Source organism: Diceros bicornis, chromosome 17 (assembly GCF_020826845.1).
Source record: "Diceros bicornis minor isolate mBicDic1 chromosome 17, mDicBic1.mat.cur, whole genome shotgun sequence".
NCBI lineage: Eukaryota > Metazoa > Chordata > Mammalia > Perissodactyla > Rhinocerotidae > Diceros > Diceros bicornis.
The window spans coordinates 39,970,594-40,188,189 of NC_080756.1; the positions used below are offsets into that span (position 1 = coordinate 39,970,594).

General features: G+C 38.6%; 1 protein-coding gene across 1 annotated transcript; it reads left to right on the forward strand.

Annotated features, from left to right (window-relative positions):
• Positions 1-31,943: 31,943 nt before the first annotated feature.
• ST8SIA1 (ST8 alpha-N-acetyl-neuraminide alpha-2,8-sialyltransferase 1) lies at positions 31,944-185,763 on the forward strand. The gene is made up of 5 exons (XM_058558662.1): positions 31,944-32,828; positions 85,309-85,453; positions 114,557-114,666; positions 120,502-120,594; positions 180,693-185,763. Exons 1-5 carry the CDS (start codon positions 32,593-32,595, stop codon positions 181,177-181,179), a joined length of 1,071 nt encoding a protein of 356 aa, XP_058414645.1. The 5' UTR covers positions 31,944-32,592; the 3' UTR covers positions 181,180-185,763.
• Positions 185,764-217,596: the final 31,833 nt, after the last annotated feature.

The following is a 217,596-nucleotide window of genomic DNA, read 5'->3' on the forward strand; positions in this document are numbered from 1 at the left end:
ATTTCATTGTGAGAAAGTTAATTCAACTTGGCAAAAAGCAGTAACACTTAGTATCGAATTGTCTTTGTTTTTATATCTACGTTATGGGAAATGTATTCTGCATAAGAAAGATATAAAAATCTCACACACTCCCTATTCCTTCCACTGTATTTTCTTGCCTCTTTAGCTTATCTTCCCTTTCCGACTCTACCTCTTCTCCTTTTTACACTGCATTCTTCTTCTATCCTGCCTTGTAGTTTTCCTTTCCTCTCTGTCTATTCCCATTGTGTTAGTTTCTTCGTCTCTTAATAGTTTATCGAATAGCCTGCGATGAGTTTCTATTTGGATGAGAAATTGCTACAATTTTTTTTTATTCTACCACTTGCAAATTTTTAACCTTCTCATCATTTCTCTTTGGGAGCCTGTATAGAAATGTTTTTTTGCTAGCAAATAATCCGCATGCAGAATTAAACTTTCTATGGTGGAGACTATTGATTGTCCACAGAAGTCTGTTTTCCACCTATAATGATTATTGATACATGCAAGGCTAATGCACCCTCGCACAATAAAAAGACATAGAGATAGAATCTAACAAGATTTTATTTTAATTATAATATTTTAATTTTACATACAGTTAAATTTACACTCCTGGGTATACAGTTCTAGGAGTTATGAAACATGCATACAGTCACGTGATCATCACAACGACAATCAAGACACACAACAGTTTCATCACCCAAAAAAGGTTTCTCATGCTACCCCATTGTAATCAACTCCCCTCCTGTCCCACCTCCTGGCAACCACTGATCTGTTCTCTATCCCTGTAGTTCTGTCTTTCCCACAATGTCATATATTTGGAATCAGACAGCATGTAGCCCCTTGAGTATGGCTTTTTAAGCTTAGCATGATGCATTTGAGATTCATTTCTGTTGTTGTGTATCAATAGGTCTTTTCTTTTAATTGCTGAGGAATATTCCTCTTTATGGATGTATCAGTTTATCACTCACCAGTTAAAAGATATTTGGATCGTTTCTAGCTTTTGGCAATTATAAATTAAGCTACTATCAAATCCACGCACAGATTTTTGAGTGACTGTAAGTTTTTATTTCTCTTGGCTAAATATCTAGGAATGGGATTGCTGAATCATTAAGTGTATATTTAGCTTTGTAAGAAACTGCAAACTGGTTTCCCAAATGCCAGTACCATTTTGCATTTCTGTCAGTTATGTATGAAAGTTTTAGCTGCTTCGCATTCTCACCAACATTTAGTGTTGTTAATGGCTTTTAATTAAATTTAACTAATTAATTAAGCTATATTAATATGTGCGTAGTGGTAGTACACACTGTAGTTTTAAACAACTACTCATTATTCATAATAAATCATGATAACGAGCATCTATTCAGGTGCTTATTTTCCATTTGTGTATCTATTTTGTTCAAGTGCTATTGAAATCTTTTGTCTTTTTTTTTTTTTAACTCAGTTTTCTAATTGCTGAGTTTTGAGATACCAGTCCTTTGTCAGTAATGTGATTTGTAAATATTTTTTCCAAGTCTGTGGCTTTTCATTTCATTCTCTTAGCATCTTTCAGAGACTAAAATATTTTAAATTTGATGAAATCCAGTTCTTCAACGTTTTTTTTATGGCTTGTGCTTTTGATGCTCTATCTAACAAATCTTTGCCTAACTTGAGGTCACAAAGATTTTCTCCTATATTTTCTTCTAAAATTTTTATACTTTTATGTTTTATATTTAGGCCTAATTTGAGCTAAATTTTGTCTCAGGTGTAAGATATGTGTTGAGGTTCATTTTTTTTTGCATATGGATGTCCAATTGTTTCAGTACCACTTGTTGGAACAACTGTTTTTGCTCCATTAAATTTCCGGTATACCTTTGTCAAAAATCATCGTCTATGTTTTCGTGCGTCTATTTATGGGCTCCCTATTCTCTTCCATAATATACGTGTCTATCCCCAACTTGGTTCTTTTTCATATTTGTTTTGACTATTCTAGTTCCTTTGCCTTTCCATATAAATTTTAGAATCAGTTGTGTCTACATTTATAAAAAAATCTTGCTAAGTTTTTTTTGAGGATTGCTTTAAATCTACAGATAAATTTCAGGAAAACTAGCACTGCAACAATATTGATTCTTACCGTCTATGGACTTAGTATATCTCCCCATTTATGTAGGTCTTTTTTGATTTTTTTTCATCAGTGTTTAACATTTTTCAACATACTGATCCTGCACATATTTTGTTAGACTTACATGTATTATTTTTTGGTGTTATTTTAAATGGTACTTTTTCCTTTTAATTTTTATTTCTAATTGTTTACTGCTAGTATATAGAAATAGAATTAATTTTTGTATATTGACCTTGTGTCTTGTAACCTTGCTAAACTCATTTATTAGTTCTAGGAGCTTTTTCAGAGTTTCTTTTTAGATTTTCTGTGTAGATAGTACATGTCATCTGTAAATAGAGACACTTTTATTTGTTCCTTTCCAGTCTGTAGGCTATTTATTCTTTTCCTGCTTTGCTGCACTGGCTAGGACTTCCAGTACGCTACTGAATAGAAGGGGTGTAAGCAGACATCCTTGCCTCATTATTGATCTTATCAGCAAAGTTTCAGTCTTTTATCAATAAGTGTTATGTAGGAAGTAGGGTTTTGGGGGTATTCTTGTAGAGGTTCATTATTAGTGGCAAAGCATTCAACCTTTAATCATTAACTGTCATGTAGGATGTAGGTTTTTTTGTAGATGTCCTTTATTAGCAAATGAAGTTTGTATTCCTAGTTTGCTGAAGATATAAATCATCAATGGCTGTTGAATTTTGTAAATTGCTTTTTTTGGTATGTATTGAGATGACTATGTAGTTTTTCTCCTTTTAATATTACAAAGTACATTGATTGATATTCTAATATTGAAACAGCCTTGAATTTCTAGGAAAATACTCACTTAGTCATGATGTATTACCCTTTTAACATGTTGCAGGATTCTATTTGCTAGTATTTGGTTCAAAATTTTGTGTCCGTATTCATGAAGGATAGTTTACTATAGTTTTTGTTTCTTGCAATGTCTATGTCTGGTTTTGGTATTAGTGTAATTCTGGTCTCATAAAATACTTTGAGAAGTGTTCCTTCCTATTCTATTTTATTGAAGAGATTATGTAGAATTGGTATTATTTTTTCTTTGAATGTTTGGTAGAATTTGCCAGTCAAACACTCTGGGCACGGAATTTTAATTTTTTTTTTTTTAATTTTTTGTTTATTGCAGTAACATTGGTTTATAACATTGTAAAAATTTCAGGTGTACATCATTATACTTCTATTTCTGCATGGATTACTAATTACTAATACTAATTAGTAATTAGTATTACTAATTACAAAATACTAATTACAACCCATCACCACACACGTGTACCGAATTATCCCTTTCACCCTCCTCCCTCCCCCCTTCCCCTCTGGTAACCACCAATCCAATCTCTGTCCCTATGTGTTTGTTTATTGTTGTTATTATCTACTACTTAATGAAGGAAATCATATGGTATTTGACCTTCTCCTTCTGACTTATTTCACTTTGCATCATACCCTCAATGTCCATCCATGTTGTCACAAATGGCTGGATTTCATTGTTTCTTATGGCCGAGTAGTATTCCATTGTGTATATATACCACAGCTTCTTTATCCATTCGTCCCTTGATGGGCGCTTAGGTTGCTTCCAAGTCTTGGCTATTGTGAATAACGGGGCAATGAACACAGGGGTGCATGTACCTTTACAAATTGGTGTTTTCATGTTCTTTGGATAAACACCCAGCAGTGGAATAGCTGGATCATATGGTAGTTCTATCCTGATTTTTTGAGGAATCTCCATACTGTTTTCCATAGTGGCTGCACCAGTATGCACTCCCACCAGCAGTGTATGAGATTTCCCTTCTCTCCACATCCTCTCCAACACATGTTGTTGCCTGTCTTGTTAATTATAGCCATTCTGACGGGCGTGAGGTGATATCTCATTGTAGTTTTGCATTTGCATTTCCCAGATAGTTAGTGATTTTGAACATCTTTTCATGTGTCTGTTGGCCATCTGTATATCTTCTTTGGAGAAATGTCTGTTCAGGTCTTTTGCCCATTTTTTAATTGGGTTGGTAGTTTTTTTGTTGATGAGATGTATGAGTTCTTTGTATATTTTGGAGATTAAGCCCTTATCAGATGTATGGTTTGCAAATATCTTCTCCCAATTATTAGGTTGTCTTTTTGTTTTGTTGATGGTTTCCTTTGCTGTGCAGAAGCTTTTTAGTTTGATGTAGTCCCATTTGTTTATTTTTTCTATTGTTTCTCTTGCCCGGTCAGACATGGTGTTTGAAAAGATGTTGCTAAGACCGATGTCAAAGAGAGTACTGCCTATGTTTTCTTCTAGAAGTTTCATAGTTTCAGGTCTTACATTCAAGTCTTTAATCCACTTGGAGTTAATTTTTGTGTATGGTGTAAGGTAAGGGTCTACTTTCATTGTTTTGCATGTGGCTATCCAGTTTTCCCAACACCATTTGTTGAAGAGACTTTCTTTTCCCCATTGTGTGTTCTTGGCTTCTTTGTCAAAGATTAGCTGTCCATAAATGTGTGGGTTTATTTCTGGGCTTTCGATTCTATTCCATTGATCTGTGTGTGTGTTTTTGTGCCAGTACCATGCTGTTTTGGTTACTATAGCTTTGTAGTATATTTTGAAATCAGGGAGTATGATACCTCCAGCTTTGTTCTTTTTTCTCAGGATTCCTTTAGCTATTCGGGGTCTTTTGTTGTTCCATATAAATTTTAAGATTCTTTGTTCTATTTCTGTGAAAAATGTTGTTGGAACTTTGATAGGGATTGCATTGAATCTATAGATGGCTTTAGGAAGTATGGACATCTTAACTATGTTAATTCTTCCAATCCAAGAGCATGGAATATCTTTCCATTTCTTTGTGTCTTCTTCAATTTCTTTCAGAAATGTTTTATAGTTTTCAGTGTACAGATCTTTCACCTCTTTGGTTAAGTTTATTCCTAGGTATTTTATTCTTTTTGTTGCAATTGTAAATGGGATGGTATTCTTAATTTCTCTTTCTGCTACTTCGTTGTTAGTGTACAGAAATGCAACTGATTTTTGTATGTTGATTTTGTATCCTGCAACTTTACCATATTCGTTTATTACTTCTAAAAGTTTTCTGGTGGATTCTTTAAGGTTTTCTATATATAAAATCATGTCATCTGCAAATAGTGACAGTTTCACTTCTTCCTTTCCAATTTGGATCCCTTTTATTTCTTTCTCTTGCCTGATTGCTCTGGCTAGGACTTCTAGTACTATGTTAAATAGGAGTGGTGACAGTGGGCATCCTTGTCTGGTTCCTGTTCTTAAAGGGATAGGTTTCAGTTTTTCACCATTGAGGATGATATTAGCTGTGGGTTTGTCATATATGGTCTTTATTATGTTGAGGTACTTTCCTTCTATACCCATTTTATTCAGAGTTTTTATCATAAATGGATCCTGTATCTTGTCAAATGCTTTCTCTGCATCTATTGAGATGATCATGTGATTTTTATTCTTCTTTTTATTAATGTGGTGTATTACGTTGATTGATTTGCCAATGTTAAACCATCCCTGCATACCTGGAATAAATCCCACTTGATCATGGTGTATAATCTTTTTAACGTATTGTTGTATGCGATTTGCTAGTATTTTGTTGAGGATTTTTGCATCGATGTTCATCAGTGATATTGGCCTGTAATTTTCTTTTTTTGTGTGTGTTGTCCTTGTCTGGTTTTGGTATCAGTGTAATGTCGGCTTCGTAGAATGAGTTAGGGAGCTTCGCCCCCTCCTCAATGTCTTGGAAGAGTTGGAGGATAGGTATTAAGTCTTCTTTGAATGTTTGGTAGAATTCACCAGGGAAGCCGTCTGGTCCCTGACTTTTATTTTTGGGGAGGTTTTTTGATTAGTGTTTTGTTCTCCTTACTGGTGATTGGTCTATTCAAATTCTGTACTTCTTGATCCAGTTTTGGAAGGTTGTATGATTCTAAGAATTTATCCATTTCTTCCAGATTGTCGAATTGGTTGGCATATAGCTTTTCATAGTATTCTCTTATAATCTTTTGTATTTCTGAGGTGTCTGTTGTAACCTCTCCTCTTTCATTTCTGATTTTACTTATTTGTGCTGTCTCTCTTTTTTTCTTGGTGAGTCTAGCTAAAGGTTTGTCAATTTTGTTGATCTTTTCAAAGAAACAGCTCTTGGTTTTATTAATTTTTTCTATTTTTTTTTGGTCTCTATTTCATTTATTTCTGCTCTGATTTTTATTATTTCCCTTCTTCTACTGATTTTGGGCTATGTTTATTCTTCTTTTTCCAGTTCCTTTAGGTGCATTGTTAGATTGTTTATTTGAGATTTTTCTTGTTTGTTGAGATAGGCTTGTATCGCTATAAACTTCCCTCTTAGAACCACTTTTGCTGCATCCCATAAATTCTGGCATGTCGTATTTTCATTTTCATTTGTCTCCAGGTATTTTTTGATTTCTTCTTTGATTTCTTCATTAACCCAGTCGTTGTTCAGTAGCATTTTGTTTAATCTCCACGTATTTGTGGCTTTTCTGATTTTCTTCCTATAGTTGATTTCTAGTTTCATACCGTTGTGGTCAGAAAAGATGCTTGGTATGATTTCAATCTTCTTAAATTTATGGAGACTTGTTTTGTGGCCTAATATGTGATCAATCCTGGAGAATGTTCCATGTGCATTTGAAAAGAACATGTATTCTTCGGTTTTTGGATGGAATGCTCTGTATATATCTACTAGGTTCATCTGTTCTAGTGTGTCGTTTAAGGCCAATGTTTCCTTATTGATCTTCTGTTTGGATGATCTATCCATTGGTGTAGGTGGAGCGTTAAAGTCCCCTGCTATTATTGTGTTACTGTCTATTTCTGTTTTTATGCCTGTTAATAATTGCTTTATATATTTAGGCGCACCTACATTGGGTGCGTAGATATCTACAAGCGTTATATCCTCTTGTTGGATTGTGGAATTTTAATTTTATCTGTTTCTTCTTAAGCGAATTTTGGTAGTTCCTTCAAGGAATTATTCAAATTCATTCCAAGAATTAGACTATTTTATTCCCATTTTTGTATTATGGGTATAAAGAAATTGGTAGTGTTCTCTTATTACCTTTTCCATGTCTGTATGGTCTGTAGTGATATCTCTTCTTACCTTCCTGATATTAGTAATGTTTATTCTCTTTTTCCTGATCAAACTAGTGAGAGGTCTATCAATTTCATTTTCTCTTTTAAATTTCAATAAGATTTCTGCTCTGGTGATCAAACTAGTGAGAGGTCTATCAATTTCATTTTCTCTTTTAAATTTCAATAAGATTTCTGCTCTGGTAGAATCTTTTTTTTGTTGAATTATAATTTACATACAATATTATATTAGTTTCAGGTGTACAATGTAGTGATTCAATATTTTTATACATTATGAAATGATCACGACAATAAGTCTAGTTATCATCTGTCACCATATAAAGTTATTACAATATTATTGACTATAATACCTATGCCGTACATTACATCCCTGTGACTTATTTATTTTATAACTGGAAGTTTGTATCTCTTAATCCTCTTCATTTATTTTGCCTGCCCCCCACCCCACTACCCTCTGGCAACCACGAGTTTCTTCTCTGTATCTATGAGTCTGTTTCTATTCTATTTTGTTTGTTTGTTTTGTTTTTCAGATTCCACATATAAGTGAAATCATATGGTATTTGTCTTTCTCTGTCTGAATTATTTCACTTAGCATAATATCCTTTAGGTCCATCAGTGCTGTCACAAATGGCAAGATTTTATTTTTTCATGGCTGTGTAATATTCTGTTGTGTATATATATACCACATCTTCTTTATTCATTCATCTAACAATGGACACTTAGGTTGCTTCCATAGCTTGGCTATTGTAAATAATGCTTCAATGAACATAGCGGTGCATATATCTTTTCAAATTAGCATCTTCATTTTCTTCAGATAAATGCCCAGAAGTGGAATTGCTGGATCATTTTGTAGTTTAAGGTGGAAACTTAAATGATTGGTTTGAGATCTTTCTTCTTTTTTAATACACCTTTTAATTATATATATATATATATATATATATATATATATATATATCCCCTAATCAGTGATTTAGCTGCCTGCTACAAATTTGGATATATTGTATTTTCACTTTTATTCAATTTAAATGGCTTTCTAACTTTCCCACAACTTCCTGTTTGAGTCATGTGGTATTTAGTAGCAAGTTGTTTAATTTCCAATTATTTGGGGATTTTCCGTATATCTTTCTATTATTGACTTACAATTTAATTCTATTATCGTTAGAGGACATATTTTGCATAAAATAACTTCTTCCAAGTATGTTAAGCTTTGTTTTATGGCCAAATATATGGTTTGTCTTGGTGAATGTTCATGTAAACTTGAAACAAATGTGTACTCTACTTTTCTTAGAATATTCTGTATTCTATAAAAGTCTATAGATGTCCACTAGATCAAGTTGGTAGGTAGTATTGTTCAAAACCTCTATATCCTTATGGTTTGACTATCTTGTTCTTTGTTGTTGTTGTTAGTGCGATCAAGTGGATTCTGACTCCTGGTAACCCTATGTACGGCAGAGCAGAACTTTGCCCAGTTTTTTTGCGCCGTCCTCGTGTCATCCAGTGCTGTTCACAGGATTTTCATGGCCAAGTTTTTCAATTTTGGGTGGAGTGGGTGGCCAGGTCTTTCTTTCTAGCCTTTCTTAGTCTGGAAAGTTTGCTGAAACCTGTCCACCACTGAAATCTGTCCACCATGGGTGACCCTGCTGGTATTTGACATATCAGTGGTGGCATAGCTTTCAGTATCACAGCAACACTCAGCTGCCACAATATGACAACTGATAGATGAGTGGTATGATTCCCTGACTGGGAAATGAAACCAGGCCAAGGCAGCAGGAGTGCTGAATCTTAACCACTAGACCAAGAGGGCTGGCTGCTGGGGCTGTGACCTGCCATGATTGTATAGTGATTAATACTCTGTGTTGTGGCTGCAGCAACCTTGATTTGAATCCGAGTTACTGCACTGTTGTCTTCTCATTCTATCAATTTCTAAAAGAGAAATTTTGATGTCTCCAAGTATAACTGTGGATTTATTTATTTCTTCTTTAATTTCTATCAGTGTTTGGTTCATGTATTTTGAAGCTCTATTGTTAGGTGCTAACAAATTTAAGACTGTTATATATTTTTGGAGAACTGACAGTTTATCATTATGTAATGGCCCTCTTTATCCATACTTATCTTCTTTATTATGAAATATACTTTGTCCCATACTAATAACTCCAGTTTTCTGTTGATTAAAATAATTGCATGGTATATCTTTTTCCATTCTTTACTGTTAACATATCTATATTGTTATAGTCAAAGTGAATTTCTTGTAGACAGCATGTAGTTGGGCCTTATTTTTTTAATCCAATCTAAAATTCTTTGTCTTTTAATTGATGTGCTTAGATTATTTAGATTTGATATAAATATTAATATGCTTAAGGTTCAATCTATCATTTTATTATCTGTTCCTCTGTTTCTCATTTTCTGCCTTCTTTTGGATTGTTTGATTTTTTAATATTCTCTTCATTTTATATTATTACTGGTTTATTGGCTATATATTGTGTGCATGTGTGTGCTCTAGGGATTACAATATACCTACCTAACCTTTCACAATCTACTTAAGAGTTAATATTTTGCCACTTCAAACTAAGTGTAGAAAGCTTCTCTTTATCCTCTTCCTTTTATGGTATAGTTGTCATATATTTTAAATATAAATAACTGAAAAATCACATTGGAAAATGTTATAACTTTTGCTTTCAATGGCTATATGCATTTAGAGAAGTTAGGGGGAGAAAATAATTTTTAGAATATTTGTCTAGATATATACCCGTTTATGTTGCTCTTCCTTTATTCCTGAAGTTACAAATATTGCTCTGGTATCATTTTCCTTCAGCTGGAAGATCTTTTACTATTTATTTTAGAGCAAGGCTGCTGACAATGAATTCTTTTAGTTTTCCTTCACTAGAGAGTGTATTTATTTTGCCATCATTCCTGAAAGATATTTTCACTGGACAGGAAATTGTGGGTTGACAGTTCTTTTCTTTCAGCACTTTAAAGATGTGGTTTCACTGTCTTTTGGCTTCCCTAGTTTCTGATGAGAAACCCAGTCATTCAAATTGTTGTTCTCTTATGTGCGATATGTCATTTTATTATGGCTCCTTTCAAAGCTTTTCTTCATTTTGGTTTTCAGCAATTTTATAATGATGTGTTTGGGCTTGGTTTTCTTTGAGTTTTCCTGGATGTTGTTTGCTGAGCTACTTAAACATATAGATCTTTCTTCAAATTTGGGCAGTTTTCAGTGTGATTTCTTAGATATTTTTTCTTTACTAATTGCTTCCCCTCTTCCTCTGTGATGCCAATATGAATATTAGACCATTTAATATTGTCTCACAAGCCCTTAAGCCTCCGTTAATTTATTTTCTCTTTTTCCCTCTGTTCTTCAGATTGAATAATTTCCCTTGATCTATCTTCTAATTCACTCTTCCCTCTTTCATCTCCATTCTGCTATTGAGTGCATCCATTGATATTTTTATTCCCAATATTGTATTTTTGGGTTCTAAAATGTTTACTTGGTTTGTTTTTATAGTTTCTGTTTCTCTGCTGAGAACTTCTATCTTTTCATTCATTTCAAGAATTTTCACCTTTACCTCATAAAGTATAGTCATAATGTTTACATTAATGTATTTTTCTGATAATTTCAATATCTGAGTCATCTCAGAGTTGTCATCTCTTGATTGTCTTTCTCCTTGATAATTAGCCACATTTTTCTGGATTTTGGTATTTTGAGAAATTTTAGATTGTATCCTGGACATTTTGAATATTATGACATGAAACACTGAGTCCTGTTAAAATTCTCTGGAGAAAGTTGATTGTTTTATTTTAAAAGACAATTAGTTTTCCTCTGGTTGTAAAAGAAGTTGGAGTAGACATATTTTTCCCTAATCTACTCAGTAAGTACAGCTAAAAATCCTGGACAATATATATAAAGCAAACATAGAAGACTCTGGAAGGTAGAGAGAAGGCAGAAAGACTAGGAACTTGGGACATGTGGAAAATCCTGCAGAGTTTCCTTTTGTTGTTGTTGTTGCTGATTTATGTGCCCTGGACTGGGTGCTGAAGGAGGCAACCTGGAAACACCAAAGGGCATAGACAGAAAAAGCCTCAAAGATGACCAGTTATCTCTAGCTAAAGGACCAGGAAACTGGGAGACTAAAAGAAAGAAATCTTTTAGACACTAATCACCCTAATGCAACCATTACAACCCAGAATAAATAGTGGCCACACCCCCTTCAGCAAAGGCTGAGAGGAGGCTAGACTTCACCCTCATCCACTGTAATGACACTCCCTCACCCCCCCCACTGTGGTATCAGTAGAGAACACACGGGGAACCTGGACTTCAATCCCCACCTGGGAGTAATGGAAAGTTCCCCTTCTCCCCCAGTGGCATGATGTCAGAAAAGATCTTCTAAATCAGAAGATTTAAATAAAAGTCTCATAACAATATTCAAAATGTCCAGGATATTATCAAAATTACTAAGAATCAGGAAAATCTTAACTTGAATGAGAAAATACAATTAACCAATGCCAATAGTGAGATGATACAGATGTTGGGATTATCTGACAAAGAATTTACAGCAGCCATCATAAAAAGTCTTCAATAAGCGATTACAAATATGTTTGAAACAAATGAAAAAACAGAAAGTCTCAGAAAGAAACAGATGATGTAAATAAAGGCCTATTTTTTTTCTGGTCCTCTGGCAAGGAAAAGAGGATTTCTCTTTAAGTTTTTGTTATCTGTGCCTGCTATGCAGTGGGCCACCATTGAGTCAAAGTAGGGTGAAAAAGAAGGGGGAAAAAATCATAAAATTCGTCGCCATACTGGTCATCATCAAACTTTTGATTTCTCTTCCCAATCTGCCTGCTACTGTTTAATTTTCAGAGCTATCAGGTGGTTGCTTTTTGTATCTTGTCCAGAGTTGTAATTAGGCTATAGTAAACTTACCCTATCTTGGCCAGCATGGAATCCTAACAACCTTTTCATGCCAGGGTTGTTGCCAACCCATCCTAGGTTTGAAACAGTGAAAGATCTGTGACAGATTACCAGGGACAAATTTTATCAATGGAATTTGGATGTTAAAACTTTGACTCTTGAGGAATTGGCAAAATGCATTGAGAAGGAGAGGCAAAATGAGGAAGAAATGGCCAAAAATACAATCTCTAGTTATAACAAACTGTTTTAGTGAAAATTAAATCAATGATGGGGTAGGGGAAAAATAAAGTCAGACTATGTAAAGTTCAAGCACGTATTTGGAAATAAAAGAATGTGCCAAATTTGCACATTGCCAAGTTGCACATTATTGCTAGCCGGGAGGAAGAAAAACTACCTCAGCGTAGGTGACCACCTTGCCTAAAGGGTCTTGTCAAATTCACTTATTTTTTCCAGCTAGAGGAATTTAAATCCAATGATACTGATGGGGAGTGGAAGAAGAATGTGCTAGAGCAGGGTGCTGAGTTTACTCCATCTGTTAAGATGGTAAAAAAAAAGATGATTAGCTTGAATCCCACAGGGAGATTCAAGACTATATATCATGTCTAGATTGAATAGCCTTGGGGTGATGGAATTTTAGCATACGGGTGAACAGTGTACTGCAAAACCTGCTGTATAGTGGTAGGAAATTAACAGGAGACCGAAAGCAAGTCTTCAGGGGTGTGGCTATGTTGTGATGTTAAGAACTAGGGTTATGGAAAAATCATCGTTTGGAAAGTAAGAAAGTAAAAAACAACAACAACAAAACCAATAAAAACCCCAAAATGCAAAAACTTGCAGTGGTGTTACTGATACCTGACTGCATAGTTGGAATAAATGTGATTTCATGAATGCAGGGCTTTGCCATTGCTGGCAATTCTACCTTTTGCTTAATTTTAATTGGTCATATTAATTAGGAATTTTTAGAATTGCCTAAACCCTCCTCCATACAGAATAGTACACAGTACCAAATCCCAGGAGGATAACAAACTTCAGTTTTAATTTAAAAATATAGTGGAAGCAAGGATACTAATTCCCAACAGCTGGCTCTACAACATCCTCTCTGGCCTGTGAAAAAAAGTGGGTGACTCATGGAAACTGACTGCTGTTTACCGTGCTTAAATCAAGTAGTTCCACTGATAACTCCCACTATCTTCGACACGGGGAAAGCTGTTCAGGAAATCCACTAGGTTAAGATGACTGGGATGCTATGATAGCCTTGGTTAATGCTTTCCTTTCTGTCCCAACCTTAGAAGCAAGTCAGGCAAAATTTCCTTTTTCAAGGGAATGACTGATACACATTCACCATCGTCTCCTAAGGGTAGCAGAATTCTCCAGTGTATTTTGACAACCTGGTGGGGCGGAGTTTAGACTCGATCACATTCAAATGCAAGTTAATATCTGCATTACCCATAGCACGAAAGTTTCCCTCTCAGAGGACGAAGCTCAGGAAGATTTGAGAAAAGCACTGGTATGTATGACTAGTTGAAGATGGTTAATCTGGCTAAAATACAGGGCTGAGTTCAATCAGCCAAACACTTGGGAATGACTTGGATTGGAGGTCCTGAGAGACAGTCCACACAAGGCAGGGATTAAGCGGATGTATTTGCCAGGCCCCACTAATAAGAAAGAGACACAACAACTTGTGGGGTACTCTGGGTGTGAGGAACACCATACACTGTTCCTGGGCATCTTGTTAGTCCCAATATATCAAGTGACAAGAAAAAAAATGTGAATTTGAATGAGACACAAAACATAAGCAGGCTATGAGAGAGTCTCACAGAGGGCTGTAGCCCAAAATAGTGCCATTTGGGTTGGCCTAAAACATAAATTATTTTGGAGGCTTTTGCTATCTAGATAGATGCAGACTGGAGTCTCTTGCAGAAGTCTTGAACGCTACCCTCCCCTCCCCAGGCAGCGACTGCTGGGATATTGGATTCAAAATTCCCTGATGATGAGAAGAGATATGGCCCCTTTGAGAGACAATTACTAGACTTCTACTGGGCTTTAGGGGAGACTGCTTCCATCACTCAGGGATTTAAAATAATCTGAGATCCAAAATACTTTTATGTCTTAGGTACTGTCAGATTCATTCCCATAGGGAAAGAGCAGCTCAGAAGAGCTCAGTGTTAAAATGGACATGGTATTCATAATAGCACCCCACTGGCAGTGATCCTGGGGATGTATATTGTATTTACAACTGCATTGCCACCCTGGCTTTAGGACCAACAAAAGGAGCCCCCAAAACGAGCAGCTCTTAGTGCTGAATGGTTTGAATCATAGGTTTCTCTCCTTGTTAAAGCAAAGTTTCCTGGTTTACTGATAGAATTTCCCAAATTGAGAATGCAACACAGTCTAGAAGGTTGCCCCATTTGAACAATAGGTTGTAAAATCTTGGCTAAAGAAGCAAGGGTAAGTTTGAACAATGGTCAAAATTGAGGGCGGTGTACCCATAGTACAGCAAAAACTTGACCTTGTATAATCAGGCAACAATTTGTTATGGAACCCCCTATAGGAATTCTAAGGATGAGTTGAAGTGGGCTATGGAGATGCCAACCAGCACAGCCCAGTTGGTGGCTCAGAAGGGGACTGGAATATAGAGGCTGTCCTTGTCCAGCCTCTGGAAATTGCTACCTCCGTACATGAACTGACCAGCGTGAAGATGCTCAAGCTTTGAAACGTTGGGTGGAAAAATGATAGATTCCTTTGCCTCCTGCTGAAGCTGCTAATGAGGTAAAAGACAGTACAAAATGTCCAGAAGAAAAGAATCAACTGAAGGTGGCTTTGGGCAAGCGTCTCTGAATTCCAGAGCCGGCATTTAGCTGGCAAGCGGATAGATAGGACTCTTGCTAGTAGCCCCTGCTGGCTTCAAACGGGTCCCGCCTGGAGAAGACACATAATCTACTTCGGTCTGTAGTTACCCAGTGACCTAAGCAATGGCTGATAATACCATTTAAGGTATGAAACACCAGGTTGTGCATTACTTGGTCCTCCAGACCATGTTTCACTGGACCAAGACATGCATTTAGCTGCTGGCAATGTACAAAACAGGACTAAAAAGAGTACTAATGCATGGGTAAATATCCCTGACCACCCATAGAGTAAAAGTTTGGTTGAGAACTGGGATGAGCAATTAAAACACCTATTAATAAACCCAGCGGGTAATAAGGCAGGAAGAGTTGGCGACTCACTTGAGGGAATGTGTGTTTCATCTGATTAAATGGGTAGTAAAGGGGAGACACATTTGGACAGGTTTTGGGAATGTGGAATTGAGAAGAAAGGAGTGGAGTTTGATTCAATCACAACAATTTTGCGTTATCCCTAGCTCACAAAATTTTTCTTTGTTTTCCTGTATCCAGATGTGCTGGAACTGAGACTGCCTTTCTGTGTCTGGAAGAGGGAGATAGTATTCAGAACACTGTTTTAATTCCTCTGAATTTGAGTCAGTGTATTCTTAAGGGAACAGTGAGCTGGACAACATGTCATGTGCCTAAACCAGGCCTGACTGTAAGTGCTGTCTCATTGCCTAGTGGTAGAAATAGTCTCAGCATCCTTAACCTTTTCTAACCCTAGTTCTGTTTCCTAGGCAGGGACAGAAGAGGAAACTCTAGCAAGGTTATTCCTACCACCTGCCCTGTGGTTGGACAGAGACTCCCACCCAGGAAGGCAGAAACAAGGTAACCAATGGAAACATGTAGAAAGGGTGGGAGATGGGAAGGGGATATGTAATTGGGTCATGATGCTAGGAAAGGGCACCATCACTTTTTCTTGATAGAACATCTCAGAGCAAGAGAACCATACTTTTAGCTGTTTCAGAGGTGGTGTTGAATCACAGCCAATGCTAGGTGAAGCCCCCAGATTTGATTTCCTCCGAGAAAGAGAACTGGATTGAAGCCATACTACAAGATTCACCCAAAGAATGTACTTGGGGAACTTAGAAGATATTAATCAGCATCCCATCATGACTCGCTTGAATAAGAGCAGACTGCAATCGGCTTTTGGGTAATGTTATGTCGGTTGTGTTTATTACATTGATTCTTTGAAGTTTCTAGAAGAATCCTATCTTTGAACTGGAGGATATATTACAGATTTGGCATCTGTAGCTGATGTTGTGCCTTGCTGTGAACCAAGGTGACAGCCTGTTAAGGCAACTGACTATGATGGGTGATGATTTGCTGCATTAGTGCCTGCCTTGTGTGTCAGGGTCTACTTTGTTCTTTTGACAATACCAGATGTGACAGCAGATAGAGTATTACACAAGTTTGTCTTGATGGAATCAGGATGGTGCCCCAGAGGGTGAATATTGCCTTGATATGATTATCATTATCATTGATAGTTCATCCCTGGAACTTCAAAAAGAACATTATACCCAGTGGCAACACTTGTTGTGCCTTAACCAATACTGGCCGCAATGTACTAAGAGGGACTTGTGGGTCTGAGGAGTTGGACTTGGTATGTGATGATGGGTGGAGATAGCTCTTTTGGAGCCTCACCACCATGATAAGAAAGGCCAGACAAGGACAACTAGTGAGACTCCTGCAGGCTTGGCAGTTGATCTGGAAAGATGATGAAGCAATATGAGAATAGACTTTACCTATTACTAAGCTGATGGTGGATCAGGCTTGCTACCGTCTCTGTGGGAAGGCATGAACCTTGACATGTTGCTTGCAATAGATATGTAGTTGTCCCGCGGTATCCGTGAGGAATTGGTTCCAAGATACCAAAATCTGAGGATGCTCAAGTCCCTTATGTAAAATGGCATAGTATTTGCCTATAACCTATGCACATCCTCTCGTATCCTTTAAATCATCTCTAGATTACTTACAATATCTAATACAGTGTACATGAGATGTAAATAGTTATTATACTGTATTGTTTAGGGAATAATGACAAGGAAAAAAAGTCTATACATACTCAGTACAGTTGCAACCATCGAAGACCTTTCAATCCGTGGTTGATTGAATCCGGTGGATGCGGAACCCAGGGATACAAAGGGATGACTGTCTCAAAAGGGCAGTGCACAGGTCTAACAGAGGCTCAGTCTAGAGGGTGCATTTCTGAGAAAACTATGACCAGCCTAAAATATGACAAGATGTCACTGGTAAGTGTGATCTTTACTTTGGTTCCATCACACCCACAGTACCACAAATTAAAAAGGTATTTAGGGCCGGCCCCGTGGCTTAGTGGTGAAGTGTACGCACTCCGCTGCTGGCAGCCCGGGTTCGGATCCCGGGCGTGCACTGACGCACCACTTCTCCGGCCATGCTGAGGCCGCGTCCCACATACAGCAACTAGAAGGATGTGCAACTATGACATACAACTATCTACTGGGGCCTTGGGGGAAAAATAAATAAATAAAATTATTTTTTTAAAAAAAAGGTATTTATATTCCCCACGGCACAAATTGGTTGTGTTTTGACAAATTAAGGATCATTGCTTACCGTGCAGAACAGCAGGCTCCCTCTCTAAATCTTCTGAATCAGAATCTGCATTTTAACGAGACCTCCAGGTGAATCATATGTACATTCAAGTTTGAGAGACAATGGAATAGGCTTTCTCTATCCTTCTCACGATGCAAAATTGCCTCTACTTCTTTCAGTAGATCTGAAAGAATAATTAGGGACTTTGCCCAGTTTTGATATTTTCAAATATATTATCTTGTATAAAAGAGATTTTTCAAATGCCAAATGTTTACCCAGAACCACTAGGTTACGTTTTTGTTACTCCATCTGCACCCAAACATTTCTATCAGGGGTGACTCGGCGGTCCGGTCTAGTAAGGATAATAGGAGCTACATTGAAGTCCCCATCCTGGCCCCTTTGACCTCACCTTCCCCCGTCTTCCCTCATCTCATTTTCATCTCACAACTTATATTAGTCAGAGTTCTCCAGAGAAACAGAACCAATAGGAGATAGATATGTATATGTATATAAAATGAGGAATTGGCTTACTTGATTATAGAGACGGAGAAGTCCCATGATCTGTTGTCTGCAAGCTGGGGACCCAGAAAAGCCGGTGGTGTAATTCCAGTCCAAATCTAAAGGCTTGAGAACCAGGGGAGCCAACGGTATAAATTCTAGTCCAAGAGAGAAGAACAATGTTCCAGCTCAATCAGGCAGGCAGGATGGATGAAAAATAGGGCAAATTCCTCCTTCCTCTGCATTTTGTTCTATTCAGGCTCTCAGTGGATTGCATGTGCCCACTCACATTGGAGAGGGCAATTTACTTTACTGAGTCCACCCATTCAAATGCTAACCTCATGCAGAAACACTCTCACGGACACACCCAGAATTAATGTTTAATCTGGGCACCCTATGGCACAGTCAAGTTGACACAGAAAATTAACCATCACACAACCAAAGAAATTTTTTCTTTGTTTCTCATCCTTACTACATTTACCACTCTGATTCTAACTCCAGGTAGTGTGTATATCAGTGTAATTGTAGAATTCTATAACCAGTGGGGCCTTCAAGATTATCAAGCATAACTCTCTGATTTTGGAAGAGAAACATGTGGCTCACAAAGATTAGGTGACTTTGTGAACCATTGTGGGTGGAATTTGGTGTAGTGTACATACTGACATTTAGAAGAAATGAATATATTATGCCAGATGGAGTGGGCATTTAGTCTCCACTGGGTCTCATAAAACAGATTATCTTACAAAGTACACAAACAATTTATTTGAACATGGCCCTGTGATAAAACCACCCTAGGCCCTTGACACAGGAGTCAATACAAGTTTGCTTCTGGATATTTTTACTGATAGGAGCAAAGGTATTTGGGTGTGAAGAGGAGGGAGTTCCTTTGCTTTAGACTGTGAACTTGGAAATATAGACTTGTTTTGATTAACTTTTTTTTTTTCATGTTCCATGGGCTCTGGTATAATGTAAAGTCTGTAAATCCAATATGCAGATAAGAAAACAAAGTGAAAATTCAAACCATGTTGCAATAGTTCTAGCTGCACTGCTAAAAGAACTTTCTAGATATTGGCATAAAATCACAAGGGGTGAGACGACCATGGCCTGGAATGATGTGGGGAAAAATAAACATTCATGAAAAGGATGGGATTTGAAGATGGGTGAGATCCGTATAGGCAGAAGAAGTGAGACAGAATTTCCAAAGGAGGGGCTTACATAAATGAAGCAAGCACAGAAAAAGTAAAGACCCGAAGTAGAATGACTTGGTTGGAGGCAATTTTTTTTTTTTTTTTTTTTTGGTGAGGAAGATCAGCCCTGAGCTAACATCCATGCCAATCCTCCTCTTTTTGCTGAGGAGGACCAGCTCTGAGCTAACATCTATTGCCAATCCTCCTCCTTTTTTTCCCTTTTTCTCCCCAAAGCCCCAGTAGATAGTTGTGTGTCATAGTTGCACATCCTGCTGGTTGCTGTATGTGGGTGCCACCTCAGCATGGCCGGACAAGCAGTGCGTTGGTGCACGCCTGGGATCCAAACCTGGGCCGCCAGTAGCGGAGCGCACGGACTTAACCGCTAAGCCACAGGGCCGGCCCAGGAGGCAATTGTTTGTATGGGGAAATAAGACTGAGAAGAAGGATTAGTGAGATTATGGTGCATCCTGCCTCCTAGGCTATGGATTTTAGCCACATATATGGGGGTAACTGAAAGTCTTTGTTGAACTTCAGGATGATGCCATTAAAAGAGTTTCTTAGAAAGATAAATATGCCAGTGGTACACAAGATGGATGTGTGAAAGGACTGCAGGCAAGGAGTACATTAGGGGACAAAAGAAAATCAGAAGCAGAACTGAGATGGTAGCAAAAAGGGAAGATTGGATTCAAGGCACACAAGGAAAGAACTGGCAGAACTTAGTACTGATTAGATGGGATAAATTCATTAATGCTTTGTTCTTTCCACCCATAACCTAGGGACCTAGGATTTTCTTAATTTAAAGATGAGTATTTACCAGACATAAAGTTAATCAATAACATATTCTTTTTAGTGTAAAAATATTAACACACTTTTATTAAGCAATCTCTGAATATACGTGGAAAGAATAGTACCCCAAGCCCCTTCAGTTCTGTTGCTTAGCATTGCTCCCTTAAAAAGCTACCCATTTTTAAAAAGTTTTTCTCAAGATATTTCTGGCATATCTGAAAAAGAATAAAATTATATAAATTTTAAAATTTCTATATGCCTCAAATTGACCCTTTGAAAACTGGGAATAACAGTATGTAGTACCTCATAGGGCTGTTTGTGAGGAATAAATGAGTTAAAACACGTTAAGTGCCACACTTAGTGTCTCAGTAAGTGTTAGCTCCCTTCCTCTTACTTTTCCTCCTTCTTATATTTAATGCATCTCAATTGCCCTTTTTGAAATCATGGAACCGTTGCTGTACACCAAAACGGCCGTTTCCTCCCAAACATAGGTTGCAGAAACTATATAGTTCAAAATGATTAGCTATCAGTTCACAAAATTTTGATATTCCAACCAGGCCATTACCAGATTCCTTGGATCACCTCAAAAATACATACCACCTGAAGAAAAATATATTCTTTTTTTGTACACCATTGATTATGTCTTCCTCCATTCAATATTTTATTCTCTTACCTTCTGTGGCACCATACTCTTTGGGTTTTCATTCCACTTCTTGGGTCAACCCTTTTCTAACTCTTTTACACACTCATTTTCTTTTACCTGGTCCCCTGTATGCTAGGTATTCATAGCTCAATCCTGGGCACTATTGTCTCCTTCCTGTGTTTTCTTCCACTGAATAATTTCATCTATGTCACCATCTACAGGTCCATGATTTCCCGGTATACATCGTGCTCAAATCCCTCCTCTGAATTCCAAATACAAATAGATCCCTCCCTAGATGGTATTTCTACTTGGATATCTCAAAGGCACTTCAAATCCATATGCCCAAAACAAAACTCAGGTCCTTAGAACCACCTTGCTCCTCTATTAGTGTTTGCAGTCTTTAAGAATAGTACTTTTTATTATTTAGCTGGAAACCTATGAGGTACCCTCAACACCCACATCTCTCTCACATCTGTTTTCAAATGCATTTCAACTCCCATCAATTTTATCTCCTAAGTGTTTATATAATCAACTCTCTTTTCTTAATCTCTACTGCAAGCATCCCAGACTCAATGATCTTCTTGAATATCCTTTGGCTACCCTCCTATTTGTTTTCTTTATTTTTAAAATTTGTTCATTTTGCAAAATGAATAAAAACACGTATTTTAAAAAGGCAGGTAGTAGCTTAAAACAGTAAATAAATAAATAATCAAATATAAAAAGAAACAAATAAATAGTGTTCCATCCTCCATCCCTTATTCCCTACTCCACAGAGGCAATCACTTTCAGCTCTTTTTGTTTCTTTAGGTAGTTACTCCATCATTCTAAATAATGTGCTTATGTTACCTTTTTCTTGATCTTTAAAAAAAAAATGTTATCTATTGTATTCTATCCAAGGAAGATGAGGATTTTGTTATCTTACACTCCCATCTTACCCCACCTTTACTTAATATCATTGTATCACATTTTTGGGTTAAATCAGTATTTATTATTTATGTTACTAAGATTATGGATTGAATGTATCAAATGTTTCTTTTTTTGCACAACTTTTTGTTTTATCTGAAATTAGATACTGCCTTGTTTATACATCGGTTTAGTTTTCTATATACTTATTAGTATTTCAGCCCCAAACTAGCTAACACAAATATTTATTCTCAAGACATTCAAATATACCAGAAGGTTTCTCAGCTTCATTTTCTTCTGGGAGAACTTTGTCAGGCCCTCTATCTTCCTGCTCCAATATAGATTGGTTGCTCTCTTTCTTCCTCTTTTTCAGCCCTCTCTGGTTTTAACTGAACATTTTATGACTCCATTTTATCTCCTCTCTTAGCGTATCAACTATATTTTCTAAAAATTCTTTAGTGGTTACCCTAGAGATTATAATACACATTTTTAGTTAGTCTAAGTCCACCTTAAAATAATGCTATACTCCCTCACGTATAGTGCAAGTACCTTATAGCAGAATATTTCCAATTCCTCCCTCCTGACCCTTACTTATGACATTGCTGTGACTCATTTCACTTATTCAAATGCCATATCACCCTATATATTGTTATTACTATTATTTTAAGCAATTATCTTTTAGATGAATTAAGAATAAGAAAAATAAAAGATGTTTATTGTACCTCCATTTATTCTTTCTCTGATGCTCTTTCTTTCTCTATGTAGCTCCAAGTTTCTGACCTATACCATTTCCTTCTCTGGAAGAACTTCATTCAACATTTTTTGCAAGGTAAATCTGCTGGTAATGAATTCCTTAAGTTTTTGTCTGGGAAGGTCTCTTTATTTCTGCTTCACTTTTGAAGGCTACTTTCACTGGATATACAATCTTAGGTTGGTTATTTTTTTCTCTCAACTCTTTAAATATTTCACTCCATTATCTTCTTGCTAGCATGATTTCTGATGAGAAGTCAGTTGTAATTCTTATCATTTTTCCTCAACAGACAAAGTGATATTTTTTCCCCCTGGCTTCTTTCAAGATTTTCTCTTTGTCTTTGGTTTCTGTCATTTGAATATGATAAGCCCATGTGTGGTTTTGTGTGTGTGTGTGTGTGTGTGTGTGTGTGTGTGTGTGTGTATTTATCTTGCTTGGTGGTCTCTGAGATTCCTGGATCTGTGGTTGGTGTCTGTCATGACTTTTGGAAAATTCTCAGCTATTATTACTTTAAATATTTCTTCTGTTCCTTTCTCTCTTAATTTTCTTTCTGGTATTCCAATTAAAAGTACTTAACACCTTTTGAATTAACTGTTAATTGTCCCACATTTTAGCTTGGGAAGTTTCTATTGACTTGTTTTCCAGCTTGCTGATTCTTTTCTCAGCCTTATCTAGTCACTAACAAGCTCATCCAAGGCATTCTTCATTTTTGTTATAGTATTTTTGTTTTCTAGCATTTCCATTTGATTTTTTATTAGAGTTTCTATCTCTCTGCTTACCTTAGCCATCTATTCTTCCATGTTGTCTACTTTTTTCATTAGAGCCTTTAACATCTTAATCATAGTGATATTAAATTCTCTTTCTGGTAATTTCAATACCTGGGTCATATGTTCTATGATGTGTCTGGTTCCGATGCTTGCTTTGTCTCTTCAGATTGTTTTCTGGTTTTTTTTTTTGTAGTATGTTTTATAATTTTTTGTTGAAAATCAGACATGGTGCATTGGGTAAAAGGGACAGAGGTCAATAGGCCTTTAGTGTAAAGTTTTATGTTGATTTGGCAGAGTGTTTGGTTGTGTTTAAAGTTTGCAGTAGATAAAAGTGCCAGAGGCTTCAAATTTATCTAATGTCATTGGTTTTGACTCATCTATTGACTTTGGGCTTTCCTAAATACTTCTCCTCAGAGAGAATCTGAATCTCGTAGCTTTTCAGCTGTAATCCACTGATATTACACAGGCATACCTGAGAGATATGTAATTTGGTTCCAGACCAAATAAAGCAAATATCACCATAAAGCAAGTCACACGATTTTTTTTGGTTTCCCAGTGCATATAAAAGCATGTTTACATTATACTGTAGACTAAGTGTGCAATAGCATTATGTCTAAAAACCCAATGTACATATCTTAATTAAAAAATACTTTATTGCTAAAAAATGCTAACCACCATCTGAGCCTTCAGTGAGTCCTAATCTTTGTGCAAGTGGAGGGTCTTGCCTCGATGTTGATGGCTGCTGACTGATCAGCGTGGTGGTTGCTGAAGGTTGGGGTGGCTGTGTCAATTTTTTAAAATAAGACAACAGTGAGGTTTGCCACATATATTGACTTTTCCTTTCACCAACAATTTCTCTGTAGCATGTGATACTATTTGATAGCATTTTACCCACAGTAGACCTTCTTTTAAAATTAGAGTCAATCCTCTCAAACTCTGCTGCTCTTTATCAACTAAGTTTATGTAATATTCTAAATCCTTCATTGTCATTTCAACAATCTTCACAGCATCCTCACCAGGAGTAGATTTCATCTCAAGAAACCACTTTCTTTGCTCATCCAGAAGAAACAACTCCTCATCCATTAAATCTTTATCATGAGATTGCAGCAATTCAGTCACATCTTCAGGCTCCACTCTAATTCCAGTTCTCTTGCTATTTCCACCACATTGGCAGTTACTTCCTCCACTGAAGTCTTAAACTTCTCAAAGTCATTCACGAGGGTTGGAATCAACTTCTTCCAAACTCCTGTTAATGTTGATATTTTGACCTTTTCCCATGAATCATGAATGTTCATAATGGCATCTAGAATGGTGAATCCTTTCCAGAAGATTTTCAATCTACTTTGCCCAGATCTATCAAAGGAATCACTGTCTATGGCAGCTATAGCCTTACAAAATCTATTTCTTTCTTTTTTTTTTTTTTTTGTGAAGAAGATCAGCCCTGAGCTAACATCTGATGCCAATCCTCCTCTTTTTGCTGAGGAAGACTGGCCCTGAGCTAACATCTGTGCCCATCTTCCTCCACTTTATATGGGCAGCCGCCACAGCATGGCTTGACAAGTGATGCATCGGTGCGTGCCCGGGATCCAAACCCCGGCCGCCAGCAGCGGAGCACATGCACTTAACCACTATGCCACAGGGCCGGCCCCCAAAATCTATTTCTTAAACAATAACACTTGAAAGTCAAAATTACTCCTTGATCCATGGTCTGCAGAATGGATGTTGTGTTAGCAGGCACGAAAACAAAATTAATCTCATTGTATATCTCCATCACAGCTCTTGGGTGACCAGGTGCGTTGTCAATGACCAGTAATATTTTGAAAGGAATCTTTTTTTCTGAGCAGTGGGTCTCAACAGTGGACTTAAAATATTCAGTAAACCATGTTGAAACAGATGTGCTGTCATCCAGGCTTTGTTGTTCCACTTACAGAGCACAGGCGGAGTAGATTTAGCATAATTCTTCAGGGCCCTGGGATTTTTTGAAATGGTAAATAAGCATTGGCTTCTACTTAAAGTCACCAACTGCATCAGCCCCTAACAAGAAAGTCAGCCTGTCCTTTGAAGATTTGAAGCCAGTCATTGACTTCTCCTCTCTATGAAAGTCCTAGATAGCATCTTCTTCCAACATAGGACTGTTTTATCTACACTGAAAGTCTTGATTAGTGTAGCCACCTTCACTGATTATCTGAGCTAGAGCTTCTGGATAACTTGCTGCAGCTTCTACATCAGCACTTGCTGCGTCATCTTGCACTTTCATGTTATGGAAACAGTTTCTTTCCTTAAGCCTCATGAACCGACCTCTGCTAGCTTCAAACTTTTCTTCTGCAGCTTCCTCACCTCTCTCAGCCTTCATAGAACTGCAGAGAGTTAAGGCCTTGCTCTGGATTAGGCTTTGGCTTAAGGAAATGTTGTGGCTGGTTTGATCTTCCATATAGACCACTAAAACCTTCTCCACATCAGCAATAAGGCTGTTTCGCTTTCTTATCATTTGTGTGTTTACCAGAGTAGCACTTTTAATTTCCTTCAAGAACTTTTCCTTTGCATTCATAACTTGGCTAATTGGTGCAAAAAGCCTAGCTTTCAGCCTGTTTTTGTTTTTTGGGGTTTTTTTTTTTGGTGAGGAAGATTGGCCCTGAGCTACCATCTGTTGCTAATCTTCCTCTTTTTTGCTGAGGAAGATTAGCCCTGAGCTAACATCTGTGCCCATCTTTCTCTACTTCTGTATATGAGACACTGCCACAGCCTGGCTTGATGAGCTTTGCGTGGGTCTGTGCCCGGGATCTGAACCTGTGAACCCTGGGCCACCGAAGCAGAGTATACGAACTTAACCACTACACCACCAGGCTAGCCCCTAGCCTGTCTTGGTTTTTGACATGCCTTCCTCACTAAGCTTAATCATTTCTAGCTTTTGATTTAGAGTGTGAGACATACGACTCTTCCTTTCACTTGAACACTTAGAGGCCACTGTAGGGTTATTAATTGGCCTAATCTCAATATTGTTGTGCCTCCAGGAATGGGGAGGCCCAAGGAGAGGGAGAGAGATGGGGAAATGGCTGGTTGGTGGAGCAGTCGGAACACACTCAACATTAATGGATTAAGTTCGTCACCTTGTATAGCACAGTTATGATGCCCTACAACAATCACTATAGTAACATTAAAGATCACTGATCATAGATCACCGTAACAAATATAATAACAATGAAAAAGTTTGAAATATTACGAGAATTACCAAAATGTGACACAGACATGAAGTGAGCAAATGTTGTTGGTAAAACAGCACCGATAGACTTGCTCGAAGCAGAGTTGCCACACACCTTCAATTTGCAAAAAATATAATATCCGCGAAGCACAGTAAAAAGAAAGCACAATGAAGTGAGGTATGCCTGTATTGGAGCCCCATTAGTATGGCGCTAAGGTTTGGGAGAGGGGAAGTGTTCTATGAGCTCATGATTAAATTTCAGTCTTTTAGTAGGCCTGTGTCCCTGGGCTGTGGACTTCACAGGCATTTCATAGTTTTATTTTCCCATCTTAGGTGAGACAGGAAGGCTACTGGGTACTGAAGTGCGAGAAATGCCCTTCCTCGAAAAGGGATAATACTAGGATAAGACCTTTTTCCCTAGAGAGTAGGACTTTGTTACGGAGAATCCTCTGGGCATATTTCACAACGGTTACTCTTCCTCTACTCTTTGCAAAGCCCTGAGAGGATCCTTTTCAGCTTTTCATCCTGAGAACCTGGTGGGATTTCTGGAGGTAAAACACAAAAGTGTGGTGGCCCACCTGACTATGACTCCCGGGCGTTGCTCACTCTCGTGCTAGTCCACATTCAGCTTCCAGCATTTCCATTTTTACCAATTCCAAATTGCCATTGAACTTTTCCTAACAGTGTATGGCATCTTCTGCTCCAGAAAAAGCGATCTCAGCTCTGACTCTGGATTTGCCTATTTCTTCAGATTGTGGGGTGGTGGTGTGTGTTGTGATCTCAGTTCTTTGTTGGGTACAAAAAAAGTTGTTGATTTTCAACTTGCTCAGCTTTCATGGAAGGATGGAAGTTCCAACTTCCAAGCTACTTCTGAGCTGAAACCAGAAGTTATTGATTGCTCTTTGGATCCGAGGCACAGCTGTCTCCCTAGGAATTCCCTTTGTCTCTCTCCTGCATGAGAGCCCTGGATTTCTGGATCCCTAGCTCCTTTCTTGGTCCAGCTCTTGTTTTAGTGGAGTATCTCCAGTATCTTCCCAGGAAAGAGTGCACGGGAATAAAGTTTTTAAGACTTTGCATTTGAAAATGTCTTTATTCCACCTTCATGTTTGAGCCATATTTTGGCTGGACATAGAATTCCAGGTTGAAAAAAAATTTCCCTAAGAATTTTGACAGCCTAATACTATTTTTTATAGTTTCCAATACTGTTTTTGATAAGCCTAATGCCATTATTTCAAATCCTTTGTGTTTCTTTTTAAATCTTTCATGATTTTCCCTTCCTTGTTTTCTAAAATTTCTTTGTTATATACCTTGTTATTGGTCTTTTTTATTCATTATGTTGAGTCTTTAATAGACTCTAATTTTAGGATTTTTTTTTTTTTTTGTATATCTTTGAAAATTGTCTCCATTCTGTTTTTTATCCTCTTGGACTCCAATTATTTTGACGTTTATCTTTCATTTGAGTCTATAATTTATTATTAATATTTTTTATACTCTTTTACATTTTTGGCCTGCTTTCTGGGATACTTCTTCAACTTTGTATTTCAACTCCTCTATGAATTGTGTGTGTGTATACCATATTTTTAATTTTAAAGAACTTTATTTTTTGTCATCTGAATGTTCCTTTGGTTCTTGCTTCATGGATTGTCTTTTATCCCTGTGAAAATATTAATTATAGTTTTTATTGAAGATTTCTTATGTTTTCTGCATTATTCTTTTCCTCTCTGGGTTGATTTTTTTTTGGTGAGGAAGATTAGCCCTCAGCTAACATCTGTTGCCAATCCTCTACTTTTTGCTGAGGAAGATTGGCCCTGGGCTAACATCTGTGCCCATCTTCCTCTATTTTATGTGAGACGCCTGCCACAGCATGGCTTGATAAGTGGTGTGTAGGTCCGTGCCTGAGATTCGAACCCGTGAACCCCAGGCCCCCAAAGCAGAGAGTGTGAACTCAACCACTACGCCAGCAGGCCGGCCCTGCGGGTTGATTTTTGTGTGTGTGGTTCTTTTGTTTGCTTGTTTTGTCTCTGCTTTCATGTTGGAGACTCTTCAAATGTCTGGAGATCCTTGACTCTCCACTCTCATTTAAGAATGAGGCCTACCAAAGAGGCTAGCAGTTCTGTTTGAGTACAGCTAATCTACTTGTGGGCTTCACCACAGGGTGATAGGCAGGGATATGGCTGTTTGATTGGAGACCTCCTATGCATATAAGAATCTGTAGCTCTTCTCCTTTGCACTGGTCAATCTCTCAATGAGATCTAGAAGCTTCACTACTCCTTTTAAAGACTTTCAAACAAATCTCTTATTTTCTTTTATCCATCACCTCCACCTCTGTAGGTACCAGGTACCTCTACTTCCTGAGCCTTTCAAAAGGTCTGTAGTGCAAATTAGCTTGATTCTTGTTGGCTTCTGTCTATACTCCCCCATCCCGTGCCAACACACACACACACACACACACACACACACACACACACACAATCACTCGAGGGCCCAGAGCTTTCTCCATTCTGATAAATCAGTTATCACTGTTCAACTGCTTATCTGCTTGTGAGCTTTTCGACACCATTTGTCTGCTTTTGTATCCCTTCCTTTCTCCTGTTCTTTTGAGTTTGTGCCTCCTTTAATTCCTTTACTATCTTTTTAGTGGGGTTCGCAGGAGGAAGTGGAGATAAGCAAATGCATTTATTCAGAGAAACTATATTCATAGCCTTTCTCATTCTACAACCCTATTGGCTTTGGTGTTGTAACTGATTGTAAAAAAAAGGCACGTTTTTATGCTTTTGTCTCTCATTCCAAGCCGTTCTGACAAAAAGAACTTGAGAGGAGACTGAAGACAGGATGATATGTTTGAAACTTTTTATCTCAAATCATTGACAATTCTATTTAATCTTTTAATGAGAGACTTCTATGAGACTATTATCGTTTGTCTTCGCACCCATTAGCATCCAAGCTAGCTTGTCAATTGTATGTGTCCCTTTCACTCTGATCATCTTTCCGCATCTTGATCTCTCTCAACTTTTCAGTTAGAGGATCTGATACAGGCTTTCACTACAACTCTGCTTTCACTACAACTCTGATGTCACAAAAGAGCTGCCCATCAAGTTTACTTATGGGATAAGGTAGCTTTGCAATCATGTTTATTGGTTCCATAAATAAACATTTGTAGAGTTTTAAAAGTTGTTTAGTCCCTGAGCAAACCCTGCTTGTGTACTCAGATGCAGAATTATAAAACAATACCTAACCTGTCTACCAGAAGTCATATAAACCAGAGACATAAATATTAGGTAAACTATTTCATTTAAAACATTAAACAGCACTCCTTAAACAGTGCTGCCTTAGCAACAGCTGGAACAAATTTGAGGCCCTCAAATTTATCAAGCAAACAATCAAGCAACAATTATTTGTTGAGTAAGTATGTGCTCAAGCCTGAGTTGGTACCTGGAGGAATATGAAGAAAATATAAAATATTTTTTCTGCTCTCCCCCCAGACATGTAGGCATGTCATGTGGAGTCCTCATTTGGGTCAAAAGCACAGGCTTGTCATATGATATATGAGACCAAATACTCCTACTGCCCAGTCGCTGAGATAGAGTTACATATGAAAAATGCTGGCAACACAAAACAACACGTCTGCGTGTTTAACCATCTTTTGGAGCCAGCAAATCCTACAGACATTCAGAGTAGGAATGGGAACAGAAACCACAAACATTTGAGTTCCTACCCCAGGAAGCCTGTTTTTTAGCTGGTCTGGGAACACATGAGGGAGAAATTCCCAGCCACGTGGGTTGGTCTTGAATGACGCATTGGATTTGTATGGAGGGAGAAAACGGACATCCCGTGGAAGAACAACAGAGACCCCAAAACACAGAGACCAAAATCATGCCTGTGTGACTTGGAAGGGGGAGGGCAATGGCCTGACTAGATTCCGAGTTCACGATAAGGGAAAGCAGGAAAAGAGGCTGGATTGTAGGGTGCGCAAGAGTCAACAAGGGTAAGAGAAGCTTAGTTTTTAGAAGAAGGAAAAACAGCACGTTGCATCACAGAAGTCTCTCGATTTAAGGCATGACTTTGCTGCATTTTTATGATGTTAAATGTGGAAACATTTACACAGCCCCTTCTTAACTGCAATATGTCTTATTTTTGGTTGTTGGCTTATTTATTTGTTATTTACGCCACAAGTATCCCTTGGATTTGAGGAAGGAAAGAGAAATTGGCATGGTTTGTGTTTTAATTAAATTATAAGAACAAAGGTGACAAATGATTTATCCACAGCTGGGGCAACTATGGGAAACGTTGCCTCCCTCCTCCCCCCTTTCCAGAACAGAAGACGGCGGGTTGGTTACTTTGCAGGACTTCGGACGATCTTCATTTCAAAGAATCTTTATTAGGCTCCACTGGGCAAAGATGTAACTTCGGGTTTCACGGTTCCCCGTGTCTACTGATTTACCTAAGTAGGGGAGATTCTGAGGCATGCATGCCAGTGGAGGGCAGCGGGTCATTCTCCGAAGAGAGCACAGTAGTGTGGGAAGAATGAGACCACGGTGGTCGCTTTTTTTAAACAACTTTCTATCAACTTCTCAAGTTCTACTTTTCAATGGAGAAAGATGCTCGGGAAAGACACCAGGCCACGGAGCAGTCAGGGTAGGTTGCTCTGGGTGCTGCAGCCTGGACCGCTGAGCAAATGCAGCCACGGCCTTAGCTTTTTGTTTCGTGATGACTAAGCCGACCCGGTTAGCAGGCTGCCGGGTTTCTTCTTTGTCCTTGCACACTTTATGCTTGACGAGATGCTGAAGCAAACGGAATAGGCAACCGCTAGGAGGTACCCGAGCTGTGCGTCTGCCGCCAAGGCAAGCATGAATGGCTAACAGCGGGTCCCTCGGCTCCGCGGGTCTAGCCGGGTGGAGCTTTTTCAAGGTCGGGGGTGCGATCAGCTAGTCCGCGGAGCTAGAAAGACGTCCAAGAACAAACGGCCTTTTACTGTAAAAGGCGGGGGAGGCGAACGCTCCTCCAAAGCATTGTCTCGTCCCGAAGTCAGCGTGCTGGGGCACCAGCTGCCGGCACATCTGGATGCAGTAGCGCCTCTCCCTGCAGGGCGGAGGCGAGGCGGAGGACCCCGGTGTGCACGCACCGCCTCGTGCGCGCGCGCGCGGGCCCGTGAGCGTCGGAGTGTGTGTCTGTGTGTGTACGCGCGCGCGCACGGGTGTCGGCAGGAGCCGCAGCTCCGGGACCGGGTAATGGGGAGGGGGCCCAGCGAGGAGTAAATCTCCGCCGGCCTCCTCGCGCCTCGCTGCGCGTTAATAACCAACCAGTTACAGAAGAGGGTGACAGCGGCAAGGTGACAGTCCCGGCACGCTGGCTGGGTGTCCAGGGGTCAGGTTATCAGCCTGCCTCCACCACACTCAGGAATTTATATATATATATATATATATATATATATATATATATATATATATATATTTGGGGGGGGGAGGGTTAGGTATTTTTTATTGTTTGCCTCTCTCTCCAAAGAACAAGGGCGGGAGAGAGGGGCGCGCGCTCCAAGCGAGCGTCGCCGCTCTGAACGGGTCGAAGGAGGCAATTTTGCGGGTGGGGGAGGGAGGGGAGACCTTGGTTTCCACCAATCCCCGGGCGTGTGTCTGCGAAGTCCGGGACGCAGCGGAAGGCTGCGGCGCGCCGCTGAATTAACTGATGAGAGCGAGTTCTTTTCTTCTCCGGGAGGAGTGGGGAGCGAGGGTCTTGGCAGGCGAGACGGAGAAGCCCGGGGCAGGATAGCGGTCCCGGGCCGCCGTGGAAATTTCCAAGGACTTGGCGCGGCGCGGAGAGCGCGTCTGGGGGGTGCCTGGCGGCGCAGCGGCGCGCGAGGCGGGGAGAGGCGGCGAAGGGCGCAGGAGCATCTCTCAGAAGGGGACGCCGCCGACCAAATGTCCAGGAGGGAGCCGAGCATCTCCCCGGACCCAGGCCGAGGGCGACCGTGATGCTGCAGAACCGGAGGGAGCGACTCGCCGCCGCCGCTCTCCGCACTCTCGGAGACCCCAGCGCCCGCCTTCTGCAGGGGAAGCGACCATGGCCATAGCTCGTGACTTGCCCCCCCGGCCACTTCCCCTAGAAAGAAATCCTTGAAAAAGTTGCATTCAAAAAAAATCCTTGCTCTGACCTTTGGGGCCGTGGGGGCCGAAGAAGTGTGCGTGCGGGTGCAAACAAGAAATCGAAAGGTGTGTGTGCATGGGGGGCCGGCGGTGGGGGGACTTTCCGCTGCTACTTCGCCGAGCGTTGTGCTGAGGCTCTGGCCCTCGCCCCCGGGACCCCGGGGCTGCAATGAGCCCCTGCGGGCGGGCCCGGCGCCACACGTCCAGAGGGGCCATGGCAGTACTGGCGTGGAAGTTCCCGCGGACCCGGCTGCCGGTGGGAGCCAGTGCCCTCTGCGTCGTGGTCCTCTGTTGGCTCTACATCTTCCCCGTCTACCGGCTGCCCAACGAGAAGGAGATCGTGCAGGGGGTGCTGCAACAGGGCACGGCGTGGAGGAGGAACCAGACGGCGGCCAGAGTCTTCAGGTACTCCTGCCCTCGCGGCTCCTTCCCGCTCCTGTCCTTTCCTCCCACTGCGTCGAGGACAGGGGCCCCGGCGAGGACCGCCTCGCAGAGGCATCCTTTTCATCCAGTCTTTCTTGTCCTACTCCCTTTCTTTTCCATTCCCTACCTGGAGACTAGTCAGGGGCCCTTCCTCACCCCGTTTCCCCAAGAGATGTGCAGACACCTGCTTTGCCCATGTAAAGCCTGTAGGCATTTCTCTCCAAGCTTGAGTTGTAGTCAACGATTTGCCGATAACCAGTGGGAAGGAGAACCCAGGCTAACTTTGTCCCTTGCACTTAATGAGAATTTGTCTTGGGCTCTGCAGACATTTGAAGCTATAGAGAACTAGAAGCAGGTCCGAGGCCTCTTCCTCAGGTTAGGCGAATGGTTGGTAACATAAATCACTAATGAGGGGAGTGATGGGCATATCTTGGGCAGTGAAAACATGGACACGCAGCCAGGATCCGGTTGCTTTGTGTAGTATGCCCATAACAAACATAGGACACTTACTGATGCCCTACTAAGATCTGGCTACTGTGTGATTTTATGTTGAAATCTCAACAACTTTGAGTCTCATAACAGATATTATCCCCATCTTTCCAACCACGGACTGTCTTCGGAAGGATGAGTTACTTCCCCAAGGTCATGTACCTTTGAGGTGTCAGAGCTGGAATTTTCATCACATCAAGCTCTCAAGCTCCCAGCTCTTTTTCTTGGCTTAGACTGTGGATGCCTTCTGAAGGATGGGAGATGTGCTTTAGGTAGGGACTTGAAATCAGAAAACAAACAAAAAACTAAAACCAGGTTGGATATCAGAACCCTGAGGATTACTTAGAGGTTGTGGTTTCCCCTCCTTTCTGTGAATTTCAGTTTAAGTGTCTAAATATAAGTTCTTGGCAGCAGGTGTTGTGTGTAGATTGGAGGGAAAGGAGAGCTCCCCTTCCTCTCAGCTTCCCTGGGCGTGTTCAGGGGACACACCAGTGCTTCCATTGATGTCCCTTTCGCCTTCAGTCCCTAGGGCTGAAGATGCTGCAGTGGGTCCTTCCTGTGACTGAAGTGGTCTGGGTGGGGAGTGCTTTCCTTCGCTCTGCATAGGATCTTTCTAGGCAGTATATGGGGGGGTGAGAGCCAGCTTAAACATTTTTCGCTCCCGTTAGTTACAAATGTTCAGAAACATCTATAAATTTTTAAAAACTTTTAAAACATATGGTTTTCCTCTCCATCTCAGGCCTGCTCCTGGAAAGAAGGTCAAAGATAATAACCATTTCTTTCAGGGGAAGGCAGCTGAATTCTCTAAACTGGGAGGGAAGACTTTCCTTCTCTCTCTTTTTTAGAATTCTGCTATCATTAAGTTAAAAAGTAACCCCGCTCTCCTTAAACGTGTAGAAGGGCTAATTTTCTCTCACCTTCACGGTCTTGATTGTTGGACTCAAATGCACCCAAAAGGCATAGCATCCAGCAATTCTTTTCTCTAAAGACAGAAGGTACTTTCATTTCAAGTGATATAAGGAAATGAGTGAAGAACTTCCCATTGGTTTGCAATGAAAGAGTCCATTTTTTTGTGTAAGAAGAGGAATAATGAAGCTGTGTTACAGAATAGATTTCTTTTGGAGGACATAATCAAGTGGAAAACGCTTCATATTCTCGGAAAGACAGGCTGATCGTTTCTGAGACACATTTGCCCCTTGCTGTCTGTAGCCTGGAGTAATCTTCAGTGTGTTTCGCTGTCATTTGGTCTAGTCTCTGTGTGCGGAGAATTACTTATTAAAATCCATACGCTGTAAAAACCACCTAAACACCTATCCCTTAAAGTTAGTCCCTATAAAACCGTGTAAGAGGCACCATGCTTATTGAAAAGAGTTTGGACTTCAGAGTAGAATCCTGGATTTTTAGACTGGCTGTGCCATGACTAGATAAACAGCAGAGTATCTTTGGCAAGTTACGCTCTCTCTTTGAGTCTGAGTTTTGTTGTTTATAAACGAGGATAATAGTATCTACCTTGCAGGGTTGGTATAAGATTTAAATAAAAAAACTGATGCCAAGTGTCTGGTGGCATGTTTACTTAGTCAATGATGTTATAATTGTTATAAATTACAGTTTTCTGTATATATTACAACTTGGATAAGAACATCTGGCCAGACCATAAGAATTTGGAACATTTCACCTGCTAAATTTGCGGAGAAACATTATTGGTCCCTATCTTGTGGCGTGCCCCTCTACCTCCGTATACTTAAGTTAGTAAACAGGGATGAGGAGTTTTAAAAGATAGTAAAAGTATCGTGGTTTGTTAAGTCAAAAAAAATTTTTACTCAGCATGTTTAATAAAATCCATTGTTTTTTAACATCTGGATTGTTAGTTTATGGGTAGTCATATATGTTTGGTGACATTTGACAGGTCAGCCAGAGGCCTTTATTATGTTAAGAAGACACAACTTTGGCAAACAGGTATCTGTATTTTCCAGTCTGAAATATCTTCTGCACAAATACAAATATATATACATGAATATACAATATGCACTTATGTGTGGGGATATATGTGCCTTTATTCATAAACCATGGAATGATGTCATGTATATGCATAACTATATATGTATATTCATATATACATACATATCAATAATTGCCGTCAGTCAATCCACCAGTATTTAGTGAGTGACTACTATGTACCAGATATGAGTTAGGCCCTGGGGATAGCAGTGAACAGGATGGACAGATTGCTTCCTCTGAGACAGCTTACCTCCTACTACAGGGCGACTGACAAAGTGCTGTTAAAGGCTATGAAGACAAAAGAAAGTGTTTCACTATGTTTATAAGCACCAGAATTTCAGATTACATTTTGTCCTCTGCGTTTCCATTTACTTTTGTGATTTTCTTCTTCTCCTGGCTCAGAACTTAAGTACTGACTTCTCAGAGGGGAACCTTGACAAATTGCATAGGAGAGGGCAGCAAGAAAGTAACAAAGCTGCAAGAGTTTTGAACTAAATAGAAAGTTTTCCTAACAACCACATGCCGATAGAAAGGCAACTAACCCTGTCATAGAAACTTAAGAAAGTTTCTGTGCAGCGCTTGCTGCTTCTGTTTGAGTAGTCAAGTAGTGTGGGGAAATGCCAAACCAGAATGGCATTTGTCTGTTTCATCAGGTCTTTACCTATTTAATTTGCTTCTCAGAAATAAACTTCAGCTCAGAATTTATGTGCAAGGCTTTATTCTTTGCACCTGACATGGTAACAACAACAAAAATAACAAAACCAACAAATTATGAGGTACTTATTATCTGCCTGGCATTATGCTAAGTGCTTTAAATGTATTGTCTCATTTAATTCTCCTAAGAACCTTGTATAAGTGGATACGTTATTATCCACATTTATAAAGGTGAACATGGCCTAGTTCCTGACATCAAGAGATTTGCTGTAATCCCATGGGACAGGCGTATATGTATATAATTAACCAGTTGGAAATTGGGCCATCAAAGAGAGGCATAGTGAAACAGAGCAGAGTGAAAAATGCGTGGATTGGGGAGCTGTCAGAATATGGTTGCAGTTCTGGTGGTATCCATTTCTAGTCGTGTGGTCATTGGTCAGTTCAACTCCCAGACCTTCAGTTTCCTCATTTGTAAAATGGGGTTTGGAAAAATTTCTTGCAAGTTGGTAGTGAAAAGTACATGATAGCATACAGAAAGCACCTACAAGGATGCTCGCCACATACCTCTGTTTAACATGTGGTCCTTATAGCAGTAGAAACGCAAACGAAGTGCTCGGGAAGTTCACAGAACATGGCATTTAATTCTGCGAGGAGGAGGGAAATCAGAGAGAGGGTGTTTATACTTAGCCTTGAAGGATGGTGAGATGGGGTAATAGTAAGAGGTGAGGGCATGTTCCAGGCAGAGAGAACAGCAAAGGCCAAGGCAAAGAGATGTGGAAGATGCCTGGTGTCCTTCCTGTATGGAAAATTAAAAAGCCTCCCATGGAGAACATAGTAGAAAGGCGGATTGGGAGGTAGGTGGAAGCCAGGTCACAGTCTGTGCATGGGCTTAAGGTGTGGCTCGTGAGAAATGAACCAACACCAGGTATCCACGGCCACTGGCTGTGTGTCAGCTGTCAGCAGAGATGGCACATCACTATTACTGGTGAATTTGAGGATAGAGTTTGTGTTTGGCCAAAGTACTTTGAAAATCCTGTCTACTCACTGGGTGGTAACCATTACTCTAAGCAGGTGTGTTCATCTTTCTTTTCCCAAATTCTGAACGGAACACTACTCTAAGCAGTTCTAGCTTAATATGGCTTCTTTTCTATCCCTATTTTTGAATCTGTGGATACCAGAAGCTTCAGGTATTTCCACAGCTGCCCTGGTGGCCACGGAAGGGCGCTGCGGGTGACAGGGATGAGATGTAGGTGCAGCTGTCTGTATATGTGGGGTGTAAGTTTTATGTTTGTTAAATTGGAGATATATGGAATTCACTTTAAAAGTAGTTTAGGAGGGGGCAGGCCCCGTGGTGCAGCGATCAAGTGCGAGCGCTCTGCTTCAAGGGCCCGGGGTTCGCAGGTTCGGATCCCAGGCGTGCACTGATGCACCGCTTATCGGGCCATGCTGTGGCGCCGTCCCATATAAAGTAGAGGAAGATGGGCACGGATGTTAGCTCAGGGCCAATCTTCTTCAGCAAAAAGGGGAAGATTGGCATTGGATGTTAGCTCAGGGCTGATCTTCCTCACACACACACAAAAAAGTAGTTTAGGAAAAAGATGGTTTAATGAGTTTTGGTGCTTGAGAAAATCAGCTTCAATTATGTTACGGATTGACACGTGAAAAAACTTCATTAGTAATAACCACAATAGCAAAATAAATCATTAACATTTATTGGACACATAAAATGTACCAGGCCGGGCTCTTAGTGCTTATTATATATGTTACCTTTTGTCCTCATAGCAACTTTATCAAGTAGAGACTTGTATGTTCTTCATTTTACAGATGAAGAAATGGAGGCTCAGAGAGATCCATTAACAAAATGATAGGGTTGGCTTTCTAACCCAGGAGTATTTGATTTTAAGCCTTATGCTCTTTTCCTGATAGTCTTGGATAAATGAAGTATTGCTGTATATATCTCTTATAATCTGGCCATGATTACTTCTCCAGCATTACCTTTTATCAGTGTTCCTCCTTATGCTCTAGTAATATTGGTAAGAGTTATAGTTCCTGAAATAAGTCAGGCTGTGTTGGTTTTGCTTATGCATTCCCTCTGCCTGGAATGATTTCCTTCAAGGCCACATCTGCCACCCTTTACCTGGCCAATTCTTATTCATTCCTGGACAGTGCGTATAGTGGTTAAGAGCAAAGGTTCCAAAGTTAGCTGTGCTCAAATCCTGATTCCACCATTTTCTGTGTTCTTCAGCAAGTCAGCCTTCATTGTCCATTTCCTCATCTGTAAAATGTGGCTTCTTGTAGGATTGTTGTGAGCGTTAGAATAGATAATGTATTGAAAATGCTTAGAACTGTTTCCGGCGTACAATTAGTGCTTAATCCGTGTTAACTCTCCTCAAGGCAGCTTCGCTTACTCCTTACTCCTTCCTTCCTCCTCTCTCTGATTTTTTTTATACCTTGTGCATATTATTGCATTTCTTTCATTTATGCAAAATATCTGCTACTATATGTCTACCACTATTACCATAGAAGATGCTGGAACTGTAATAGTGAACTTAACAAAATTCTTACTTTCTTGAGATTTATAGGCTAATGAGGGGAGACATAATAAAGAGATAAATATACAAATATTTGGTAGTGACAGGTGCGTTTTTCATGCTATATTAAAAGTACAAGTTTATTTGTCTGCCTATTCTGCTGACTGATTCGTATTTGCATTCCCAGAGCTGAGGACAGTGCCTGGGACACTAATTTTTGTTGAGTTACTGTGTGAATGAACATTTTAGAAAGATGTGCAGGGCCAGCCCTGACGATCTAGTGGTTAAAGTTCCACACTCTCTGCCTCAGTGGCCTGGGTTTGTTTCCTGGTCGTGGAACCACGCCACCCGTCTGTCAGTTGCCATGCTGTGGCAGCAGCTCACATAGAAGAACTAGAAGGACTTACAACTAGGATATACAACCAAGCACTTGGGCTTTGGGGAGAAGAAAAAAAAAACAAAAAAGAGAAAGATTGGCAACAGATGTTAGCTCAGGGCGAATCCTTCTCTGCAAACTCCCCCCCCCCCAAACAGGTTTCTCTCTAAAAAAACAAAAAAGATGGAAAGATGTGGGATCACATCTTTCAGTCAATCAGTAAACAAATATTTAATGAAGTCCAGCGCTCTGCTTGGCCATGTGGGGATCAGAGGAGTAAATGGCATCCTCTCTATCTCAAAGAGTTCTTACTCTAGAGCAGAGTTTCCTGGTCTCAGCACTACTAACATTCTGGGCCAGATAAGTCTTTGTTGTGGAGGGCTGTCCTGTACATTGTAGAATGTTGAGCAACATCCATGGTCTCTGTCCACTAAATGAAACAAGCAGATATGTCTCCAGACTTAGCAAAATGTCTCCTGGGGGGGCAAAACTGCCCCCTGATGGAGAACCACTGCTTTAGAGAAACAAAACCAACCCAGTCTACAGGATTTAAAAAACCCAGAAGATATTATGTAATTAAAAGCCAAATTTGGAAGCTAGCCTATAAATGCTTTGACTGCTGGAAGAGGAGTCAATGAATTGTGCTTTGATAGATGGCCAGCTCTTGGTTAGGGAAGGGTAGGGCGAGGGGATGTGTTTTAGGAAATTTACTATAAGCAGCTGTCTCTGTCGAAAGCTGGTGTGAGAGCTGGCTCAGGTTCTCATCAGTGCCCCCCTTAGACCCTGATAAGAGGAGCCCATGCTCTATGTCCTATCTTTTAGGGGGGCCTCACTCTGGTCTTACCCCTTCTCAATGGGGCAAGGCATCAATGAGGCCTTTGTAGAAGCTGCAATTCCCTGCCCGAATGACCCAAGCCCGCTTCCACAGCCTGCCTGCTTGTGTGGGGCGTTCCCCCATCTCTCATCCTGAGGGTGGCTTGCCCCACTGCTGTGTGCACTCCTAGGCCCAAGGGATGGCCAAGGAACAGCTCCTTGCGGGAGGGAGAAGCTGTGGAAGGGACTTGGATGTGGGACTGTGGGGTTCACATGTGCACATGGCGGGGGCTCTCTCTGTGTCACCATGTTCTAGTGCCAAACTTCCTGGAGTTTGAGAAGCCTAAATTTGAATGTGGCATTTCAGGTTGTTGTACAGGTGTATTTGTCTAGGGAAAAGGATAGGAGGATGGAACATATTTTTTATCAGTTTGTTGATTTGATTATAACTTTTAAATATTTAGATACCTTTGTACTTTTGTCCTCAGCCTTGCAAAAAGGGATGGTTTTTTGCAACTTTGGAGCCTATTAGTTTTCATTTTGGAGAGGAGTGTTTAGGAAGCTAGTTGGATCAATTGAATAATGGTATATGTTAGTGTAGAGTATAGCCAGTTTTGTCTTTTGACAAAGTTATGAATCATCTTGGAAGTGACGTTGGCTATGTATCATTAATGCAATTCCTTATGACGGAGTTGATAGATTTCTAGTAAAATACAATACTCTGTAGCTTTTCATTCTATTTTGGCTCTATTGGGAGCTGTGTGACCTTGGACAAGCTTCTCAGCCTCTCTGTTCCTTTTTTTTGTCATCTGAAAAATGGTATAATATACTAACCTACTGCATAGGTTTATGATGATAATTAAGTGAGATAATTAGTGTAGAATCCATAGCCATCCTCACCTGGTTGGTGAGATGACAGGATGCTTGTTCCCACCTAGAAAGAGTCTGGACTTTGGGCCCCAGAGAATCAGATTTTGATCCTGGTTCTGTCTTTTATTAACTTTTCACCTTGAAAAATTTGCTTGGCTTTCCCAAGCCTTAGCTGTGGGTGGCAGAACTTACCTTGAGAGGATTAGGTGCTGAATAATTGCTAATTATTAAGACATGATGACGAGAAAAGCTGTTTCTCGGGACGCATCCTATGCCTATCACTTGTACCTTCAGTAACGGAATATATGACAATGAAATGTGACCTTATGACACACCTTTTTCTTCCATAGTGTTAGTATAAGGACACTATAAAATGGCCAGCAAAATTTTAAGGCACAGAGCCCAGCCCAGCCATAAATCACCTATTCATTCATTTATCCATCCATAGTTACTAAATGCCTGTTACGTGCCAGTTAGATGCTAGGGTACAGTGATGAAAGTGAGACATGGTTCCTGATTTTATAAAATTTACAGTCTAGTCTAGTGTCGTTAGTTAAGTCAGTAAGGAATTGAGTAATGTGGTGTTCCAAGGGTTGTGGTTTGTCTGTTTCAGGTAATTATGCTGAGTTTTGAAGCGATTGATTTTCTTCCCTTCTGTTGGACTGTCTTCTAGCTATGGCATTGTGTGAGGGGAAAGCAGCCAAGACCATAGGAGCTGTGTCACTCCTTTAATTAGGTGCCAGGAGAAAGCTGAAATGAATTCAGAGCTACGCATTCTCCATTATTCAGGGCTTAAGTAACCGAGTACACTACCAGAGATTTCCAAGTGAGGGTAATGAGAAGGGGCTTTTTGTGAACAAAGTGCTTGTTTCAATTATTGATACAACAAATATATACATGATTTTTTGTCGCCCATGCTTATTTAAAAAATTTATGTGTTTATTATTTATCTGACTTTGGAAGTAATAGATACTTACTGTAGAAAAACTTAAAATGTAGTAAAAAAGAGAAAAAAACCATTCATAATCCCATTCCTCAGAAATACTCATTGTGAACAGTGGATTGTTTTTGTGCATATTTGTTTGCATATATTCATATTACTAAATTGTGTGTATTTTGTATATTTACTTTTATGTCCTTTATTCACTCAATGTTGTATCTTTGATGTTTTCTCATATAATTAAACAATTTTTTTTCTTTTTGAGGAAGATTAGCCCTGAGCTAACATCTGCTGCCAGTCCTCCTCTTTTTTGCTGAGGAAGATTGGCCCTGGGCTAACATCCATGCCCATGTTCCTCTACTTTGTATGGGATGTCACCACAGCATGGTCTGTAGGTCCATACCCGGGATCTGAACCTGTGAACCCTGGGCCGCTGAAGTGGAGTGTGCGAACCTAACTGCTATGCCACCAGGCCAGCCCCCTAATTAAATAATTTTTAACTTCCAAGCTTGAGATAAAATAACTTTATGATTTTCATTTTGGAAAAAAAAATTATTTACCGTGAGTTTTTTTTAAAAAGTTACCATATTGGAACAAATTACTTTCTTCAAAAGGATCCTTAAAAGAGATATTGAAATTTGTGTGTGAGATTTTTTTTTGTTGTTTCTTTGTATATATTTGGTAAACACTGAACATGGGAAAAAGCCACTTTAGAGTTCTACTTTCTCAAAGATGGCATTTATTTATTTATTTTTATTTATTTATTTTTTGAGGAAGGTTGGCCCTGAGCCAACATCTATTGCCAGTCTTCCTCCTTTTTTCCTTTTTTCTCTCCAAAGCCCCAGTGGATAGTTGTATGTCATAGTTGTACATCCTTCTAGTTGCCGTATGTGGGACACCGCCTCAGCCTGGCTGGATGAGCGGTAAGTAGGTCTGCACCCAGGATCTGAACCGGCAAACCCCGGGCTGCTGAAGCTGAGCACACGAACTCAATCGCTACGGCACCGGGCCAGCCCTCAAAGTTGGCATTTAAATGATGAAAGCAGTACTATTTTCATTTGTAAAAGTGACTGATGTTTAATCACCTAGAGACAAAAATTGCTAATATTTTGGTATTGTTAAAAAACAAAATTCAACTGAGTGAATTTTAAAGACCTTATTAGCTTTATTCAACAGTTCATGAATCGGGCAGCATCTCACCTAGCAAATAGAAAGGAGCTCCAAAGAGTTGTATAAAATGAAAGACTTTTATAGGTAGAAAGGGGGCAGGACAAAAGGTGGATTGTTTCAGGCAAAGTCACCTTCATTTGGTGGACAGCAGGGGTCTATCTGGCAGATTACCTCACAGGTGCTGACTAGGTAATTCCAGATTGACTGGTTTAAGATTCCACTCCTGGGAAAGGTTGAAACTGTAATTAAGTTAGATATTAAGTCTCAGTTTGGTGATGTGAGCTTAGCACAAGTGACTCCATTTTGGGCCTATTGTCTCTTTTTTTAACAATTCCCTCCTCTTGATCAGACTCTCAGGTTAACCGAGAGATGTGGTCAACATTTAAGGCATTAGTGCCACTCCCAGCTACCGCTTCAGAGTTCTTGCAGTTTTCATCGATCCTCTGTGTGATATTCACAGATCATGATGTTTTTTGCTGAATCTCTGTGATATTCGCAAGTCATGACTTCAGGTTCACATTTTCTAAGTTGGTCATTCTCTTCTTTTCTTTTCTGATGCTCTTGTCTTCGTGGTTTGTGGTTAGTGGCTGCAAACATGTTTTTAAAACTTTTGAGAGAATACAGTGCCAGGGAGACTACTGTGACTGTTATAAGCAGGATAATTCTCGATGTCTGGAGTGCACCTTGGAGACATGGTCCCCAAGACCCAAACCAATCAAAATCAAATAAATCAAAGAAAGACTCCTTTGAAGGAGTCACTGTCTTAAGCCAAGTGGCTTATTTAGTAATCTTATGTAGCTGAGTTTCAACTTCCTTAGAAGTGTTAATCCAGGTGCAGCAATCCAGGTGTTGGCCCCAGCACATACACCTCTTGGTTCAGCTAAGAGACAATCAAGGGCTATCCTATTATCAAGAACAACTTTCGCCAGAGAGTCTAAGGATTTTTGCTGTGTAGCTATTGCTTTAGCAGTGGATTCCATAATACTTTCAAGAGTTAAGGAGAAATTCCTGATCGTAGCCTCGTTTGTACTTACTCCTAGCCAGGGAAGTAGGAATCTGCTGAAGGGAGCTAATTTTGAATCATGAATGCCTCCTGGTAATTCTCGTTTGAGTCTGTGGCTCTGGGCTGGAAAGGTGACAGCCATGAGGCCAGTAAAATTTAACGGTCTGTAGACCACACAGGCAGTTTATTTTGGTTACCCTTGCCTTGTGTCCCTTTCTTTGTGCAGAGCCTGGACGCAACATTGCCAAGGTTTAGGGTTGTTAACTAGAAACAGGGAAATGGACCCCCAGGGTTAGGGAGCCTGGCACAATACAGAGGGGTGTGAGTTTGTTCCAGAGAAACTGAGGCATTGGAAATTAGGGAGAATTTTGTCATGGGAAGAATTATAGGGTCACCAGCATCATGGCAAATCCAATAGTCATTTGGAGGTTGGATTACCCACCTTTGCAATGGCCTGAGATATGTGAACGATGGGCGTTATCTTTCCAGGCCAGAGCAAGGCAAACGGTGGACAGAAGTATCCTAAAGACCTTCATAGTGTAAGAATTAGGAAAAGGGTGGTCGGAGAGGGAAGGAAAAAATGGAAAGAAACGTTCTTGATCCGACATCTTGAGAGGAAGGAGTCTACCTCGATGTCAGCTACTTTTCTACCAGGTCAAATTGGTTTTGAGGTCTCCAGTGTTTGCACAGGACCAGATCTCATGTGGAGCCTTCTTTAGTTGTGAAATATGCACCCAGGTTTCAACACCTTGTAATTTGGCAACAATGTCAGTAATCAAGAGTTCTTGGGAGATTCCTTTCCTTGAGTCTCACTTTTGCAAAAACATCAGAGTAAAACAATAACTGTCTGTAAATGACAAAAAACTTAAAAATGTTCATGGTTAAAGATCTGATGAGAGTCCATTGTAATGGAATTGACAAGGAAATTTGGTTATTTCTGTGACATACAACATTTTAAGATAACTGGAATTATGACTGATAACATTATACCAGAACATATCACATTTCCAGGAATTTCACACAATTTCTGAAACACTTATAACATATACCTTACAAATACAATATAAAGAAGGCTTAGTATTACTTCTTATTTGACCATGCTTCCCACATAATTTAACATAGCAAATAAAACTAATTAGTTTAATATTCTCTTTTTATAAGGAGAGAGAACAAATCTTTTGAGATGTTCCAGAGGCCCTCTGGAAGATCCCCAAATTATTTCAAGATCAAAAAGACTTTATTTAGAATTTGATTTTGGGGAAGTTTGTCAAAAATATCAAAAGGTTTTAAAACTGTCGGTCAAATAGGATCATAGGTCACTCAGAAATAATACTTAGTTATCCATTTAACCTGAGTGACAATTAAAGACTTTGCAGGCAAATACAGAAAGTTAAATACTTGTAAAAAAAACACCTTAGCTCTTTTAATAGGGAAGACTCAGTTCTCTTAAGTAATCAAAGATCTGCTAAAGACAACACAGGAAATTATTTTGATAAAATGTAGAATCTTTGTCTCTAGGCAGACTACTTTAAAAGTAAAGAAAAACCTTTCATGATCTCTTATCAGGAGCACACCAATAGTCCAAGAAAACTTTGTCCTTTTAACAGAGAGAAAACCAAATTCTGATGTTGCACTAACTTGCTTTTGATATCAAAACTCATTTTTTTTACTCAAATAGATTCATTTTAGTCTTTTTTTTTTATAATTTTAATTAATTAATTTTTTTCCCCAAAGCCCCAGTAGATAGTTGTATGTCATAGCTGCACATCCTTCTAGTTGCTGTATGTGGGACGCGGCCTCAGCATGGCCGGACAAGCGGTGTGTCTGTGCGCACCCGGGATCCGAACCCGGGCCGCCAGCAGTGGAGCACACGCACTTAACCGCTAAGCCACGGGCCCAGCCCAGATTCATTTTAGTCTTAGTCAGCTTGCCCATGTATAGAATTCTTTTCCCAAGATTTTTTTTTCATAAATCTTCTACAACTTTCTTTTTTACATTCAAATTTTGTGCTTTGTTTTTCCTCTTTCCTATTCTGAAATAGCCAGCCTCACTTTAGGACAAAACTACTTTCTTTTCTCTCAACAAAAACATATCTCCAATCCTCATTCCTTCTTTTCCTAAAAACACACATCTTACTTTTCTTGCATACAGAGATGTTTTCCTTATTATTTCTAGTGGCTTTAATTACATATGTTAGAATTTTTAACCCTTAAAAATTTTCATTTCTAGTGAAAATAAAGAAGTAAACAATTGTGAATGGTCTTTTACATTAGCATCTGTGCCTTCACAGTTTATAAATATGTTTCATAATTTTTAGAAACATACCTTTTTTAATTTTTTTATTTTAATTTTTTAATTTTTTTCTTTTATTGATGTCATAATAGTTTATAACATTGTGAACTTTTAGTTGTACATTATTTTTTGTCAGTCACCGTATAAATGTGTCCCTTCACCCCTTGTGCCCACCCCCCAACTCCCTTCCCCCTGGTAACCACAGAAACATACCTTTTTTATAATGCAATTTTTTAATGTGGAACAAGACGTGTACTAACAGACCCAAATAGCTTTAGTTTCTCTGTAATAAAAAGCCAAAAAGTAGATAAACCTATATTCAGTAATGTTTTAGTATTTTATCTTATTTGGAAATGATCTAGATGCTTAATAACTATCCATCATTTAATTTAACTTAGCAAAACTTTAAGGTTTCAGGTTACCAAAAAAGATTTGGGGAAACTGTTTAAAAAGTTTGCCTAAAAACTTTTATCTCACTTGCATCTATTTAATTCACTTGTTTTTAATAATCATGTTTAGATTGCTTATGAAAATTTCATTGTATTAAGTTATTTTCCTTGCAGACAAATTTTGTAACAGAGATAACATGAACTTATTTGACTGATAAACCCAGGTAGAATAAAAGTTATATGTCTGCATTATATTCAGTGTTGATAACTCTAAAAATGTGTCTATTTTAATTAAACCACCAAACTTAAACTTAATACTGAATATTTTCCTAGATCATGTGAGTCTGAAAAGTGTTTGGGTTAGTTTCTATTATATTTCTGATAATTTTAGGAATACTTAATTCATATAAGCACTTAGTTTTCTTAAAGCCAATTAAATAAAGCTCTTTTACAAATTAATTTTGGCAATACCATTTGGAGGTTAAAAAAACCTCACATTTACAACATACATTTATAGAAACATGTAAACACACAGACTGGATGCAGAGACCTCACAGCTTTCCTTTCAAAATTTTAGCCGAGAATCAGGCACAACAATACAAAACTCACTAGTTATAAAAGAAGTTGGATCCAACCTGTGTTTCTGGCAGATGAAATCAATTAAGGTTACCGGCTCAGATGGCTAAAGTTTTTTACTAATATTTGTGGAGAAGACACTCAAGATTTTTCATTTGTCCAAATTCTAAGTAACCTGTCCCCCTTTTGTGTATCTTCTGGTAAGAATTATCTCCTTGAACTTTGTATTTCAAAGAGATGGCCCGGATAAGAGTTCCTGGAGAAGAGGAGGTAGCACATTTACATCTCGAAGGCACAGGGAAAGAATGCAGATTCCTCCAAGAAGCACTTTTGTTTCCTAAGGCCAGAATTTTTACAGTACTCACAAACCTTTTGAGATAAATAAGCAAGGTTTTGGGATTGGTCAAAAGGATAGAATTTTGAGATAAATAGGCAACGTTTTGGGATTGGTCAGAAGAATTGGTTCCAGAGTTGCATTTCTGGTTTTGCAAAGATTTATAAGATATGGACAGTTGTTTTTAATTCCTCAAAGAATTGGGTTACAGCCTAAATGATATCAAGGGGCTGATCTGCCCATCCAACCACACTATCCCTAGTCCGCCTCTTTATATGGGGGGAGAAGATCTTCAACCAAGATGAAAATCAAAAGATTCCCATGTTCCAGATTTAGAGCTTTGTCTGGAATATTTTTATAAATCTTTCTACAAAGCCTTCAGAAAGTTTTCTTTTCCTCTGGATACAAAGATTCATTTTATCTTGGGAGGGAAGGCCTAAAAAAATAGTTCCTACCAGGCTGTGAATATCAGCCCTCAATTTGGCCAACTTCCGATCACAGAGCTACTTAAAAAAACCTTTTAAATATCTTGTCAGTTTTCAGCCATGGCTAACAGTAAATATTTTTGGCAGTATTGAGCAACCCCTTGGACTCAAGAGGCATCCCCAAAGAGGGTGCAAAAGATATTTTATATTTCTCTCTCTACTGGGGTACTACAGACAGAGATCTGGGAGAGCTGACTCTGATAAGAATTCTCACCCTTAGCTGGCTTCTGCCATTTTTCCCAGGATCTCATCTGTAGGCTCTGAGTAGGGCTTAAAGTAAGAGAGTGTAGCTCTGGTATCTACCAAAATTTGGCAAGATTTTCCATTAATTTTAATTTTAGTTTCACTTGGCTATTTAAGGGAATAATGTTGCAGTTTACTGGAAAATCCCTCAGAACCCCCTCAACCCCAGGAGGGGCCCATGGGAGCCCTCCTTGGAGGGTAGATATGGGGGTATCTGTCAGGTCACTAATTTGTCAGACTTTGTTTATGCTCTTGTTCCAAAGTCCCTTCAAAGTGCTCAGCTATGGTCAGGAGTTTAGTCAGACTGGTGGCCTGCCATCCTATTTTCTGCCTTTTTATCAGTCCCCTAATCTCAGGAGATAATCCATTTACAAAAACTTTTGAGGATCCTCCTTGCATTTAGGAAATTCTCTAGCTGTGGCCGTTAGCTTGGCCTTTGACCAAGGAGTGAAATATACCTGAAGAGGATGGCCTGTAGCCTTGGGTGGTCTCATTTTAAAAGGTAACTATTTAATTGTCTCTTCAGAGTGAAAAGGCAATTCAGACAGAGGATTACTGGAGTGAGTACTCAAATAAAGGAGGATAGAGGACAGTAGGAGTTATGTCAGTCTTATAGTCTTTTGTTTTAGGTACCTCTTATATCTTTAATTTTTCATTAGCCTTTTTCAATGAATCTTTCAATGAAGCTATGTTGGAATTTTGAAACCTTTTGGAGGCTTCTGCATGCCAGTTAAAATAGGTGTCTCAATCTGTTTATTTGATTTTTGGAACCCTTGCTTTCAAGTGCACTTCTTAAATGATCTTACCTGATCGGAATGTTCCTCATAATGGCCACTGTAATTCTAGGTGGCAATTCCCGTGAGGGCTGGCAGCAGTTTGGTAGGATCCTAGCCAAAAATGGAGTTTAACCCGCATTTCTGTGCGGCCATATTTTGGGGCCCCCAACCTGACAGTTACTAAGCCAAGTTCTCAGGACATAAACTTTAGTAAGATTTCACCATTTTTGTACATATTTATGGCTCTGGGCCTATACTTCTTAGACATAAAATAAGCAGGTGTGCTGGAAGGTGGCGTGCTCAACTTTTTGGAATTTAAGGATTCTTTTTTTTTTTTTCAGCTAAGTCTTTGGGTCTTTTGGAGTCAAACTGCTACCTAAGGGGGATGTGCCAAGGGGTTGGGCATTGTGTGATGTTTTAAGTGTACCTCATTGCCTGGAAATTTTCTTGAGATTGGCGGGTGACCTAGTGTCAATTTAACCCATTCCGTGAGCAACGTATCCTGACATGCGAGTCTTAGAGTTAGGTGGCGAGTGCGCTAACAACTTTTCAGTGCTTGGCCCATGCCCACCAATTTTGCAGCTTTTTTTTTTTTTTGGCTTCTGAAATTCCCATTAGCAGTAGCCTTTACTTACACGGAACAAGTCAAACAAAATTTTATTCACCTGAGGCCTCACATTGGCCCCAGTCCAGCTTAACTCAGACCCAGTCCGACCCTGGATCCCCTCTAGTTTTTAAGTTGGACCCAGTCCAACTCTGGCTGGTAACCACCAGCAGTTCCCAATGTGGAATCTGGTGAGAGATTCCAAATAAATGGGGAACTGCGGAAAGCCAGTTAGATTGGGGACTCCACTCAAGGAGAGCAGAGCTAAGAACTGAGAGGAACTTACCCACGGCCCTGGGAAATGGCAAGAAAGAGAACTCACAAGGGTTTGTGGGTACCACACCTGTGTTTCTCGTTGTCCCCAAAGCCATCAGAAGTTTTCCTTCTGGTCCTGAAGCTGCCACTGAATCTGTAAAAAACCAAAATTCAACTGAGTAAATTTTAAAGATCTTATTTGCTTTATTCACTGATTCATTATTTGGGGCAGCATCCCATCTAGCAAACAGAAAGGAGATTCAAAGAGCTATACAAAATGAAGGGCTTTTATAGGCAGAAAGGTGGTGGGACAAGACGTTGTTAGCAAAGGGTGGATTGTTTCAGGCAAAGTCACCTTCCTTTGGTGGACGGCAGGAGTCTGTCAGGCAGATTACCCCACTGGTGCTGAGCAGGTAATTCCAGATTGACTGGTTTAAGATTCCACTCCTGGGAGAGATTTGACAGTGTAATTAAGTTAGATATTGTCTCGGTTTCATGATGTGAGCTTAGCACAAGTGACTCCATTTTGGACCTGTTGTCTCTTTTTTAATAGTATATCTTCTTCCAGACCATTCAATGCATCTGCATGTGTGTGTAAAACAAAAATATAATGAATTCAACAGTACATTGTGAATGTTTTTCTAGTAACAACATATGTAGATCTCCATCATCCCTTTTTAATGGCTGTTAAGATTTTCCTTTGTTAGGATAGTTAATAATTTATTTAACCAATCCACTGTTACTGGATATTCATGTTGTTGCAATCTATCACCTTTATAAATAATGCTGTGACGAACATCCTTGAGTATATACATCGTAAACATTTATCTGTTTATTTTCTTAGTATAAATTTCTAAAAGTAGTTTCTTGATAGTTTTTTTTTTTTCCTACTATCAATTCTAATTACTGGTTTCTTTGGTTGTTCATAGAAAATCTTTGACTTTGGCTAAGGGCAGGTTTGAGGCTTCCTCCATTTCAGTGTGTATAGTGATTACATGAGTAGCAGACGTACAATGATTGTTAACATTAAATGATGAAATTCCCCTTACGGAATTTTCAAGAGACCCAACAACTAAGAAAGATTCCCATACAACTGGATATTTACAGTGGCAGTCTCCCCTCGTTAAGCATTGCGGAGCTCTAGCTATGAGGAATTTATTTAGTGCACTGGAACATGTGCCTTTATCTGTCACAGTTGTCCTCTCTGTTAGCATGGTGTTTCATCTACATTTAAAAAGCAACACCTTGGGCCGGCCCCGTGGCCTAGTGGTTAAGTTCAGTGTGGTCTGCTTTGGTGGCCTGGGTTCACGGGTTTGAATCCTGGGTGCATACCTACACCACTTGTCAGCTGTGGCAACCCACGTACAAAATAGAGGAAGACTGGCAACAGATGTTAGCTCAGGGCGAATCTTCCTTAACATAAAAATAAATAAATAAATAAATAAAAAACAGTGCCTTTATGGGACCATTTGCATCATTTTTCTAGGACTTAAGCAATTAAATAAAACTGTAATTTAAAAAGGAAAATGAACTTTTGCTTCACAATAAGGTAGAGATTTCAAGGAAACATAAAACTATCTTAAATAAAATAATTGTATTTTTTGACTTTGTTATTTTAAGAATCATTTTCTTATTTATTAAAATTGTCTTGAGCTTGAATCTGGACCAGATCACGCTCACCTGAGTGGAGGATGAGGGTGCAGTAAAAAGGCACCAAAATCTCAGGATGATATCTTGTTGGGTCAGCTTTTTGGAGGTTGAGTGTCAGTGATTGTGTTGACTTTGGCCCATGTCATCTCTAACCCGTGTTGTTCTCCTCCCTTGCACCTGTTTAAAGCGGCTGTACGTGCTGTTGCTTTGGTGCGTTAGGGTCAAAGATAGAGTCTTGTTTATATTTGTCTGTTTTAGATCCCTCATCACAGTCTTACTAAGTGTCTCATAAGTATTTGTTATGTGAATAAAAACCTTAGATTGTGTGAAAGGCCTGTAGACAGCTGTCTGAATACATCCAGGGTAGTTTCATTTATTGCCTAGTACTAAGATCCATGCTATAAATATTCGCTACCAATTCATTTATTCACTCCTCCATTCGTTCCTTTGTTCAACAAGTATCTCCTCAGTGCCTTCTATGTGCCAGGCACTGTTGCTAGGTGCTGAGAATAAAGTGGTTAGCCAGGAGGACATGGGCCTTCACTCATAGAATATATAAGCACACAGCACACATTATTTATAGGAGCAGCTACATTCTCCAGAAAGGCTCTCAACTCCTTTTTATGGAGGAAAAACAAGCACAAGTTTAACTTCACTTTCAGAATTTAGCTGTGTATGTCTGTATTTGGTACAGTCGAGAGAGGGCTAAAGTCCTTCCTCTGGTCCCTCCAGTTTTTGGCCTGCATCGGGGCTGTGAGGCCAGAGGCGTCCATGCAGTTCAGTGGTATAATCTCTTTTGACTCTGGTTAACCTATGCAACATGTGAAATGTTAGAGAGGAAAAGCCCTTTAAAACACTGCTAAAAAATACATGAGTCCTTGGGGGAAAGCAAAGCTCCATTACCGGTAGAATAAATAAAAGAGGCAGGCCGGCTTCAATGGGGATTGCTCACTCTGTAAGCAACTGATTTCCACTCAACCAGCCTCCCTGCCAAAATAAAGAAAAGGGGGAGGGAGCTCAACAGGAAGGGAAGGGGTGCGAAATAGGACGAGTTTGGGGTAAAACCACAAAGTGATTTTATTTTTTTTCTAGTAACTGCTCCAACTATGCCTTGTCAAATCTACCTCCTGACCCCTACCCCTACTCGCTCGACTTCCCTGACTCTCCTGGGTCCCAGCTAGCTTGGCCGGGTTTTATCAGTTTGCAGCCACCTGGGTTATTGGGACAGTCTTATTCTGGTATTCAGCTCAGTTTTGTTGATTTTAAAGCACAATGAAAACTCTTGCGTCTGCTGTCTCTGCTGGCTTCGGCTCCACCAGAACATCCAGTAGCTTGGAGTGGAAGCGTGAAGGGCGTTCTCTGATGCAGAGCCCCATGCTGCCCCCTTCTGGGAGCGGCTCCTTCCCCATTGGGCAGGGAGGCCATCAATATTCCCAGTCCTTTCTCTTGGTGATTGCTGCTTCTCAGGTGAACCCTGACAGGCTGCCCACATCTTGTAAGGGCAAATTATCCTGGTTCTTTCGCCTGGCAGCAGTCTTCTTAGGTGGAGTTCTAGTAAAATCGCCATCCACAGGCAGCTCCTCATCCTTGCCACACCAAAGGAGTTTTCACCATTCACCCCGTCTCAGCCTCACCATCTCTTTCCATTTCTGTCTCTCCTTTCCAGATAGTGCAGGGGCCAGCACAGCAAACAGTCCAAGAAGGAAATGCCTGTCACTCTTTATTGCAAACCCTCACGGTCGTTATAAGTGGATCTTTTGGAACTTCTTCCACCCCGCTCTTCTTCCCTTGTTGTCAGGAAGGGAAACTACTTGGCTCTGCTCTCCGTGGGGGTGGAGAGGCAATAGCCTCGCTGAAAAAATGTGGCGCTCCCAAGGCTATTCTTTCCCCAGTATGAATCAGCTGCCCGGTGGCAGAGCGCTTCTTGGTCTGGTACCCCTTAGAAAATCGATAGAGAGGTGGCTGGCTCCGACTTCTGTCAATTTTCTGAACTTAAAAGATGGGGTACTTAGCACATGTTGGTCTCCGTTTTTGGCCACGATCATAATTCTCAGATAAAAGGAAAAAGCTGTCAGATTTTGTTATATTTATCCCCTGGATGAGTTTTTGTACCCTTACAAAGCTCAGTCATTGTATACGGTTTCTTAGAGATCCCTGTGGGCCCCAGAAAAAGCAAAATGCTCAGTTGAGTGAGTTCACGTTCATCTTGAGCAGGTGATCCAGGTTTCTCATCACAAAAAGGCGTCCAAGCCTCCCACCCCATATTTTGGGGGTTTACTACAAATGTTTCCAACTGTCACCTCACCATTTAGTCACTCATCTACTGCTAATTCTTTCTCATTGCTTTTTCTTCCTGCTCAGGGTGCTTAGGGGCAGAGTAAGTGTGCTGGCTAAGCAGACTCTGGCTGGGGGATGATATCCTTCTGGCCAGGTACCCCAGTCTTGATTCTCTGGGGTGCTCCCTGTTCTTCAGGGAAGAGAAGAATCCCCACTCCTCAACAGGTTCCTCTGGCTCCCAGTTTCCCCCCCCCTTTTTTTTTTTTGAGGAAGATCAGCCCTGAGCTAACATCTGATGCCAATCTTCCTCTTTTTTTTTTTTTTTTCTGAGGAAGATTGGCCCTGGGCTAACATCCGTGCCCATCTTCCTCTACTTTATATGGGATGCCGCCACAGCATGGCTTGACAAGCGGTGTGTCAGTGGGCATCTGGGATCTGAACCTGTGAACCCTGGGCCTCCGAAGCAGAGTGTGCACACTTAACTGCTGTGCCACGGGGCCGGCCCACCAGTTTTCCTTTCTTTTTTGACCAGCATTGGAGAGTGGTCCTGATGGGGGGGCTGAATTGCTAATCAAACCTCCCTTCAAGTCCTGCTGGGGGGCTGGCCACATGTGCAGTGGCTCTCTCAACTCCACTACTTAGCAGCTGTGTCTCCAGCTTTGGACTTAAACCATAATTTCAGCATAGAATCCCACTGAACATCGTGTTACAAAAGGAAAGAACCTATAAAGAAGCCGGAAGGTTGCTCCTGGTGTATCAGATTTCAAGATTTATAAGTAGTCCAAAAAGTTCTCTTTGGAATTTTAAAATAGAGATGCATTATGGAAAATTAAGTTCATATTTAATTAACATTCACTGAGCACCAATTATGTGCAAGCACAATGTTAGATGCTTTCATGTGCAATATATCAATCAATCTAACCCTAGATTTTAAAATCAGCTCCATTTTTCAGACAATAATAATGATATTTTTAGTAGTATAGTTGTTATTTACTTTGTTTCTGCCATATGGCAGGCACTGTTTTAAGCACTTTGCACAGTGTTATTTAGCATTCACAAATATTCCATGAGGGCGATATTATTATCCTTATTTTGCAAAGAAACAGGCTGTGAGTAATATTTGCCTAAGGCCATTTAGATTGTAGGTGGTGTTTAGAACTAGCATTTAATGAATACTTAGTATGTGTCAGACCCACTTTTGAATACTGTATGTATGTTAACATCATCATAGCAGCCCTGTAAGGTAGTCTCCCCTCCCCCAAAACAACACAAATTTATTATTTTTCATTTCTGTGGGATAGAAGTCAAACACGGGTCTCAGTGGATTAAAATCAAAGTGTCAGCAGGCTGCATTCCTCTCTGGAGGCTCTAGAGGAGGATCCGTTTCTTTCCTCATCCGGGTTGTTGGCAGAATTCACTTCCTTGTGGTTGTATGACTGCGGTTGCCATTTCCTTGCTGGCTGCCAACTGAAGGCTGTCCTCAGCTCCTAGAGGCCACCCTCATTTTTTGGCTCATGTTTCCTTTCTTCCTTTTTAAAAGCTCCCAAGGGCAGGTTGGGTTCTTTATTTTTTTAGAGCATTTTTAGGTTCACAGCAAAATTGAGAGGAAGGTACAGAGATTACCCATATACCCCCTACCCCACACATGTATAGCCTCCCCTGTTATCAACATCCTCCACCAGAGTGGTACGTTTGTTACAACTGATGAACCTACACTGCCACATCACAATCACCCAAAGGCCATAGTTTACCTTAGGGTTCACTCTTGATGTTATACATCCTGTGGGGTTGAAGAAATGTATAATGACATATATCCATCATTATAGTATCATACAGAATATTTTCAATGCCCTAAAAATCCTCTGTGCTCTACCTGTTCACCTACCCCCCACCCTAACCCCTGGCAACCACTGATCTTTTTACTGTCTCCATAGTTTTGCCTTTTCCAGAATGTCATATAGTGGGAATCATATAGTATATAGCCTTTTCAGATGGCTTCTTTCACTTAATAATATGCATTTAAGGTTCCTGCCTGTCTTTTCATGGCTTGATAACTCATTTCTTCTTAGCACTGAATAATATCCATTGTATGAATACACCATAGTTTATTTATCCATTCACCTACTGAAGGACATCTTGGTTGCTTCCAAGTTTTGGCGATTATGAAAGAAGCTGCTATAAACGTGCGTGCAGGTTTTTGTGTGGACATAAGTTTTTGTCTCCTTTGGCTAAATACCAAGGAGTGTGATTGCTGGTTGTATGGTAAGAGTATGTTTAATTTTGTAAGAAACTGCCAAGCTGTCTTCCCAAGGGGCTGTGCTATTTGCATTCCCACCCACAATGAATGAGAATTCCTGTTGCTGCACATCCTCGCCAGCATTTGGTGTTGTCAGTGTTTCAGATTTTGACCATTCTATTATGTGTGTAGTGGTATCTCATTGTCATTTTAATTTGCATTTCCCGATGACATATGATGTGAAGCATCTTTTAGTATGCTTATTTGTCCTCTGGTAAGGGATCTATTAAGGTCTTTGGCCCCTTTTTAAAAATTGAGATATAATTGACATATAACATTATATTAGTTTTAGGTGTACAACATAATGATTCAATATTTGTATATATTGAGAAATGATCACCACAGTAAGTCTAATTAACCTCTCCATCACCACACAGTTACAAATTTTTTTTCTTGTAATGAGAACTTTTAAGACTTGCTCTCAGCAACTTTCAAATATACAATACAGTATTATTAACTATAGTTACCATGCTGTACATTACATCCCCAGGACTTATTTATTTTATAACTGGAAGTTTGTACCTTTTGACCATCTTCACCCATTTTGCCTATTCCCCACCCTGTGCCTCTGGCCACCACCAGTCTGTTTTCTTGTATGTATGAGTTTCGTTGAGGTTTTTTTTGCCCATTTTTAAATTGGGTTGTTTGTTTTCTTATTGTTCAGTTTTAAGAGTTCTTTCTATATTTTGGATAGCAGTCCTTTATCAGCTGTCTTTGAAGATATTTTCTCCCAGTGTGTGGCTTGTCTTCTCATTCTCACAGAAAAGTTTTTAATTTTAATGGAATCCAGCTTATCAATTATTTTTTTCATGGATTGTGCATTTGGTATTGTATCTAAAGAGTCATCAGCATTCCCAGGGTCATCTAGGTTTTCTCCTATGTTATTTTCTAGGAGTTTTATAGTTTTGCATTTTACATTTAAGTCTATGATCCATTTTGAGTTAATTTTTGTGAGGAGTGTAAGGTCTGTGTCTAGATTAATTTTTTTGCATGTGAATATCCAGTTGTTCCAGCACCATTTGTTGAAAAAGACTGAGATAGTCCTATACTATTGATGGAGAAACTGAAACAAAAAGAACTTAAGGACCTGCCTCAGGGTTGTGCAGCTGGTAAATGGTCTGTCTGGCTCTAGGGCTCATGGGACCTAGGGCTCTAGGGCTCCTTGCTATGCTGGCTTCCCCTTTGCAGTAAGACCAACATTGACATTCAGGGCTTCAGGTTAAAGCCCAATACCTCCTTATGTAACTAGTCACCTAGGCCACAGAAAGATTACTGAGGATTTGGTTAACAACTAGCAGAGATTGTCACATGTTTTTCAGAGAAGGCTCCGGAGAAACAGGAAGAACCCAACTGCAGAAAATGCTTGCAAGATAGCTACTCCATCCCTGCTAAAATCATCTCTAACTGCACTCAAGTGACCTGCCCTCATTAACATCTTAAATACTCTTTCTCTGGGAGGGACAAAGCAGCTATTTTTAGATCATGCCATGTATGTAGTAGCATGTACAGAGGCAACGCATGCACCTTAAAAGAACGTGGCCGTTAGGCAAGGAACCTCAATTTCCCGCCTTTTCCTTAACTGAATATTCATGAACTGTACTCTGAGCTATCAATAAAAGCACTGCCCAATCCCCTTTTTGGGGAGAGACTGCTTTGGGAGCTATCTCCGGTGTTCTCCATTGCTTGTGCAGGTAATAAACCTTTCTTCACCTACTTCTGCCTTGGTTGTGCTTTTTGGCTCTGCCAAAAAGATCACCAAGAGATGAACCTGTCAAGTTTGGTTACAAAATTTGGCGACCCAGCTGGGACCACTCCTCTGACCCCTGAGGTCCTTGTCACTTAGCTCCCAACAGGAGAAGCAATGGGCTGTGGCAGCATATCCCAGGCTAACTCTCCTAAGTTGCTAGTGACTTGGTGAAGGGCAGAAAGGGGAAGTTCCTCTTGGTGCCTGACTCACAGGCCCTATGCTGCTGCCGCCCCGGATGAACTTAGCGGCTGCACTGGACCATTTTGTTTGGAAGTTCTCCTGGAGCAGTGAGTAGTGCCAGACCTGCAAGTCAGCTAAATGAGTTTTTCAGATTGAGTGAAGAACGGTTCTGAGGGGTACTGCACAGACTACTGGTCCCCAGGGTAAGTTTCTATTCCATCAGAAACTGTGAACGTCAAGGCCATTGACATGATAATGGTCCCAGGTTTGAGTCCCAGCGGCTGCCGGCTTAGGCTCCAGGTTCGAGTCCTAGCGGCCAAGGTTCCGGGTTCAAGTCCTGGCAGAAATGCCAAGTTCTAGGCTTGTCAGAGTTGCCAGTAAGGTCTGGGGACTGCGAGACATCTCCATCCTGGCTGGCAAGAACGTTAGTTGGGGACACCTGACTGAGGAAGAACTCCAGAATCAGTGTTTTAGCAAAAAGGAAAGAATCTCAAATGGTAAAATTTCAGTCAGTGAAGGTGAATTAACACTTGCTGTATTTCACTATTTAATGGATATTTAATATCCAAGGCTGTTTTTACCACCTACTCCTCAAGGATCTTGCAAATAAAGCAGTGGGCTCAAGTCAGGGGGAAGGCGCCTCCTTCCTTTCTCTCTCTGCCTAACATCTCTAATTCATCCCACTGGCTTAGTTTTACAGTTTTTTTGCTCTCTTATCTAGCTGTCATAGCCCACTTGCTTAATTCCCATTTATATCTGTGAGATGGATGCTAAGAATTGATTACCAACTATGCTATGGTCAGGAGAACTAAAACCTGTACAACTGTGAGAAACAGAACAGCCAATTGCGTGGGGACTTTTTCTGTGTCACCTGAAAAGGAAAGTTATTCTGTCTTTTCTCCTCATTGTTGAAATCCCCAGGGACTTTTCTTTTTCGGCATCAGTCACTGTCTCAGAAATGGAATCTATGTGATAATATTTTGAAAGATAATCTAGAGATCTAATGTGTCATTTCCGATTTTTAAAAATTCTTTAAGGTAATGCATTTTTTTTGGTAAAAGTTAAAACTTTATACACGTGTATATTAAGCAAACCAAAAAGTCTTCTCAGTCTCGTTCTCTAGAGGTAAACAATGTCAATGTTTTTATGTGTATCCTTTCAGACGTTTTCTTATTCAGAATATAATTATCCAAACTGGGATACTTGAGGTAAAATACTATCATTATTCTGGGACAATAGGCATAAACTAGGACTGTTTCAAACAAACCGGGATGTATAGTTGCCCTACTATATATGAGTTTTATATCTACATCTACAGAGACATCTAGATACACTCCATATCTATATTATATATAGTGATAGCCTCTAAGATGGCTCCCAGTGTTCCCTCCCTCCAGGTATTCATGTGTCATCCCCTCCGTTTGAGTATAGGCTGGATTTGGTGATTCACTTGTAGAATAGAATAGAACATTGCAGAAGTGATGGTATGTCACTTCTGAGATTAGGTTATAAAGACCATGGCTGCCATTTTGGGTGCTGTCTTTCTCCCTCTTTTGGGCCACTTGCTCTGAGAGAAGCCAGCTGCCGTGTTAGGAGGACATTTGCACGGTTTGTGGAATTGAGGTAAGGAACTGGTAAGGAACTGAGGTGTCTTGTCAACAGCCAGCCAGGAACTGAGGCCACCAGCAAGCACATAAGTGAACTGGCAAGTGGATTCTCCAGCTTTAGATGACTGCAGCCACAGCCAACAGCTTGACTGCTACTTCATGAGAGACCCTAAGCCAGAACCATCCAGCTAAGAAGCTCCTAACCTTCAGAAACTATGTGAGAAAATAAGTCTTTGTTGTTTGATGCTGCTGAGTTTTGGAGTAGTTTGTTATATAGTAATAGACGACTAACACATATTCACTAAGTAATAATCATTTCATATAAAAAATTGTTTTTAACAACATTCTTTTTTTCCTGCCCACATCTGTCAATAGATACCATTTAGTAGGTGTAGCACAAAGGAATACTATCTCATTAAAAAAAAAAAAAAGACGGAGAAAATATAAAATTCCATTTTAGGGTTGACCATGGTCCTTTTCTTTTCTTTTGTTTTCAAACCAAAAATGTCTTACTGAACATCCTGGAAATATGTTTTTCTGTTTCTGCAATTATCTCCACAGGATAACTTCTTAAAAGGAAAATTTCAGGGTCGTAAAGCAACACATTTATTAGATTGATATTTATGAATTCTCTTTCAACTGAAGTCATCTCTTTGTGACCAAGAGCCTGCTGGTCTTCCAATACTGAATATTATGACCTTTAAAAGGTTTTGCTAATATTTAGGTGAAAAATTACAATTGTAATGATGAGTGAGACTGAGCTTCATTTTACTTCTTTGTTGTTATTCTTGAGGATTTCCTCTGCTGTGAAAGGCACGTCCCTGTCTTTTGCCTGCTTTCTTCTTGAGTTGTTCTGCTCTTCTTTTTTGATACCCAAAATATCCTTTGTGTGTTCAAGGAGTGTGGCTCTTTGCTGTATCTGTGGCAGATATTTTTCCCAATTTGTCTTTTGACTTTGCTTATGTTTATGTTTAAATTTTGTGTGTGTGTGTGTGTGTGTGAAGACTTTAAAAATAATCAGGCAATCAACTTCATCAGTTTTTTCTTTGATGGCTTTTGAACCTTAGCGTCATGATTCCTGCAGCCCAGCGTATTTTCATCTGGTATTTGTATGATTTAACTTTTCGCATTTAAATTTTAGATCTATCTGTGATTTCTTTTAGTATAATGAGGTAGAGATCCAGTATTTTCCCCATATGTTCTAGCATCGTTACTCAAAAACAAAAACAGAAAGCTTACCTCCCCCTACTGATTTGAAATGCCACGTTAATCCGTGCTAGATAATCCTATATGTGTGGGGCTATTTTGGAAATCCCACCTTTCTTCCACAGCTTTGTCTCATTAGTTCTGTTCTATGGCCATCTTGTCTCAATAACTGTAGCTTTATAGTAAAATTTAATATCTCATATGGCCAGTCACTGTTTCTTTGTTAGAATTTTCTTTGTGATTCTTTCATATTTTTTTCCTTAGGTGCAACTGAGATTGCTTTTCAAGTTCAAATGATTCCCGTTGCTATTGATTTGAATTTCATTAATTGATATATTATTACAAAGTTGAAACTTTCCAGCTAAGAATAAGATATGTTTACTTATGTATTCAATCCTTATTTTATTTCCGTAAACAGAATATTCAGTATTTTTCTCTTAGATTCTGCACATTTCTTGTTGAGATTACTCCTGGATATTTTATATGTTTTTGGTACTTCTATGCCTACTAGCATCTTGTTTTCCTAATTATTTCTGTGGTTATTGTTTATGTATAGGAAACTTATTAATTTTTATTTGTAGCAAGCCACTTTATTTAAGTTTCTTAGTGTGTGTGTATTTTTTTAGTTTATCCTCTTGGGTTTTCTAGATATGCACTTATATATTTATATATCTTATAAATAATATTAGGTCTCTTTTCCAGTATTTATTTCTTGTATTTCATGTACTTTAATGGGTATGCCTTTAGTGTTTCTTCAGTGACTTTAATGCTGGATTTCTTTCTCCTTCCTCTCCTTCTCCCTCTCTCTTTAGTTGAATCTTACCCTGATCTAACCTAGGAAGAAAGCAGAGCTGAGAGAGGTAGTGAGCTGGCTGAGCCAGGCTGCAAACTCAGGAGTTTCTGACTTCAGGGCTCATGCTCTAAGCACTATCTCTTACGGCTTCAAAAAATGATTTTGTGGGGCCAGCCTGGTGGCACAGCGATTAAATTCGCACGTTTGCTTCAGCGGCCCGGTGTTTGCCAGTTTGGATCCTGGGCATGGACCTACTCACCGCTCATCAAGCCATGCTGAGGGGGCATCCCACATAGAACTAGAAGGACCTACAACTAGGATATACAACTATGTACTGTGGCTTTGGGAAGAAAAAAGAAAAAAAGTGATTTTGGAAGCTTGCTTGCTTCCAGTCTCTCTCTCCTCTTCCTCTTTATTTGTTTCTTTGTTTCTTTCTTTCTCTTTCTTTTTTTCTTTCTCCTTCTTCTCTCCCTCCCTCTCTCCTTCCTCTCCTTCCTCCTTCCCTCCCTCTCTCCTTCTTCCTTCCACTTGCCCTCCCTCCCCCCTGCTTATTGTTGATAGATCCTCTAAATCTAGTCACCAGACCTCATCCCAGAGTGCATCCTGTTTGAATTGTTGTGGTGGAAATCTTTAATTGATATAATAAGCATCCAGATATACCATTACGGTGACTAGAAGCAAAGTATGATGGACCTCTGACTTTAAGAACAACGGATTTCATCATAGAGCCTTTCCTCTCTGTGAAGGGATATTTTGGGGGGGGGGGGCTTCCTGAATTGGTTTGTTTGTTTGCCCTAACCACTTTCATCTTTTCTAGATTGTTCAAAGTCCTCAATTCCTTCACTACTTCAAGGACTCTTGCTGCATATTCTCTTCTTACCCTTTACTACCATAAGGTTCTCCGTTTGACAGGAAACACAGCTCACTCTGAGAAGCTTAAATCAAATGAATCTGGTTTCTGGAAATGTCATTATTTTAGGAGGGAGCTCTGGAGGGAGGGCAGGAAAATAGTTTAGATTTTTGTTGGGAAATGGAAAGCGAGGGCCAAATAGAAGTTCTATGTAGAAGAGAGGAAACGGTGATAGGTTTTAAAAATTGGTATGTGTTAATTTTGCTATATTTTCTCTGCATGGGTCTTACTTCAGAGAAAGATTGGCTGCTCTAAACCAAGTCTTTTATTAGTGAAGCACAGATCTATCATGGGTGGTTGGGAGGTGGATAGATAAGGAGTAGTAAAAATGATAGAAATAGAAACTTCTTACTTGCATGTGATAGAATTTACAACTCTGCTTAGCACATCTTCTTCTATTCAACAAATCACTGTTGAGCTCCTACTGTGATGGTTTCTTTGAGGGGGGATACAAAGAACGGGTAAGGCATAGTCCCTGACCTCCAGGTGTTTGTAGCCAACAGGTCAGACAACTAAGTGATGGTACTTGGGAGTAGAGAAGAGTGCTGAACTTACTCCTGAAGGATGAGTGGGATTTGAATCGGCAGAGAAATAGTAACGGCACACTCTGAGCCTGAGAAAGAGCATGAGAAATGGTTTTTGGTTGCAAGTTAGTCCTGAATGGTTGGTTTGAGCAGAATTATGTGAGTGTGAGACGTGAAAGAAAATCTTGGGCAGTGAGGATGCGGTTGAACAGGAGTTTGAGAGCCGCTCTAAGTTCTTGGGTATGGGAGTAACTCAATGACTTTGATTAGGAGCACAAATCTGGTAGTGGTGTGGGGGCTGATTTGTAGAGGCAGGGGCGTGAGTTAAGAGACAAACATGCCATGAGCCCCATCTGAGGTGCAGACACTGGGAATAGCATAGAATGGGCAGATCTAAGAGACTCAGCAGAAACCCTCCAGATTAAAAAATGACTTAGTAGAGTTAATGGAAAAGAAGGAAGATACACAATAAACAAGGTTGGAGCCACAAGTGCTACTATTCAAAACTAATCTGACAGGCACATTTGACATTTTCTATGTACTCTTGTTCTGAGTCATGGAGTCTGGGCTGGAATCAAGTTTCATTCCGCTGATTGAGCCAGTTATCATTTTGGTTTTTTTCTTTAAATTTTTTTCCAATTGTTCAGTGGGATTCTTGATGTGTTCCCGTAGCTCTTTCATCAGTTAGGTGTTGAATTGTTTTCAAGTGATCCTCCAGTAGATGCTCCAGTGAGGGAAAAGTCAAAGCTATCACCATGATGGCGTAAATAGAGGAGGAGGTTAAAAACCTGTTAGGAGACATGCTGGCTGGTTTCCTTCTCTCTCTTTGATAATATGGGGTAACTGTATTTGAGAGCTCCTTGCTGACTAAAGATCTATGAATGCTAGTACTGGTGAGCATGGAGCAGGGAAGGAGAGAGTGTAAGGCTAGACCAGTTTCGTATTAGCCACTTTGTCAATCCCTCTGTTTTGGCCCACTGGGCAGTGGATGTTGATGTACTTGGAGGGGTTGAGCTAGTAGGGGTCTGGATAGATGGGAGAAGCATACTCCCTGACATACTTGTTCCCTTCCTTTATCCCTCCTCAGATGAACCCCGTCAATGCTTTAATGACTACAAAGTGCTTATTCCAAGTGCATCTCTTTCCCTGCAACACACCTAAACATAGACACATATGAGTGGAGCAAATACAACCAAAATATTTTTTCAATAGACAGACATTTAAAAAAAATGAAGATCTCTAAATTTGTATTATGAGCAAATACCAAAGTATAAATAGAGCATAGCTGCTGGTGCCAGGTATCTGACCACTGATTGGTCAGCCCATATGGCCTGGGACATCTTCCTGCTGGCAACACATGCCCTTGGCTCCATGGACATTCCTAGCATATTTCAAATATAAAAAGCACCTGTGTGAGAAGTTAAAGTACTTACCATAAAAACTGGTAAATTGAGCTTATGCATCAATTCATCAATATTGGTATAATTAAGTGTACATTCCAATGATTCTGTTTTGTTGTTGAACATCAGGGGTATCTGGCTTAGTTGTCTAGGTTCACTGAAGTAGTGACATTTGTGGACAAGTGGTACTCAAGCCCTTTGGCACAGGCTGGAATCCTTTTGCTTCTCATTTTCAGCTCCCTTGGATGTTATCCCATTTTCTATCCTTGTTGGTTTCTGTGTGGAAGTCACTCCTCCAACATTTGTTTTGTGCCTTTCCTCTTTTCTTTTTGACAAAACTCAGGTGTGTTTATTTGGTGGCTTTAATGCGCTGAGTTTCTTTTCTTTCTATTTCACCAGTTTTTACTTTATTGAAAAATGAATTCAAATAATAATAATAATAATGGCTAACTTTGAGAAATGTGACAGGTTCCATGCAAAGGGATTTATATGTATGATCTTACTTAATGCTCTCTATTAACTATGAAGTAGATACCATTTTATTCCTATTTTCCGTTTGAGAGAACTGAGGCTTAGAGAGGTTATGGGACATACCCAAGGTCTCATAAGTAGTAAGAAGTAGGGCCAGAACTCAAATTCAGGATAGTTTGCTTCTAAAGCCTGCTAACTCTGAGCTATTACTATACCAGCACATTCATGGATGCTTCATATTTTAACTGTAAATAATACAGATATGTCTCAAATTAAAGTTGTTCAAAAATTATAGCATAAAATATTGTCAATGTAAGTACTCATCTCTAAATACCAAAGAGTTAATTCAATAATGCACAAGAAACTAAAGATTTTTGCTGAATTAATCAAAAGTATAATATGGTGTACTTGGCTTAACAAAGTTTTTTGAATTTGCCCATAATGACTACTTCAGTGCTTTTTAGGAATTCAAGTATCAAGTTATTTTTTAAAATTTGTTGTTTTTCTGCATTTCTGTGATGTACCTAGTTGGTTGGCATACCCAGTACAAACATAGTCTGCCCTTTGGTTAGGCCGGTAATGATTAAAGTAATTTATATTTACAAACAAGAGCAGTAGCAACTAAAAAATAACAGCCAATTCCCCACAACACTGATGATGCACTGATAAAACATGTCTTTTCTAACAATTGTGGGAATTTCAAAACTGCATGTGTCAGGCACAAAGAAGCATTGTTATATAGCCAAGTGTTGACAGGAGCCAGGCTTCTTTGTAGAATGTTGAATGAGAAAGCTTGGTAAACTCTAAAAATAGGGGTAATTCTAGTATATGAATACTAAATTTTAATGACTCTTAAAAATTAACATAGTAGATTGTTAGTAGGTGGTCCTTTGTCGCAAATAAAAATCAAGAGTCTGTGGAGAGACACGCCATTCGTATGTTAGAACTCAAGAAGTGTCATCCTGTTTTGTCACTTCGTGTCCTATCACTAGGACCTGTTGGTCCAGTATCCTGGCCAAAAGTGATAGGGGGTGGGGAGGAGAAGAACAGGAGGGGAGATTTTAAAATGCGGTTAGTTTATGTATTTGTTTAGAGGAGAGGGAAGATCTTCTTAATATTAACCCTTTTCTTTTGGAGTATACACTAGAACTTACAGATTATTTCATCAACTCATCTTGATTTTGGTTTAAGCACCCATGAGGTCTGGTAGGTGGGGTGGTTCCCAGCATCAGTGTTTTACAGACAAGCATCAGAGAAAGAAAGCGGCTTGCCCAACATCAAACTCGCTAATTCCTCACTCTTTTGAGTGTCGCTCCCCTCCTTTTTGCCTATAGGATAAAGTCTCAACTTCTTAACCAGCCAATAAAGCCCTTCATAATCTGGTCCCTGCCTACTTTCCGAATTTAATCTCCTTTGTAAATGATTGCATAGTTATTTGCCATGTGTATTCTGCCTTCTACTCCTGCCAAGTATTTGTGGCTCCGTTAATCATGCTTAGGGTTTTGCAAGTTTAGGATTTAATGAGTTAGAAAATTACCGAACAAATTAATAAATGGACAGTGTTGACAATTTTGTGTTTTGGCAAGTGAGAAAATTATAAAATGCCACCATTTCATTCAAGACTACATGTTAACATCAAAATATAGAAATGACATAATTTCAGGGAAAACAAAGGCTGCTAATTAAGATGAGATATGAAAGCCTCACTCATTGCCTATATTTTCCTCATTTTGCCAGAGACTGTTGAAAAAATTGTTCTGGACTGGCACTGGCCTGAGCTGTTTGAGAACTTTGTTTCCTTTGGATGTGTGGTTTTCTCCATCAAGAAGTCTCTATTTTTCTCATGCCTCTAGCCTTTGGGCTGTCTGACTAAATCCTCCTACTCCTTCAATTCTCAGTTTACACGTTGACGTTAGAAAATCTTTTCCCATCTCCCTCCACCTGTTCTCTCCCACCATACCCAGCCCTCCAGTTATCTCTTCTTGCTAACGCTCTGTGCATCCTCCTCCATGCACCAGTCAACTGTCCTGGGGTTATTTATTTGCTGCCCTCTCTTGTCACGAGACCATGAGATTCTAGAAGACAGAAACTGCATCTTATTCACCCTCATTCCCAAAATTTAGCACATAGTCTTTTGCATGCACTCAGTGCGTAAAAAATATTTAATAGATGAAAGAAAGAATGAATGAAGAAATACCTGGGTACCCTTCATGCCCTTTGTCTGTGTCTTGTACATCTTCTGTGACCTGCACTTTCAAGCACAGAGGATGTATTCAAACAAACACAAACACTCATTGAACTGAATTAATTTATGGGTTTTGACCTTGTCGGGTCTTCTATTTTCCTTTGTCAAGGAAAATTAATTATGTTCTCCATTATCGGAGTGTCTGGGAACAGTCTGCAGCTGCTGTCTGAAACACTTCCACAGGCTATAATGCTTCTCTCCATTCTTCTGGTCGGCTTGTGTTTTTCTTTTAGTCTGTTTGCTTTTGGTTTACCATGTTGATTATCACATTTTTATTTATTTTTCTGGCAAAAGGAATGTTAAGACATGCTATAAAGTACATATAGGATTTTTTGTAGTGTAATCTTTCTAAATCCACAAAGGCTTATGACACTTTGCCATTTCATTGTTGTTCCTTTCAAAAATACCTATATTTTTTGCCCTTTAAAAAAAATTGTCAAGCTTCTCATAAGATTCTGTGGTGATAATAACACTCATTTGGGGACATATGATCTCCAGGCAATATGAGTTCCTGGGTTGGGCATTTTCCAGCTCACAAGATATCTACTGTGACTCGCGCTATTTCACTGACTCTTGCTCAGTCTCAGGGAGAGCCGCTTCTTTGGCTTTCTTAACAGAGACGCCTCCTGTAGATAGAGAATTGCTGACAGCTTTTCTCTAAGGTTGTAGCCATGAGTAGCCCAGATTTCAGTCTGGGCTTGGATCTATGCCTTGGAAGAAGTTAGCTCCTCTTGTTAAAACTCTCTGTTCCTTTGCCTCCCATAGCGTTCTTTCTCTTTTGTTATGAAAATAACCTGTACTTAGAGAGTCAGAATAATAATAACCACAACTACTTATGAGCACTTCCTATGTACTAGGTACTTTATACACCTTATTCACAATCCTTTCATTTGTTATCAACTAATTTTTTCTGCATTTTGTGAACAAGAAGGCTGAAAACCAGAGCGTTAACTGGTTTGGCCAGAACACACAGGAGTAAGTGGTGGAGTTAAAGCCGTGTGACCCCAATGCCTCTGTTCTTTCCATTACACCTCCATCTGGTGACCTGGATCATGGCAGTTTTGTGCTGCTGCTTACCTCCTGGGAGGAGAAATAAAGTACCTGACACACGGGATTGTGTTGAGAACCAAATGAGATAATATAGATATGAAAGGGCCTGGCATAGTGTCTTTTGCATAGTAAGAACTGAGTATTTTTCTTAATTCATTCTTTTTCTTCTGCGTCCTCCTTTCTGCATTGACCCAACCCTACTCCGGCAACTTTAGACATCTCCTCTCCCGATGGTGCATCCCAGGTCTGTTCTCTTTGGTATCTCCCTTGGAGATATTATTACCTCTTTTGGGATGAGTATAGGGAATGTAGCTGTGACTCAATCTTTCATTATTATTAGAATTAGAAATGCTGAGAACCAAGGTTTGAGCCTCGGGACATAACCACATTTAAGTGATGGGAGGAAGAAGCACTGTTTTGTCTGGAACGAGAGAAGAAGCAAACAGAGAGGAGGTGGTTGGGTAGGTTGATATACTACTGTGGCTATCCAGGGTGGAGAAGCTTGTAAGAAGGAAAGAGTTGGTCAACAATGTCAAATGCCAGAGTGGTCAAGATGAGTAAGAAATGAGGAAAGGCCATTTGATTCGATTTGGTCATTTGGATGTATTTGAAGACCTTGGAGAGGGCAGTTTCAGGAAAGGTGGTGGGCTGGCGGCAAGTGGAAAGGTTGAAGAAGAAATAAAGTCAGTAAGTGTTTGGGGAAGTTTGGTTTGTAAAAATTCTTAGAGAGATTTTAGCATAGCTTAAAAAAGTGGCATATTTGAGGGGATTTTTCTTTAGCTTAGGACAAATATAAATATTTTTATGGGCAGAAGTTAAGGATTTAGTTAAGAAGGAGACTTTGAAGATGCTAGAGAGCAAGGATAATTGCTTGGTAAATTTATATCAATTTTGAAGAAAGCCTGAGAATATAACATCAAGATCACAGGAAAAAGCAGTATTTTCTTTTGTGGTTGTATTGTTTTTCAACTTTTAATTTCTTCTTTCTCCTTTTTTATATTTTCCAGATTTCCTATAACAAGCATCTATTACTTTTAATTTTTTAATAGCTCTTAAAAATTAATTAGATTTAAAATGATAAAGTAATACAAATTCATGGAACTAAAATGATATACAAACATATAAGATGAAAATTAAAAGTCCCTACATAGCCTAACACCCTGTTTCCATTTTTTTTGGAGCAACCACCATCAAAATTTTTCTTGGTAGCCTTTCAGTTTTATACATACATGTTTTAAAATCAGAAAACATTATTGAAGAATCACAATAAAGAAGTTAAACTTGAAAAGGGTAATACCACTTGATTTTCTGACGCCTCTTGAAAGACTAATAAAATTTGTAAGAATTGTAAGAATTGTAAGAATGAAGAGAATGGAAGAGGAGACAATAGCAGACAAAAGACATCAACCAAATTTTAGGAGATGAAAAGCAGATAGCCCAGTGATATCTGACTAGGAGAGTCAGAAATCTAAAACTTGAGTGCTTGCAGCAGGGGAAGCCAGTAAGAAGGAAGCCAGGTCATGTTGCAGAATTCCTGAAAGACTCAGCAATTGAGGTGAATGCTGATGAGACTAAAAACAGGAGGATTGGTTGGAAGTGTTCCAGATCTCCTCTCACATACAGACACAAGGAGTTGCCCTTGCGCTTCTGTTAAAAGACTGCAGATGAAACAGAGACTCTGGACTTGAGACATCAGCTGAAAACAGGGGAATTAAGAGAAAGGTTGTGTTCTGAAGAGTGAGCACTCAGCCACCCCTTTTCACTTAGCTCCCAGAATTTTATCAACTAGGCTTATACCTTATCAAGAAATTGTAAGGTTCTTGTCTGTGGAAACTGACTAGTGCAAGAGAAAAGGCTATGGATACTGATGTTTGGGGATCCTCTCGTGAAATGACTGGTCCCTGATGGATCACCCTCTGATGAGGCCCAGCAGTGGGTAATCACTACCCAAGCATAAAGAGCTTGCATTCAGCTGTTTAGTGTCTCATTCTTAAATATAATCGGACAGCTACGTATCTGTAAATATTTCTAGAAAGCGTGTAACATGAAAGACAGAGACCAAAACAAACCAATAAAAACACACACACACAAAACAGACAATGCAGGAAGCAGAAGAATATATAACAAATGATGTAGTTATGATTCTCACAAAGAAAACATATTGCATTCACAAAGGTTAGGAAGCTATGAAAATAAAACCTTTTGAAGATTAGAAAGAACTTTTTGATATTAAAAATGTGGTCGTGGAAATTAAAAGATCAATAGATGGATTTGTAGACTAACGTTTAGGAAATCATTCCCCAAAGAGTAGAAAAGGAAAATAAAGGGGTGAAAAATGGAAAAAAGGTGAGAAGTTTGGATAATAGGGATTCCAGAAAGAGAAATATAAAAGAAAGGGAGGGAAGAAGTTATTAAAGAAATAATAGAAGGCTGTTTCTAGAACTGAGGGAGCTGTTTCCTGGTTGCAAGGGACCACCAAGTGTCCAGCACAATGAATATGAAAAGACCTATCTAAGGCATATCACTGTGAACTTTCAGAATCCCTAGTTTAAGATCTTAAAAACCTTCAAAGACAAAAAATGAATACATTCAAATGATTAGATATCCAAGAATTATGCCAGATTTCTCAACAGAAATACTGGAAGCTAGAAAGTAATGCATAATGCCTTCAAAATCTGAAGAAAATTATTTCTAAACTAGAATTTTGTAACTGGTCAAAATAAGAAGTGTTTTCAACATTGAAAGGCTCAAAAAATGCACTTTTCTTGCACCCTTTCTCGAAAAGGAAATAGGATATATGCAACACCAAAATGAGGATGTACCAAGAAAGAGAAAATTGGATAAAGAAAACAACTGGGTAATACAATACAGAAATGAGGTGAAGGCAATTCCCAAGATGACAGGTGTTTATCATGGCTAGAGAGAAAGCAGCCCAGATTAGAGCAGGAGGCCTGAAGGCTCCAGAAGAGATGTTCCCAAGAAAAAAAAATTGAACTGATTGATTTTTTGATGTATTTGCCCACACTGAGAAAATTTTACAGTTCTTTGAAGAATTAGAAGGGGAATTATTGAAAGGTACATGATAAATTAAGCAAATGAAAAAAATTAGGCAATAACTAACTCCAGAAAGAGCAAATTTAAAAAAGCCTACAAGAAAGGAAATACAGTGATAGTATACTGCATGACTCAGCCATTAAATAATTCTTAGAGACTCATAATACTACAATAATATTGCTTTAACTAAAAATTTTTATGTAATCCTGTAGGGAATATGGAGTGAAGAAAAGTCTATGCATGTCTTTTGGGGGTAGGATTAGAAAGTGATATCTGCACCTTCCATAGTAGTAAGTCAATAAATAGTACAAAACATTGGAAAATAAAAATAGCACTATTTGAAAGATAACCAGAAATATGAAAACTGTTGCCTTTTTGGTCTAGACATGGGGGTTGGGAATATGAAAAGGAACTCTTGTTTTTGTTGCCTTATAGTAGTTTAAACTCTGTACATATTTTGCTTTGCTAAAAATTAAAATTAAAGAAATCAAAGATGGTGTAACATCTTTTTTTTTCAATTATTTTATTGAAATCATAAAGATTTTAACATTATGTAATTTCAGCTGTACATTATTATTTATCAATTTCTGTATAGACTGCATCGTGCTTACCACCAGTAGTCTAATTTTTATCCCGCACCATACATATGTGTCCCTTCCCCCCTTTTGCCTAGCCTCCAGCCCCCTTCCCCTCTGATAAGCACTAATCTGTTCTCTTTTTCCATGTGTTTATCTTCAATGTATGAGTGAAATCATGCAGTGTTGGTCTTTCTCTGTCTGACTTATTTTTCTTAACATCATACCCTCAAGGTCCATCCATGTTGTTGCAAATGGGATGATTTTGTCTTTTTTTATTCCTGAGTAGTATTCTGTTCTATATATACACCACATCTTCTTTATCCGTTCATCCATAGCAGGGCACTTGGTTCCATGTCTTGGCTGTTGTGAATAATGCTGTGATGAACATAGGGGTGCATAAATTTCTTTAGCTTGTTGATTTCAAATTCAGTGGATAAATACCCAGTAGTGAGATAGCTGGATAATATGGTATTTCAATTTTTAATTTTTTGGGAAATCTCCATACTGTTTTCCATAGTGCTGTGCCAGTTTGCATTCCCACCAACAGTATGTGAGGGTTCCCTTTTCTCCACGTCCTCTCCAACATTTGTTATTTTTTGTCGTGGTAGTTTTAGCCATTCTGACAGGTGTAAGGTGATATCTCTGTAACATCTTTTTTGAAGCAAGAGGAACTCCATTAGTATGTACCCTTAATTTAGCAAATACATCTAAAAATTTATCCCAGGAAAACAGTCATAGATGTGTTCACAAATCTAAGCATGAGAATGTTTACCATAGACTTTTTTGCAGCATCAGTAATTTAACAGACTAAATTCCCATTTTAAGAGGGGAAAAACTGAGCCCATTTTGTTTACTGCTATATCTTCAGTTTTTAGAATTATATCTGACACATAATATGTATTCAATAAATATTTGTTGAATATTTACTAAGGGAGTAATTGAATTAATGTATAGATAACAGGCACACAAAATGATCTATTAATAGTGGTTATCTCTGTGTGGAAGGGTTATCTGTGATATTTATTTTTGCCTATTTGTCTAATTTGTATTTTTTTAAATTTCTACAATTAATATTTTAAAATTATAAATTTTGAAAATTTAAAAATATAGTACATTAACATTTTAAAAGCAACCATTAGTAGGCAAGAGAGGGATAGCAGTCCATGGAATTGAGACTGAGATGGTCTTATAACTGTACTGTATTTACTTCTGAACTTTCTGATGACTCAGACCGAAGGACTACTTAATGGGGTCAAAATAATTCTCATTGTTTAATAAGTGGAAGCATACATTTTTATGTAATTAGAAAAAAATTTTCCTGAGACTAAATTCAAGGAAGAAGTTGTCACATAGATAAACAAGACCATGGATACATAATAGACATTATCATCAACTTCAATTTTATAGGAAATTGAATACGATTCTTTTTTTTTAAGTCTTTTTTTAATTGAGGTAACGTTGGTTTATAGTATTATATAAATTTCAGGTGCACATCATTATATTTCGATTTCTGTGTAGACTATATTGTGTTCACCACCCAAAGACTAATTACCATCCATCACTGTGCACGTGTGCCCTGTCACCCGTTTTGCCCTCCTCCCTCCCCCTTTCCGCTCTGGTGACCAGGCTAATCTCTGTATCTGTTTATTTGTTGTTGTTATTTTTATCTTCCACTTAGGAGTGAAATCGTATGGTATTTGACTTTCTCCCTGACTTATTTCACTTAGCATAATACCCTCAAGGTCCATCCATGTTGTTGCAAATGGCAAGATTTCATCTTTTTTATGGCTGAGTAGTATTCCTTTGTGTATATATGCCACATCTTCTTTATCTGTTCATCCTTTGATGGGCACTTAGGTTGTTTCCAAGTCTTGGTTATTGTTAATAATGCTGCAGTGAACATAGGGGAGAATATATCTTTATGCATTCATGTCTTCATGTTCTTTGGATAAATACCCAGAAGAGGAATAGCTGGATTGTATGGTAGTTCTATTCTTAATTTTTTGAGGAATCTCCATACTGTTTTCCATAGTGCCTGCACTAGTTTACATTCCCACCAGCAGTGTATGAGGGTTCCCTTTTCTCCACATTCTCTCCAACACTTGTTATTGAAAGCTATTCTTGATGTAGCTGTTTCTTATATTGACTCTCAAAGCATAACTTTGTAATGTAACTTGGTGAAGGTAATGCTTCAGGATGGTTAATTAATTAAGAGACTTTCTCAACTTTTACATAGGTTACCACTCCAAAAGTTGTTAAGTCCAAAATGACCAAGAGAATTTTTAACTTTGCATTTCCCAATACATTTCCACCAAATAGAGCATGAGTCTGTCCTATGAAAGCATATTCTTCTGCTTTTTGTTTTATAGCCAATTAGGTACATTTTTCCCAAATGGTTAGGTTTTGTCTGCATTGAAGGATTTTGAGGCAACTAAGCACTTTCCTTGATGATCTCCTCAGATGTTATGAGGAATTCCTTCACAGGTGCTCCATAAACACTTGCCCCTGTCCCCTCTAATGGGCAGATTCAGAATGGCCTTGAACATAAGGAAGCATCCATGGCTTCCTCCACATTTTCATCAGCAGTACTTGCACCATCTCCTTTAGATTTTTTCATAATGCCCTAGCATTATCATGAATTCTCATTGGGTTAATGATATTTGACATCTATGCTTTTTTCTTTAGCAAAAAACTCAAACATTTTTGTACATCTCCTAGTTGTATGCAGTCTTGTTAATCTGTAAGCACTGAATACATCATGCTGGGTTTATCTGGTCTCTAATTTTCAGCCTCTGCGTATCCTTTATTGACAAACTAAAAATTTTGCATTTCATCTATCATTTTACTTCTCTTTTGCCAGTTGTTTCTTTATTCACTCTTGGTCAAATGACTCATTCCATCGACACTTCTAATATGCTTTATGTTCTCAATGCTTTCAATTTTTAAAAATCATCTTTACTTTTGTTTCTATTTCCAAGCCTACACTTCCCCTAACTGTTGCTGTCAACTCTCTCAATACCTGTGCACTTTTCCATTATGATGGGGTCAATGATATTCACAAAACAATTCAAACCTAAGTATCTATGTAGCAAACATAGCAACAAGGTGAAGGATGATGGATGGATGAGTTGAAAATACCTACCTGAGTGTTTTCCCTATATGTTGGTGGTGAGCTGAGTTGACATGTTTGACCTGGAGAATAGCTCTGTTCACATCTATGAAAGTTTATATGGTGGATGTTTAAAAATAGTTACTTTATGTAATGCAAATAGCTGACTTGCTCGTGATTTGACTTGCTATAGAGAAAGAATATAACGAATCTAGCTCCTAGGAGAAAATCAGCTAACACATTTCTTCATCTCTCCCAAGTACCCCTTTAACCACACGTTTAATGGGAACTAGATGACAGTCAATTAAAGGTTGTTGACAACCTGAAATGCTGATATTCTGTGTTGAGTCAAGAGAGACGCATATATTTTAGACAAGCAAGTGGCACAGTTAATATTCTATTAAGAAAATTGAGAATCCCTAGCGTGTGTTGTTACACAGAATTCCATCCTGTGGAAATGGGTCATAGCGCAAAGCCAAAATTTTTCTCAGAAAATGATTTTGAATCTGTTCAAATACTTTAAGAATTACTCACAGAAATACCAAAAGTATGTGCCATAAATCATGAAAGAGACAAATTATGGTCTGGAAAAATTTCAGGGCAAATGCTCCAGTCCTGCATTTAGTAGGCAGTAGAGCTGAGGTGAATGCAAGGAGCTTGACTCGTGGACTTCACCTTCTAAAATTTACCACTCCCTGGTCATCTTAATGTTTGTTGGTTCAGTTCCCTAGTTTAGAAAAATCTGTATAATTTGGAAAACCCATAATGTGGTTTCTATCACTTTTGTCTCTTCCTTTTCCTTTGGTTTGCCTTCCACTAACTTTTTCTCATCTTTCAGAGAAATAATCTCAGATCTAGGTGTCATTAGAACAAGAAAAGAAAAGATGTTTCTGAATAGAGTTCTTATATTATGTAATGTCTGGCCTCTTAGTGCTGTTCAGGAGCACCATTGGTCGTGATCACATAAAGAAATCGCTGCCACATCCCACTCTGCTGTGCAAACTTGTACATTGGAGAAACAGCTCAACTGTAAATCAGTATAATTTGTAATTGGAGCATCTGCCACTTGGACACAAGTTTAAAACTCAGTGGAGTATGGGGGTTTACATGTGGATTGATGCTTCTGATGTGGACCTCATTTTCAGAACCTCATGTTCCCACAGATGACTACCCAACTTTCTCTCTGAGTGGATGCACCTGCCCCCTCCCTATGCTCCTACCCAAGCCTCCAAAAGTGAACTCTTTGCATTCCTCCAAACCTGTGTTTTAAGTTTCAGACCACTGAAAACATGTTATCCAAATTTGGTTTATATCCGTTTAGCTGTTTTGTCATGATCCTGTTAATAGACCAACAGAGGAATAATTTTATTCGTAAATATTAAACATATATAACAAGAAAATTTTCTTTGTCTTTCAAATCCCTCCATTCTCCCAAAGAGGAAAGATCCAAAAAGCGTTTGTATAGTGAGTTTTCTCATACCTAAGTATGATGTTAAATGGTTATGGTGAGGGGGTCGAAATTGGAGAGCCTAATAGAGTGAAATTGCTCTGGATAAGAGAGAGATGTGATGGAGAGAATGTGGACGTGGGGGATGGTTAGAGGAAATGATAGAATTGTGTCTAAGAGAGAGACAGATAATCACTGGGAGATTTTATGAAGTTTCTGCAGTGTGATGACCCCACTCCCTCCATTACAACTTCAGTAAAATCCAAATGTCTTTGTATTATTTTGGAGTTGGATTTGTTCTTGAGGGTCTGTGGATGATGCCACAAGAAGGCTAGTGCTGAGGGCCGATTCCACTCCTTTCACCAGAGTAAAAGCCACGTGTACACAGCCCTACGTGATTCTCTCCCCCTGACATGCCTGCCTCATGCTGTCTTTACTCCAGCTTCTCTGGTTTCTCCATGTTCCTTGAACATACCAGGTATGCTCCTGCCTTAAGACCTTTGCATTTGCTGTTTGCTCTACCTGAGTGCTCTTCTCCGAGATATCCACGTGCCTTACTTCCTCATCTCCTTCTGGTCTTTACTCAAATGTCACTTACCCAGTGAGGACGGACTTAGCCCCCTGTTGAAAATCGCAACTCCCACCCTTACCCACATACTTTATTTATCTTATTTGTCTGGTCTCTCTTTAGAATGTAAGAAGGCAAGGTATTCCTGCCCCCTACACACACACGCGCGCACCCACACACAAACACACACACGCACACACGCTCTGTCCCTAGTGCCTAGAACAGCACTGGGCACGTAGAAAGTGCTCAGTAAATACTTGTTGAGTGAATCAAATAATGAGTGCTGTCCAAAGGACCCCAATCACTTTCAGTTACCAAAGTAGCATACAGGAGATTCTCAAAGCATAATATGAGAATCTTTCTAGTTATGTAGACGAGTAAGCGTAAGTAGGAAGACTGAAGATCAGCGTACATTGAAATCTTTCCTGGAAAAATTTATGTTCTTTAATTCAAATAATCATGTGTACTTGTTAAGTACATTACAAAACAAATATGTATTAGGGAAAACCAGATCATCCTTGAAATAGTTGCGTTCCAAAAGTTCCTCCTTTTAAGTCTGCTCTGCCTGTTTTAGAGAAATGCAAATTACACACGGCACTAATCTACCTTTCTTTGGAACCCTTTTCCTTTGTTATGCAGTCATTTCAAATGTGAAGAATAAAATGCTGCCAAATAAAAGATTACTTGCTGTCTTAGGAGCTGTTTTTCTCTGTTTTGTAGTCCTGGCAAATATCCAGAAGATTAATCTTTGAAAAGACGTTTTACTGTATTTGTAGAAAACATTATTTTAAGCAATAATCTAATGAAAGTATTTCTCCTCCACAGCATTCAAGAGAATTTTACAGAAAAATAAAATGAATACACATCTCTACCTTATATTGAGTGTGTGTATTGAATCTCTTAGGTCAATGATGTAAGCCGTTGTAGGGGACCGTACTGTGGACAGAAGGTATTGCCTTTGCCCTGGGAGATGGGGCTGCTATTGCTTGCTCCCACTTTTCTGCCACGGGTGGGGCCCTGCTGCTCATTCACTTCGGAGCAACTTCTGCAAATTCTTGTTCTAGATCCTGGGCCCTCAGTCAACAGTGACTCCTGACTTTTAAACTTGCTTCAAAACTGATCATTTAAGACAAAGATTCCTTTTAAGTTAGGGGGAAAAATAACTTTATGATGGCCCAGACTCTCCCTTCCATAATCTCTGTGAAATCTGCTGTTTAGTTATTTAGAATAAGAAACTTCTCTGATTTTGCAGTAGGCCAACATATTCTTCACTTAAAGAAAAGCGCTCTTTTTCCATTGTGGCATTATTTATGGTAACTAAGATATGGAAGCAACTTAAATGTCCATTGATAGATGAATGGATAAAGAAGATGTGGTATACATACACACACACACACACACACACACACACACAATGGAATATTATTTAGCCATAAAAAAGAATGAAATCTTGCCATTTGTGACAACATGGATGGACTTAGAGGATATTGTGCTAAGTGAAATAAATCAAAGACAAATACCATATGATTTCATTTATATATGGAATCTAAAAAACAAAACAAATGAACAAATAAAACAAAAGCAGACTCATAGATACAGGGAACAAACTGGCAGTTCCCAGAGAGGAGGAGGATGGGAGATGGGTGAAATAGGTGAAGGGGATTAAGAGGTAGAAAATTCCAGTCATAAATAAGTCATGGGAATGTAATATACAGCATAGGGAATATAGTCAATAATATTGTAATAACTTTGTATGGTAACAGATAGTTACAAGACATATTGTGGTGATCATTTCATAATGTATAAAAATATCGAATCCTTATGTTGTACACCTGAAAGTAATATAATATTTTATGTCAATTATTCTTCAATGAAAAGAAAAGAAAAGCCCTCTTTTATTGGATGCCAACAGTTTAGTTTCTACTCTTAATACGGTGAATATGTAATTTATCATACAAATAGGGACAGTTTTGGGAATGGAAGGGTGAGTAACTATTAATAATTATATCTGGAAAACAATCATAACCCGGGATTGAAACCATATTAAACCATATAATGTGCTAAGTGCTTTGTATATATTATCTCGATTTCAAAACCCTCTTCTGATGTGGAACATAGGCACATTTTCAGCAGTGAATCTCAAGCACTGTAACATTAACCCAAGGGGTTAATATATAATAATCTAAAAGGAATTTTAGGAACTCAACTCAGGACAGTTTACAGTAGGACTATTGATTTAGCTTCTGGAGGAAATGCATTAGATACATATTTTAGCCAAAAGCCAAAGTTAAAATCAATAATTGACTGAAGGCAGATATCACTAGAATAGAAAGAATTTTTTGGAGACAAGATTAAATCGGAAACCTTATCAAACATTTTAAAAGTCAGATTTTGAAAGTTTGACGCTACTGTGAAGGAAAAAGGATTTATCAGCACCATCAGCTGGTAGACTGCTGTGGTCCCAGTGCTACAGGTCTGCAATCTTAAAGGGATGCTTGCTTTCATCAGACTAATGTTTGGTGCACAGTATAAGGAACTGGGGATTCACCACTCAGAAAATCTCAAAAATTCTGGATCTGCTGCTACTGAAAATGTGTACCAGTCTATAGCAGTTATTTTGACGAGCTTTTGTTTTATGGTCTCCATAGACTAAAACTATAAGGAACTGACTTCTTCAGTTTGAATTTTGATTAGTGAGAACAAAATGTGCACTGAGATTCTCTTGTTTTTCTAATATTTTCTTCTTTTCTTCCTACTTGTTATTCATTCATTCAGTCAACATTTCTTAAGCACCTGTTCAGTGTATTTCAGGAGATGGGGATACAGCACTGAACAGAAAACAAAAATCTCTCCCTTCATGGAGTTTATATTCTGGGACTTGGGGAGACGGACAAACAAAACTAAAAATTAAGCATAAAGCGTATAGTGTTAAGTGCTGTAGAGAAGAATAAAGCAGGTTAAGAGGGATATGAATGAGGAATTTTCTATTATGACTGGGGCATGATGATTTCTCATGATGTTGTTTTTAGACTTTTTCTTTCTCAGAAGTTTTTAGGGGCAAATTTGACATTTAACTATTAATTCTTCATAACAAGATATGAAGAGTTCTCATCTATGACTTTTTTTATCCTGAACAACTCATTATCTAAATAGAATTAAATAACTGAAAATTAAATATAGTTCTTAAAGTTTATTTTGTTTAATATTTTGAATGCTGGTACATCACATAATTCTACAAAGATCTGAGTTATCATGTAATCTCAAGTCTGTTGTTCTGCCTTATATTATTATTTAAAATTTTATAAATATTTTTTGGCAGAAGAATGATGTAGTGTTTTTCCTAAGGCTATCTTCCAAACACACTCTGTCTTAATATTTGCTTTAATTGACAATTTATTCTCCTATGTAATAAATAATTCATAATTTTTGTACATAAAATTTAATAGCTTTCGTAAGAAATTTATTATTGCAGCATTTGCCTCTTGCAGTATTAAAGATACATTTATACTTCATCTGACTGATAGAATTTCAACATATAGAGCACATAAAGAGATTTTCACTCTGCTTGCTTCTAAATTGCTTATCAGAATTTTAAATTGCATATTCAGTTATAAACAAGAAACTCTAATGATGCTCTGTTTGTGTTGCTCGCATTGATACCCTCTTTAGATACGATGGTAATGTTCCTGGTCACACAAGCATTTGTCACATGCACATTCAAGGATGCCAGAAATGGCATTGAATTGGATGTCTGGCTACTTAACTATTCAGCCTTCCAATAGCTGAGTCTAAAGCTGAAATGTAGCAGCAGATTTTGACCAAATACTGAGACCAAAGTAGAACTCTCTTTCACCCCTACTTTTTCAAATTCACTCATTCCTCAGAAGGGGCACAATAGTGTCAGCCATTGGAGTGGCAGCCTCCCAACCTTCTTCATGTCTGGTGACCAAAGCGTTGAACAGGGCATCCGAGAGAGTCTCAGCAGGCGTTGTTAACTGAGGAGTTGGGTTTTCACCTTTATTTGCCTGTTTAGTTTCCCCAGAACCTCAGTCTCCCTGGTGTAAAGGCAAAGTAAGCAAATGTGGTCTTCTTGGCTTAGTTGGTATGCGTGACTTTCGTTAGGAGGCGACGAGAACCTGAGAGAGTTTTTAGTGAATGGGCTTCCAGACTTCATCTGTATTTACCTTCATGATGCAATGACAGCATCATTTGATAGGAGCTCTGCTGAAGCTTGAATATAAAAAATAAAAAGTATTTAAATTTTTTTCTATTATTTTATTGAGGTCGTAATGGTTTATAACATTGTGTAATTTCAGATGTATGTTATTATTTATCAGTTTCTGTATAGACTGCATCGTGCTAACCTACAATAGTCTAATTTTTATCCGTCACCATGTGCCGCTTTACCCTTTTTGCCCACCCCACAACCCCCTTCCCCTCTGGTAACCACTAATCTGTTCCTTTTATCGATGTGTTTGTTTATCTTCCACATATGAGCAAAATCATGCAATGTTTGTCTTTCTCTGTCTGGCTTGTTTCGTTAACATAATACCCTCAAGGTCCATCCATGTTGTTGCAAATGGGATGATTTTGTCTTTTTTATGGCTGAGCAGTATTCCATTGTATATATATATATACACCACATCTTCTTTATCCATTCATCAGTTGATGGGCAGTTGGGTTGCTTCCAAGTCTTGGCTATTGTGAATAATGCTGCAATGAACATAGGGGTGCAGAAATTTCTTTGAATTGTGGATTTCAGGTTCTTTGGATAAATACCCAGTAGTGGGATAGCTGGATCATATGGTATTTCTATTTTTAATTTTTTGAGAAATCTCCTTACTATTTTCCGTAGTGGCTGCACCAGTTTGCATTCCCATCGGCAGTGTATGAGGGTTCTCTTTTCTCCATATCCTCTCCAACATTTGTGTTTTTTTGTCTTGTTAATTATAGGCATTCTGACAGGTGTAAGGTGACATCTCATTGTAGTTTTGATTTGCATTTTCCTAATGTTTAGTGATGTTGAACGTCTTTTAAAAGCATTTAAATTTTAACTCCAATACTCAACTCACACTCAACTGAAACTTAATCTTCAAATTTAAACTTGAATATAAAAATGGATTTACTTTTGCTTTTTTGACTCTGTGATTTTATTGTCTGCCACAAAAGCAGATAATAAATGGCATCAGTGCAAAGCATGAGAAGGGGAGTGGGAACCAAATTTGCTAAAAATTCTAAAAGCTGGTATATATCTTCTCTCCAGGATCACTTGCAGGTTGGATGGAGGTGAAACGCATTATTCAACGCTCAACAGTTTCTTAGAGATTGCAGACTTAATATTTGTGTTGTATACTCTGGTGAAGGAATGCCTCTTGTTGTCTCGTGGCCTTGTAGTGGCTTCCCTGCCCGAGATGACTTGCCTCCTTGTTCTTCCTGCCGGCTCCTCCCAGCCTGCAAATATCACAGCAGGAAATCCTTCCTGGAGCCCTGAGTGTGACTTCATGCCCTCTTCTTTCTGAGCAACCGCAGCCATCTGTGCACATCTGTAGTGGCGCTGGTCACATCCTCCTCACACATCCTTGCTTGTCGGTTGCCCCCTTCTTGAGCATGTTCTCTGAAGACGAGTCTGGTTTTTTGTTCAATTTTATATCCCAGGAACCTAGCACAGTGTTGGGTAAGAACTCAGCCAGAATCACACTACTGCTTCTGCTGTGACTGCTCTGACTGCTGCTGGTAGTGCTATTCCAGCTCCTCTTTTTGCTGCTGCTGCTCTAGCCAACGTAGCTGGTGAGCTAGTGTGGGCCCCTCTCAGCACGGGGAGTGCACACACATTCACATTGTGGTCCCTTTTCGGCCACCCTCCAGAGATGTGCATGGCAGAAGGTCAAGATGGGGAGGCATTCCGGGTGGAGGAAAAAGTTGGAAAGTTTATGATAGGAAAACCACTCCCATATTGGAAATGGCGATATGATTATTATCAATTTGCTATAGCTCTTGGATTTAAAAAATATTTGTACATATGTGACACTTTCCATCTTTTGTCGCGTATTTGGTTTTCCCAACAAAGGTCTGATTGCCCTGAGCATGGTGATGCCGTAGGAGGAGATGTGGATTTGAGTCCATCTGACACACATCTTGTCAATAGTTAAGCAAACATTTATTAATCTAATGAACTTGCTCTTGGCCTGAACTTCAGCTTCATTTTCTGTAAGTTTAGGATAATGGAATCAGTTCTAGCTTCTTCTTTGTTTTTTTGAGGATGAAAAGAGGAAACCAATGTGAAAGTGGTATGTAAACTGCCAGGTACTAGTCAAAATGAAGTGTTATTATATGGCTGTGACCGATTTTCCTTGTGAATTTCCAGTAGCACTTTGTACTGAGTGGAAAGTTTAGCTTGGTTTGGGGGTGAGAGCAATGGTCTGGTTGGAAGTAAGTACCAGACATGAGATAAAAGACCTGGGAGCAGAGCCATGTCCCACCACTGCACTAGTTATGTGGTGCAAGATAAGTTACTGAAAAAAGAATCTTAAAGCTTTCCAGCTCCAAGGTCACTCACTATGAGAATTAAGTGAAAAAATACCTATGAAGGTACCTGGTGCACTCCAGGTGGTTGGCTGGTATTTACAAAGCAGTTCTTTGGGGAAGAGAAAGTCAAGGTGAAGCAAAAGGGTTCTGGGCAGACAGCATGCAGAGAAGAAAAAGCCTAGACTGGGACTCGTGTGACCTGAGCAAGTCCTGTAATGGCCCTAATCCCTTTTCCTCAGATCTGAATTGGGAGTCATAATAATAATAATTCCCTTAATTGTCTCTTAGAGTTACTGTAAGGACTAAACATGGTAAGGTATCACCAGACATGTAATGGGGCTCAAAAGTTCAGTTTATTCATCCCACAAAGTTTAGAGTCATGCCCATGATAATTCTCCTCATTTTTAAAGATAGTCTTAAGCCATGTCTAGTTCTGTTTTATGTTGACTGAATATAGTGTGTAGGGTGCTCTTTTGACAAATGTAGGCAGTTCACTATAAAACTTGACTGCCTCGGTTCAGGCTCCTTTTGGGTGATGAAACACTAATAAGAGTTAATGAAGATGGAGGAAGAAGGGAAAGAGACACAACTGGCAAGAAATGGAATGATGATGTAGGAGCAAGAAGTGACACAAATTCTGGCGACTTCGATAAGATGACGGCTTTCTCCTGAGCCCATCTCCCCTGTTCTTTCTGTTGAAGACTTTGTGAAGGGGAAGCCAACTGAAGAGCGCCAGAGAAAGCACCGTGTGGTGGGAAGAGCGCCATGGCCTCAGGCTGAGGCGGCTGGTCCCGCACGCTGACTCGGTTTATTCATCTCTACAGTGAAGTTGGTGCTGTGTGATAACAATGACATGTATTGAACTTTTACCAGATGCTCTACATGTACGTTCTCAGTGAATTCTCAATAATAGTCTCTGAGGCCGGTTCTGAAGCCCAGGAACGTTCCCCAGTTATGGAGTTAGTAAGTGGCAGAGCCAGGATTTGAACCCAAGTCCTCCCCATTACCGTCCCTTTTCAGCTCTAAGCTTCTGTACCACGGGTAGCTGAAGATGTCTAAGCAAGCAGGTCTGTGTGGAGGCGCTATTCAGAAGTGGTTGATGTCAGCAATTTGTTTTATTGGTCTTTCTAGAGGTGTGACTGGGGAGTAAGATCTTTTATTCCTGAAAGCTCAGTGAGTAAGCAGTTGGTTTCTGACAGGTTTTTAATTAGAGGAGAATATGAAGACTGGCCTGTAGAAGAGTAACAGGGCCTCCATCTGAGGGGCAAGCAGAGGAGCAGCCTGCGAGCCAGCCCAGAAGGGTGAGGTGACCCAGGAGACCCTGCTGTTTCAGACACTAAGGGGGTGAGGAGACCTTGGCGAAGGTCACGGTGTTCAACTGTGTCAGCCACAACTCGGAGGTCAGACAAAATGAGAACCGAAAGGGCCCGCGTGTTATACCAGTCAGAAGCAGGTCGATTCACCAGTGTCTGAAATCATGTCACTCGTCTCATTCTGTTTCTGTTTAAGAGTTTCCAGGGATTGTTCTTGTCCCTAGTTTGGAGGAGTGCACCCTCTTTTAGGCCACTCTGTGCACTCCCTACTCCATACAGCTCATGTAAAGTCCCTCGTCACTGAATGTAACCACCTGATTGCTCAATCACCATCAAGATGCCTTCCTGCTGTAGCTGAACAGCTCGACAGTCTCCAAAGTTAGCCATCCAAGTCTTTTCTGGACTTGGATTTTTAAATCGATCAATAAATCTGCAATTATAATGATTATTTTTGCCTTCAGACATATTTCAGCTGCATCTGACAGCTGATGTATTTTTCTTAAACTTTTTTTTTTTTTTTACTATGAAATATTCCAGTCATGCATGCTGATGGCTGGAAGAGTGAATTAATAGTAGTCTAATCACCGTGGAGACACAGATGCTTTTGTGAGCTGGCACCGAGGTAAGGCTGCACATCTCGGTGGGAATGACAAGTGAATGAGACTGCTGCTCACTTAACCTGCTGTTCTTTTCTCTCTCTGTTTTCTCTCCTAGGAAACAGATGGAAGACTGCTGTGACCCCGCCCATCTCTTTGCTATGACTAAAATGAATTCCCCCATGGGGAAGAGCATGTGGTATGATGGGGAGTTTCTGTACTCATTCACCATTGACAATTCAACTTATTCTCTCTTCCCCCAGGTTAGTATAGAGTTTGTTGCCTTTCAATATAGTTTCTCATATGTCTTGCTATCATAGCAAAGGGATCATTGAGTTGACCTAACTAATCAAATCTACTTATTTTCATCTTCTTTCTTCTCTTCTTAATTATAAATGTTTTTCTTTATAGCTATCATTTTTTGTGAAGAAATCACATCACATTTTGATGCAGAAGTAGGATATTACAGAGTAACCGTTTTCCTAGCCCTCCTGATTTGAGTCCTAGGGATGACACTAAAGGATGCCAGCAGAAAAGGAAGCAAGGTCAGGGAATTATGGAATTCTAGTGTTTTGAGGTTGGCTGTGGAATGATCTTGAAGATTTGCAATACTGGAATGTTTTCTTAGGCCTGATGTTGCTCTCAGGGAGTGGGGACCATATGGTCAGACATTTGCTTCTTAGAGCTCTTGATTCTTAACCTGGTGGATAGACTACTGCTGTGAGGTGGAGGAGTGGTGGATATGGGGAGAAAGACTTTGGCCACTTTTGAAGTGGTCTGAATCAAGCTTTGCTTACTTAATGTTTTTCTTCGTGGTTTCTTGAGCATAGAAATCAAATGTTTTATTAAAATATAGCTACGCAGGGCCGGCCCCGTGGCTTAGCGGTTAAGTGCGCACGCTCCGCTGCTGGCTGCCAGGGTTCGGATCCCGGGAGTGCACCAACGCACCGCTTGTCCGGCCATGCTGAGGCCGCATCCCACATACAGCAACTAGAAGGATGTGCAGCTATGACATACAACTATCTACTGGGGCTTTGGGGGAAAAAAAATAAATAAATAAAATTAAAATATAGCTATGCAGCAAGTAGGGGGAGAAAAGAAATCTTTATTTCTGGGGAACCCGTAGTTGGAGAGGGGAGTGGGTCTTAGCTGAAATTGCCATCAGGAAGAAATTGAGAAATGAATCTTGGCTTTCTGAAGTCTTCAGGCCACTCTTGGTTTGGCCAGATGATTGTGCAGAAAGAGAATTCACGGTCAGAGTTGGAAAACAGAACTGAACCTTTCATGTATCTGTGTTAATAGCAAAGAGTCTTCAAAGGAGGGATCCTGTAAAGTTGGCACAGGCTCTACCAGATCCTGAGTCACACTCTCCATGAAATAGCCCATATTTGCTAGTTCATCCTTAGGTGTTTTAGTCTAATTTAATGGTTTTAGAGTGTAATGATACGATTTTTTAATTTTTATTTTAAAATAGGAAATAGAAACTGTAATTCATTGCCAGCATCCATGTGCTTTCTTTCTGTTCTTCATTTATCCTTGGGAGTCTTCCTAGTGTCAAAGGAAATGAATAAGAGTCATAAAATGTGGGATTGAACTTCATCTCCATCTCTTATTTATTTTTTTTTTTAAAGATTTTATTTATTTATTTTCCCCCCAAAGCCCCAGTAGATAATTGTATGTCATAGCTGCACATCCTTCTAGTTGCTGTATGTGGGACGTGGCCTCAGCATGGCCAGAGAAGCGGTGCGTTGGTGCACGCCAGGGATCCGAACCCGGGCCGCCAGCAGGGGAGCACACGCACTTAACTGCTAAGCCACGGGGCCGGCCCTCCATCTCTTATTAACTAAATGCCTTGCTAAGTCATCCAACTCTTCTGAAACTCAACTTTCTCATCCGTACAAGGGAGAGAGCAGTACATGTCCTCACAGAGTTGTGGTCAGGATCAATTTATGTACTGCATGGCCATGTACTTTGTAAACTACAAAGTGTTCTGTAAATGTTACATGTTAATGTTGTCCTCATTCATATATTGCATCTTTAGACTGAGGAATGAACAATATAATTGCGTTAGTCAGGGTTTAAGACAAGGAACAGAAACCTTTGTAGGTATTTTTAACAGAAAGATATTTCATAACAGGAATCAAGCTCTTAAAAAATCATTAGAAGCGTGGAGAAGTGGGAGTCAAGAGGTGGCTCCTGGAATTACTTTGTTCAAGAACCTACTGCCAGAACTGTGGGTTACGGGTTAGAAAGCCCCAGCTGCCGTTGCCGTTAGCATGACCACAACTGCCTCCAACAGAAACAGGGCCAGAAAGACGGCTTCCAACTCACCTCTTGCTTCCAAATCTCCCTCAAGTGCTTCTAATGGGTAAGATTAGTTTACATCTGGAACACGAGTTGCAAAGGGGTCCAGGAGAGGCAATTTTTAAACCATCGAGCTTCAGCAGGAAGCTAGAAAAAAGTTGGAAAAGAGATTGAGTAAGCCAATCCACAGTTTCCTCTTTGTACAAAAACTGATATCAACTAGCTGTGAAATGAAGAAGAGATAAGGAAGCAATTTCCCTTAACAGCTCATCAAATAGAAAAATTTTAAAAGAAATCCAAAATAGGCTTTCTATAGATGAGGGCTTTCAGTCATACTGACTGACTTCTAACTTTGTACGGGAAAATAGATTTGAAGAAAGATGATTAAAGAAATACAAACTAGCTGCCCATCTTGTCTGTCAATTACAGCAGCAGGACAGCGGGAAACATTTCTAAACCTTTTTAAAGTGTGTGCACATGAATTCTGTGCCTCTTTGTGCTAGTTGTAAGACCAAGGAACCGTTGGTCCCTGAATAATAAAGGAAAAATGCTTTTTTCTTTGGAAGCAGAAGTCATTACATCATTGTGTATGTGCATAGTCATTACAAAAGGGCCGAACCAATTCAACAAGTAGATTTTTTGAAAAAAGTTCCATGTGTATATTTCTGCTGAGAGTCTTAAGTAACTAATTAATTCATAGAAATCCTAGAAAATTAGTTTGCGTCAACAAAAAGGATGGTGTATATCCCCATGCCCTCACTGCATTATTATTTCTTAGTGAAATATTTCTAGTTTGTTATCAGGAGGCTAAGTTGCCAGTTAATTGATATGCTTCATTCATCTTCCCTGTGGGAAGAAAGTTGTGTGTGCTGATTAGGCAGAAACGCAGGTGGGTGGGCCAGGCTCGGTGTTGTCAGCTGAACAAAGCAGAATAATGTCAAATCACACATTCTTTCCCTGAGTTTCAGCAAAATAATGTCAAATCACTCATTCTCTACCTCAAATGTATAATTTATGTCACACTTTTAATTATATATTTTAATGTTTATTTTAATTATATATTACATTTTTCCCCTAAATTCTCAATATATAATAGCCATCATTATTATTGTTGTTTTTCCTTTGCCTAGTTTTTTCCACTGGGTTTTTTGCTGTTGTTGTCAAGATGCAATATACGATTCTCTGTGTGTTGTGAAAAGTTAACAGGTCCTGAATCCGGGCTAGAGGGTCCCAGGAGGGTCCTGTTGAGATCTGTGTACTTTGAGATTCCACACTGAATCTCCTTAATTACAATTAGTGGCTTCTTATTTGGACCTCCTCCGACTTCTCATAGCTTTATTATCAAATTTATTCAATTATGCCTCATATGCATTTATCTGTACAGCTGTAGTCAAGCGCCACATAATGTTTTGGTCAACAACAGACCACGTATATGACAGTGGACCCATAATATCAGTACCATACAGCGTTGGTGTGTAGTAGGCTCTACCATCTAAGTTTGTATATGTACACTCTATGATGTTCTCATGATGACGAAATCACCTGATGACGCATTTCTCAGAATGTATCCCTGTCGTTGTGAAGTGATACATGACTGTACATGTCTACATCATACAGTTTTCTACAAGTCCTTGTCTGCTGATCTCAATGCCATGTTGTGAGCTTTGGAGGAACAAGAACAGTTTTTCATTTTTGTGCCTAGTGCAGTGCTTCCCACTCAATATAGATAATCATTTACAGCTATTCATGTTTGCCAAGGGCTCCCTGTCTATGTCCCACCTGGTCTGGACCACTGCAGTGCCCTTGCTTCAACTATAAGAGACCAAGCAGATTGTTTTCCTTTTTTTTTTTTTTGAGGAAGATTGGCCCTATGCTAAAGTCATCTGTTGCTAATCTTCCTCTATTTCTTTTTTCTTCCCAAAGTCCCAGTGCATAGTTGTGTATCATAGTTGTAGAGTTGTAGCTCTTGTATGTGGAACGCAGCCTCAGCATGGCTTGATGAGCAGTGAGTAGGTCTGCACCCAGGATCCAACCCAGTGAACCCCAGCCCGCGGAAGTGGATCACGAGAACTTAACCACTACGCCACTGGGCCAGCCCCTCAAGCAGCTCATTTTGATGCAGCTGTTTCCAAATGGCTCTATAAATGTATTTTGCTGAAATATTTGTTGAATATTATTAGACATGAAGGACCAAATTTTAACCCTCACATAGGTTTTCTAGAGTATGCAGTGTATGTGTGTGTGTGTGTGTGTGTGTGTGTGTGTGTGTGTTTGGAGGGGACACTGTGATGGTAAGTGTTCCCACTTTGAGAACACCTCCATCCACTGGGTTGGGATCAGCTCCTTCTTACTTTGCCAAGGACCATCCCTTTTAAGTCTGCATGGTCCCATGTTTGTAGATATTACCGAATAAATGCTATTTTGGCCTAAAATATATTTGTGCTCAGAAAGAGCATAAATTTCCTTGGAAATGAGCAAGGGAGTAGCAGGAATGTTAGCAGGCACAACTGCACTGATATAATCTGAAAAATATTTCCTTTTGGTGTAATAAAAACATGGTCAGCTCACCATTCTCTTACATTGTGCAAATAGTAATGTGGTATAAATCACAAACGAGACTAGTCATTTGTCCTCAGACTATCCACCCAAGGCCATATGTAGAGAATCACAAAACATCATTAATGAACCCCAGACAGACACTCATTTCCAGCTCCTCTGGTTGCCATAAGCTCCCTGACATGTTCCATTCACCCTGAACCCACAGTGCCCTTGGCCCACGGGAAACCCAGCAGGACATTTTGAAGTAGTTTTGTCAAAACAGCTTTGTTAAAATAAAAATATGCATTTTTTTTTCTTCACAGTAATGTGCTTGGATATCCCTGAGTCTCTTTTTTTCTCCTAATGAAATTTGGATCATACCATATAATCTACAGCATTTGGTAGCTTGTGTTTTTTTACTTATCGGTGTTATTGTAATCCTTTTCCCAAACACATATCTTTTCGACTAGAAGGAAACTAAGGGGACTAAAGTTTGATGGGTATAGATCTTTGCCAAGCCTGTATTAGGGGTCGTGTTGTCAGGCTTTGTTTGGCTGCTTTATAACGGAAACCTGACACAGGGGCTTAACCAAATAAGTGCTTATTTGTCTCAAACAATAAGGAATTAGGAGGTGAGTAGTTCAGGGCTGGAGGATGGCTCTATGGTGCCATCAATCTCCCAGGATCCTGTCTTCCTGCTTGCACAGCCTTAGCTGATGGCCAAGGAATCTTCCACTTTTGATCCAGGATCCCAGTCGGAAAAAGGAGGAAACAGAAGAGGAAATATGCACAGACTCCTACTGATGTGTCAGTGGTCAGGACTGAATCATGGACATATTTACCTGCAAGAGAGGCTAGGAATTCTAGTATTTCAGCTCTAGGCAAATGCACTATGTGTGGTGACCTATACTGTCTGCCTCAGTTTCCTCACAGGTCATCTCACTCTATCCTTCCAGCAACTTTGTGTGGTTGGTATTACTGCCTTCATTTCATGGATGAAACTGAGACTGAGAAGGGTTAAATAACTTATTTAAGACTCCAGAGCTGGCAGGTGGAAGGGCTGGGATGTGAAACCTGGCCTGTCTGATTTCAAAAGTTGTATTGTTTATTATCTTGTTGGGTTTTTTTTTTTTTGCTTAAAATAACATGAGTTCTAGTGGATTCGTTGTTCATTTTTATCACTTTGAAACCATTTTAAGGTTTTTTTCACTTCGCTTGTATGAACACTCAGAAGAAATGGAGAAATTTCTTTTGCAGCTGTTTGAGAGGTATAGATATGCAGGCTGTAGGAGCCTATACAATACTGTAGTTTCCCTTTGAAGCTAGTTTCCTGTTCAGCACTGTAGTTTCTCTTTGACTTTGAGCTACCTAGTGGCCCACATTGAAAGGAGAAATAAGACCAGTTCCCTTATTTTGATTTCTGTTAAATGGGTTCTTGGACCCAATTCCATTGTGTGTGTGTGTGTGTGTGTGTGTGTGTGTGTGTAAGTTTCCCCACACCACCAAGCAGTTCTTGAGCGCCAGCTGCAGGTCTTACAATTCAACTCAATTCTGACACTATCTATCCAGAGATAGCATCAGATTCCATAGTTAAAGGTCTCAGTCCCACAAGACTGCCCTCCACTTCAGACGCCAATCCTCAGCCAAGGTTGTTACTTGTGCTTCTGACTGACCGGCTACAAATCGGAGGTTCCAATGAACCCTTCCAACTCAGGATACCAATAGCAAGTCTAGGTTGTTACCTATACTTCTGACTGACTGGCTATAAATCAGAGGTTCCACGACCCCTTCCTTGGGTTCGATTAATTTGCTAGAATGGCTCACAGAACTCAGGAAACTAGTTTGTTCACTAGATACTGATGATTACAAAGGATATTAAAGGACACGAATCAACAGCCAGATGAAGAGATACATAGGGTGAGGTCCCAAACAAGGGTGCTTCTGTTCTTGTGGAGTTTGGGGTCTTGCGTGGCAGCATGTGGAAGGATTCTGGTTCCCCAGCCTGGAAACTTTCCAAACCCCGTCCTTTTGAGTTTTTATGGAGGCTTCGTTATATAGGCATGGTTGATTAACTCATTGGCCATTGGTGTTTGATTCAACCTCTAGCTCCTGTCCCTTCCCCAGAGGTCAAGAGAGTGAGACTGAAAGTTCCAACCTTCTATCCATGCTTGGTTCCCCTGGCAACCAGCCCCCATCCTTAAGTGCTTTCCAGAAGTCACCTTCATTACCATAAACCCAGTTGTGGTGGAAAGGGCTTGTTATGAGTAACAAGACACCCATTTCACTTTTATGGCTCTGCAGCGTTTTCAGGGACTTAGGTCAAGAGACCAAATGTTATGACAAAAGATGCTCCCATTGCCCTTATTGCTCAGGAAATTCCAAGGATTTTGGGAGCTGTGAGCCAAGAACTCTGGATTAAGACCAAGTATACATGACAAAGATATTTTTGTCATCTGAATGACCAAATATATACGTTTCTTCTAAATCACAATATTGCATCTGTAATAGAGAAATCCAGGTTCTGGATTTTTTTCTGGGAAAAAAAAAAAAAACACCACTGGAAAATGGGTCAAATCAATTTTCCAGGCCAGTGAGTGGTGAGAAGAGATAAATCTGTTGAGTCTGGGCTTTAGGGAAATATAAAGTAATAATGGAGAATGCTACAGACTCTGCCAATTGTATATTTGTGTCATTATAGTTGGATAATAATAATGATAAACGGAAAGTGCAATGCGAGGTAAATTAATCTCTAGGGAATTAAGATTGTGTATCTGAACAATGGATTCATATCTGCTGTTCCTCAAATTGCTCTGTAACTGAGATGATGAGGAGAGTGGATCATCACAAGACTTCCAAGTATCTATTATTTTCGTAGGAAGGGAAAGAAACAGAAGTGAGAGTGCAATGGACTTGCCCCACAGAGTGGCTGAAAGTAAACTATAAGATGCCTTGTCTTTCAAACTTAGAAATAATTACAAATTAAAACCTCTCTCTAATGAAAATTCACAGGTTGTTTATGGTTGAGAACAAAGTGAAAATTAAGTATAAGGAATGGTCTGTCTTGCCATGGTGTAGACCTTTCTAAAATATTTGACTGTGTGTAAAATTTAGTGCAAAGACTGATTATGACTCAGACTTGCAGCTTCTTGGGAACAATTGAAAAGGATGCATGGCACCAATTTCCACTTAGTCAAATTTCATCCAATAGGTCTAATGTGGTAAGTTTTTTCAGGAGTTGTTAATGTTCCACATAACATTTTCTTGTTAAGTTTGGTGACATGACAGGGTGTTTTCCTGTAGTAAAAGGTGGTATATCTCTTTTTTTTTCATCAGTTGGTTTTTTTTCATCTGGGTCCTTCTTATTGGCCAAGGTCCAGCTGCAGAAAGGAATTTCCATCCTATTTTGATTTAGTTTTGAGCATTTGTTTGCATGCAAGGAGGCCTCTGTTTCATTTCTGCTACTAATATGCTCATTTGCACTTCTTTATTAGAGATCTCTTAAATGCATAGAGATACATTTGATTAACTTATAGAGAGGTATTATATCAACACTGAATTTTCTCGGCTTAATTAATTTGGTCATAATTAATTAATTTGAAATAAAAAGATACAAATGGGTACAGAGAACTTTTTCTTAATGTTTGTATCTGTTCAAATCAATTCTGCTGTTTAGCCTGTAATCTTTAGATCACATGGGAGATAGCACAATTTTCTTGTCATCCCTCATGGCCTGACTAGTCATAGCCTGTTATCTGTAGGGTCAGAACTTCTGGCTAGACTTGCCCAACAGGCTGGGGAAGGGGTACAGTGGGGAAGGAACAGGGAAGTGAAGTTAGCTGTGGAGGCTAAAAGAAAGTCCAGCCGGTAGCCAAAAAGGGTTATTTAGATTCTCACCACAGGTAACCGTTGGCAGTAACCAGAAGATAACATGATGTGCCAATAGTGTGCAGAACTCAGAGATGGGGGATGTAGGAGGATGGAGCTATACCCAGAGATCCAGACTAAACAGCAGTTGACTTGAAGTTCCCAGCCACAAGGCTGGGGGTTTTGGCAACTGGCAGCTTTCAAGAGGTACTGGCCAGAAGAAGGCAGGGTCCTACCCTTCTAGAGACTTGGGAACTCATCATTTTATCAAGGCAGAGACTCAAGAAATAAGGGGGGGTGGGGGGGCTACCCAGCATTGGGGTCAGAATTAGAAATTTTTTTTGAGAAAAAAACTGAAGCACAGTTCTGGAACTGAGTATGAGCTGGGCACCAGGAATCTGGAAGGGCAACGTTTTGAAAATAAGGCAGAAGCCAGGTTACTGGAGCCACACCTCAAAGCTAGGATCAGAAGAACGCAATATAACTTGAGGGTGATTCCCACAGCTTTGGGTGACCACTCCCCAAATCATTATCTCAAAGCCAGGATTGACCCACATTTCCCAGGGCTCAGGCTGAATCTGCAGTGGCCCCAGATGTGGGTTCAGGAGGTATATAGAGGCTGAGAATCAGGCCTGATATAGCAGAAGGCTTTAGACAAAAACGTTAGGTTCTTACGCTCTCTTATGTCTAGCTCTGTGGAGGCTGACAGTACAGAGGGAACAGAAGCTGAGTGAACGAGAGAATCTGGGCAAATTGTTAATCAAGACACAATATATTATCAACTTGTCAGAAAACTGGGTGAAATGCTAAGTGTATTGGAGAAATTTAGGATTGGTGGAGTATAGGTCAAGATCTGTTGAGTGTAATAGAGACAGAAGTGCTTTTTGAAGACAAACAATGTTTTATGCTCTGAGAACTATTATACATAGGATTTTTCATGCTTAATTTTATTTTTCTCTTCTACCCAGGCTCCGAGTTTTAACTCTTTGCTAAGGAAAAAAAGAAAAAAAGGCAATTGCAAATTAAATTCCTTCAATGATCTCCTTACCTGAGGTGGTCTGCTATTAATAAAGCACTGGCCAACAGCTCCTTATAAAATATACATAATCTGGTTATTTTGCTTAGATTTTTTTCTTCCTAGGGTTCAGTCTACTCTGATTTTATATACATTTTGGGTCTAATCTACTATTCGGATCATGCCGTATTCACAAAGTATTGTTAATTCTGGAGCATAATACATAAATTTCCTAATTGTTTTTTCTTGTTATAGTCTGTTATAGACTTTGACTGTAACACACAGGTTATTAAGAACTGAATTTGTAGGTGCTTCCAGATGCCTGAGATGGGGATTGTTGGAGGACTTCTTCAAACTCAAAGGCCAATGATATTTATGGATGCAGGAAAAATATAGTACTTCTATATGATCCACAAAATTTAGTACAAATTGAGAATCTACAAGATAAAATCAGCATTGAAATTAATTTAAAATAAGCCTTTGGGGCCGGCCCCGTGGCTTAACGGTTAAGTGTGCGCGCTCCGCTGCTGGCGGCCCGGGTTCGGATTCCGGGCGCGCACCGTCGCACCGCTTCTCCAGCCATGCTGAGGCCGCGTCCCACATACAGCAACTAGAAGGACGTGCAGCTATGACATACAACTATCTACTGGGGCTTTGGGGGAAAAAATAAATTAAAAAAAAAATTAAAAAAAAAAATTAAAATAAGCCTTTGATGCACCAGAAATTCCCCTTCACATTTGTTGGACGTGTCACCTAAATGAATAGGCCCTGCTGCCAGCAAAACTATGCTTTCCTAAAATTTTGATGATTTTATATAAAATAAGTGTTTACCCATTCGTTCATCAGGTATTTATTGAGCAACTACTACGGGGTGCAAGGGATCATGCTGGTTCCTGGGGAAATAGTGACGAGTAAAAACAGACCCAGTCTCTTCTCCCAGTGGGTACTATCTTCAGTGTCCCGTGGGTTCCTTACCATTCACATGTCCAAAATTAATCTCCCTGTCTTCCCATCCTACTTCTTTTCTCTATTCCCCATCACAGGTAGTGATATGATAACCCACTCAATCACTTGAGCTGCCCACCTGGTCTTGTGTTTGAATCCATCCTCCATACTAACCACTCTTCAAATCCAGTTTTATTTTGTAAACATCTCTTGAATCCGTCTCCTCTTTGACTACCTCTCTGCCACTGTGTTAGTTCAAGGTTTATCATCTGTTATATGGACTAATTCAAAAACTTTGTAAAAAGTTTCACTTGCCTCCCTGCAACATCCTCCATCCTGCTGCCAGCATTGTCATTATAAAATGTAAATCTGTTTATGTAACTTCTCCTAAGTCACTCCTCGCTGCCTGCCATGCGGACAAGAGCAAGTGGCTAAACAGCACCCTCACCGAGCCTGCTGGGCAGTGTTCACTGGAGAAACTCATGGAGAAGGACAAGTAGCAGCTAGCAGATACTCTGTTGCCTTTTTGTGATTAGACATGATGAAATTCTAGGCATTCTAGACTCCAGGAAAGGGAAAGGACCCCGAAACTGGACTGGGCTTTTTAATTGTCTAGTTAGGGATGTACTAACCCCTCCCCTGGTGTGATTCAAAGACTGTGCTGTAATAGTACTAAGATATGACAGAATCTTGGCTTTGGCCTTGTTTATCAGCTCAGTGTTTGTGGGAATGGAAAGGCCCCTGTAGCCATGCTTGGCAGCTAGAGGACAAGCCTTGCAGATGCATGTGAATGACTTAGATTGCCAGAAAAGGATTTCTCTATCAATTTGTGGTTGGGCAAGAGCTAGCCTCTTCCTGGGGATGATGGGAGTGTTGAGATCCCAGCCTTGCTATCGGCCAGGATTGAGGGCCTTCAGCACCAGGCCATTGCTGGTTCCATGGAACTTTACTGGAGGCCATTTCCTTTCTGGACTGCAAGGACTCAGTCTTGAACAAGTTAATCCTTCCTAATTACCACCTGTAGGATAAAGTTGAAACTTCGTTGGGTGGCACACAGGCCTTCAAGATCTGAACTCTTGGAGAATAAAAGATAATATAAGCTTATTAATTGCCATCCACCTTCTTTCCCCTGCGCCTCATTACTTTATACTCTGTATTACCAAGTGACTTGCATTTCCCAAAACAAGTTGTGCTTTTTCTTTTCCTCTTCACATTTGCACATGCTGTTCCCCTCTCCAGAATGTTCTTCCTTCCCTTGTCTGATGAATTCTTGTTTACCTTTCCAGATCCAGCTAACAGCTAAAGCATTTTCGTGTCTGTAAAACCTTCCCAATTCCCTCTCCCAAATCTCTGCTGCTTTACCATGTTGATTTAAAATCTGTTCTGCTTCCCCCCACATTTGTATGTATCTCTGTTGCTGTGCTATTGAATAACAGTGATTTATTCACATGCTTTCTGCTCACAAGGCTCTGAGCCCCTTGAGGGCAGCACCTAGACGGGGTCTGGCACAAAGCATAGCAGGTGGAAAATGAAAACGTGCTGAAAACAATAGAATGGATGGCTATTCTTCCAAAGCCTTTGTGACCACATGACAGCAGCCTAATTCTTTTGGAAGAAGGTGCTAAAATGACCCAGGATCAGTCCCTTGCAGGCAACAGCATCGAAAGAAGGAAAGGGTCTGGATGTTAACAACAGTGTGTGGAGTGTGGGATGGCGTGTTGACAATCACCCTTTTAGCGCTCAGAATTTCGTCCCAGTCTTGCGATGACAAGATCATACAATTTTAAAGCTGGGTCACAATATGGGTGCTGGACACGTGGTGGTTACTGTGTTTTTGTTTGTTATGCTATCCTTATTCACTTTTAAAACACACATTATTCTTAAGAAATTGCTGAAGGACATTTTGATGTTTATGAAGATCATTTCTTTCTCTCTCTCCTATCTGTTATTTTCCGCTTTTGCCTCTACCGTCCTTTTCCAGATGACAATGACCTCTTGCCAAGAATTCTGCAATAGTTTCTTATTGGCCTTCTTGCATCTAATCTGGCCTCCTCTTCAGGCCATTTCCACATTGCAGCTTGAGTTATTGTTTGAAAATGTAAATCAGATTATGCCACCACTTTGCTTAAAACCACGGATTAGCTTCCCATTGATTTCAGGATAAGATAAACCCCTTAAGGCCCACAAGGCTCTGCCTGGTCTGGTCCCTGCCTGCGGCTCCAGCATCAATTTCCACAGTGTTCCCTCTCACCATTTACACTTGGCCTTACTGACCTACTTCCAGCTCCTGATAAACACTATGCTCTCTCTTTCTGTAGAGCTTTTCAACACACTGTTCCTTTTCCTGGAAGACGCTTTTTTCTTCTTACCGAGTTCATTTATGTTAATCTCTTAGAGCCCGTTTGAGCATCATTTCCTCCATGCCTTCCTCATGGCACCAGGTCCTCTCATTTGCAACTTCATATTCAATTGTTTAAATATTTAATTCAAGGTTCTCTCTCTTACCAGCTGGGGAGCTCCCCAGGGACAATGTGTAATTTGGGGGTTAGGGAGCTCTAGTTATCTCAGTTATTATTAGCATCATGCCTGGGACATAATAGAGATGCAGTAAATTTTAGTGGAATAATGAATGAGGAGAGCTGCTTGGTTTTGCTATATAAAATCACCAACTGTAATCTTGGTAGACCCCACAGCCTATGTTTTGGTATAAATATAAGGAGACTTGGAGTTCATTATGAGAGTGGAGGGAAGATACCGACATTGGTAGGAGTCCGCTGGGAAAACTCCTAATGACTGTCTCAGACTGCAGCCTTCAAGAGAAGACTGTGGAAATGGTCAAACAGGGTTGCAATGAGCCCCTTTTGTTACTGCAGCAGTGCTTTGCCCTTGTGTGGTTATTTATCAATATAGGGTCTCAGGTGTTGCAATGAAATCAATCTTACAAGAGAGAAATTACTGCTCTTTCTGAAGATTTAAAATCACTGATGTTAACTCGACTAGTCTCTGCCCTTTGCCTAACCAGAACCAAATGGCAGAAGCATCAATGAAGCCAAAAGAGGGGGTGACTCATGGGTCTGCTCCCTGCCATGAGCTAGCATCCCCAGGCTCTAGGCCCCTGTGTTGAGCCAAGCCTTGGTGCCCTCTGTCTTCTTCAGTCTTCTAACCATGAGATATTGCTGCACCAATTTTCCCACAAAGTGAATGTGTGGGATTTGTATTTTGAAATCATGGCTATTATAATACCACCATCTTTTAAATTAACATACCGCTTTCCTGCTTGTTTTTAAGTTATTTTGGCTCAGCTGCTGGAGGAAAACATTTTTTAGTCTTTGTAGCGCTTTGGAGCCAATATGTTTAGGAAACAAGCCAGTCGATATAGCTCCCAAACAACCTCTTGCCAGAGACAGTAAAAATTTTTTAACCCCTTGGAACTCTAACCAGGAAAAAGGTTTCAGGCAGATTGTGGATACTAGACTAGTGTGTATTGTGGGCAGTTAGAACAATTATCCTTTGACTTGAAAACTTAGTGACTTTTCTGGAAATTAGTAAAGGACATTAATTAAGTAATCCTCTAAAACTTCTTTTTCAGATCATAATCACATTTCATGGAAATGGCTTTGTAACAGAAGTAGCAAAATGCTCTGCAATCTTCAGAAGAAAGATTGTAACAGGTCAAAAATTAAAAGTAAATTACATTCATTAAATTCTTAAGGCATTTTATAATTTCATTGCTGACCTTTTCCATAATGAACATATAGAGGCAAGGAAGGGTTTAGAAAATGAAAGCTTGTGTTTAGGGAAGTAAATGGTTAGTGGTAAGGATTTACAGGATCTGAGGTGGATGAAGTGAGGGCTAGGAAACCTTGGGGGAGAAAGGCAAACTATTATCATATTAATAAAAATAGTGAAAATAAAATGTCATAGATTATGTCATGTCTTTTAAAAGAGACTGCCTGAAGGAAACATAAATTTCGTGTTTTAGGTTATATTACACCATGGGAATCTTGGTATAGAAATCTCCTTTCGTGTTTGCAGATGGTTGAGAGAAGCTGTAAGCAGAACAGTGGAGAGGTGTGGAGCATATGGGGTCTAGAGAGGCAGGTGTGAGGAAGAGGACACTGGAAAAGTTACAGAAAACAGAGAAGAGATTGGAGCGATGTGGTGATTGGAGGTTTCATACTTTAAGGATATTAATAGCTAATATTTACTGAGTGATTTCCAAGTGCCAGGCTTGGCAATTTTTATAATTATCATCTTATTTATTTCTCTGAATACCTCTAGGGAGGTAGTTTCTTATGTTTCCTTCCATTTTGTAGATGAGAAAGCTGAGGCTGAGAGGTTCAGTAGCCATCTCAAGGTCACATGGTTAGTAAGTGGCAGAATCCTCTGACTCTATCATTTGTATGCTTAACCGTTATATTCTCCATGATTTGGGGGTCATTTCCATGACCTGGGCAATTAGAATATGATTTATGAGTAATTTAGATATATTATGTTACGTATATAAATATGGAGGATATATATGTTACTGTTCTATCTGTCAGCAAAGTCTCCTTCCATTAAGATATGCTTGAGAGGTGCTGAGGATTAACTTGACCAACCCCGAACTTTCTATTGCCAGTGCTTCTTTTAGGCTTGGCATTATGTAGTTTATTAGACTTGAAAGGAAATAATTGTAGCCTCAAAAATCACCCTGTCAATGCACATTTTTTCTCACTGAGTCAGTTAAAGGATACGTGAGCCAAATGGTCCCTCCAAGCCACTGCTGGCAAAACAACAAAAGCTTCATTTACTTGAGAATCCTATTGGTAAGTGCGAAAAAGAAAAAGGAACTATGTGTGTCTATGGGAAGTGCAGACATGGAACTACCTTTCAGCACATGAAAGGCTTGCAAGAGAGACGAGGTGGCCATGAAGAGTGGATGTAAGTGAATATGGCAAAATAAATAGGAAAAAAGACATTTTAATGACGTTTCAAAGATGTTTCAGTTTACTGATTTTGACTGTGACAAGCACATATATAAATAAAGCAATGACTATAAAGTGCAACTCCCACAAGTTTCTTAATTGAAATATTTCTATTAGAAGAAAAATTATATTGAACACATTGTTTTCATTCAGTGTTTCCATTTTAAATTAGAAATAGTAGATGTTTATTTAAATTGATTCAGTTACAAAAATGTAACATTTTAGGTAAAATGTCTAAGAGATATTAATGAAAATCAAATATGTTAGAAAAAATCTACTAAAAAGTGGGTTAAGTACATTTTTGTGATTTGATTAGGTTTTGTGGATATCTCTAGAGCTGTATTTTGCTGAGAACTTACTATATGCTAGGCTTTCTGCTAAATGTTTTGCATGCATTGTCTGATAATCCCAACATATAAGGCCGGTGTTACGTCTCCATCTTGCATGTAGAAACTGAGACTAAGAGATGTTAAGTGGCTTGCCTAGGATTTCCCAGCTAGAAACTTGTTCCAAGATGTGATTCTAAGTCGGGATTTGAACTCATGCCTGTTGAAGCCAAACTCTGTGAATTTAACCATTTAAGCTGCACTGCCTTTCCTCTCAGATTAAGTCATGCACCATAGAAAGATTATAACACAAGGAAGTCTCCCTCTGGTATGTTTGAGACAGCTGTAATAGTATGTAAGGAGATTCCATTGTGTTTTTCTTACGGAAATAGATGAATACTTCCTCAGTTGCTATCTTTTATTGATATGACCCAAGTTGTTTCAAGGTAGCTAGATGAGGAGGTTGAGTGCCAGTATACTCAGAACGATTTTTCTGGTAATTTAGCAATGTGTATCAAAAACCTTAAATATGTGCTTACTATCTGACCCAGTAATTTCACATCTAAGGATTTATCTTAAGGAAGTAATTGGACAAGTTCTCAAGGTTGTATGTATCAGGTCAGTGACAACAGGAGGAATACTGTGTGAAATGGGTCAGGGATGGCACTCTTGTTGAAGGGAGGGCTTGAAGAGGCTCTTGCACAGTGCTTTACATAAAATTAAGCAAACTTGATTGTCCACATCAAAGGAGAAAGTAGAATGGGCTGATTCCTCCTTACCTACCCACCTTTCTGGATTTGCTGCATCCCAAGATGTTTATCGCAGTGTTGTTTATTATAGTGAAAAGTTGGGAACAACCTGAAATATTCACGGTAAGGAATTGGTTAAATTATGAACCACCTATCCAGTCAAATAGTATGCTGGCATTAAAATAATGATGGAAAGATGTCTGTAATATCTTGTTATGTGAACATGCACGTTGCAACTGTATGGATGAGATGAGCTCATTCTGGTTAGAAAGCAAACAGCTGTTTAGAATGAGAGGGCTTAGCAACAGAGTGCTGAGAAATCACTGTGGGTAATATCTGAATATTCCTTAATGTTATTTTGAATAGAAATTAGGGAGACTTTTCAAATACCCTTTGGCTGCCCTTTGTCTCTTAGAGTCCTGAATGTTTCACAAACTGCCTTATGAAGGACCTATTATTTCATTTGGGCCTGGCAAAGAGAAGAGAGTGTTTCCCAATCTCTGTTTAAAAGTTCTCCAAAACATGTATTGTCCTACATCTTTCTGAATAATTTAACATTTGCACTCATCTCTAACCTCCTACTTTTTGAATAAATGTAAGTTCTCAAGGGCCCTGCTTGGGTTCTAGAGTGGAATATGCAAACAAGCTACTAGCAAACCAAATCTGGCTCTCAGAGTTATTTCGTTTGGCCTGTACTGTTTACAAAAAATCATTTGAACTGTATTGCCAACACTTAAAAACTAGGAGATCTCACATAAAAATCTGGATTTTTAGTAACACTTGGAAAAAAAAATCAGAATATCTGGCAGCATTGGGTTGCACTGCCATCAATAGGTATGAGCAGTTCCTGATTTTTGGGGGTTGGTCATCCATGTCCTCTGTTACCACAGTCCCTAGCACTCCCTATTGTCTTCCTTCCACTCCTTTATGCTACCTGTCTGGATTCTGTAGGCATTTGATTTTGCAACTCATGTGCTGGATGCTTTTAGCTCAGCACTTTATAGTTTAGCAATTTCCTTAACCTTTATACCAGTGGTCTGAAAAAGTTAAGAGAGTTGCTTCATTTGCTTAGATCCCTGGCATTTCCGGGTAAATCAATCAATCAATCAATCAATGAAAACATCTATGTACCTACTGTGGTAGGCTCTGAGGACATGAAGGGTTATAAGACGTGGTTTATACTCTTGAGTGGCTTTTTCTCCATTTGTGGAGGATGGGTATATACACAAAACGGTGGCTAGCAAATTGTACCAAATGCTAAGTGTCTAGAGTGTCTGGTTAGAGGCAATGACAATCAGTGCTGTAGGTTTTTTTGTGGCAGTGGGCAGGATTGTGGATACCAAGCCCAGAAGACGAGATTGGTCAAGGAAAGTTCTGGAGAAAGAAGACCTTAGGTTGTATTTGAGAGTGGGTAGGATCTGGTGGGTCACAAACTTTATGGTGCATATGAGTTGTGTAGGGGAAATTCAGCTTTCCAAACTCTACCCAGAGATTATGTTTCAGGAGGGTTGAAGTGGGACCAAGAATATGCATCTGTAATATGCGTTCCAGGTGATTCTGATATCCGTGGGTCATACTAAGATGGCTCTAGTAGGTAGGATGAAATAAGCAGAGGTATGAGTGTGAGTGGGGAATTTAGAGGCTATAAGATTGAGCTGATTGGAGGCTTGTATGAGGGAGTCCTGGGAGATAATCAGGGAGCAATGCTGAGAAGAAAGGGATGCTCTGGAAACAACTTCTTTGCCTTTTTCTCACAAGAAAGGATGACAGATACTTTTTATAAAGTTGGGGGAAAAAAGCAGCAGGAGCCAGTTATTCTCAAAGAAAATATTCTCTGCTTGATTTCTTCATTTTTTAATGGAATAGTTATATATGGGACAATACTAGGTTTTTTTTTTTTTTTTAATTTAATAGTTAAGCAGGCAGTTGATCCTGGTCCTGCTAGTTCAGGTGCTTAATCAGTTAAATTGGATTAACCGTTTAGCAATCTGCTGCGTTACTGAGTAATTGCACACTATTTTAGTTGAAAACAAAATAGATGTCTTAATTCACACCATGTTTTAATGGAACAAACATTGAGCTGGGGGCCAGGGTTTTCCCCCCAACACTTCATATAGTGACTTGTATGTGGTTGGTTGGCGCTCAATAAATTCTTGCCAAACGTCCTTCACTGAAATTTGCATGGTTTATAGTTCTTCATTTCTGAAAAAAATAGAATTTGATTAGTGGTTTTCTGCACCATCAAATTCCTTGGGAGTGTCTAAGTGTCACTTTCAGAAATAAGCAAGAGACCAAGAGATCAGGGAAGGGTACCCATCTCTACCTCAAACAGCATCTCCTATTTTTTCTTTTTTTGTTTTTTAATGGTTTTTTCCTCTATATGATCTTGTTTCAAAAACAACAGAAGACTTCTATTGCAAAACACACAAAATAACATCAGCAATGATAAGTTTGAGTCTCTGAAGCATTGAAGAAACGATTTGATTCAATTCCACATATATTTGTGAGCCACTGTGCACAGCTTTAATACATAATTCTCATGACTCACTGAGAATAAATGAATTTTAATGTGCTTCTGATCTGCTTCAGTTTTTGAACATTCCTTGAACTTGTAGGGAATCTTATTGGACACAAATCTTGCAGACACTTCACGGATCTTAAGGGTGAAAAATAATTTGGTAGGTAGATGATAGAGTGGGAAAAGTAGGAGGAGGAAGGGGAGGAGGCATTGTAGCAGCCTCAACAAAAGGAGAGAGACAAGAAATTCAGGCCGTGTTGGAGGAAACTCAGGTACATAAAATGGTGTGGAGGGAATGTTTTGTGTGAGCCTGGAACATGTGGTGGGCGAAAAGAATGAACAGGGAGGTGGGGGTATTGGTGGGTCCTGAATGCCTCAATGAAGGTCTCAAATGCTTTTGTTGAGACAAGGGACAAACATGGTACATTTTGTGCATTTTTTTTTGTAGGGGAGTGATTTGCACTAGCCTTTGTTTAAAGATTATTGAGGGATAATTGATATACAGAGAACTGCATATATTTAATGTGCACAATTTGATGCGTTTGGACATATGCAAACACCTGTGTTACTATCACCTTTGTTTAGAAGAATAGTTAGTACATAAGAGTGGAAGATGAATGATAGACAAGAACTAGAAGCTGACTAAGAGTAGTAAGCCATTTTTAAAAAATATTTACAGTGAAGGTGGAAAGAGAAGAATAGAAGAGCCTCTACAGAGGTAGGTGTTAGGGTGATAGCAAGAGATGAGCAGAAATGACTCCAAAATTTCTAGGCTGTATTGCTAAGAAAGTATTGGTCCATTAAAAGTAAAAATAACAGGGGGCCGGCCTGGGGGCGTAGCAGGTAAGTTCACACTCTCTGCTTCGGCGGCCCAGGGTTCACGGGTTCCGATCCCGGGCGTGCATCGATGCACTGCTTGTCAAGCCATGCTGTGGCGGCATCCCATATAAAGTGGAGGAAGATGGGCACAGATGTTAGCCCAGGGCCAGTCTTCCTCAGCAAAGAAGAGGATTGGCAACGGATGTTAGCTCAGGGCTAATCTTCCTCACAAAAAATTTAAAAAAATAAAAACAAAAATACCGGTTACTGATTACTTACCTTGTGCCAGACAGAACTCAATTAATCCTCACAGCAAGCATACATAGTGGGTATCCTTATTACAAATGAGAAGACTAAGGTTAAATTACTTGCCAGTGATCATAGAGGAAACATTAAGTCAGGACTCGGATGCTGGCAGGCTCTAGGGCAGTGCTCATCAGCAGGAAGACACACTGTCTGTATTTGCAGAAAAAGAATTTTTTGGTGGTATTTCTGCCTCGGGCGTTGAGAATGAAAGTCGAGCAATGGCGTGAAGCTTAGTTGCTGCTGCTGCCGCCGTTTTCTGTTCCACTGCTAAGAATCACCGGCCACTACCTTTGAAATATTGTGCATGCCATATTTCCTTTCCTTTCTGCCATGAAAAAAAAAAAAATACCAGTTTTGAGAACTTTTGAAATGTGGCCAACTTCAGGCTTAAAGTGTCGGCATAGCCTTCCTTACTGCTTTGGCATTCGTGAGTGGGAAATAACGTCAGTAACAAATTTCAGTTAACCGGCAATTGATTATGAAATGTTTAATAAATCTGCTGGATGGTCACATGAACTGATGTTATGTTTGGCCTCTGGAGGTTATATCCAGAATAACAGATTATATGTGAAAAATATATAAGAGTCCTTGGAATGCTTAGGTGTGATTTTTATAATGGACTGAGTCAAAGATTTTAATAGGGAAATAGTAGCCAATATATAAATATTCACATTATTCAATTTCCAGAGATGCGTCCTGTGTAGAAAGAATATTAACACTGAATGTATCCTTTTAAAATCATAATTTTATTAGTGGAATGGGGAATACAAATCTTAGCAGCAGCTTTCTGGAAATTCATTTTCATGTAATTGAATAACAAACTTCCTTGAATGATAGAGACATGCAAATATTCTATAATTAGTACTTATAAATATATATCCCCAGGCAAAGTTTTGGGTAATGTTTTTTTTAAGAATTCAATAATTAAATATCTGTAATGAGAAGCATTTGTCTCTGAAATAAATTAACTAATTACTAGATATTTTCATCATAAAAATGCTTACATGTGTAAAGTAAGAAAACAGCTGAAATTTTAATTTGCACTTCCAAAGGACTGGTTAAATGGCTATAAAAGCAAATACATATTCCTTTATTTACTGGAAAGGACCAAGGCTGCTTTTGATTCAGCTGCATCTTGACATTATTTTGCCCATTTAGCGGGGGACCGTGCTTGCTAGGGACTCGCTCGTGGGATGTTTCCAATCCTTAGTTGAAATAATAGAGTACAGAGATAAAGAGATGTGCATCCAAAGAATATTGTCGGAGGGTTGGGGGCTTAATTGATGCACTGGTTAGAATGTAATTAGGTCCTTGAGCAGGGCAGTGCAATTAAATATGTCAAGGAGGGCATAATTAGATGGGTGGCTGAGTGGTGTAATTACATTCATAAGAGGGGGGCTGTAATTAGATGTGAGGCAGGGGGTGTATTTAGATGCCTAGGTTGAGGATATAATTAACATATGGGTGAGAAATTAAATTATGTGTGTGGGTGGAGCATCATTATGTGGGGGAGTCCATGTGGATATGTGGGTGAGGGTATATAGAAATGAATGGGTCCAACTGTAATTAGATATGTGAGTTCATGTTCTTAGGGACAAAAACTTGAGATTTTCATCAATAAGAGCAGGCATATATTTGGACATCGTGACTAATAGCAGCTGGCATACAGTGACAGCCTTTCAGGCCACTGAAGGGTTGCAAATCAAAATCTCTGCTTTCCTGTTAAGACTTGAGACCCATATCTAACATTGACATCGATTCCTCTTCTTAATAGGGGTGCTTGGTGGTGGTCTAAATGCTGAATGGCTTAGTAATTTTTCTAACTTTAAAACACAACTGCATGACGAAAAAGACTCACTCCCTCCTCCTATCAAAAAGAAGAGTTTGGAGGGAATAGTAGGACAAAACAAACAATTTTCCTTTGAATTGTGAAGGGTGAAAATAAAAGTGCCAACTGCTTTAGCTGAGTATCAGCATAAAGTTACATGTGTAATAACATAATAAAATTTAGCTTGACAGCCTCACTTCTTTTTTTTTAGTTATGAAACAATGTTTATTCAGAAATATTTATGGTATTTCTCCCCTTCCCCCAAAGAATAAAAGCAATAAGGCAAAGACTGTAAGTTACCGTTAAAACAGGAACAGGGAGAGAGAGAGGGAAGCTAGAGGAAGAAGAATCTAGAGCAAGGCAGGTGCACAAATTACTCGGTGCATCCGAGAGACTCACATTGAAGCAGTGAAGTACAGTGAGAGATATAATAATAATCTGATATATTGGGTATTAAATTTAAAACAGTGGAGTCTTTTGTTGCCATCTTCAAAAGCAAGAGAGAACTTAAAAATACAACTTCGTTGCTTAGATAAGTTCTTGAAATTAAAGATATTCGGTTGGCCACTAGTCTGCTTAATCTGATTCAACATATTATTCAATTCTCATAAAGCTCTATGCCTCAGAGCCTCCTCCCATCTGTTCAGGGCTTAGATTGTTTCCAGCAGAGCTCCATTGTGGGTAGAATTCTAGTGGATTGCTTCTGACATTCCAAACTTTTTGGCTTCCTGGTGTTCCCAAGAAGCCTGGATTTAAGATTAGTGTTTTGTTTTGTTTGTTTGTTCGTTTTTTGTTTTTTGGGGTTTTTTTGCTGAGGAAGATTGGCCCTGAGCTAACATCCATGCCCATCATCCTTTATTTTGTATATGGGACGCCACCACAGCATGGTTTGATGAACGGTGTGTAGGTCCAAGCCTCGGATCTGAACCCGTGAATCCCAGGCCACTGAAGCGGAGTGCGCGAACTTAACTGCTATGCCACCGGCCCAGCCCCCTAAAGTTAGTTATTTTTTAAAACTTGGATGTAGGGACATTACAGCCTGCCCCCTAATCTCTGCCCCTGCCCTATAGTGGTTCTATAGAACATTTCTTTATTTTCGATTCTGATTTTACATCAATGCATGATGCTAATTTTTTACATTGTAGATTTGCCCCAAAGATAGCCTCGCTTGAAGACTATTATAACTTCGTTTGTAATCAGAGGGGCTCTTACTCAAATGCCATGTATTCTTGTGAAAATAGTTATCAGAGTATTGTTTAATCCAGTTCTCCATCTACTAGGTGTTTTACATTTTTCTTTTTCTCCATGCACCTTCTACCTCCTCCACTCCTCCTAAGGCAAGCTCAAACTCTAAAACAGTTAGTGATTGATGGTGGTTAATTCGGTTGCTCATAGAGATAGTGTAATTATCATCCAGGACATCTAGCTGTGTCTATGGAATGGAAGGTGAGGAGACAGGAGGTCTCCTCGTGCTGGTGGTTGAGGCCACTGGCTCTTAGTGCTTTGTTGTCTTGTGTGGATCGCATGTGAAGGGGAGGTAGAAGTGAGGTATCTGGCTTTGGAAATGATGCTTCATTTGCTTAATCATAAAAACCGTTCTGGGATGCTCTGGAGCTATTTACATAAGGCACAAAAAACAACATTTAAATTCTTCAGACTTTAATAGCATTCTTCCAGAAGTCATATTGTCAGCAAGGAATATTTTCGCAGTTGGTAGTTGTAGTTTGTTTCTGAAAAACTCTGATAGCCTGTTACAAGTCTTTTCACACTCATTCATACCCTAAAATATCAAAGACCCTAATATTTGTCATTTTTTTTCAATCTTTCTAAGATTATCTAATAGACTGGAAATCTCAACTACTTTTCTTATGCCTAAAAACTTCAGATCTCAAGTCTCAGTGTCACTTCCTCAGAGAGCTTTTCCCTAACCTTAGAGCACTCTGTACTTTTCCTATCATATTTGTTAAATTCTGTTTTTCCTGTTAGAGTGTAAGCTCTATGGCCAGGGTACATGTCTATTTGGTTCACCAGCACATTCTCAGCATCCCTGACAGCTCCTGGTCCATGACAGGTGCTCAACAAATAGTTGTTGAATGAAAAGAGGCATCAGGGCTATTTAAGAAGAGGCACAGGCTGCATGGGCCGTGGATGATGAGAAAGAGAAGGGGTGTCTCAGAAGCAAGATTCTGAATGACTTTATTAATCGGCTCATATTTAGAGAGTGGTGGGGCTCACGTTTGTTCTTCAGGTTTGGAGATTAAATTAGGTATCCATTATGACATTAAGGAAATGCCAGTTTAGATCAGGTGTTGCTGCAAGTAGATTAGATGCTGAACAAAAATCTGCTGATTAAATAACTAACTTATGGAAAAAGTTGTTGATCATCTGATCCTTCCTTAGTCTGAATATAGAGTGTTGAGCAAAAAAGATATGATACCTGCAATGATTCACACGAAACTATACATTGTAAATTCATTGATTGGTAGAAGTAGTAGATATACCCTCTAAGGGTCAATGATCAAAATATTTTGTTCAGAATCTATATAAATCTTTGAAATTGAAAGTGTCTCACACAAAAATAAACTACATATTATGATGGTCTAGCAATATAATGATAATTTTTCCCTAGAGAATTTAATTTTTTTTAGTATATAATACTGTACTAGTATCATATATTTATAGGACTTCGGAGTTTCCTGATGACATTCAAAACCTCACCTTATTTTAATTCTCCTAATCATGCTGGGAGATAGATGGGATAGTTATGATCATGCCTGACTTCCACAGAGAGATTGAGAAGCCTGGCAAACCAGAATCTGAATCTTGATAGTTAATGGAATATAGTCATTAATAAGGTGGCTGTTAACAGATGAGACAGAGACAGGTGAAAGTTTGGACAAAGATCTATAAAATGAATTCGTGGTCAAGCAATATTTTGAGCTCGTTACTGTAGTCAATCTGCCTAATCTATCCTTTCATTTAGAGTAGTATTTTTCAAGGTTAGCAGGAGGAGTGTTATTGTGGACTGTATCTTCAGATCCAGTAGATGTTTTCTGGCATGGATGCAAGGAGATACATTTGAAAAGAAAGAATATAATGCCTTAGTAAAGATACTCCTTGCCAAAATCATCATTTTCATATGAAAATGGATGATCAAAAGTTCTTTCCATGTGGTACCCAAAAAGGAGAACATCTTGTTCATACATCATTCTGGTGAGCATCGACCGTTGCAAAGTTGAGCTATTCTGTGTCTAAGATAGAATAATGATATTATTATCTTAATTTGTCAAAAAAATAGTCCACGATATTTTCTCAATTAAGTATTTCCTGTCTGTAAAGCTTTGGTGAGCTGTTACTGTTCACTGACGTCTTACCAGTGCCCAGGAGAGCGCACTCAGGCACTCAGGAAACGTTGAAATGAAATGAAATTGCTGGTGTGAGGTCTAGCAGGTGACAAAACGAAAAAGCAGCAAGCAAACATTACCAGGAAAAAAAGTCCGAAATGGCTCTTTTCCAGCGGGACTGTTGTTTGAGGGCTTTAAAAAAATTTTTATAGTACATGGACATAATAGTTAAGTTTTTTGCTAATAAAATTATTCCAGTTGTTTAGAGTTAGATACATCATTATTTTACCATGTTCCCCCAAACCGATGGAATCTAGCTATTTTGTGGCTTGAACAAGTCAGTGAACTTTGCTAGAAGGAGGAGAGGGATGAAAGAAGGGCAGGAAGATGAGTGGAGCACCATGCCCATGGCTCAGCAAGATGCTTGATACACATCATCCCATATAATCTCAGTATAATGCTGTGCAATATTATCCTCTTTAGAGCCAGGAAGTGGAACACCGAGGGGGCTGACAGCTTGCCCCACAGTCCTGCAATCTGGATGTTGAGGTAGTGTTTGTACCCAGGTTTATGCTGTTGCTGCTGCCACCGCTTCCCAGATCTGCTTGTTCTGGACCCAGATTCTTGCCCTGGAAACCTGGGATTGCTAGTCAATCTGGTTCAAGAACTTCTCTATCAACGAGGGGGGTTTAAGCTGGCTTTCACAAAGCAAACTAAATATTAGTTGAGGATGAGTGAACCCACACTTTTCAAATAAACTGTATACAAACAGATATGCAAATGTGTGTGTATAACTCACTGAGCTCAACTCAGGCTTCTGTCTTCACTCCTGAACAAAATCTGTCCTTGTTAAGGTTACCAGTCACCTCCGTGTTGCTAAATCCAGTGGCAATCTTCAGCTGTTTTCTTACTTAACCTATCAATAGCATTTGATGCAATATTTCCCCCCTTCCTTCTTGAGACACTTTTTTACTTGGTTTCCAGGACACCATACTTTCCTGTTTTTTCTCTTGTTCTATTGGCCACTCCTTCTTAGTCTCCTTTACTGACTTCTCAGTCTCCTGAGGAATGCCCCAGGATTCAGGTCTTAAACCTCTTCTGTTTATTGTCTACACTCATTCACCATCTAGTCACCTAACTTTAAATACTAACTCTATACTGATCACTCCCAACTTTCCATCTCCAGGAAAGACCACTTCCCTGACTATTCTCGTAGATCCAGTTGTTTACCAGACATTGCCACTTAAATGTCTAACAGGCTTCTTAAATATGTCACACTTGATATATTTAAAATTGAGCTCCTAATCATTCCCCCAAAACCTGCTCTTCCTGTAATCTTCTATATCCCAGTAGATGGCAAATCCATCTTCACAGTTGTTTGAGCCAAAAACCTTGGCATCATTCTTGATTCCTCTCTTTTTCTCTTACCTATTTCCATAGCATCAGCAAATCTGGTCAGCTCTTCCTCCAGAACATCTCCAGAATCTGCTTACTTCTCACCATCCCACTGCTGTCATCCTAGTCCAAGCCACCAAAATCTCTAGTCTGTTGTTACAGGAGACTCCTAACTGGTCTGTTTCTTTTTGCCCATGACATCTTACAGCCTATTTACACAGGAGCAGAGTGATTGTTCCAAAATATGACATAATGTCACTCCATTGCTCACCCTCTGTTGACTTGATTCTCATCTTAGAATAAAACTCAGAGTCTTTACCATACCCTACAAGGCCCTACAGATTTTGTTCTCCAACCTCCCCACCAGTTAACTCTGTGATCTGCTCTCCTACTTCTCTGCCCCTTGCTTACTCTCCAGACAGAATGGGCTCTTTGCTCTTCCTTTCACACCCCAGGAATGGTCCCTCCTCTAGGTCTGCACCAGTGGTTCCCACCGATATCTGTAAGGCTCACTACCTCATCTCCTTCAGGGATTTGCTTAGATGTCTCCTTTGAGTTCTTTCCTGATCATCCTATTTAAATTGCAATTCCTCTTCAAAACTGTTTCCTGATCCTCTCATGCTGACGATTTGTTCCTTTCCACAACCCATGTCATCATCTGACATACTATTCATTTTACTCATTTATCTTTATTTGTTTCCCCACTAGAATGTAAGCTCCAGGGAAACCGGGATTATTACTTTTGTCCCTGTCACCCAGGACAGTGCCTGGAACATCGTAGCGCTTAGTAAATACTTGTGGAATAAATGAATAGCTGACTTGAGCGTAAATACTTAAATCTACTTCTGACAAGTTATAGATCTAGCTAATGTGTTTCTAGTGTTGATTTCAAACCCTCCTCTCAGGACCGACTGAGAAAAATGCCACGTATCATCGTGGATCCCCCTGGACATGTTAGAGTGCTGTCCGTGGCCTGTCCCTCCGCTGTATCTGCTCTGGAGTTCTCTGGACTGGTCTCTGTTGTCATGCAGGGAATTCTTAACTCTCTGCTGCCAAATGCTTAGACTTCACATCTCAAGTACTGTATCTTTATCAACGAATTTTCATAGCTCTGGCTGTTCCTTTTACGTACTAGAAATCAAGTGCAGTTCTCTGCTTGTGCTGCATTAAGTGCCTACCTCAGCTACCAAAGGCCACACAGACTCCTGGAATTTTTTTTTTCTGGTTTCATTATTTTAGACCCATGAAAAACCCTTAGAGTATATATTCATGTGTTTGTTCCATTTATTCTTTTGGTATAATCCATATTATTTGCTTCACATTCATCCAGGTTGGCCTATTTAATATCCATATAGTTATTTTATGCATCAGTTATGTCTGTGTAAGGTCTTCCCTAAAAGAACTCCAACCACTGTGCTTTGCTTCAGCAAGCAGGAAATTCTGTGCCTCGTGGTTCTTGCTGACTCAGCTGAAAGAGACCGAATGACGCATTTCACTTTCGGGGGCTATTGCTGGGTTTTGATATTCCCTGGTACTATAAATAGCACTTCAGGGAACACTCAGGTACATTGAACATTTTCTTTGCAGCCCAATTCAATGTTTGCAGAAGGAAAGTCACATGCTCTCTGGTTCAGCACAAGTCCCTTGCCCCGTGTGCCTCCTAAGTTCTAAGCAGACCCACCCAGAGTGTTCATTTGCTCATAAACACAGCATTTGCTCTCAGCATACTTTTGTGCCTTTGTTTATGCTGCTTTCTCTGCCTGGCAGAATCCTACTCATTCTTTAAGATTCATCTCGAGTGAGAAAGCTTCCTCTGAGTTGGCTTGGCAGTTCTTGTTCTTCTATGGGATTCTCCACAGCATTTGGAGCATCCTTCTTCTACAGCAATTTCAGCATTACATTAGAGTCTGTTACATAAGTCTATATGTTCACACACTCCTCATGTCCCAAAATGTGAATCCTGAGGCCTGTGACTTCTGTATCTTTGTATTTATCCCCGATAGTTAGTATAGGAAACTTTCAACAACATTTGTTGAGTGAATGGCTGATTGTATGAATGAATTTTGAAATTGCATTCAAATAGGGGAATAGAATTCATTTGAGTTTGTTCCCAGCTTAATACCTTTAAAAATAATCCTATGTTTAGGTTGGATTTTTCTATTTTTCCTAGCAGACATCCTCTACTATGTGTGTGACCAGTTTGATAACAGTAAAAAATGTTATTATATTTAAATACACGTCAGGGAGCTTAAAACAATTTTTTTTTTTTAATTTCAAAGGAAAGGCTAGTTTGTTCCTTGCAAACTGCTAGTCATCTTTCTTTCTATGTGCTCTTTTCGCCCTGCCCAGTCTTCAATCAAATTCCTCTAAGGGTCTGCTGTAAACAATGATTTTGTGAGCGGTTGTGTGTTCTCTGCAGTGAAAACCCACCTTGTTTTCTGTTGCTAGGCAACCCCATTCCAGCTGCCCTTGAAGAAATGCGCGGTGGTGGGAAATGGTGGGATTCTGAAGAAGAGTGGCTGTGGCCGTCAAATAGATGAAGCAAATTTTGTCATGCGGTAAGAGAGAGCACCCACAGCGTGGCCTCTGCCTTCTCTCCTTTTCCCCACCCCTCCAACAAGCCCTGGGGCCTTTCAGAACTAGTCACTTGTGATTAATCAGTTGTAGCTGTTCTTTAGCTTCCCTTCAAGGTCATATACCAGTGAGTTTAGGAGAGGGCCAGGAGAGCAAGGAAACATGCCCCAAGAAAGAACAAAGCTGAGAAAGGCTCAGAGATCATGGGGAGACAGTCTATTGCGAATAAAGGCAGCAGGGAAAAGTGGAGACACTCAGATTTTATTTTAGATTATACAATCGGGTGGTTAAAACTTGAAAAATTTTTCTTAAGATTAACTCTATGAATAAACATTTTCATTTATTCATTCTACACCCTTTTCTTCATTTCTCACAAAAGCATTTGTGAGTAGCAAGTGGGATTTGAAGAGAGATCTGATCTGTGCATAACTAGGAAAACTGAAAGGAAGGAGGGGGAATAAATCTCAAGCAAGAAGGAAGCTTGGTGAGGGAACTGAGCAGAGTGGTGATGCATACATCAGTTACAGCAGAAAACAGGAGGCTTCTGCGGGGACATGTAAAGGAATTGCTAAGACACATTCAGCCAAGGGTAGAGACCATCGAACTGTAGTGGCGCCAACCTGCACTGTTGGGTGATTTTGACCAGAAGAAAAGACAGCAAGTTTGATTGATATAGGTTTGGGATTATCTGGGTGAGAGAGAAGAAAGACAAGGAGTAACAACACTGAGGGTCCTGGCTAGAGAGAGTGTGAAGTGACACGCCTTGAAGTCTGGGCTGGATAGGATGTGAGCCCTGAGAAGCGTGAAGGAGAAAGGAAAGGACCAAATGGGGCCACATGACAGGAACATTCAGAGCCCTGGAGGGGTAGAGGGATGGGAAAGATGGGGGGGGAGATGGAATAATAAGACAAAGAATGGCCCACTGGAGTTGACAGTTTCGGAGCTTAGCTTCTCCAGGGATGATCAGACGTGTTCTAGAAAAAAGAAGACATTCGTTACTGAAGAAGTGTAGGAGTTTTGAGGCTAGACTGTGGAGGGTTTTTCAGATGGGACTCAAAGTCTCACTGAAGTGAGACTGACTATGAACCAGGTGCCAGAAGGCTCCGGGGCCAGCCCCTCTGGGGCTGAGTTCTAAGGAACGCAGAGGGCAGAAAGCTGAGCAAAAGAGGAGGGAGGATTTGGTTTTTGTGTTCATCTTTAAGGATAAATAGATAATGGTCTAGAAGTGGCAAAAGGTAGCTAAGAAAACACTAAACCACCTCTGAGCTCTGATCTAAGTGGAGTAGGGGAGAGTAAAGACTCTGACTGTTCCAGGGGAACCCACGTACTTGGGGGAGGGCCACATCGACTCTCAGAAAAGCAGAGTTGGGCTCCTTGAAACTCTCCTTATCTCACTGATGGAGCCTGCAGCAGAGTGGGGAGATCCTTCCATATCTGTCTGTCCTTCAGGGAGCTGCCCTGCCAGAGGTTTTCCAATGTAGGACTGTGTTTTCCTGTCCATTGCAATTATTATTATTTTTTGGAAAAATATACAAACAGTAGGAAGATGGAGAAAATAAAAATGTAGTTCTCTTTATTTATGTCAATAAAACATCTGTTTATTGAGCACCTTCACTATATTGGGCCTCAGCGGGGTCTGGAAATGGTGGGTTGAACAGTTCTGTCATGGACTTAGAACCTGGAGATGGGCTAGTGCTATGACTGGGTGACTCAGAGACAGGCAGTGGGGGAGCGGGGAGCTTCTGAGGAAAAGTGGTGTCTGGGCCGAGCCCTCTCTTCATTCCACCCTGGGCACAGGAACAACTTTTTCAAGACTCTAAGGTGGGAAAGACACGAAGTGATGTCTCAGTGTTGTGAGCCATGGGGAGAGTGCCATGAGATGGGGCTAGAGAGGTGTTTAAGCTACAGGAGTGGATACAGTCGCCTAGGGAGTATAGGTAGATGAGAAGAGCAGAGGCCCTGGGCCAAGTCAGCCGCCACTCCAATATAGTAGCATTAAGTGAAGGCTGAGGAGCCAGCAATGAAGTAGGTCGGAGGACAAGCCCTTGCCACTAACTAGCTCTGTGACCTACAGCGTGTCATTTTACCTTTGCTGGGGCTCAGCTTTCTAATTTACTTGAGGAGGTGGGAGCAGACAATTCCTCAAGCCTTTCCGTTGTGGAACTCGATTCTATCTGTGATTATATGAATACTTTATAATTGTAATGCAGTTCATGTAATCTAGTTTAAATTTTCAGATTGCTCTCCAGTATAAGTTTATTTGCTCTTTCTGAAAACCATGTAAAGAAGAAGGAGTGGATAGTATACTCACAGATTCAGGGAAGCGAAGTGATTTCAAGAGATCTTAATCCGCTGTAGAAGGAGGCAGTACAATACATGTACTTCATATTATTCCTGAGCACGTATGCCTGTGTGTGATTACATTGAGGAAGATGGATATTTTAAACTTAACATGTAGAAGACAAGGCCTAAGCGTCTTAGGGGGTTATCTAGTGGGGATATGTTTTTCTCAAATAAAAAAGACTAAGTTTGTTTTGTATGCAGTAAATGTTGATATATTCAAGTTCCAAATTAATGAGTGGCTGTGATTAGAGTACCCAGAGCACTATTAAGTATAATGTTCATAGAATGATGAGGGAGGTGAGAATTGAAAAGAATTCAAAGAAGGTAGCATTGTAACTAGAGCTATGTATGCATCTACCTTGGATTTAATTTCAATAGCGCCAGTTTCATGACACATTTGAATTTTTAAAAAGCTTTATTTGTGGTTTACGACATGGGAGTAATTAAATGTTGATAAGTTGTTCATAAATTTATTCTTATTTGGCCATTTATGGGTCTATTTGTAGATAGTTGCTTAATACACAGTTTGGGAGGCATCCTTAGAAAATTGAGGTAGTATCATATATTCAGAAGTAAACATTGAGTGAGTAAATATGATGAGAGAGTATGTAATATGTCTGGTCCTAGTCTATAGGGTGCATGGGCAGTTATAGTGAGAGAGGAGATCCCGAAATACCCTTACCCCTACATAGTTACAGATCAAAATGTCTTCCAGAACTAGGATATAACAATGCTGTAAGTTTTTTTGCTTAGACGTTTTCAAATACATCTTTCAATGCTGAAAATCAATTTCCCATTTTTCAAAGTAAACATTTGCTCTGTAACCAAAAACAACACTTTAAAAAATGATATTGTTGAATAAAATTTATCTGGAAGGTCTGTAAGACAGAGGAAAAAGTGATTGCCTCTCAGAGAGAAATTGGGTGGTTCAGGCATCCAAGTGAGGACAACATAATTTTGGTGCCTTTAAATTATGCTCAAATGAGTGTTTTGCATACTTAAGTATACGTAAAAGAAGTAATTTGAAGATTTTTTCTATTTAAAGATTCCTGTCCACCAAGCCCATTCCCCACCCACCTCTAGTCCCCAATTCAAAGAATATTCATTTCTCATCAGTTCTGTCGTCACATCTTTTAGGATCACACTGAGCACAGTTACTAAGACACTTTAGCCATTAATAGCTGTTAATTGTACCAACAAGGGATAATGCAAAGTTTGAAACACTTTTACTCAATTATGCCTTATTAGAAACAATTTGACTGTATTAAATGGGCCTTTTATGTACATCTATGTAATTATCAATTTAAGAGTTGAGGAGCTAAAATTATAGTGTGCTTTTTCTAAGAAAAGAGCTACAAGGAAGTGTCACAGACATTTGCACTTGAAGAGAAAGTTTACCCAGAAGAACTTAAGACAGATTTTTACACCAAAATACAATGTCGTTATTTTCCAGAAATGCATTTATAAAATATTATCTTTATTGTTTTAAGCATTTCCCTCTGTTGTAGGATTTGGCAGTCGAAGTTTTTCTTAAGCTTTTACTCTGTCGTCAGAGGTATGAAGGGACCCAGACATGTGAGCCAGGGATCAACCTACAAGGAACACACAGAAAAACAAAGTATTTATTCGTGAAAACCAACTTGCTTCATTTAGTAATGACAAAACAGGTTGACCGCTCTTCCTAGCAATATTCAGAGCTTAGAGTTTTGGTATATTGTGGTTGATTCTCAAATGTTAATAAAGGACTATCAAGATCAAAGCTTCTTTAAGAGACAAATGTCCAAATTTTGGCCCATGTTTTATCCTGGAACTCTGTGTCTTTGCAAAGATCAGTTAAATCACAAGACTACAGTCAGCACCACTGCCGAGTGAGCTTGATTGTTAACACATAAACTCACTACCTCACAAGGGTCCTCAGAAACTGCATAGGATATGGTGCACCCACTAGACTGCAGACGCCTCAAGAGGCGGCGCTTCCGCTTAGCTTCCCCCAGGCTCCCCACAATGCCCATTGTGTTCATTCTCAGTGGGCACTCAGCAAAAAAATCACCAACTGGCTGAGTAATTAATCTGTGGGTAGCTGCCAGAAGAACCAGTATCTCATTACCAAAGAGCAGATGAAAGGAAGAGTCCAAATCAACTGAGACAAGTTGCCGCCTAAGACGCCCTGATGTGGTAGGAGTCACAGGGTAAATACAAGACAGCATCGAGGAACTTGAGCTGATCAGCTGAGTGGATGCACGGACAATTCCATGTCCTGGGAGAAATTTGTAGGGAAAATTTAATAGTTGAGAAATGACAGAGACCTTAATGTTTGTAAGATCTCTTTCCTTACATATAAACTATGCTTTAGTTTGTTGAAGTAATAAGAAGTTAGAGGCACCCTGATATGGTGGGAGTCAAGTTAGAGATTATGGGTGGAGAAGAGAATTTAGGACACAGTAATAAAAAAACCTGACAGAAACTATAGACTCATTTGGGATTTTCATAAATAATAAATATATATTTAATTATATTTATATGATATTTCTGATATGTGATATTTTTGCGCTGTTAGTGTGTGTGAAGCATCAAGGTAGGGACTTTTCATACATTTCTTCCTTTAATCATTACAACAACCTTGTTGGAGGGGAAAAGTCATTATTCTCATTTTGTAATGGGGAAACTGAGGCCAGGCAAATGAATTAACTTGCCTCACGTCACACTGGCAGAAAGCCATGGGATTTGGATTTGCAGTTGCCGTATTTTCCATTGTAAACATTCATAAGACATTGTGGCCAAGGAAAGTAACCGGGGCTGGGGTGGTGTGTGTGTGTGAGGGAGGGGAAGCTGTTTCTGTCACCGGGAAAACATCACCTGTACTCTTTCCCATGGCTGAAGTGGGATGGTGGAGAATCAGTGCATTTCTTTAGATGACAGATCATTATGCCTTCACCAGTAGTCAACCTATACATTGCTCATGTACCCAAAAGTCGGCCATGCATTGATTTAGGTGGCCGAGTTTGCCCTGAATGTACTATTATAATTTAGAATTTGGGAAAAGAAAGAAAAACACAAGCAAATGAAGTTCTTCCTTGTCTCTTGAGGTTTGTGGCAATGCAGAGAACACTGTATAGGTCCTGTGTCCTTTAGTGTACCACATCCTACTGAGCTCAAATTTCAAGTCTTAATACCCTTTCCTACCACCTCAAACATATTTTGAATGGAATAAATTCATTCTAGTTACGTCTCTTTCCTATCATAGATCATTTAGCTCTCTAGCTGACATCTTCTTTCTTCTAAAACAGGACTAGTTTTTATGACAGCATTTTGAAGATGCTGATAGTTAGTCATCTAATGTCTATTAAAAGGAAGAGGTGGTAAAAACAGTTACTTGTGAATTGAGCTAGACTTAGTAAAATTCGTATTTGTCATGATAACTGACTTGATTTAAAAGTACGTAAATCATTCTAAAATGTTCGTTCTTGTTTCTCTAGATGCAATCTTCCTCCTTTGTCAAGTGAATACACTAGAGATGTTGGATCCAAAAGTCACTTAGTGACAGCTAACCCCAGCATAATTCGGCAAAGGTAAGAGTTTATGACATCTGTTTGTGAGGAACTAAAGGGGAAGGTTTTTGAAGTATATAACATTTTAAAGGCAGTGAGCATAATTCAGTTTGGGAAACAAAGAAGCAAACCATCTGGACAGGCAGGAAGGATGAAGGAGGGAATTGTAAATAAACTAGGCAGGCTTATGGGAATCCAAACACTATTTCATGCTTCCTCTGGGATTCTGTCTCTTGCCATTAGAGATGGTAGAAATAACATGAGAATCTATTGTTTTGCTCAGAAAGCAATACAATATCCTGCTTCCTCGTTAATACTACTTTCCAATTTGTTGACTTCAGTCCCAACTCATCAATTGGCATTGATTGGTGAACTGAATTAATGTCAATTTTATTAAAGAATAAAAAACAAAGAAATAACCAATCTACTGCATATGCATGCATGAAAATAGCAATATTGTTGGAATGTACAGGAGTGCGTGATTATATGATATTATAATATATTACGTTACATTATATTCAATCAGATTTGGAAAAGCAGGTGGAAAATTCTTGCTCTGGTATCGATTCCAGATATCTTGGCAGCTGCTGTGGGAGCTTCTGAGGGTCGGTCTCTAATTTATGAAGCCCATCAGTGAGCTATCAGCTGTTTCTCCAAGGTCTGTTCATAGTAGAGGATGACTCAAGCTCTGTGAAAAGAGGAGTCAAATGTTGCCTTTATACTCTCCTGTGTAGCTACCAATTTGAAGTGAAATATCCCAACTTTCTGGGCTCAGGAGCTTGTCATGTAAGGAAGTCCTGTCCAAGTGAACAGCACTAGTGTGTCACCTTATAAACAATACTGCACTACGTGTTTTGGTTCATAAGTAAGCATTCTTGTAAAATAGATGTCCAGAAACACACCCAACAATTTTAATTTTGACAGATATTGCGAAATTACCTTGCAGAAATCTAGTATTTACTTTCTCTTCACTAGTGGATAAGACTGCCTGTTTCGCAATACTGAAAACATTATGTACTATCAATTTTTTTAATTTCTGTCAGTTTGTTGGGTGAAAAATGATACATTATTTTTTACTTAATATGCATTTTTTATGAATACAAGAAGGGCTGAGTGGGTATTGACTATTAGTATTTCTTCTGACTTGCCTGTATGTATTTTTTGTTCATTTTGTGCTTTTTTTCTTTTAAAAACTATTTTCCTGTTGATTTATAGGAACTGTTTATATTCTAGATATTAAATCTTTATTTGCTATATATGTACCAAATATTTTCTTCTAGTCTGTCACATGTCTTTTAACTTATGTTCAATCAGAATTTAACATTCTTTATGCAATGAAATTTTTTGGTCTTAAAGAAACCTTTAAGGTTTCTTTTTTTTAAAAAATCTTTCTTTGGGGGCCAGCCTGGTGGCGTGGTGGTTAAGTTCACGTGCTCTGCTTTGGTGGCCTGAGGTTCATGGGTTCGGATCCCAGGCACGGACCTACACACCGCTCATCAGGCCGTGCTGTGGTGGCATCCCAAATACAAAATAGAGGAAGATGGGCACAGATATTAGTTCAGGGCCACTCTTCCTCAGCAAAAAGGGGAAGATTGGCAACAGATGTTAGCTCAGGGCCAATCTTCCTCACCAAAAAAAAAAAAGCAAACTTTCTTTGGACAATCTTCCTTATCCACATCCCCTCCAGTGAGAAAATATTATCCTGTATTTCTCTAGTGCAGTTATAGTTTCATTTTTCATATTCAAGAAATTTAATCCATGTGAATGTGTTTATTTTTATAACAATAATTTTATTATTTTTCAACAAAAATATATGTTCATTATAAGAAATTGAAACAAAAGAGAAGAGTACAAAGAAGAAGGTAAAAAAAATCACCCCAAATCTCACCATTTGTAAATAACTGTAATTAACTTTAGGTAAATTTTTCCAGATATTCATATATTCTTCAGAACTTTGAAGCTATTGTTTCATTACCTTCTTATACCCAGTGTTGTCAGTCGGAAGTCTAATGGAAATCTATTTGTTCTTTTTCAAAGGAAACCTTTCTTTCCTATTGCCACTAAAAGCTTTGAAAAATTTCTTTTTATCATTTAAATTCAGAAAGTTTATCAAGATATATCTTAGAGTGGGTCTTTTCTCTTTGATGTTGCTTGGCACATTAATGAGAGGTTCTTTTAGTTGGAAGACTTGGGGGGTTTAGTGGTTAAGAGTCTGTGCTCTGTAGCAAGATGACTTAGGCTTTACTCCTTGTTCATCCACTTAGCAGCTGTGTGGGTGTGGCTAAGTTATTTAATAGTTTCTCCTTCTGTTTCTTCATCTGTAAAGCAGGGATAATAATACTTACATAATAGATTTACTGTAATGAATTAAACTACATATGTATGCATATGTACATATGTGTATAAATATGTGTGTGGATATATATCTATATATATTATAATTAAATTTAATGCTTAGAACAGTGCCTGGTATATTGTAAGCACTATATAAACATTGGCTATCATTAGTATTATTTTCCATCTCTCTGAACATTCTCTCTCTTATATGCCTGATTATTTCCTCTTCTCCATTGTATTTGCCCTCTCTTTCTAGTCTTCCTATTATATGGATGTTAGAACTTCTTGGTCTATTATCTATGACTTCTAACTCTTTTCTTGTATTGTATAGCTGTGTGTATGTGTGTGTGTGTGTGTGTGTGTGTTGTGCCCCAAGAATAACCCCTTTTGACTCACTAAATCATATTTTAGTTGTGTTCATTCTGCTATATAGTCTACCATTTTCATTTTTTAAAATTATGTTTTTGTTTTCTGTGAGCCTAATTATTTCTTTTTCAAAGCAGCACATTCTTTTTTTACAGGTAGGATGTCCTCTTAAATTTCATCAAGGGACTATTAACGGACTTAAAAGTTTTGTGTTTTTGTTTATTTCTATATTCTAGATTGTTTCCTTTGTTTTGGGGGTTTAATGCTATATTTATGATCTGACTTTTTCAAAAATTTGAATTTTATTTTTTTGTTTATTTTTGTCTGATGTCTGTTTGCTGACAGTGAATATAGGTATACTACTTTCATAGTAAACAATTAGTTTTTAAAATGTCACTGAAAACCAAAAATGCCAGTCAAATTTGTGAGTCAGTAAATTAAATGAATGACCAAAATTCAGTGCTTGATATTTAATTTTTAGTGGGGCTTGTTTGTTGATGTAGCTAATGTAGCATAGCCAGGAGTCGGGAAGAATGAGAAAGCAGAACATCACTCTTTTGTAGTTTAGTTATTGGCTTTCACTCAATTCTTGTTTTTCGTTTGGTTTTTTTTTTTTCAGAGGGTGGGAGTCTGATCAGGAATATGGAGAAAATCACCACTGGTGATGGGTCTCTTTCATTCAGTTAAATGGGTTGATGTTTTGGGAATTCTAAGAATGCAGTTTTAAAAATTGGGGTGGGTTTATCTCAGATTCAAGAGAACGAGCAAAGGGGTAAGAGAATACTTACAGAAATGTTTAAGAACTTTTAAAATAATCTTAAATAATAACTTCTTAAATAATTACAGATTCACAAGTTTTAAAAAGGTACGGAAAGGTCCTATGAACTTTTCATCTGGTTTCCCCCAATGGTAACATCTTGCATAACTGTAGCACAATACTTTAACTATTACTTTGAGTTGGAAATAAAATAACTTTTAAAAAATAAATGTTCCTGTGGAGGTGAATTGAAACATTCAGCATATTAAATTCAAAGGCGAAAGATTCTGTTTTCCTAGCTAAATCTGTGCAGTTGGTAGTATAATTTTAACAGGAACATGGAAAAGAATATTTAAACCAAGATTTAGAGCAAGATGAGAGATAGAGATGTTGAGATTATATTTTTGAGAAAAATTATAATAACTACAGAAGGAGAAAGGAAAGGGTCAAAAATTAAATATTTATGAAGAAAAGTAAACCTACTGGTTAAGACTTAAGTTCAGTATAAAGAACTAATGCAAGGCAAACAAGAATCATTATTATTAATATTGATCAATATTTAGTCAATGTTTCTATACACTAGGTTCTGTGCTCTTTGTATGCATTGCCTCAATTAATCCTCAAAACAACTCTAATAGGTAGGCAGTATTTTAATTTGTGTATTTAGAGGAGAAGAAACTTGTGACTTGGTAAATTTAGTCACCTGCTCATACTCATAGCTGCTACTGATCTGAGACTTGACCCAGACATGCCTCAATCCATAGCCAGTGACCATCACATCTCCCAGCCTTTCCAGGTGATCCATGTATTGCACAAAGAGACTAAATAGAGTTTCACAAGTGATAAATCACTTTGGAAAAGTGAGTGAAAGTTTCATTTAAAAAAATGGATTCAGGGTAGCAAGGTTTTTGGATACAAAATCAAAATGCATACAGTAATTCCATTTTATGAAATAAAGAAAAAATATACCATTTACAATAGCATCAAATAATATACTTAACAATTAAATGAAAAAGCAAGCCCTTATGGAAAAATTATGGAATTTTATTGAGAGACATTTCAGATAACTTGACTAAATGTACTGATTTACCAGGTCCATGATTGAAAGACTCAGTATTGTAAAGGCATCAGTTCTACCCAAATTGATCTATACATTCATTGAAGTTCCAGTAAAATAACATAGGCTTTGTGATTTCTTAAGCACTAGTTAAATAGTACTAATTATAAGAGAAAAGACTGATAAGTTTGATTTATTAAAACTAGGAGCTTTTTGGGCCAGCCCCGTGGCTTAGCGGTTAAGTGCGTGCGCTCCGCTGTTGGCGGCCTGGGTTCGGATCCTGGGTGCGCACCAACGCACCGCTTCTCCAGCCATGCTGAGGCCACGTCCCACATACAGCAACTAGAAGGATGTGCAGCTATGACATATAACTATCTACTGAGGCTTTGGGGGGAAAATAAATAAATAAATAAAATCTTTAAACAAAAAAACTAGGAGCTTTTATTCATAAAAAGATGGTAAAAATCGGACAAATATAGCCACATTGTAGAAGACAACAACTAGCAAAGGACTCATATCCAGAATCTATGAATAACTCTTTCATATTTAATTTAGAAAGAAATTAATTTAATATGAAAAACAGGAAACCCAATAGGAAAATAAGTCAGAGTTGAACCAGCACTTTAAAGAACAAGTCCAAATAGCCAATAAATGAATGAATATATGCTCTACTTCATTAGTAATCAGAAAAATGTAGATAAAAATCCTAATGAGATATCATTACATACCCATCAAGTTGGCAGAAATTATTCCAACTGTTGGTGAGGATGTGTAGCAACTGAAAGATCATATGTGCTAGTTGGAGTGAATATAGCTACAACCACTTTAGAATGCATTTTGACATCATCTGCTAGAGTCGAAGATGCACATATCCCATGGCCTAGCAGTTCCATTCCTAGGTAAATACTCTAGAGAAAAAGAGCATTAATATAAAGAAGAAATATTTGAAAGTTGTTTATAGTAGCTAAAAATTAAAATAGTTGATTGTGCATCCGTGGTAGAATGAATACATAAATTGGGATATGCTCACATAATGGAATGCTTTACAGCAATGAACTATACCCACAATAAAATGGATGAACTTCACAAACCTAATGTTGAGAAAACGAAGTGTCATAAAAAATACAGTAGGATTCCATATAAAATTAAAAATAAAACTAATTAACAGTATATTTTAGGGACACATACATAGTAAGTGAAACCAAAAATAACAGCAAGTGGTCCCTTCTTAAGGGAAGGAAAGTGTTGGATTCAGGAAGGGGAAATACATATAGGAGACATTTAGATTATTGGCAGTGCTCTTTTTCTTGATCTGGCTGGTGATAATATGGATATACACTACATAATTATTCTTTAAGCTGCACATATATATTTCATGCACTCTTCTGTATATTTTACAAAAAAGTATCCTAAATGATGGAGGACTGTGAAACTTATAATTTTAGAGACTCCGCTTTTTTGACAAAATAGAGTTCCAAAGAAGTGTACTAGATAATAAGCTATGCATAAAAGAGATCAGTGTCTGGAACATAAGAATTCATAAAAAGATTTGAATGGAAGCATATCAAAGCTTTATTAGCACCACTATAAGTAGTTTAAAGGTCTGTGTTAAAAGTGGAACACAGATAATGTTTTAACCCAAGAATTATTGACTTTTCTTTTTATAGAAAGGATCAAACAGATATCAAGTGCTGGAAACCTTTAATTGGTTCAAATATAGCTTATAGTACATTCATAGTATCTTCTTCAAGTGACAAGCAACATATACAAATAGGATGGTTTATAAAGTGCAAACATATATTAAAATATAGATGATGGTGTTACTACACTGGAACACTAAAATGGAAGAAATAAAATTGAAGTGGGAAAGGCAGTATGTATTTTTACTTTAGGAGATTATCCTATTTATATTAGATATTTTAGTCATATCTTATAGTCTTCTCCCAAAGCTATACAAACCCAAGACAGTGGCAGCGTCTTGTACTTTCATGGGGCTAAAAATTAAATGCATTGGGCAAAGATGTGCAGTGAAAATGCTAAGTACTACTGATTTTCATAACTGTCCTCCAAAGCCATGATTCTCATAAATATAATCTTTTGAGAGTTATAAGCACTATGAGTTTTCACTTCAAAATTCTCTTAGAAAATATCAGTATCAAGATAAAACGGATTTGAGAAAAATTAAATACATGTATGGGAGACACACATAATGGTGGTAGCAAAAATAAGGTTAGAAAAGGTAATTTTGTTGAGATATTTAAAAGAAGTTCTCAGTAAAGAAGGAGCTTTGCTATAGCCTATGTTAGCTTATCTTGTTGAGAGTACATTCGTATTTTTTTAAAAACAGCTTTGACTTGTTTTATAGCTGGTGTCATTGAGGTGTAATTGATACACAAAAAACCTGCACATACTTAATGTATGCAATTTCATGAGTTTGGGCATATGCATATACCCGTGATACTATCACCACAATCAAGGTGCTAAAACATATCTGCCACATCCAAAAGTTCCTTGTGTCCTTGTGTTTTTTTGTGTGTGGTAAGAACACTTAACATGAGATCTACCCTCGTAACAAATTGTTGTTCAGTGGGTATACAGTGCATTCTTCTTGACAGCACCCAGAACTACAAGATTAGTTAGCGTGCCTGGGACACAGATTCAAAAGGGCTTTGCAGTCAGTCACATTTATCCTCTGACTGAGTTTTTATGGGCTAGGAGAGGGGAGGTTGTTCTAATACACAGCAGAGTCCACTGCGTCTTCAAATCCATTGCTGTAGTCCTCTTCCTTTCTTTGTTGACTTTTATACGTGGGTGCCAGCGAGGATCCATTCATGGTATTACCCTTCGTCAACATATTGCTTCTAACCCATTGGCCCTCAAACATTTTTGTTCAAATACCCTTCAAGAGAATTCTTTAAATCCATCACTATTACCTTGATCTTTTTTTTTTTTTTTTTTTGTGAGGACGATCAGCCCTGAGCTAACATCCGTGCTAATCATTTTGCTGAGGAAGAGCGGCTCTGAGCTAACATCTATTGCCAATCCTCCTCCTTTTTTACCCCCCAAAGCCCCAGTAGATAGTTGTATGTCATAGCTGCACATCCTTCTAGTTGCTGTATGTGGGACGTGGCCTCAGCATGGCCGGAGAAGCGGTACGTCGGTACGCGCCCAGGATCCGAACCCGGGCCGCCAGTAGCGGAGCGCGAGCACTTAACTGCTAAGCCACCGGGCCGACCCAACCTTGATCATTTTTAAGTTATCTAATTTGTTTGGCATAAAGTTAAATTGTTGCCAAGTATGTACTCTCAGTGCATTCCTCATTGTGCATGTACCTTAAATATGTATTGCCAAAATCGCAGAAGTGCAGATTTAGCTCCTTTGATGTTACATGTCCTCCTAGCAAAGTCAGGGCTCTATGTCAAAGTAATTCACTAAGTTGAGTTGACTTTCTGTCAGAAAAAGGCTGACTACCTTTTAGTTCAAGTGCTAAAATGTAATCCCATATAATCATTTCACTTCTGAATTCTAATTATTCAACATATAAATAAGGGAATTGCCAAGAGTTTGTGACCTGGATAAAATAAGGCACAGCCTCTTTGTATTTCTTATAAAGATCTTTTTGCTTTTTTTCAGGGGATCCTCCCTCAGAAGCTGTGTAGCTTAGAAATCTTTATTTGTTTGGTGGCCTGGTAGGTTTTACACTCTGGGGCAATGCATTATTGTAATATTTGGGATAATAGAAGGTATGCCCTTCTTTTGTGAAGCGGAAAAGGGCAAATTATGAAAGTAAAGTTTGGAAAAGAGAGAGTTGTCTAGACTGCCAGATTAGTCTCGAGCAAGTAAGTTTTGGAAAAGTGTATATTTGGAAGTTGAGGATTTGGAAATTCATGGGGGAAGAGGGAGATTAAAATGGGAGCTTCACAAGAACAAAGTTGCTGAGGCACTCACTCAACAAAAATTTTTTGAAGTTTGCTCTGGGACAGGGAATACAAAATTGAATGAGACATGACTTGTACCCTAAAGTTAACTTACAGTCAGCAGACATTGCTATGGTCTTGGCGTCTATGGAAGGGCTTTGGGGGTTCTCTGAAACTCTTCTAAAATTTATACAAAATTTTCATGTATGTAATTTTTATCAGATTTTCCAAGGGTTCCATTACTCACAAAAGGTTTAAAATTCAGTGGCCTAGACTGAGCCATTCTGTGGTAGCATGATGTAAAAGTAGAGATTAGAGTTCTCAAGGCTTGTTTTTCAAAGAGTTGAAAACTCAACTTGCCATTTTGCCATAACAAGAGTTCAATATATATTTGGGCAAATGATTGTTAAAGAGAAAAACTGGAATTTAATTGATTTTCCGATTATGACTTTAAGAATTCATTGTCAAACTTTGAGGCTCCAGCTTGGGAAATGATTGTTAATTCCAGCCGCTAAAAAAGAGCAGCAGGATTCTGAGTGTGTTTGTGTTTCCATGTAGGCATATTAGAGGCGATAGTACAGGTATGAACAGTGTAGGGTCGAGAATCTTTTATCTCTATTCTTGAGACCTAACATGTTCTTTGGCATACAGAACATGCACAGTAAATGGTTATGGAATGAGTGAATAAGTGCATAAATATATTTAAAAATCTCCTCAAGACTGAATTTTTGATTTAAATTGTCTTATAAAAGGAAATTTAATGAAATTTTTTTGGTGTCAGTTAAAATGCTTTTATGATCTTAAGCTGAGGAGATGAATTTTTTTAGTAACATATATTTCAAAACAGTATTAGTGGAATGCTTAGCTGGTAAAACCTGGTTACTCTTTTTAAAAAAAGTTGACATGAATTAGGAAACAAAAAAGCTTTCAGAACAAATGAAGTATAAATCATGGTGGAGTGAACTGTTTAAAATTTGTAAGTGCTTGATTTTTAATTCACTGGAAGGACTTGATTTGAGACCCCAGTATTTATTTTGAGGTTCCTAACATCAAGTAGAACCTGGATAATCTTTTCCTATACAAAAAGAAGACACTTTATCCCATGGTTTTGCCTCTAATTTTAGTAAAGACAGTTGGGAGTGTGGAGATATTAGCAAGAAGAACAATTGTTTATTTTATTTATGTACTTTTTAAAAAATAATTTGAGGGGCCAGACTGGTGGCATAGTGGTTAAGTTCGTGTGCCCCACTTTGGTGGCCCAGGGTTCGCAGGTTGGGATCCCAAGGGGTCGACCTACACACCGCTCATCAAGCCATGCTGTGGCGACGTCCCATGTACAAAGTGGAGGAAAATTGGGACAGATGTTAGCTCAAGGCAAAAACTTTTTGCTTCCTCAAGCAAAAAAAGGAAGATTGGCAGCAGATGTTAGCTCAGAGATTATCTTCCTCACCAAAAAAATAATAATAATAATTTGAGCATTGAGGCAAATAACTTGGGTCCAAAGAAGGTTATAGCAATTTCTTTAAAGTTCTATGTGACTCATATCTCAGATCGTGTTCCTAAAACTTCCATATCTGTTCTGCTGGCTGACTTATTTTTTCTTTACTCTCAAACTCAGAGCAGCTTCAGTGTTTGCATCAAGCCTTGACAGTCATTGATAGCCATTCAGTCTAACGTCTGCCATGATGTAAGGGAATTAAAAGGCAGTTGCTAAAACTGGAACTAGAGAGAGCAAGTAGAAGACAGAGAAGAGATGCCTCTAAAAGGGTATAGATCTGTACGGAGTTGTGTCTGAGAGGCAGTGTTACAGAGTGGTGAAGAAGACAAGTTTTGGTTTTAAACTGATTTGTGTTCAAATTCTGGTGCCAATTTTAGTAAATGGTTCTACTTAACTAGCTATGTAACGTTAGTTACTTAACCTCTCATCTGTCAATTGAGAATAAAATTATTTGTCTTGAGGATTGCAGAGAGATATAAATGAGATAATATGGCTGCGTCCAGTAGAAGCTATTCTGACTGATATCCAGAATAGCTACTCAAGATGACTCTCCTGTTGAAATAATTTTGTTCTTGGGTAAAATATATTTTTAAATATATTATTGAACTCATCAAATTTAGGGAATCTCCAAGGGTATCTGTATACTTCTCCACTAAACAAACAAACAAAAAATAGAAAATCAGAGAACTAAAACCAGTCAAGCACTGTGAACTATGAAATTCTGATATCAAAGCTGAGAACTGGAGACCAAGCCCTGGACTTACCATGTTAATGTGTGTCCCATGTTAAACCCTGATAAGGGATCTAATGTAGTCCCAGGTCATTCACAGCCTTTGGCTTCCAATAGACGCAAACGTAAATTTCTTCTGGAGGAAAGCTCTCAGAATTCCCATGTATCACTTTCAAACAAACATAAGTTCATAATAAAACACTGAAATGCACACAAGCGGTGAATATTGAGAGCCCTAGAGACAAAAAGCAAACAAAATATTATAGATATAAATGCCTGAGAATGTATTGGAATTGTCAGATACAGTATGTAGCTAAGTATGAAAATCTTTATAGGAAAAAATAAATAAGATAAGAGAATATCAAAATTAACTAGATAGCCTTGAAAAAGAACCAAATAGGACTTTTAGAAATGAAAAATATAATTGTTGAAATGAACACTCATCAGATTAGACATAACTGAAGAGAGAATTGGTGAACTGGAAGATAGAGCAAATAATTTTCTAGATACAAGGATATAGAAAATATGAAAGCAAGGCAACAAAACATGGAGGATAGAATGAGAAGGACTACATTAAAGGGGAATTGTGGAATTATAAAATAGAAGTGAAGGTTGAGACTTTCTCAGAATTAAAGAATAATGTAATCCATAAATACAAGAAACACAATGTATCAAACATAATCAATTAAATTTTTTAAAAATGCAAACCTAGACCATTTTAGTAAAACTGAACTAAATGTAATAAGAAGCTATTAAAAGCATCCAGAGAGAAAAGACAGACCACCTGCAAAAGAATGATAATTAGACTAAAAGTAGACTTCTTCCAACAGGAAAAATGGAAGTCAGAAAGCAGTGAAAAAATATCTTTAAATTGTTGAAAGAAGAAACTATCGACATTGAAATGTGTACTCAGCAAATTATTTTTCAGAATAAAAAACATTTTCTGAAAAACAGACAGAGATTATTTACCACCAATAGACCTTCACTAAAAGAAATCCTGAAGAATGTGTCTCAGGAACAGAGAATGTTACTTCAGAAGGAAACTCTGGAATGCAAAGAAATTGGTAAGCATAAAAGCAAATCTAAACAAACCTCATCTGTATAAAATAATAATTATACATTATCTTTACATATGATTTGTAGTGTCAAAACAAAAGGCACCATTAAAATACTGGAAAATAATATACAGAAATGAGAGAGGAGATTGGAGGTGAAGTGTTTTAACGTTCTTGTTTCAGTTATTTATTGCTCAGTAATAAATCTCTCTTTGTGAATTAAACAACAATCATTTTAGTGTCTTTCACAGTTTCTCTGGGTCAGGAATTCAGGAAGGACTAGGCTCAGCAGATCTGGCTCGCGATCTCTCACCCGGTGGCTGGAATTGAAATGGCAAAGGTTGGGGTGTCTCCCTTTCTCCTTGTAGTCTCAGGGCTCTCCTTGTGGTCTCTCCTTGTGGGCTAGTTTGGGCTCCCTCACAGCATGACAGTCTGAGGACAATTGGACTGTTTACATGGTAGCTGGCTTCCCCCAAGGCTAGTGTCCAAAGAGAACAAAGCCGAGGTTCCTGGCATTTCTATAACCTCACATTGGAAGTGACTAATCATCAGTTCTGTCACACTCTATTGGTTGAAGCAATCGCAGGGGCCCACCCAGGTTCAAGGGGGAAGAGTCCTAGCAAAGATCCAGCACTTGTTAGGAGGAGTATCCAAGTTAGAAGAGTATGTGTGATAGGAGGAGATGTCGTGGCCGTCTTCGGAAAATAAATCTGCCACAGTCTGCCTGTAGGCCAGACAGTTCATAGCCCTCTCACGTTGAAAATAAACTCAGCCCCTCCCTGAAGACCCCAAGACTTATCCCATGACAACATCAACTTAAAGTGCCAGGACTTTAAAAAAAGTTGAAAGAAGGAACAACAACAAAAACCAGAAAACAATAACCTAAAAACAAAAATACAACAGAGGGGATCCAAAAAGCCAATGTTGGTTCTTTGAAATGTCTAAGTTGATTCTTTGACAAGTTGATAAATAAAAATTATTTTAAAATAGTCTTTTTATTATTTTTCTACAAATCTATCCTAAAAACAAAAAAACCCCTAGTGTATACAAATATATGTACCATGTTATGGATAATTTGAAAACAATGACATTCTTTAAACATAAAATTACATAAATGGCTTAAATTATAACTTATGATATATCTATATTGATGGAATAATATGCAATGATACTTTTGGAATAATGTTCATGAATAAATGGTAAAATGCTCACTTTATAATATTAAGTGAAAAAGTAAGTATATAAATTTGTATGCTTCAAAATATAAAATTATATGCATAGAAAATCTCTAATTTTCCAAATTTGCTGCAAAATTTCACAGTAGGAAAAATCATTAAAAAGCGAGCTATATTATTTTATATTTTCTCCTAATAGTAAGTCACTTTGACAGTTCAGCAGCCTTGTGAGTTAGAGGGGCCAACAATATGAATGAAGCCCTGATTTTGTGTGTGTGTGTGTGTGTTCCTGACCCTCCAGATATAAGGGAGATTAGCTTGGACTCCAAATTTTATTTACTGAATTCAGAAAGTCAGAACGTTCTCTGCATCTTTCTAGTAACGTCGTCCTGGGAACAGTGGAGGTGAATGTGGCACCAAGAACCCAACTCCTGACACAGAGTAGTTGTTGCATCAATGTCCATTTGTTTCCTTCGTTTTTCTTTCCCTCTGTGATCTTCTAATCGTCAACATTAAATAGCAAATCAGATCAAATGCTACTCTAAAAGCATAATTAGTAAATAGATGTTGGAAGAGCCTCAATTCTCATGGTACTTTCATGCAGGTCCATTGAGAGTGAGTGGCACCCCAGTGATAAAACAGTAGGAGGTGGACTCAGCAAGGGTGCCAGGTTAAGAATTTACACAGGATTTATATAGACATGCAACATATTGAGACCACCAGACCAATAATTTGTACCTGCTTTCTTTGACCCACCCCTCCTCGGCCTTCTTTTTAATGTTTACTTCAGTTGTATATTTTTCCTGATCAGCAGAATGTCAGTGAGTGTCAGTTTCAGTGGAAGGGAAAATGTGCAGAAAGATTTCTGGAAACCTGTAGGGCAGCATTGGCTGTGTGATCTAAGATAAGTTACTTAACCACTCTCTGCATGTCACATGGTAGGAAAAATTTTGTTAACAGTTGCCATCAGAATTCTGTTTAGAAAGTGTGCTATCTGTGTATGGAACTATTTCTTGGCTAATTTGGGGGGGTCGGGAAGAGACTCAAGGGCCTGGTTCCAAAGTTGGATCTGTGTAATAGAAGAGTGTAGAACTGCTGGGATGAGCCAGAAGAGAGGAGATAAGGAAGAGAGGAGGGATGGAGATGGGAAAGGCAGTGAAGGAGCAGGAGAGAAATCTTTGGGAACCTTAGCTAAGTTGGCTAGAAAAGAACTGAAACGTCTAAAATCAGTTGTAGATTTTTTTCAGAAGCTATGTGTTCTGAGATTATTTCCCCTTGACCTCCCTCTCACCTTTTTTCGCTCTTCAGAATTCTAATATGTCCATGCATTTTTGTGTATATCTGTATGTGTGTGTGCATGTGTGCGTGTGTGTGTGTGTGTGTGTGTGTGTGTGTGTGTGTATAAATGATGAAGGGACTGTTTCATCTGGGATCAACATGATTTGTGCTCTGAATAATGGCGCTTAAGGGGCAGAGAGGACCTTGACAATGTAACCCTCCTAGGAATGTTTAGATTGAAATCCTGGGAAGTGCTACATTTGTATTGACTGTGTGTCGCTTTTGGAATGTAGAAACACTCTTAACTCACAAAGATATTTTGTTATAAATAAGGCATTTGTGCCCCAGCTTAACTGTGGGAGGCAACCTTAAATGTAAAGTCTGAAGCTGGCTAATTATCTTACCAAACTCCATATGTGCTAAGAGCTTCTTCAGGCAAGATGGTAGGGGTCCATCTGTGAACAATTCCATTTCACAGAGTTCATTATGTATTCAGTGATTTCAGGTTGTTCAGCTACTAATGAACTTTCCTAATTATCTTCATGAAAAAGGATAACATAGTAATAAATACTTATTATGTATGTGTATATTTCTGTAGTCTCTGTGAAAATTACTGTTAAATTTATATATGTAATTAATTTTACTGGAGAATATGAACCACATGGATTAAATAGAATATAGTTTTAGCAACTAATAGTTATAATTGTATTTGATTATATATTGGTTAAATGAATCAGTTATATATTCTTAATTGAAAAAGATTTGCTTTCCAATTTGAATTATCATGTGTCTATAAGTTTCTATTACTAAATTGCTCTAATTTGTTTAATAGACTTTTTTTAAATCAGAGCTTTAGTGTTTGATTGGATCTTTTTAAAAAAATTATTTTATTGAGGTCACATTGATTTATAACATTGTGTAAATTTCAGGTGTACATCATTATATTTTGGCTTCTGTATGGACTGCCTTGTGTTCGCCACCAAAAGTCTAGTTTTTATCCATCTCATTACATATGTGCCCCTTTTCCGTTTCCACCCTCCCTCCATTCCCTTGCCCTCTGGCAGTCACCAATCTGTTCTCCTTCTGTATGTGTTTGTTTGTTTATCTTACATGTATGAGTAAAATTATACAGTATTTATCTTTCTCTGACTTATTTCGCTTAGCATAATACTCTCCAGGTCCATCCATGTTGTTGCAAACAGCATGGTTTCGTCTTTTTTATGGCAGAGTAGTATTCCATTGTACATATATATACCACTTCTTTTTTATCCATTCATCCATTGATGGGCACTTCGGTAGCTTCTAAGTCTTGGCTAGTGTGAATGATGCTGCAATGAACATGGGGTACATATATCTTTTTGAATTAGTGTTTTCGTGTTCTTTGGATAAACGGTCAGAAGTGGAGTAGCTGGATCATATGGTATTTCCATTTTTAGTGTTTTGAGAAATCTCCATACTGTTTTCCGTAGTGGCTGCACCAGTTTGCATTCCCACCAGCAGTGTGTGAGGGTTCCCTTTTCTCCACATCCCCTCCAATACTTGTTTCTTGTCTTTTTAATAATAGCCATTCTGATGGGTGTGAGGTGAAATCTCATTGTAGTTTTGATTTGCATTTTTGTAATAATTAGTGATGTTGAACATCTATCTTTTCATGTGCCTGTTGGCCATCTGTATATCTTCTTTGGAAAAATGTCTGTTTGTATCTTTTGCCCATTTTTTTAACGGGGTGTTCTTTTTGTTGTTGAGTTGTATGAGTTCTTTATATATTTTGGAAATTAACCCCTTATCTGATATATGATTTGCAAATAATTTTTCCCAGTTGGTGGGTTGTCTTTTCATTTTGTTCGTGGTTTCCTTTGCTGTGCAGAAAGAAGCTTTTTAGTTTGATGTAGTCCCATTTGTTTATTTTTTCTTTTGTTTCCCTTGTCTGAGATACTGCAAAACCAATGTCAAAGAGCATACTGCCTATGTTTTCTTCTAGGAGTTTTATGGCTTCAGGTCTTACATTCAAGTCTTTAATCCATTTTGAGTTAATTTTTGTGTATGGTGTAAGATAATGGTCTATTTTCATTTTTTTGCACGTGGCTATCCAGTTTTCCCAACACCATTTATTGAAGAGGCTTTCCTTTCTCCATTGTATGTTCTTGACTCCTTTGTTGAAGATTAGCTGTCCATATATGTGTGGTTTTATTTCTGGGCTTTCAACTCTGTTCCATTGATCTGTGTGTCTGTTTTTGGGCCAGTACCATGCTGTTTTGATTACTACAGCTTTGTAGTATGTTTTGAATTCAGGGAGTGTGATACCTCCAGCTTTGTTATTTTTTCTCTGGATTACTTTGGCTATTTGGGTTCTTTTGTTGTTCCACATAAATTTTAGGATGCTTTGTTCTATTTCTATGAAAAATGTCATTGGGATTCTGAGGATTGCATTAAATCTGTAGATTGCTTTAGGTAGTATGGACACTTTAACTATATTTATTTTTCCAGTCTATGAGCACAGAATATCTTTTCATTTCTTTATGTCTTCTTCAATTTTATTCAATAATGTCTTATAGTTTTCAGTGTATAGGTCTTTCACTTCCTTGGTTAGATTTATTCCTACGTGTTTTATTCTTTTTGTTGCACTTGTAAATGAGACTGTATTCTTGATTTCTCTTTCTGCTAATTCATTGTTAGTGTAGAGAAATACAACTGATTTTTTTTTTTTTTTTTTTTGGTGAGGAAGATTGTCCCTGAGCTAACATCTGTGCCAGTTGTCTTCTACTTTGTATGTGGGACGCTACCACAGCATGGCTTGATGAGCCATGTATAGGTCTGTGCCCGGGATCTGAACCTGCGAACCCCGGGCTGCCAAAGCGGAGTGCACACACTTAACCAGTATGCCACAGGGCCAGCCCCAGAAAGACAACTGATTTTTGTGTATTGATTTTGCACCCTGCAACTTTATTCTATTCATTAATTATTTCTAATAGTTTTTTGTTGGATTCTTTAGAGTTTTTTATATATAGAATCATATCATCTGCAATAGTGACAGTATTTGCAGATGACATGATTCTATGTATGGTTGGATCATGATATGCATTTTTACTTGTTTCGACTATTAGCTTTCATATCTGGATCTCTATATGATACACACTTGTACACACAACCACCACCACCAAGGAGGAAAGAAGAGTCCATCTTAATATTTTTATTGACAAGGGCAGAATATAAATTGGTGAGACAGATGGTATATTTGATAAATACTATTGCAAGAACTAATGAAGGGAAAGGCAGAAGGAAGGGATACTCACAAGATAAAGTTACATATTTTATTGATTATGAGATGTACAGTGTTTCATATTTTAACATCTATGAGACTGAGCTACCTTTTACAGCCTCTGTTGACCAGGTAGAAGCTGAGGCATAGTTGATACTGCTTGAGCAAGGATAACCTTGGTCATAGCTGCTCCTTGCTGTCATCTCACTTGAGGTTTGTGCATTGCTGGTACTGCACATATTGAGTTTTATTGGTATTTAAAATATCTCTGAAAAGATGGAATATCTATTGTGTATGAAAAAGACATGGAAACAGAGCAATGGGGTGCCAATTTGATTTATAAGCAAATTATTATTTCAGAGAAGTGATAGAAGCAATTCTGTATTTTCTTGTAAAGCCACAAAATAAAAAAGAAGAAAATACTCACAAGTAGATGAAGCTATATTAGAAGCAGTTGCTAAAATGGGTGTAAAATGATTGTCTCTATATCACATGCCAAACAATGCAAGTGAAAGCAGGAAAAATCTCTCAATTCCTTACAATGGATGAAAGAAATGTCAAAGCAAGAAGAGCCTAGTGCAGGACTATCCATAGCACTATTGTAAAAACATTGAGTCATAGTTGTATTGGCAGTATTCTTTTTTTCTGTATTATTGGTAAACAATATGATAGCGTCTTAGATTCAGTGAAATATAATTTGTTTTGAATAAACAATACCTGCCAATTACTTGAAAATAAAAATGACTAGATAGAGAAAAATGAATGTTTGGAGGAAGAGTTGACACATTAAAGAAAGACAACTCTAAGCATTGCATAACCATTAGGTACATAGAACTGACACAAGGAGAGGCAAGTATTAGCATTATCCTGATTTTTCAGTGAAAATATTGTGACAGACAAGTGATATACTTCGGTTTGATGTTAAGTGGCAGAATTGGCTTGAGCCTAGGTCTTTGGACTGTCTTTTCTTGAGTAGTTGGAGAGATATCACCTAGGAGTTTATAGTTGGTCCCACAGCTTAACCAAGTCTCACTGGGAGAGAAGAGAAAACTCCAAGAGGCCAGTAATGAGTTTATTCCTTAGAAGGGAAAGAGAGGATTTATTGATTTAGAGATGTTTGGGTGAAATTCCTGGGGAGGCAAAAAAGAGTGATTTATGACTTTGTATTGACTATATTATGACTATATTACAAAGATTCTGACAGCAACAGGAGATATGAAAGAGCAAAAGAATACATGTTCAATAAATGTTAAAAAAAGAACACCAGAGGAAGCCAAAAGATTACTACTTAAATACGATGAGCCAGCAGGAAGAAGACCACAGGACGCTACAAAGTAATATCGGAAACTTTTTTATTAAGACGTAATTCACTGCTATCTCCTATTTCCAGTTGTTTTTTGGAGCTGTTAAAAACAGAAGCATCCCATCACAAAATAATTGCTTGTAGTGGTAGCTTTACACTAACCCCTAACCATTTCCCATCTGGATAAAGGTGATGATTTGTTTCCAGGATAAACTGTGATTACTCCTTACCAGGTTCTCTGCTTCTATTATCATCTATCTTTTTACAGTCAATTCTCACAGCTAAATTATCTTGTGGTAGTTTAACTGTGAGGCTCTCTTCTTTAAATTCTTCCAATTAATTCCTTCAAAGGAGGCGGAGTCATCATTTTCTCTCTCAAGCCACTTCTCCAGTGTGCTTTGTAGCAATACTCTTCCGTTGGGCTCCTCCTCCTCTGGACCACTCCTGCCATTTCTCCACTAGAGTTGACCTCCACTCGTCTTAGTGACCACACAAGGCTTATGAGCCACACTCTCTGCTTGGTGTCTTTTTTCTCATGTTGAAATAGTTTCTGCTCTTTATTGCTGCCATCACCTTCCATTAGCTGTGTTTAGATGGTAGCTGGCAAGAATTGGTAAGCAATCTCATAGCATTTCTCAAGTCCATTCAGTCTGCTGCTTTTAAATGACTATACTGTATCTTCTCCTTTCTCAAACCTGGAGCACCTCCTCCTCATCCCCCTCCTCCCAGGTAATAACCTTGCTTTCTACTTCCCTGAGAAAACATAAGTGATAAAAGGAAACATGTTCTCACCCCAGCATTCCAACCCCTCTTGCCTGGAGTTAATACACATCTTGTTTCTTTTGTTTCTTTTTTTTTTTTTTTAATTTTTTATTTATTTATTTTTCCCCCAAAGCCCCAGTAGATAGTTGTATGTCATAGCTGCACATCCTTCTAGTTGCTGTATGTGGGACGCGGTCTCAGCATGGCGGGAGAAGCAGTGCGTCGGTGCACGCCCGGGATCCAAACCCGGGCCACCAGTAGCAGAGCGCGCGCACTTAACCGCTAAGGCACGGGGCCGGCCCTCTTTTGTTTCTTTTTATTTAAATATACCTCTTGGTAGTACAACTTCTGAAATCTTAGCCGGTTGTTTAAGTGGCATTCAGCAGTATCAACAATCAATTTCAGCTTTTTAAAGAATGAGTCCTGGAATCTTTTTAGATGTTCTAATATCTACCTGATGCAAGGTTGTTATCCTGGAATCTTCCTTCACCATCATCCTAGGGACTCCCTTCACATTTTACCTGTATTGGATCTCCCAATTCACATAACCTATATCATCTCTTCCTTGGATTACTTTTTCTTTTTAGTGGTGCACTTTCTCTAGTAGCTTCCCAAGAAAAGGTACGAGAGAAGTAAAGGTTTTGAGACCTGGCGTGTCTGAAATTATCTTTATTCTAGTCTCCTACTTGATTGATATTTTTGCTAGGATTTTATTTCTAGTTTGGAAATTCTTTGCTTTTACTGTTTTGAAGACATTCCTCCAGTGTTTTCTAGATTCCAGTGTTGCTTTTGAGAAAACTGATGTCATTCTGATTCCTGATCTTTTGTATATGACCTGGATTTCTATATCCCCCTGCATTCCAAACGGGTCTTGTTTTACTCCCGCACCGTTCCCCCCCGCCACACCCTCAGTATTTTGAAATTTCACAATTATGTGCCTTACTATTGGCCTGCTTTCATTCATTATGCCAGCACTCAGTGGACCTTTTCAATCTGCAAGCTCATGTGTTTTCATTTTGGAAAATTTTCTTGAGTTATTTCTCTAACTCCACATTGCCAATTGCAATGGTCAGTTAGTTCTCGTCTTACTTGACCTGTTAGCACCGTGTGACACATTTGATCCTTCTCTCTTTCTTAATTTACTTTCTTCATTTCACTTCCAAATCAACACTCTATTTTGATTCTTTTGCTACTTCAAAAGCCACTACTTCTTAATAGCTTTTGCTAGTTTGTTCTCATCTCCTAAACCTATAAACATTGAAGAGGTACAGGAATCTATTGTCTAACTTTCTATTCTCTCTGTATTCATTTTCTACAGGATTTCTTTCCATCTCATGGCTTTAACTACTGTCTATACTCTGATGACTCCTAAATTTGAACTGCATCTAGGACCTCTTCCTTTGTCTCTAGGCTCATATACTCACCTTCCAGCTTGGCTAATCTACTTAGCTATCTAATATGAATATCAAACTTACAATAATCAGTCCAGAACTCTTAATTCCCCCCTCCCTCCAAAAAAATCTATGTTCTGTGATCTTCTCCATCTCAAAAAAATGGAAACTCCATTTTTCCTGTTGCTCAGTTAAAAAACCGTGGAGTCCTCCTTGGCTTATCTCTTTCTTTCACACCTCACATTTGATTAAATCCACTGCCAAATTGTGATGAACCTACTTTCAAGCATTGTAACCATTTCTCACCTCCTCCACTGCCGCTACCCTGGTCCAAGCCACTATCATGTCTCTTCTGAATGATTGCAAAAGTCTCCCTGCAGATTTTTATGCTTCCAGCCTTACCACTTGTGCCATTGGTAGGTTATTGTCTCTTAGCTACAAAAGCACTTTCCTAGACTCTGTTTTGTGATGCTGGAACCAGGACTCTACAGATCACATTTTTTCTTTGCCAGCTGGTTCCCTGTGAAGCTTTCCAATAGAGGGCACTAGATGGAGGCTGGAGGAGGAGGAAGAAGGGTCTTTCTCCTTCCTATTGGCGTCCTGTGGGTTTCCTGTCTCCTTGTGGTTCCTATGGGCATCACCCTAGCAACAGTTCCTTTCCATAGCAGTAGCTGAATCCAACTGGCAGTTTTTCCCAGCATTTTTAAACAGATAAGACAGATAAGAGATTCTCACTCTTGTCTTTTATTTTTTATTTTATTTATTTTTTGTGTGTGAGGAAGATCAGCCCTGAGCTAACATCCATGCTAATCCTCCTCATTTGGCTGAGGAAGACCGGCTCTGAGCTAACATCTATTGCCAATCCTCCTCCTTTTTTTTTCCCCAAAGCCCCAGTAGATAGTTGTATGTCATAGTTGCACATCCTTCTAGTTGCTGTATGTGGGATGCCGCCTCAGCATGGCCGGAGAAGTGGTGCGTCGGTGCGCACCTGGGATCCAAACCCAGGCCGCCAGTAGCGGAGCACGCGCACTTAACCGCTAAGCCACGGGGCCAGCCCCCACTCTTGTCTTTTAATAATTTGGCATTTGTAAAACCACAACAACCCAGTCTAAGCAATAAAACCTGTTACATTAACACAAAGTAGATAAATTAGTCTGTACTTGGCCATCCCAATCTCTCATTCTTCTTTCCTCTTTTTCAGGTGTTTTCTTCCCCCATGGGCTGGTTTTTCTGCTTTGAATTTTTGCTTCAACCTATAACAATTATTTTCTGTGATGCTCTTCAGCTCAGAAGAAAAACTGGCTTATATTAGTTAATTTAATCAGTTGTTTGCCTCTTACCTATCTTGGAGTGAAGGTGTTAGTGACGGGGATGGTGATGGTGGAGTGGTTGGAATGTCAAGTCACGATCTCTAGGAGGGCATGGGTCTTTGCAAGGGCATATACAATATTATAATAAAATTATATATTTAAATACTTATATTTGGAAAATTTAAGAAATTTCCTTATTATTTTCACAATTCAAATTATAGGAAGTCAAGCTCAGCAACATTTTTTTCAGTTGTTTGGGCTTTACAGAAGATTTGTGATTCTTAGGAGAGGTCACACTCACCTTGGGAAGTACATCAGAATCTGGAGGGGCAGTGACCCGAGAGATCTTAATGTTAATTAAAAAAGAATTTGATTTACAAATTAAAGTCTGAGACACTCTGCTTTACATTGTCCCTTTCCTTCATTTTCGTGTCCTTCCTCCCATCCCCAGGGACATGGTGTTCCTTGGTTACAAGAAGGGCCCCCGAGGCAGGGCCCTATGATTCAAATCTTCTGAATGCCCAGTGCCTACTCTTTTCTGCTTAAGATGATAGCAAGTCATTTGACAAACAGATCTTTGTTGAAATATTAATGGTCGATAACGGATTAATGTTTTACTCCTTTCGGTATTTGTGCTGGAACCACTTGGAGGAAACTAAGTGCTTTAGCAAATTAGAATAATTCTCTAACTAGAAGAATTGCAAACACCTTAACTGTCTTCGAGGTGGGGGCTGGGGAGGTATTTTAGGTGAAAGATTGGAAAAAAATCTTTAGTGGCACTTCTATCACACCATTTATGTGGCTAGTTATTCCTGGGGCTGACCCTGCTGCCACAAGATTAATGATGGGTTTTGGAGAACTAATGGGAAACAGACTCTACTTTTCTGTATGACAAAGCCCCATAGAGGACAGGATTCAGGGTCTACTGCAGGCCTCTAAGACCAGAGGCTCTTAGAAGGTTGTCTCCTTCTTGGCTTACATCTCACGCCAACAAATTCTGTGAAACAAGAAGGCTGCATTTTTCAGATATTTGCTAGATAATAACCTGTGCCTGACATCACTAACAAGCCCAGAAGGCAAAGGTTTCGGAACGTAAGTCCTCTTTAGATTGAAAAGTTTTCTGAGTAAAAGCATTTGTGTTATTGCGCGAGAGCTTTCATTTGTTTGAACACAGTTCTTGTTATTAAATAAATGTTTGCAAATAGAGACTTAAGGCTCTAGAAGATCGAAACTAGTGGTCATTAGTATTTATATTGCCTGACCTCTCCTGCGTTTAACGCTGTTGTTTTACTTGAAATTCTTTTCTGCTTGAGTCGCAGCATACCTCTTTTTCCTACGTCTTGTTAGCTTCCTTTGCTGTTTTTTCTTTTATCTACCCCTTGATGTGGGTGTGCCCGCATGTTGCCTCTCAGCTCTCTTTTTTTCTCTCTGTATTTGCCTTCCCTTGGGAAAAACATCCATGACCTTCACACTCAGTCATAACCACCACAGTGTAGATCCATCCCAGCCCCTGATTCTCCTCTGTGCTTCAGACAACTGTGTGTCTACTGACTGTCTCTGTTTAGAAGCCCCACAGGCACCTCACATTCAGTCTGTCCACATAGTGAATCAGTTATCTTTCCCACTGAACCTTCCTTGTCCCTGAGTCGCTCTCGCAGTTATTACACCATCCCTCTAGTCACTGAGGTGGCTAACCTTTAGGTCATCCTTGTACCACGTCCCTTCATCATCCACGTCCACTCAACTATAAAGCCTGCCAATATTACTCGCACATTATTTGTTAACTTTGTACTGTCTCATCATTTCCACTGCTATTGCCTTTGTTCAGGCCGTAACAGTCCTTTGCCAGAGCTCAAATAGTGTCCTAAGATCTTCCTTCAATCCATTTTTTTTCCCTATAGTACAGATTTGTCTTCTAAAATCCAAAATTAAAATTCATCGTTGGCTCCCCATTACTTTCTAAATGAAGTCTCAGCTTGTCATCCCTCACCACACTCTCGCATTTGCCTTAAACTCCAGCATCACTCTTCGCTCCCCAAAGACCATGCTCCCCAGCACCTGTGCATACACGCAGTGTCCTCTGCCTAGACTGTCTTTCTCCTCGGTGTCTCTTACAAGGCTTAGCTCTCCAAAGGCAAAGACTGTCTTTTTTATCTTTCTGTTCCCGGTGCCTAGCAGCATGTTGACACAGAATGAGTCTTCAGCAAGTTATTGGGTTAATATGTACCATTCTGGTGAAATGCTTTATTCAGACTTTTAAATTAATATCATCGTAAATAAATAAATGGACCAAAAACTCTTCAAGAGAACTGAAAAATCAGGATAAAAGCAAATCAAATGCTAGAATCTTCAGGGAATTTCCACTAACTGCAGTGAGGAGGGAGTTGAGTCGAGAGTCATAATCCTAAACTAAGCCTGCTGAACCAGAATAGCACAGAAACCTGGGAAGAAGATGGGAAAAAACTATGACTCAACCCTACTCTATCCACTGGCAAAGAAACACAGAAAATCCCCAAGCAATGTGAACTCTTCTTAGCTTGATAGAGTCATGCCCTTCCTTCTCCTCATCAGCTCTTCTCTTTCTTCATCCACTTGGAAACCATACTTCATAATACATGATGCTGCCATGGATAGAGAATGACAGGTGGAGATAATAGCACTTTGCAGGCAGAGATGTGTAAAAGCTTCAGGAAAATGTTCAAGGAGGGAAGATGAAGATGAGAGGAAGAGCCCTAAGAATAGTGTAGCTGGAGGTGTAATTTTTACTTCTGTCAACTGAAGCCTGTGTATGACTCTCTAGCAGTCAGACAACTGGCCAGTTGGAGTAGAAGATCCTTCCTCAGTCCAGCAGAAACGTGAAGTGAATGCTTGCAAGATACTGGAAACCAGAGTCAGGGCTCTGCACTTCAGCATTCTCTCTAGGTCTAGATCCAAAAAAGGAAATGTACAAACACCGAAATGAATCAGTAACTGTGGGTAAGAGGAGACCATGCACTCATTTCTGTAGCCATTTCTGTAGGCTGTTCTGAATCAGGTTCTGTGGTTGTGGTTGTGTGTGTGTGTGAGTTTACTACTTAAGAAAAATAATGAAAAATATTTGATGGAGATCCTCCAAAACATTCTGTAAGACAAAAGAAAGTGACTTAATGATTCAGAGGAAAAACAAATAAAAATTCTTTTCTAGAGAGAATAGAAGAAAAACTTTCAAAGGTTTAGCTTGATGTACTTAATAAGAATTGACCCTCTGGGTGCAAGGAGTGTTTAGAAAATCAGAGAATGAGCTGAAAGTGGAGATGAAAAGTGAGATGGCTGAGGGCAGGCAGAATTGCAAAGAAAGCAATAAATTTCACATTGGATGCAGTAAAGAAGAAAGTTAGAGTGCAGAAAGTAATGTTTCAACTTTAAGAATGTAGAGGAAAAAAACCCCAGAGATGTACATGACCAGAAATAAGATGGAGAAAAAGAAAGGAGATCCAACCCATAGGTTACAGATTTTCTGAATAAGAATCAAGAAAGAATAAAAAATAAGCAATCTTCAGACCCAATAAGAAAAAAAAAAAAAAGATAAAAAACTAACAAACTTTGCTGAAACAGAACCTGGTCCACAGGTTCAAAGCACTTACCACATTCCAGGTCAAATTAATGGGAAAAGATCCACATTAGACATATTCTGACAACATTTTTACATTTCAAGGATATAGAGAAAAATTCTACAAGCATCCAGTGAGAAAAATATGGTTTACTTATAAAGGAGTAAGAATCAAGCTGGCTTCAGACATTTCCATATCATTAAATCCCAGGAGAAATGTCACAGTAGGTACAGAGATTTGAAGAGCAGAATTCTTTATGCAGCCCAGTTGTCATTCATATGTAATACAAGAGTTCAGAAGATATTTTTCTCAAATACCCTTCATCAATTACTTGAATATATAATATGTTCTATGTATATGCGTACTACAACTGAGAGCCAAATACTCAATAATAAGAAAGTTACATAAAGTACTAATAGTAAAATGTAAAAGCAGTAAAAATTCAGGGACTGAAACAGTGGTGTGCTGGTAAATGTTTTGAAACCAGCTCAGGGCGGGGAGGAAAGACCTGATTTGTGAAGTTTGCTGACTTCTGTGGTGTAAATACTGCTGCCATGGCTGATGTCAAGCTACCAATGTGATGTCAACGTGGAGTTGGGAAGAAATGTGTGCAGTTGGTTCTCACACACCCTTAGGAGCTGGCTTCAGCTGGACTAATTAGTTCACAAGGTGAGAAAAAAAATTTAAAAATTTCATCCCAAACCATACCAAAATCATTTGCATATTCATTGTCTTAATTTCTTAGGGCTACCATAAGAAATTTCTACAATTTGGGTGGCTTAAACCAACAGCAATTTACTCTCTTAAAGCTCTGGAAGCTAGCAGTCTGAAATCAAGGTATCGGCAAGGTCATACTTTAAGTCTCCAGGGGAGGATCCTTCCTTGCCCCTTCCTAGCTTCTGGCTGTGGCTGGCAATCCTTGGCATCCCTTGGCTTATAGACTCATCACTCCAGTCTCTGCCTCTGTTGTCACATGGCATTCTCCCTCTGTATGTGTCTGTGTATCTGTGTCTCTGTTTTCTCTTCTTGTAAGGACATCAATCATTGCATTTGGGTCCATCCTAGTCTGCTATGACCAACCTAATTTTAACTTTGTGAAGACCCTATTTCCAAATAAGGTTGAATTCTGAAGTTCTGGGTGGACATGGATTTGAGGGAGATGTTGTTCAGCTTAGTATAAGATACACACAAAATGTGCATGTAAAGTACACATAAAATATAAGAAACAAGGTGGCTGGCCCCATGGCCAATTGGTTAAGTTCAATGCACTCCGCTGCAGTGGCCCAGGTTTGCTGGTTTGGATCCCAGGTGCAGACCTATACCTCTCATCAGCTGTGCTGTGGCAGCGACCTGCATACAAAATAGAGGAAGATTGGCACAGATGTTAGCTCAGGGTGAATGTTCCTCAAGCAAAAAAGGGGAAGATTGGTGACAGATGTTAACTCGGGGCAAATCTTCCTCAAAACAAAAAAAAGTAAGAAACAAACTACACAAAAAATAGCACTAATGTGAATACTTATTTGTTCTGAGGAGGGAATACTTTCTGCTGGAAGAAATCACAGAAGGATGATTTATCCATTTGACTCCCCAAATTTAAAGTTTCTTCTTGTCAAAAACATGAACGAGGGGGGCTAGCCCGGTGGGGTAGGGGTTCAGTTTGTGTGCTGTGCTTTGGTGGCCTGGGGTTTGTGGGTTTGGATCCTGGGCGCAGACCTACGCACCACTTATCAAGCCATGCTGTGGCAGGCATCCCACATATAAAGTAGAGGAAGATGGGCATGGATGTTAGCCCAGGACCAATCTTCCTCAGCAAAAAGAGGAGGCTTGGCAACAGATGTTAGCTCAGGGCTAATCTTCCTCACCAAAAAAAATAAAAATAAAAATTCATGAACAAGGGGCCGACCCAGTGGCATAGTGGTTAAGTTTGTGTGCTCTGCTTCAGCGGCTGGGGTTCTCAGGTTTGGATCCCAGGCATGGACCTACACACTGCTCATCAAGCCATGCTGTGACGGCATCCCATATACAAATAGAGGAAGATTGGCACAGGTGTTAGCTCAGGGACAATCTTCCTCAAGCAAAAAGAGGAAGACTGACAACAAATGTTAGCTCAGGGCCAATCTTCCTCACTAAAAAAGAAAAAACATGGACAAAATTTAAAATTCAACAATAATTTGGAAAAAAAATTGCATCAGATATAAAAAGAGAAAGGGTGAATCTCTTATATATATATATAGTATGTATATAGACATAAAAATACTACAATCTCAGGAGATAATTGGATATAGAGGTGAAAAAGTCACAAAGGAGTAGATGGCTCATAAAATTAATAAGTATTCAACCATATTAATAATCAAATACATTTACATTAAAACAGCCGCAAACTGTCTATTTTTAGCTATCAAAGTAGCAAAAATAAGGAGAAAAGATAACAATGATGGTATATATTCTCATGGGAGAATAAGTTAATGCTCCCTTTCTTCTAGAAAAACAAAAGAATTGACATGTATCAAAAATCTTAAAGATATTCCTACCTTTTGAATTAGTAATAACACTTCTAAATGTCAATCCTAGAGTAATAATCTTGAAATCTATAAAGCGTAAAGAAGTAGAAAGCAAAGAAGGTATCAAAGAATTAAGTATTATTTTGAACAATTAGAAACACTCTATTGTTGAGGATTTAATGCAGGAATGTAATCCATCCTAGCTAGTTTAAGCATAAAAGGATTTATTTAAATGGATTTTAAAGTTGTTGAGAGGGTGGTGAAACATTGAGGGAACAGAAAATAACTCCAAAAGCCACACTGCAGAACTTGCTGCAATCAGTAGAGTGCAGAATCAGGAAGCCACATGCCACATTGGGAAGCCACAACTTCAGCTGCTGGCTGCAGACTCACGCTACTTTAGTCAGAATCTGATTTAAAAGTGGACCCCATCTCTCTCCTCATTTAACTCAGTTCGGAATTCAGGACACACAGGTGCGTCTTATGGGCTGAACCTACAACACAGCTGGAACCCTAGCTGTAAAGGATTCTGGGAAATACAGTTTTTAGCTTTCCAGCTTCTGAATGGAGGAGGGCACGGAAGGAGGTTGGAATGGATATTGGGTAATCTCATCCATATATTTGCCACACCCTACACATCCAAAATATAGGAAATGCATTCAATGGCTTTAAATGACTTTGGAAATACTTTTGATTTAAGATTTTCCTTAAAAGTATGAAATAGAAGGGGCTAGCCTGGTGGTGTAGCGGTTAAGTCCGCATGCTCTGCTTCAGCAGCACGGGGTTCACAGGTTCGGATCCCGTGGGCAAACCGACACACTGCTTGTGAAGCCATGCCCATATATTTATTTAATTAATTAATTAATTTATTTATTTTTTGTGAGGAAGATCAGCCCTGAGCTAACATCTGTGCTAATCCTCCTCTTTTTGCTGAGGAAGACCAGCTCTGAGCTAACATCTATTGCCAATCCTCCTCCTTTTTTTTTCCTCCCAAAGCCCCAGTAGATAGTTGTATGTCATAGCTGCACATCCTTCTAGTTGCTGTATGTGGGACGCGGCCTCAGCATGGCCGGAGAAGCGGGGTGCGTCGGTGCACGCCCGGGATCCGAACCTGGGCCCCCAGTAGCAGAGCGTGCACACTTAACCGCTAAGCCACGGGGCCGGCCCCAGCGTCTCACATAAAGTAGAGGAAGATGGACATAGATGTTACCCCAGGGCCAATCTTCCTCAGCAAAAAGAGGAGGATTGGCAACGAATGTTAGCTCGGGGCTAATCTTCCTCACACAAACACACACACACAAAAAATATGAAATAGAAGCATGTATAATGTATGATCTCAACTATGTAGAAAATATATAGGGGACAAAACACTCCAGAGAAATATGCCAATGTATTAAACACTTGCTTGAGACTGTGGGAGATTTTCTTTTTCTTAAGTATACCTTTTACCTTTTCTACAGTGATCATAAATTAATTTTATAATCCTGACTCACCATCAAAGCAAGCAAACAAATGTTTGTTAAGTAAATGCAGGAGTTAGTGACGTGAATGAACAGAAAGTAAACATTCATTGCTATTTGTTTTGCTGTTTTAGGATTTAAAGAAATCCAAAAAAGGCTTGTTAATTTCCCTCTAAACTTGGCTTTTTCACAGCAGCCGTAAGATGTGGCTGCTGATAGAATAATATAGGTAGTATAGTTTAGCTATTTAGATATAAATTTAAGGGGGGATGTGTGTGTGTATGTGTTTGTCTTAGGTAATATATGAATATATGTATGTGTGTGTGTGTATATATATTAATGTTAAAGGATATGACTGTTGTACTAGTGAGGGTTCTCCAGAGAAAGAGAACCAGTAGGATACACACACACACGTACACACACACACACACATGTATACATACATACATGTGTATACATATATGCTTACAGTCATGTGCTGCATGATGACGTTTCGGTCAATGATGGACTGCATGTATGATGGTGGTCCCATAGATTAGTACCTTATAACCTAGGTACGTAGTAGGCTATACCATCTAGGTTTGTGTAAGTAAGCTCTATGATGTTCACACAATGATGAAATCGGCTAGTGAGGCATTTCTTAGAACATATCCGCATTGTTAAAGGACATATGACTGTATATGTGTATGTGTGTGTGTGTGTATGTACACAGAGAGAGAGAGAGAAAGAGATTGATGTATTATGAGGAGTTGGCTCATGCAATTATGGAGGCTGGGAAATCCCACCCTCTGTTGTCTGCAGGCTGTGGGCCCAGGAAGGCCAGTGGGGTAGCTCCAGTCTGAGTCTGAAGAACTGAGAACAAGGAAAACTAATGGTAAGTTCCAATCCAAGTTTAAAGGCCTGAAAACCAATAGCGTGAATTCCAGTTGAAAAGCAGGAGAAGACCGATATCCTAACTCAAGTAGTCAGGCAGAGAGAGTGAATTCTCTCTTCTCTGGCGTTTTGTTCTATGCAGGCCCTCAACGGATTGGATGATGCCCACTCACATTGGAGGAGGGCTCTCGCTTAATCAGTCTTCCAGTTCAAATGCTAATCTCATCTGGAAACGCTCTCACAGACATACCCAGAAATAATATTTAACCAAATATCTGGGCACCCTGTGACTCAGCCAGTTTTTTAACACATAAAATTAGCCATCACAACTATATAGAATCTTATTTAATGTTAATATATAAAGAAACTAATTTTATTTATCAATCATAAATAAATTAATGAATACAATAATTGCTTGCAAAGAAAAATAAAGCCCAGAAATACAGTATTTGTATGGCCTTTTCCTAATTAAGTAGCAATAATATTACTCATTTTCTTTCATGTAGAGTGCTACCTTTGATTAAAATTCCATTGGTATTTTGAATGAATAGTTTTTACTAACTAAGATAAATATCATAAGTTCTTCATGTTCTTTTCTTTCTCTTCCTTAAATATTAGAGGTTTTTCTTTTTGGAAAATTAGAGATTTTCTAATGTAAATCAATCCCTGAAATAAAGCTACGCAAGTAGAGCAACAAGGTTTTCTCCTACGATTTCTCCTTGTGAGGCAGCTTCTCTTGCTGAACATCTGTCTGGACTATGCTTTCCAACTTAGCATATGATCTAGCACAAGACTTTCCCCTGAGATTGTGAGGGGGGCTTGACTGCCCCACCTCATTACAAGAAACCCCTTCAGGGTGATGCTAAAAGGTATAGACTAATATGTTAAAATAAAATTAACCCAATAACCAATATAATTAATGAACTTTTTTTTCAAATTCATCCTTAATGTAATCATATTTGGTCTCTTATCCCAATACATTGTGATTATAGGGCGTCCTATTAAGAAGATCTCAATATGTGTGCTGTTCTGTTTTTTAATTTCTTTTCCATTTTTGAACAGTGGATGAAGAATTGTGATATTAACCATATTTTAGAGAGACAGGAGCACGACCACTATATATATATATGTATGTATGTATGTATGTATAAAACACATAAAATTTATTACTCAAAATACTTTTTAGCATGGGCAGACAGTGACTGAGGACAGATAGAAATGGAAGAAATTGCTGTTTGCCCTGCATCTGATATAGGTGTAAGTAGGGAAAAGGGTTTACTTGAAAAGCTGATGTAATCCACTAACACTTGAATCACAACACGAAATGAAAATAGATGTTCTGCTTTCAACAACTGTAATATAATTAACTCCTCAGCTCTGTTTTTACCTAGCCGCAGAATCAACTGTTGTGCAGTCTCCTGAGGTTTGTTTGGGGCTGTTTGCAGTTCATGCTTTGAAAGAATTGGAGGTGAGATGGAGTGAGTATATAATTAGTCCTTGAAGTTGAAGAGAGCAAGTGAGACCCACGTTCTCACCTCCTCTTCTTTGTTATTTTCTTCACTTGCTATTTCACTCTATCTTTTTTCAATGTGGCAGATAAATAATGGGATCAGTGACAGGGAGGGAAGTGACTTTTGTTCCGTTTCTCTTTTTGTGTCTCAAACTCTATATCACACAAGCTTCTGATTGCCTGATTTTTATCTTTCCATTTGTATTTGGCAATATTTTTTATTCACTTCCTTTTCCTCTTTTCCCTTTGTTTTGTGTTCTTCTGTTCTCTGTCTCTTTTTCCCTTCTTCCCCATCTGTCCTCACTTCTCCTCTTCTTTTCTCCAGGTGATGGTATAAGTTGGAAAGTTAGGGTAGTAATGGTGTGGATGAGCCAGGGCATGTGTCTGAAAGGACTATGTGCCTCTCCAAGAACACTGGCAGCCCCAGTGGAGGCCATCTTGGTGCTGGGAGGTAAATTAAAAATGGCTGAAGAGAGTAGTGCCCAGGGGTGGGCTTGAGATGACATCTCCAGTTCTCCGTAGCCTGCATGTGATATTTTGGGAATCATGACATTTCCAGACTTCCAGTAGGAAGATACAAAAACAATAAAAGTACCGATGGAGAAGAAGGGGCCAAAGGTTGGGAAAAGGCAGCCATGGATTCCTGGGGCAACAGAGTGCGCCACAGACTTGGGTAGTGGCGGCCAGCTTGGTGTCCAAAAGAACCAGAGGTACCAACCACACTTCACAGACACCAGTGCTAGACTCTAGGGACAAGACAAGATCAACCATACCACATTAGAGACAGCCTACGGATCCGCCATTTCTGTCGGGATCCAGAAGGGAGAAGAGGAGAGACCTCCTGAGGGGGGAAACCCAGCTGTGAAGGAGTTTTGCAAATCAAGTAGACGGAACATTATAGACGGAACATTTACCTCAAAGACTGTTTTACTTCAAAAGACGATGAATTACTTTTAATTGACAAGTTTAAGCTTTTGTCCTGTCATTGAGAATGGGAGCACCAGAACAAGGTGAAGGAAACTGTAGAGGGGAAAAAAGCTAGACTTTCCCACAATGTAAGTTGTGTGTAAATTTCAGTCTTGTTATTAGGGGTGTGTCTGTGTGTGAAAGATGAAAATCAGTATGTTAATAGAGGTCAACTCTGACTGGTGAAATTGTTGTCTGACTATTGTTTTATTTTTCCTTCCCTCTGTCATTCAGCTTGTATTTATTGAACATTTACTATTCAAACATGCTTCTTTGTGCTTATCTTTATTTTATAGCTTTATAGCTTATTACTATATTTTGTTTTGGTAAAGTGGAAAAAATAATTAAACACTATTTAAAAATAAACCTATCTGGGGGCCGGCCTGGTGGCACAAGCGGTTGAGTGCGCGCGCTCCACTGCGGCGGCCCGGGGTTCGCTGGTTCGGATCCCGGGCGCACACCTACGCACTGCTTGGCGAGCCATGCTGTGGCAGTGTCCCATATAAAGTGGAGGAAGATGAGCGCAGATGTTGGCCCAGGGCCAGTCTTCCTCAGCCAAAAAAAAAAAAAAAAAAGAGGAGGCTTGACAGATGTTAGCACAGGGCTGATCTCCTCACTAAATAAATAAATAAATAAATAAATAAATAAATAAATAAATCTATCCAGTTCACTCATTGTGGTATTTGGATGATACATATCCCACCATGTGAGTTGAAAACCAGGCCTTGGAGTTGACTCTTCTGTTCCTGAGTATATGCTTTTGAGGTTGGTTAATTGTAAATTCCAAGCTTTTCAGGAATCATTGTGTAGAGATTATATAAAGCTTAATGCCCATGCAAACCTTTTCATTCACAATTTGAGACCTACCATGTTGTGATTATATACAAACCAGCATTCTGTTTTGATCTTCAGAAGTAGAGCAAATTTGCCAGGTAGCATGATTCCCTAATACTCAAGTGATCATACCCAAAATGGATTAGAAAGGTTCACATGAAAGTCAGGTCTGGTGATTGATTCAGTTTTTGAGATAACCATCTCTCTCTATGGGACAGGTATTTACCACACCAAATACAATGGGCGTTCTTTGCAGGTGGGTCCTGGACATGCTGATATGTCTTGTGGCAGCCTCCCAGAGGCGCCTTTGCAAGGTACAGGTGGCACATGCTGGTGAGATGTTTCCAGCTGCTTTCCCACAACTATCCAGTACACTTGCCAGTGGCTTTTGGGATTTGTAAATGATTAGTTAATGATGATTTCATTAAAAAAAATTCTCATCGAGAAGACTTCCCAAGTTGGTTATGTCTTTTGGCTTGCAATAGCCGGCATTCAACCTGCTAAGTCACCCAGCCAGAGGCGGGGTGGGTGGAACATTAAGTCCTCTTTTGTTTATTCAGGTTTAGTCAGTGGGCTGTGCAGTGACATCAGATGCCCTCACCCTCAACTCTGTCCTGGCTCTTAAGTGCAGCTGACCACCCCCTCGTCCCGCAGATACAGAAGGAAGAGGATCCCTGCCTTCACATCCTTCCTAGATTTTCAGTTTGAGTTGAGTTTATGTCACAAAAGAGAAATTCAAGTTATTTTCTAACTTTTCATGAGAAATAATCAAAGAAATAGACTCAAGCTCTAGAAATATAGTAAAATTAAAACACCATGTGATTTAGATTTATGACAAAGATTTTAATGGCAAAAATTTTTAATTAAATAATAATTGAATAATGGAAAACATCATTTATTAAATAAATGTGATACCTAAAATAAATATGCAATATATTTAAAATGTTCCTGCAAATGCAAATAGTTCCGTTAATTGCTTTAAATTACGTTATGGAGAGCATAGATAACTTCTTTGTGGTAAAATAGAAATGATGCATTTTATAATATTTTGGAGAGATCTCATTCTCTTATAAACTTGCTGTATTTAGCTTTTTTCTTTTTGGTTATAGAAAAGAGAGACTCTTTGATATTCTCTTTCTGCTCTAATTCTCTGAAAAACTACATGAAATTCACCATTTTCACTGATCCCTGCACTTACTCTTTCCTTGCTGTTTCTTTGTTGTTGTTGTTGTTGTTGTTTTTGCTGAGGAAGATTGGCCCTGAGCTAACATCTGTGCCCATCTTCCTCTATTTTTGTATGTGGGACGCCACCACAGCAGGGCTTCGTGAGCAGTGCGTAGGTCTGCACCCAAGATTCAAACCTGTGAACCCTGGGCTGCCGAAGCGGAGCACACAAACTTAACCACTGCACCACCAGGCCAGCCCTTTTCCTTGTCATTTCTAAGTGTTCACTGACAGTTTGGAATATCAGTCATATATTTATATTTTTTTCACAGAACAATGACAAATGACAGATGAACATACAGTTACACTCACCTCAATATTCCAAAACACTTGCCAGCCGTAGCCTGCCTAGGCAGTGGTTTTTCTGTTAGTTTATAACTTACTTCCTTGGAAATAATGTTTATTTCTCCAGAATTCTTTAAGAATCGGTTTTTCGTCACTTATTCTTGCAGAGAGGAGAGAAAGAATGGTGATGATGATGGTGGTGATGATGGTGATAATAATAATGGATAATGGGTGGTGATGATGATAATGGTGATGGTGATGGTAATGATGATGCACACATATGAACCCACCTAGTCCTCACAGTGACCCTTTAACTAGGTGATCTTATTATCTCCATTTTTTTTCAGATAAGAAAATTAAGGCATAAAGAGATGAAGTAACTTGCTTAAGGTTGCACAGTTTGCTTGTGGAAGAGGCTGAACACGCAGTCTTCTCAAAGTACCTTCTCTATAACTGGAAACCACATTTGAGACCATTGTCTATATTAGAAATTTTTGTAAGATAGAAATATGGCAAAAGCAGTGGGTTTCTAAAATGCAATCTATTTTTTTTAAATACAAGATTATTTGTGCCAACATTGCCATAATTTTTTTTACTTACATGGTGATATTTCTCAGATTAGAACATACCTCACTTAATTTATGTCTCAAAACAAATCAATATCTGTTTTTAAAGTTTAGTATGGCTTCAATTTCATATTGGAATTGAGAGAAATAAATATAATTGCTATTCTGAGAACTACAAAAGGGAAAAATCATAAGAGAAGAACACCTATGGTCAGAAAAACAACAAGCACAATTTTATTTGTCCTAGAAAAAAATGAGACTTTTCTAAATAGTTCCTGAGATTAAAAAACTATTATATGATTCTTGGAGGGCTTGATGTTTGTCAGAAATTACCATATTCTATTTACAAGAAAATGAACTAGTGTCTATGAGAGATTTGTATTTAAGTGTGCTATTCAGTTTCTAATTACTCATTTTCTGGTTTAAAATGGGGGAATAGTTTGCATAAAAACCAGTGAGACAAAATGTTGCTTGACATATGCGAAAGCAATCAAAAGTGTCTCCTGTATTATCTTAGTATTCCTGAAAAAAAAAGAAGCATTTTGTGCAGCATATTTTCAAGCGAATTAAATGCGTTTTGTGACAAAGATGCAAAAATGCTTAGAAATTCACTTATTCCTTTATGCATTTATTCATTCAACAGTGAATGCCCACACCATGTCAGGCGTAGTATTAAGCTTAGAGAACACAAAGATAAAGGACATTAACCTTTTCTGAAGGAATTCTGTAAAGGAGCCATAAAAATTAAAGAGAGAATTACATAAAAGGTGGTAAGTACCTTGAAAAAAATAAAGTGCTAAGAGAACACAAAGTTAGATACCTAATCCAGACTTAGAGTCAGGGAAAACTTTCTACAGCAGGTCCCACAAGTTGAGTCCTGAAAGATTTTAAGAATTAGCAGGTCAAAAGGGGTGTTCACTTCAGAGAGAAGGAGTAGCATGTGCAATGGCTTAGAGGCATGAGTGGGCATGACCCATTTAAGAAACGTCAAGTAATTGGGTGGGGCAAGGATAGAGACTCCTGATGAGCAGCGGCAAGAAGAGAGTCTGGAGATGTAGGCTGGGATTATATCAAAAAAGGTTTGGAATATCCAGATTGCTTGGACTTTATCTGAAGATGAGGAAAAGCCACTGAAGAAGTCCACCTTGATGGGGAGTGACATGGTCAAATTAGAGCTTGGGAATTGGAGTTACTTGGGGAACCTTGAGAAGTGTGTATTGGAGACTGAGAGCCCAGTTTGGATGCTGTTGCTATGATACAGAGGAGGATTGATGATGATCTGAAATAAAACTGTGGCACTGAGGATATGCATTAGTTAAGGTGGGCTAAGTGCTGTAGCAAACTACCCCAAACCTTCATGGCTTAGTACAGTAAAGTATTTTTTCTCACTCACATATGATTTGAGGGTACATGGGGAAGGGGAAGGGTTCTACTCCTTGCTGTCATTTATGGATCCAAACTTCTTTCATCCAGTAGTTCCACCATTCCCTTAGGCCATAGAATCCTTACTGGATCTTCTTTATTCTGTGTTGCTGACAGAGGAAGGGCTAGTGCAAATATTGGATATTCAGGGGAGATTTTAGGGTCCATGCCTGGAAGCATCATACAACAGTTCTGTCCAGAACTTAGTTACGTGGCTCTGCCTAACCACCAGAGAGTCTGGAAAGTAGTCCTTCTGCATGCCCTGGAGGAAAACAAAATGGATTTGGTGAGCACGTGCCATGTTCAACTGTCTTTGACCTATAGAATGGCGATTTCATGTGGCTCAACCCATAAATAATAGGTAGAGAGAGATGGGAAAGTAGACTCAAGAGATATTGTAAAGGGAGAACTTAGTGACTAACCCGGTATAGAAGCTGCAAGAAAGGGAAGAATGTATGTTTATAGCTGGGTTGAGTTATTGGTAGATGGTTGTGCCATTTATTCAGACAAGGAATATGCTTGATGCAATAGATTTTGGAGGAAAGATGCCAAGTTTGAGATGCTTCCCAAAGATCTCCACGGGACTTGCTCCCTCATTCTTTTCAGAACCCTGCTAAAATGTCATTCTAATAAAATAATGACACCTCCACCCTCTCTTTTCCTATTACTCTGTTTTCTTTATTCTCTTCATGGCACTTCCCACATACTGTGCATTTTTTGGTTTATTGGGCATCTCTTCTCACTCAGATGGAAGCTCCATGAGGGCAGAGACTTTGTTTATATTGTTCACTGCTCTATCCTGTAGTACATAGAACAGTGCTTGACACATAATAGATTCTCAGTAAATAATTGTTGAGTGTGTGAATGAATCCACATGGAAATGGCCAGTGTCTATTGGTTATGATAATAAATACTATTATTTATTGAGGCTTACTAGGGGACAGATACACTTCTGAATACTTTGCAAGTATTAATTCATATAATAAAGTATCCCTATGAGCTAGATACACTAATATCCCTATTTTACAGATGAGGAGACTGTACAGCTTAAGAAACTTGATCAAACTCACAACGTTAGTAAGTAACAGAGATGAGATTCAAATCTGGGTATTAGTGTTTCAGAGTTCACACTGTTAACTGTTAGGCTGTTCTGACATGTAATTTTGGAATGTTAGAGAGCTGGACTGGAGAGAGAGATTAGGAAGTCATCAGTATGAATTTAGATGTGAGTAGAAGTCAGCCTGTCTCTTGAGGTTTTTTAAAATTGACTTGGGGAGAAGAAGTCAGGATGGCAGTGTAGGCAGACTCTGAACTCACCTCCTCCCACGGACACAGCCAATTTACAACTACTCGTGGAAAAATTACCCCTGAGACAGAACTCAAAACTGGATAAGAGGAACTCCTGCAACAATGGACAATCCTAATTGAGGTAGAAGAGGCAGAAACTCCCTTCTGGAGAGGAAAAACGCCACCTTCACAAGCCGCAGTGCCTCACGGCCGCCCCGGAACAGCCCAAAGGTACGCAGCCTCCCTCGAGGAGCGGGGCCCTGAGCCGGGGAGCGCCCCCGCTGTGGGCATTTTGTTGACCCAGCACAATCGAGACGAGTGGCATAATGTCTGACTTTGCCTGCTACTACAACATTGGGGAGTACCCTCAGAAAAGCTGGTTCACAAAGAAATTAAAACTGGCTCTTAAAGGGCCCACGCACAACTCACCCGTCTCAGAAAACAACCTAAAGTCACCAGAAAGAAAGGTGCACAGTGCTTTGGTGAAAAGAGACTCACCTAATAGGCCCTGAGTGCATCTCGGTGAGAGGTGAGACCTCTCCAGGGACTGGGACATTGGCGGCGGCCATTGTTGTGGCCTGGTGTGGGTGTGCTGACACAGATGCCATTGGAGTTCCCCTGAGGCGTGCTAGCCCAGGGTCTGCTCCACCCGCTAGAGCACCAATTTAATCCAGCTCAGCCAGGGCAGGCAGCCCACCCTAGAGACTGGCCCCACCCAACAACAAGCCCTCAGGCAACTTGTGGGCCTGCAAAGATTGGTGACTGGATTCTCGGCAGCCTGGCAACTAAGCTGACTTCAGTGGGGCAGGGCATGCACAAGGAGCAGGAAGAGAGTGTGGGGCAGTGGCGGAGTGTGTGGGGCTCCCGCCGTGGAGAGACTGGGTCCGCTTCGGGTGGTCGGGGCGCGCACATGGGGCAGGACTGTGTTGACTGTGTGTGTGGACCTGTGGGCGGCAGGGTTTGTCAGCTGCAGAAGACTTGTGCTTCTCAAAGACCCACATAGGGAGTTTGCCCCACCTTCCAAAGCCTGAAACAATTGGGTGCTCCCATGCCTGAGGCCAACCCCACCCAGCTCCAATTCTCAGAGAGCTGACAAGAGACCTAAAGGCTGGAGGCTTATAGCAATTGTAAGGCCCTGAGCCTAACAACCTGCCACGCTGGGGGCCTACTCACTTAAAAGAAATACTGCAACACAAATGTGGTATTAGAACTTGCAGCCAACTGTGCTGGGGCTCCCCACACCTGATAAAGAGACTGAAGGGCCCACAACAACTACAAGCAGCTGAGCATTACAACAGCTGGCCAGGAGCATAACTCGGCCTCCCTGGGCTCCTACAGGGAGAGCAAACAGGCCACAACAGAAGGACACACATAGCCCACATAGGGGTCACCCCTGGAACATTGAGAACTGAGGGAAGCACACTGTGGGCCTCCTAAGGCATCACTTACATAAGGTCACCTATCCAAGAGCAGGAGACGTAGCTGATCTACCTAATACGTACACACAAGCACAGGGAAAGAGGCAAAATGAAGAGGCAAAGGAATACATTCCAAGTAAGGGAACAGGACAAAACCCCAGAAAAGGAACTAAGTGAAACAGAAATGAGCAACCTACCTGACAGAGAGTTCAAACAAAGAGTGTTAAGGATGCTCACTGATCTGGGGAGAAGAATAGATGAACTCAGTGAGAATTTCAACAAAGAAATGGAAGATATAAAAAAGAACCAATCAGAAATGAAGAATGCAATACTGGAAATGAAGAATTCACTAGAGGGACTCAAAAGCAGAGTAGAGGATACAGAAGCTGGATCTGCGAGCTGGACGAAAGACTAGAAGAAATAACCCAAGGTGAACAGGTAAAAGAGAAAAGAATTAAAAAGAGTGAAGACAGTGTAAGGGACCTCTGGGACAACATCAAGTGCATTAACATCTGTGTTATTGGTGTCCCAGAAGGAGAAGAGCGAGACAAAGGGGCAGAGAATCTATTTCAAGAAATAATAGATGAAAACTTCCCTAACCTAAGGAAGGAAACAGACATCCAGGTACAGGAAGCACAGAGAGCCCCAAACAAGATAAACCCAAAGAGGCCCACACCAAGACACATCATAATCAAAATGTCCAGAATTAAAGATAAAGAGAGAATCCTAAAAGCCGCAAGAGAAAGACAAGTTACATACAAAGGAAACCCCATAAGGCTATCAGCTGACTTCTCAGCAGAAACTTTATAGGCTAGAAGAGAGTGGCGCGATATATTTAAAGTGCTAAAAGGAAAAAACTTACAGCCAAGAATACTCTACCCAGCAAGGTTATCATTCAAAATGGAAGGAGAGATCAAAAATTTCCCAGACAAGCAAAAATTAAAGGAGTTTGTCACCAAGAAACCAGTGTGACAAGAAATATTAAAAGGACTGATTTAAGAGGAAAAGAGAAGACCGCAAATAGGAAAAATTATCTATTTCCATGATAAGAGGGTAATGGATACAAATGCACAAAAAAGAGGTTAGATATGATATCAAAAACATAAAAGGAGGGAGGAGGGGAGTTAAAGAGTAGAGCTTTCAAACAGAGGTCAAACTAAAGAGACCCTCAATTCTGTATAGAAGAAAGGAACAGAGAAGAACTACTAAAACACTGAGGAAAAAAAAAAGTTAAAAAATGGCAGTAAGTATATACTTATCAATAGCTACTTTAAACGTCAATGGACTAAATGCTCCAATTAAAAGGCATAGAGTGGCGGGGCCGGCCCGGTGGCGCAAGCGGTTGGGTGCGCGCGCTCCGCTGCGGCGGCCCGGGGTTCGCTGGTTCGGATCCCGGGCGCGCACCGACGCACTGCTTGGTAAGCCATGCTGTGGCGGCGTCCCATATAAAGTGGAGGAAGATGGGCACGGATGTTAGCCCAGGGCCGTCTTCCTCAGCAAAAAAAAAAAAGAAAAAAGAGGAGGATTGGCGGATGTTAGCTCAGGGCTGATCTCCTCACCAAAAAAAAAAAAAAAAAAAGGCATAGAGTGGCTGATTGGATAAAAAAACAAGACCCATATATATGCTGCATACAAGAGACACACTTCAGACCTAAAGACACTCACAAACTGAAAGTGAAGGGATGGAAAAAGATACTCCATGCAAATGGCAATGAAAAGAAAGCTGGGGTAGCAGTACTCATATCAGACAAAATAGACTTTAAAACAAAAACTGTAAAAAGAGAGAAAGAAGGGCATTACATAATGATCAAGGGAACAATCCAACAAGAGGATATAACACTTGTAAATATCTACGCACCCAATGTAGGTGCACCTAAATATATAAAGCAATTATTAACAGACATAAAAAGAGAAATAGACAGTAACACAATAATAGTAGGGGACTTTAGCACTCCACTTACACCAACGGATAGATCATCCAAACAGAAGATCAATAAGGAAACATTGGCCTTAAATGACACACTAGAACAGATGGACCTAGTAGATATATACAGAGCATTGCATCCAAAAACCGAAGAATACACGTTCTTTTCAAATGCACATGGAACATTCTCCAGGATCGATCACATATTAGGCCACAAAACAAGTCTCCATAAATTTAAGAAGATTGAAATAATACCAAGCATCTTTTCTTACCACAACGGTATGAAACTAGAAATCAACTATAGGAAGAAAATCAGAAAAGCCACAAATACGTGGAGATTAAACAAAATGCTACTGAACAACGACTGGGTCAACAAAGAAATCAAAGAAGAAATCAAAAAATAGCTGGAGACAAATGAAAATGAAAATACGACATGCCAGAATTTATGGGATACAGCAAAATCGGTTCTAAGAGGGAAGTTTATAGCAATACAGGCCTATCTCAACAAACAAGAAAAATCTCAAATAAACAATCTAACAATGCACCTGAAGGAGCTGGAAAAAGAAGAACAAACAAAGCCCCAAATCAGTAGAAGAAGGGAAATAATAAAAATCAGAGCATAAATAAATGAAATAAAGACCAAAAAAACAATAGAAAAAATTAATAAAACCCAGAGCTGGTTCTTTGAAAAGATCAACCAAATTGCCAAACCTTTAGCTAGACTCACCAAAAAAAAAGAGAGAAGGCACAAATAAGTAAAATCAGAAATGAAAGAGGAGAAATGACAACAGACACCTCAGAAATACAAAAGATTATAAGAGAATACTATGAAAAGCCATATGCCAACCAATTCGACAATCTGTAAGAAATGGATAAATTCTTAGAATCATACAACCTTCCAAAACTGAATCAAGAAGAAGTAGAGAATTTGAATAGACCAATCACCAGTAAGGAGATCGAAACAGTAATCACAAACCTCCCCAAAAATAAAAGTCCGGGACCAGACGGCTTCCCTGGTGAATTCTACCAAACATTCAAAGAGGACTTAATACCTATCCTTCTCAAACTCTTCCAAAAATTTGAGGAGTGGGGGAAGTTCCCTAGCTCATTCTATGAAGCCAACATTACCCTGATACCAAAACCAGACAAGGACAACACAAAAAAAAGAAAATTACAGGCCAATATCACTGATGAACATCAATGCAAAAATCCTCAACAAAATACTAGCAAATTGCATACAACAATACGTTAAAAAGATTATACACCGTGATGAAGTGGGATTTATTCCAGGTATGCGGGGATGGTTCAACATTCGCAAATCAATCAACATAATACACCACATTAATAAAATGAAGAATAAAAATCACATGATCATCTCAATAGATGCAGAGAAAGCATTTGACAAGATACAGCATCCATTTATGATAAAAACTCTGAATAAAATGGGTATAGAAGGAAAGTACCTCAACATAATAAAGGCCATATATGAGAAACCCACAGCTAATATCATCCTCAATGGTGAAAAACTGAAAGCTATCCCTCTAAGAACAGGAACCAGACAAGGATGCCCACTGTCACCACTCCTATTTAACATAGTACTGGAAGTCCTAGCCAGAGCAATCAGGCAAGAGAAAGAAATAAAAGGGATCCAAATTGGAAAGGAAGAAGTGAAACTGTCACTATTTGCAGATGACATGATTTTATATATAGAAAACCATAAAGAATCCACCAGAAAACTTTTAGAAGTAATAAACGAATATGGTAAAGTTGTAGGATACAAAATCAACATACAAAAATCAGTTGCATTTCTGTACGCTAACAACGAAGTAGCAGAGAGAAATTAAGAATACCATCCCATTTACAATTGCAACAAAAAGAATAAAATACCTAGGAATAAACTTAACCAAAGAGGTGAAAGATCTGTACACTGAAAACTATAAAACATTGCTGAAAGAAATTGAAGAAGACACAAAGAAATGGAAAGATATTCCGTGCTCTTGTATTGGAAGAATTAACATAGTTAAGATGTCCATACTTCCTAAAGCCATCTATAGATTCAGTGCAATCCCTGTCAAAGTTCCAACAACACTTTTCACAGAAATAGAACAAAGAATCCTAAAATTTATATGGAACAACAAAAGACCCCGAATAGCTAAAGGAATCCTGAGAAAAAAGAACAAAGCTGGAGGTATCATACTCCCTGATTTCAAAATATACTACAAAGCTATAGTAACCAAAACAGCATGGTACTGGCACAAAAACAGACACACAGATCAATGGAATAGAATCGAAAGCCCAGAAATAAACCCACACATTTATGGACAGCTAATCTTTGACAAAGGAGCCAAGAACATACAATGGAGAAAAGAAAGTCTCTTCAACAAATGGTGTTGGTAAAACTGGATAGCCACATGCAAAAAAATGAAAGTAGACCCTTACTTTACACCATACACAAAAATTAACTCCAAATGGATTAAAGACTTGAATGTAAGACCTGAAACTATGAAACTTCTAGAAGAAACCATAGGCAGTATGCTCTTTGACATCGGTCTTAGCATCATATTTTCGAGCACCATGTCTGACCGGACAAGAGAAACAATAGAAAAAATAAATAAATGGGACTACATCAAACTAAAAAGCTTCTGCACAGCAAAGGAAACCATCAACAACATGAAAAGACAACCTAACAATTGGGAGAAGATATGCAAGCCATACATCTGATAAGAGGTTAATCTCCAAAATATATAAAGAACTCATGCATCTCAACAACAAAAAAACTACCAACCCAATTAAAAAATGGGTAAAAGACCTGAACAGACATTTCTCCATAGAAGATATACAGATGGCCAACATACACATGAAAAGATGTTCAAAATCATTAACTATCAGGGAAATACAAATCAAAACTACAATGAGATATCACCTCATGCCCGTCAGAATGACTGTAATTAACAAGACAGGAAACACCATATGTTGGAGAGGATGTGGAGAGAAGGGAACTCTCATACACTGTTGGTGGGAATGCAAACTGGTGCAGCCACTGTGGAAAACAGTATGGAGATTCCTCAAAAAATCAAAGATAGAACTACCATATGATCCAGCTATTCCACTGCTGGGTATTTATCCAAAGAACTTGAAAACACCAATGCATAAAGATACATGCACTCCTGTGTTTATTGCAACGTTATTCACAATAGCCAAGACTTGGAAGCAACCTAAGTGCCCATCAAGGGACGAATGGATAAAGAAGCTGTGGTATATATACACAATGGAATACTACTCAGCCATAAGAAGTGATGAAATCCAGCCATTTGTGACAACATGGATGGACATTGAGGGTATTATGCAAAGCGAAATAAGTCAGAGGGAGAAGGTCAAATACCGTATGCTTTCCTTCATTAAGTAGTAGATAATAACAAAAATAAACAAACACATAGAGACAGAGATTGGATTGGTGGTTACCAGAGGGGAAGGGGGGAGGGAGGAGAGCGAAACGGATAATTCGGCACATGTGTGTGGTGATGGGTTGTAATTAGTATTTGGGTGGTGAACGTGATGTAATCTATGCAGAAATAGAAGTATAATGATGTACACCTGAAATTTATGCAATGTTATAAACCAATGTTACTGTAATAAACAAAAAATTTTTTTAAAAATTAATGCAAATTGACTTGGAACTCCTATCCTGTATCTGCCAGAATTCAGTGCTCTCTCCAATATTTTTGGAATTTCTATAAGCTTAAATTTACATAGTCATTGTTTATTCCAGTTACCTGTTTCTTTTAATTACCTTTAGTTTACTTGTCTCCTCATCTCATTTCCTGTCACTGCTCCCCTCTCTCTGCTCCACATCAATGCAGACATGGATTAAAGCGTCCTTTCCTTGATTTTTCCAGAATACCATTTCCAAAGGCATTATGTATATGTAGCAAAATTTATAAAAGATTTGAGGTGAAAGAAGGGAGACATTGAAAAACTATCAAGCAAAGAACATAAAAATGGAACATCAGACATCTCTGTTCTTGAAACCACCCTGTCACTGAGAGTGTCCCACTTGTATGTTACATCTAGTCTCTAGACTCCCAGGATGTTGTTACTTCTTCTTTTCTCTCTTTCTCTTTTCATCTCACCCTTTGGCTCTCCCCACTCCCAGATTCATGTTAACTACTTATTCAGGAGAGGTTGTTTATCACTTATTTCCCTTTCTGCTCCCAAGACATTCTCTTAGGATTTCACCTTCAACACCCAAAGCACTCTTTACATCTAAACGCAGAGAATTCTCTTTCTACAAGGATCTTTGGTGTCTGTTGTTAAAATAATATCTTCCACTCCAGGGCCGGCCCGGTGGCGCAAGCGGTTGGGTGCGCGCACTCCGCTGCGGCGGCCCAAGGTTCGCTGGTTCGGATCCGGGCGCGCACCGACGCACTGCTTTGGCAAGCCATGCTGTGGCGGCGTCCCATATAGAGTGGAGGAGGATGGGCACGGATGTTAGCCCAGGGCCGTCTTCCTCGGCAAAAAAAGAGGAGATTGGCGGATGTTAGCACAGGGCTGATCTCCTCACACACACACAAAAAAATATCTTCCACTCCATAACCAGTTTGAGTCCTAGTTTAGGTAATGAAAGTGAATGAAATCTCCCAAAGAGTATGGATGACTTGAGATAAGAAGAAATCAGCGATGGATGGAAAGAAAGAGATTAGGAAACAGCTAGAGAAAGATGTACTTTTGAGGAAATTTTTGTTTGTTGTTAGTTTTCAGTTAGGAGACTTGGGCAAGATCCCATGTGGGGGAAAGGGCCAGTGAAAGGGATTGGATGAAGATAAAGGCAATAAAGAGGATAAGGTGGGTCAGATCCTTCAGAAGGTGAGAAGGAGTGGAGCCCAGATCACAGGTGAATGAATTCATACAGGACAGGAGGGATGCGTCTTCCCCTCAGGGAAAAGCTAACAATATAATTGAAAGAGCATTGAATCAAGAGTCAGAGTTGTGATCCTGAGTCTACTACATTCCTGCTATGAAACTTCGCTAGAGCGCTTAACAGCTGTGATCCTCAATTTCTTCAACAGCATGAAAGGAATGATGCCCTCTTCAGAGAGCTACTACAAGGCTTAATTAAATAAGATAACATATGTTAAGCAAGAATCTTAGGATTTGTTGATTATTTCTGTAATTTGATTATAGGTCTTCTGATTCTTATCTCAGACTATCACTAGTATCGTGAATAAAAAAGAGACCATATATACTACTTTTTTTCCATCTGCTCCAAAGGGATTTGTGATTTCATGGTCTCATTGTCATTTGGAATTTTGAATAAGTTTTGAGGGTTGACATCAAACTTGTTGCCAATAGACCAAACCTGGCCTGCATAACTATTTTGCTTCACTAATACTTTTTTTTCTTTCTTTGCTGAGGAAGATTCGCCCTGAGCTAACATCTGTGCCAGTCTTACTTTGTTTTGTATGTGGGTCGCCACCACAGCATGGCCACCCCTGAGTGGTGTAGGTCCGCACCCGGGAACCAAACCCAAGCTGCCGAAGCGGAGCAAGCCAAACTTAACCACTAGGCCATGGGGCCGGCCCCATTTTTTTTTTCTTTTTAATTTGAAATCCTTTAGTTGGGACATGTGGATTGCATTTCCAGATCCACTCCCTCTTGTCTTATACCTGGCCACTTCACATATTTTCCTAACTTGCTTGGGCCCTGTACACAGCTGAGTTTTCGACTCATGATCTAGATTGAATTCTGCTGAAATAGCTCATGCCACTGAAACTTTCATGTTGCTAAATCTCCAAGTAGCATTTTCTGTCTTTATTTCACTTGATCTCTCCTCACCACTGTTGATAAACTTCTGAAACTCCTTTCTCCGTCTGTTGTTGAACACTCTCCTGGCTTCCTCTCACCTCTCTGTGCATCTACTCCTTGCACCAACTCTACCTCCTTTGCCCACCATTTAATGCTATAATTTGTCAGTGTTTTGTGCTGGGCTCTTCTGGATGATCTCACGTCCATGGGTGGGCTCAACATGTCCAAAACTGGGTAATAATCTTACCCTTCAAACCATCTTCTCCTATTGTGTTACATATCATGATGAAAGGAGCCAGCAGAAGTCCAAGCCACCCAGCTTCCCACACTGAAACCACCCTCGCACCTAGGAGGGATACATATTTAACAACTGGCACAGAATTGACACTAAATCAGAAGGGACACTTCTCCATGTGTCTCACCGTTGCTTCTCAGCTGAAGATCAGTCCTGCTCCTCCCAGTCACCAAGGCAGCTTCTCCTTCCTCCCCTACAGGCCCTGGGGTAAGACCCTCATCATTTCCCCCACGGACTAGTGCATGCTAATTAGTCTTCATTTTTCCGTATGGGTAAAATCTCAACCTTGATTGGCAATTGGTCTTTCTTTCATTCTGCCCTGTGCCCAAACTAGTCTCATCTTGAGCTACTCCCAAGGCTCTAAAGCCTTACCGTATTAAATGGTCTGCATTTCCCTGAACATCTCCCTCTCTCACCTCCACGCCCTTGCCCACGCTTCTCTCAGCCAAGAATGCTCTTTCTCCTCAACTCTGTTTACATAGCTAACATCTACTCATTCTTCAAAATTCACTTCAGATATATCCACCTCTGAAAGGCCTGTCCTAAATTTCTCTGCTCTTACCAACATCCTCAGTCTAGATTTGGAACCCCCACTCTGCAAATATTTTACAAGTTTGCATTCTTAGGAATATTTTAATATGCACTATGTATGAATGGAATAGTTTGGTATGATGTGTTGTTTGCATTCTGATAAAATATTTTCCTGTGGGAGAGACACCTCCATAGAATAAGAAGATACAGAGGAGGAAAGTATTGTAAATCAACACAAAATTAATGTTCATTGGCAGAGGAAAAGGAAACAACAGCTGGGTAAACAAACAGCTGCACACAGAGACAGAAAAATGTCAGTGAGCAACCAGGAACATGACAAACAGTCCAAAATATTAGAAAAGCAAGTAAATAATATGAGGAAATGAGTTAACCCAGTGGAAAATTGCTGAAACACTTGAACAGGGAGTAGATAACAAGGAAAGTGTTTAAATGGAAGTTATTTTAGAGAAAAAACTTAGAGCAAATATTCTATATAAAAGAAGTGAACTTCTAAAATGAAATATGCTTAAGAGGTTAATTAAGTTGAACATTTGTGATTTTTTTGTAAATATGTTTTATACAGTACAGACAACATTATAATAATATTAAAAATTTAAAAAGAGTAAAATTACACCATAGTCCTAATTTATTGTTGTGTTGAAAAGAGTAAACTAGAAACTCTTAATTGTTTTACTTTGCATTTATGTGATTATTAAGGTGACTTATCTTTCAAAAGGAAATATTTAATAGCACAAGTAGCACACAAATGATTCAGTAAAGAATGAAAGCATTCGAGAGGAGGCTCAAGTTCTCTTTGAGCCTCTACCTCTACCTGCACCCCCATAGCACTGCTCTCCCCAGAGGTAACCTTTATTTTCAGCCTAATGTGTATCTTTCCAACATTTTCCCATGCATATGGGAAATTTACATACATATGTGTAACTACAGAAAATATATATCTTTATCCTGAATGATAATCCACTATACAAATTGCAGTAGTAATTCTGCAACTTTTTTGTTTTTCACATAATGTTTTGTCTTGGAAATATTTCCATTTCAATATAAATAGAGCTGTCATTAAAGGAACTGCCTTGTGGGCCAGCCCCGGTGGCCTAGTGGTTAAGTTCAGCATGCTCCGCTTCAGTGGCCTGGGTTCAGATCTCAGGCACGGACGTACACTGCTCGTCAGAGCCCATGCTGTGGCAGCAACCCACATACAAAATAGAGGAAGATTTGCAATAGATGTTAGCTCAGGGGAAAGCTTCCTCAGCAAAAAAAAAAAAAAAAAATTGCCTTGTATCCATAGTACGGGTATAGCACTGTTTGTTTTGCCATTCTCTTAGTGATGGACACTTAGGTTGTTTCTAGTTTTCTCCATACTTCAGCAAACATTCATGAATATTTACTTAGTGCCATGTGCCAGGCACCCTTCTTGGTGCTGTGGATTTAGCAGCAAACAAAACAAGGTCTTCCTCGTCGACGTTCATGAAGATACAAACTATAAACAAAGACATACATATATAATAAAATGTCATGTAGTGATAGATTTTATGAAGAAATGCAACAAATGTGAGAGATGGAGTGGTCAGGAAAGGCTCCTTTGAGGTGCTTCCATTTGGGCCACGACCTAAGAGAAGTGAAGGTGGTTGTTCTGCAAAAATCAAAGGCGCCAGCTGAGAAGTGGAAGGGCTCGGTCAGTAGGTGTAGGGCGTATTGAAAATGCCCAGTCACCTTCTGAACTGACAATCCATACTCCCATTTGAAGCATAGAAGTACCCGTTTTCACACTTTATAGTGCTTGTTGTCATGTTCCTTAATTTTTACCAATTGGATATGTGGAAAACTGTTATTTAATTGGTATAATTTTTAAAATTGATATAAATTTACAATTTTAATGCTATTGAGGTGGTGCAGATTTTAATACGTACATTGGCCCTTTGAATGTCCTCATCTCAGACTTGACAGTTCTGTATCATTGTCTATTTTTCTATTGTGTTATTTGCATATTACTGATTTTTATTGTTTGCATTCCGGATACAATCCTTTGTTATATGTGTTGTAAACATTTTCTCTCTGTCTCAATCCGTGTACCGCACCGTTGCTTCCCAGCTAAAGATCAGTCTCTTATGGCTTGCCTCTTTTTAGTTATATAACTTTTGTCTTGTAGAAATCTTTAATTTTGAAGCAGTCATGGTTATCAGTGTTTTCCTTTACGGATTTTGCTTTTAGTGCCTTATTGAACAAGTCTTTTTGTATCCTAAGGTCTTAAAAATATTTTCTTATACTTTTATAATATATCTTTATTCCTTCTGAAACTTAATTTTCTGAACAATGTGAGGTAGGAATTCATCTTGATTTCTATTATTTGGCTAGCCAGGTCTCACTATAATTTATGGAATAGTTGATTTTTTATGAATTCGTTTGAAATGTCACTTTTATCATACAGGAAATCCCCAAATATGCCTAGTTCCGTTTCTAGACTCTATATTGTCTGTTCTTGCATGAGTTCTGTTGTATTTTTACTACGATAGCTTTATAATGAGTTTTGATATTTGGTGAGTTAAGTTCTCTCTCTATTATTCTTTTATTTAAAATTGCCTTGAGTCTGTATACTGATTTACCTTTTATGTGAATTTTAGAATCATCATACCAAATTCTATTTTAAAATAATATTGGAATTTTGGTTGAGATTGCATTGAACCTATAAATTTATTTGGGGGGACATCTTTCAGTGCTCATTATTGTCTTTATAAAAATGTTACATATTTATTTTTAGGTTTATTTCAAGGTGTTTAGGGGCATTGTTGCTATTACAAATGAAATCTTTGTTTTATTATATTTTTCTAATATGTGATTGCTGTTGTGTAGGGAAGCTATGGGGTTGTTTAAGACTATTATTTAAGAGCGGTTTTAGATTTGCAGCACAATTGAAAAGAAAGTGCAAAGATTTCCCACACACCCCCTACCCCCACACATGCATAGCCTCTCCCATTATCCACATCCGCAACACCCCAGAGTGGTACATTTGTTACAATTGATGAACTTACATTGACATGTTATAATCACCCAAAGTCCATACTTTACATTACAGTTCTCTCTTGGTCTTGTGCATTCCGTGGGTTTCGACAAATGTATAATGACATGTATCCATCATTATTTAGTATCATACAGAGTATTTTCACTGCTAAAAATCCTCTGTGCTCCACCTATTCATCCTTCTCTCCCCTGCCAACCCTGGCAACCACTGATCTTTTTACTGTCTCCATAGTTTTGCCTTTTCCAGAATGTCATATACTTGGAATCATACAGTATGTAGCCTTTTCAAATTGGCTTCTTTTACTTAGCAATATGCGCGTAAGCATCCTTCCTGTCTTTTTATGGCTTGATAGCTCGTTTCTTTTTAGTTCTGAATCATATTCCATTGTATGGATATAATACAGTTTGTTTATCCATTCACCTACTGAAGGACATCTTGGTTGCTTCCAAGTTTTGGCAATTATGCATAAAGCTGCTATAAACAGATGTGTGCAAGTTTTTTGTGGACATAAGTTTTCAACACCTTTGGATAAACCTTAAGGAGCAGGATTGCTGGATCTTATGGTAAAAGTATGTTTAATTTTGTGAGAAACCAAACTGTTTCCAAAGTGGCAGTACCATTTTGCAATCCCACCAGCAATGAATGAGAGTTTTTGTTGCTCCACATCCTCACAGGCATTCAGTGTTGTCAGTATTTTGGATTTTGGCCATTCTGTAGGTGTGCAGTGTATCTCATTGTTGTATTAATTTACATTTCTCTGATGACATATGATGTGGAGCATCTTTTATATGTTTATTTGCCATCTGGTAAGGTGTCTGTTAAAGTTTTTGACCCATTTTTAATCAAGTTGTTTATTTTCTTATTGTTGAGTTTTAAGAGTTCTTTGTATATTTTGGATAACAGTTCTTTATCAGCTGTGTCTTTTGCATGTGTTTTCTCCTAGGCTGTGGCTTGTCTTCTCATTCTCTTGACATTGTCTTTCACAGAGCAAAAGTTTTTAATTTTAATGAAGTCCAGCTTATTAATTATTTCTTTCATGGATCGAGCTTTTGGTGTTGTATCTGAAAAGTCATTGCCATACCCAAGGTCGTCTAGGTTTTCTCCTGTTATCTTCTAGAAGTTTTATAGTTTTGCATTTTACGTTTAGATCTATGATCCATTTTGAGTTAATTTTTGTGAAAGGTGTAAGGTCTGTGTCTAGATTCAATTTTTTGCATGTGGATGTCCACTTGCTCTAGCATCATTTGTTGAAATGACTATCTTTGCTCCGTTGTATTGCCTTTGCTCCTTTCTTTGTCAAAGACCCACTGTATTTATATGGATCTATTTCTGGGCTCTCTATTCTGTTCCACTGATCTATTTGTCTGTTATTTTGCCAATTCCATACTCTCTTGTTTACTGTAGCTTTACAGTAAGTCTTGAAGTCGGGTATTGTCAGTCCTCTAACTTTGTTCTTCTCCTTCAATATTGTATTGGCTATTCTGAGTCTTTTCCCTCTCAATATAAATTTTAAAATCAATTTGTTGATATCCACAAAATAGCTTGCTGGGATTTTGATTGGAGTTGCATTGAATCTATAGATCAGGTGGAGAAGAAGTGACATCTTGACAATAGGGAGTCTTTGTATCCATGAACATTCAGTATGTCTCCATTTATTTAGTTCCTCGATTTCATTCATCAGAGTTTTGTACTTTTCCTCACATAGATCTTGTACAAATTTTGTTAGAATTATGCCTAAATATTTCATTTTTGTGTGTGTAATGTAAATTGTATTGTGTTTTTTATTTCAAATTCCACTTGTTTATTGCTGGTATATAGGAAAGCAGTTGACTTTTGTATGTTAGCCTCATATCCTGCAACCTTGCTATAATTGCTTATTAGTTCCAGGAGTATTTCTAATCAATTCCTTCAAATTTTCTACATTGTGGCATCTGCAAAGACAGTTTTATTTATTTCTTCCCAATCTGATACCATTTATTTTATTTTCTTATCTAATTGTATTAGCAATGACTTCCAGTATAATGTCGAAAAGCAGTGGTGAGATTCTTGACTTTGAGACGTCCTTGACTTGTTCCTGATCTTAGTGGGAAAGCTTCAAGTTTCTCACCATAAAGTATGACATTAGGTGTAGGTTTTTGTGGATACTCTTTATGAAGTTGGAGAAGTTCTCCTCTATTCCTAGTTTAGTTATGGATTTTTAAAAGTTGATCTTATCTAAGTCTTTATTGGTTCCAATAAATAGTTTTTCATTTGGTTCTCTTGTGTATTCTAGATAGGTAATTATATCATCTGCAAATATTGAGAGATTTCCCCTTACCAACACATTTAAAATAAATTTTTCAAGTTCAGTGTGTGTATTTTTTATGTTGTTTCTCATTTTATTACATTTTTGATCAGATGATATTACCTACATGATATTAGTTGTTTTAATATATTTTATATATACCATATTATATATTTTCTTTTGTAACATAATGTGTGGTCATTTTTAGAAATTTTCTATTTGTGTTTAAAAATAATAGATGTTTTTAAATTAAAGACTCTCACTATATGGATTTGTGAATACCTATCTATTTGAATTTTAATCACTTTTTGCTATATATATTTTAAAACTATCCTGTTAGGTGCATAATGTTTCTCAACTATTATATTTTTTTGGTGGTATTGTTCATTTGATCAGTATACATTGCTTTATCTTTTTATGATTTAAAAAATTTAATTTCCATTTTGCCAAAATAATGTGTACATAGTTTTCAAAATCAAATAGTATGACAAAGCGTAAAATGGAAAGCAGTAGTCTCCTATCTCACACTCCCCCAAGTAATGTTCCAAGACTTTCAACTTCTCTAGCTGATTTTTCTCGTTACATTTTAAAGCAGCATGCTTAATTACAATTATTAAATTTTCCATTTATCTATTTATTTCTTATAGAAAAATAAAGACTTATCCCTCTTAAAGTGCTCCTCACAGCACCCCCTCCAATACACACTTACACTTTCCTGACCTCTCAATGCAGATATATCACAACCAAATCAATGTCAGTGCTTGCCTTAGTGTCTACATAAGTACTGTTCACATCTGAGACAAAAAGCCTATTACAAGTATTTAATATCCTGTTCAACTTTTAATTTTTCCCCAGAGTGAATAAGGGCTTTCCATGCAGCAGTCACTAATTCATCTCCAGACTCCCACTAGAGCTGCAAATCTTCTTCCATTACAGCCAACATGTTAGTCTATCAGGGACACTTTTTTGTTTGTTGTTTTCAGAAATTATCTTTTTCTCTCACTAGAATCTGATTGATGGCTTTCTAGGCCTGCTGTGTAGCTGTTTTCCTGGAGCAGTCCTTTACCAGAATCTGTCTGTTATCTTGTTTTATTGCCAATAGCTCTTGCTTATTACCTAAATGTTTCTTTTCTTTTTATAACACCCTAGTCTTACTTCATGGATGCAATAATTATTAATATTTCTAAACAGGCTAATTATAGATTTTTAAGAGTTTTCTTCTGCCCCTTGAATGATCTTGATTTCCTCTGAGTTCTTTTTTGTTCTTTCATTTTCTTCTCTGATTCTCGTGTTGGAGGCTTCCCTTCATTGTCTTCTGATCTTGGTTATCTGTTCCTGTTTGGCAACTGGAAGCTCTGTGCAGAGGGTGGACCTGTCACAGGTGGGCTTCACTCTTGGTTGAGAAGGTGGCAAGGTGGCTTTCTCTTAGGTGATTCCCAAATGTCATTATCAGTATGTCTTTTATCTTGGGCCAGTCAGTAGCAATATTCTAGTCGGGAACTATAAGCCTAGCTGCCAATATTGTACGAGTTGAAAAGAGTGCCCAGTTTTCCCTGGGCTGACCAGCTCTGGACACACAGCCGCTCTTCCTCCAGAGAGACTGACACCCTCTACCCCCTACACACAGTGATAATTGACCAGTGCAGGACTTTAGGGTTCAACCCACCTGGATGTCCCTACTGCCCCATAATCTAAACAATAACCTTGTTAATTGTTCCAAGACACGCACCTTCTCCAGTGTCTCCTGCCTTTGGGCATAGGGCACTGCTACCTGTTAGAACAATGCTCAGCAAGTCAGTTTATGCTCTGGTTTCCTGCTGTAAGCTCTCTGTTTTTCAGAGGTAGCTCAGATTTGGGGATTCACTGAGAGTAGGCCTTTTTTTCTTTTCTGAGGATGAATGTAGATTTTTAAATACATCTTTTCTCTCATTTCTAGAGATTTGCTCTAGGAGAGAAAAGCTGGACTCCTACCTTTCCTGATTCTGTTCACTTTGCATCTTGACTAGCATCCTGAAACTGAGCATTTTGCATTTTTTATTAATTGCAATTTATTTTAGATTAATTGTCTGTGTTTTTCTCCAATTTCATGTCAATATATTTAGACTCTATAATGTTATCATTATTAATCTTCTATTTGTCATATTTGCTGAAAATATTTTTCAGTCATTCCCTTTTTATTTTAGTTATCTTATTTTTTTATGCTAGTGAAATTTTACAGCTTGACATAATTTTGTCAATATTTTCCTTTGTAGAAAGATATTTTGTAAATAAGTTCACACACTTGTTTTCTTTAGTTTTTCTTGTAATGTAGACTGTAAATATTTATCTTACTTATCTTCAAGTTATTTTGTAATTTTCTTGTAAAGTATGAATCTATTCCCCCTCAAATTTCCAAATTGTTCACTAGTTATCTTGATATTGTTGATTATTTAATTTTTAAAATTTCATCAGTTTTCTCTGTATTGTTATATTTAGGATTCATTTGTAAAATCGGCTGGCCTTCTGCTCTTTCTATTGATATATTTTTTCTATTTCATGTCTATATTCATTATATATTAATCATTTCTATTTTTAATAATTCGTTGGCTCATCTGATTTCATTTTTCTTCTTTTTCAGTTGTTATTTAATAGTTTTACATTCATACTGTGTACAACTATTCTGAGCTAGGTTATAAAAATTAAAAGACTTGTCCCTTGTCTTCAAGGAGTACACAGTCTTGGAGGGTATGATCAGTTCATGTTGAGGAGTTCCAAGAAGACTTGTTTGAAAGCTTACACTGGAAAGAAAGAATAAGCTTTAGAAGGAAAAGCTTAAGTTGAGTCTTGATATATAGGCAGAACTTCACCAGAGCAATGAATGGATGAGCAAAAAGGAAACTATATATGAAAAAAGATGTGGACAGGTGCACACGGGAATGGCTGGAGCATAGGATGAGGGCATAGAAAGTAGCTGAGTATGAAGCTGGAGAGAGAAGCTGGAGCCACCACTCTTTTGTAATTTTAGTTGAATTTTGTAATAATTTAGTAAAATTCAAAACTACCCCTATTGAACTCTTGATCAGGATAACATGAGATAAATTAGGTATGCCACAAATAATTATTGAATTGAATTGAGTTCTTAAATAATGTCATTTATTAAAAAACAGGGTAGGTAAAAATAATAAAATGTAATATATAGGCTGGTTCTTTAACAGTGTCAATAAGATTAAGACTATAGTAAATTCAAGATGTGTGTTCCTTTTCAAAGTTAAAACTCAAGAAAAGAAGCTTGCCTGCTTCAAGAATAATCAGTCAGCTTTAAGACAGGGAACACAAAATCATTTGCCCTGATTTTATTGGAGTTGTCTGTAATTCTCATTAGTGTGTAGTCCGCTACAAAAATCAGGATACGTTCCATCAGCCGGCACAGCCCTGTGGAATAGGAGCCATTCTGCACAGCAATAAGAAGGGAATGGAAACAGGAAAGGGAAGCAATAGAAGAATACTAATTAGACTTCAGAATATTGATAGTGAAATAAGAGAACTGGAATGTAGCTCTGGGAATAGTATATGATGAATTTTCTCTTATTAAGTTCTAACCATGTTTAGAAGACAGAAGGGAATAATTCAGTGGAGATGGAGAGATTGAATGTTTTAAAGAGGGTAGGTCCACTTCAGAACATGAGTTCTTTAGAAAGTGTGAAACAGCTTGTTCCAAGACACAGAGGGGAAGAGGGGGCACTTCTTCCTCTTAGGATTGCAACAAGGATAAAATTAGAAGATATAAAGAAAGAAATTTTGAGGGATAGATGCAAAGAACTAGATAGCTTACATTGATGGCTTTGATTGTCTAAATAAGTACATCCCCTGGACATCTGCATCAGAATCACCAGGGAGTGTCAGATAAAAATTCAGCTCCTGGATCACTCTCATCAGAACACAGGAACCTGTGATATCAGGTTATTCTAACTAAAGTTTGAGAACCATGGTTCAAACAAAGTAGAAGGTTATCTGCAGGGTGTGTCTACATTGTTGGGAAAGCATTAGTGTTTTAGGAAGAGAGCAGAAGATATGGGTGGGCAATGGAGAGAATAAAAGAATTACTAAGCCAATCTTATTGAAGTTGGGAGGCAGGAATTTGTGTTGGAGAGGCTGGCCCAGCTTCAGAATATGGTGAAATATGCTTCCATGGCTTCTCCTAGGGTAGAGTGATTCTACCTGAAAACCCTGTTATCACTTCTCTGTTTGTCAGAGCCCAGGGAAAATTGCTAAGGCAGGCTGCTAGATCAAGGACATGAAGAAAACTTGAGCTTTGCCTTCCTTTGGGCTTGAGAAACACACCTTTCTTGGCGGGCAGAGTTAATAACACTGATTGCTACATAAAATCCTGTGGATTTGTTTCTTCAGAATGTTAGTTTTACGTATTTATGATGAGCCCTGCCAACATGTCAGGCCAGACTTCCCTCTGCTAGTTGTGGCTCGGTTCCATTTTTAGATGCTGCTGCTTCACCTGCATGTATCCTGAGATGGGCGACTCCCCACGGGTGAGAGAAAACAAAAGTTGCAAGGCGCTAGATTTTTCTCTTTTTTCACTTGAGCTAAATCAGCCAACTCTTAACTTCCCTAGATCATTTTCTAAACTACCAGAGTTCCCTTTTTTGACACAGACTGACGACGAAACAAATGATTTTGTAATCCAAATAGTAAGTGCTGTAAGTACTGCCGTGGAGGTTCCCCATCAGCACAGAGTGAAGTCCAAACAAATTAGAGACGCACAAGCTTTCTCACAACACGCTTCATCTTCAACCACTGCCCCCACCATTCCTGCCTCGCACGTTTCAGGGACACTGAATCCTCGTCATTGCTTCAGTACACTGTGCACCCTCACCTATGACCAGTGTCCCTTCCACATTAGTTGCTCTTCTTCCTACTGTTCCCCTAAGGAAGTGTATTTAAATGTCATCCCCTCTCTCTAGCTTTCTTGGATCCCACTCCCTCTGCCAAGGCAGAATTAATTACTTTTTTCATCTGTATTCCATAGTACTTTATACAAATATAAAGCATATTATATTGTACTCATTTATATTTTTGTTTCCACAGCTAGACTTCAATTTCTTGAGATAAAAAGTTGGGTCATTAAATTTTTAATTCCCCAATGCCTGACACACAGGATGTATACCATAAATTTTAGTTGAATACATTTGAACCAGAGAGCCTCTCTTTTTGTAATTCAAACTGAAAGAAAACAGGAAAGTAGAGTTCTTTGGAGCAAGCAGTATGGGCAACTCTCAGCATCATTTTATAGTAGTAACAAGTCTTTCTTTTTCCATGTAATATTATAATTATAATATAGCATTGATTATTCTGAATACTTATAGAATCATAGAATTTCAATGGGAAGCATTTCAATATTATAATATAGCATTGATTATTTTGAATACTTATAGAATCATAGAATTTGAATGGTTCCTTGATTTGCAGTTGAGGAAATCAGTCCTGTGCTTATGTCAGACCGCAGAAGTAGCTTTTATCAAAATCCTCTCCAGAGGGGCCGGCCCGGTTGCATAGTGGTTAAGTTCCCGAGCTCTGCTTCAGCAGCCCGAGGTTCGCAGGTTCGGATCCCGGGCGCAGAACGATGCACCACTTATCAAGCCATGCTGTGGCGGTGTCCCATATAAAGTAGAGGACGATTGGCATGGATATTAGCCCAGGGCCAATCTTCCTCAGCAAAAAAGAGGAAGATTGGCAGCAGATATTAGCTCAGGGCTAGTCTTCCTCAAAAAAAGAAAAAAATCCTATCCAATAACCAAGAACCTTTGTGAATTCATAAGTATTAAACCATTTTTACATTCCAGGCAAATAAATTCTGCAAGAGAACAAAATGTCCAAAGAACTTTAGTTCAGAGGGAATCCCATTAAGGAATCTTAACCTGAGTTTAAGATATTGGGGTAGGGGAAAGCCAGGCTACTTGATGAGAGATAATTGGTAAGTTCAGAGAGGATTTTCAATTCAGGTGTTTTTCATGTTTTTTGTTGAGATAATGTGAACTATCAGGGCCCTCAGAAGAACAGTAGAGTGAGTTTTGATGAATTTCTTTTCTCCAGGTTTAATTGAGCCTCTTTTTCTCTTTAATAGGTTTCAGAACTTGCTGTGGTCCAGAAAGACATTTGTGGACAACATGAAAATCTATAACCACAGTTACATCTACATGCCTGCCTTTTCTATGAAGACAGGAACAGAGCCATCCCTCCGGGTTTATTATACACTGTCAGATGTCGGTGCCAATCAGACAGTGCTCTTTGCGAACCCCAACTTTCTGCGTAGCATTGGGAAGTTCTGGAAAAGTAGGGGAATCCATGCCAAGCGCTTGTCCACAGGACTCTTTCTGGTGAGCGCAGCACTGGGCCTCTGTGAAGAGGTGGCCATCTATGGCTTCTGGCCCTTCTCTGTAAATATGCATGAGCAGCCCATCAGCCACCACTACTACGACAACGTCTTGCCCTTTTCTGGCTTCCATGCCATGCCGGAGGAATTTCTCCAACTCTGGTATCTTCATAAAATCGGTGCACTGAGAATGCAGCTAGACCCGTGTGAGGATCCCTCACTCCAGCCCACTTCCTAGGGACAATGGAAAAGAAAGAACTGAGCCAGGGTATTTTTGTTAGGTTTTCTACGTGACTCCAAAAGGAAATGGTCAAGTTGTTTCATGGATTTGCGCGGGCCACTTGGAAAGAAAAAAAAAAAACAAGGGAAACTCTACTTTTATTGTTGGCTTGGAGAACAAATAAGAAATGAAACGTCCTATGAAATATTTTTAGCACATCGTGGATTTGCAACTAGTAACATGCTGATGAAAAGATCTTGGTAAAGCACATGTACATGGTTCAAATCTAGAACATGCAGTTCAAAGTAAGATGGAACTCTAGTTATTGAAGATGAGGAACTAATCAAAGTAGGATAAGGAAATGCCAGGGCAAAAGTATTAGTGATTATCAACACAGAATGGCTTAATTGGAAAACAAGTCTTACTAAGACTGACATTAGAACCATAGCTTTTAAAAAAATTATTATTTATTTTTGCCCTATTTAGGGGCAGTGAATGGTTGATGGGGTAGATTTAAAAAATCTCTTACTGAGTAATAAGGATATAAAACACTACAGCTGATTATTGTGATTTGTTGAACCAAGTCTATGTTAACTCTGGTCTCCCTCCATTTTTAAAATGTTAAATAAGAATTGCTTCTTCCCCTTTTGTCACGTCTTCTTGGACAATGTGAAGCATTGTTGAATTTAGACTGTGTTGTTCATAGTCTGGGTAACACGAGCCACTTTCCCTCCTTCTCAGAATTTGGGGTATAAATCCAATTTTTAGGTCTGTGTCATGTAAGCCTGTTTGCGTTGTTATTATTATTTTAGTGCAAAAAGACTGCAGATGTTAGTGCATTATTTATTTGCAAATTGGCGTAATGGTCATAATTTAATGTTCAGAGATGAAATAAAGCACAATTTCTAAATGAAATTGAATATTGAGGTTATTATAGAAATCAGCAGTTAAAATGTGACTGATTGACATGACAGATTATATTGATACTTTGAAAGTTAAGAATTTGAGAGTGTCAATTCTGTACAGAACTGATTTGCTATTTTGATCCTATTTAGCAGCAAAAATGCAATGAGAATGTACTATGAGTGAGTTATGTTCAATATTCACTGTATGTGCAACCCTGAATATATTTCCTCTCTTGAGCTATTTTATTATTTAACAATTACCTTAAAAAGGAATACATTTTTACCTATACAGTTCATCAGAAATGTGAAAGGGCTAACAAAAAACACAAACAAATGTTATTAAAATATGTGCCACTCAAATTAGTGCTTTAATCGTTAAAATGTAATTAATGCACTGCATAAAACCCCTGTATCATGGTTCTATTGAAAATGCTATCTGGAAACTTTACATCTTGTTATGATTTCTGGGATAGGTTTATGCAATAGATGTGTACAATGTTTAGTCTATAAATTTGTGGCTTCTGAAAGACAAAACAGAAATGGCTCCAACTAATAATATTTGATTAGACCAGTGCTTCTCATCTAGGGCGATTCTGGTGATATTTGGTGATGTCTGGAGACATTTTTGATTATCGTGATTTGGAGGGTGCTACTGGCATCTACTGAGTAGAGGTAAGGGATCCTGCTAAACATCCCATGGTGCACGGATCAGCCCCTGCACAACAAGGAATTACCTAGTCTAAAATGTCAATAGTACCAAAGTTGAGAAACTCTGGACTAGACCAAAAGGAAATTTTGATTGTTCCACATTGTCTTCATTTAAGGATACACTTACATGCTCACATCGTTCAATGTATGACTACAATTTAATGAAAATGTTTTCTTAGAGTAGGTTGTAGTTTGACATTATTTTACAGCAACAGCTCATAGGTATGCCATACATGTCCCCTTGTCTGCGGTTAGACAGATGTATCTAAACCTGGGGGGGTGGTGTGTGTATGTCACATAAAGTTATGCATCTTTATTCTTATTGAAATGTATGTGTTCCTAAATTAAGATCTCTCTAAAATTATCCTGCAGAGTACTCTGGACTACTCTGTTACTAGAAAGAAGTTCAATTCTAAACTCACTTTATTTTATTTTGTTTATCTGAAAAGACTTTAGAGTTAGGCCTCATACTTTACCACATTTGGTCACTTATATTTTAATATTACTGACCCTTAAGATTCAGCTCAGAAGATATTCAGGTTACGGCAGGCACATTGAATAAGAAAATATTCCATCACTTTCAAAGCACCTGCCAAGAGAGGGCATTACCCTCTAACATCAGTCTAATTTTTAAATTGCTTTTTAGTAACAAAAATTAGATTGCTTTATGGGGGCAAAAGAGTAGGTGAAGAGACTGAGAATGAGTACCTGATGTGACTTTTTATTTTTATTAGCTCCAATTTGAGAATTGCATTGATGCCAAAGATCATGAATACCTCTGTTTAATTTTAATTACACTTCAGTAAAATTAAGATGGGTAAAAAAGGACTAAGTCATTCCATGAGAAAAAAAAGTAATTTTTTTATGTGAACGATTTTTATAAGCAAGAGGACACTGGATACATACAATTTATATAGAGTATTTGACTAACAGTTTATACAACATTGTGCATCTAAACTGCAATTAACACAAGAAGTTAAGGCATACTCCCTGGATTTTATTTCTGTTTAGTTCACTTTCAGCTATTTTAACAAAGGTAAGAAGTAAATGATCCAAAATGATAGATGTTCGGACAACACTCTGTATTTGGTTTTGTGATGTCTCATACCCTTCTCTTGGCTAAAAACTTTGTTTAGGTTAAATATAAATTATACCTGAAGCAATGGACAACATGGGTTAAAAACCTGCATGAAAAATAACTGAAGAAATTATTTGCCAAAAATATTCTTCCATTAGTCAAAAGCTTTCCAGGAGTGTTATAGATGATTCCAAATGGAAAGGATACTGATAATATTTCTTCTTGTCAGCAACTGTGGTAGTTTCATAATTTTATTATATACAACCTCTTATTTCTTTGTTTGGAAATTCAGCCATCTATAGTTTTAATTTTGTATTTAAAAATATTGAACTTGTGAAATTTTAACTGACAAATCCTTGTTAGGAGGGACTTAATGGGAAAAAATGTCACAGTCCACTGAAAACTGTAGGAAATTCTTATTGTGTTGTCTAAAAACTTTCTCACCAGAACCAGGCAATATCTGCTCTGTTTGTGGTGTTCTAAAAATCAAAGCTATAAGGACTTTGGTGGGAACTTGAGGACAAGTATGTAGAGGAATAAGGACTGAGCGCAATACTGTGCTTTATATTTCATCATCCCAGTGCAGAGGTCGGCTCTCAGATTTTATGACTTTTGGTAGGCGCCCCTCAAGGATGAGTAAGCAGCTCCCAGGACGAGCAACTTAGCTCAAGGCTCTGACAAAGTCAGCAGTAATTATAACTAAATAGGAGTAGCAATTTGGGCAACTTTAATCTGCTGTGTGCTGGGGAGAGGATGAGGCAAGTGGAAAAGAGGAGATAACCTTACTCCCAAGCTCTCAGCATACAAAGGGTAGAAGTCTCTGCCCTTGCCCTTGACTTTCCAGCACTGTCTGTCTCTGTCCACTACCGCAGAAGCTGGCCTGGTTCTAGGGTTGAGCTAGTAGCCTTGTGCCTAGAGAGCTGGTGTGGAAATTTGCTGAGTACCTTAAAATTTTATACTGCCTGAAACAGGTTTGTTTGTTTGTTTGTTTGTTGGCTTAAACTTATGCTCTCTAAATTTGTGTGTCCTGTGTCAGAGTTCTGGTCACCCTGATCTAATTATGTCCCTATAAAAAGTGAAGATTTTTTCCATTCAGATGGATTTTCTGAGTCCTCGAAGCTAGAGGGATATCAAATATTCTACCACTTCGTATATAGCCTCTTTGAAAGCTCTGGAGACTAACCCAAAGGAATCCTGAAGCTTAGAGTGTGTGTTTATAAACTCCTAAATATGAGGCCACAGTATTTAGGTTGAACAAGCGGAAGGAGACAGAGTCATGGGCTGCACAACGACGTTTTTGGTCAATGACGGACTGCATATATGACGGTGTTCCCATAAGATTACCGCCATATAGCCCGGTGTGGAGTAGCCTATACCATCTAGGTTTGTGTAAGTATTCTCTGTGATGTTCGCACAACAACGAAGTCGCCTAACGATGCATTTCTCAGAACGTATCCCCATTGTTAAGCGACACATGACTGTATATGAATCTACAATTGCTGTAGCCCTTTTTCTTCCTATCATAAGAAAAAGAATACTAGCGACTTTACCCTCAGCCTAGTCTTGACTTTTGAATTTTTTCACATACATCCTAGGCGTGAGGGATTGAAACAAGTGCATAAATGGAAAGCTCATTCAAACATCACACAACCTCTGCTCATCGTTGCAATAAGGAAAAAATATATGCTTCTATTTCCTTCTTCTGATTTTCTTTTTTCTGGTGTCAGCATTTCTGATTTCTTCTATCCCTAACAAATAAGGAGTAAATAACATTATAAATTGACTTATAATACCTATGAGCATTTGTGTGATAGCCGAAGCCCATAACTATAATTTTTTCGAAGTACTACAAAAGAGGAATTATATTTTGCTTATGGTCACTCATTTACCTACCTCCTCTGTGTTCTTATTGGTCTCTACACTGTAGAGATTTTGCTTTCCTGTTGAAGCTGTGAGATATAAACAATGATGCAAAGCTGTCTGGGAGTTTTATAGAGTAATGCCCAAATATATTGATCATGTCTCTTTCTGCTTCTATGTAATTAGATTTCATCCAGATATTTGTCATTTTAAAAGCATATGTTTCACACAATACCAATAAACATCTAAGAAATGTGATTTTATCCAGGGCAGAGAAAATTAGGAGCCAGATGTGTCTGTATTTCTCTACACAGTAAGAAGAAATGGAGAATTGTAATAAAAAAAGGTTTAATCAAAATGAAAAAGAGAAAGATAAAATTGGGTTTTAATTGTGAAGGACCATTGGGAGGGATCTTTGTATGCAGCCAAGCAGAGAGCATAGAGGCAGTCCCAAGAACAGAACCTTTTCAAAACATTTTAAAGGAAATATATTGTCACACAGTCGTTACGGCTAACAATGAAAAGACGCTAGAGGAAGCAGTGTGAGAGCCAGACTGTGAGACACTTAGGGGAGAAAACAGAAGAGTGGCACCTGCTTACCTGCTTGAACCCTCACAGACTAAAAGCTTCTCTCCTTCCTCCCCTTCTGTAATTTGTACTTTCCTTGGTGTCTGAGCCTGGCTATGCAAACATTCCTATTTTCATATCCCTCCTTTATCTCCACTGTGACACATACTTCCAAAATTAGATTATTATTTAGATGATCTGTCATGATGAGACAACAATAGTAGGAAGTGTCACCTTGAACTTGACCCTTTGAAACATGCTCTTCCTATGCTATGCATAGTGAGAGTTAGAAAGCTTTAGTCTTCTGCTCTCACAATTGCTTCAGGACGAGGCTTTTATGTATTATTACTTAAACAGAGTTAGAAGCGTCTTCTTCCCTATGTTCTAGTGTAAACACATGCATACATGCAGACACATGCGCACCCCTTGCATTATTTATGCCCATTGAAAAGAGAAAGATGGCTGACCTGGTGGGAAGTAGCAGAGGGTGCCTTAACTTTTTCTGGCTTGAGTCCCACTTCCTTTTGTATTTCCTTTATGTCCTTGTCACTTTAGAGATGTAACCATGTTTGTTCCAAGTTGTATCTTTATCATCAGCAAGAACTCTTATAAATGTAGTGAATGTGACTATTTTGTATAAATGCACAATAGTATATAGGCCTTGGAGACGTCTGATAACAGTGTGTAAATATCCTTTGTTGAAGTAGTAGAACCTTCTCATAGGGAGCTGCTTAGGTAATAGCTACAGGAGGATACCTAGATTTAAAATGTTTATTTCTCTAGCAAATTCTAGCATTCATGGATGCAAGGAAACAATTGGTTTCTGTTTCTCGTTTATTCTTAAGCACCAATCCTTTGAGCTTTCTCTTTGGTAGGTTACTATAGACATCCCTTTCATAATGTACAGGATTCCCAATTTGTGATGATTGAATGGCTACTGGGGTACATCAGTGTCAGACACTCTAGAGGGAAGGGGAGAGAACAGACAAGGATAGCTCCATTGAAAAGCTTGCCTAATTTTTGAAAAATCTGGAACATTACTAGAACTCTAGTTACCATACGGCATGGTTGGTCTGAAAAGCTTTGAAAAAGAAAGTTTCTCTTTGATGTCTTTAACTCAATCATTGCACATTATATATTATTCCACATGTCCGCAAGCAGTTTTTCAAGAGCAAAATTGTAGAGACTGGAGGTAAGAGTAAAATAGAAAAATTTAAATATTCTTTCTCATACAGTATAGTCTGACTATCAGTCCATGGAGGCAGTAGTTCTGGAAAAGATTTTAGCTTAGACTATAAAATTGAATTCACTTTGATGTGTACATGAAATTACTTCTTCCTAATAAATCCAAACTCCAGTCAGGAGGTGTGGGGAAAATCAATGCTGTTCATTTCTTCTTTTTTGTGTGTGTTTCATATACAATGTAGCAGGTAAGAAAAAACTTTAATTGGTACTTTTTATGTTGTGACTTGAAAAAATCTCTATCTCTGTTGGTTCTGCTGAGTTGTTTCTTTCCACAGAATCTAAATGCAATGTCACAGGAGGAGGTTTGCTGTAAAAACATGTCTTTTTCTTTGGTGTGTTCATTATAATTATGGCTGGTAGTGAGAAGGTTCAGTAAGTCTCAATTTCTCTACCTCCCTTACTTGGAGAAAATTTGGAAATGTACCCTGTGAATAAAATGGGTTTTTTTATAGCTTGTGAAGTCTTTTTATTTCCCAGAAGTGTATGGGTAATTCTATTTCCTTTTCTATTCCTCCTTGGTTTTGTATCCACATCAGCTATGCTGACTTTTTTTTTTTCTGGATGAAAACTCATCCTGCTTAGTGAGAAAATTATTTTAGAAATACAGAATTATAAATGCTATGAATAGAATAGAAGAACACTATTGGTACCTCTTATGCTGGTGAAAGACACTGTCGGGCCGGCCCCGTGGCTTAGCAGTTAAGTGCGCGCGCTCCGCTGCTGGCGGCCTGGGTTCGGATCCCGGGCGCGCACCGACGCACCACTTCTCCGGCCGTGCTGAGGCCGCGTCCCACATACAGCAACTAGAAGGATGTGCAGCTATGACATACAACTATCTACTGGGGCTTTGGGGGAAAAAATAAATTAAAAAGAAAAACCCTGTCTATTGGGCGAAGTGTGTCCTAGATATACTTTAACAAATTCCTAACGATTCAAAATATTTAGATTGCCCTTCTACTCGTATAGGTGACTTTGACAAGCCTAAGCCTTCTTGTCTGAATTATTTAGATAATTGCCTCAAACTGCCATTTCCCTTGGGCTCTAGTGGCCCAGTTCTGCCACTTTCTCAGAGGGAGGGAGATCAGAAAAAGTGACCTTGGTCTGTACTTATCATACATCTCGCCTCAGAAATTGATCAAGGTGCTTTGTGCAGAGCTCCCTATTCATTCTCTGACTTCATTCTCACATAATAGCCTTTTGGGCTGCGGCTATTTTAGGAAAGGACATTCTATTACCTGATGTTAAATATTTGTGGTGTTTAGCTGAATCATTTGGGAAGGAAAAAAGGCAGAACTCTGGTATAAATGTGGGTTACTCTAGCCTAGTCTCAGACCATATGAGGAAAACACATTTAACTTGTTTTCACCAACTATCATTAAGTAAAAAAATCTAGATGTTACTGAGTCCCGCTGTTCTACTTTGTTTCAATTTAAGCATTCAAAAACAGATATTAAGAATCCAAAGGCATTAATTACTCAAGAATTCCTAAACCTTAAAGAAGGGTAATTACAAGTCGCAGACTATATTTTTGCTTGAAAACTTATTATTTTGGATATACAGTCAGATTCTTGATGATATGAAGAACTAAAGATTGTAGGATGATGAAAGTTCATTGTGAAGTTCATTGTGAATTATCAGGAGACCATGGGATGAAATTGAGGCCGTATCTAGTTATGCTTAACATTTATAACTCTAAGACATACTATCCAGTTTTTGGGATTTTGAAAATATGGGAAAACCTTTCTTTTGTTGTAGATAGAATGAAAATTATTTCTTTCCTCCATAAGAGTCATGGTTTCCAGGCATGAGTTCAAAAATCAGCCTCAATATTTGGGAACTTTTTCATGATAAACAAACAATGCAATCAAAAGTTAGATTACAGGGCAATCAGGAGTTTATCGGTCTCAAGATAGACTTCAATCAAGAAGATTCCAACCCTTGTGTGTGGAGGAAGAGGGGGCAGTAAGAATGGAATGTGTGTGTTCATTTGGTAGTCCACTGCAATCAACTTCCCATCAGGTGGATTACTGATCTCTTGGGAAATTGTTTTCTACTGCGGGTTCAACATTGACCTTTACGATTATCAGTTGGGCACTCAGCAGCAGTGGAAGCCAGATTATTGATGCCATGCATAACCTACATACCTGCTACCAAAACCACTTTATATAGAAGCCCATTGAGAAAGCAGTGGGGTAATTGAGAAAAGAGATTAACTGATACCCACTCAACAAACTTTTTTTGGACCTCTTATATAGGTTAAGACTGAGATAGGGCTTTTAATGCCTTGAGAGTTCAAGAGTGGTCACCAATACTTTCCATCACGGAGCATGCAGCAATTTTTTCTCACTGAAATAGACATTTATTCTGAATTTGCCTTTCCTGTCCTCAATGCTTCTGCCAGCACCACCACCTATGAACTTACAGAATGACTTATTTACCATATCGGTATCACATACAACATGCAACATCCTTTTGACCAAGGGACGCATTTTATGCAAGATGAGTATAGAAAGGAGCTTATGCCATGGATCAGTATTACTCCTTACCATATCATGTAGAACATTCATTCTCAGTGGGAGTGATATTGCCTCTGCAAGAAGGAAAATTTCTTCTAAGGGCAAAAAAAGTCTTAGATGTTACAACGATTAGGGAAAAAATATCTTAAAAGTTTCCTTGGCATCAGGTGTGGGGGGATAATGAAACAAGTTAGAGAAATGATGATATCGAAGCAGTTGCCTTACAGAAAGTTGGCAGGGCCTAAAAGAGACTCATCTTAAGGACCAGCTAAGAAGACAATGTCTTTGGATATTGTGGTACCATCTTACAAGATGTGGGTATGTTTTGGACAGTGACCAGTTTCTCCCATATTTAGATATTTGGATCTTATTTAGAATATTTGGATCTGGGGATCAAGGGATGAAAGAAGGAGTGGCTCCCACAAATCATGATATGTTGTGCTTTTATTATTGTTTAACTCTAAATATTTTCTAATTACCTCATGATCCTTCTTTAACTCATGTCTTTTTAGAAGTATTTATTTTAATTTCCAAATATATTGGGGATTTACTAGTATCTTTTTGTCATCCTTAATTTAATTTTGTCATGATCAGGAAATATACTATGTATGATTTTAATTTTTTTGAAATTTATTGAGACTTGTTTTATGGCCCAGCTTCTGTGAGTACTTCAAAAGGATGTACATTCTACAGTTGTTGGCAGGAGTGTACTAAAAATGTTTATTAGGTCAAGTATATCCTCACTGACATTTTATCTATTTGCCCTATCAATTACAGAAAAAGAAGTGCTAAAGTCTCCAAGTATGGTATACCCATTTTTCCTTTAGTTCTATAAATTTTAACTTTATGTACTTTGCAATTCTGTTATCAACTACCTATGCTGAGGAGTGTGACTCCTGGCCAAACAACCATGTGTGATTCTTCATGCCTGACCATAGGCAATTACAAGGCTTTGCCTGGCAAGCCTCATGGGGAGAAGCTGTCCTACCCACACAAGTTTTGGACACAGCCAATGCGTTGGTTTTCTGGAATGAATTGCAGTCAAGAACTCAGGAACCACTGGGACAGTCATTCTCGTATGCATGTCTGTGTTCCTAGTCCAATGCCTCCATCTGAAGGCTTACTTATCAGGGGTTTAGGCTGAGGCACTTTTTTCCACTTTGGCTCAGTACCTTTCCATTCCTAGCCCTTCCCTCTCTCCTTCCTCCTGATCCACAGGTCCATAAAGAGGCAGGACCCTTTTGTGTAGGGCTCCTTGGCAGTGAGATGATTCCTGCTTCTGTACTGCATCCACCTGACTCTCACTCAGTGCCATTCCCTGAGGAAAAATGAAAGCCTTAAGAACTGGTGCCTGTTTCTGCCTCTTGTTTGTGATGTCACAGTAAGTGAATAAAGGCTTGTTACTTTCAATTTGGCTCCTTGTCCTAACTGACCACCTCAACACCTGATTGCTGTAAATACACATTTAAGATTGTTATATTTTCTTCATGAATTGACCCTTTATTATTAACATTTATAACAATATAAATGTTGTAATATGAATAAATATCAAGGTAAACATATAAAATTTCTTTTACTTCTGGTAATACTCCTTGTTTCAAAGGCGAGTTTGTCTGCTATTAATAAATCCTTATGAGATTTCTTATGATTAATATCTTATGGTCTATCTTTTTTCATCCTTTTACTTTCACCTTATTGTTGTATTTATTTTTAAAATGTGTCTCTTGTAGACAACATATAGTTGGATCTTGTTTAGCTTTGTATCTGTTTTGACAATCTGTACCCTTTAATTGGAATGTTTAACCCCTTTATATTTAATACAATTGTTGATATGGTTGGGTTTAAGTCTATCATCTTGCTATTTGTTTTCTGTTGGTTCACTCTGTTCCTTTTTCCTTTCGTGTTGCTTTCTTTTAGATTAATCATGTATTTTCTTAGTATCTTATTTTATCTCCTCCATTGGCTTTAAATGTGTGCTTTTATTTTAGTTGTTGCTCTAGGGATTATAATATGCATCTTTAATCACAGTATAACTTGAATTAACGTTATAGACCTCAAATATAATAAAAGAAAATTACAACAGGATAAGTTACTTTACTCTGGATGTTACCCCTCCTGTCTTTTTTTTTTTCCTATTGTTATGTGTTATCAACTGAATGTTTGTGTTCCCCCAAAATTCATATGTTGAAACCATACCCCCCCAGTGTGATGGTATTAGGAAGTGGGCTTTTGAGAGGTAATCAGGGTTAGATGAGGTCATGAGGGTGGTGGAGCCCTCATGAATGGAATTAGTGCCCTTATAAGAGTTACCAAAGCACTAGATTTCTCTCTCTGCTCTCTACCATGTGAGGATACAACAAGAAGTCAGAAGTCTGAAACCTGGAAGAGAGACCTCACCAGCACTCGACCATGCTGGCACCCTGATCTTGGGCTTCTAGCCTACAGAAATGTAAGAAATAAATTTCTGTTGTTTATAAACTACCCAGTCTATGGTAACTTTGTTAAAGCTGCTCAAACTGACATGAAGACATCAAATATATTACTACTAAAATATAATATTGTTGTTTTTGGTTTAAATAGGCAGGTATCTTTCAGAGAAATTATGATATTAAAATATACTTTTGCATTTACCCCTATGTACTAATTTCATGCTTTATAATCCTTCTCATGGAACTGGTATCATTTCTCAACAGCCTGAGGAAATTCTTTTAGTTTTTCTTGTAGAGCTGGCAGTAAATTCTCTCAGGTTTTGCTTATTTGAAAATGTCTATATTTGATCTTCATTTTTGAAGCACATTTTACTGGATATAGAATTCTATGTTGACAGTTTTTACTGTCAGCATTTTAAATATGTCATTCCATTGTTTTCTGGTTTGCCTTGTGTTTGATGAGGGTTTTGCTAAAATTATCATCATTGTATTATATGTGGTTTGCATTTTTTTCACCCTCTAACTTCTTTCAAGATTTTTTCTTTATTTTTGGCTTTCAGCACTTTGACAGAGGTTTCACCTTTGGTTTTAGCAGTAGCAGAGTCCCCACTTCTAGGCATCACCAAAATGTACAAAACTACGTGAGTTCTTGTGTTTTTCAGGTTCAGCTTAACTAACCTTTTCACATCAAAGTGGTTGTTGGTGGTGGTTTAGTAGAGAGGGAAACATCAGGCCAAATAAATTATTGTTACACCTGAGGATTTTTCCAGTCCCCCCTGCTCCAATTGCTAACAGCTTGACTGGCTTGTTATTATTATTATTCAATAGACAAGTACCCAAGATCTGTGTGGGAGATGAACCTTAAACTTTAGTTAAAAGAAAATTGGATTGCTAATAAATTTTCAACAACTTTATTTAGAGATATTTTAGGTACCACACAATTTACCAATTATAAATGTAGTTTGATGATTTTTAGTAAAATTTATAGTTGTGAAACCATTACCAGAGTCCAGTTTTATGACACTTCTATCATCTCAAAAAGTTTCCTAGTTCCAGTTTATAGTCAACACCTGCTCTCAGCCCTAACCCCAGACAGCCATGGATTTGCTTTCACTCTCTATAGTTTTGCTTCTTCTGGAAATTTTACATAAACGGAATAATACAATATATAGTCACTTGTGTCTGGCTTCTTTCATTTAGCAAAATGTTTTTTGCTAATGTTTTGAGGTTCATCTATGTCATTGCATGTATCAGTAGTTTGTCCCTTTTTTTTGCTGAATAGTATTCTATTGTATGCATTTAACACATTTTTCTTATTAATTCAACAGTTGATGTACATTTGATTGATTTAAGTGCTTGGCTATTTTGAATAATGCTGCTATAAACATTCGTGTGTAGATAGCTGGTGCATATGGTAAGATTTTTCTTTTAAGAAACTGCTAAGCTGTTTTGCAAAGTAGCTATACCATTGTACACCACTCAACATAAATCTATGATTGTTTCTTCACATCCTCAATGACACTTGGTATTGTTGGTCTTTTTAAAAATATCCATCTTAGAGAGTGTGCAATGATTTCTTTTTGGAGTTTTAATTTCCTTTTCCCTAATGACTAATGATGTTGAGTATTTTGGGGTGCTCATTAGCCATTTATATATCTCCTTTGGTGAAATCTCGATTCAAATCTCTTGCATTGCACATTTGGGGGGGTCCTCTTTTTATTGAGTTCTTAGATTTAAAAAAATATATTTTGTATATACATCCTTTTTCAGATATAATATTTGCAAATATTTTTTCCTTGTCTATAAATTATTTCTTCATTTTCTTAATGATGTATATTGAAAATCAAAAGATTTTAATTTTGATGAAGTTCATTTTTTGTATTTCCATAAAGATAGTGCTGTTGATGTCATCTGTAAATAAAGACACATGTATTTCTTTCTTTTCAATAAGCACGCCTTTAATTTCTCATTCTTGTCTTATTGAACTGGCTAGAACGGCAAGCACAGTGTTGAATAGAAATGTTGAGAATGGACATCTTTGTCTTCTTCCTGATCTTAAGTAAATCATTTCATCTTTCAGGATTAATATGATGGTAGCTGTAGTTTTTTTTATATGTGCCCTTTATCAAAATGAGAAATTTGACTTCTATTCCTAGTTTATTGAGAGTTATTATCATGAATAACTATTTGCTACTTATAAATGCATTTTTGTGTCTCTATTGAGGTGATCATCTTTATTTTCTTTATTCTATTATTGTGATGTATTAAAGTAATCAATTTTGAGATATTAAACCAACTTTGTGTTACTGTGATAAACTCCACTTTCTCATGTTGGTTCAAGTTTTTATGTATTTCAGGATTTGTTTTGCTAATATTTTAGTAAGGATTTTGCATCTGTGCTCATGAAGGATATTGGTCTGTTTGCTTTTCTTGTGATATCTTTATCTGGCTTTGATATTAGGGATATGGACTTCATAAAATAAATTGGGATGTGTTTCCTCCCCTGCTTTCTGAAAGAGTCTGTCTCTGGGATTTGTATTATTTCTTCGCTAAATGTTGATAGAATTCATTAGTAAAACAATTTGGGCCTTTGTGTTCCTTTATGGGAAGAATTTTAATCACTCATTCAAATTTCTTCCCTTAATATATGTCTATTCAGAATATCCACAAGTCTGTTTTGTTAATTTGTGCAATTTGCCTAATTTTTCAGCATAAAATTGTTAATAATATTCTGTTATTAACCTTTTGATGTATCTAAGATCTGCAGCAGTGTCTCCACCTTTACTTTCGAATGTATAGTTTTTGTCTTTCTTTTTTCTTCCTGGTCAGTGTACTTAAAGTTTAGCAATTATTTTTCTTTTTCCAAAAAAGCAACTTTTTGCTTCATAAATATATTTTTGAACCTGTGCTATTAGGTACAGTTTTAGAACTGTTTTATCTTCCTGGTGATTGAATAAGTTGGATTTATTTCAGAATGCAAGGGGACTTCAATTTAGAAAATAAATTAACATAATTAATCACATTAATCAGAATAAAGGAGAAATGTCATGATTATATTAGTAGATTAAGAAAAATCATGAGGAAAAAATTTAACAATCTTTTCTGATTTTTAAATAATTATTAATTTTAAGATTAAGAATAGAAGATAATTTTCCTAGCTTTAAAATGGTATTTGCCTAAAAAGAAAAAGTATAGCAAAAGTCATTATTAGTAGTGAAACATTAGAAACATGTCTTTAAAAATAAAGAACAAGAGTGGGATGTCATATTATTCAACATTGTCCTTGGGGATCTAGATGGCATAATAAGAAAATAAAAATAAATAAAAATAAGAGAATTTAAAAGGAAAAAACAACTTTTCTTTTTGAAAATGATAGGAAGCTAAAATTTTCATCAAATTCACCTACCAAAATTTGACAAATTTGTAAACTTAATGCATTAATTTAGCAAGGTTAAAGAGATATAACCTTGATATAAAATCAACATATGAAAGTCAATTTCATTTTATATCACCAATAATAAACAGCTAGAAAATGCAATTTGAGAAATGAAACTATTTACTACAGCAACAAAAATAATGAAATGTCAATCCATAATAAACACAACAAAAGATCCACGAGATCTTTTATGGAGTAATTATAAAATTTATTGAAAGACAGTAAAGAAGATCTACATTAATTGAGAGACGCACTGTACTCATGGACAGAATGATTCAGTGTCTTAAAGATGCCATTGCTCCTAACATTGATCTAGACCTGCAGAGTTTATTGCATAACTTAACTCGTAACTTATATGGAAAAGGAAAGAGTCAAGAATAGCCAAGACACCCCAAGTTACTGTAGTTTTCAGTGAGCTTCTCCTTTAACTGTTGAGATACATGGGCAAGAAATGCATTGAAAATTAAACTACCGTGTGGGTTATGTGAAACTGTTGGATACCAATTCCAAATGCCTTTCAGCCAGTCCACCATTAACTAAACCATTATCCATTCAACTGTTTTGCCATTTGTATACAATGGCCTTTTTGGAGAAGATCTCATCCTTAGATTTCATGTTGTGGCTTAAAAATTAAATATATGAAGATAATTTTCAGTCATCAGTAATTATACATATTATCATAGTGATATGCTGATTTTTATCACTTGAGCTCACTATCTTGATCTCTTTAGCACCCTCAACATCGTCAATGTGATTTTGAGGAATGTTTCTACCTCATGGTTTCACCAGGATCTTTTCTTTTTTCTTCTCTTCTCTTCCCTTCCCTTCCCTTCTCTTCTTTTCTTTTCACTAAGGAAGATTTGCCCTGAGCTAACACCTGCTGCCAATCTTCGTTTTTATGTATGTGAGCTGCCACCACAGCATGGCCGCTGACAGACAAGTGGTGTAGGTCCGCACCTGGGAACTGAACCCAGTCCACCAAAGTGGAGCATGCCAAACTTAACCACTAGGCCACCAGGGCTGGCCCTCTCCAGGATTTTCAATTTATCATTATTATGTTACTACAGATTTTCATTTTTTTCTTCAAATGAATCATGTATCGTTGCAAGGAAACAGCTTCTATTCCAAATTATCAGGAAGGTGCTGACAAATTAACATCTTATTGATAGTCTTGTACAATTTATGAACAGATCACATCAGTCTCTCATTACTTTGAAGTTTCCATTATCTATTCAGAGGGACAGATGCAAATTTTTCTGCCTCTGGTTGCATTGCTTGGTACATGATAGGCAATCTTTTTCTTTCTTTTTTTTTTGGTGAAGAAGATTAGCCCTGAGATAACATCTGTTGCCAATCTTCCTCTTTTCGCTGAGGAAGATTGGCCCTGAGCTAACATCTGTGCCCATCTTCCTCTATTTTATATGTGGGATGCCTGCCATAGCATAGCTTGATGAGCGGTGCATAGGTCCTTGCCTGGAATCCAAACCTGCGAACCCTGGGCCACTGAAGAAGAGAGTGCGAACTTAACCACTACACCCCTGGGCTGGCCTCCAGGCAATCTTTTTGCATGAATCTCGGTAATGTAATGCAGCTCTATCGATTTCTGGTTATCTTTTCATCTTAGGTCTTGTAGAAAACTAAGTTGTTTTGCAGCACAATCTGGAAATGTGATCATTCTTCCAAAAAATAGTCTATTTACACTAATCAATTTACATCCCACTGCATAATTTTCCTGCCTTTTTGCATACACAATACCTTTATGTTTCAATGCCAAATTATGGTTCTCTCTATATGTGTATATATATGTGTCGATATGTAATTGTTAGTGTATCTTAATACATATCTTTTTAAGGATAACAAAATGGCAGTTAAACTCAACAAAAATGGTACAAACAATGCCCAACTGATGTGAGAGTGAGAAGTGCTCTGACTGAGTTTGCACAACGTGTAGAAAATGACAACTATGTCATGAGTCCTGCACAGCTAAGGGTAATAGTGAGAGGCATCAATTGTAAGATCCGGTTTGATATTAGAAATGTGAAAAAGTGTATCATGGAATCAATGAAATACTTTATCCTCCAGTACAGGGGTGAAAGAAAAGACATTTTGGAAGAAGGCTGAAGCACAAGTCGGTGCTGCAGTCATGGAGAATTAATGAGTTCTAATATTCTAAAACTAGTCTCTCCCCTCAGACAAATAAATCAGAGCGATAAGAAAAGAAAAGGATCTTGAATTAAAGGAGTGAGTCAGAGATCATTCCCTAGAGAACTTGTTCAAATTCCTATTAATCTGGGCTCCTTCAGACAGCTGTTTTTGCACACTAGGGGGCTCTAACACACAACATGTCAAATGAAAATATTAATAGTCTGGGTTGTTTTTTGTGTGTGTGTGAGGAAGATCAGCCCTGAGCTAACATCCATGCTAATCCTCCTCTTTTTTGCTGAGGAAGACCAGCTCTGAGCTAACATCTATGGCCAATCCTCCTCCTTTTTTTCCCCAAAGCCCCAGCAGATAGTTGTATATCATAGTTGCACATCCTTCTAGTTGCTGTATGTGGGACACAGCCTCAGCGTGGCCAGAGAAGCGGTGCGACGGTGCGTACCCAGGATCCGAACCCGGGCTGCCAATAGCAGAGTGCACGCACTTAACTGCTAAGCCAGGGGGCCGGCCCTTCTGGTTTTTTTTTTAATGTTGTTCCCTCAACAAATATTTACTGAGCATGAATTGTAAGGCATTCTACTGAACTTTGTGAAGAATATAAAAGTTACTATGTTCTGTACTCAGCCTATAGGAGATTTACAATTTGGGAAGGGAGATAAAGCATGTGTGAAAATTAAAATAAAGGGAGGCATGAAACAAGTGTTGGAAAACTAGAACAAACAAAAAATCCAAACGAGTAGGGAATCTTTGCCTAGATCAGTTCAAATTTCTTTGACTTGGAAAAAAATTTAAACATCTCTCTAATAAAGTAGACAGGCCCTGTATTTCTGGAGATCTTCCTGACTGGGGTTTGTGGGAGGGGTATGCGCAGAGGCAGCCACCTCTTGCAAGTACCCTCGAGGGACAGCTGAGGTAGTGCTGGGGGCACATGCTGATTCCACACCAGGGCCCGGCTGGCTTTTCTCCTCTCCGTTTCCTCTCCCTCCTTCCCTTTTCTTCATAGACTTCCCCTCTCTCTCCTCTTCTTTCTTGAGGGATTCCAGACCGTCATGACCTGGCAGTGACTCTGCTATGTAGTCTTAATCTTGTCGACGGCATTCTGGACTAAAGAAGTTGCCCACCCCTGATCCAAAGTAAAATCTGGGACATCTCTTTTCCCCAGGAAATTATTGTGGCCATCAACACCCTTTACTAATATTATCATGTGTGCGTTTTCCAATGTTGCCAAAATTGCAATATAATGTTCATAGCCCTCTGAATTAGGGAGGCAAACTGGCAGAACAGGAGCAGACACAGAGCTGCAGAAATGCTGACCTACCTCTTTTACCATCACAGATACACATTTTTGCCCACTTCCTGCCCAGGCTATCTTCTGGTCTTCCTTTCCAAGCTTCTAGACTGCCCAAAGTTATAGTCTTGAGGACGTTTTGAAGACTTTCCCAAGAATTCAAGGAGTCTACCCAGTTCTAGAAGCCCAAGGCAAAAAAATTTTCTCCTGTCTCATTTCGGCTTTCCTTCTTAATTGAGAAACAACTATTTCAAGAGTCATATTATTTATTTATTTAAAATGTTTAATTTACAAGAATCATCAAACTTAAAAAGTTGTAAAAATTGTACTCGCAGACAACTTTTACTCAGAACCACCAATCGTTAATGTTTTGCATATTTGCTTTATTTATCTCTCTAATCATTGTTATTATTAATGTCATTGAAACACTTGATAATACGTTGTAAATACCATAATCCTTTACTCCCAAATACTTCAATGTATATCTCCTAACAAGGACAATTTCCTACATAACCATAGTATAAAAATAATCAGAAATTTGATGTTGATATGATAGTATTATCTACTCTAAGTTCCTCTTCAAATTTTATCAATTGTCCCATTAATGTCCTTTATAGCTACTTTTTCTTTCCTGTTCCAAGAGCCAATCTATGATCACAAATTGCATTTAATTGTCATAGCTCTTTAGTTTCCTTCAGTCTGGAACTATTCCTCTGTCTTTCTTCATCTTTAATATTGAAATTTTTTAGAAGTTCAGGTCTATTGAATATCTCCAAATTTGGATTTGTCTGATACCTCCACATAATTAGATTCAGTTATGCACTTTTGGCAGGAATGCTACATATTCTGAGAATATTATATCAAGAGGCATAAGATTCCCCTCCTGAGAGATTGAGCCATTTTTTATTCCTCCAAAAATATGACTGCCCATTTCCCGACAGCCTCACCAACAAAGTGTGTTATCAAGCTTTTGAATTTACTGCCAGTGTGATAGGTGAAAAATGGTGTCTTAATATAGTTTAAAAAAAAATAACTTTTATTTAAGTAGAATTCAAAAGCAATAACAAGAAACCATTTTAAGTGCACAGTGTGATGAATTTTGACAAACCATGTAAGATATAGACAATGTCCATCACTCTAAAAAGTTTCTCATTCCCCTTTTTAGTAAATCCCCTCAAATCCTGGCCCCAGGCAACCACTGATCTGCTTTGTGACACTGTAGATTAGGTTTTTGTCTTCTAGAATTTCATATACATGGAATGATACAGTATGTACACATTTGTGTTTGAAAGGAAGAGGATACTGGTGGATCCTTGGTAGATTAGACAAAGGAAATGAGATTTATTATTATTATTATTATTTTTTATTTTTTAAAGATTTTATTTGTTTATTGTTTCCCCCCAAAGCCCCAGTAGATAGTTGTATGTCATAGCTGCACGTCCTTCTAGTTGCTGTATGTGGGACGCGGCCTCAGCATGGCCGGAGAAGCGGTGCATCGGTGTACACCCGGGATCCGAACCCGGGCCGCCAGCAGCAGAGCGTGTGCACTTAACCGCTAAGCCACGGGGCCGGCCCAAGATTTATTATTTTTAATGTGGTCCTATTTGTACACACAGGCTAGGTGGCCTGAATATACATAGATTATAAATAAAACTGAATTCCTCTAATATTAAATGAAATATATTCTCCATTCTGAATTTCTTTATCAGTCTTCTTACTATGCAATCTACTAAATCCTTAAAGAATGGCAGAATTATAGTCTCTGTAGGAATCTCAAGAGGTCATTTTTATGAGTTCTAACCTTACTATCAAATAACTTTGTGTAAACTTTCTGCAAGGATTCTGTATCTTCCAAAGAAATTATTCTTCATTTTAGAGAAAAATTCTTTCTCCCTTGGGAAACTATATTGGGATCAGTGGTTAAAGAAGAAAAGGACTCTGAGTAGAAGATTTAATTCCACTTTTCCAAATAAATACGTTCTGAACAAGTGTTGTAAGCATTATATGAGGGGGATGGGGAGGGGGAGATTTCTCTCATGCTTCTTTCTCTGATCTTTCTTTTTTCTCTGGTCTTCTTGATTTGTCAGATGGCACGTTGCACCAGTAATTTGTCAAATAGTTGATCCCACACCCTTAACTTTTTGCTGTGTCATAGGTGTCTCTTCCAAGGCTCATGAGAAAAAAATCAAACTTTGCACCTTTGACACTTCATTTAGCTCTAACTTCACTGGGCATTAGCAACCTTTGAGAATAAACGTGTGTGTGCATGGTGTACAAATTGAGCTGATGCAATAGCAAGAACTACTTGATTGAAACATCTTGTAACCCCTCCCAAATCAATCCCTATAATACTTCATATTCACAGCTAAGCTTCTTGGTAGCTATGAATCACTACATATGTGAGATTCAAAAGAAGAAAAGCAATTAATCTTCAGTACTAAAGAGAAACACTCACAGTCCGGGTATAAAATTGTTTCCAAAACTGAACCTCACCTGCATAAAGTATATCTCTGAATCAACAGCTAAATGAGGAAATAAAGCCCTGATATTTAAAGTTAGTAATGCTTTGGTTCAGTTTGCCTTTGATTTGGTACATCTTTTTGGTTGACAGGAAACGACACACTGAAAGGACATGGGGGAGGAGGTGGGAGGGGCAGGCAGTGAAGGTGAAGAAAATAAGGGCATATTTAGCCAGAGAGGACAAACATAAAAAATAAATAACTTTAGCAAGAAAGATACCAAAGTCATTACATGACATTACTAATAGTTTTGCATTACTAATTAAAAACTACTAGTCAAATTTCTAATTACAATGACTTCTGACAATTTATAAAGGTAAGTGATTTATCAGATAATTTCAGTAGCAATGTTCAAGATCCACCATATATTGAACACACACACCCACATTAAATAGCAAAGAGTGTTGCAAAAATCTTTGATTGTCGGGTTCTGGATATTGAAATATTTTCCTCGATAATTTTAATAGCTTCACTGAGGTATAATTGTTATACAATAAACTGCACATATTTAAAGTACACAATTGGCATATGTACACACCTGCAAAATCACCACCACAATCAACATAATGAACATATCAATCACACCCAAACGATTCCTTGTACCCCTTTGTAGTTCTCTTTCCTGCCTCTCCCCACCTCCTTCCCAACCCCAGGCAACCACTGATCTGTGTTCCATCGTTATAAACAAGTTTACATGTTTTAGAATTTTATATAAATAAAATCACACAGTATATACTCTTTGTTTTCTGGCTTTTTTATCCAGCAAAACTATTTTGAGATTCATCTAAGTAATTGCATGTTTCAATTGTTCATTCCTTTTTATTGGTGAATAGTATTCCATCATACTATAAGGTTTTTTTCATTTTTTGGCTGTTACAAATCAAATTGCTAGAAGCTTTCATGTAGAAGTCTTCGTGTAGATGTTTGTTTTTATTCCTCATACCTAGGCGTGGAATGGCTAGATCATATACCAGGAATATGTTTTACTGTTTAAGAAACTACCAAACTGGTTCATGAAGTGGTAGTACCATTTTGCATTCCCACTCGTGCTTATTAGAGTTCTAGTTCCTCCACATTCTCACCAAAACTTGGTATAGTCAGTCTTTTTAATTTTAGCCAATTAAATCTATTCATTTAATTTTAACTGTTTAATAAGAAATATGTGGTAGTATTGGCAGGATAAACTCTCGCTGCCCAATGTCCAATGTCTTGAAAACCACTGCTTCTTATATCTTCTTATATTTTGTTTTTGTCTTTGTCTTTTTTTCAGTTGTTTTAAGGTGGAAAGTAAGCCCGTTCTTTGTTGCTCCATCTTTGCTAGAGTCTCTGTCAACTTTTATAAAAGGCAAGAAAACACTCTGTGAGAGAAAAATAAAACAAAGAAAGTAAAAACAAATTTCCACTCACCAGTACTGCATTTAAGCATGGCTATGTCTGTATTCAGCTGAGATTTGCTCTACTGGTGAGGACAAGTTAACACTATCAGAGCTCTCTTAGCCACTTCCTCAATATCTGTACTCCTTGGCCTGAGGTGATTTCCTTCTCACTTACTCATACAACAATACATGTTTAGACTCTAGATGAGGACCACTCCTTGAAGGTAGAAAATGGAGGCCAGCCCCTCATCAGAGAAGCCTCCCTGACCGCCCAAATTAAAGTAGCCCCCCAGTTATTCTATTTTGCATCACCGTGGTTTGGTTTTTGTACTTTACTTATTGTTACTTGATATTTTCTTGTTAATCTGTTTTTTTTTTTTTTTTTACCTGTCTCCCTGAACTAGAATTCTCTCCATGAAAACATATAACCTTCAGTCTTATTGAGAGTCTGTTTCCTGTAACCGGAATAATGTCTGGCCCATTGGAAGTGCTCGATAAAATATAGTCATGCACCACATAACGATGTTTCTGTCAACATTGGACCCCATATATGATGGTGGTCCCATAAGATTAGTACCATATAGCCTAGGTTTGTAGTAGGCTACACCATCTAGGTTTGTGAAAGTACACTCTATGATGTTTGCATGATGAAATCGCTTAACAACCCATTTCTCAGAACATGTCCCCATCAATAAGTGACACATGACTGTATGTTAGAAGAATATTTTCTGGCTCTGGCCTTGGAGCAAGTGTTATCTCAAAGGCAGTGTTCTAAAAGAAAACAAAAAATTTAGTATCACAATGTAGCAGCATGTTCACTGACATCTGCATTCCTTATTGTTACTGAACCAAGTGGGCTCACCTCCTGGTGAGTTAAATAAGACTCTACACCAGTGGAAGTTGTCTCACAAAGTAAAGTGTATTTGCAGCAAATAGGAGGCCATGAGGAATCATTTCCAAAGTCATGGTGTTCCCGAACGAAGGGAAGCAGGAACTTTCATTTCGGTTGGGGAATGGATATTCAAAAGGGAGAGGTGGGTATTCACTTGCACAGCCTCAGTTGGAGAACATGCTTCCACATAATGAGGCCTAAGCTCCTCCTGGAGAGATCTTTGCTTTAAAAATAAAGCAAAGGTCAGGGGCGTAGGTCTTGTGGTGAGGCTTGGTCAGTTTCAAGATGGTTGATGGTTACATCTCCTTAACACACAAAGGAAAAAGAAACAACTTGGAAAACAGTTAATTGCTTCCAAATGCACCTTTGAGTTTCTGGAGGCGCCTAGTCAGTGACCTTATGACTTCAATGCTGTGTTATCTGTGAAGCTTTCCTGAAATCCCCCTTCTTATCTGATTTCTTCCTGCCAGTTACCATTCTTGTTGCTTCATATTTCTTGTTGTGGGGTCTGTTTTATGCTGGCACTCAAAGTTACCATCATACTCTCCCCTGGTATCAAAACCATGGGAGGAAGAAAAATAACCTCTTTCCTTGAGTTTATTATTTCTGTAAACAATCGCTTCACTTCATTTTTTTTTTTACAGCCTACATCCTGCTGTCAAATCCCAGACATTCTTTCTTCATGGTCCTATACCTTAAAACACCTTTCCATTTCCTCAGCTTCCTATTCAGTTCAAGCCAGGCTTTTTGAAAGGTGCCTTAACTAGTCTACCTGCTTCTGAGTTCTCCTTTTGCTTTAGTTCGTTTCATATATGGCCCCTAGATAATGTTCCTAAAGTAAATTCTCAATGTTATTCTTCTATTCAAAAGAATTTAATGACTTCCTAGGCAAGGGGCAAATTAGCAGTCTATGGTTCTAATTTAGATGGGATATATGTTTTGTTTGTTTGGCTTACTCAGTTTTTAACAGAAAATTTTCAACCATTGCTAAATAGTTAAGAGATTTTGTATAAAAATCTGAATTTCTGATTTCTCATGAAAACCTAAAAGATCTGCAAACACTGGGCCCAGGCTCCCATGAGGCAGTAAACAGCTGAGGATTGACTGCCCCCTAAAGACAAAGCAAACACATTTCAGTTTGCTAGAGTCTTCAACACTTCCTGCTGCGTTCCTGATGCTGGGACCCGGTGTAATTTGTTGTTTATGGTTATGCTTGTGCTGTTGCTTTTCTTAAACTGGAGAAATATTTCTCTATCCTCATCTCTCTTTCAAATATAAGAAAATGAAAGATAGCCTGAGAAGCTACATATTTAAGTTATAAATGAAAGACAACATACTTGCTTAGGGAAATGAAGATAATTTCTGAGTGTTTAATATGAAAAAAGTGTATATCTCTGTCTTATGCTCAGCCCTCTTCACTTACTTGTATTACCTACCTGGCCTCTGTGGGGATGAGAATGTGTGACCCTCTCCTGTTATAGCCCAGAGTAAGAACAGACCCCTCACTCGGCATCTAGGACTCTCCATGGCGGAGACCCAGTCTGACCTTTCAACCTTATCTTCTGCTGCTTCTATCTTATCTTCAACCAAAGTTGTTAATCTTTTTTTTTTTTTAATTATCTGTCTCCCTCAACTAGACTTCTCTCCATGAAAGTATCTACCTTTCAGTCTTATTCAGCATCTATTTCCTGTAGCCAGAATAATGTCTGGCCCATTGGAAGTGCTCAATAAAATACAATCATGCGCCTAAGAAGACATGAACTTAGGCGCTGACCTCTAGGCCTAAAATCTCTCTCCTACAGCACCCCCCACCTCCTTTCAGAAATGGCGGCCCACCTACACTTTGCGAAAATCTTCCAATCCTCAAGTCTCTTGTCAAAGGCCATCTCCCCTGGGAGCCATTACTGAACTGTCCATCAGATGAGCTCTCCTTCCACTCAACTTCCACAGCACAGCACTGTGTTTCTAACTCTCTTATGGTGTCTGGATTCTGCTCTAAGTTTTAGTTTCCCACTGGGGGTTATGTCTAACCTTCTGCAAGGTGTCAGAGATGCCAATAATATTTTTAGAAATGGAGGAGAGTGAAAAGAATTTATTTATTAGGACAATAAATAGCAGCTATAAACTGCCGATATTTAAAAATTTATTACTCAGGACATCTTTCTCATACATGTGTACACAGCACTCACACACACTATTGCACAAATATGACTGGGGGAATATCATATAATGATTAAGAGCACAGGCTTTCAAGTTAATCATATTTACCGCTGACTGTGGTATTCTAGCTAAGTGTATTCTTTTTTTCTTTTTTTGCAGGGAAAGATTCACCCTGAGCTAACATCTGTTGCCAGTCTTTTTTTTTTCCCTCCCCAAAGCCCCAGTGCATGGTTGTATATCCTAGTTGTGAGTCCTTCTAGTTCTTCTGTGTGAGCCGCCGCCACAGCATGGCAACTGACAGACAGGTAGTGTGGTTCCACGCCCAGGAACTTTAACCACTAGACCATCAGGCCTGGCTCTAAATAAGTGCATTCTTAAGTAAATTACTTAGCCCCATTGAGTCTATTTTTTATCACAAAAAAAGCATGAGTTTAATACTATTTCTTTTAAAATGTTGAAATGATATGCACATAGAACACTTAGCATAATGTATGGTATGTAATAAGTACCCTCTAAATGGTACTTGTTGTGACAGGGGTAATATTTTAAAAATAACTAATATACTTTTCTCTTTTGACTTTCCAAGCACACACCTTTACCTCAGTACTCCTAGTGGTGGAAAAAGGGAATTAGCAATGTTATAAAGGAGAAGAAATAAAAGATCATTTTCCACATTTGACACTGAACGTAGAATTATGCATTAAGACATGTTCTAGTAGACCAGATTATCATTTTGAAAGAAGATTTAAACATTTCCTTAATATTCTTCCCCTCCCTTTTTTGCTTTTTAGCACATCAAGGCTAATTTGAGGTTAGGATTTTCTTTAAGGGGCTTAGCCAGGAAGATTAAGGTGGAGAGTCTGCCCCTTTCTGGCCCCAATAGATTATGGGAAGAAAGAGAGGAAGTAAGGGAGGAGTTTTGGATTTGCACATGTGTTGCTGTTGGCAGTTGTCATTTCTCAGTCACCACTGTCACAAACACAGATATTCTTCCTCCTGTTCCAACACTGCTATTGACCCAGTTGCCACCCCCCTGAAGGTTCCCAACCCTCTCTCAGATAAGAGGAAAGCACCCCTATGAGTATGATGCTGGAAGAGGTTTTTCCTCCCATACAATTAGAGCTATTTTGGCAACTTTCGGTTCTTGGGCTATCAAGGCTCTCTTGTAGGACCACCTGGTGCTGTGTCTAAACACATTTCTTGCTGATGGTCAACCAGGCATCCTTTTGGTCCTTTTCCATCTCAAGATGTGTTCATTCAAAAAGTTTATCTAGCCCTCATCTCCTCTCTTCTTCTTTTTTTTTTTTTTGAGGAAGATCGTCCCTGAGCTAACATCTGCCAATCCTCCTCTTTTATTTTTTTGGCTGAGGAAGACTGGCCCTGGGCTAACATCCGTGCCCATCTTCCTCCACTTTATATGGGACGCCGCCACAGCATGGCTTGCCAAGCGGCACATCCGTGCTTGCCCGGGATCCAAACTGGCGAACCCTGGGCCGCTGCAGCGGAGCGCAAGTACTTAACTGCTTGTGCCACCGGGCCGGCCCCTCTTCTTTTTTTTTTACCAAAAAAATAATTTCGTTTTTGAGGATATGAATAATATATGTTCCCCATAAAAAAAAACCTCAGGCAATCATTAACATATGTAGAAGCAAGAAACTGATACTTGAAATTCCTCCATCCTGAGATAACCACCATTAAAATTTAATGCTTCTCCTTTCACATATTTCTTTATGCATAGAGACACATGTATATTATATGCATATGTAAATTTACATGATTTATATCACATCATGCTTGCTGTTTTTTTCCAGAAACAATCTTCTTGTTCTATCTTTTTTTATTACCTCTTCCTTCCTCTCTTTCTTCACATGCAACCATAATATTTTCATATACTTCTGCTCATATTATCATATACACACAAATACATATGTGTACCCATACGTGTGTATATAGGAATTTAAGGCTTTGGGAGTACTGTTTGCTTTATAAAAATGGAATCATATCATGTACTTTTCTTTATATGCTGCTTATACCTTCAGTGTATCTTTTTAATGGTAACATAATAGTTCACATTACGGCTGTATTCAAATTTATAGAACTGTTTCCTTATCGATAGTAGTAAGGCACCTGTTATGCATTTATTTTCCATTTGTATCTGTAGTTTGTCTCATACCTTTTATCAATTTTTATTTTTTTAAATAAATTTTAAAATCTTTTTATTATGGATACTAACACTATCTGCCATAGTATTTGGAAATATTTTTCACAATTTTAATTTATATCTTTTCCCATTAAACATTTTTTTCTATTTAGTCAAATATGTCTACTTTTTATTTTATGTCTTATAGTCAAATGTTGAGGCTCCTGGATCTGTTCTCCATTTATATTATTTTTACTTTATTTCTTTTAATTTTTGTTCTATGTTTTGTGATTTTTCTTTGAGTGGCTCTTAAAGGCTGCCTATTGGGTATTCATCAGAAGCCAATCTCTCCTTTGATTCATTTGCTGACTCTCGTAATTCTAAATTATTTTTAAAGGTTTTTTTTTTTTAGGTTTTAATAGAATCTTCCCTAAGTGCCCTTGTTATTTATCTTCTAAATTTAAGTTGTCACTTATCTCTTCCAGCAATTCTAATTCATGAAATCCTTCCAAGTCTGGGAGCTCTGTTTGTTATTCCTCTTTCTGGCTGCTGGCTGATGGATTGTAATTATCAGTCACTAATTCATGATTTTACATCCTTAGGGCTCAAATCAAGCTGTTAGATATCCCACAAGAGAGCAAACCTACTGTTGGTGGGAGTTGAGGGATGCCCTGCTCCTGTGGGCCAGAAATGCACCTGCTGACAAATTGGTCTACACCTGGTCCAGATACCAGGATGAGGCCTCTCTCCTCCCAAGTTTCCTCTACAAGGACTAAAAGTCTTAAAGTATCAGAAGGAAAGAAAAGAAAGAAGGAAGGATGGGGGAGAGAGAGGAAGGAAGGAAGGAAAGAAGGAAGAAAGGAAGAGGGAGGGAGGGAGGGAGGGAGAGGGACAGAGGGGGAGAGAGAGACCGAGAAAGAAAAAAGAAAGAAAAGAAAGAAAGAAAGAAGGAAGGAAGGAAGGAAGGGAAAGAGAGGAAGGAAGGAAGGAAGAGAGGGAGGGAGGGAGAGAGAGAGATGAAAGAAAGAACAAAAGAAAGAAAGGAAGGAAGGAAGAGAAAGAAAGAGAGAGAAAGAAAAAGAGGCAAAAGAAGGAAGGAAGGGGGAAAAAGGAAGGAAGGTTATTTGGTAGACAGCCCCAGATGAGCTCCCAGCCAACAGCCAACATCAATTCTTATCCATGTAAGGGAGCCATCTTGGACGACCAGCTTAATCTTCAAGTGACTCCAGTCCCAGATGCCCCAAGAGACTCCAAATGACAATTGCCCAGCTGACCCCAGCAAAATCATAAAACTATGAGAGATAATACATAGTTACTTTAAAACACTACATTTGGGGAGTGGTTTGTTATGCAACAAATATAAAATGGAACAGAAATTGGTACCTGTGTGTGAGATGTTTTTGTAACAAAAACCTAACACATGTAACATTGACTTTGGGACTGTACAGTGGGAAGAAGCTTGACAGGCCGTGAAGAAACTGTTATCAAACTCTTGAAGGACAATGAGGAAGTTATTATTGGAGTCTGGATGAAAGAGGATGTGAGTTATGTATGGCAGAACAATTAGCAACACTATCCCCTGAGTAAGTGTGGAAAATAGGAGTACTTAACAAACATGTGGTTTGCTAAGGAAATTTCCAGGCAGAATGTTGAAAGTGATAACTGGCTTCTTCTAGTGCCTATAATAAAAATAGAGGAAGAGGGAATTGAACTAAAGAAGGAACTGTCCAATTTTTTATTAGAATTTAGTGGAAATAGAAAGGGTCCATGACAGTCTTTCTAGCTAGCAAAAATTTCTCAAAGAAAGAAATGACCTCAGAACAAAGATCATATCCATGGCATTACCAGCAAAACATGGTCTCAGGGTAAAGATGAAGTCTAGGATGTGGCCGTAAGATCCTTTGTTGATACCTCAGAAAGGTTAAGAAGTGTGTGTGCCTCATAGACCTCATAGGTAGACAATAGGCTTTTAAGACTCTTAAGGGCATGTCTCTCAGATCTTATCTGCTAGACAAAAAGGCTTCTAAGGACCTTAAAGGCATCATCTCAAAGCACCCTGATGCTCATTCCAAAGAAGAATGTGGCCTATCCTGGAGATGTTTATGAGTGTGGCTTTTGTCTCATGGATGGAGCGCCAATAATAATCACAGAAAACCTGTACCATTTTTAAAGAACATTGAGTTGGCAAAAAAACAAATCAAAACAAACAGAAACAACCACCTACTTGGACTTAAAGGGACAGAGGCAGTTGGAAAGGAAAAGGACACTTACAGCCCCCAACCTTCTCAGGCATGAGTCAGTCTAAGAAATCAGCTCAGCTGTTAAGAGTGCTATTTCTTATGGAAAGGAAAGATGGCAGAGCGCAGAACCAAGATCCCAGAAGACAGAGCCTAGAGCTGTAGAGAATCACTTGTAGGGAGGAGAACAGCAAAAAGTCAACAAAATTTCTACAGCCCACTGACAGTAACGTGCTTCCTGTCCTTCCCGTTTTTAAATGGAAGTGTCTTGTACAGTTATCTCATTTCTGTCTTACCATTGTATGTTGAGTGTGTATGACTTGTCTCTTTAATACACAAATCTTCAGATTGAGAGAATCATACTCTAGGAGCTACACTCAAGGTGCTTCAGCAGAGGGACTGGCCCCAAGGAGCCCCATTTATACCTGGACCTGATATAGATCATAAGATCACAGAAATCCAAGCCTGACCCTAATGACTTAATAGCATGAGACTTTGGAATTCTTGAGAAGGTTGTGAGAGCATTTTGCTAGTAGGAGGGAAATGAATCATTGGAGATTAGGGGAGGACTGTAAGAGCTACTTTCCAACAATGGCCCCCAGTGAACTATACTTCCCAGTGTTCATGCTCTGTGTCTTCAGCCCCCACTGGGTCTGGCCTGGCTCTGTGTAACTAATACAATGTGGTTGAAGTGATGCCGCAAGACTCCCAAAACTAGTTCATAAGAAGCCTTGCCGCTTCTGCTTTGGTCTCTTGGAGCACTCACTCTTAGAATGCTCGCTTTCAAAATCCAGCTGCCATGCTGCAAAAAGCCCAAGCCATGTGGAAAAGCCACCTGTAAGCACTCTGATAGAGAGCCCCACCTCAACTCACAGTAAACAGCCGGAATCAACTGCCAGCCATGTGAGCAAGGCATTTGCTATGTCAAGCCCAGTCAAGTCTTCAGAAAAATCCGGTACTTACTACTGACAGCAACTGCATGAGAGGCCTGAAGCAAGAACTACCAAGCTGAACATGGTCAACCCATAGGACTGTGAAAGACAACAAATTGTTGCTTTGAAGTCACTACATTTTTTGGTGGTTTATTACCAACAATAGACAAATATAGTACTGTCAAATACTTTTCAATATGATTGTAGTCAATTTATACTCCTACCAGTAAAGTATGACAATGTCATATGTTGACAAGGATGTGAATCAACTATAATTCTTATATTTTGCTGGTGAGAGATTCTGGTAAATATATACTGTTAGTTTTTTTTATTATGACAGCTTTATTTATATGTAATCACGTACCATACAATTCACCTATTTAAAATGCACAATTCAGTAGTTTATAGTATATTCACAGAGTTGTGCAAGCATCATCACAATCAACTTTGGAACATTTTTTTCACTCAAAAAAGAAATCTCATACCCATTAGCAGTAACTCCCCATTTCCCTCTGACTCCCGCAGCTGTAGGCAACCACTAACTTTTGTCTCTATAGATTTTCATATTCTGGGCACTTTGTACAAATGGAATCATAAAATATGTAGTCTTTTGCAAATGGTTCTTTTACTTACCACAATATTTTCAACGTTTATCCATGTTGAAGTAGGTATCAGTACTTTATTCCTTTTTATTGCCAAATAATATTCCATTTTATGGCGTGGTAGATGGAGTAACTGCCCCCCAAAGATGTCCATATCCTAATTCCCAGAACCACTGCATATGCCAGCGCCACTTTAAATGGCAAAAAAGACTTTGAAGATATGAGTCAGTGAAGGATCTTGAGATGGGGAGGTTATCCTGAAGGATCTGGGCACACCCAATGTAACGTGGGGGGTCTCAATATGATATGGGGGCTTTATAAGAGGGAGGCAAGAGGGTCAAAGTTAGAGAGAAAGTCATGTGACTACAAAAGCAGAGGGAAAAAGGCTACATGATGTGAGGTCATGAGCCAAGGATTGAGGGCAGTCTTTAGAAGGTGGAAAAGGCAAGGAAATTGAATTCTCCCCCACAGACCCCAAAAGGAATGCAGCCCTGCCAATATCCATTTCAGGACCTCTGACCTCCAGAATTAAAATATAATAAACTTGTGTTGCTTTAAGACACTAAGTTTATAATAATGTGTTACAGCAGCAATAGAAAACTAACACATATGGATATACCACATCATACATACACATATACGTATGTATATTTATTCATACATATATATTTCATATATATTCATTAGTTGATGGGCATTTGGATAGTTTCCACTTTTTGGCTATTATGAATAATTCTGCTGTGAACATTTGTTTACAAATTTTGGTGTGGACATATGTTTTCAATTCTCTTGGGTATATAGTTAGGAGCGGAATTGCTGTGTTATATGATAATTCTGTTTACTCTTTTGAGGAACTGCCAGATTGTTTTCTAAAGCAATTGTACTATTTCATATTCCCACCAGCAGTGTCTGAGGGTTCCAATTTTTCCCCAAGTTGTCAATATTTATTATTATCTGTCTTGTTTATTATAGCCATCCCAGTGGTATGAAGTAATCTCTCATTGCGGTTTTGATTTGTATTTCACTGATGGTTAATCATGTTGAGCAACTTTTCATGTACTTATTGTTCATTTGTATATCTTTGGAGAAATGTTTATTCAGATACTTTATCCATTTTTTTTCAAAGAATTATTTATTATAGCAAAAAATTAGAAACAACCTAAAAGTTCTACAGTGAGAATTGATTGAATACATCATTATACAACAGAATACTAAGGCTTTGCTAAAGATTGTATTATATTTCCATATTTATGTGATATATATTTATATTTATAGTTTTGTCAAAAGTTACAAAAGAGAATGGTACCATTTTTGTAAACACGCGTGTATTACAAATATCTATTGGAAAAAAGTCTCAAAGTTGTATATCTTTTGTTACCTTTGGTTGATAAAATTAAGAAATAATTTTCTGCTTTATTTTTTCAGTATTTTCTAATTTCTCTGATAAACACGTATTACTTGTGCTTTGAAAAGAGCTGTTTTTCTTTCAAGCATATTCTATGTTTTAAACATGTAGACTGCATTGTAAAATCAAAAATAGATGCTTTCTACATTAACTTTCTTTAAAAATATGAAATGGTCTTGCAGTTTTATCTAAATAATTGGAACCTTTGCCCTCTGTGTATAATTAGGTTCCCAAATCCTTTATATTCCCAAAACATAATGGTCCGAAGATATGAGCCAAACCAGCAACAAAGATAAAGCTGAAATCCAAACTTAGGTACATAAAGAAAATTCAGTTTCAGATATTTCCCATCATTCCAGAGAGAGAATTACAACTGTTCTATCATTTAGATTTTCTTCAGTATCTATCTACCCGGTCTACTGCCAAATGAAAGAGATCACTTGAAAACTCTACCCTGTTCTCATTACAATAAGAAAAAGTTGGCATAGCTTGAATGACAACTAATTACCATAGTTTTCCCCTGGGGTTTCATTCTTAGGACACAATTACCAAACTTCTGAAGATGATCTGTTCCACTCAACTGATTAACTGCGTCTCTGAGTCTGAAACCAGCAGGGCTAATTTAATACCCATCTAGTTAATCTATGGTCCTTGGACACAGACTCACTCCAGCAGCACTCAAGATGTTAGGACATGATCAATGTTTCCAAATTCCATTGGCTCTCACGTCCAGCTGACGTCCACAGTGGTGATCTCATCTGCTCCCAGAAGCCTGGGGAAGGCTAACACAGGCTATTTCCATCACACCCCACTCCATCCCTTTCCTTTCTTCCTATTCTTCTTTTTTTAAATGAAAGCTAAAATCCTCCTACTTTACTGCTTGTTCAGCTGGATTAAAAATATCACATGGACTTCTGAATCTATCATAAAAGCAATTCAGGGCTATGAAGAAAGTCAAATGGCTTATGTTTCACGATTCTCTGTTTTTAAGAAACTTCAGTGCTGCATTCTAAAGCATATTGGTAACCTAACTCAGACTGCCTCAGTTTACTCATCTGTAAAGTAAAAGTAATCCTGCAGAGTTGCAATAAGGGTTAGAAATCTGGCATGAAATTTAGTACACGCACAATAACAGGAGCCTTTCAAGGCATCTGTGGGAGAAAAAGTCCAGATTCTTCCTCTTTTCTTTTTTTTCCTGTAGAAAATCCAGTAGTCGTCAGTCAAGAGACTGGGGATGGGGGTGGGGCTGGCCATTGGTGATTGGGGATGGTGGCAAAGCCAATGTCAGAGAAGACAAATGAGGTCACTCTGACCATCATTCCTTAGTCCTGCCTCATCCATGTCACTCCTCACCCCCAGGATAAGCAAACATAATAAAAAAGGATGTGTAGGGAAGTCGTTCCACCAGGTTCTCAACTACAGATGCCTCCAGGGACCAGACAGATAAAGTCCAGCTGGGTGATAGAGAATAGGGAATGGTGAGGACTGTGGCAAACAGGATAGGGCAAGCCACACCCAATTCAGTTCAAATTTAATTTCTCAAATGACAAAAATAAACAAAAAATATGCAAACTGAATCTGGCCCATGAGAGTGACACTTGTGACATCACATGCTCCCTCATCCTCTATATTTAATTGGCCACTAATTGGTGGAGATTCTGCCTTGAAGGTGCTCTCAAATCTGCTCTCCTTTTCTCATCTCCATTTGTTTTTGTTTTAGTTTTGGCCACCAGTCTGGCTCCTCTGCAACTTTCCATACTACTATCAGATGGGTCTTTCTAGTATGTAATTTGATCTCCTCACTTGGTGCTTAAGACCTTTGGTGGTTCCTACAGCTCTCTGGCCAATGTCCAGACTCCTTAGCTTAGCACAAAGGCTTTCCACAATGCAGCCTGTTTCTTTCCCTTTACTTTTCAACCTTTCCCTACAAGCACGGGCCTGTTATACTCATACTCAACCATGTAGACTTTGTCCATTTTTTAATAAGGTTGTTTTATTATTGAGTTGTCAGTGTTCTCTACATATTCTCGCCACAAGTCCCTTACCAGATATATGATTTGCAAATATTTTCTTGGATAAATATTTCTTCATTTGCCATCTGATTTTAGGAGCATTTCTAGAGATTTTAGATGTTTATCATTTTATTTTTAAAATAATTGTCACCATTCATGGCTGTTCCACCAGGAAGTGGGCCCACAGAGCTCCTCATGCTGACATTCTGGAAATAGATCTCCCCTAGCACGTTAATTTTAATTTGTGTTTCCTCAACAACTAATGATGTTGAACACTTTTTCAAAGGCTTATTCTGGTCTTTTGTTCTTTTTTTTTTTTGTGGTTGAGTTGTTTGATTTTTTTCCTTATTGATTAGTAGAAGTTCTTTAAAGAGTCTGGAAATGAGTAGTGTTGAATATACGTATTACAATATTTTCTTCCAGTCCATGGCTTGCCTTTTTACTCTCTTAATGATGACTTTCAATCAACAGAAGTTCTTAATTTATTGAAGTCCAATTATAAATTTTTTCTTTAATGGTTAGTTCTCTTGTGTATCGTGTTGAAGAAATCATTGCCTTCCCAGAGATCAGGAAGATAGTCTCATGTTTTCTTCTAGAAACTTCTCTTTTCAATTTAATTCTATGAATTATTAATTCTATGAATCTTGAATTTTTCTTTGCATATGGTGTAATGTAAGATTCATTTTTTTCCCCTGATATGAATCCAATTGAATGAGCACCATTCATTAAAAAGACCATTTTTTCTTACTAAATTGCACCTTTGTCATGAATCAAGTGATAGTTTATGAGTAGGTCTTTTTCTGTACTCTTTATTCTGTTCTGTTGGTCTATATGTGTATATATGTGTAGCATCAGGCTCAGGCCACCCTGTCTTTTTTTATTTTTTTTTTTGTGAGGAAGATCAGCCCTGAGCTAACATCCATGCTAATCCTCCTCTTTTTGCTGAGGAAGACCAGCTCTGAGCTAACATCTATTGCCAATGCTCCTCCTTTTTTTTCCCCCCAAAGCCCCAGTAGATAGTTGTATGTCATAGTTGCACATCCTTCTAGTTGCTGTATGTGGGACGCGGCCTCAGCATGGCAAGAGAAGCGGTGCGTTGGTGTGTGTCCGGGATCCAAACCCGGGCTGCCAGTAGCAGAGCGCACGCACTTAACCGCTAAGCCACAGGGCGGGCCCCACATTGTCTTAATTAGCGGTGTTTTATGGTAAATCTTACAATCTGCTTATCTAAGTCTTACAGCTTTGTTCTTCTTTAAGATTTCCTTAGCTATTCTGAGGCCTTTGCATTTCCATATTAAATGCTTGTCAATTTACACACACACACACACACACACACACACACACACACACACACGCCTGTTAGGATTTTGATCAAATTGAACGACTTTACAGATCAATAAGGAGAATTTTGACATTTTAATAATATTGAGTCCAGTCCATAGACGTGGTATACTTCTCCATTAACTTAGGTCTTCTTTAACTAGTCTCAGTAATACTTTGTAGTTTCCAGTGTCTTTCATTTCTGCTATTAGATTTATTTCTAGGGATTTAATTTTTTTCATATTATTATAAATAGTGTTGTTTTTAAAATTTTATTTTTCAATTGGTTGTTGCTAGAATATAGAAATGCAATTTATTTTCATATATTGACCTCATAATCCAGCAACCATGCTCAATTTACATATTCATTCTAATCGTTTGTAGATTCTTTGGGATTTTCTATGTGTATGATCATTCTAAATTTCATACACTATCAAGCGTATGTTCCTTGTTCAATTATTTCTTCCATGGTAGATCTCTACTTTTTTACACTCGATTAAAATGCTGATCATTTCCTTGTTGGTGTACATTTCTTTTAATGCTTAGACAAATAAACAAAAAGATTCGTCTTTGGTTTACTGAAGAAACTGGGCCCTTCATTGCCATGTCTATATGAATCCAGAACATAACATATTAGTGACAAAAGCT

Bases quoted from the DNA above. Each gene is read 5' to 3' on its own strand.
- ST8SIA1 (XM_058558662.1), top strand. From the start codon at position 32,593: ATGAGCCCCTGCGGGCGGGCCCGGCGCCACACGTCCAGAGGGGCCATG. The intron at 85,454-114,556 runs GTTAGTATAGAG...TTCTGTTGCTAG, and splicing joins CTTATTCTCTCTTCCCCCAG to GCAACCCCATTCCAGCTGCC. The intron at 120,595-180,692 runs GTAAGAGTTTAT...TCTCTTTAATAG, and splicing joins CCCAGCATAATTCGGCAAAG to GTTTCAGAACTTGCTGTGGT.